The sequence below is a fragment of the Eleutherodactylus coqui genome, chromosome 1, assembly GCF_035609145.1.
Source record: "Eleutherodactylus coqui strain aEleCoq1 chromosome 1, aEleCoq1.hap1, whole genome shotgun sequence".
Taxonomy (NCBI): domain Eukaryota; kingdom Metazoa; phylum Chordata; class Amphibia; order Anura; family Eleutherodactylidae; genus Eleutherodactylus; species Eleutherodactylus coqui.
In genome coordinates, this window is record NC_089837.1 from 449,504,274 (window position 1) to 449,792,631 (window position 288,358).

General features: G+C 43.9%; 2 protein-coding genes across 2 annotated transcripts; one reads left to right on the top strand and one right to left on the bottom strand.

The window, feature by feature from the left end:
- Positions 1-26,757: 26,757 nt before the first annotated feature.
- POLR1D (RNA polymerase I and III subunit D) lies at positions 26,758-41,567 on the bottom strand. The gene is made up of 3 exons (XM_066583259.1): positions 41,478-41,567; positions 33,721-33,795; positions 26,758-28,811 (listed from the first exon to the last, which is right to left on the bottom strand). The coding sequence occupies exons 1-3, from the start codon at positions 41,501-41,503 to the stop codon at positions 28,544-28,546; spliced, it is 369 nt and encodes a 122-aa protein (XP_066439356.1). The 5' UTR covers positions 41,504-41,567; the 3' UTR covers positions 26,758-28,543.
- Positions 41,568-65,510: 23,943 nt separating this feature from the next.
- LNX2 (ligand of numb-protein X 2) lies at positions 65,511-196,299 on the top strand. The gene is made up of 10 exons (XM_066583245.1): positions 65,511-65,631; positions 141,179-141,667; positions 154,981-155,228; positions 169,686-169,885; positions 173,271-173,639; positions 180,253-180,387; positions 183,733-183,910; positions 188,957-189,185; positions 191,496-191,654; positions 194,567-196,299. The coding sequence occupies exons 2-10, from the start codon at positions 141,267-141,269 to the stop codon at positions 194,700-194,702; spliced, it is 2,055 nt and encodes a 684-aa protein (XP_066439342.1). The 5' UTR covers positions 65,511-65,631; positions 141,179-141,266; the 3' UTR covers positions 194,703-196,299.
- The last annotated feature ends 92,059 nt before the right edge of the window (positions 196,300-288,358 follow it).

A 288,358-nucleotide genomic window follows, 5' to 3' on the forward strand; every position in this document is an offset into this window, starting at 1 on the left:
GCTTTTTAAAAAAAATAAGCATGAGACTAACTCCAATGTGACACGAAAAGACATTCTGAGACCTGGATAAATAAAAGCATTAGACATAAAAAAGTTATTCCACATAAAGTGGCACCAGCTAGATTTGAAAAATGGGGCTGAAGTCTAAAATAGGCCACGTCATGAAAGAGTTAATCTTGTACATTGAACTTAGTAATACAGTATAACAGTATGTGACAAGCCATGCTTCCCCAGTTGATGGCTACAGGTAGTCAAAATGTATTAAATACATTAATTATATTAATTAAATATATTAACAGAAACACATGCCTCAGACGTTGCACGACTGTTGCTTATACTAGTCACATAATTATGCAAGGTTCTTAGCACATATTTTGATCAAAGCATGTGGGCCCATCCGCCACATCTAGGCAAACCTTATTGGACGAGTATCTAGCGCTAAAAGACACTTCTCTTTGGGCCAAAGGGATAGTTAGATATCTAGCTACATACTTTCATTAAGCTACCTTGGACAAATGAAAAGTGATAGCAGCCATTACCATAGAGGCTAATATCTCATAATATTATTATAGCTACAAGCACAGCACATGGCCCAGGTACAACCTGACTCGGTCACAGACAGCTCTTCATTCAACTCTATGTGACTGGTTCATGCAAGTGGATAGTTCACCGAAACTTTGCATTTCGTAGCTATTGTATCCTCTATTGCGTCTGCAGTTTGCATCAAGGTCTGTTGATGACTTCATTGGTTCTTTGATTGTAAAGCTTTTGGAGCTTTATAAATAAAGGTTACTGCTATTTTATGATAATAAAAATAGTAATAACACCAACTTACATGGATGGACTGCCAGCAGCCAAATCAAGCTTATGTAGGGATGTCTCAGTTGAGCTCCCATCAACTAGCTGTACAGATAGGGCAATTAAAAAATGTTGATACTGACAAGGCTGAAGGAAAGCAAACCGCAACAGAGACTTTACTGAAGTTCCTTGGAGATTATATAATTATGTGATATTTTAAAGAATCGTGGAGTAATTAATGTTCAAATATACTAATGTAAATTAAACCTATTTAGAATACATACATACATTCTATTTATAAATATATATATATATATATATTTGGTGTGACCACTCTTTGCCTTCAAAGCAGCATCAGTTCTTCTTGGTACACTTGTACACAGTTTTTGAAGGAAGGAAGGGAGGTTGTACCAAACATCCTGGAGAACTGACCACATTTCTTCTGTGGACGTCGGCTCGCTCAAATCCTTCTATCTCTTCATGTAATCTAAGACAGACTGGATGATGATGAGTTCAGGGCTCTGTGGGGCCATATCATCACTTCCAGGACTCCTTGTTCTTCTTTAGGCCTTGGTCAAATGAGCGTTTTTTCTGCGCATGAAAAGGCACGCAAAAAGATTGCGTGTATTGGAACCTATGCTTTCCTATGAAAGAGTTCACATGTACGTTTTTTAGAGGCGCAAAATACTCACACCTGCCAAAGACAGGACATGCTAGTGCAACTCGTATCCAAAGGTCCGTGATGCGTGCAAAGATAGGACCTGTCGTATCTTTGGAGCATGCTTTCCATAGTCTCCTATGAGAGCTGGAAAACACGCAACAGACACCTCCGATTTTGTGAACGGCTACTTCAAATAGCTGGTATTCACCCAGGCACGCATTTTTTTTTCCACACGAGAGGGGGCAATTTTTTTTGCTTGTCTTTTCATGCGGTAAAAAAACCCGCTTGTCGGACTGAGGCCTAAAGCTTAAGATAGTTCTTAATGACATTGGCTGTATGTTTGGTTTTGTTGGCTTGCTGCTGATTAAATCAGACTCCTCCTATTTTTTTGCACAGTACTATACACACACACTATACATACACACACACTATACACACACAATATATATATATATATAATTATTGTAAATACTAATAATGGGAGAAATAGTCAGGAGCCCACGGAAACTAAATGCTTTTTGTTAATATCAGCGCTATGTATAAGAACATCATACTAAGCGATACAATTATAAAATGTGATACAGAATGACATGTATTTTATATGTATGATTCTCCTGAAGTATCCTTTAGGGGCTACTAAGGGCTAACCATTAACCACTTGGATAAAAAAACGATGCAAAGAAAATTGGAAGAGGGATAATGCAAACAGAAAGTAAAAAGGGGAAAAGAGAGAAGGAAGAAAAAGAAAAAATAATAAGGCAAGGTGCAAGACACATTTAAGACATCTCAAATACCCTGTTTCCCCGAAAATAAGACGCGTCTTATATTAATTTTTGCTCCCAAATATGCGCTATGTCTTATTTTCAGGGGGTGTCTTATTTTTCAATGAAGAAGAATTCCCATTTATTGTTTAACAAAAAAAATGAACATTTATTACCGTATATACTGCACAGAACCGTAGTTGTCACCACAAACCAATATAGCTAGACAAACTGTGAAAACAAAGCAAAAAGTACTCAATGACAGTCATGTCATCATCTTCTGGCACAGAAAATTTGCCTGACTCACATGCAGGGCCACAAAAAATAAAAGCTGTAAAGTACCTGGCTCCCACACACTGTCTGGAGACTGTAATGCTCACCCCCTAAGGCTGGAAATACACTCTGTGAGAACCCAGCCTTAAGAATCACACATATGGTTGCCTGACTCACACACAGAGCCATAAAAAAAAAATAAGGGCTGTAATTTAAGTAACGTACCTGTCTGCAGACAGAAGTTCCTCTTGTAAGCAGGGATGGTATTGCAGCCTCCTGCCACTAGGGGGAGCTCATCACAGCAGACGTGTACAGCAGCAACAGAATGACAGTATGGAGTTTTCCAGCCAGCAAGGGGAGCTTACAACAGCACACTCGTACAGCACAGGAGGAGGTAGGAGACAACAGGGATGGCAGCAGGGGACAGGCCTCTCGACTTGCCTGCACACTTTAGTATGCCTTATTATCGGGGTGTGCCTTATATTAGCGATTTCTGCAAATTTCTTAATGTGTCTTACTTTCGTGGGTGCCTTATTTTCGGGGAAACACGGTAGTCAGTCATGATTATCTAAGGACTTAAAGTAACAAAAGAAGGTTAAACATTATAGGAAAAGAATATATAGTACAACAACCAAAGAACTGGTTACTTAACTAAAGTAAGGGCTATCTCTAAAGTTAAGAGAGCAGTATGCCCAGAACTCTGCCCAGGATGAAACCAGGATAACAGGAATCAAGGAGATTCAGAAGATCTTTAGGTTTTGTGGCTGTTGGACCAAACAAGCCATGTAGCTCTAAATTTTGAGATGTTTATCTTCAATAATACTAGTCATGTTTTCAGATCATTGAATTTCTTCGGTTTTAGTAAGAGTTCTTGGAATTGCAACATTAGGGGATTTCCAGCTAGTGGCTATTGTCCATTTAGCAGCAGAGAGGATTTGGCCGACTGACGTCCTAACACAACTAGGAAAGCCAACAAAATCATTCAATTTTTTAAATTACATTTTTTTCTTCAAATTTTTCATACTTGTACCATGAAGGTTAAATTATTATGTATAATATATTATTCTCATTTTGTATGGGTTTTTTTAGCTAAAAAGATCTCAATATCAACATTTTTATAATCAGGATCAGCACTAGAGATGAGCGAACGTACTCGTAATGAGTACTTACGCTTCGAGTACCGCCATTTTCGAGTACTTCTGTACTCGCGCGTAAAGATTCGGGGGGCGCCGGGGGGCGGGGAGAGGCGCGGCGGTGCGGGGGGTAGCAGCGGGGAACAGGGGGGAGCCCTCTCTCTCTCCCTCTCCCCCCCACTCCCCGCCGCAACCCCCCGCGCCGCCACGGCGCCCCCCGAATTTTTTCGCCCGAGTACGGAAGTACTCGAAAATCGCGGTACTCGGGCGAAAAAGGGGCGGGGCCGAGCACGTTCGCTCATCTCTAATCAGCACATTTTTATTCATAATATTGTTATCATCAATTATAGTGACGGCAAAACAAAATTAAAATTTTTTAAAATAATTACTTTGTTGGTCTTTCGGTATAACATGGTTAATAGTTACACTAATTTAATGGCTTTAAAGGACAAAAACAGTATCTGAGTCCACTTTCTTTCAGTCATAATTAGAGATGAGCGAGCATACTCGCTAAGGACAATTACTCGAGCGAGCATTGTCCTTAGTGAGTACCTGCCTGCTCGGAAGAAAAGATTCGGGTGCCGGCGGGGGGGTGGGAACGGCGGGGGAGAGCAGGGGGGAACGGAGGGGAGATCTCTCTCCCTCTCTCCACCCCGCTCCCCCCTGCTCACTCCCGCAACTCACTGCTCACCCGCATCGGGAGTGAGCAGGGGGGAGCTGGGGGGAGAGAGGGAGAGGACTCAGATACTGTTTTTGTCCTTTAAAGCCATTAAATTAGTGTAACTCTTCACCATGTTATACCGAAAGATCAACAAAGTAATTATTTTAAAAAAACTTTAATTTTTGTTTTACCGTCACTATAATCGATGATAACATTAATATGAATAAAAATGTGCTGATCCTGATTATAAAAATGTTGAGATTGAGATCTTTTTAGCTAAAAAAAAACTATACAAAAGAAAATAATACATTATACATAATAAAATAACAATGACTGAAAACAGTAAATAAACACGTGAAGAGAGAAAAAAAGAGAAAATGCAGAGTTTTCTACAGGTGACAACAACGTAACTTTTAGTTAGGTCAATATATTTACTATAGAAGTGACAAACAAAAGTTACAGCCAATTCAACAAGTAACACAATTTATTTTCACATTAGTAGAGAGAAACCAAATCTCACAGTGATGGGGCTTCAGATATGTAAGCCTGTTGCAATGAAATAGTTAAATGCCCCTTTCTGACCAGCTGATTGTTTTGGCACCTGCACTGTGTGAGAGATGGCACAGTGTCCTTTGTGCATTAGAAAGGCACATCTTCGTTATTGTTACCATACTGATATAAAAAAAGAGGGAGCCTAATCTTCCGCTGGCCGCAGTGACAACTCCGACCAGAAGATGCTACATTTTTTTTCTCTTTTTAAGGTTTATTGTTACCATAGCCACAAGGCTGCAAGATTGTTGGTTTAACGCTGCCTCTGTACTGTACCACCACGAGCTTATTGTGTAAAATCTGTATTATTCAACTGTTCTGAAGATTTACATTTTTAATGGCTCGTTTATGTAATCCCATAAATAAGGTAACAGAAAAGCATCAACATACAAATGAGTGAGTCAGACTGTGAAAAAAAAGCTGCTGAAGCAGGTCAGTCAAGGTCTCAGCTGCGGGGTTTTGATTGGTATCGGCAATGTATCCAATGTGGCCATGGACTTAAGACCACCCAGTTAGTCCCAAAAAAATGGTGCATTACCAAGGAATCGTTTAATGGTGTTATAGTTCAGTTCCCTCTTTTTACAAAGGGACATCAAACTTTTGCAGAAAAGAAAAACAGTTTAGTCAAAAACTCATTTACTTTATTGCTTTGACAGCTGAACTTCAGGAAAGTTTAGACGATTTAATTGTACGCACAGAAGCTGCCTTTATTTTTCTTATCCAAATTGTTCATGAAGAGAGAAATCCGTCCCCAGGATGGGTTAGACACCTGCCAAGCAGCTCATACATGGGAAACACACAGCTACTTTTTAGCATTGACTCACAATTAATACATTTTAAATATCTTTCTTAGCGTTGCTATTGCAGATTAATTGTAAATGGAGCAAAATTAAAAATTCTATAATAATATTCATAATAAGGATAACAATAAGGACAGACATATAGAATAAGATAAGCATCTTAATGAATATGTTTTTGTGCTTGTTTTATATCTCCGTGAATCTGCCGTCAGTAGAAGAAGAAGAATACTTAAAAGTACTACCGTAACATGGAAAATAGAACATAAACAGCTACATTGTGTAGTATTATGTAGGTATAATTTTATTATTAGATTATTTAAAAAAAAACGGTAATAGTAATATAATGTAGATATACTGTACTGTACTGCATGTCCACTTCATTAGAGACACTTGCCATTTCACGCTTCTTTGTATGGAAATTATATCTGTGATCAGCATACAATCAAGTAAGCAAGGTTTCCATGGATCAGTGTGAAGCCACGTTAGAATGGGAAAATCGAGCGAGCTGAGTGAATCTAAACGAGGCCTGGTCATCGGTACTAGACTAGCCGGGGCCAATATTTCATACGCTGCCAAACTTGTGGTTTTTTTTTGCATAACTGTGTCAAGAGTATACCTAGAATAATGTGATTGTGGTGGAATATCTATTGAAAGAGGAGGAATGAAAGAAGTCAGAAATTGTTCTGATGAACGGGCAATGCATTGTCAAACAAATTGCAGCCGAACAAACAAACGAATATATACAAAAATACCCCCAATATATTAATATGGGTACACCAAAGAAAACATAAAACCTACAAAAATTGCCCATACAAAAACATTTTTATATCCAATCTTTATTAGCAATCAATAACCTATAAGCAATAAATGCAAATATCAATTTCACCATTCAAATATATTTAGGGGATATTTAGCTAACGGACAGCCCATAGCTAAAGATACAAAGAAACTGGAACTTCCCTATTAGATGGAAGCAAAAAACACTACAAGCAATGGGAATAACAATAATGTGTAAGGCAACCTTATATCAATATACATAGGTGTAGTGATATAAGGAGCTAGCTACAAGGTTTTGCCTCTATATTATTGATTGCTGATAAAGACTGAGATTGGATTTTATATGTTTTCTGTGTGAGACATTTTTGTAGGTTTTATGTAGCCAAATACAACTCTGTTACTCCAACTAACGTGTCCGAATGCACAGCAGAAAACCAGTGCCATTACTAAGAAAAACAAAAAAACAACACCCTAGTGGGCAAATAGTGCAAAAATTGGATCACAGAGCAGTGGAAAAATCGCATGGTCAGGTGAATCCAGGTTTCTGTTGCACTATGTTGATGGTAGGGTAAAATTTGGCACAAGCGGCATGAATCGATGAACCCTTCCTGTTAGGTGAGAACAGTTCAGGCTGGTGTAGGGGGAGTAATAGTATGGTGAATACTTACAAAGCCCAGCTAATCCTAAGAATGGGCAAAACCATCCTTAAATGGTATAAACCTATTTATCATAAAGTTCAATTTAGCATAAAGTAATAAGGGTGCCAATAGACACTGTGGTGGATCCACTCTAACTGCATGGGAATCACTGCTAAATGCCAGCACATGAAATTGACTGTTGTTTCAATTGCGGCCACTACAGGGTTAATGCCTGGCTTGATGCAGCTTTCCCTGGCAAAATCAGCAGTTTGTCATAAGTTCCAGAAATGAGAATCAGGGAATCAGCTGATCGTCCCATGGGCCGCATTCCGAAATCCTTTAAAGGGGTTTTCCATTGAAATACTATGTATGACCTATCATCAGAATAGGTCATCAATAGTTGATCGTCCAAGATCCGTCGTTCGGGACCCAACCGATCAGTTGAGCGTCTACATGCTGTCAGTGCTGCAAATACACATAGGCGCTTGTAAATGCAGGCACTACTCTCATTGAAATCAATGGGAGCAGTGCCTGCAGTTACAAGCACCGGCCACTACACGAAGGTTGGCACGCAGGCTTCTGCTTCAACCTCTGTGTATTTGCAGTGCTGTCAGCATGCATCCACTCAGATGATTGGTCGGGGTCCCGAGCGACGGATCTTGGCTGATCAACTATTGATGACCTATTGTGATGTTAGGTAATCAATAGCATTTCCCTGGAAAACCCCTTTAGGCTTGCTTCCAGCCTGGTAAATGTACTGATTTTGGTTCTTTCTGCAAGGGACCTGTTAGTGAATGCTCTGTACCACAATCAATCTGATCAGCAATGTATGTTGAGTTCAGGAATCCTTTGCTTTAGACAGTGCCGTTTGCAGGAAGCTTGATGATGGCATAAGGAGTCCTGTACAGCGCCACACTAGGGAGGTGAAGGGGTTTCGTTTGCTGCTGTACCTCGTCTTACTGTACAGTGTGATTCTCCATGCCTTGCTGGAGCAAACACACTACATAGGCTGCGGATGTTGGCTCTCTTTGACAGCCAACACCCAGAGGCAGACGCCATTGGTGATAACTCGGATTGTGTTTTTTTCAACCATTTAAATGCCACTGTCAGTTTTGACAGTAGCATTTAAATAACCCGAATGGCAGGGTGTTGTTCTTATGCCATGGCAGCCTGGGACCATATGAATGCCCAGAGGGCTGCCATTTATTTCTGACTATTAAGACGTGCCTATGGCAGGGCTTAATAGTATGCATACAAAAATATAATATACTGAAGTACCGAAGTGTATGGTAGAAGCAGTCAAATAAACACTAGTTCAAGTCTCCTAAATAAGTGAAATAAGTTTTTTTCAATATTACAAAAAAAATAATAAAAGCTTAAAAGGAAAAAAAAACTTTTCCTCCACTTATAATAAAAAATTAAAACAGAAAAAAAAAAAAAATAAACATGTGTGGTATTGCCGCATCTATAAAATCTGAAGCGTTATTTATCCCAAACGGTGAATGCCAGCAGATGAAAATACACTTCAGAATTGCACTTTTTTGTTCACCCGTCTTCAAGAAAAAATGAAATACAAAGCGATAAAAAAGTTGTATGTACCCAAATATGGTACCAATAGAAAACCAGAGGCTGTCCTACAAAAAAAAACAAGCCTTCATACAGCTACATCTACAGAGAAATAAAAAAGTTATAGAGTTTAGAAGGCGGGGACAAAAACTTTTTTTCAAAGAAATTTTTTTTTAAGTATTGCAACAAAACAAGTATATAAATTTGGTATCGTAGTGATTGGACTGAGTCACAAAATAAATATATCACTTGTTAATGGGTATTGGAGGTCTGGTTGAAAGCTGCTGTTGTTGCCCCCTTTCCCCATCCCCATGTTCTGCTTTCCGCCCAACGCTAATAGATAAAGAAAGAAACATCTCTTTTCCCTTCTTCCCGTGCCCCCTTTTTCCTTTATCCCCCCTGATGAAACTTACATGGGGAGAATGTATATATATAAGCTGGATTAGATGCGTTAAATGGAATATCACACCAGTTAGAAACTTTTTAAAGATTTTCAGTACATTATATAGTACATTTAATGGCACCACTGAAAAATACAACTGTTCAGTTGATTCCCACTGCTGCTATCACTAAGGACAGTGCAGGAAGCAGATCCCGCTGATCGTGGCACAGCGTATGGGTTTGTAATGCAGGCTCAGCTCCTATTTAGTTCAAAAAGGCCCAGAAAGAGTCTTTAAGTCAGGTGCATTTCTATGACATCACAAGGGCTAGTCTATAAGGCAAGTTGTTATGATATCACTTGTGGAAAAGTTTTAGGCCCTTTTACTCAAAACTCAGCATGTAGTTACATTTCAGGCCGATATGCAAATATTAGACTTGCAGTGTGATTAGATGAACGGTCTTGTCACCTGAGGTCCTAAAAGTGGTTCATCCCTTGGCCTATAAATAGGTTTTCAGAGGATACTTGTATATAGTGGACCTCTTTTTCCACTTGTGTTAGCTTGTTGACCACTAGACGCCTTTAAGACACAAAGAGATTCCACCTAGTAAACCGAGTTTGAGAGGGAGCGCATTATTGGAATGCCAGAAGCTGGATGGTTATATAGATGAATTGACCGCCACCTGGGCCATACTGACCAGAACATCAGAAAGTATTGGGACCAGTGAATGCATAAGGGTATGCACCGGAGGTCAATTGGGCTAAGGAAGCATTCGACAGACCACCAGTAGAGAGGATCCAACTGTTTTGTGGTCCACCATCCAGAAATCGGGGGCACTATTGTTATTGTCTGTTAGAAGCATTTACAGGTGCTTGGCGCCCTACATGTACTGCCTTTGACACCCCCTGTCGTCTCACTGAACAACGAAACTGGACTGCTATGGAGTGGAACCGGGTTGTCTTCAGTGACATATCCAGATTTACTTAAGGCACTGATGACGGTTGTGTTCATGTCCAGAGACCTAAGGATGAGTGCCCCAATCCTGCCTGTGCTGTGGAGTGGTACACTACATCCACTGCTGGTGTGATAGTCTGCAGGACCATCACATATGACAGTCGGTCACCCCTAGTGGTGGTACGAGGGACAATGACAGCTCAGCGATATGTTCAGGACATCCTGCAGCCACATGTGTTCCTTTCATGGCGGCTTCCAACAGGCAGCAGGATAATGCTCTTCCGCACACACACGGGGGTCACACAAATGTCCCCTGCCCACCTCGGTGGCTGCCCGGTCACTAGATGTATTACCAATAGAACATTCATGGGACCATCTGGGATGCCAACTTCGACAGCCTACGAGTTTACACAATCTAGAGGCTCAGTAATAGCAAATCTGGACAGATATGCTTCGGGATACCATACAGAACCAACAGGGTACTAGAGCCTCCCTTAAAGAGTTCAGTCTTCTGCAGTAAATGATCCTTTTGCTCAGATATTGTAATCAGTTACTTATATTAATGTTATAATCACACAGAGAAAGTTTCATTCCACTTTTCCAGGGACTGGATTTTTTGACAATCAGTGTAGCTTTCTCCCGGCATCCTCCAAATCCAAAATTTATCCATAAAGACCCATAAGAGCTGACTAATTGGAGACACATTAGTTGCTAGGAAGGTTCTTCCTGAAAAATTAACAGTGTACCCTGAAAATATCAGCCTGATTGAACTGAATCATCATTCAAGTGACTAAAGCTGTGCTGACAGCGGAGGACAGACATAGTAGTGTGGCAGCAGCCATCTTAGCTTACATGATTAATTGGATTTGTATTAGAGATGAGCGAGTATACCTGCTAAGGCACTACTTGCTCGAGTAATGTGCCTTAGCCGAGTATCTCCCCGCTCGTCCCGAAAGATTCGGGGGCCGGCAGGGGGCGGGGAGCGGCGGGGGAGAGCGGGGAGGAACGGAGGGGAGATCTCTCTCTCCCTCTCCCCCCCCCCCCCACTCTCCCCTGCTCCCCGCCGCAACTCACCTGTCAGCCGCGGCGGCCCCCAAATCTTTAGGGACGAGCGGGGAGATACTCGGCTAAGGCACATTACTCGAGCGAGTAGTGCCTTAGCGAGTATGCTCGCTCATCTCTAATTTGTATTAATGCTGCGCTGATCATTACCACAATAGTCTCAAAAGAGAGATGCAAGAATTTCATCATTACTATCATTTCAGGTGAAATTAAGGGAATGCATCAATTATATATTTTTTTTACTAATTCAAAGCAGAAAGGGAAAAAAAACCTCTGGTCTGTGTCTAAGTTGTTTTTTCTTGGTATGCCATGCATTTTTCATTTCTGCAAAAAAAGATCTGAAACATGCCCAATTCTTTTTTTCAGCATCTTTAACCCCTTAAAGTGGTTCTCCCACTTTTAACTGTTTTCAGACAGCTCCGTACATTGCGCAGGGGCACAGATTGGTACTGCAGGCTGAGTCCCATTCACTTCTATAGAATTCAGGCTGTAGTACCAACCTGGGCCACTGTGCAATGTACGGAACTGTTTGAAAACAACTAGAAGTGGAAAAACCCCTTTAAGGACACGCCACTTTCTTTTCCATTTCCCCCCCCCCCCCTTTTAAAAAATCATAACTCTTTTATTTATCTATCGATGTAGATGTATAGGAGCTTATTTTTAGCGGGACCAGTTATATTTTTCAATGGTACCAATTAATGTACCATATAATGTACTGAAAAACGTTTTAAAAATTCTAGGTGGAGTAAAATGGAAAAAAAACTAAATTTCGCTATCTTTGGGTGCGTCTTGTTTCTACGGCGTACACACTGCAACAAAAATGACATGATGACTTCTATGGGTTAGTACAATTACTACCAAATTTATATAGCTTTTTTTTTTTGCTGTACTACTATTTTTTTCCAAAGATATTTAATTTGTTTAATTTTCTGCTGCCGTCTTCTGACAGCCATAACTTTATTTTTCCATTGACATAGTAGTACGAGGGCTTCTTTTTGGTGGAGCTGTTCCGGGTGGGTGTCGGCTGTAAGAAACAGCCAGCACTCACATTGTATGGAGCGAGATCGACCCGCGATCCCCCTCCGTACATACCCTGAACTTGCAGGATGTAACTGTATGTCCTGTAGTGTCCGTATGCTGTCTGAGTGTAGTCTGTTTTTTTTAATGGACTACACACCAATGAAAAAAATCGCTAGAGTGCTGGAGGTCTAAACTACAGAACAAACACAGACCCCAGATCAGACCACAAAATCAATATGGAACCAAAAATAACTACAGACCCCGGACCAGACTCCCTAAATAAATATTTACCCCTTACATACACCCAGGTCCAAACCTACTCAATAGATATTGACCCAGGACTAGACCTTCTAAACAAACATGGTCCAAGAATGAATGCAGTATATATCTCAGAACAGACACCGGCATACAGCCCCCTAAATAAATATGCACCCCAAAGTAATTACCGACACCGGATCAGACCCCAAAATAAAAGGACTTCAATAACTACAGACCTCACACACTCAGAATAGCTTCTATTGAGCCTTGCAGATCTGCTCGCTGGCTTCAGGACTTGCATAAAGATGGTCATGTGACCATCTCTATGCAGGTCCTTCAACTGCAATAGGTTCTGCACACATCTGCTCTGTAAGGAGCACTGCACATGGCAGTTTCACAACAATTTTTGCCACAATTCATGGTAAAAACGTAACGAATACAGTACATGATATGCATGAAAACCTTGCATTTTTTCAATAAAATTGTGCATCCTGATCTTCATTGTGAGGTGGTGCCCTAGATGAAAGTCCTAAATATAATCTTTGAACTGGTACTTAGGTAACAAAGACACTAGTTGGGAGCAAAGAAGCAGTATGCAAAAAATGGGAAATTCCAGAAGTTTGGGCAAATGTCCAAATCACCTGAATATACAATCTGCATATACAAATAAAGAACAGTTAGAAAAGTTACAACATAAGACACACTAGTAAGTCAGCAATTGAATGTATGAAGACTTATAAGGGATGGAAGGCAGTCGTACCTGGGGTCTGGATCCTGAGGGACCTAAAAAGGTCTTCCATACAGTACCATAAATGTCATGTGATAGGGGGGTCCCGGGTACAGATATTGTATTGGGTCTGAAAAGTTTAAAGGGAATGTATGATTTATGTTTTCCTCATTAGCCATAGACAAAATTAAAGAAGGGGACCTATTAGCTTCTAGTAGAAAGTGTTGTGGGCATGCTCCCTGACACTGGCAAAAATCATTGTGCAGCGAGGGGGAGGAGGTAAGCTGTGGCTATAGGTATAACATACAACAAATAGAAAAATCAATTTTGGGATTGCATATACAAATATCTACTCAGTTCGTCCGGCTGTCCACGGGCATTGCGAAGTCCCGCGGCAGATCTCCACCGCGGGAGCCGTCGCCCGGGAGCAGGAGCCACCGTTGAATCTCCACCAGTCAGGCCTATCTAATAGATAGGCTGACCACGGAGAATCAGGGCAATTTGCAGCATGCTGCGAATTGCCCGCCACGAGCGGGCACAATGATTCTCCGCTCATGGACATGGGGCCAGCACTTTCCATAGCAACGCTATGGAAAGCTTCAGCCTGCGTGATTCGCCGGCGATTAACCGCTGGTGAATTAACAGTCATGGACAGGGGGCCTTCATCAGGGATCTGAATCTGTAAGCCTGGTGGTGCTCAGTTTAAATCTTAAAGTTCAGACAATTCAAACATCACATCACAGTCCAGCTCCGCTAATTGTGTAGCACTGCTGCCATTCACTATGAATGGCAATGGCCATGCTACGCATTTAGCACAGCGCAGCTAAAAGGCATCCAGCGTTCTGCACTACAGATGTAGCACGTCGAACATCTGTAACTGGTCAGTGCTGTTTTTTTCAGTACTTCATGTAATAAATATATATATAAACAGGATGTTCGATGTGCTACATCTGTATCGCAGAACGCCGAATGCCTTTCAGCTGTATATATATATGTGACCTGTCAATGTAATTCTGCCTTTGATAATAATTAGAGATGAGCGAACCTACTCGTTTCGAGTAATTACTCGATCGAGCACCGTGATTTTCGAGTACTTCCGTACTCGGGTGAAAAGATTTGGGGGGGGGGGCGGGGGGAGGCGTGGCGGAGTGGGGGGTAGCAGCGGGGAACAGGGGGGAGCCCTTTCTCTCTCCCTCTCGCCCCCACTCCCCGCTGCAACCCCCCACTCACCCACGGCGCCCCTCGAATCTTTGCGCCCGAGTACGGAAGTACTCGAAAATCGCGGCGCTCGGGCGAAAAAGGGGTGTGGCCGAGTAGGCTCGCTCATCTCTAATAATAATGAAAAGTTTGTTGAAAAGTTTTCACTACAGAACAGGAAGTGTAAGGTTTGTGGTCAATGTTAAAAAACTTCAGGATTTTTTTTTAAATATAGATGGTTACATGAAAAATAAGTTACCAAATAATTAAAAAAAGTATATTTAACACAAAAACTTGATTTATACAATAGGTCATACATTCCCTTTAACGATATCCCTCTGTTTATATGTGCTGGATGATGAAATGAAATACCTCTAATTCCATCCATCTTTGTCATTTTTTAGGATCGCCCAGCATTTCTTAATAGTAGATGTGACAGTTTTGTGGCTAATTGTCCAGAAAAGACCTGTTTTTGTATTGTCTGTTTTCAGGACTAGAAAACACATCATTATAAGCCTGCAATGTGAAAGAGACGAAAACGCTGTGTGCTTCCCAGAGCCCGGCAGACCAAGAGCAACAAAAAAATGCTCTGTTTGTGCTAAGAAAAGGAACCCCCTCTGGTTACATTATTCTATTGATCTAAAAACATTTAAATCTTCTTTGTTAAGTAGTTTTCAGTGGAAATTTCATAATCGCTGTGCAAATCTATTACATCTGCACCCCTTCAAGCTGTTCTATACAAAAATACTATTTATTTCCCAGCTAAAAAGTGACTTTTAATGAGGATTGCGGGAGTATAAAACCGGAAAAATGCCACAGTCATATATCAACCTGTCAGCAATTTCCATGAAGTTAGCAAACTGCAAGGAAAAGCCTGATGCTGTTATACTGGGGAAGACGGCTTTGATAGCTCTATTAGGTTGACGTTTAATGGAGAACCATGGTTTCTTATCCCAAATAAAGAACAATGAACTAAATAAACATCTATACTTTTTGTTGTCTCCAACTTTTATCCAATATCATATTATATGAAAATATTTAGAATTTCATTCAGTGCAATTATACAGGGTGTCCACAGAAATACCTATCCTGGGGCAAAAGAGATGTCTCCAGCACCGCAGTAGGGTGTGTGTGCAGAGCTGCATGTCCAGCACTAATATAACGGAAGGGAATCAATTTAAGACTAATTAGCTTAGCAAATAAATAAATTCTGGCTACAAATGATAAAGACAAAAGCAGGAGTAGACACCAAAAAAGAGCCTTATTACCTTGCAGAAAATGTTCTACACGACCGCTATCAGCAGCCATGCAAAGATGTACATAGTTGAGCGTGGTGGAATGGACGGCTTGTAGCATTTCTGGGGTCACCGTTTCACAGGCTGCCTGTATTTGTTTTTCCACTTTACTAATATCAAGGTGCAGTTGGGTATGTGTTATAGACAGCTGCCTTAAGTTGATCCCACAAGAAGAAATCCAGAGGGGTCACATCTGGTCAACGTGGTGGCCAAGGAGCAAAGTTGTTTTGTATAATCCAAAATGAGCTGCAAGCCACTGATGCACATCCCTCCGGGAATGAGATGCCGTTGTGGTTTTACCAAACCCATTGATGCTGCAGCAATGACAAGTCATCGAGCCATTCAGTCATAGTCGTGTTTAGAATGCTGCCACCCATTCAGGTGCTATCAATGAAAATGGGAACAAGGTGCTGCTCAACCAGACATTTAGGGCAAAATGTGCCGTGCGAAGGTTGTCAGGTGTTTAGTTAGATGGTGCCGTACCAATATGGCACTGAGTACTAATGTTGCAGATGCCATTATTGATAGGGAACTCAATGGCAGCTGGCTTCAACCAAGTGAGAAGACAAGAGTATGAACACACCACATTGCTTGTGAGGATCCGAGGCTAAGCTATAAGGAGGGGTAGTGTCCAGTAAAGCACAGGGGATTGCTGTTGACAAGAAAGCTCTGACAGGAGTGTGACGGAGCTACCTAGGAAGGTTATCTGGTGCCAGAGCTTTTGTCAGCTTGCTATGAGCATCTTCCACTTGGTCGAGTGGTGCCCAAGAGAGGTTCGGAAAGAGACTGAAACCAGGAATAGGCTTGTGACAGCTGAGAGGTCAAATTGTGTGTTTCCTGCTGGAGTAGAACGACGTTTGATCACACTGGATTTTGTTTGCACTAAGTGACTGCTCCCAAGTGGCCAGATTTTACTGCATTCAGAGGTTGTCCCAAAGGAGTCAAAAAAAGCCTTAGATTCCTTCCCAGCGTTGGACGATTTATGGTTTTCTTTTGCGTTCCGACAGTAAAGTTGAAAAAAGTTGCTCCCTGTCCCTCATGCCTAATTTCTCTCCAGGGTAGGTTCAAAAGCTCGCTATAACATCATGTGTTTTTGTTAGGCATTAAAAGGTATCATATCTACAAGATTACTTGGTTTCTCTTACTGAGAACAGTCATATTTTGCTCTACTGGCTAACACAGTACCAAACTTTTTTGTTGTCCACCATTGCGACCCCTATTGAGCTCTTTCTTTTCGGCACTGCGATACCTATCTGTGAAGATTGACCTTCAGTCTTCTGAGTACCCCAGATATTAGTTGCAAAAACGGCATATAGAACTCTGCTACATCTGTATATAGACAGTAGGGCAGGTTTACTATTGAGAGTTTGATAGTTTACTGGCACATAGTGCAGCAGAACGCTGTCTTACATAGGTTGCACTTCATTTAGCATTAGAGATGAGCGAACCTACTCGTTTCGAGTAATTACTTGATCGAGCACCGCGATTTTTGAGTACTTCAGTACTCGGGTGAAAAGATTCGGGGGTCGCCGGGGGGCGGTGTGGCGGCGCGGGGGGTAGCAGCGGGGAACAGGGGGGAGCCCTCTCTCCCTCCCTCTCCCCCCCCACTCTCCGCTGCAACCCCCCACTCACCCACGGCGCCCCCCGAATCTTTTCGCCTGAGTACGGAAGTACTCGAAAATCGCGGTACTCGGGCGAAAAAGGGGCGTGGCCGAGTAGGCTCACTCATCTCTATTTAGCATGTGTTTTTAGACACTTTCAGACACTTTTTACGACTAGTGTGACAAAAGGGTGTGGCCTGATGAGAGGTAGGTATGGCATAAATACAATACCGTGAAAAATTGCAAAACTAAAAGATGGCATGAAGTTAAACTGGACAGTCTAAAGGTACGCCAGATTTGTCCTTCAGTGGAATCACTGATAAATCCAATGCATTTAAAGACTGTCTAGTCTAAGTTTGCACTGTTTCACTTTTAGAAATTAGTAGTAAATCTGCTCCATAATTTTTAATATCCTGCCTCACATTTTATCCAACACAAGCGTACCCATCGTGCATTGCTGCGAAGACAGACATACATACATACATTCGTTTTATATATATAAATAACAACCAATCACAGCGCAGCTTTCATGTTACCTCAGCGGTATAATATATAACAACCAATCACAGCACAGCTTTTATGTTCCCTCAGCAGTATAAGGAATAGCAACCAATCACAGCGCAGCTTTAATTTTACCTCAGCAGTATAAAAAAAAGGAACCAATCACAACGCATCGTTCATTTTACCTCAGCAGTATAAGAAATAAAACCAATCACCGCGCAGCTTTCATGTTACCTCAACAGTATAAGAAATAGCAACCAATCACAGCACAGCTTTCATGTTACCTCAGTGGTATGAGAAATAGCAACCAATCATATCGCAGCTTTCATGTTACCTCAGCGGTATGATATATAACGCCCAATCACAGCGCAGCTTTCATGTTACTTCAGCAATATAATATATAGCAACCAATCACAGCACAGCTTTCATGTGATCTCAGCAGTGTAATATATAACAACCAATCACAGCGCAGCTTTCATGTTACCTCAGCAGTATTAGAAATAGCAACCAATCACAGCACAGCTTTCATGTTACCTCAGTGGTATGAGAAATAGCAACCAATCATATCGCAGCTTTCATGTTACCTCAGCGGTATGATATATAACGCCCAATCACAGCGCAGCTTTCATGTTACTTCAGCAATATAATATATAGCAACCAATCACAGCACAGCTTTCATGTGATCTCAGCAGTGTAATATATAACAACCAATCACAGCGCAGCTTTCATGTTACCTCAGCAGTATTAGAAATAGCAACCAATCACAGCACAGCTTTCATTTTACCTCAGCATTCCCAATATCCAGCAATTGTTTTGCGGCGGATGCATCATTTTGTGGTTGAACACTCATCCCGTTGCTCGTAATGCCTTTTGCTTTCGTACTTGAGATGGAAATCAAACGATTTACGTTTGGGGGGGGGGCATAACTGTTGACGATGCTCGCACGCGCGCCACCTATCGTAGCATAAATGTACTATGCCAGTAATCTTCCCTGGAGTGTACTCAACAACTTCCCAAAGTCTCATGGCAATTGGATGAATGGTGTAGTTATTAGAGATGAGCGAGCGTACTCGGAAAAGCACTACTCGCTCGAGTAATTAGCTTTATCCGAGTATCACTGTGCTCGGGTCTGAAGATTCGGGTGCCGCTGCGGCTGACAGGTGAGTCGCAGCGGGGAGCAGGGGAGAGCGGGCGGGAGAGAGGGAGAGAAAGATCTTACCTCCGTTCCTCCCCGCTCTCCCCTGCAGCTCCCCGCTCCGTGCCAGCACCCGAATCTTCAGACCCGAGCACAGCGATACTCGGATAAAGCAAATTACTCGAGCGAGTAGTGCTTATCCGAGTACGCTCGCTCATCTCTAGTAGTAATGCATAAAGGACATACAGACATTTTTATATGTATAGATTGTATCTAGACAAACCTTATTCGTTAAGAAAAATCTATTTCTGACCTTGCTATTATTTTCTCTGACATTTACGTCATTAACTTGGTAAGCCTTACATTAAGTTACAGAATGAATCTGTGACTAACCTAATAAAGCTGTAGTCCGGGATCCGGTGACTTTTCAAGGAAAGACTGAAAAAAAAACTAGAAAAAAACTTCAACTCTAACTTGCCAACAGAATGCTTCTCTCCCCGTGACTTTGTGACTATAGAGAGAAGTAGGATAGAGGGGTAGCCGCAGGAACAAAAGAGTTCCAGTGGTAAGTGTATGAGAGAGGGGTTTTTATTTTTTTCTTTTTGACTATTGCCCAGTCTTTTTGAAAAAAAAAAGCCAAATTCCAGAAACTTCTTTAAGAAGATCCTACCTCGTTCAGCTGAGGTTTTACATTGGAAAATAGACTTCCTGCTCCACCAATAGAAAATCTGATAGTTTGATCAATAAATCTTTTACGGTTATTTGAAAAATTCCATTGTTATTAAAAGGGCACTCCAGGAAAAAACATAAACACTGTGTTATACCTAAAGAGGGCCTGAAGGGGTATAGCATGTCTTCCATCCTTGGTGATCTTTGAATCCTGCCAGCTCTGTTCTTCTTCCCCTCCTGTTCTCAGGTGTCAGAACCCTTAGTACCTCCTCCCAGATTTTTATAGATGCGCCATAAATGCTAATGATTGCAATACCCCTATAAGTGCATTACTAGTAGAACTTTTCACTGTCTTCACGTATAATCCTTGTGTGGAGCAGGTATCATGTACTACCTGTAAAAATAATGTTAACATTGTAGATTACAAAGCTTATACTGTCTGCTATGCATTTTGATTGGAGTTACCGTTGAAAGGGCTTGTCTCATAAGAGCCGTGGCAGCGATCACATGATTGCTGCTGGGCTGGCTTCTCTAACGCCTGGCAATCAGGTGGAATGCCAACCGGTCAAGTAAAGCAAAACTACATTGTGTGAATAAAGCGGGTTTTTCGCTATGCCATGTCTAACAGTGAAGTTGGCTTCACATGACCGTGTCGGATTCCGTATGTGTACTTGTGGTTTTTATATTGTGGATGACTGCGGCGGCTCGCTATCTGTCATGCGCAGTACAGTTTTTTCTTTCGAATCTTTGCACTTCCCGTGTCACCGCTTAGCAATGACGCGGGTAACCATGGCCCAAACACAATGTTAATTGCATATGAGCTGCGGGTCAGGTCGGACAACCTCCATTGACTTTCATGGAGGCTGTCCACGCGAAGACCGCAGCAAAATATGCTGTGATTTTTCCTCTGTTCATGGAATACAAAGTTTGTATCCACGAGTATGAGCGAAAAAATAATTTTACATGCCTTTTAATGCGGATCCCGATTGCGGATTCTGCAATAAGAATCCGCTCGTGTGAAGCTGGCCTTAGACGAAGTAAACTTACACTCGACAGTCTTAAAATGCGTCACTTTTATCATTGGTCTACTAAAAGATAAATCTTTGGAATTTTAAGACCGTCTAGTCCAGTGGTGGCGAACCTATGGCACACAGGGCTTTGCCTGCTGGCACGCGCCGCCATTGGCCGCTCACCACTTGTGAATACCGGTAGGGGCTGTGTCTCCCCTGCCGGTATTCACTCAGCTACGGTGCCAGCAGCGCTGATCCCAGCGCACATTGTGACGTCAGTGTGCAGCCAGTATCCTCCTTCCCACTCCCCCGATGTCTCCTACCACTTGGTTCCACGAGAGCAGGGGGAGGAGGCGTCTGGCAACACACTGACATCAGTGTGCACCGGAATCAGTGCCAGCTGCAACGCCGAGCAGAGGAGGAGCGGGTAAGTATATGGGCCTCGGGGAAGGGGGGGTGGGGTGTCATTATTCTGGGGGCCACCTTGGGGTGTCACTAGTACTACTGAGGGGCCGCTGTGGGATGTCACTATTACACTGGGGGCCGCTGTGGGATGTCACTATTACACTGAGGGCTGCTGTGGGATGTCACTATTACACTGGGGGCTGCTGTGGGATGTCACTATTACTACTGGGGGCCGTTGTGGGATATTGCTATTACTACTGGGGGCCGTTGTGGGATGTCGCTATCATACTGGAGTACCGTTGTGGGATGTCGCTGTCATACTGGGGGCCGCTGTGGGATGTCGCTGTCATACTGGGGGGCCGCTGTGGGATGTCGCTGTTATAGCTGGGGCCGCTGTGGGGGTCACTATTATCGCTGGGGCCGCTGGGGGGGGGGGGAGGCACTATTACAGCTGGGGTATGTTTACATGTGGCAGAAATAGGCAGGGCTGTTTCAAAATAGACAGGGTGCAGATTTTGACTGCTTTTTCGATGCGGAAATGCTGCAGAATTTTCCACAGTATTTTCCGCTGAGGACATTCTGCAGCATTTCCGCATCCACAAAGCAGTCAAAATCTGCACGCTGTCTATTTTGAAGCGGCCCTGTCCTTTTTAGAATGACGGGGGTAAAATCATACGTTGTGATAAGCCCCGCCCCCTGACGTGTTGGCACTTTGCCATAAATATGTGGGTTTTGTGTTGCAGCTTGGGCACTCGGTCTCTAAAAGGTTCGCCATCACTGCTCTAGTCTAACCATATACCACCATTTTAATGGCTTAGTTTACACCAAAAATTGCACAATTTATTGGAGCCCTTTTTGGTGCATAGTGTCACATTCAGGTCATGCTGCCTTTTCTATGAAGGAACACCCTTTTATTGGACACAGCAAAAAAAAAGGCGTTTGAAAGGGTCTAACACACATAGCAAATGTGACGCAAAGCAAGTTTCACACTTTTTTTTTTTTTGGCACACTTTGTTCCAGTAAATTGTCAAATTTTCAATAGTAAATAAGCTCCAGTGTTCCAGATGGTGAGAGATGCTCAAAAAGGGCAAAAAGGTGCAAATTATTGTGCAACTGTAGGGTGTGCCATAACGTTCAACCTGTCTACATCACAATTGTGGTGCACAGTTGGTAATAGTTTGCTTCTAGTTACTGCATGGACCATGTCATTCATTGTACATAGGTCACACTTTTAGAAAATGAAAAACTTGTCAATTATGTGTCATGTATTGAAAAAAATAGACTTAAAGCAACCGCCTGGACCTGGAGAAAAAAAGATGTCAACACCAGGCTCTCGGACTACCTGATGCACAATGTGTATTACTATGCATCATCAGTCTAATGGTCCATTTACATGCAAAGATGATCACTCAAAATTAGTCAGAAACTGACAGTTTTGAGCGATCATTTTGCTTTAGGTACTCATGGGCTAAGCAGCCCATTAGTAGCTAACTAGCTTCAATTGCATGTATTTAGAGAACAGCGGGAGGTCTGTTCTCTAAATATATCACTTTTGTTCTCTCAGGGGCTGCCAGCTACATACAGTGCTATCAGCACTGCCCGCAGAGAACACAGCATGCTGTCCCCCTTATCAGGGACGACGGATTTTATGCTGAACTGAACTCAGCGATGGACAAAGAGTGCACGGTAAATGCACAATGGGCACACATTTACACACAACAGCTATAGCTCAAAAGACGTCATTTGGACAAATTTTGAGCAACAATCGCTGCGCGTAAATCAGCCTTAGGCCGGCTGCACACGGCCGTGACGGGCTCCGCTACGAAATTCCGCGGTGGAGCCCGTCACGGCGCTCCCCAGGAAACCCCATACTTACCTGCGGATCCGGCGTCCTCGCTCCCGCATGACGCTTCCCCGCCCACCTCCGCCGCGTCATGTGACACGCCCACCAGCTTAGGGAAGACTGAGAATTTTAGATGGAGTCTGCAGAGGCAAAAACTGGTCTAAAGGATACAAGTCATATAATGGTCAAAAAAATGGAGTTCATATTTGTGTGAGTTTTGTGCGTTTCGCATCACACAAAATTTACACGAGATTCTCGCCCGTGTGAATATAGCCTAAGGGTGGCTTTTTATAGGACAACAACTGTTCGAATAATCGCTTGAAGTAGTCGCGACAGAAAGTTATCATCATAGGATTGACTATGTGCTTTTCAGTCCTCGTTTACATGAGCGCTGTTTTCACCCATTGGAGGCGAGTGAAAAGAGCTCTTCTATAAGAACCAATGGTTTCCTGTAGAAGCGTTCACATGAAGAAATTTAAGACGCGCTAAATACTCACACCTTCAAAAGATAGGACATACACGGCTAAAATGCCCACATCCATGTACCGTGCTGCGAGAAAAGATTTGGGAGCAGAAGTCTATGGAAATTCCTGCACAGGGGAAAAAAAAAAGACTTCTGCCAACTGAGGGAATACCCCACTGCTTACAGCAGGACATTTAAAACCCAGAAGCACATTTAAATGTCCCACTGTAAACTCCTGTTAGTCCCTGCACGGATGAGGGGACTTCAAGGGTTTCCTTAATCCCTGCAGGGACTAACAGGAATTTACAACAGGACATTTAAAATGTGCTTCTGGGCAGCATGTATTAAATGTCCTGTCGTAAGCAGCGGGATATTCCTCCAGCCCCGCTGCTGGGCAATTCTCCAGCGGGGGGGCAGTAGGGGACCCCCTCCATTTCTCTCCCAAAGGGATTTCTCTATAGCCGCGATAGAGATGGGGGTAGGGTTACAGGGCTTCACTGAGAGCGTGGGAAGAGGTGGCTCCGCCCCATCCCCCTCTCTGCGCTGTGGGGATATCCCTCGGGGATCCCTAGAGCAGGGCTATGGGTTAAACCCTCATAGCAGGGAGAGAGCGCGGACCTATAGTGGAATAACCCATAGCCCCGCTCTCGCTTCTGCTTTGGGGAAATCCTGAAGCCCTGCAGGGCCTCTCTCTCCTCCTGGAGCAGCTGCTCATTTACGCAGGTTTTAGCCTGTATAGGCACAATTGTTTTGTGCACCTATACTGAGCTAAAACAGCACTTGTGTGGACGAGGGCTACACAGAGCAATTGTTGTTCATGTTAGAGGCCAATGAAGTGCACACCTCCCTGCAGTTATTGGCTTATCTTTGAAAGACAAACGATTGCCTGTTTACACCAAACCATAATTAATCAACAAGGTGCGCGGAAAAGAAAAACCGTTTGGTACCGTGTTAGTCAGTAGAACAAAATGTGGCTGTTCTCCGTAAGAGAAACCACGTAATCTTGTGGATATGATACCTTTTAATGGCTAACAAAAATACATGATGTTATAGCGAGCTTTCGAACCTCTCAGGGTCCTTCCTCAGGTGTAAATGCCCTAAGTAAGTTGGAAAGCTCGCTATAACATCATGTATTTTTGTTAGCCATTAAAAGGTATCATATCTACAAGATTACTTGGCTTCTCTTGCTGGGAACAATCACATTTTGTTCTACTGGCTAACACGGTACCAAACTTCTTATCTTTTTACACAGAACTACTAATCGCTTACATTTGCACTTTCTACCGACTATTCAGACGATAGTCATGCAGTGTAAAGCTACCCTAATTTCCACCAGCTGCTGCCATAAATGATACCAGAAATCCTGCTCACCTCACAACTGGCATAAGTTTTTTTTTGGCATACGGATGGCTCAAGATTTGCTTAATGTATTAAAGGGAACTTGTCAGGTACTTTATACTTCTCTTACTCAGCTGATTCTGATACTTACGGGATAATGTTTAGTAGAGCCCAAGAACTCACATAGTGGGGCCACTGCACAAGGCAAGAGATATTAATGAGGTGCCACAAAGACTACCCACAATGGCTGAAGAAACACAAGGAAGGGGCAGAGTGAAAACACTATGACCTAGAATATGAACTATGTGGACTAACGATGCTGTTGTATTGAGGTGCTGCTGTCCTAGTACCAATGAAGAGTGCCATGCTCTGCGATCAGCTTCTTGGCTATGCCTCACACCGCTGACCACCCTTGATTATGAACTAAAAATTCCACTCTAGGACCATAAAAACTGGTTCTCCTGCCTAATAAACTTGTCTGCCTGTCTGATGAAGGGGTTTCTACCTCGTAACATGTTACTCGCTTGCTTGCAATAAGGTCTATTTGGTTTCCATTTTACCACGGCAGTCTTCATTCCTTAACAGGAGTGCCAGGTAGCGCTAGACCCCTAGTGTTTCTGCTTCACTGCGCTCACCCACCATGATTCACACTTTTCTAGCTATTTATGCTGCTTACTGATAAAGGATGGGTGGGGTTAGCAACGTGTGATGAATAATCTTGACTAAGCTCTCGCCAGGCAGCGGCTTCTCTACTAAACATTACTCACGAAAGTGACAAGCCACTTGCATTTGTTGGTAGATTAGGCCCATCTTGCTCCTGTACGAACCATATTAAAATTTCCACCCCCACCAAGTTTTCTTGTGCACCTCAACTAGAAGAATGACCTCTTCTATATCTATTAAAGGGGATCTGAAAGGTCATGTAACTTGCCTGGGCTGCAGTTATAGTGGCAGACATGCTGATTTCAGAGGTCTGGCACTAATTTTTTCCATAGAGCACATGTAAACATACATTGGGAAATGCCAACTGGAGAACAGTATTAGTGTATCTTGACGCCACCAGGAAGTCCTGATTGAGACAAGACTGACTGCCTAGTAACGCCCCCCTCCCGAAGCCAATTGGCTGCAGAGAAGGCTTGCCATCTAGTCCTGGCAGCTGAGTTATATTATCCTGTACCCTGTGAATACTGCTGTATGCTCCTGCTTAGCCATCGGCATACCTCTAATCGCCACTGCAGGTGTCCCTTCCAGGTGTTAATTGTGCTCCCATCCCATCCCATCCCATCCCACCACTGCTGTTCTCCCCTGCTGGCTCCCCAGGTGTTAATACTGCTCTCCGCACCCGGCTCCCCTGCTGTGAATAGTGGTCCCTGCGCCCCGTTCCCTGTCTGTTCATACTGCTCTCCTGCACAGCATCTGGCGTCCAAGCACCTAAAACAGCTCCCCGTGCCTGGACGTTGGTGGCCGCCCCTGTTATCCCCGCTACTGCAGTTTGCTGTCCGCCGCTAAGCTCCCACATGCTGCTCTTTACTCCCTGAGCTGCGCTCTCGCTGCTGCAGCTTCCGTCACTGGCCGGTCCAGGCTGCGGTTCCATCTCCCCGCTCACAGCCGACTTGACAGCTCCCGTCCCGCCTCCTCTCCGCGGATCCCCCGGACCTCCATTCTGTCCTGCATGCCGCCAGCTGGATATCCACGGCAGTGCTAGATGTATAGTAGCTTCCTGTGTATTGATTGCTGGCTGCCGTGGACGGTTAGGGATGATGTTCTTTTTAGCCTTACATTATTAGTTGTTTATATTTCCATCTTGTAACATGCAATTATTTACAACAAATAAGGTAAGGCTAAAAGGATCATCCTAACCCTAACTGTCCACCACAGCAAACAAGCAATACATACTGTGCTGCTAGGAGCTTGCTGACGTCACCCAATCGAGAGCTGGGGGTGTGAGAGGGGTGTTCCCCCTGTTAAACCCCTAGCTTCCTGGTGCCGTCAAGATACACTAATACCTGGAGCAAAGTATCAAATCATTACTCATATTTATATTCTTCATGCCTTAAAAAAATGAATTACAGGCGCATTCTGGTTGATTGCCTTACTGCAGCCATGGTCTTCACAAATCAGCATTCAGGGAAATAATTATTAAAGGGGCTGCATGAGATTTAATTTTAAAAAAAGTAAAATAAAAAGTGTGATACCGCAGTTCTGCCCCATTTACCCGAATAGCGCCAAGCTTCAATATCAGACACATTGCATGAACAGAAGAATAAAAAACACAGAGAACCCTAGTTTCTAATTTTATTCAACCCCTTTAAAGCGGTTTATATAATTCATCAAAACTTTTTGTTTGCTTGCTTGTTCCAAAGTGAAGCAATCTAAACATATGAAAAGGTTCAGAATTGGTCATAAAAAGACGCAAACTGTATGCCAGAATATAAATGTAAGCAGAATCACGTTTGGATGCTGATCTGGTGGACATCACTGATGTCATCAATCTATAGAGAATAAATTAAACCAAAATGTAAGTTTTCATAAACTCAAAGTTTCTATTTGTGTTGAAGGGGTTTTCCAGGGAAAATACTATTGAAGACTTATCCTCAGGATAGGTCATGAACAGTTGGTCGGTTTGTAATCAATGGGAACTACATTTGCAGTTAGAAGCTTCGTCGTTTACTCTGACCCCTGTGTTTGTGGCGTAGTCAGACGGCGCCCGATCAGCCGGGATAGGTCACCAATAGTATTTTCCCCGTAAAACTCCTTTAATAGTAAATTATATATTGTACAGAAAAAAAATTATATATATCCAAAGCAAAACAAGCCATTACAAGGTTGTCAGAATTAGAACTAAAGGGGCATTTTTTTATTCCTTCGGAAACAGCACCACTCTTATCCACAGGCTGTATCTGCTACTGCAGCCATTCAACTGAATGGGCTGGAGCCGCAATATCAAACACAGCCCATGTAGAAGAGGGGAGCCGTTTTTGGAAGAGAGCCAACCTTTTTTTTCTATTCCTAGACAACCTCATTAAATAAAAAAATACCGCAAAATGTATACTGCTGTTAATCAAAAGTCTAAAATTCATTTATAAAGAAATTTTCAACCATTTCCATAATAGTACAAGACAAGTCAGATTAGAAGGTACCGTGACCTGTGGATCCCATTGCACAAAGCTGTCTTGTGCTTTATGGCTCAGTTACATAAGCAGGGTTACAGAACACACACAGACCATGGGGTGACATTTTTGTATTAGAGTGCAAGCTTCTTGTCGGGATAACACTACACACCTATATAGTGTTCCCAACCCGTGGCTTTCCTGCTGGTGCAAAAATACAACTCTCCGCTGCCCCCACAGCGGCAGGCTATGCGGTTGTGCCAAAACTGGAGAACTCTAGGCAAGACTGCTCTACACTCTGCAAGCCCAACATTCCTCACCTCCAGGTTATTGTATACATAACCCTTCACCCCAAGGTCTTGAAGAGCGTCATTACTTATACCCCTGATTAAATGTGTTATCGTAAGAATTACTTTAATCACCTATCCATATGACTGGTGATAAAAGTCTGACCTGTGGGGGTCTCACTGCCGAGATCCCTACCGATCTCAAGATTGGGGATCCTCTACCCCACAGCGAGGAGGAGACTGAATAGAACGGTGGTCAAGCATGTGCGGTGCTGCTCCATTCATCTCCAGTGGGAATGCCGGAGATAGCCGAGTGCTTGTGATTGGCTATTTCAAACAGTCCCAATTAAATGAATGGAGCCACATGTGCAACCAAGTGGGTGCAGCGAGAAGAACCCCAATGTTAGGATCGGTGGGAGTCTCGGAAGCGAGATCCCCACTGATCAGACTCCTGTGGATAGGTGATAAAAGTCAATTTTGGGCTAACTCCTTTAATGAGAGGCTTACTATCTTTTATAATCCACAATATGCAGGTAATAAATTGTGGTAAACGCATTATAACCTATAACAGTCATTGCCAGGTTTATTAAGAGTCAGATGAGGCCGACTAGTAATACCCTGCATATTGCAAACTGATAACAGTATGAGCCTTATTGCTTGGAACCCCCCGGCTATCGCCTCTTGCCGTCACTCGTGGACTGTCTGTGTCTTGTGCTCTTGCTGGAAGGAGGAGATCTCTTTTTCTCTTTTCTTGAGTCCTCGCTCCTCTTATAGGGATGGGAGCTGTGCTTTTCTGAACGCCTCCTTTCCCCGCTGTGGTTCCTGGTATCTTCTTCATCCTGAGCTCTTCTATCATGCTTCTCCCTATCAGATGGCAGGGTGTTTTTGATGGTATTGATCAGAAATCGCTTGTTTGTGCTGGCAAGGGGACACTTCATCCTGCAAGAGAATTGAGAGAGCAGCTCCAGTCAATGAGTTTGGTTTGTGCGCCACCTAGTGTCCGATATAAACACAAGGTTATGAAAGCAAAAAAATCCAAATACACCTTTTTGTATTGATTTCTATAGACACAAAAATATTTATAAACAAAAATAATAATGGCTTTTGGGTCTTTTTGCTGCATTATGATTTTTCAGGCATTTTAAGGGGTATTCTTATCACAGAAAGTTATTCCCTATCCACAGGATAGGAGAAAACTTGCAGATCAGTGGGAGATTTTAGCCTGAAGAAACGCGCATGCATGTCTCCGCTCACTTCGATAAGGCTGCCGGAAGCAGCCCAGTTGGAAAGGAAGAACTGCAGGTTGCACTTAGGAAGGATGGGACTCCCAGTAGTCGGACCTCCACTGAACAGGAAGATGCAAACACCCCTTTAAGTTCCCTTTAGATCCATTTACTCTTTATACATCACGATCAACATTGGGAACACAGATCCATAAATCAGTGTCTTATGTGTTTCTGTACTGTGTAAAAAGGAGACACAGACGGTTCCTGGTATATATGTATAGCAATGTTATTAGCATGTAACTTAGTGCACATTACATCAGACATGTCGGAAGAGGTGATAGGTCTTCCTCAACCCCTTGAGGACATGGCCTATTTTGGGCTTAAGGACGCAATGATTTTTGGCGGATTTTCATCTCCAATTTTATTTTTCCGTCAACGCGGCCTTATAAGGGCTTGTTTTTTACGTGGCGAACTATAGTTTTCATTGGTGCCATTTTTGGGTACATAGACTATATCGTAAAACGTTTATAAATTATTTTTATGATTGCAGGGAGAGAAAACGCATCAATTCTGCCATAGATTTTTTTTTTTTACAGCGTTAATCATAGCATAGCATAAATGACAATACATTTTTTCTGTGGGTCGGTACAATTACAACAATACCAAATATATAATATATATATATATATATATATATATATATATATATATATATATATATATATATATATACACACACACACACATACACAAATAAATAAATAAAATATATATGTATACCGAATATGTCGGATTTCAATTTTTTTAGAAAATTTTGATAAGAATATGAGAAAAAGCACAAAAAAAAGGTTTTTTTTAAACATTATTATTTTAATCTTTTTCTTTTCACACCGATGATCGCTATGATAAGGCATTGCAGGACTTCTGCCCTGCAATGCCTTATCGCTTGTATTAGCGATCACAGGCATTGCAGGAAGAGTGCCCTCTCTGTGAACCCTTTACATGCCGCTATCGGTGACAGCCGGCTCCTGCTGCCAGATAGCTGAGGATCTCTTATGATCTCGCACTATCCCCAGGGCGTAACTATACGTCCTGTTGCGTTAAGTACCTCTCTGCCAGGATGTACGGTTACACCCTGTGGCAGGAAGGGTGTAACCCCCTAGTGTTGCAGTAATTTTATGCCCTAATGGTCAACCAATTTTTCAGTTTTGCTCGTTGTCACATTCCTAGAGTAAAAAATCTTTAAAGCTTGTTTGTTTGTTTTTTGTGAGAAAAGTTGTATTTTTTTAATGGCATACTCTTGGGGTAGGTAAAAAAAAGGTATTGTTGTGCAATACTTTTTTAATACTTTTTTTAAAATTTTGAATGGGTGGGGGGGAATTAAAAAATTCAATTACAGTTTTTTTTTTTCTTATTTAATTTTTATGACGTCCAGAGTGCAGAATAAATATGATAATCCAAGACCAGGTTTATGCGGTTTATGTTTATACAGTTATGGTTTTCCCATCCTCAGAGCTCAAGGAGGGCTTGTTTTTGGCAAACATATAACATTCTGATCACCTTTTGTTCAGTTTTCCTCCACAGGAAAGATTAACAAATTCTAGCACGTTTTTTTTCTATTTTTATAGGTTATAAGTGTTTTTTTTTCCTTAAGAAGTTAAATTACTTTTTCTAATATCTTCCTATTTTCTTTTTTGCGAGACAATTTGTACCGTATCATTTTTTAATTGCTTTCTATTAAATTTTTTGTGAGGTGACATATACAAAATTAGCCATTTTTGTCACATTTCCTATTTCTTTTAACGACATGTACTAACTTTTTCCATTGGTCATTATGAACGTGGGGATACCAGATTTGTGATCTTTTTTTTTCGCATATAGTAAAGGGGGAAAGGTGGCATTTTGATGTTTTTTCTTTTACATTTCTTTGTACTCTTCTTTTATACTTTTTTTCACCTTTTAGATTTGTTCCACCATGGGACTTGAAGATCATCACTTTTAAATATTAGCATAATACACTGCTATACTTTAGTATAGCACTGTATTATATTAGCCGGCCACCATAAATGGCAGACACAGAGGCCACATCCAAGCGATCACATTGTGGGGGTGCAATGGGTGACAGAGGGAGCCCCCTCCCTGTGTTAGCTTCCTACATATCGTGGTCACATTGACTATGGCATGTAAAGGATTAAAAAGCGGGGACTGGCAGGCCGTCACCAGACAGCTGGGCCCCCATGTCAGTATTCTGATGCAGCGGCGTAAAAAGGCGTATGGGCAGTCATTAAGGGGTTAAATGAGTATTTTGGTTATATAATGTAAAGTTATATAGTTTTCTAATACACTTTCTCTATCAATACCTTATGCTTGCTGTCATTGATTAGGAACCGCCATGGTTTACTTTTATTAGATAACGCCCTATCCTGGTCATCTGATGGACACGCATGCGCATGGCTCATGACATGGCACAGTTCTCATAGCTGTACTGTAACTACACCTTTGTGTCCAACACATGACCAGGAGAGAGAGTTATTCATTGGAAGTAAATAATAAAGTTTCCTATGTCTACCATTAGATCACTGTGGAAGAAAGTAGATCAGCCAATCAGAAGCCTGGAAACACCAAGTGACAACTCAAGAGAGTGAGAATGCTGGCATCCTTATTGGAAAACCCGACGGAACAGTACATTACAAGAGGACAACACAAGGAACTAAAGTTTTATTCACTTGTAAATTTACTGTATATACTCGAGTATAAGCCTAGTTTTTCAGCACATTTTTTTGTGCTGAAAAAGCCCTCCTCGGCTTCTACTCGAGTCAGGGAAGGCTTAAAAAAAACCCTCCATACTCACCTCCCAGCCGGTGTCTGTCTCCGGCGGTGGTGCGGCAGGCTGCTTGAATTCTCTCCGCTGTCATCCCCCGCCGTCCTCTGTGCTTGGCTCTGTCATTCCCCATTGTCAGCGCTGTGTAAATAGGAGCTGTGATTCGATCGAGCCTCAGCCAATCACAGCCGGTGTTCGATCATTCACAGCCAATCAAGCTGCTTTAGAATTCTCCCCGCTGTCATCTCCCTGCTTGGCTTTCAAATTCTCCACCGTCAGCACTGTGTAAGTAAGCACTTACTTACAATCCAATCCCAGCACTTACTTACACAGCACTGACAGAGCCAAGCAGAGAGGACAGCGGGGGATGACAGTGGGGAGAATTCAAGCAGCTTGTCGCACAGACACAGATGCCAGCTGGGAGGTAAGTATGGAGGGTTTTTTTTAACCTAGTAAATACTGGAGTATAGCTCAACTTATACTTGAATCAATAAATTTTCCCAGTTTTTTGTGGTGAAACATATTGTCTCGGCTTATACTCGGGCCGGCTAATACTCGGGTATATACAGTATATGAAAATCCTCTAGGCATGTATCACCTATATATCGGTTTTATTCATTAAGACTACATACTGGCATATATATTGACACTGTGCACTCATATAGACATGAACTCTGGAACCTGTAGAATGAAGTTTTGTGGACATGCTAGGTGACAAGCAGGGGCATAGCTAAAGGCCCATGGGTCCGGATGCAAAAGTTTATCTTGGGGCCCCTAACTTCTCTTAACCCCTTAACGCAGAGGCGTAACTTTAAGCTCCTAGGCCCCAATACCAAACCTGTAAAAGGCCCCCCAACTATAATGCTTTATTCATAGTACTGGGCTCCCTATATGGAGAAGAGAGGCCTTATCGGCCCCCTAAGGTTCCTGGGCCCGGGTGTAACCGCATCCCCTATAGTTATGCCAGTGGTGACAAGGTCATTGCGCAAGGGGGATGTTTGGCAACCTCAAAAGAAGCCATAAATAAATCAAATTAGTAAGCCCTGCTACATTCGCTGAGTAGGATTTGGAATTCACATTCATAGCATAGCTAGAACGCCTTGGCTATGTCAATTAGACTAGGACTACACCTAGACTTTATGGAACAAGTCACTTGACTAGGACAATTTTGAAGAGCTTTTCAAGCTACCCAATGCATTTGGCAGTGGGATAAAATGTCTAAGTGACCGCATCCATGTGACCTTTCAAGCTTAGGCCCTTGATGACATAAAATTTTTTATGTATTTTTCTTTTTTTAACATTTTTTTATATCCCTGTAGGGGACTTGAACCATGACAGTCATGATCACTTATAATGCACTACGGTACTTTTGTACTGCAATACCTTATTGCTTACAATAGCGATCATAGGCCATGGCAGGCTGGGACTCCAGTGTCCGAATACACTGCGGAGTGCTGATCACGTCACAGAGCTCCCACTGTGAACCCTTTACATGCTGCAATCTACATAGATCACAGCATGTAGGGCTTTAACAGCAGGGATTACTGTTCCAATCGATCCCTGCTGTTGCAGAGGGTGGCTGTCTATCATTCACAGCTGGCTCCCACAGCGGGATGGTGTGGGCTCACTCCTGATCTCGGGGTAATAAATAAATTACCTGAAAGCGCTGCAGAATAAGTTGGCGTTATATCGAGCATATAGCAGACATGTAGAAGCATATAATGCTGCTGATAGGCTCTTTAAACATCAGATTATGTTACACTGTAAACACCTGCCCACCAGTGCTCATCATAGAACATACCAGCCCATTGGCCCCATAGTCTCAGCACGGTCTTTGCCCCTTTTGGCTTCTTTGAGAAGCTCTTCTACTGCTTTCCTGCAAAAAATAAAGAAAACTCACTTATAATCAGACAGATAAAACAGTCATAAAATATTGTCCAGATTGTAACAACCTGTATGAAGCCGATGCAATGTCTGCCGCGACCGCAGCTACAACTATCGTGCTGGTTTATCAGAAGACGTGTTCAGAGCCGTCCTGCATGTGACACCGGAATGGAAGAGAACATTGCTGACAATCACAAGTCTGGAAAGAAAGGGCACCAGACCGAACGACTGCTCAGCCTACTCCTCCACAGTCACAACTTCTCCGACATTTAAAGGGCTATTCTCATCCTACACATTTATGGCATATCCACATATGTATATTAAACTATGCAAGACGGAGCTCCCATGTCGGCGGTTGCTCTGCATATGTATATTACACTATACAGGACAGAGCTCCGATGTCGGCGGTTGCTCTGCATATGTATATTACACTATGCAAGACGGAGCTCTGATGTCCGAGGTTGCTCTGCATATGTATATTACACTATGCAAGACGGAGCTCCAATGTCGGCGGTTGCTCTGCGTATGTATATTACACTATAGAGGACAGCGCTCCAATGTCGGTGGTTGCTCTGCATATGTATATTACACTATAGAGGACAGCGCTCCGATGTCGGCGGTTGCTCTGCATATGTATATTACACTATGCAAGACGGAGCTCCAATGTCGGCGGTTGCTCTGCGTATGTATATTACACTATAGAGGACAGCGCTCCAATGTCGGTGGTTGCTCTGCATATGTATATTACACTATAGAGGACAGCTCTCCAATGTCGGCGGTTGCTCTGCATATGTATATTACACTATAGAGGACAGCTCTCCAATGTCGGCGGTTGCTCTGCATATGTATATTACACTATGCAAGACGGAGCTCCGATGTCGGCGGTTGCTCTGCGTATGTATATTACACTATAGAGGACAGCGCTCCAATGTCGGTGGTTGCTCTGCATATGTATATTACACTATAGAGGACAGCTCTCCAATGTCGGCGGTTGCTCTGCATATGTATATTACACTATAGAGGACAGCTCTCCAATGTCGGCGGTTGCTCTGCATATGTATATTACACTATAGAGGACAGCTCTCCAATGTCGGCGGTTGCTCTGCATATGTATATTACACTATGCAAGACGGAGCTCCGATGTCGGTGGTTGCTCTGCATATGTATATTACACTATGCAAGACGAAGCTCCGATGTCGGCGGTTGCTCTGCATATGTATATTACACTATGCAAGACGGAGCTCCGATGTCGGCGGTTGCTCTGCATATGTATATTACACTATGCAAGACGGAGCTCCAATGTCGGCGGTTGCTCTGCGTATGTATATTACACTATAGAGGACAGCGCTCCAATGTCGGCGGTTGCTCTGCATATGTATATTACACTATAGAGGACAGCTCTCCAATGTCGGCGGTTGCTCTGCATATGTATATTACACTATAGAGGACAGCTCTCCAATGTCGGCGGTTGCTCTGCATATGTATATTACACTATAGAGGACAGCTCTCCAATGTCGGCGGTTGCTCTGCATATGTATATTACACTATGCAAGACGGAGCTCCGATGGCGGCGGTTGCGCTGCATATGTATATTACACTATGCAAGACGAAGCTCCGATGTCGGCGGTTGCTCTGCATATGTATATTACACTATGCAAGACGGAGCTCCGATGTCGGCGGTTGCTCTGCATATGTATATTACACTATGCAAGACGGAGCTCCAATGTCGGCGGTTGCTCTGCGTATGTATATTACACTATAGAGGACAGCGCTCCAATGTCGGTGGTTGCTCTGCATATGTATATTACACTATAGAGGACAGCTCTCCAATGTCGGCGGTTGCTCTGCATATGTATATTACACTATAGAGGACAGCTCTCCAATGTCGGCGGTTGCTCTGCATATGTATATTACACTATAGAGGACAGCTCTCCAATGTCGGCGGTTGCTCTGCATATGTATATTACACTATGCAAGACGGAGCTCCGATGTCGGCGGTTGCTCTGCATATGTATATTACACTATGCAAGCCGAAGCTCCGATGTCGGCGGTTGCTCTGCATATGCAAGACGGAGCTCCGATGTCGGCGGTTGCTCTGCATATGTATATTACACTATGCAAGACGGAGCTCCGATGTCGGCGGTTGCTCTGCATATGTATATTACACTATGCAAGACGGAGCTCCGATGTCGGCGGTTGCTCTGCATATGTATATTACACTATGCAAGACGGAGCTCCGATGTCGGCGGTTGCTCTGCATATGTATATTACACTATGCAAGACGGAGCTCCGATGTCGGCGGTTGCTCTGCATATGTATATTACACTATGCAAGACGGAGCTCCGATGTCGGCGGTTGCTCTGCATATGTATATTACACTATGCAAGACGGAGCTCCGATGTCGGCGGTTGCTCTGCATATGTATATTACACTATGCAAGACGGAGCTCCGATGTCGGCGGTTGCTCTGCATATGTATATTACACTATGCAAGACGGAGCTCCGATGTCGGCGGTTGCTCTGCATATGTATATTACACTATGCAAGACGGAGCTCCGATGTCGGCGGTTGCTCTGCATATGTATATTACACTATGCAAGACGGAGCTCCGATGTCGGCGGTTGCTCTGCATATGTATATTACACTATGCAAGACGGAGCTCCGATGTCGGCGGTTGCTCTGCATATGTATATTACACTATGCAAGACGGAGCTCCGATGTCGGCGGTTGCGCTGCATATGTATATTACACTATGCAAGACGGAGCTCCGATGTCGTCGGTTGCTCTGCATATGTATATTACACTATGCAAGACGGAGCTCCAATGTCGGCGGTTGCTCTGCGTATGTATATTACACTATAGAGGACAGCGCTCCAATGTCGGTGGTTGCTCTGCATATGTATATTACACTATAGAGGACAGCTCTCCAATGTCGGCGGTTGCTCTGCATATGTATATTACACTATAGAGGACAGCTCTCCAATGTCGGCGGTTGCTCTGCATATGTATATTACACTATGCAAGACGGAGCTCCGATGTCGGCGGTTGCTCTGCGTATGTATATTACACTATAGAGGACAGCGCTCCAATGTCGGTGGTTGCTCTGCATATGTATATTACACTATAGAGGACAGCTCTCCAATGTCGGCGGTTGCTCTGCATATGTATATTACACTATAGAGGACAGCTCTCCAATGTCGGCGGTTGCTCTGCATATGTATATTACACTATAGAGGACAGCTCTCCAATGTCGGCGGTTGCTCTGCATATGTATATTACACTATGCAAGACGGAGCTCCGATGTCGGTGGTTGCTCTGCATATGTATATTACACTATGCAAGACGAAGCTCCGATGTCGGCGGTTGCTCTGCATATGTATATTACACTATGCAAGACGGAGCTCCGATGTCGGCGGTTGCTCTGCATATGTATATTACACTATGCAAGACGGAGCTCCAATGTCGGCGGTTGCTCTGCGTATGTATATTACACTATAGAGGACAGCGCTCCAATGTCGGCGGTTGCTCTGCATATGTATATTACACTATAGAGGACAGCTCTCCAATGTCGGCGGTTGCTCTGCATATGTATATTACACTATAGAGGACAGCTCTCCAATGTCGGCGGTTGCTCTGCATATGTATATTACACTATAGAGGACAGCTCTCCAATGTCGGCGGTTGCTCTGCATATGTATATTACACTATGCAAGACGGAGCTCCGATGGCGGCGGTTGCGCTGCATATGTATATTACACTATGCAAGACGAAGCTCCGATGTCGGCGGTTGCTCTGCATATGTATATTACACTATGCAAGACGGAGCTCCGATGTCGGCGGTTGCTCTGCATATGTATATTACACTATGCAAGACGGAGCTCCAATGTCGGCGGTTGCTCTGCGTATGTATATTACACTATAGAGGACAGCGCTCCAATGTCGGTGGTTGCTCTGCATATGTATATTACACTATAGAGGACAGCTCCCCAATGTCGGCGGTTGCTCTGCATATGTATATTACACTATAGAGGACAGCTCTCCAATGTCGGCGGTTGCTCTGCATATGTATATTACACTATAGAGGACAGCTCTCCAATGTCGGCGGTTGCTCTGCATATGTATATTACACTATGCAAGACGGAGCTCCGATGTCGGCGGTTGCTCTGCATATGTATATTACACTATGCAAGCCGAAGCTCCGATGTCGGCGGTTGCTCTGCATATGCAAGACGGAGCTCCGATGTCGGCGGTTGCTCTGCATATGTATATTACACTATGCAAGACGGAGCTCCGATGTCGGCGGTTGCTCTGCATATGTATATTACACTATGCAAGACGGAGCTCCGATGTCGGCGGTTGCTCTGCATATGTATATTACACTATGCAAGACGGAGCTCCGATGTCGGCGGTTGCTCTGCATATGTATATTACACTATGCAAGACGGAGCTCCGATGTCGGCGGTTGCTCTGCATATGTATATTACACTATGCAAGACGGAGCTCCGATGTCGGCGGTTGCTCTGCATATGTATATTACACTATGCAAGACGGAGCTCCGATGTCGGCGGTTGCTCTGCATATGTATATTACACTATGCAAGACGGAGCTCCGATGTCGGCGGTTGCTCTGCATATGTATATTACACTATGCAAGACGGAGCTCCGATGTCGGCGGTTGCTCTGCATATGTATATTACACTATGCAAGACGGAGCTCCGATGTCGGCGGTTGCTCTGCATATGTATATTACACTATGCAAGACGGAGCTCCGATGTCGGCGGTTGCTCTGCATATGTATATTACACTATGCAAGACGGAGCTCCGATGTCGGCGGTTGCTCTGCATATGTATATTACACTATGCAAGACGGAGCTCCGATGTCGGCGGTTGCTCTGCATATGTATATTACACTATGCAAGACGGAGCTCCGATGTCGGCGGTTGCGCTGCATATGTATATTACACTATGCAAGACGGAGCTCCGATGTCGGCGGTTGCTCTGCATATGTATATTACACTATGCAAGACGGAGCTCCGATGTCGGCGGTTGCTCTGCATATGTATATTACACTATGCAAGACGGAGCTCCGATGTCGGCGGTTGCTCTGCATATGTATATTACACTATGCAAGACGGAGCGCCGATGTCGGCGGTTGCTCTGCATATGTATATTACACTATGCAAGACGGAGCGCCGATGTCGGCGGTTGCTCTGCATATGTATATTACACTATGCAAGACGGAGCGCCGATGTCGGCGGTTGCTCTGCATATGTATATTACACTATGCAAGACGGAGCGCCGATGTCGGCGGTTGCTCTGCATATGTATATTACACTATGCAAGACGGAGCGCCGATGTCGGCGGTTGCTCTGCATATGTATATTACACTATGCAAGACGGAGCGCCGATGTCGGCGGTTGCTCTGCATATGTATATTACACTATGCAAGACGGAGCGCCGATGTCGGCGGTTGCTCTGCATATGTATATTACACTATGCAAGACGGAGCGCCGATGTCGGCGGTTGCTCTGCATATGTATATTACACTATGCAAGACGGAGCGCCGATGTCGGCGGTTGCTCTGCATATGTATATTACACTATGCAAGACGGAGCGCCGATGTCGGCGGTTGCTCTGCATATGTATATTACACTATGCAAGACGGAGCGCCGATGTCGGCGGTTGCTCTGCATATGTATATTACACTATGCAAGACGGAGCGCCGATGTCGGCGGTTGCTCTGCATATGTATATTACACTATGCAAGACGGAGCTCCGATGTCGGCGGTTGCTCTGCATATGTATATTACACTATGCAAGACGGAGCTCCGATGTCGGCGGTTGCTCTGCATATGTATATTACACTATGCAAGACGGAGCTCCGATGTCGGCGGTTGCTCTGCATATGTATATTACACTATGCAAGACGGAGCTCCGATGTCGGCGGTTGCTCTGCATATGTATATTACACTATGCAAGACGGAGCTCCGATGTCGGCGGTTGCTCTGCATATGTATATTACACTATGCAAGACGGAGCTCCGATGTCGGCGGTTGCTCTGCATATGTATATTACACTATGCAAGACGGAGCTCCGATGTCGGCGGTTGCTCTGCATATGTATATTACACTATGCAAGACGGAGCTCCGATGTCGGCGGTTGCTCTGCATATGTATATTACACTATGCAAGACGGAGCTCCGATGGCGGCGGTTGCTCTGCATATGTATATTACACTATGCAAGACGGAGCTCCGATGGCGGCGGTTGCGCTGCATATGTATATTACACTATGCAAGACGGAGCTCCGATGGCGGCGGTTGCTCTGCATATGTATATTACACTATGCAAGACGGAGCTCCGATGGCGGCGGTTGCTCTGCATATGTATATTACACTATGCAAGACGGAGCGCCGATGTCGGCGGTTGCTCTTTTTAACATTAAAAAGTCCTACTGACTTTTGCGCAAGAAAATTGCAAATGGCAGCGATGTTTTTGCGAGATAAAGCAGCACTGATGCTCAAAAATCGTGAGAAAAAAGTCGCGATAGTGCCGCGACTTACTTATCGCAATATTGCGATCGCCAGAGTGCAGGAACCCTAAAAACTACATCCAGGACTCCTCGCCCCCCGTTCTATGAGAACAGTAACTGAGTTCATGGTGCTCGTAGGTGGCGACAGGCTCCCTTTAGCAGAAGAGTGGAGGGGAACCAACTCCATACTAATGGCAATGGTTTTAGAATGGGGTGCGATAATCAAGTATTCGCGTACATGTGGCATATGGTGTATCTGCCACAATGAATAGTTATATTTAAGCCATGTGAGTTCGCTGAGGGAGAAAGGACTTTACAAAGCACAGAAGTGCTGCAACGGCTTATCAAGGTGATCAAGACCTACAGCGAGCAGGACTGTTCAGCCCCGTTTAGACGGAACGATCATCGGTCTGAAAAGAATAATCGCCAAACGAGAATCGCGTGGATCCCGCTCGCTGTTTGGGTTCAGCCAGTGTAAAAATGAGCGCCGCCTCATGCAGTTTAAGCACCGATTGTCCATAGCTTCACACAGGAATGTGAACCACTAAACGGCTAGCGCCCGAGGACGACCAGTGTGGATTCAGCCAATCACATTCGCCCGTGGACACTGGGCCTATGAAAGTTTGTGGCTGCACCAAACTTTTGCTCCAAGTTCTGCGGCTCCTTAGCAAGGTGATCAAGACCTAAACTAAGCAGGGTGAGAGTATCACCTGATCTAATGGATGGCGCCACTGAGCGCATCCTACAACCAGTAGAACAGATGCAAGTTTAGTGTTGGAAGCCACTGTATACCACACGATGCAGCGGTATACAAGAAGCACCTGTAGGGGGCGCATCGGCTGGCAGCATCACTAAGCAGCACTCTGTCTATATGTGGGCTAATGCACACATATGGGGGCACAATCCACACATGAACATATCAATGCTATAGTATGGGGGGCCGGGGCCACAATATGCCAACAGACAATGCAGACAGCATCTTTAGGGCTAGCACTGGTGGGGCACAGCTGGCACCTATGCGGGTACTCTAACCCAGACCACCATAAGCACTGCCGTGTACAAGAGGGAACATGCACACTTCCCACATTATTCTCACACAAATTATGTTCACGCGTGCTATACTGCAGGGAGCACACAGGCACCTACCGCTCCAGCTCTTCCTCTTCCTTCATTGTACCTACACTCAGAGGCAAATCCGGAATAAGAAACCGGAAACTGCCAACCAACACTTTACTACGTGCTGCCAGCCACCAGCAACGACTTCCGGCGTCGGGACGTAGGCACGCTGAAGTGTGCGCGGTGATGTCACTGGGTCAGGTGACGTATCAGAAGCCCTTAGTGCCGTCTGTTACCTCACGTTGCCAGTAGTAGATAATTATACGCACGCGTGTGTGTTATATATATATATTTTTTCTTTTTACAAAAGTGACAATTGTGGAGTATTTCTCCTCAGAAAACTTTGACTGTCCTTTTTTTTAAAGGGCTAGGTGATTAAAAAAATATCTGCAGTTTTGTTACAGATTGTGGCCGGCTTCACACAGGCGTATTTGCACGCGCAATACACAAGAGAATAAAACCCGTTGATTTCAATGGATTCACATTTCCGTGCCTTGCGCCTGCATTTCGGTTGCGCTAAAAAACTAGAATGCGTATTTACCCAACAAAGGTCCCCAAAGAAGTCAATGGTGGGTGCGCAAATACACGAACGAAACGCAAGGAGATGTGTGAAACGGCGTAATTCCACCAGCAAAAAAAAACACATCTGGAACTAATTAGCCATTTCATTCGGTGCGTTTGTTTGGCGCACAAATGACCATTCCCTGCGGGTGCAAAATATACAGTAAAAGACTCCAATTTGCCAGCAAAAAAGGCTTGTTCAGTGCGCAAATACATTGCGCTGCGGCATACGCCCATGAAGCCATCCTTAGGGCTCATTCACATGATTGTGTGTGTGAGCCGGCATATGGCAGCGAGTGCTGCTGACCGTGTATCTCACGAATGCGGTCACGCTCCTTGTGACTTTTTTGTTGTAAATTCCCCGCTTTGTTTCATGGCGGGGCTGCATATGTATCAGCGCTCATGCGCGTACGGACAGCGCTGCAGAGCTGACACGCAGTTAATAAGAGCACGCTGCGATCTTTTTCACGCATGTACCTAAGCGCAGGGTTTACACGCTAATGTGAACGGATCAATGACAGTCCATGTACTTCCAATGACTCCATTCATCATGTGTCTCGCGGCCGTGTATCGCGTGTGTTACACACGTTGAAATCACGGTCGTGTGAATGAGCCCTTCGCTGCGGATCTCACTACATTTCATCGCAATCAATGACATCTGCAGTGAGAGTCCACCAGGGATTGGCGCATGTTGTAGACTTAAAAATCCGCAGCATGACTAGAATCCGAAATTGTGCAACAAATGCGCGTCGTGTGAACACCCTCTCATCATGTGGGAGATGCGAGTGTGTACTGCGGGCTTGTAGGGGGCGGAGCGGGCCTCGTTAGGGAGGACGGAGCGGGCCTCGTTAGGGAGGACGGAGCGGGCCTCGTTAGGGAGGATGTTGGCTGTTGGGCAGTAGGAAGTATGAAGTATGAAACACGGTGCAAACGTTTTCTGTTTGTGGTGTTTCTCCTGACTTGTGGTTTTTGGTCCATGCAGTATTTTCTCGAGCGCCGCATGCTCTGGGATTGGCGCAGCGGTTAGACATTTTACCACAGACCATAAAATGGAAGGGGGGAGTGAACTTGTTAACCCAAAATTAAGTTAAATTCCTGGTGTTTTTTCTTCTGCCCCCTTCACACGGGCGTATTTGTGCTCGCAATCCGCAGTGAATAGAACCCATTGATTTCAATAAGTTCATTCACGTGCGCAAATTTTGCCCCTGCGCATTTCAGTCGTGCAAAAAAATGCAGCACAGTTGTGTTTGCAAAGTCCGCATGGCAGTCAATAGAGATACACAAATACACGCAAAATGTACTAGGAATGAGACTCTGTAGGGACTCCTACCTTCTTGCATTTTTTTAACGCTGCGATATCGTTGCGTTTTTTTAACGCGATTGTCAATGGGACTTTCTAATGTTTAAAACGAATCGCGGCCCGCTCTATCTTTCTGCGATGTGCTATGATTTATCTCCCATGTTTCCCTATGGAGCCTCCTTGTTTATCACATCGCAGTGCACGAACTTGTGATTTTCGTGCGATGCAATGCATTTTTAACATTAGAAACGCCTATTAACCTTTTTGCGACATAATCGCGTGTGGCAGTGATGTGATGTACGATTTTTCACAAGAAAAAGCATCACTGAGCTCAAAAATCGCAAAGCTGCGATATTGCCAAGATTTACTCACGGCCGTGAAACTGGCCTTAGTTTCAAAAACTGTGTGAGGAAAACCTCAGGCCGGCTTCACACAGACGCGATTTGTGGGCTGCGAGACGCACAAATTTCGCACGTATATGAAACCCATTCTTTTGAATGGCGTGATACACATGAGCGATTTTCTCACTGCAATGCGATGCAGGAAAAGAGTCTCATCACGTCCTTTCTCGCAGCGCACAAATCTCGCACAATTTTCTTGCCAGTGTGAAGGCACCCTAAGGACTCCTTCAGGGCGCCTTACCTCTGGTGAGAAAATTGCGCAATTTTCGCACAATGCTAAGCAGAGTAAAAACGTAGAATTATGAAACCAATTTCCAATGGTTTCCTTCACATTTGTGATGTTTTCACTCCTGCAATGTTCCGAGAAAAAAGACTCTTTTTGCATTTTGTATTTTTTTTTTATCTTCCGTGTTTCCCCTTTACTATTGCAACGCACAAACTTGTGATTTTCGTGCGATGCGTTTTTAACATTTGAAAGTCCTATTGACTTTTGCGTTAAAAAAAATCGTAACAAAATTGTGTGAAAAAAGCACGCGAGAAAATCGCAGGTGGCAGTGATGTTTTTGGGAATGCCCAAAGATAGGACGTGCTGCAATTTTTTCCTGCAATGCGATGCGAGAAAAGTCGCTCATGTGTATAACCCCATTCAGAGGACTGTGGTTCATATTTGTGCGTCTCACAGCGCACAAATCTCACCACGTGAAAGCTGTCTAAGTGGATGACAGTTTTGCCAGAGGTGGGTCCGACTTGCCAGGGGTCTGGGGCACCTATCCTTCCTTTCTGTATAACTACAGTGTCACCCATTACAGGACGGTGGGTTGTTCCACAGCACAGTCACCCGAAAACAAAGGAACTTGCTTGAAAGTTTCCCTTGAATAGGTGATTGCTGCCCTGATATTTTTTAGAGGTTTTAAAACCCTTTTGCAATCCCATTTGTATCCTGGTTTTCCTAGGGGGCTTACTCTTTTTCTGTCATTATACAATGGCGCTATCTGCTGGCTAAAGCCAGTACTGCATGAGGTGACACGTTGGATAGGCTCTGACAGCAGAGAGGCTGGCAATATACAGCAAGAGAACCCCGACGGACGTCTTCCAACATCAGAGCTGTACAGCCTTAAATCATAATGTCTTCAGACGTCAGACAGTGGATTGGAAAGGGTTAAAAAATATTTTCCTATGATTAATATAATTTAAAAAAAAAATATTCCCATGACTTACTCACATTTTTTTGTGCTAAATTTGCGCACCTACACAAACCCTTATGGCATATTCACCCCTGGCAATTTAGAATTTTTTCACCCTTTGTTTTTTTACATTTCTACCCAAAAATGCTGAGAAAAGTACAGCGGACATCTGTACGAGAAAAACTAGGTGGGGGCAAGAGCCTGGCTGCAGCCTTTGTATGCCGCTGATGGAAGTGAACGGAAATTAATTTCTGCCCCAATTTGTATGACTGGAAAAAAATGAGGGTCTAGGACAGCGTTTCCCAACTCCAGTCCTCAGGACCCCCCACAGGTCATGTTTTCAGGATTTCCTCAGTATTGCACAGGTGTTCTTACTATAGGATATTCTGAAAACATGACCTGTTAGGCTAACTTCACACAGGCGAGCATGATATGGGGCCATGAATCACGGCCTGATATCGCGCTCACCACCATGTGAATTCCCCACAGATGCGATACATTTTTATGTCTAAACCGCCTCGCACCACTTTGGGGATGCAGCGATCCTCCGCCACAGCTGTCAGCCACAGCAGAGGATTGTGGAGTTTCCCACAAGGTTTTGCATGCAGGCAGATAGAACATGTTGCGATTTGTTTCCTGCATTGTGGTGCCTTACAGGAAAACATCCCTCATGTGTCTGACCCCATTCAAAACAAAGGGGTTCTAATTTGTGCATCTCGCATCGCACAAATCTCGCGTGGGTTTCACACGGGTGAGAAAATCCTGCAACTATCACGCCATGCGTGAGAGTGAAAACGCAGAATTATAAAACTAATGATTTTCTATGTCTTCATTCTCATTTGCGATGTTTTCACTCACGTGATGTTGCATGGAAAACAAATCGCAGCATGTTTTTTTTCTTTTTGCAATATTGCTTATCGTCTGCAGTGGGGCCGGCGGCAGCAGCGCTGGCCCCATTAAAAGCAATGGGAGAAGTCCGCGATCCTCTACCGCTGTGACAGCGGCGGCAGGAAAATCCCTTCGGTGATGAAGGGATTACCCCAGTGATGCGGGGCTGTTTTCACATGAAAACGCCTTGTATTCAGGGGTTTCACATGATGGAAAGTGCAATATTGGCCTGTGAATCACAGCCTGATATCGCCCTCATACATGCGAAACTAGCCTTAGGGTGCCTTGAGGACTACAGTTGGGTAACATTGGTCTAGGAGAATAAAGTTTCACTACGTGGGGAGCTCCAAGATGGCATAGGAAGTCTTATAGGCTAGGCAATGCTACCTGGGAAAAAAGGTATGCAAATAAGAGATAGAAAATGCCTGTATAGCACCACCTATTGGAAGGTAGCTTCCCTATGAGTCAATGTCTGACCTTTTAACCCTTTCCAATCCACTGTCTGATATCTAAAGACATTCTGATTGAAGGCTGTACAGCTCCGATATAGGAAAATGTCCGGAAGGGTATTCTTACTGTATATTACTGGCCGCTCTGTTGTCAGGGGCGTCTCCAGCATGTCACATACTGCAGTAGTAGGTCTAGCTTGGAGATGGCGGCATTGTATAATGACAGAAAGAGAAAGCCCCCTAGGAAACCCTGAATCCAAAATTGGATTGCAAAGGGTTAAGGGTGGTTTCACACCTTCGTCGGGGAATTCCACTTTCCTGCTTCGCTGCTTTAGCAGGAAGAAAAAGTGCTGCAGTATTTTGTGTCGGATGTACAATGGAACCTTTGACTGGAGGTTCCAACACAGATGTGAAACTGCTATAACCCCTTCAAGACCAGAGATTTTTTTTGTGGGGGGGGGGAGAATTTTTTTTTATATCCTCACTATAAAGGCTTACTTACATGAGCATATATCGGCCGGTGTTTTCACGGGCATCCGATGTACGCTACCATCTGAGCAGTCTCCCTCTTCCCTCCCTCTCACCGGATCTCCGCCTCTCTCCTCCACTCCGGCGTTTGCAATGGCAGGGGGCAGGATGGGGGCGGGGCTAAGCTCCCCTCTCTCCCACCCACTCCCATTGCTGGCTGCGTCCTGCCAACTACCATTGAAAACAGCTGTAGGGGAAGGAGAGAGGCAGAGAGTCGGTGAGAGGGAGGGAAGCTGGGGACTGCTCAGATAGAAGCGTATATCGGCCAGCTATAAAAAAAACGCCGGCTGATATACGCCCGTGTAAATAAGCCCTAACTTTGTTTTCCCATTACCAAGGCTGTATGAAGGCTTATTTTTTGCTAGACAAGTTGTATTTTTAAAGGTACTATTTGGAATTTAAGAATTTTTAAGTTGGGTGAAATGAATAAAAAACTGTGCCTTTATTAGGAGCTTTAAGTTTAGGGCTCCCATGGTGCAGTAAAAATGCAGTGCACTTCATTCTGCAAGTCAGTACGGTTACGGTGATACCATATTTATATAGGTTTCTTTATGTTTTACTACTCTTAAAAAGTAAAGGCACCTGCTTTCTGACGCCATGTTTTGAGACTCATACATTTCTCAATTTTCATGGATTGGGCAGCGAGGGGGAGTGGGGAGGAGAGTGAGAGAGATCCCTCTCTCTCCCGCTCCCCTCTGCAGCCTCCTGCTCACCCCCGCGCCCCCCCCCCCCCCCCAAATCTTCAGGGACGAGTCAGCTGGTACTTGAAAAAGGCGATGCTCTCTTAAGTATATCACCTTACCGAGTATGCTCACTCATCTCTAATTGCAATCAATTAATTCCAGAGAGAAAATTCGAGACATTTCAGCTACAAATAGAGTATAATGTGGATTTGCAAATACACAGCATGACTATTGGTACTGGTGTATCTTGTCTCCACCACAAGTGTGGGTGGAGAGCTAGTGAGTTGCAGGGAGTGGCTATGTCATGTAATGAGTGAATTCCACAATAGAAATCCGCGTGTGGATTTTGGCTCGGATTTTCTCTGTGATAGGGGATGGTACATAAGCTTCCTTTTTAATCAGGCAGGAGGAGTACCTCTGTAATAAACAGATTTGGTTGTACTCAACGATCTTTATCACATCTTGTTCTACTCTAGGATCTCTTGTTCTCCCCATTACCAACTTCTACTGAAATCCTCTGCTGGGAAAATTAGACATATTGACCAAATGTTAAGCCGCTGTGATGGATGACACAAAAAAATCCTTTATTTTTATAGCAAACACATTAGAGATGCTGAATTTCCCGTCTGCTCCTATTAATTCAGTGGACAGACAAGCCAAATCACAGGCTCGTTACGTGATCTGATGCTGAGTTATTAATACGACCGGTGATTATGTGTTTGAGCTCAGAAATTGTACATTTTGGAAGTTTTCTGCAGAATGTTTAATGACCAAATGATGAAGCAATTTAAAGAAAAAGATTTGGGCTTGAAGAAAGCGAACGTAACGAAAACATGAGGCAAAGGGGCTCAATATGCCGCTGTATTTCTTGCCAAAATAACTCAAATTAATTACTGTCAACTGGAAAGTACACACATTTCTAGATGGTTGTGAAGGCAGCTGCCAGCGCATGCAGGCTTCATTAGTGTATGTTACTTAAAAGGGTAGAGCGAGTTCTTGTACAATGAAAAGCTATGCTATTGACCAATGGACGTTCTGTATCAATAAGTCAAGATATCTGCTTGCTGTAATCCAATAGGAACCTTCATTGTTTACTTATGTGAGATGAAGCTATGTCCCACTCATGTGATGGACACATAAGTACACGGCTCGTTGCTGTAACTAGATGCTTACCTGAGTGTCCATCACATGACTAAAACAGAATTTTATCCTCTAGAATAGCGTTTCCCAACTCTAGTCCTCACTATCCTCCAACAGGTCAGGATTTTCATAGTATTATTTCATAGTATCCACAGGTGATATACCATATATACTCGAGTATAAGCCTAGTTTTTCAGCACATTTTTTTTGTGCTGAAGAAGCCCCCCTCGAGTCAGGATAGGGTTAAAAAAAAATAACAAAAAAATAAACTTTATACTTACCTCCCAGCCAGCGTCTGTGTTCCCGGTGGTGGTGCAGCACGCTGCTTGAATTCCTGTGTTCCCGGCGGCAATGCGGCAAGCTGCTTGAATTCTCCCCACTGTCATTCCCCAGCGTCCTTTCTGCTCAGCTCTGTCATCCCCTGCAGTCAACGCAGTGATTGGATCGAGCTCCAGACAATCACAGCCAGCGCTCAATCATTCACAGCCAATCAATGAAGGACATTCAGTGATTGGCTGTGAATGATCGAGGCCCAGCTGTGATTGGCTGGTGCTTGATCCAATCACAGTGCTTACTTACACAGCGCTGATGGCGGGGGATTTGAAAGTCAAGTAGGGAGATGACAACGGTGAAAATTTTAAAGCAGCTTGCCACACACAAGCTGCTTTAGAATTCTCCCCGCTGTCATCTCCCTGCTCGGTTTTCAAATCTCCCGCCATCAGCGCTCCCGAGAACAGCGGGGATGACAGTGGGGATAATTCAAACAACTTGCCGCACAGACACCGGCTGGGAGGTGAGTATGGAGGGTTTTTTTTTTACCCAGTATATACTCGAGTGTAGCTCGACTTATACTCGAGTCAATAAGCTTTCCCAGTTTTTTGTGGTAAAACTTGTTGACTCGGCTTATACTCGGGTCGGCTAATACTCGAGTATATACGGTAATTATTGTCGACGCCTCAGACGTTGCCACCGGTGTTCTCTCTATAGGATATCCTCAAATCATGACTTTGGGGGAATCATGAGGACTGCAGTTTGGGAAATACTGCTCCATTAGTAAATCATAAGGCCCTGTTTAAACAGAGTTTTACTGATGTGAATTTCATGCTAAAATTCATATGGTTTTCAAATTAATGGCCTGTGACATGAAACTGTCTTCCATAACCTCACCTTTGTAGCAGAGTTTGGCTGTTTCTAACCCAGTTTTAAGCCTCCTATACAGCCGTTTCTGTTCCAGTTTATGGCTAAGTTTCAATGAAAATGATGATCATCACCTTGGTATAATTGGTTAATTGTGCACTTGACTTTAATCCTAGGAAATCGCTGACTTTGTACACGTGTCCCTAGAAGAATTGCTGTTTTGAAGGTAAAGGGTGGTCACACCGAATATTGATTTGATTAAGATTTCTCTTTTATTCATTCACTTTGCATTTTAATTGACAAAAATAAACTATTAACACTTCTTTTTCTGAAGGCATTTTTACTTTGCAACATTCTTTCTGCACCCGCCTAAAACATTTGCACACTACTTGTACATTAATTTAGCAACTAATAGAGTTCAATGGAAATCAGAGCCGTAAATCATACATTGCAAAATTATCAATGCGCATATTTGAAATCTGCACTGCGGAAAGAAAACATTTGGCTTGTCAGTTCTTGACACGGCTTCTGCGCGGAAACCATGTCAGGTGTACAAACACAGATTTGTCCCAATTGAATAGGGAAATCTGAATGCAGATCCACATAATTTACAATGAAAATCCGCAACTGAAATCCAAAGGCTCAGCAGTGAATTATAGGGCAAATCCATGGCGGATTTTTCTGACGCCAATTTTACCTGTGTGAACAAGACCCAAGGCCCTCTTCACGTGGGGTTTTATTTATGCAAATTCCGACTTGGCTTCTGTGCCTAAATCCTCCTTGGATCAGCACCAGTTTAGAATTCTATCGGCTTTAAGTCAACTTCACCTGGGCCTATTTGCTCGCACAAAATTTGCATGTGCAATACGCAGAAAATAGAACCCATTGATTTCAATGGGTTCATTTCCATCTCCGTATTTTGCACAAGCATTTCGGTACCGCAAAAAGAAAATAGAACATGCTTTGTCTTTCTGCGTATTTGCACACCAATGGTCCCCTTAGACGTCAATGGTTGGTGCGCAACTGCGTGTGTAAAACGCAAGGAGATGAGTGAAACACTGTGTAATTGCACTAGAGAAGCAGCAAACGCCTATTTTGAATCAGTGTTTGTTTGCTGCACACAAATTAACAGAAAACGTACAGTAGTGTACACTGATATACGTGTAAAGAAGCCCCATTCAGTGCTTGTGTGAAGCCGGCCTAATGGAAATCTTCATTCCAATCCATGTGAACTATGCTGTGGATTTTTTCCACACACTGATATGGAGTCCGCATCCTTAAAAAAACATTCACTTGCTCATTCTTGATATAGATTCCATATGGAATCTGTGTTGAAAAATCTCCATGTGGATTACCACCATTGGATGGCCTAATCCTTGTGTAGATGCATAGAATCATAGAATGGCAGAGTTGGAAGGGACCTCCAGGGTCATCGGGTCCAACCCCCTGCTTAATGTAGAATTCACTAAATCATCCCAGACAGATGTCTGTCCAGCCTCTGTTTGAAGACTTCCATTGAAGGAGAACTCACCACCTCTCATGGCAACCTGTTCCACTCATTGATCACCCTCACTGTCAGAAAGTGTTTTCTAATATCTAATCTGTGTCTCCTCCCTTTCAGTTTCATCCCATTGCTTCTAGTCTTTCCTTGTACAAATGAGAATAGGGCTAATCCTTCTGCACTGTGACAGCCCTTCAGATATTTGTAGACCGCTATTAAGTCTCCTCTCAGCCTTCTTTTTTGCAAGCTAAACATTCCCAGATCCTTTAACCGTTCCTCATAGGATATGATTTGCAGACCGCTCACCATTCTGATAGCTGACAATTTAAATAAGGAACCCAATTCGTTTTAAAGCCTCCGCAGAACCACAAACCCAGCTGGTCTTTTTCTGATGTCATCAAGGCGGGTTCAGTATATGCAAGGAAACCTCAATTTAATATTCCAGCCATATTTCCCCAGGAGGCACTCCAATTGGGAAGATAAAGCCATCATGTTTAATATCAGCAATTTACCCATCCATAGATACTAAGCATGACGGTAAATTATGCCCAGGTACGGAGATATGCACTATGGAGTGTTTGTGAGGCCGCACCGCGATGCGTGTGGATGCGTTTTATTCAGCTGGACCGACTGATTCTGAAAGGATATTTCATATTGGGCTAGGACCTACAAACAACCAAATATCCTTTATTAAAAGATTTTCCCATTAATCTGCCCTCATGTCAGCTGGTCTATGGGAAAGGACAGAGGTGTTGATCTTCATTGGCAGGGGTCAATTAGCATCCACCTGTCACTAGCTAGTTTTATTGCCATTGCAACAAAGGATTTCCTGACCTCTTGTACATCAATAGACCTGGGGAGATGCGAAGGAGGGGGGGGGGGGGATATTGATGAAGCCCACTCAACTTTCCTGGTATCCTGAACAGCAAGTTGCTATGGATAGCTGGGGGACATTTTACCAATATCTCTATATCACAGTCACCCCCACATTCAAGAAGCCAAATCCAAGCTGAAAATCCACATAAATTGACATGCTCTAGATTTAAAATATTCACTGCAGCTCAATTTATGCTGTGGATTTTCCAGCAGTATGTGGATGAGATTACTGGGAAGAAATCGCAGCATGCTCCATTTTTCTGCGGGTCTCCCGTACGGATGGCTCACACGGCTTCCATTGAAGCCAGCGGAAGCCGTCTGTAACCGCGGCACAGCCGCAGCTGTTTTTGTGCTGTGCCACGGGTACGCGGGAGAGCAGGAGATTTAAAAAAAAAAAAAGCTGTGCTAGGCACGCTGACGGTGTGCCGAGCATATCTGCAGGCCGGAAGAAAGAAGATCGGGCCTGCATAGAGGAGAGCCCCGCAGCGTCTGGAGAGGTAAGTATAATGTATTCTCCCTCTCAATGGCATGCACAGATTCCACTGCGGGATTCAGCAAATGGACATGAGGCCTACTGTAAAATGCTGTGGATTTTCCTCAGTCAATTCCGCTGCACATAATCTGCAGCATGTCCGCCATGCATGAACATGCCCAGGTTCTACATTGAATGGCAAAAAGTAGAGATCTCACCATAAAGAATATACAGAAAGTATTTTGCTAAGTTATAGAAGTTTTCATTATACAAAGAATTACATTAATTTGCTACAAGTGCAATGACTCTACATTTTCAAATCCTTGGGGATGACAAGCGCTACTAGAAGTAGACCCCTTCTGTCGCCTTGCGTTGCTTTTGTGGGGGGTTGAATCTGTACTGCTGAGGCCTGTAGGCCCACAAGCTTTGACTCTGTAAGCACTGCTATATGTAACCTAAGCATTGCTACAGCAGGCATTTTATAGCTTTGCTGTGTAATTTATGCGCTTCTATTAACCATAGCATCATATTGCTCAGTCTCTTCACATACAGGCTCAAATGTACAGTACTGTGCAAGCGTTTAAGGCAGAAGTGGAAAAAGATGCTGCAAAGTCAGAATGCTTTCAGAAATAGAGGTGTTAATAGTTAATTTTTGTCAATTAACAAAATGCAAAGTGAGTGAACAAAAGAGGAACCCTAATCAAATCAATATCTGGTGGGATCACCCTTTGTCTTCAATACAGCATCAGTTCTTCTAGGTACACTTGCACACAGTTTTTGAAGGAACTCGGCAGGAAGGTTGTTAAAAACATCTTGGAGAACTATGCACAGATCTGCTGTGGCTGTAGACTTGCTCAAATCCCATCTCTTCATATAATCCCAGACAGACTGGATGATGATGAGATCAGGACTCTGTGGGGCCATATCATCATTGTCAGGACTCCTTGTTCTTCTTTATGCAGATAGTTCTTAATGACATTGTCTGTATGTTTGAGATTGTTGTCCTGCTGCAGAATAAATTTGGGGCCAATCAGACGCCTCCCTGATGGTATTGCATGGTGGATAAGTATCTGCCTGTATTTCTCAGCATTGAGGACACCAATCCTGACCAAATATCCTACTCTATTTGCTGAAATGCAGCTCCTAGACTTGCCATGAACCTCCACCATCTCTCAGTGTTGCCTGCAGACACTCATTATTGTATGGCCCTCCAGCACTTCGGTGAACAAACTGCCGTCTGTTACAGCCAAATATTTCTAATATTGACGATTCGGGCCAGAGCACCTGCTGGCATTTTTTTGCACCCCAGTTAGTATGTTTTCATGTATGGTAGAGTCGCTTAGCCTTGTTTTGATGTCGAAGGTATGGCTTTTTGGCTGCAATTCTTCTGTGAAGACCACTGCTGGCCAGACGTCTCCTAACAGTTGATGGGTTTCCCTGAGTCCCACTGGTTTCTGCAAAGTTGTTGATGGCACTGCTGGACATCTTCTGACTTAGAAGAGAAGAAAGCACGATGTGACTTTTACCTGCTGCACTAAGTTTCCACTGCATCGACGGTCCTGAACATTGCCTGTTTCTTTGTGCTTCTTTAAAAGAGCTTGAACAGCATCTTGAAACCTCAGTCTGCTTTGAAATATTTGCCCGAAAGAGATTTAACTGATGCAGTACAACTACTTTGTTGCTGTGCTCAGTCTCGCCATAGTGTATGACCTGTGACATGAAACTGTCTTCCATTGCCTTACCTTTGTAGCACAGTTTGGCTGTTTCTCACCCAGTTTTAAATTTCCTACACAGCTGTTTCTGTTTCAGTTAATGTCTCTGTTTCAATAAAAATGCTGATCATTATCACCTGTTTGGTATAATTGCCTAATCATACACCTGACTATAATCCTACAAAATCCCTGACTTCGCACAAGTGTACCTAGAAGAATTAACGCAGTTTTTGAAGGCAAAGGTGGTCACACTAAATATTGATTTGGTTTAGATTTCTCTTTTGTTTATTCACTTTGCTTTTTGTTAATTGACAAAAATAAATTTACTTGTATTTTTGAAGGCATTTTTCTTTGCAACATTTTTTCTACAACTGCCTAAAACTCTGGCACAGGTCTATACATCTGAGCTGAAAAAGCAACTTTATAAGTAGTCTTTATCAAAAAAAAAATCTCCTACCATTTTATGTCTACAGCTCCCATTCCAATGTATGTGTCTCCATAATTACAGAATACAAATGAATTCTATGCAGTCATAATCCATTCTATTGGCCCATTACCTATATAATAAAGCTAAACTACCCAAGAATACAGTCATCGAGGCACACATTTGTACTATGTATCCATGTTATGCAGACCTGTAATATAATTTTATAAGATTTGTGAAAATCCACATTTTTTAGGCATGCTCCGTTACCATTGGTTATAGGAACATAATACAGTGTCTCGTAAAATGTGCCATACGGGGCTTGTGCTTGTGGCTTTGGCATGTGCATGAGGTTTAAGGCTATGGTAAAAAGAGTACTTGTTCATTGTTTTTGGATTGGATGTTTGAGCACACAAGCATAAGGATGCATCTACCTTATATGCGTTTCATACTACACTATCTTCGTTATGTTCTGACACTTTTCCAGGCCTTTCTAATGGTACTATTATGATGATCACTGAACGTCGAACCTCTAGGGTACTGAGTAATCGGGAGTGGGTTCTGAGGGTCTTTCACAGTTAAATTCCTATGCTGTGGCCTATGGAGTAGTCAACGATTGGCAGCACATGCACTGCCAAAGATATAAAGCAAAATTGTGGCTATAAATACAGAGGCGTTGGTCAGAAAAAGCATTAAATACAAGAAAGGTGATAAGAATTTGGCAGAAGTACCAAGGAAGATGTAACCAGAAGATGGAGCTGAGGTTGGTATCAGGGAGTCCAGCAAGGAAGGTACCAGGCATAAATCCTTAGGAGTGAAGGACAGGATGTGAGAAAATCGTGAGAGATTTGTGCGTTGCGAGACACACAAATCTCGCACAGATATGAAACACATTCTTTTGAATCGGTTCATTCACATTTGCGATGTTTTCCTGCATGGCATTGCGTTGCGATGCGATGCAGAAAACAAATCACAGCATGTTCTTTCTTTTAGCAATATTGCCCATTGTGTATAATAGGGCCAGCGGCAGCAATGCCGGCCCCATTGTAATCAATGGAAGAAGATTGCAAAACAGCCTGTGGGGCTAAAGGAATCTTCCATAGCAAGGAGTGAGAGGGGGCGGAGCTACAGGGGATCTCCTAGAGGGTATTATTGCAATATGTCTCCACTGGAAGTATGGGTGGAGACATGGGTTGGGTGGTGTGAGTTAGAGGGAATGTCCATGCCACGCCCCCATTATTGGATTGGCCAAGACACTTGTCTAGCGGTGAAATGAGGTGTGGCTGCAGCACAATCTGTCAGCCTGGAAGTGGCTTCTAAGCGCCGGTCAGAAGACCATGACCCCCGATGGCTAACTGGCAGTGTTGGCATTGCATAACAGGCTGCGGGCGGCAGAGCACAGATGTCTGCGGCGATGGAGTCCAGCTCCCGACCCCAGCGTTTAATGACGGTCTGCGTCCGCCGGCAGAGGTGAGATGTGTGCACTGCTGAAGTGAATTGTGTGGCCGCAGTGCCAGTAACAGCGTGACACCCCCCCCCTCCCGCTAGAGAGAAACTTACTGAAACTCCCTAACTGTGGCTGTAGAATCATAGAATGGTAGAGTTAGAAGGGACCTCCAGGGTCATCGGGTCCAACCCCTAAGTGTTAGTTACTGGCAGAAGGTGCCTCCTGTCCTCTTTCTGGTGCAGCCATTCATTCTTCCAGCCGACTCTTGCTTCCAAAAATGCTGACAGAGCTTGCAGGTGGGCGTGGCTGTGCATAGAAGGTGTGTTACTGGCAGCCAATGGGAAGTTTTTGGGTGTGACTTGGGCGTTACCTTTGGTTCAGGCAGCCCAGGCCACACCTCTGGTGTCGACATATTGCACTAATACCCTCCTAGAAATCTCCCCATATTTGGAGAGATAGGGGGCGGTGCTAGAGGGCTTCCCTGAGAGTGGCTAGAAGGGTTTTCATAGTGATTCCTCTCTACCCAATAGAGAGGCGGAGAAAGAGGGATCCACCCTCCAGCCCCAACCCTCTAGCCACGGCCTTTCATACCCTCTCTTGGGGAAGCCCTGAGGTAGCCGCCCTCTAGCCCCACCCCCTTATGTCTCCAAATATGGGTAGATCTCTAGGAGATCCCCTGTAGCTCTCCTCGCTATGGGGGATTCCTTCAGCCCCGCAGTGATGCAAGGCTGTTTTTATGTGAAAATGCATCCAGGGCTTTTCAGAAGCATTGCGAGGGCGATATCGGGCTATGAATCACGCCCCAAAATCGCTCTCGCCAGTGTACAGGGGCCCTGAAGAAGTTCATAACCAGAATTCAGAAAAAATTCAACAACTTGTAATGCTATAAGCCTTTGGGAATAACTAACCTGAGGTTCAAGCATGGTTTTTAAATTAATGGTCAAGTCGTTTTACAGAAAAAAACACGTTTGTGCAGTTTATGGTCCCTACGTATGGACTTACCCTAACACTATGTCACTAGTGGAATTTCTTTTTATTGGAAAGCTATTCCTTTTTCTTAGACCTTTTCCTTTAATATCAATATTGTTGTAACGCAGCTGACGTAGACCCATTGTACCAATGACTATCATTGTACCAATGATACTCCTAAGCACTGCACTGAGGTCCCTGCTCTTCACCCATTAACCTTTCTTTTAGAGGGATCTGGCCTTCGTTGCAGAAGACCTCCAGGTCATTTCTCCAGAAGTTGTCTTGGTACAGTAGCAACCACTGGGCAGTTCAGAAGGTACCGAAGTACGTTACCAAAGGGACAGGAAAGGATGTAGTCAGTATAACAGGCCAAAGTCAGGACAGGTGGATTTCATCCAATATGGTGAACAAGCAGAAGCACTGGGTGGACAGCAATCAAGTAAATGGTAGTCAAAAAACAGACCAAGATTGAAACAAGCAGAATTTTGGAAAGCTGGGTGCAGAGAGTTAAACCAAGAGTCAAATAGGTACAGAACACCTTCACTTGAATCACTCACAACCTTATCGCTCAGGCTCCTTCTAATGGTTGAGGGTGCCTTAGCTAACCTGGTAAGCAACTGGATAAGACTGGGGATGGTAAAATTGACCGCATACTCGCCATATAGGCAGAAGAAGCAGCCAGGAACGCACTACAGCGTCTGCCGCACAGAAGACTAGGAGAATGCCGACTGCTGCAGCTGGCAGGAGGGGGCGGTGAGTAGATGCACCACCAGCCACATCTGATGGGCATAGCAACTGTACCTATTATTGCTGTCATTAGTACTTTATATTTGTACTATAAACATGAATGTTCAAGGGCACAGAACTCTCTAATGATCTGAATACTATATACGTACATAGAATTAAAGTAAAATCAAGTCTTATATTTTCTCGTAAAGCTCATTAATCTAAATGACTTGATTCACCGACAGTAAATTAATGATTAATGGACTGTAGCTCTCTCCCATGAATAAATGTCTGTTAGTATTATCAGATTATTACCCCTCGAGCCAAGGCAGAGTGAATAGGGATTTTTCCTAGATCAAACATCGGAAGATGCACCTGACACCAGAAAAGTACTTTACTGAGGGGGTGTGCCGCACTGCTGTCATTTAACTACATACCTTTCTCAACCCTTGTCCAACACCAGAAAAGAGTGCCACGGACATCCTTGGGCTGTGTCTGGTATTACAGCACATCCCCATTGAGGAGAGTATTTGTAGAAAAAAAAAGCAGACTTTTTTCTGATATTTGACAATCACTTTAATCTCCAAACATATAATTCCATGGACATAATTCTTTAGTGCAATAATGCCATATAAGGAATCACTGGATCATTACACAATCTGAAATGGTTGATATGGCCTTGTGCCATACTAGAGGCTCCTGATCATTGAGACCTCTGAGCCTGGGTTCTCATTTACCTCGACATCCGCCTTTTTTCTCTCTCAAGTGTTAGTGTAAAATGTAAAAGAGGAAACTGGTGCCAAAATTGATCTCATAGTTGTCTATGGTAGAAGAGTGGAGGAGGTGGCAGCATAAAATAATGCAGAAAATTATGTCATATAAAGGAACATGTTTATTGCATCCAAGTTAAGATAGGCAACGTTTCGACCTATAATTAGGTCTTTTTCAAGCCAAATAACATAAGGATCAGGATATGCAGTCCATGAAAAAGACCTAATTATAGGTCAAAACGTTGCCTATCTTAACTTGGACGCAATAAACATGTTCCTTTGTATGACATAATTTTCTGCATTTTATGCTGCCACCTCCTCCACTCTTCTACCTTGCATGTTCTATGGGGCTTAGGTCCATAGCTCCTACGGTGGCTTTGCATTTATTGCTGACGCTTAAGTCTTGGAAATAATTTTTTCCCTCCCCCCGAGTGGATTTTTATCCCGCAGGTTGTCTTTGCGAGTGCCGCGGTCTCCTCTCTTCTACAGCCTATAGTTGTCTATGGGACAGTTCAAGACATCCAGGTGCATCAGTATTGATGCTAGATGCCTTCTTGTGCTGGACAGAAAATGTTGCATGCTGTGTCCAGTTCTGGACACCAGACCGGAACCTAAAATACATCAAAATAGCATCAGTTGTGTCCTGCTCTAAGATGAATATGCTGGACTGAAAGGACCTATGTGTGATCATATTTCACTCCAATCTCTCCTCTAATATTTTTATTCAGTCACTTGCTTGCTCGTGTCACATGCACCTCAAAAACATCTCCAGAATCTGCCTTTTTCTTACTGTGGAAACAGCGAAAACTCATATTGTTGCCCTGAACCATCATGACTACTGTAACTAACTCCTTATCAGTCTTTCCTTCTCTAAACTCCCCCTCCCCCCCCTCCAATCTATCCTGAATGTAGCAGCGAGGCTTATATTTCTGTCCAACTGCTACACTGATGCCTTCTCCATGTCCCAGTCACTACACTGATGCCTCCTCCATGTCCCAGTCACTACACTGATGCCTCCTCCATGTCCCAGTCACTACACTGATGCCTCCTCCATGTCCCAGTCACTACACTGATGCCTCCTCCATGTCCCAGTCACTACACTGATGCCTCCTCCATGTCCCAGTCACTACACTGATGCCTCCTCCATGTCCCAGTCACTACACTGGTTCCTCATCCACTGTATAATTTACACTTAGTACTTTCAGCCATAAATCTCTCCACTGTGCTGCACCTCACTGTATGATGTATCTCCTCCCTCATCTCTGTCTACTGGCCTACCCATACTCTACTTTCAATAAATGATCTCAGACTAACATCCTTCATAATCTGGATCTTCCTCTCCCATCTTCAAGACTTTCATTGAGCTGCACCAGTTTTCTGGAATGCACTACCCGCAGGTTAGTCACCGATATCCACAGTTCTAAGTGTGCCTTAAAATCATAATCACTTTAGGAAGCTTGTTGCATCCCCTCATCTAACTCTTCTCTGTTTATCATTCTTTTATATTATTCCTCAGAATCTGACTCCTTGCCTCCAAGAGTATCTCTCACACTGCACACACTCAAAGGCTCTTCATATCCGTACATACACAGATACCGGCTACTGATTACTTCATACAGCTTTATGTATACTACCATATTTATATAAAAGATGGCTGGACCACTTGCAGAACAAGCACTGCTACCTCTTGTGTTACCCCTATTTCCTCATGTAAGCTCTTGCATGCAGAACATTTATTCCTATTGTTCAAATTGTATATTTGTTTAATACTGTATGTTATATCTGATTTTGTCTGTTCGTATACCTCTGATTTGTAGTGTGCAGAATATGTTGCTGTCATATAAATATACACTCATTGTCAAAAAAAAACAAGCACCTAAGAGGAGTTGTTAGAATCAAACGAAACTGTCTATATGTGGTTGTAAAATTGATAGTAAATATCAAAACAATATCAGAGCAAAATGATAATTTATTGCGCAAAACTGAAAACTTGAAGGGAGGCTCTAGTACCCTGTTGTACCTCCTCTAGCTTGGATACAAGATGTGATCCAGGCAGGCATAGAGGCTCTAGTACCCTGTTGGACCGCCTCTAGCTTGTATGCAAGATGTGATATGAGCGGGCATGGAGTCATACAGGCTCTATATGGTATCCTGCAGCATATTGGTCCATATTTGCTGTAACTTAGCCCCTAGATCGTGCAAACTTGTAGGCTGTCGAAGTTGATGTCCCAGATGGTCCCATACATATTGGCGATATATCTGGCAACTGGACAGCCACAGAATTGTAGCAATGTTGTGAAGACATTCCTGTGACCCCCTTGTGTGTGTGGCCGAGCATTATCCTGCTGCCTCTTGGAAGCCGCCATGAGAGGAACACACGTGGCTGCAGGATGCCCTGAACATATCGCTGAGCTGTCATTGTACGTTGTAGCACTACTAGGGGTGACTGACTCTCATAAATGATGGCTTCCCTGACCATCACACCAGCAGGGCACAATGTGTCGCTCCACAGCAAAGGCAGGATGGAGGCGCTCAACCCTAGGTCTCTAGATACGAACATGGTTGTCATCAGTGCCTAAACAAAACTTAGATTGTATCAGTACAATTTTGTCATTTACAATACCACTGCAAACCGAGGTAACAGTGTCAAAGGCAGTACACGTAATGGGTGCCATGAGACCAAATGTCCTTCAGCCAAGCGCCTGGAAATGGTTCCATCAGACACAGGGGCCTGTAATGATGGTGCCAACTGTCTTTGGATGATGGGCAAAGAGACTGTTGGAGCTGCTGGTGCTTGTCGGACAACCAGACGATTCTCTTTACTCGTGGTCTGCAGAGGGTGCCCTAAGCCTAGTTGCCTTGTGCACATGCCCTAATGCATCCACTGGTCCCAACACCTCCAAACAGTCTGGTGAGAATGGCCCAGGTGGTGGTCAATTTGTTGATGCAACTATCTAGCTTCTTGCATTCTAATAATGCTCTCCTCTCAGACTCTGGTAATTGGGTGAAATCTCTTCAAATGTGTCATAGATGCGTCTAGTGGTCAACAAGCTCTACACAAGCAGAAAATGAGGTCACTTTATATAGGCCAGGGGGGGCAAAACCATTCATCTTCACACCTCAACCCTAATCATTAGCATATCTGCCTGAGATGTAATTGCATGCCGACGTCTCTAAGTGCTTGTGTGTAGATAGTTAATAGCATTGAAAATGAAGGGACCACAGAGAGAAAACATCTTTAATATATGAATGTATCATCAGAAAATTATCAATTTTTGTTTATAGACATTCTATGTTAAACATGTTTTATTTTTATATTTTTCCTCTTTCAGTAGATTGCAAAAGTCTTGAAATAATTTGGCTTTTACTATACCTTCCTGTTTTTAAAAATGACTTTTCAGCTTGTGCTCTGTAAACTGGGACCATTATTTCAGGGGGCAGGATCACAATAGAAGGGATGTCACAACAGGTTCTCGGGGCAAGTGACAGCAATGTGAGCTGAATTAACTGCTGCTTTGCAGGCTAGTGCTCCATATTGGAAAGCAAACTTCCTTTAATACAGGCTGAACGGAGACAATAGGTAGGGTATTAGGTAGAAGAATAGAGGAAACAAAGCTTAGTGAGGTAACATGATGAATGCCAGGGCAAGGACAGGAGGAAGCTTTGTTTTAGCACTGTATGGCACAATTCTATGAATTGTATGAAACATGTTCAGTCCATGATTCATATGCATCTCATGTGCGGAAGGTAAAAAACTTGTAATTTGTTGTAGCTGATATATTGATTAAAGATGGTGTCTTGAACATGGAGAAAACGATGGAAACTGCAGTTCAATGTTTCCAAATGTAAAATAATTCATTTGGGAGGAAGGAATCCTCGGACTGAGTATTGTATTGGCTGTGTTATCCAGGAATCCAGCACTTAGAATTCTCGCAGCGGGACCTGACCTGAGCGTCTGCAGAGAGCAGCGTGTCACTCACTTGCTCCCGCGGCCTCAGCTCTTTCATGTGCCGGCTGCTGGGCAGCCAGCGCATGTGCAGAGCGGGGCCGGCGGCCGGTGAGTGCGGCAAGCCCCACATAGAAAAAGAGCATGCCGTGATTTGTTTGCCGCGCGAAATTTTGCGGCACCAAAATCGCGGCCGTCTTCATAGGATTGCGTTTGTTAACGCAATCCTATGGCAGCTCCCAGGGGGCAAAAATTCCGTGGAAATTTCCGCCCGTCTGCAGGAGGCCTTAAGAGAAGGATTTAGGGTTCTGATTTTTGACAGCCTAAAAATCCATTGTGCAGTCTGGTCGCAAAGTAAGTAATTATGATGTTTGGGTGCATAGCGAGACGTATAACCAGTAGAGAGAGGGAGATTGTGATCCCGCTGTATTTAGCTCTGGGAAGACCACATCTGGAATACTGTGTTCAGTTCTGGAAAATGAGTCCAAAGACAGGCTACAAAAAATGGTGGAAGGTCTAAAGAACAAAAGTAAGCAGGAAAGACCTAATTTGTAATGTCTGGAAGAGAGAATGGAGAGAGGGACATGGTGGAAACCTTCATATGTGTTATGGCAGCTTCACACAAGCGTTTGTGCAAATATGCTCACCACAGCACAGAGTATTTAAGAATGAGATTTGGAGATGGCTATAATCAGGGTTTTGCGCGCGTATCTGTGCATAATACTGTAATTTTTGCGCGCGCAAAGCCAGTTCACACGCGCACGTGATGCACACTTTCCAAGGAATTGAATGGCTCTAGAAGCCTAGTAAAGGCCAGCTGTCTCCTTTTCCCTGTCTTTGCGCAGTGTCACACCCTTCCTCTTTCGGATTTGCACACCTCTCATACATTTCTATGAGAGATTGCTTGTGAAAAACGCAGAATGATAGAGCAGGTCCTATTTTGTTGCACGTGCAGAATATGCAGGCACAAGATGTGCTTCTGAGAATGAACCCATTGAAATCAATGAGTTCTACTACCTGTGTTTAGCCCACGCAGACTTTGCGTGCACTAAAACGTGCGCAAACATGCACATGTACAGAAGCCCTTGAAGCTATAAAAAAGGTTCAAGAGGGAAGTGTAGTCATTTGAAAGCTAAACACTAGAACAAGGGGGCACAATCTGAGATTATTTAGGGGGAAGATCAGAAGCAATGGCAGGAAATATTATTTTCTTGAAGGAGTAGTAGATGCTTGGTCAAACTTTCAGCAAACATGTTGGAAAATCAACAATAAATGTATTCAAGCTGCCTGGGATAGGAGATAAATAAAAGGGAAATAATATAAGGGCAGACTAGATGGAGCCCGTGCTTTTTTGCTGCCATCAATTTTCTATGTTTCTAAAGCTGAGCTCACACTTGTATGATAAAACGCTGTGTAAAAATTGCAGCGTGTTACTGGCATTTGTGATCACATATGCAACGTTGTGTAATAATGCTGCACATACGCAATATAAGGGCTTATTCAGATGACCGTATATCGGACGTGAATTCACGCCGGCCGATATATGGCATCCCTCTCTGCAGGGGGAGGAGGCTGGAAGAGCCGTGAGCATTGCACTGAGCTCCCGCCCCCTCTCCTCCCCTCGGCATTATTTGCAATGAGGAGAGGCGGGATGGGTGCGGAGCTAAATCCCAGAACTTAGCCCCGCCCCTGTCCCATCTCCTCTAGCTGCAAATAGTACAGAGGGGAGGCAGAAAGGGGGCGGGAGCTCAGTGCAATGCTCTCGGCTCTTCCAGCCTCCTCCCCCTGCAGAGAGAGAGAGACGCTGTATATCAGCCGTCGTGAATACCCGGCCGATATACGGTCGTCTAAATAAGCCCTAATTGCGTATGTACAGCGTTTTTAGATGCACACATAGAGAACAATAGGGCTCTATCGCGCATAATACATGGTAAAATAAAACATGTTGCATTTTTTATGCAGGTATTACACGCAATGAATATATGCAAGTGTGAAGGGATTCATGAAAATCATTGTACTTTCATTGACTCCATTCACAGCATAATACGCAATTAAATTACGCTCGTGTGAGCCGAGCCTAAAATATACACTTGCAAGTTTCAATTCTTCATTCACAGTTGCATAATAAAAAGCAAGGTTCCCTTCCATTATATGATATGTGTATACTGCTCATAATGCAGGATTATGTACAGCCCGGTGGAATATGTTTGCACCTCAGAAATACCAGTGCATGCATCTTTTATGTCCCTTCCCCCACCAGTAATGTCATGGTCATGCATGGCCGCGTATACATCCACAGGGAAATCAGGTTCATTCTAAAGCTTGGTGCCAGATTTGAAACTATTTATTTATTATACTGGTGGTTGAAACAACGTTTTCACTGCAGCAATGGATTGTGCACATTGTAACATTTATGTGTCTATTTATTTCTCAGGTTGACACAAATAATCTTTCCTCTACTTGGAAGGAAAAGCAATTCATGAAAATCAAATGCAATGTTCCTTATTTTTTTCTTTGCCAGTTTTACTTCTTTGATTGTAAAGCGCTGCGGAATATGTTGATGCTATAGAGAAAAATAACGATAATTGTTATTTAATACTGAAATGTGTAGCCAGTAAATTAATTTATTATAAGAAGATGTTCTATTAATGGATGCAATAAAAATGCCCAAGCATATCCCAACTCCAGAGAAGTAGGTACTCTGAGCCCTAACCTGTCACTTGCTCTTACCAGGCTACAGCAACTGCATGAGCAATCTCATACTCCCTTTGCAAAGCCTATTGGTCCAGCACAGCTGTCAATTAAGGACACGACTGGCTTTCTATACTAGGATGGGGTGGGCTTCTAGGTTTCCTGGGTAACCATAGTCTGGGTTGAGCTGCAGCGGAGCCTTGGCAGGAGTGTGTCAGCAGCAGCAATAGGCGAAGAAGGAGAAGGGAGGGGGGTACTGTGACCGTCACCTCTCCCACTCAGGCATATTGGGCGATCAGGACTGTCCTGTGTTGCTAACATATCTATGTGCTCTTGGTACAACACTGGCTTGTTGCCTAGGAGGATATCACAGACAGGGGTGAGTTAACTTCTTTATTTCTAAATGGGGGGGGAGGAAATGGGTAAGGGGGTCTATAGCTCATTGATGCATGAAGTGTGGGGGTGTGTATTATGATGTCTGACATTGGGCAGGGCTGCCCACTTACTGTCAGATAGACCTTCCACTCATAGAGCTTCCTTTGTTTTGCACACATCTACAAATTATGCCTAATTATTAATGTCCATTCTTCGCTATTGACTTTTACCGGACTGAGTGAACTTTCATTGGGTGACGAGTGGAAATTATATTCTGTGATAAGGTTTCCTTGGTGCAGTGGGAAAGTTGAGTATTGCAATGGAAAAGCTGTGCAGAGCTAGCCTAGTATAAAGCATTGTCTATGGGAAGATGTATGTGAAATTATGAATTGGAACAAAACCTGCAACATATGCAAAATGCATCATTTTGCACCCCCTTGAGATGCGTGTGCAGTACCGCTGAGCATGTAATGTATTCCTCTTGCAAAGTACCCAGCTGATTGCACATGATGGACATAACCGACATGTAGCCAGGCTGGGACACACACAGCAATTTACGATTCCCATCAAGACAGGAACCCTTGGAATACTTCATTTAGTAACAGAGCTGTCTGTGCCTCTTGCCAGTATTCAGGAATCAGTCATGCCTAATTGAATTCTTTTGTTGTGGTCTCCTAGCAGTATCGCCAGCGTCCCTTTTGATGCAATAGGTACCTGCAACTCATTGCTTGCTCTGCTAGCATCACCCAACGTTGTAAACGACATGATTAACAAGTGATAATTACGCGTAGTAATACAGATGTGTTGGGAACATTCTGTTGGCAGCACAGATAGGACTTGGTTGTCTCATCTCAAGCCTCTTCTCATAGGGCGCCCTGCAGTATGTTGCACAGATGGGATTAAATCCATGTCCCATGTGCGAAAATCAAGGAAAGGATCCACTTTCTCCACTCAGTATATTTGCTGTAAGATGAGATGCGGCAGCTGTTGAACTTTGGGTGCTGGTAAGTTACTTGCAGCATTGATTACAGAGGTGTATACCCTGCTGCAGATCAGAGGAAGCTTGCTGCCAAAATATATCCGTGTTATGGAAACATTTACCTTGGCTGACTCCAGGGCTGGAGGAAAAACTTTGAATGCTGCATTGCTCTATACACAGAAAGCAACGCCATGATTAGAATTCTAGTTACATATATGAAGTTACGCTATTGACAATATTATCCCCTTCTTGACCACCTCACGTAAATATACGGCAGCCAGCAGTTTGCTGAGCTGCCGTATATTTATGGTCCTCCTTTTCTTAGCATTAGCTTGCTTTCAGCTTCAAGGGAGTCCTAGCTATGGCTGTAAATAACAGCTTCTGATCCAGATGCCAACATCAGGACCTGATTGGATCAGGTATTGATAAGGGCACCTGGATCAGAATCTGTTAGTTTAACTCATCTCATGCTGCAGGAATGCTGTCACAGTAAGTAATCTTGGGACTTGTTCCCACTGTTACTTACTGTGACGGTTGATCTCTCCTGCAGCATGAACCCTTGAAGGAAGAAGCGCTGCTTCCTCATTCAGGTGGTTTGCAGAGAATCCCAGTGATGTCATTAATGACATCACAGGGATTCCTTCTCTATACCAGGTCTTGCAGGCATGCGGAGAAGACGTGATTTGCATCTTGTCTACATGTCAGTGACTGTAGATCACTGCTGACAATGGTCTAAAGGACTATTACCATTAGATCACTGTTAATTGTGGTCGGTATGTGGGGACAGCAGGGAACACGTATAACGTGTTCCCCGCTAACTCCTGACCCCATAGTAATAAAAACCTAAAATATATACAAAAAATATCAAAACTGTAAATAAAAGGGAAAAAGATTTAAAATGTTATATTTAAAATAAAAAGCTGCCCTCATCCTGAAAAAAAAAAGCGCATCTCTCCAATCTCACATAGTAAAGATATTTCTGTACATAGATGTTATCATCCATATACAGAGGCTGCGGTTAAAGCTAAGAAAGATACAAACAGGTTTTTTTTTGTTTTCGGCACTATTGTAATGACATATATTATATATTGTACACATATGTGATGTCATTATATACAGGAAAAGTAGAGGATTCATTTTTTAGGTAAATATTTATGATTGAACAAACTACATTAGGGCTGGACACCCACTTGCTATACGATATCCTTGCGATGTAAGAGCGAGTGAAAATGCATGATAATGAAATCAATGATTTTCAATGGTTTCATTCTCATTTGCAATGTTTTCAATGTAATCTCGCATCGCAAAGGAGAATGGGCGATATTGCCCATTGCTTCCAATGGGGCCAGGGCCGCAGCGCTGGCCCCATTGAAAATATTGGGAGAACATTGTGCTCCCCTGACACAGCTGTGACAGCTATGGCAGGGGATTCCTTCACCCCCGCGGGGATGAAGGAATCCTCTGCCACAGCTGTGGCAGAAGCCTGTGATGCTATCCCATTTTGTTCAATGAAAGCAGTGAGTTTGCAGCGATGATTTTTCGGGGAAGGGCTTGAAATATAAGCTCTTCCCTGAAAAATCATAGCAAGCTGTAAAAAAAAGTAAAAAAAAAAAAAAAAAGATTAACTCACCTAGAAGAGCTGTCCGGCTCTTCTCTCCAGCCCGGGCAGTCTTCTTTTCTGTTCTGGAAGCCGGGGTTTGCAAAATCCCCGCCTCCAGAAAGCGCTGCCTCTGATTGGCTGAGCACTGTGGCCAATGAGTGGTAGTTTCCAGCCATCATTGAATGACAGCTGAGTACAGCCTCTGATTGGCTGAGCGCTCATCGTATAGCAAGTGGGTGTCCACCTAAAGCATAGTAAAACGAGCAAAAAAACTTTATTTCTTCCTATTTCTGACCATTCCCTCCTCCTCCCCTCCCCCCCCAAAAAAACAACCCCCACAATATTAAGTAATTTCACTCCAATTTTAAATAGGGAAGCTCATGTCTCGCAAAAAAAAACAACATTCTGCAGTAGAATAAAAAAATCACCTTTAGGCTACCTTCACACCGGCGCTAAAATCGCACAAGATTTGTGAGTTGGAGATGCATAAATATGAACCCATTCTTTTAAATGGGGTCATACACATGAGCGATGTTTTCCTGCATGTATCTTTCTGTGTGCTCTCACATCGCAGCGCCAGCTGCATTGAAATCAATGGGAGAAACCCAGCAATCCTCTGCCACGGCTGTGACAGCTACGTCACAGCGATTCAAGGCTGTCTTGCCATAAAAACGCCTTGCATCCCTGGGTAATTCACATGGAGGGAAGCGCGATATATGGGGGCAGGATTCACGACCCCATATTGCGCTCTCCCGTGTGAAGTTAGCCTAATTGCACACTGGCGATTGCGATTTTGCTGCAAAAAAAATTGCGGCAAAATCTCATTTTTATTCTCTGCGATTTGATGCTTTTTTTGGAGAATAATCTCGCATCTCATTGCTGCTGAGCGCGATAAAATTGCGAGAATTTTTATCGCGAAAGTCAATGGGACTTTGTAATATTAAAATTGCATTGCAACGCGCGTTTGTAGCGTTGCAATGCGATAAAAAGAAACCTCCATAGGAATACATGGGAGATAAAAAAAATCGCACATTGCATAAAGATAAAGAAAGCCTCGATTTTTACCTTCTCAACATCCCATCAGTGAAAGCATCGCAGATGGAGATGAAACCATTGGAAATCATTGGTTTCCTATTCAGCAGGTGAAAATCATGCGATTTTCTTGCCCGTGTGAAACCACCCTTATGGGCTCTTGCTCAATTACATTGTTCTTGCACGTTTTTTTTTAACGCAGTATCGCCGCGATTTTTAATCGTGAAAGTTTGTTCTTTGTGATTTTTCTGTAATGTTTATAAGATTAGAAAGTCCCACTGATATTCGCGTCAAAAAAATGCGGCATATTGCGTGAAAAAAACGAGCAACAAAAACGCAAGTGTGCAAGAGCCCTGAGAATACAGCATTCCAAAAGGTGAAATTGTGCTCTTGGCACAAAGGCCCAAAACATTTCTGGTCAGGAAGGAGTAGAACTGCGCAACTTCTAATAACCATTTACCGTAATTTAAAATATTACCGCACTTACTAATGCTACGGTATGTGCTATAAAACTGTACGCTGCAGTAAAGGACATGATAGTCATGTGACTTCCTCATCCATAGTGTTGCTGTATGCGTATGTACATACATATCTGTATGTATGACTGGTTATATGTATGTACGGAACACTCTGAACACAGCTAGCTCTATTCCTTTTACTTGTCCTATGACAGTGTCTTAAGGCCCAATGTCCACGGGCGGAATTGATGTGTGGAACTTGGAGATCCGCAAGTCAAGCCACCCATAGGGATGCATTAGCATCTGCAAACAATTTTAAGCATGCGGATGTGATTTTGTTTCCCGGCGCGCGGATCGCACGCGCAGGAATACATCGCAGCATGCTCCATTTTTCTGTGGATCCCACGGGATGGCTTCTGTTGAAGTCAGTGGAAGCCGTCCGAGCCGCAGCTGTCATTGTGGCTGTGCTGTGGATCTGCTAGAAAGCAGGAGAATTTTTTTTTTTAAATCGCACTGGGCATGCGTCCGGCACGTCCACCATGCTGAAGAAAGAAGATCCGGCTGTCAAGAAGTAGACCCACAGTGGATCTGGACAGGAAAGAAAATGTATTTTGTTGTCCATGTCTGCGGGCACAGCTGGATTCTGTGTGTGCAAGTGGGCATTGGGCCTTACTCGTCTTAGCTCAATGATACTTTTCTAAGTGGAAAAATGGGACTTTTGACCTTTAGGGTGCTTTCACACGGGCGAGAAAATCTGGATTTTCGCCTGCTGTGATAGTAAAAAAGCAGATCATAAAACTAATGATTTATCATGGTTTCCTTTCCATCTGCGATGTTTTCACTGATGCTGTGTTGAGAGGACAAAAAATCGTGGCTTGCTCTATCTTTTTGCGATGTGCTATTTTTTTTTTATCTCCCATGTATTCCCATGGAGGCTTCTTTTTATCGCATCGTAACACTACAAACACGTGTTGCGACTCGATGCGTTTTAACATTACAAAGTCCCATTGACTTATGCAATAAAAAGTTGCGCGATTTCATTGCGGGCAGCAGCGATGCGACGAGAGATTATTCTAAAAAAAAAAAAAGCATCGCTGCCACTCACAAATCGCAGTGATTAAAGATGCGACTTTCTCACGCCAAAATCACAATAGTCTGCGTGGTATTAGTCTTAGGGTGCATTTACACGTGGCGGAAATGCTGTGGTTTTCCCCCAACAGAAATGTTTACTATAAGGCCGGGCTCACACAACCGTTCGGTAAAATGCCGTGTAAAAATTGCAGCGTTTTACCAGGAGGGGTGAAGCTGCGTATCGCCACGTTTGTGATCGTGAATCTCACGCACGCTGTCATGCACTGGCTTTCCGGTTTCTTTTTAAACGTCTGTTGTCTCTTAGGAATGTTGCGTAAAAACGCCCCACATATACAATGTGAATGCGTATGTACAGCGTTTCCGTACGCACCCATAGGGAGCAATAGGGCTCCATCGCACGTAATACACAATAAAATAGAACATTCTGCACACTTTTTTACATGCGCATTATCTGTTATCTGAAATGCTCATGCAGGATCCAAAGGAAATCGGAGATCTCCACAGCTTCTTGCAGGGGTGGATTCAAGTGGTGTTTATGGCAACCTGCAGTCTGTGAATGGACTGCTGTGAAGTGCTGACAGGCATTGAAATAGTTCCCATGAGAACTACTGTATCGTCGAAGCTTCTGTAAGTGATGTCGATATTCTGGATCTGCATGTGTTGGAATTGCTTGCAGGCTTATTGCCAAAATCACTTTTCCTTATCTTTAATTTTGAACATGCTTCTTGCGTAGAACTGAAAGAAAAGTAGAAGACTAAGCACAGAAGAGAACTAAAGAGATTCAGATAAATGCATTCATTTGCCCATGACTGACAGGCCTGAGTATTTGGCATTACAGAACTGTCCGGTTCCATCAACGGAATTTTACTGCATTGGGGACCGGTGCGTAATACAGAATATATATTTGTTGGAAGCGGTGCCGTTTCTACTCATGTGATTAGGAGAAGTGGGTTGTGTGACACAGGAGGAGGTTATATTTTAGCAACTTAAGAGCTTTTTACACAGCTTGATAGTTGAGCAAGAAAGTTCCTAGTAATGTTTGTTTGTGCTCTCATCAAGCCATGTGAAAGTTGCACCAGGTCAGCCGATAAATAAGTAAATGTTTCTTTATTGGGTGATCGTATCTTTTGTGCTGCCGTAAAAATCATCACTGCCAGCAGCACATCTCCCCATGTGAAAGGGGGATGTGCTGCTGGCAATCATGAAACTGTATATGGGATGAACAACCTTGGTATAACACTTCATTGCCCGAACATTCTGAATCAGCCTGTGGGAAGTCCAGTTTGATAAGTGTCATTCTTGTTGATCGACGCACATCACTAGTAAGGTATCGGTGATACAAAAGAACACAATAGTAATAAAAGGAATCCATGTGTTGTCTGTGTATTTTACGGACAGCACACAGACCCATTATAACCAATCAGGCTATTCACACAGGCGTTTCTTCACACTAACTGATGGTCCATGTGGAAAAAAAATCATAGCACGTGCTATTCTGGTCCATATCACGAACTAGAATAAGACATGCAATGTCCGCTGCCCGCAGGTAACGGGGGTGCCCATGTGCTGTCCGATGCAAATTGCGCCCAAGAATCGGGTACAACTCACATAAACCCGTATGAAAGTGTCCAAAGAATGTTTAAATTGAGGGTAAGAATAGTGTAGTCTACAGCGCTATTCTTGCTGTTAAAAAAACCCAGAATTCCCTTGAAAACCTGGCACAATATATTAGAAGACAGTGGGAACCAATGTGCCCACTCTTACCTTCATTTAAAATGACTTAAAAGGGTATTCCCATCTCAGCTTTTGATAACCCTGATGGGAAAACGCTGCCATTGTTACCAGCCACCCCGACGCAGCCTACAGAAGGAGATGAGCGCTTGACCCAGTGCTGTTTCCATAGTTCTCATTGAAGTGAATGGAAACTACGTAAGCAGAACTTGGCTTTTTCTGACAGGTGGTTGGAACAGAGCTCCGGGTTTTCCCATCTCAGCCATTAAAAGCCAAGATGGGAATTCCCCTTTAAGGACTCCAACTTCTCATACTACAAAAATGACACATTCTTGCTTCATCCAGTAAAAAAAGTATACATTAAATGTTAATGATTTGTTCACATGGGAGTCTAGGAGGGTAACGGATGGCATCAGTCAGATGTACAGTATATACACTTTCTTTCTTTCTCGCACCACACATTTTGGAATAGGTCAGGTTGAGGGAGGACCCATCTGTACTTGTAATTGAACAAAAGCCATGACAGTAACGTGAACGGCGGTTAACTAATGCAGAAGACTTATTTAATAAAAACAGGAATTCATTTCTATATTACATCATAATATACAAATATATTACCTCTTTTACTGGAGAACTTTACAGAAATCTTGACATACAATAATGACATATTAAAGGGTTTTATGACTAGAGATGAGCGAGCGTACTCGGAAAAGCACTACTCGCTCGAGTAATTTGCTTTATCCGAGTATCGCTGTGCTCGTCCCTGAAGATTCGGGTGCCGGCACGGAGCGGGGAGCTGCAGGGGAGAGCGGGGAGGAACGGAGGTAAGATCTTTCTCTCCCTCTCTCCCGCCCGCTCTGCCCCGCTCTCCGCTGCGACTCACCTGTCAGCCGCAGCGGCACCCGAATCTTCAGGGACGAGCACAGCGATACTCGGATAAAGCAAATTACTCGAGCGAGTAGTGCTTTTCCGAGTACGCTCGCTCATCTCTATTTATGACCCTTTTATATATCATTAGAATGTGTTTTTTTAACTATCCAGAGGACAGAAAAAAAACAGTACTCACCTTTTAACATTCCTAAAGCTCCGGTGCTGCCACCGCTCTGGTTCAACCCCTATCTCTTTCCCAGGAGCTCCTGTACTGGTCACATGACATCTATCGTTCATGTAACTGTTGCAACCAATCACTGACCTAAACGATCAGTCAGGTGCTAGTCACACACTTGTCCGCTAAGGCCAGCGATTGGTTAGAGCGGTCATGATTAATGATACCTTTAGCAGCAATAAAGTGGCAGCATCAGTGGTGTAATAAGCAAAAAAGAGGTTTATTGCTCCATAAAAATGGCAACGTTTCGACTAGGTGAGTCTTTATCAAGCCTGACTTGATAAAGACTCACCTAGTCGAAACGTCTCCATTTTTATGGAGCAATAAACCTCTTTTTTGCTTATTACACCACTGATGCTGCCACTTTATTGCTGCTAACGGAACATACCTGGGGCTGAAGGTCCACAGCCCCACAGGTGGCATTTTTCCTCACTGGAACCTCTGCATGTGCTGTGCATTACTAAGGAGTGCTGCAGGACTTTCTCTATACGATATTGATAATAAATGATACCTGACTGCTGCAGGAGCTTCCTAGATAGGTCTGAGGGGGATTCAGACTGGTGGCGCTGGAGCGATGGGAATTTAAGGGATTCTAGGGCATTATAGGGACAACTTTCCCACATGAGGTATCATTATTGAGATGGCTTCACTATGTTGTTAGGGTGAACACTAGGGTAAGTGTCATTGAGGGCCCAGTAGAACCAAATGGTTATTTGTTCTGTATCACTCTGCTGAGGCCTCTGTCAGACCGTTTTATTCTTCCTTTTATAGATACAATAGGAAATTTTAGGAAATTATAGTACCAGTGTTTCTGGTGGCTATGCACCACACAGCTGTCCTACATGGTACATCCATTATGATCCCCACACATCACACACACAGCTCCTCTACATCCATCCTGATTCACACTCATCACACACACAGCTGTGGTATAGATCCATGCTGATTTCCAGACATCACCAGCTCAGCAGACTCATATACAGTGATCAGCCCCTGGTCATGTGATCCCTGACTCCACCCACACAGGTGATCACATGATAATGACATCATCACCAGTCCTGGTAGTAGCTGCTGTTGGATTATCCAGTATACAGTACTTTCTACTAAACTGCACAATGGCTCCTCCCACAGCAGTGACGTCCCTGCAGGTCCTTTAGCCCACTGGATCTCTTTTACCAAACTACACAATGGCTCCTCCCACTGGGTGGCGGTAGTTCAGTGTCTTCTTTCAGGAGAGTTGTGTCTGAGATAATAATGGCTTAGTTGTATTCTCATTTTGTTATTTTTGTCCTCCCCTTCCAAGAGCCCTAACTGTGTTGTTTTTCTGTTGGTCAGGCTCTGTGTTTTATATATGTTGTAGGACCTGTGATGAGGTCACCAGGGGCGGAACATGAGAAGCACCCACACACATACATACATATAACGGCCATGTGGTTGTTAGTAGTTTGCTTAAATGCAGCGCATGGGCTCTTCCATACTGGCGATAGATTTTCCTTCAATGCGAGAGGGATTAAAAACACATCATTTTAAAAACAGTGATTTTCAATGGTTTTATTCTCATTTGCAATGTTTTCACTCACTCCAAGTTGCGATTAAAAAAATCTGCGGTATCGCCCATTGTTTTCAATGGGGCCGGCTCCATTGAAATCAATGGAATAAGATTGCAAAAGAGCTTTGGAATCCCCCATAGTGAGGAAAAAGAGGGGGTCCGAGCTACAGGGGATCTCTTACATATCTCCTCATATTTGGAGAGATAGGGGGTGGGGCTAGAGGGTTTTCCCAGGGCTTCCCTGAGAGCGGGCGAGGGGCTAGGCTGCAGCTCCCTCTAGCCCCACCTCCACTCTCGGGGAAGCCCTGGGAAAGCCCTCTAGCCCTACCTCCAATCTCTCCAAATATGGGGAGATATGTAAGAGATCCCCGTGATTGGCGTCTGCACGGATGATATGCTGTAATACGTGGGCATTGAAAGGCATGAACTTTTACCAGTTCGCTCAGACATGCGGGTAGGAATTGCGGATTCCACAAGTGGAAGAAAGATCCCAGCATTCTCTATTTTAGCGCAGATTTTGTGTGGACAGCCTCCATTGAAGTTAATGGAAGCAAGTGTTACGTAGCCCATATGTGATTAACATTGCGTATGAGCAGCAGAAATGCTCGCTACTTCATAGGAAAATAGAAATACCAGAATGCTGTCTGGAGAGGAGCGAGAGAGTGATCTTCTGCGTGGACAATACTCTGTGCATTGCGTACATCTGCGTGGAAAAACGATCCTATTTGCGATCTTCCATGATCATTCGCAATTACTTTCAGCGATGTATCGCAGGTCTTCCTCTGTGGAAATCCGCATGCAGAATCCGACCCGTTCTTGTGAGCCTAACTTATTACACTGAATGGACTTTTCTGTTACATATCTCCCATTTACTGCATGCATAAAGTATTGTATGTATATTGTTGCTTTGTATGCGTAGTCACATCCACAACAGGCAGTCTATCAATGTCTATGCTATGTCAGTGGCAGACGTACAGTAGGCAGAATATGGCTTCTGTTCAAGACCAGTATGTAAGCTTCTTCCGTACCAATAATCAAAAGTGAGGTGACTATTTTGATGCTGGATCTTAAGATGAGGTGTCTGTACACCCTACATATACTGTATGATATGTTTGCAGCTTTACCATTCACTGATTTAAGCTTATGCATATAGCTATGACAATGTTGGTCATTTAGCTCTCTATGCTATTACAATACATAACAGCTCTTGGGACATTTGGAGACCCCTGGTCTTGTTTTACATTACAACCTAAATTGCTGATTTTATGCTGTATATTAGATTGCTGTCATCATACATACTATACTTCACTGTAGTTCTGATTCACCAGTTCTAAAGCCCCATTTACATTGCAACAATTATCACTCAAAACTCGTTAAACGATGGCGTATGAGTGATAATTGTTGTGTGTAGATGCTATCATCTTGCACTTTTCGTCTGAATGATGATTTTTAGGTGAGCTTAAAAACCATAATTCAGACCGCGGGCTGTTATCTCCACAGGAGCAGGAGATAACATTGTTTTCTCTTAGCAACCTGTACAAGAACAATGGAGCGAATTGCGGGGCTCAGACCACCTGCTGAGTTCTGCAAGCAGCTCCAGGAGGCTCATTTGCACGCAAATGAAGCTGATAAAGTACTAATAGGCATTAGTGCCCAATTAGTACTTTATGCAAAATGATCGCTAAAACTTTCAATCTTTCAATCGTTTGTAAAATTATCTTTGCATGTATATGGGGCTTAATACACACAGGCAGTTTTCCTGTTACACATATATGTTATTTACTTAAGGGGAACCTGTCACCACCATCTCACCTATAAAAACGACTTTACTGGCTGGCAGGGGATGCAAAATCAATCACTTCTAATGCTCTCTCTTTTTCTAATGAGCCCATGTACCACCGCAATTAGGTTCCAAACTTATTTAGGGCTATATGCAAATCAGGAGAGAAGAGTCAACTGACTGAGAAGAGTCATGCCGAGTCCTGAGCTGCCAAGCTAACCTCGCCCCCTTTACCTGGATAGACCAGACTTTCTGTGTATTAAGGGATGCAACAAGCTGTCTATCTACAGAAAGTGGACTAGGTTAACTTGGAAGCTCATGAATCAGCATAACTCTTCTCTGCTCATTTGCATATATCATCAGACAATGTTGGAACCTAATTGCGATTTTACATGGGCTCATTAGGAAAAGAGAGGACATAAAAAGGGACTGATTTTTCAGTACTTGCTGGACAGTAAAGTAAGTTTCTGCGGTAAGATGGTGGTGACAGTTCCCTTTAATTACATTATATGTATATTGTGGTGTATTGTGCTGTTTTGTTCCATTTTTAACTGTTACAGTTTGTGACCGCAGACTCCCCTTTACCTGTCCTGCCTGCTATGGCACGCACTCACTGCTTATCTCTGCAGACATCCTCCACTGGCATCTGTACTGGCGTTGTAAGCGGCCTGGGGTGCATACATGTGCGGCCATGCTCTTAAAGGGCCAGTGTGCTTCAGCCTAAGTGTTCCCCCATAATAATCTGTGACCTCTTGGTATATCAGGCATCCTCCACCCTGTGGAGGGTGCCTGCTTATTAAGAGCCCTTTGGTCTGCTCAAAGTGCTTGCATATTCTGTTCTTGGTTACTGACTTTGGCTTGGCTATTATGACTACATTCCCATTTCTGCTCCTGATATTGGCTTCTCATTCTGATTGCACTACTGTCTACTGCCTGACCTCTGGCCTGATCTACCTTGCTGAACCTCTTTTCCATGACCTGACCTTTGGCTTGTTCTCTGTGCTTAAGTGTGTCCTCTGCCCTGACCTGGATAGTCCGACTATGGCCTTGCTCACACCCTCAGGTACCATGCCTAGGACTTAAAGGGGTTGTCTCGCGGCAGCAAGTGGGGTTATACACTTCTGTATGGCCATATTAATGCACTTTGTAATATACATCGTGCATTAAATATGAGCCATACAGAAGTTATTCACTTACCTGCTCCGTTGCTAGCGTCCCCGTTGCCATGGTTCCGTCTAACTTCGGTGTCTTCTTGCTTTTTTAGACGCGCTTGCGCAGATGCATCTTCTTCCTTCGGCTGGTCTTGGAAGCATCGGCGTTTTGGCTCCGCCCCCTTTTCGCATCATCGTGTAGCTCCGCCCCCGTCATGTGCCGATTCCAGCCAATCAGGAGGCTGGAACCGGCACACGTCATGGGGCGGAGCTACACGATGATGCGTACAAGGGGGCGGAGCCAAAACGCCGATGCTTCCAAGACCAGCCGAAGGAAGAAGATGCATCTGCGCAAGCGCGTCTAAAAAAGCAAGAAGACACCGAAGTTAGACGGAACCATGGCAACGGGGACGCTAGCAACGGAGCAGGTAAGTGAATAACTTCTGTATGGCTCATATTTAATGCACGATGTATATTACAAAGTGCATTAATATGGCCATACAGAAGTGTATAGACCCACTTGCTTTCGCGAGACAACCCCTTTAAGTAGCGTTAGCTGCCTCGTTACTGGGACCACTTCCTGAATATTGGCCTGGGGGCTCTGCAGCGAAGCCCACATCCTGATTGGTGGGGTTAAAGGCTTAAGAATGGGGTACCTCGGGTGTTGCCTCAGGATCTGGCCCAAAGTCAAACCAGTCTGTGGCTTAGTGGATCCATGTCCCCTGATCATGATAATATCCCATAGGACATTGCCTGCCCGACCCTGTCCGATCAACTACTGATGATCTATCCACATGATAGGTCATCAATAGCATTTTTCCCAGAAGACTCCTTTAAGGGTCCCATTTCTTCTTTATTACCTGGAAATTCTACATTTTACCTGAAATTGCTGTTTTGTTAATGATCTCTCAGTGACTGCTTTAACAAATGCTTATTGTATCTCTTTTAAATGATGCGACTCCTGTTATTGTTCTCTTGTGGGCTCTTGGAGGACACACCAGCTTCAATAAGCACATTTCATGTTTCCTCCATAGACTAGATACGCAGTACAATACATGGATATGACCAGTTGCTGACAATTGCCCTATGTAATATTTGACAATATGATGGGTAATGTAACTGTGGCCTCAGTTCTTCCACTCATTGTGTAAAGTACCCTCCTGGGAACCACATGCATTTCTTTCCCTAGCAACAAAAAGCTTCCGCCACTAAGACCAGAACCGCTGCAATCTGGGACATCTCCTTGTCAATTCACACACCTTCTGAGTGCTGATACCAAGGGGGGGCTTTGTCGGAGCGAGAGAACAGCTGCACAGATCCTGTAACCCAAGCATTTTTTTTCTTTACACATTTCTTCTACATCTCCCACGATATTATGTGTTGGAGATGCTGCAACTGAGTCACTTCTATATTTGCCTTCCTTCAATTTGTAGAGTGTAGAATGTATCGAGATTGCAACAAATTCTTTTACAATGTTAAAGGGACTGGTCAGTTTATTAGAGACACCCATCTGGTAGCAGGTTGGACCTCCTTTGGCCTTCAGAACCGCAGCAATTCATTGGGACATAGATTCCACTGAGTGTTGAAATTATTTTGCAGGAATACTGGCCCATGTGGACAGGCAGCTTCTTGTAGTTGCCACAAATTAGATGGTGGTGCTGACATGTCCGGAACAGCTGATAGGGAGCGTTCATCGTTCCATGCTGCTTGTGAGAAAATTCTGATCTCCCGTCAGCATGGTGCCACAAAGGGTTCATCTAACCAGCAGATGTTTTTCCACTCCTCAGTGATAGAATTTTTACACCCTTGTGTCCACTGGAGTCTTGCTATTCCTTTTCTCTTAGGGCTAATGCCCATGGCTGAATTTGTAGTCAATGGAAGCCGGCTGTCAAGCTATACTTCCACCGTGAGCACAGCGGAAGTATCGTGTGATCACGCGTTCCCGCCCACCGACGGCCACGTCATCCCGCACTACTGGCGCGTCACCGCTGCACTGTGCATATGCGCCAGATCACCAGGCGGGACTCGTACAGCAGATCCGGGAGGTGAGTATGGGGTCTTTGGGGGGCGCCGTGATGAACTCCGCTGCGATATAACACTGGCAAAGTCCGTCACAGCATGGGCATAAGGCCTTAGACACTGGTCACCTGCTGTTATAGCCCAGCTGTGCTAAGGAATGACAAGTTGTGCATTCAGACATTAGTTGGGGCACCAATGTTGTATTTGGCTGCAGTTTGCTTGACTGTTCCCTGCCTACTTGGCAAAACAGTTCTTTACATCCTCCTCTGACCCCTTTCATCTCCAAGTTGTTTACATTCACACGATCCTCTTTTGCTAAATGTTTTTTTTTCAATCACACCATTCTTTGCATCCTGGACCCAGCTAGTGTAGCACCGATGGCCAGGTTTCGTTGAAAGTAGCTCAGATCTCTGGATCACTGAGACTGATCCACGGAAAACTTTCTTGCTTACTTTTATGCTGCACTCCTAGGTCACGTCGAATTTCTATACAGGCAAGTTGCAATAGAGATAGTGCAGCTGTCTCTAATAAAGTGGCCATTCATTGTATAGGTTTTACTAATTTAAGACAGCCTTTACATGGTCGAGCCTGAAAAAAAACTCAGACCGATATCGAGCTTGTAAAATTGTGATTTATTTATTTATTTATTTTTTCTATATGAGTGCGATACGACCTCTGGGTATTGCAGCGCTGACAGTGGGGGTGTCCAATCAGCTGATCGGCCAGGATCCCAAGCGGCTGACACCAGCTGATCAACTATTGATGACCTGTCCTGAGGATAAGTCATTAAGAATATTTGCATGGAAAACCCCTTTAAACTGTGCCTTATGCCGCTTTCCTATAGTCATCTTTCTCATGTCTAAGGTGTACAGACCAGACACAGGTCTGAAATGCATAAGCCTAGTGCGTATCTTTCCCCTCATATGAATTTTCACATCCTTATTGGATACGTCATTCTTTTTAATGAAATATTTCTAATTTTCAGCCTTTTGGATGTCAGACCCTATTTTTTTTTGCCTGCTGCCTTTATTCATATCCTGTACTTTGGCTGGAAGCCTCACAATCAGCTGATTTGCCAAGCAGAACCCCATGGTGCCTTCTCATATAGCTGTAGTGGACTGGCACAAAGCCACAACACTGCCACTCTGCAGAAACATGCTGCGGTATCTTTTACATGTGATCGCAGTCGTTATGCGTGTCAGTGGAGTGTACCCGGTCATTGAGCCTACTTTGGACACTTTAATCTCACAAATGGGTTTATTTTTTATTAGGTTTAGATAAGCTTCACAAAAATGTTCTGCATCCTCCACCTGGGATTCTCTAGTTTCCTCTATACACAGAAAGAGATGTTCAGCATATAGTAGTCAGTGCTTCAAGATCCAGACATTGGATGGCATGACCACTTACTGCCAGCCCCGTAATCAGTTGGGCAGACCACCACAAGAAAGTGAGATTCACTGTGTTAAAAGGGATGTCCTCTTCTTAACCACTGATGACCTATCCTGAGAATGGGTCATGAATAGCTGATCAGCGGGAATCTGCCACTTGAGCTGTTGACCGGCCCCGTCAGTGTGTACGGAGCCAGAAGGTGACAGCTCTATGCATATTGCTGTGGCCTAGGATGGTATTGCAGTCACTGTTCCCATTTATACTCCACTGACAGCAGGGAGAACTGGAAAGACTTAGGCCTCATGCACGCGGCCCATCCGTGGGTGGATGCCCGCTCCGGATTCCGCAGCAAAAATCCACCCATGTGCATTAGGCCTGGCTGCAATCACAGGTGGCGTATTTCCTTAGCAAAAAAATCCACTGTAGAAATTTCCATCATGTATTCGTATAGGTGGAAAAAAATCTGCAACATGTACATTGTGTGAACTTCCAACCATAACTCTGTCCTGTTTGAAACCTGCACTGAAATCAACAACACAGATCTGCAACAAATACATCACAAAACCTGCTGCAGTAACGTTGCAGCAAAAAAAAATACAATTTAGTTTTTTAACATATTTTTATAATACGTGAATCCAGCCTTAAAAGTTCTGATGTAGTTTTTAAAGGGAACCTGTCACAGGGGTCATGCTACTCGAATCATGGGCATTATAAACCTGGGAAAAGTATGTATAGTGAGTCCATGTATACTCTGCGGCATTTCAGGATAAGAATACTTTGAAGATGTTGTCCAAATGGAATTCCGAGTCATGGGGACAGCGCTATGTGGCCGCTTGCCACTTGCATCATCTTGAGTGATAGCTCTCTCCTTGTATATGTAAAGGGAGAAAGCTGTCACTCTAGATGATCTGGGCGAGGAGAAGCTGTTGCGGCGCCACCCTATGACTCTGGACTCCCTATCTGTGTATAGGGAAAGTGCTGTCACTCTAGATGATCTGGGGAAGGAGAGTCTGTTGCGGTGCCACCCCATGACCAGGAACTCCTTGTCTGTGTATAGGGAGAGTGCTGTCACTCTAGATGATCTAAGCAAGAAGAGGCTGTTGTGGCGCCACCCTATGACTCGGAATTCCCTGTCTGTGTATAGAGAGAGTGCTGTCACTCCAGATGATCTAAGCAAGTAGAGGCTGTTGCGGCTCCACCCTATGACTCGGGACTCCCTGTCTGTGTATAGGGAGAGTGCTGTCACTCTAGATGATCTGGTCGAGGAGAAGCTGTTGCGGCGCCACCCTATGACTCTGGACTCGCTATCTGTGTATAGGGAAAGTGCTGTCACTCTAGATGATCTGGGGAAGGAGAGTCTGTTGTGGTGCCACCCCATGACCAGGAACTCCTTGTCTGTGTATAGGGAGAGTGCTATCACTCCAGATGATCTAAGCAAGGAGAGGCTGTTGCGGCTCCACCCTATGACTCGGGACTCCCTGTCTATGTATAGACAGAGTGCTATCACTCTATATGATCTAAGCAAGGAGAGGCTGTTGCAGAGCCACCCTATGACTCGGGACTCCCTGTCTGTATATAGGGAGAGTGCTGTCACTCCAGATGATCTGGTCGAGGAGAGGCTGTTGCGGCGCCACCCCATGGGCGCACTGTACATACTTGTCCTAGGTTCATGCTGCATAGTTCTGCTGCATGAACCTGGTGACTGGTTTCCTTTAATAGTAGGTGGAAATGAATTTTACATTGTATTCATTATACATTTCTAGAGTTCTACACAGTTTAACCTGGTTTTGCTTGAAAAAAGCAAATTTGCATCTGTTTTCGACTCTCATTACTGGCCTGGCGTATATACAGGGGCACAGCATATAAATTTCGCCTGCTTTTTCCCTAGAGACATTTCCCAAATGTAGGCAAGAACTGCATGTTGTAAGTAATGATCAGATGTCTATACGCCGTGCCGAGAAAAGTATGTTAATATTTTGTATGTGTGCCGCAGCAGAAACAGAAAAAAATGTAAAAATACCCCAATAGGATAACAGTTAAAGGAGATGTCCCGCGCCGAAACGGGTTTTTTTTTTTTTAAACCCCCCCCCCCCGTTCGGCGCGAGACAACCCCGATGCAGGGGTTAAAAAAACAAACAGCACAGCGCTTACCTGAATCCCGGCGGTCCGGCGTCTTCATACTCACCTGCTGAAGATGGCCGCCGGGATCCTCTGTCTTCATGGACCGCAGGGCTTCTGTGCGGTCCATTGCCGATTCCAGCCTCCTGATTGGCTGGAATCGGCACGTGACGGGGCGGAGCTACACGGAGCTACACGGAGCCCCATAGAGAAGAGGAGAAGACCCGGACTGCGCAAGCGCGGCTAATTTGGCCATCGGAGGGCGAAAATTAGTCGGCACCATGGAGACGAGGACGCCAGCAACGGAGCAGGTAAGTATAAAACTTTTTATAACTTCTGTATGGCTCATAATTAATGCACAATGTACATTACAAAGTGCATTAATATGGCCATACAGAAGTGTATAGACCCACTTGCTGCCTCGGGACATCTCCTTTAAACGTTTTTTTACAACCACTCTGTTTTACGAAAAGGAGGAAAACATCGCCACATCTTCGCCCATCTTTGCCCCATCCTTTATATTACCGATCTTGTACATGTAATTCTACCTAAAACATTATCCGTTAATCTTTTTTTCCAACCGCACGAATGAACATTTTGTACCTTTCAATATCCAATCTCCGCAGTAAGCTTTGCACGCCGGGGCGCTAGTCATGGTTATCCTGCTATTTGAAGTCTGTTACCTTTCATGTTTTCCCAAGTGGAGAGTTCATTTTGCTCTTTTCCTGTATGTTAATGCCTGTCCCTGACCTGACAAGAAGCTCTGCTACAAAAATCTTAACCTATGATGCATTCAGTGTTATTTTCATCTGCAATTACACGGGTCCCAGGTACTGAATGCCCACAACCCTTACCCACTACCAACCTGGTCGAACATTTGTGCCAGGTTTAGTGCTACCTCCCCTTAACTCTTTTCTCCTGCAGTGAGATGGCCAGGAGTGCTTCTTTGAAGACAAAATTTATAAGAGGACAGAGCACCTTGGCTGGCCTTGGCTGTGTGCAACCAAGGCAGATGCCCAGGGTACCGACCGCCAACTTGTACACAGGGCACCAGTGATTTCAGCCTGAACGTAATCATCCACCCTTAGGTCCAACAGGCTGGACGATCTTCCTCCATGCGGCATGCAGAAGCGTTTTGTAGAGCTACATGAATCATCCTCCTTCCAGCTCCGTCTTCTCCACTCTGGTGGCATCAGAGGGGAGGAGACAGAGCCAGGAGGAGGATAGTGCATTTAGTTCCACTAGGCATTGCCGCACTGAGAAAGGGAGTATATTATGCAAGTAAGCCTTAACTTTGCAGCAAGGAAGGACTTCTGGGACACAGAAGGGGCACTATTGTATTGTTGGGCACAAAAGGGTGCACTATTGTATTGAGGGGCATAAAGGGGGCATGATTACATTGTAGGGAGCACAAAATGTTATAAATTTGGCTCTGGTGCTGTATTTATGTTTTGAGCTTGGTTGTGGTACTGTGTTTATGTTATGATATTATGTACAATACTATATTAATGTTATGAGTTTAGTTTTGATGCTGCATATATGTTATTGGCTTAGTTCTGGTACAATATTTATTCATTGTGCTTTTTTGGTGAGGGTATGCTACTATCTAACTGTTTTCTGCACAAGCAAAATACAGACAGATGTCTTATCAATGCAATGTATATGTAATTGTTTTCTTATGACGGGTGCACCAAAATAATCCAGCTATCTAAGTGAAGGCCACCCTTGCATAGCTCAAAGCAGCGTCGTGGCCTCTTCTTTCTCAGGATCGATGCGGATCCTAGTGGTCAACTTCTTCTTTTATGGCCTGAAGCAAGTACCAATTCGGTATTGAAACAAGATCGAGTTTAATAATAAAGGTTACTGGGATTGCTCATCTGATTTCTTGGAAGTTTGATGTCAGCAGCACTTATCCTCATTCTTCATGCTGTGACTGTTGATCCTGCCTTGGTGTGCTGCCCACCATCGAGCTAAGGTGCCACAGCTAACTTTACTGACATTTTATCCCAATGCCAGTGTCAAGTCTAATTGCACACCGGTATAAGATGAGCACATTACTCTCTCAGATCTGATTCTTAATCATAGCTCTTATAATCTACATAATCTAAGATGCCTTACTTTTGTCTGTATTAAGAATCCACTGTTGATGTCTCGGGCACAGCTCCTGTGCCAGTGCCAACTCCACTGCGTACTTTTATGACTCGGTACGGTAAGTACTTCCAATTGTGCCGTAAATGTGTAGTGTAGGACGGTGTTAATAAAGGAACAGCACTATAATTCAGAAAAATGGACCGATAAATAAGATGTTACAGCCTGTATTATCAGAAACTATGTCACACCTAGGAATTAACGGGAATTGCACTTCTGCTAATGATAAAATAGTACAAATATGTGGTTTCATTGTTTCCCTAAATGTAGGGCAGGTCTTTGTGGCCTCGGCATTGGACAGAGCAGGAAATCTGGCTGATTTAATTGATCGCATTTGTTTCCTAGAACAGCAGCTTAGCACGGGATGTATCTGGCGCTGATTTCTGTGAAATGTCTGACACGGCATTAGACTTGTAAACAAGCGCAGGCTGGGAGTATTTCCTATTGACGGCGCTCAGGGTAGTCACTGATTGATTGAGAGATGAGAACTCAGTTCAAACAGAATACGTGTGAACAGAATATGGATCAACGTTCTGCTCTGAAGGAGATGAAGTGGACAGAATTGTTTCAGGTGAATCCGGAGGAATTGCATCATCTGAACTTTATTCAGAAGTAGGCGATTATTATATCAAGAAGTTCATCTATTCATGTATAGTAGAGAATTAATTAGGGGCTGGGGACACTTTTTGCATGCATTTTCAGGTGACAATCATTTTTGCAATGCGGTTTTAGGAACATTTTCACAGTTTTCGCTTTTGCAGCTTCTACATATCACTGTATATAGCAAACTGCAGAATGACATTCACCAGCAAATCCATCAGAGAGCTTTTCTGATAACTCAGTCTTTATCACCGTTCTTTCCTGTCCCAAACAAGCTTTCTAAGCTGATCAATGACCAAAACAAAGTTCATATGATGGCTCGGTCTCCAGCCTCATTCTCTTCTCTTCCGAAGTATCTTCTTAACTGATTTATGACCTGAACAAAGATAAACTTGCAGTTGGTCATAAATCAGCTTGGAAACATTTAAAAGAGGAGAAAGTACAGCTGGAGACTGAGGCATTAGACAAACTCACTGATAGATTTGCTAGTGAACAGCATTCTGCAGCTTGCTATATACTGTGATACTGAAACTGCAGAAGCCAAATGGTATAATATTTTTAAAGAAATCCTGTTGCAAAAATGCTTTTTAGCCAAAAATACACGCATTTAAGTAAAACAAATTAAACGGATGTGTCCATAGTCTTTAACTTAAACAGAGGCTGGACAGACTGGGATGCTTTAGTGAAACCTGTATTGAGCAGGGGGTTGGACCCAATGACGCTGGAGGTCCCTTCCAACTCTACCAGTCTATGATCAACTAATAATCCCCTGATTGGTTTTGTTTTTATAGGGAGCAATTCTAATCTGATATAGTCAAGGCAACCATACAATGCCCGAGTAGTTTCAAACATGGGTGCTCTTAAATACAACCCCAATTCCAAAAAAATTGGAAAGTGGTGTAAAATGTAAATAAAAAGAAAAAAAGGATGCAATGATTTGGAAATCTCATATAATCATATTTTATTCACAATAGAACATATATCAAAAGGTGAAAGTCAGACATTTTTCCATTTCATTTAAACAAATTAACTAATTTAATAATTGATGGGAGCAACACAGCTCATAAAAGTTAGGACAGGGGTAAAAAAAGAAGTTTGGTACAGCAATTGGTACCGATGACAAAACAGCTGGAGGGTCAATTTTCTACTGAGTCACAACTGTGTATAAAAATAGTATGTTAAAGAGGCAGAGTCTCTCAAAAGCAGAAATGGTCAGAGGTTTACCAATCTGTGAAAAACTTTTCCTCAATGTAAAATTGTGAAGACTTTGAATATCTACAGCACACAATATCATCAAAAGATTCAGAGAATCTGGAAAAATTCATGTGCTTAAGGGCTTATTCAGATGAACGTATATTGGCCGGGTATTCACGCCGGCCGATATACGGCGTCCCTCTCTGCAGGGTGAGGAGGGTGGAAGAGCCGGGGGCAGTGCACTGAGCTCCCGCCCCCTCTCTACCTCCTCTCCACCCCCTCTCTGCCCATCGGCCCTATTTGCAATGAGAGGGGCGGGATGGGGTGGAGCTAAGTTCTGGGAGTGAGCTCCACCCCATCCTGCCCCCTCCCATTGCAAATAGTGCCCAGGGGCGGAGAGGGGGCGGGAGCTCAGTGCACTGCTCCCGACTCTTTCAACCTCCTTCCCCTGCAGAGAGGGACGCCGTATATCGGCTGGCGTGAATACCCGGCCGATATACGGTCATCTGAATAAGCCCTTAGACACAAGTCTGACAGTCAGTATTGGAGACTCAAGATCTATGAGTCCTCAGACGTCACTGCATTAAAAACAGGCATGATTCTGTAATGCAAATTACTGCATGGGCTCAGGAATCCTTCCAGAAATCATTGTTTGTGAACACAGTTTATGATGCAATTCACAAATGCAAGTAAAAGCTGTATCATGCAAAGAAGAAGCCATATATAGACACAATCTGGAAAGGTGGCATCTTCTCTGGGCCAAAGCTCATTTAAAATGGACTGAGGCAAAATAGAAAACCGTTCTGTGGTCAAATAAATCAAAATGTGAAATTCTTTTTGGAAACCACAGATGGCGTGTACTGCGGACTCAGAAGGAGATGTACCATCCAGATCGCTATCAGCGCACAGCTCAAAACTGTGTATCTCTGATGGAATGGGGTTGCATTAGTGTCTATGGCATGGACAGCTTATGCATCGAGAAAGGCGCTATCAATGCTGAGCCGTATATAGAGGTTTTAGAACAACATATGCTCCCATCCAGGCTGTACATGCAAGCACAATGCAACTTTTTTCCCTGCTCGCATATGGAAGAATGAGCGCTGCTTCAGAAATATCTCACTAATGCAAATGCACTCATTAAAAACAAAGGGTTCTTTTCCCGTTTCTTTTCTGGCAAGGCACATAAATTGTGCAGGAAAATCGCCTGTGCATATGCGCCCTGACACTGGCCTTTATGCGAGCTTTCATCCCAGGTGTGGTTGCTTGCTAAGAAACAAGGATTGATAAATAATGAGAGATTTGGCAGGTATGGTCCTTGAGAAATTAGTAGGTTACCATTAGAATAATTGCTCGCCCCTACCTAAAACTAACTGAATTACCTCTTGCTTTTATGATATAGTGCAAAAACTTAGTCCTCTTTTGTACCTTCCTGCGCAATATTTGGAGGTAACATAGTTTATCAGGCTGAAAAAAGATATACCATATATACTCGAGTATAAGACTAGTTTTTCAGCACATTTTTTAAATGAGAAAAAGCCCCCCTCGGCTTATACTCGAGTGAGGTAAGAAAAAACAACAAAAACACCCCCACAATACTCACCTCCCAGCCTGCGTCTGTGTCCTTGGCACGATGGTCTCCCCGGCAGTGTGGCAAACTGCTTGAGAATTCTCCCTGCTGTCATCTCCATGCTGAGTTTTGAATTCCCCCGCCGTCAGCGCTGTGTAGGTACGTGTTGTGATTGGATTGAGGGCTAGCCAATCACAACCGGCGCTCGATCATTCACAGCCATTCAGTGGATGACATCACTGAATGGCTGTAATTGGTTTATCGAGCGCGGGGTGTGATTGGCTGGCGCTCGATTCAATCACAGCACTTACTTACACAGAGCTGACGGCAGGAAATTTAAAGCTGAGCAGGGAGATGACAGCAGGGAGAATTCTCAAACAGCTTGCCGTACCACCAGGGAGACCATCGTGCTGGGGACACAGACGCCGGCTGGGAGGTGAGTATTGCATTTTTTCTTTACCTAGTATATACTCGAGTATAGCTAGGCTTATACTCGAGTCAATAAGTTTTACCAGTTTTTTGTGGTAAAACTTATTGACTCGGCTTATACTCGGGTCGGCTAATACTTGGGTATATACAGTATGTCCATCCAGTTCAGCCTATTACCTACAATGTTGATTCAGTTCAAGGCAACATTTCACCATGAAGTAGAAGACAATTTTCCCCACTCCAAGTCATAAGGAATTCGAGATTAGCAACTCATCCCCACTCATTTAGTCACTAGTAGGGCTTATTCAACAGCCGTGTTTTTGAGCAGATGTGCGGTCTGTATATTGCACAATCAGCACATGGCCCCATTGCAGCCTATAGGGCTATATACATAAGCGATTTTTCCCATGATCCATGTGAAATAAATCGCTACGTGTCCTCTTCTCGTCTGTTTTCATGAACGAATATAAGACCTGCAATGTGCAGTGTCCATGCAGATCAGACAGCATATGAAGAGTGCATTGCAAGTTGCACCTAAGATTCTTGGCCACAAATCGCAAAATAGCTGTGTGATTCTGGCCAAACTTGTAATATGTGGAGAACAACAAAATCCTACATCCCAATAATATCTTGCTACGACTTAAGAGGTTCTATCTGTGTTTTTTTGGGGGGGATTTTAACAAGACTCCCAATAAAGCCATGGATGTCATTGGATGCTGGATTTTGTTATTCTCTTTATTTAAACCTGCCCCAAGCATTACTGTACTAGTACCAGTGAGCTGGATTGATTCACTATGTTTAACGTAACATTGTTACACTCAAGAAAGGTGTCCAAGCTCCTCTTGCACTCTTTTTAAGGGTTTGTCATCCCCTCATCCTCAGGCAGAAAGTTCTATAGTCTCACTGCTCTTACAGTAAAGAACCCTCTTCTATGTTGATGTAGAAACCTTCTTTCCTCTAGATGTAGAGGGCGCCCCCTTGTTATAGTTCTAGGTATAAATAGATAATTCCCCTGATAAAGATATGCATAGTCATTGGGTCGCCCCTCAACTGTCTTTTTTCTGCCATCCTTCAAATGCAGCGAGGCCACAGCGTGACTGCATATTCTAGCCGAATGTTATCAACAGCCTTTTAGGCTTAACTGCATCAATGCAGTCATAATGCAATGTCCACAGTACAATTCAAGCCAGTGTCGCCATGGGCAAGAGTGGCGCTGCGTCTGCAAAGAAAACCACATCTACATAAATTATTGCAATGGCATCCTTGGCTTGATGACTGGACTTCACACTGTGGTCAAGTACAAGTCAAGCGGCCATTAGCAGAGATCACATGGCTCCTGACTTTCACATTACTTTACCTTGCTTGAACTTTATCTCTAGTGTTTGGTGTTTTTTTACTTTATTATAGTTTTTTACAATAGGCTGTAAGGCTGATGTATCCAGACAAAGAGATAAATTGATTCCCGTGGAGATGTGTGTATAACCAAACGAATGATCGATTAGACACAGGAGAAAGTAGGACATGTTCTGTTTCCTCTTAGGTTAAACAGCTTGCCTCGGATTACAGCGCACAGGCGTTCGTCAGCTGGTATCAAAAACATATTAAAAGCAGCACAATTCCCCGTATTACTGGCGTCATGCACTCTTTATTGTGTGTTTTCCGCAGAAAGGTAAAGCTGCCGTTTTGCTGAAAGTAGTAATTTACTTACAAAGGAAAGTGTTTTCTGCATTTCAGAATTTCATAAATTCACATAATTAATGCTCTGTATATTTGTATTCATTTACATGATATTGGTGTTTGTAGGCGAGGTTCTTGGGGCTCACTCACACGGACGTATTGTCACTGCGTATTACATACATGCATTATATGGGGTGCTAAAAGTCCATTATTGGGCCACTCACGCCTGCGTTTTTTCTGGCATGCAATTCACAGCATGTCCTATTTTGACTATGAGGATTTAAAATATGCAGCAAATACATGCATATTGGCTGTGCATGGCGTATTACGCACGTAATATGCAATGACAATACGCCGTGAGCCCTTATATGATACAGTTTCTGATGCCTTTTTATTTATCCAAAGCCAGTAGTAGGCACTATAAGGAGAATAAGTATGGAGGTGAGACTAAAGCCAGCCATAGGCCTCCTTCCCACGAACGGATTTACGCCGCGTAAATTCGCGGCAAAAATCCGCTGCGTGGCCCCCTGCTATTAGGTTCTATTGAACCTAATAGCACAATGCTCACGATGCGTAATTCCACCGCGGAATTACGCACCGCGATTTCTCCCGTCCTCACCCGCAGCATGCTCTATTTGCTGCGGGTGAGGACGGGCTGTACGCGCTGACGGCTTCCATTGCAGTCAATGGAAGCCGTCCGTTCACGCTATCTCCCGCTGTAACCAGCGGGAGATTGCGTGAGAAAACGCTTCCCCACCTACCGCCGCAGCGTCATTTGACGCGGCCGGCGCGTCATTTGACGCGGCCGGCGCGTCACTTGACGCTGCCGGCCGCGTCACGTGACGCGGTGGGCGTGTCACACGACGCGACGGCGGTGGGCGGGGAAGCGGCTTCACGCTATCTCCCGCAGGTAAGTATAGGGGCTCTGGGGGGCGCCGTGACGGGCTTCATTGCGTAATATTACGCGGCGGAGCCCGTCACGCTCGTGGGAAGGAGGCCATACACAGTAAGTTATCTTTTCTGACTTTCTGACTATTTTGTCTGTTAAAGAGCCAGGCGGTCTGATGAATTCCTCAACAGACTCCATTATAATCAATGGGGTCTGTCAGACATCATTTGTGTCAATGAATTGGCCTATGTGGACAGGAAGCTTCTTGCAGTTGTGACAGATTAGATGGAGGTGGTGACATGTTCTCAACGACTGACAGGAAGGGTTCATCCATTCATGCTGCTTGTGCCAAATTCTGACCTCCCATCAGCACGGTGCAACAGACATCTGGATTCATCTGACCAGGTGATGTTTTTCCGCTGCTCAGTGATCCAATTTGTGAACGATTCATAGCATCCTCCTCTAACCCCTTTTGTTGACAAGTTGCTAACATTTTGCTAGATGATTTTCCTCAATCGCACCATTCTTGGTATATTGTCAGCATCTCAGTATACTCCACAACTCTGCATCAGAAAACACCACAAGGTTGAGCGGGGGGTTGGACCCGATGACTCTGGAGGTCCCTTCCAACTCTACCATTCTATGACATTTTTTGAAATCCTGGCTACTCTAGGACTGATGACCAGGCCTCATTGGGAAAATTGAGCAATCTGAGTGTGTTCCAATCTAATGTGAATTTACATTAAAACCGATCCACGGAAATCTGGCCCAGTTGATTTTATGTTGCACTCCAGGGTCACGTGTCTAATTTCCGTACAGGGAAGCTCCAATTATGAAAGGATGGGTTTCTCTAATGAAGTGTCCATTTAGTATTTGCACCAAATATACACCACTGATTTGATATGAATTTATTCTAACATCTAGAATAACTAGGGGTAAGGACCAGAGACGTAACTTGAAGTTCCCGGGCACCGATGCAAAACTTGTAACAGGGTCCCCAACTATATATGGAGAAGAGAGGCCTCATGGGCCCCCTAAGGCTCCTGGGCCTGGGTGCAACCGCATCCCCTGCATCCTCTATAGTTACGCCCCTGGTAAGGACATAAGTGCCCCTCTGCCACCCAAGAAGACATCAATGTTATAAATGGCACATGGTATGAGGGGCCCTGTTATAATTTTGCCTTGGGGGCCCATGTTGCTTCTCTGTTCAGCATAGTTTGTCAATCAAAATGTTTTAGTGTTTTTCTTCATTGACTTTAAAACAGGAAAAAAGCAGCAATTTACAATCACATGCAAAAAGTATAGAACATTTTTTTTATTTTTAGCTACGATCTGCAACAAAGCTCTGACGCAATCCTGCATATCCCATCATGTGTTTTGCCCTAATACTTTGCCACAGTTGTCTCCACATAACGCCATACATGGAACATCTTGTAACTGCACAGTAAAGTAACTAAAGTCATTGTGCAGTAATATGTGAAAGTATAAGCAGCCAATAGTCTCCTCCAAGTATTATGTCTTCTAACGTTGATGACTAGAGATGAGCGAGCGTACTCGTCCGAGCTTGATACTCGTTCGAGTATTAGCGTGTTCGAGATGCTCGTTACTAGAGGCGAGCACCATGCGATGTTCGAGTTAATTTCCCTTTCATCTCTGAGACGTTAGCGCGCTTTTCTGGCCAATAGAAAGACAGGGAAGGCATTACAACTTCCCCCTGCGACGTTCAAGCCCTATACCACCCCCCTGCAGTGAGTGGCTGGGGAGATCAGGTGTCACCCGAGTATTAAAATCGGCCCCTCCCGCGGCTCGCCACAGATGCATTCTGACAGAGATCAGGGAAAGTGCTGCTGATGGTGGAGCTGCAATAGGGAGAGTGTTAGGAGTTATTTTAGGCTTCAAGAACCCCAACGGTCCTTCTTAGGGCCACATCTGACCGTGTGCAGTACTGTTGAGGCTGCTTTTAGCAGTGCTGCACATTTTTTTTTTTTTTCTATATCGGCCGTGCAGAGCATTGCATCCTCAGTCTGCAGTAATTTTACATAGTATAGGGCCAGTAGTGGTGAGGCAGGGACAGTGGGAAAGGTGAAAGAGATATACTGTCTATATAGGCAGTGGGCTTTTTCAAAAAAATTTGGGGGAAAAAAATATATTTGCCTGTGACCGTCCTCAGTGTACTGCGTCTCTGCTGGGGTAGTAGTCCTAATTAATACGCAGCTAAGTGTTACAGCAGCCTTGCGCAAAAGTGTTTCCTGGCTTTGCGTTGCCCGTTACATCACCGCCGTCATCCCGTCCAGAGGGAAACAGTATACATATATACGCTGCCTACAGTATCTGTCTGCTGTCTCAGCTCAGCTTTTAAAAAAATAGAAGCAAAACACTTAAGGCCTACTAGTGGCCTTTGGATACTTGACTGCTTCTGCGCTGTGAATTCCACTAGCTCAGTCATACGCACCTACGTCTCACTACAGGCTTGCGCAAAATTCTTTCCTGGCTCTGCTGTGCGTTCCGTAAGCGAAGTCAGCCTCCAACCACAGGCCAATAAGCGTCACATTTAATTACAGCGTTCTGTTTCTGCACTACTGGTAATACACCATGCTGAGGGGTAGGGGTAGGCCTAGAGGACATGGACGCGGAGGCCCAAGTCAGGGTGTGGGCACAGGGCGAGCTCCTGATCCAGGTGTATCGCAGCCGACTGCTGCGGGATTAGGAGAGAGGCACGTTTCTGGCGTCCCAAGATTAACACCTTAGTGACCAAGCCTGTTTGCGCCTTAATGACCAGGCCAAATTTTGCAAATCTGACACGTGTCACTTTAGCATGGAAACACACCAAAAAGGTTTTGCATATCCAAGCGATTCTGACATTGTTTTTTCGCCACATGTTGTACTTCATTTAGGCGGAAAAAATAGACCAATAGAATTTGTGTTTATTTATTAAAAGCGCCAAAATTGGGAAAATTTTGAAAAAATCGTCATTTTTTCACATTTCCAACTGCAATATCTCAAATATGTGCAAACATAATATAGAAATTTTTGCTAAGATTTATATTTCTATCCGTTTACTTTATTTTGGGCGCACATTGGAAAAACTTTCGTTTTTTTTAACCATTTAGGAGACGTACAAATTTAACATTACTTTTCAGCATTTTGAGGAACACTTTGTTTTCCTACACCAATCCAAGATTGGAAAGGCTCATAGGAGTCAAAATGATAGATACCCCCACAAGTGACCCCATTTTAAAAACTACACCCTTTAACGTATTCACTGAGGGGTGTCACGAGTATTTTAACCCCACAGTTTTTTTTCAGGAGTCAATGCAATTTAGAAGAGAAAAATTAAAATATCATATTTTTGCAAATATGTCATTTTAAAGACAGGACTTTTTTCTATAGTACACATGAAAATTAGGATTTGCACCCCAGAATGGATACCTCTGTTTGTCTCGTGCTCAGAAACATACCCATTGTGGCCCTAATCTTACGTCTGGATGCACAATGGGGCCCAAAATGAAAGGAGAAACCGGTGGCTTTCGGAACAGACATTTTGCTTGAAGGAGATTTAGGCCCTATTGCACACTTGTAGAGCCATTGAGTGACTAAAACGATGGAGAACGCCCACAAGTGACCCCATTTTGAAAAGTAGACCCCTTGACGAATTTATCTAGGGGTATGATGACTTTTTTGACTTCACAGTTTTTGAATGAATCTAAGCCAAGCCGAAGGAAAAAAATTACGATTTTCATTTTTTTGGTAATTCTGTCATTTTAAAAGCAGTTTTTTTGTGCAGCACATATATGAATGAACACTTGCACCCCAGAATGGATACCCCTGTTTGTCCCGTGCTCAGAAACATACCCATTGTGGCCCTAGTATTACGTCTATATGCACAATGGGGCCCAAAATGAAAGGAGCAACCGGTGGCTTTCGGAACAGAAATTTTGCTTGAAGGAGATTTAGTCCCCAATGCCCACTTGTAGAGCCATTGAGTGACCAAAACGATGGAGAACCCCCACAAGTGACCCCATTTTGAAAAGTAGACCCCCTAACGAATTTATCTAGGGTTATGATGACATTTTTGGCTTCACAGTTTTTGAATGAATCTAAGCCCAGCAGAAGGAAAAAATTATGATTTTCATTTTTTTTGGCAATTGTGTCAATTTAAAAACTGGTTTTTTTTTGGACAGTGTACATAGGAATGAAGACGTTCACCCCAAAATGGATACCCCCGTTTGTCCCGTGTTCAGAAACATACCCATTGTGGCCCTAATCTACTTAAAGGAAACATAGCTAGGCCTATAATGGAAGGAGCACCCATTGGATTTCAGGGTACAACAGAATAAATTCCGGTCTCCATTGCCCACTTGTAGAGCCATTGAGCGGCCAAAACGATAGAGAACCCCCACAAATGACCCCATTTTGAAAACTAGATCCCTTAACAAATTCATCTACGGGTGTACTGCGTATTATGACCCCAAAGTATTTGAATGAATCTAAGCAAAGCAAAAGGAAAAAATTACGATTTTCATTTGTTTGGCAATTTTGTCAATTTAAAAACTGTTTTTTTTTTTTACAGTGTACATAGGAATGAAGGCTTTCACCCCAAAATGGATCCCCCCATTTGTCCCGTGTTCAGAAACATACCCATTGTGGCCCTAATCTACTTACAGGACACATGGCTAGGCCTATAATGGAGGGAATGCCCGCTGGATTTCTGGGCAGAACTGAATAAATTCCAGGCCCCATTGCCCACTTATACGGAAAAAAAATTGACTTCCTAAAAAGAATCCCTCCCCCCCCCCCCCCCCCCGCCATCCCCATTTTTTTGGCATTCCCTAAATATTAGATAAAGGTAATAATATAAACTGCGTTTTATGTCCGAAGACAGGGGTAATTACGGAGGCTGCTTGGGATGGGCACATGGGGCAAGAAAACCGGGTATCCCCCCCTCCTCTCATGTATTTTGGGGGGTATTTCGTAACCTCAGCAGCGGGTATGGGGTGTAAAAAGTGGCGCTCTGTGAGGCTTTGTAATTTTGCTGCGGTGCGGCGGTCTCACAGAGAAGGCGCTCAACAAGCTGCTCCTGGAACTGCAGGAAGGCGAGCGTTCCCGGGGCTTCTTGTAAATTACGGATTACAGGTAGCGGTCTGAATAACGCTGGGCTCACGCAGCCGTATGTGGAATCTGCTTGCGGAGGCCCGCCGCGGGTCCCAGCTGTGAGCCCGGCTGTGACCCTGCGTACGGCCGCGTAATGTACTGCACATAACTGCCTACTCACACAGGCGGTTTTTTGTTTATATTTCCCGTGCCGTCGCTTAGAGATGACCCGGTTACCCGCAGCCCGTACACAATGTGTTTGTATATGGGCTGCGGGTATATCCGTGGTCATAGTACACAATGGGCTCTAGGTCGCGGATATCCGGTAAAATATAGCACGCCGTGTTCTGTTTCTGCGAGTGGATTATGTAATTCCGACCCGCTAATTGGGGGGAATTGTGTAATCCAATGCATGCGATTGATCCGTGGATTACTGCTGATCAAGCGCATGCAAAACCCGTAATTCCTCTCCGGTCATGTGTGACCGGCCTAATGTTATATCGCTACTTTATCACATGACCGGGGACCGCTCAACGAGGCCTCCGGTCACTGCTCCAAGCACTCAGCGACCGTTGGTCGCTGGGAGCAAGGAGATTTAATATTTCCTGGGCTCCCCGGCTCCTGCGAATGTGTCCGGCATTTTGCCGGCGGGCGCATACCCAGAAGCTGGCACGATCCATGGAGGATAATCGCATCTGGATTCAAATGCGGAAGCCTCCGAGAAGATGTTTCATCTTCCCCCACCGATCGCATCGGTGAGGGGAGATGAAACTGCCACTTTTTAAAGAACTTTTACGTGATCGCCATTATGCATTGGATAACGGCGATCACGTGACCAGTAACTGCATACCACGGCTCCCCGTGACATCTCCAGGCTCTTGGCTACCTTTGGTAGCCAGGAGCAGGGAGATTTTACATTTCTTGGGCAATCTTTCACTTTTGCGCATGCGTCCGCCATCATGCTGACGGGCGCATGCGCCGAAGCTGGGGTAAGGTCCACGGATCAACATCCCACCAGGGAACAAACCCGGGACCTTGGGTACGTAATTTCATCCCCCCTTACGGATACGATCCGTAAGGGGAGATGAAACTTTAACTTTTTAAACTTTTAACTTTTTTTTTTTTTTTTTAACTTTTTAACTTATATATGATCACCGTTATCTGATGGATAACGGTGATCATATGACTGGAAACCGCATACAGCGGTCCCCAGTCATATCTCCCTGCACTCGGCTATCTGTGACAGCCGGGTGCAGGGAGATTTTGAATTTGCCGGGCTCGCCGGCCTCTGCGCATGCGCGCCACATCGGCACATCGCAGAAGCCATCGGCGGACCTGAGGTGAGTATTTTCACCTCCCCTCATGGATCAGATCCATGAGGGGAGGTGAAACTTTTCTTTTTTTACACTTTTTTGCACTTTTCCACGATCGCCGTTATCCATTGTATAACGGCGATCGCGGTACCGCTGACATCTCCTGCCTCCCGGCTACCTACAGGAGCCGGGAACCAGGAGATTTTAAATTTCCCGCGCCGCCGGGCCTTCTGCGCATGCGGTCTGGCAGTTTTTCACTGAGAGTGCAGACGACCGACGAGCAGTGGTGTGCAACCTTTGTCGCGCCAAGATCAGCCGGGGAGCCACCACCACCAGCCTCACCACCACCAGCATGTGCAGACATATGATGGCCAAGCACCCCACAAGGTGGGACGAAGGCCGTTCAGCGCCTCCGGTTTGCACCACTGCCTCTCCCCCTGTGCCCCAACCTGCCACTGAGATCCAACCCCGCTCTGAGGACACAGGCACTACCGTCTCCTGGCCTGCACCCACACCCTCGCCTCCGCTGTCCTCGGCCCCATCTACCAATGTCTCTCAGCGCACCGTCCAGCCGTCGCTAGCGCAAGTGTTTGAGCGCAAGCGCAAGTACGCCGCCACGCACCCACACGCTCAAGCGTTAGACGTGCACATAGCCAAATTGATTAGCCTGGAGATGCTGCCGTATAGGGTTGTGGAAATGGAGGCTTTCAAAAGCATGATGGCAGCGGCGGCCCCGTGCTACTCGGTTCCCAGTCGCCACTACTTTTCCCGATGTGCCATCCCAGCCCTGCACGACCACGTCTCCCACAACATTTTACGTGCCCTCACCAATGCGGTTACTGCCAAGGTCCACTTAACAACGGACACGTGGACAAGCACAGGCGGGCAGGGCCACTATAGCACCCTGACGGCACATTGGGTGAATTTAGTGGAGGCTGGGACCGAGTCAGAGCCTGGGACCGCTCACGTCCTACCGACCCCCAGAATTGCGGGCCCCAGCTCGGTGGTGGTATCTGCGGCGGTGTATGCTTCCTCCACTAAACCACCCTCCTGCTCCTCCTATGCAACCTCTGTCTCGCAATCAAGATGTGTCAGCAGCAGCACGTCGCCAGCAGTCGGTGTCACGCGGCGTGGCAGCACAGCGGTGGGCAAGCGTCAGCAGGCCGTGCTGAAACTACTCAGCTTAGGAGAGAAGAGGCACACGGCCCACGAACTGCTGCAGGGTCTGGCAGATCAAACCGACCGCTTGCTTGTGCCGCTGAGCCTCCAACCGGGCATGGTTGTGTGTGACAACAGCCGTAACCAGGTGGCGGCTCTGCAGCTCGGCAGCCTCACGCACGTGCCATGCCTGGCCCACGTCTTTAATTTGGTGGTTCAGCGCTTTCTGAAAAGCTACCCACGCTTGTCAGACCTGCTCGGAAAAGTGCACCGGCTCAGCGCACATTTCCGCAAGTCCCACACGCACGCTGCCACCCTGCGGACCCTGCAACATCGGTTTAATCTGCCAGTGCACCGACTGCTGTGCGACGTTCCCACACGATGGAACTCTACGCTCCACATGTTGGCCAGGCTCTATGAGCAGCGTGTAGCTATAGTGGAATACCAACTCCAACATGGGCGGCGTAGTGGGAGTCAGCGTCCTCAATTCTTTACAGAAGAGTGGGCCTGGTTGGCAGACATCTGCCAGGTCCTTGGAAACTTTGAGGAGTCTACCCAGATGGTGAGCGGCAATGCTGCAATCATTAGCGTCACCATTCCTCTGCTATGCCTCTTGAGAAGTTCCCTGCAAAGCATAAAGGCAGACGCTTTGCGCTCGGAAACGGAGGCGGGGGAAGACAGTATGTCGCTGGATAGTCAGAGCACCCTCCTGTCTATATCTCAGCGCGTTGAGGAGAAGGAGGAGGAGGTGGAGGAGCATGAGGAGCAGGGGGAAGAGACAGCTTGGCCCACTGCTGAGGGTACCCATGCTGCTTGCCTGTCATCCTTTCAGCGTGTATGACAGGAGGAGGAGGAGGAGGATCCTGAAAGTGATCTTCCTAGTGAGGACAGCCATGTGTTCCGTACAGGTACCCTGGCACACATGGCAGACTTCATGTTAGGATGCCTTTCTCGTGACCCTCGCGTTACATGCATTCTGGCCACTACGGATTACTGGGTGTACACACTGCTCGACCCACGGTATAAGGAGAACCTTTCCACTCTCATACCCGAAGAGGAAAGGGGTTCGAGAGTGATGCTATACCACAGGACCCTGGCGGACAAACTGATGGTAAAATTCCCATCCGGCAGCGCTAGTGGCAGAAGGCGCAGTTCCGAGGGCCAGGTAGCAGGGGAGGCGCGGAGAACAGGCAGCATGTACAGCGCAGGCAGGGGAACACTCTCCAAGGCCTTTGACAGCTTTCTGGCTCCCCAGCAAGACTGTGTCACCGCTCCCCAGTCACGGCTGAGTCGGCGGGAGCACTGTAAAAGGATGGTGAGGGAGTACGTAGCCGATCACACGACCGTCCTCCGTGACGCCTCTGCCCCCTACAATTACTGGGTGTCAAAGCTGGACACGTGGCCTGAACTCGCGCTATATGCCCTGGAGGTGCTTGCTTGTCCTGCGGCTAGCGTCTTGTCAGAGAGGGTGTTTAGTGCGGCTGGGGGAATCATCACGGATAAGCGTACCCGCCTGTCAACCGACAGTGCCGACAGGCTTACACTCATAAAGATGAACAAAGCCTGGATTTCCCCAGACTTCTCTTCTCCACCAGCGGACAGCAGCGGTACCTAAACAATACGTAGGCTGCACCCGCGGATGGAAGAATCGTTCTCTATCACCATAAAAAACGGGGACCTTTTAGCTTCATCAATCTGTGTATTATATTCATCCTCCTCCTCCTGCTCCTCCTCCTGAAACCTCATGTAATCACGCCGAACGGGCAATTTTTCTTAGGCCCACAAGACTCAGTCATATAATTTGTGTAAACAATTTTTATACGTTTCAATGCTCATTAAAGCGTTGAAACTTTAACTTGAACCAAATTTTTTTTTAACTGGGCTGCCTCCAGGCCTAGTTACAAATTAAGCCAAATTAACCAAAGCGATTAATGGGTTTCACCTGCCCTCTTGGTTGGGCATGGGCAATTTTTCTGAGGTACATTAGTACTGTTGGTACACCAATTTTTTGGGGCCCTCGCCTACAGTGTAATCCAATTAATTTTTAGCCCACCTGCATTAAACCTGACATTACCTCAGCTGTGCAGGGCACTGCAATGGGATATATTTATGTACCGCTGGTGGGTTCCAGGGACCCACCCATGCTGTCGGTCCACACGGAGTTGTAACTGCATGTGTCCACTTCTAAAGAACCCCAGTCTGACTGGGGCATGCAGTGTGGGCCGAAGCCCATCTGCATTAAACATGACAGTACCTCAGCTGTGCTGGGCACTGCAATGGGATATATTTATGTACCGCCAGTGGCTTCCTGGCACCCACCCATGCTGTCGGTCCACACAGAGTTGTAACTGCATGTGTCCACTTCTAAAGAACCCCAGTCTGACTGGGGCATGCAGTGTGGGCCGAACCCCACCTGCATTAAACCTGACGTTAGCTTTGCTGTCCAGGGCACTGCAATGGGATATATTTATGTACCGCCGGTGGCTTCCTGGCACCCACCCACGCTGTCGGTCCACACGAAGTTGTAACTGCATGTGTCCACTTCTAAAGAACCCCAGTCTGACTGGGGCATGCAGTGTGGGCCGAAGCCCACCTTAATTTAATCTGATGTTAGCTCTGCTGTCCAGGGCACTGCAATGGGATACATTTATGTACAGCCGGTGGGTTTCAGGGAGCCACCCATGCTGTGGGTGCACACGGAATTCCCATTGCGGAGTTGTACCTGCCTGTGACTATTTATAAAAAACCCCGGTCTGACTGGGGCATGCAGACACCTTGACAGAATGAATAGTGTGTGGCACATGGGTTCCCCATTGCTATGCCCACGTGTGCAGCTCCTGATGGAGGTGGCACAGGATTGGATTTCTCATTGCTTCTGTACAGCATTATGGGCTATCGCCCCGGCCCTTTTAAAGAGGGTCGCTGCCTGGCCGTGCCAACCCTCTGCAGTGTGTGCCTGCGGTTCCTCCTCATGGCAGACGCGCTTATAAATAGACATGAGGGTGGTGTGTCATGAGGGCAGCTGAAGGCTGTGCAGGGACACTTTGGTGTGTGCTGTGGACACTGGGTCGTGCGGGGGGGGGGGGCAGCATGTAACCCAGGAGAAGTGGCAGCGGAGTGTCATGCAGGCAGTGATTGTGCTTTGTTGGAGGTAGTGTGGTTCTTAGCTAAGGTGTGCCTTGCTAATGAGGGTTTTTCAGAAGTAAAAATTGTTGGGAGGTGGGGGGAGCCACTCTTGCCGCTATTGTGGCTTAATAGTGGGACCTGGGAACTTGAGATGCAGCCCAACATGTAGCCTCTCGCCTGCCCTATCCGTTGCTGTGTCGTTCCCATCACTTTCTTGAATTGCCCAGATTTTCACAAATGGAAACCTTAGCAAGCATCGGCGATATACAAAAATGCTCGGGTCGCCCATTGACTTCAATGGGGTTCGTTACTCGAAACGAACCCTCGAGCATCGCGAAATTTTCGTCCCGAGTAACGAGCACCCGAGCATTTTGGTGCTCGCTCATCTCTATTCATGACCTTTATCCACAATAGGAAGCTGTTACTTTAACAGAGCTCAGACATAATACATCAGGTACATTACATTTTGCCTACATAAGCTAGATTCTACATTATTCTTTATTGATGTTAATGTTTAGCCCCCATTCAGCGGTGAATCTGCCAACATTGGAAAGCCGGCTCTATGGATTTTCAATTGCAAGATTACTGGAGGGGTAACCTGCCAAACAAGAAATTGATTCCCTTTATCTAATGGAAACTAGGAAAGCACATTAAAACATGGACCTTGTCATGCACAAGCATTTGCAGCCTTAAAATGCCTTGAAAATGATGGTACAGGTGACCTTCTATAAAACATGTTTTGTAGCTTTAACTGTGCAGTCTGATCAATTCTTCGATCGTTGAGAAATCGGCAGGGAAGGCTAAGAATTTTTGTTCTAAGATATCAGACATTTCCCTCTAGAGGGCTACATGAAGGTCCCTGTATTATGACTGCAAGATCTGAACCTCCCTGACCAGCTCTACTGAACCAGACTGAGATTGTATGAACCGCATGTCCTGATCTTGCAGCCAAATTGCAGTTGCTTGAGTGAAGCCCAGTGTTTGTATCTGCAGACAAGTGCTAAAAGTGGTGATGGATGGGATGGGTTATCCAATTAAGAGTCTGAGTTAGTCTGAAATCCATTGTCTGTCTCATCGGATGCTCCGTTTGCTTCCCTGGACTCCCCACCCCACCCCATTCCAAACTCTTTTTTTTTTTACTGCAGCTCCACTTGCTCATATTGGTTACTTATGCACAAGCCCAATAGAAGGATAACTTGTTCGTATCTGCCTCGGGGTCTCTTTGTGGAGCCTGCATTGCAGACTCATCCCAACACCCCGGACAAAATAGAGAAGCATAGCACTTCTGACCAGGAAAATGCCAGAAGACATGATGGAAACTGGATGGACAACATTATGGTCAATAGAACCCAACACAGTTGAGTTCCATTATAGGAATCTGGGAGCCCTTTTGGCTACTCCCATGATGGAATTCCCAAACGCAAATGTGAACAGAGCCTGAGCTGTTCAATGATAAGGCTAGAGCTATATGGTGAGTTTTGGCCATGACATGGATCATGTGACCAAAGATTGCTGTGTAGCCCTGTTACCTCGCACTGTCATTGAAGTTGATAGGGTTGTAGTGTGAGACGCATGTTGCTAGAACCTGCTGGTTTCAAAAAATCTGATGTCAGTGTATTTTTTTCTAATAGGGTCTGCCTATATTAACTATAATGGTGCATGTCTGGCTTCCATCATGCCGAATAGCATTTTCCTGGATACAATCATGCAGCATAATGCACTATTTTGGTTAGGGATTTGCAGGCACAGACACACGCTCTGAACCGAGACACCAATGCGAATGTGAACATAGTCTTACAGAGTAGGCTATTTTGCCGGGTATAATACAAGATTGATGGATGGATAGGCAACGATACAAAGCTTAAAACATAACTGGGGAAAAAAAGAAGGAAGAACAAACAGCGTTCAATAAAACATGTGAGAGAGCCTCTTCCTGGGATGATTCTGCTATACATAGAGAGCAACTCCAAGAACAGACATGTAACCACTCCTATGGATGTGGAACCCCAAATCATGATGTCAACCAGGGGATCCCTTCTACGGAACTCAAGACTGGCTATAAAAGTGTAATCAAATAGGAAAACACGGATATCATATCATTATGCTGCTCTGATATGCAAAACGGAGTGCTGGATTAGCCACTGAATGATGAAATGATGATTTATAGGTATACAAAATGGTCTTCATCAGCAATCTCATCGATGAAAACCTCATCATGGTGTTGAAATACGTTGTATTCTAATTTTTTAAATTTCCATTATTATTAGCAGTAGTGTTTAATGAACTGCACCAGTAGAACTCTGTTTTGGGTTGAACTAAGTTAAAAGCTTAGTTCAGTACAAACTTAAACCAAACTTTTAGCAAAGTTCTACCTGAAACAGGGTTCTACTGCTCCGGTTTGCTCAACACTAGTCCGGAACACCGGTGTATAACACTGTCTAAGAGCCATAAAAGCCCTGTATAATACTCTCTAAGTGGGCTTTTATGGCTCATAGGCTTTATTCCCAGGAGCGCATATACGGTGTGTTTTCACACCTGGGTGCATATACGGTACCCATGTGAAGCATTGATTTCCAATGCAACAGTTCACACGGGCGAATATACGGTGGCGAAAATACGCCAGCAGCGTGAAAAAAAGAACATATACGCAGCCGGAGCATATATACGCTCAGCTAAAACATAGTTCTGGAACTATGTTTTGGCCAATATATGCTGGCGCTTCCTATAGACTCCCATGGAAGCAGGGAAAGAGAATGGATGGGGAGGCATTTTTGCAGCGCCCAACACTCCGAACAGCTTACAGGTGCATCTACATAGGCACTGGAAGGCATCCTGAGGATTTTGGCAGAGCGAGGGTTTTCAGGGGTGTGGCATGTTTTTTTTGCTAAAAACGACGCTCGCGGTCATGTGAATGGACGAGAAAGCACTGACTGTGATCGCGGAAAGAAGTCCATTTGGTGCTGATACGGAGTAGGCGTGAAAACATAAAAACGCCATCGCCGTATATGCGCTCGTGGGAAAGACCGTGTTATACACTAGTTTTAGGAGTTTCGGTGAACGCTTGGTTTAGTACAAACTACTTCGGACCAAACCAAACTTTTTGCAAACGTTTGGTGAATTAGGCAAACCAAACTTTTTATAAGTTTGCTCATTAATTACTAATTCTATTATTCGGTGGTTAATCAGCATCTGATTTTGGACATTGGAGGAGCAGCAGCATGATATGATGTCCTTGTTTAACAATCTGATTGCAGATGGATAATAAGATTTTTTCAGTGCCCAATGCTTTAGAAGGTAAGTTCCAAACAAGATTAGTTTTTACAACATCCACAGCAAAATAAATATTTTCTCTATGGCTTGACATTTCCATGTTCATGATTAGAATATTCTAACATTCAATTTTACCATCAAACGCTCCTTTCTTTATTTACTTGCTCTTTAACATTACACCTTCACCCATCACCAGATAAGTAACAGCTCCATGTCCTCAGATACTACTACTACAGTCATTGTCATTACATGTTTGCTTGCATAGTAAGCCACAGCCGCAGCTCCAGCTGTATTTAATAATGTTGTATAAAGGATATAAAGCATAAATGCAATTTCCACTGGCACTCACAGCAGAGGAATAAAATAAATGGCTTGGCGGATGCCTGTGGTGAGGTTAGAGTAACACAGGAACACTTTATCACATCCATCAAGAAAAAAAATACAGCACCTATTCATTCCATAATGTGTCGTCTCCAATAATGTGCGCTGAACACACAGTAAATAATACCATAAAATACATGACACAACTGCATTCTGTTGTGCTTTCTGAGGCTCCTGCTGCGATTTGAGTTTGTTTTTCTTCTCGGCAATGTTCCTATTTTTATTCACTTGCTAGGAATCATTGTCATCTCAGTTGCAGAAGAAGTGTCGTCTGCTCTACGATGGCGGAGTGCTATGATCACTGCACCCTATCTGTTCTAACATCCATGTCAGGTCATATTAAGGGTCACCTCACTTTTATCTGGGGTGTTGTAACTTCAAAAAAAGCTAACTTTTAAAGAAATTGGAACTCTAAAGATGTACAATGATCTTCATTGCTCCTTCATATTGTGGAGATTACTAACGTAATGATCTGTTTTACTGGCTTCACAGTTCAGTAACAGAATTTTTCATTCTATGCCGCATACTGTACAACATTTGACTTGTAAATCATTCTCATTCTACTGACCTTTCAAGAGACATATACATTTTGGATGACTGTAGTATTCTGGCGTTTGTTGATGGGCAGTACAGTTGTAGTGAAGCCCAATGCTTGTATCTGCAAATAGGGCTATAAGTAGTGAAGGATGGGATGTTTTAAGCTTAGATGGGTTATCCACTTAAGAGTCTGAGCTAGTTTGAAATCCATTGTCGTTCTCATTGGATGCTCAGTTTGCTTTTCTAACCCCACACTCATTTTTTTATACTGCAGCTCCACTTGTTCATATTGGTTACCTATGTGCAAGCCCAACAGAAGGATAGCTTGTTCATATCTGGGTTTTTTTTGTAGTGCAGACTCATCCCAAAATCCTGGACAAAATAGAGAAGCATAGCAATTCTGGCCAGGAAAATGGCGGAGGCCATGATGGAAACTGGAGGGATAAAATTATGGTCAGTGGAGCCATTCAATGCAGTTGGGTTCCATTATAGGTATCCGGGAGTCCTTTTTCCTACTCCCATGACAGAACAGAAAAATGCTGTCCCCAAATGTCGATGCGAACAGAGCTGTTATAGTGTCCGCAGAATGATAAAAGACTTAGATCACTGAAAGGGTTCTCCGGGAAGTTTGCTATTGATGACCTATCCTCAGGATAATCCATCAATAGTTGATTAGGGGCATTCTCTGCTCAGGATCCTACCCGAAGCAGATAGCTCAGTGGCCCAGTTTGATACTGCAGGCACAGATCCCATTGAATTCAATGGGAGCTGTGCAACTAGTACCAAACTGGCCACCGCAATGTTGACAGCGCCAGCTGCTTCCAGCACTGTCCACACTGACAACAGACCTGGGGATCAGTGGATCGGTGTAGTTCCCAAGCAACAAAACTTTGACCATCAGGTGTTGATGACCTATTCTGAGGATACCTCAACGGTAGTAAAAGTTCCGGACAACCCTTTTAAGACCTTCTTTACTGAGTGATTTCATCATTCTGAGAAGGGTTGATCAACTTTCCTAGTCCTTGACCTAGATCAACTAATAAACTGGTCTTCTCAATTGAGTAGAAACAAAAGTAGCTAACTCCAGCACCTTGGAACAGAACTGTCTGGGTCCTGCAGAACTCGGCTCATTGAATGCGGCCCGGCAAACAGCTGATGAGAGAGAGCCCTGAGGGGCAGACCCCCACTGATTTACTGTTACTTGCCCATCCTAAGGATAGGTCATCAATACTTTTAGATAACCTCTTTAAATGTATATGACTGGAAAACTTCTTTAAAGGAAGTCTGTCACCCGGTTTTACCTGTCTATGAATCGTATCCATAGATGTGGGAATGAAAACCAATCCATCCATACTTTTGGTTTTATTATCAACACTTCCATGGCCCCGAAAGCACCTTTTATTCACTCTGCATGTGGTATGCAAATTAGGACCAAACTGTCCAATGGGCAACTCCGTCTTTGGAGATGTTCCAGACTTCCTACACCTCCTTACACGCTAACGCCACCTGTTATTGATTGACATCTCCGCTCATCTGATATTTCGATATTCATTGGCAAGAGTAAAAAAAAAAAAAGTATTTCGTGGGTCCTGAAGCTGCTGATAGTAAAACCAAAGATATGCATAGGTAGGTCTTCATTTACCTATCTATGGATTGGATTTATAGATGGGAGAAAGGTAAGTGACAGATTTCCTTTAATTTAAACGCACTACTCTTGTCCATAGCCTGTCGGCTCTTCCACATTAGCGCCATTCACTTCAACAAGAGTGGCGCTATTTCCGATATAAAGCAGCCCCCTTTTCCATTTAACCTATTGTAACTAAGCTGACACTGGATTTAGACATGTAAGTATCAAGGTTTGTGCCATAAGCAGCTCACAAACCATGAATGTGCCCAACCATTCAACAATTCTTACGGTTTTTGCACTTGTGCCAATATACACAATGAACAATCATTTTTATAATACAGACTTCCATACAACGTGTCATTTCCCTTTAATCCAATTGTGTAGTAGTGGAATCCTGACTAGTAAGCTGCTCACGTACACACCAGACACGAATCCTCGCCTAGAGAACTGTATCATGCAATATGTGTTTTATGTTTGTTTTTGGCAATAGTGATTTATGGCCTTCATTGTTCAAGCATTTTATGTGATTTGCCATTATTCTACCCAAATTCCCCAGAAAGTCTTTTCCAGGCATGAGACGAAAGACGCTTTTTCGTTTCCAACCCCTCCTCCTTCCCTAGTAAGTCCTGATCTCTTTCAGGAAACGGGCACCGAGTGAATAAATCTGAATTCCTGGCATCTCCAGTAAGTTAAGATAATCCTACATGTCCATCTCCCCAGGAGTCTGATGGAGAAGGACAGGTGTAGGCAGGGAAAGTCATACATTGGTTTTTCTCAAGGGAGCAGTTGCCATTCAGTGTTAGACTGTAGTTACCAGCTGCATTGGCCACATTTCTATCCTTGTTGGAAAAGAATAAAGAGAAAAACTTTTGTCTCATCATGACATGTCGTGTTCACATGAAGGTGAAGGATTCGATAAGCCTCACTTTAAATTATTCATGCCCTGTGGCAGGTATAAAACACGGAGTTTTGTCTGCCGGAGGCTAAAAAGGAGATGTAGTCGGTGAATTGAGATGTTGCTCGGTTATGCGTTTCGGCGGATTGATGCTGATAAGTTAGTGAAGATGTGAAAAGTTATTTGAAGCAGCATTTACACATGAAAAAAGGAACTTGACAACAAACCGCAACAATTCTTAAACGTTTCATTTGATTACAATGTGATAAATTGTGACAACTTTTTCTTTTAGCACCTTCTGTATTTCTCAACTCTTCCGTCTAATCTTTAATTTTCCTAATACATTCAGAGCAAACTGACAAAGGCAATTGTGCTATAGTAAAAAAACTAACTATAGTAAAGGATTTGTTGTATATATTATTTATATATTTTTAGGGGTGGAACAAGTACCTATGGGGCCATCTAGAACAACTTAGAATGGAACTCTACTCCACTATGACCTCCTTGAGCAGCAAGTTTAAAACATGAAAAGTTTGAATATTTTGGTCTCTCTAAGCTATGTTCCATTTGGAGGCTCCAAGAAAGAAAGCAGTTGTCATCAGTACTCACAATAACTTCCAAAGCCTTATGGAGAAGCGGTTTCCATGCACACCCCACTGAGGGTAGGATCCAGGCCCTCAAAATGTAGACTACTCCAAAAAGATAAAGGGCAGCAAATCACTGGTACAAAAGCATATACATCCACTTGGGATGTGTCTTTATTTCTTCACAAACCTGTCATGCAACGTTTCGACTACATACCGTAGTCATTGTCAAGCCATTTGGAGGCTCCGTCACAGATCCAACATTAAATGCTGGATGGCCGAACGGACCTAATTATAGTCAGTGATGTCAGTTCGTCACCGTTCAGCTCGATCAAAAAAGAGATCAATTCGGCCAACGGATTTCCCTTCTCTGCTCCTATAAAAGAGCAGGAAAATGGAATTCTCTAAGCAGGTGTGAAAGTAGCCTATAACGTACTGAAGAGTCAACATGCACCTGTGACCTTACCGGATAGAGAAAAAGCCATATAATGATGTTAGAGTACAGGAATAATGCAAAAAGTGATGCCATCAAGAAAGCATATTGTGCTAAGGTAAACAATTCTTCAAAAATATGTTTAACATAAAAACTTAACTTATACCATAGGCCATTTTCTGATGGTACATTCCGTCTAAAATTGGGTCCGTCAGAATTACACCGTGGTTTCTGTCATTATGATGTTCTACATGCAGCACTTCTCTTGCTGTCAGATGTGACAGAAATCACAATGGAGCGTCCAACGCAGATGTGAACACATCTTATCTCAATGTTACAACAGCAATACCCCATACCTACCACAGTTCTACTGAACTTAGCATAGTGATCTGAGTTCGGTTCAGAACAACTTCATACAGTTGAGATGTTTTGGCTGAAGTCCCGGATCTGGCTCAAAATACCGGAAGAACAAAGGCTGCATGCCACTCTTTTTCTTCCAAAAGCTGAACAGCTGGGCAGAAAGCGGACGGACCCCATTATAGTCAATGGGGTCTGTCCGGCACTGTTTAGCCCGAAGCGGAGCAGGAAATCGCTATCCCCAGCGCAGATGTGAAACCACTCTATACCTGTCTAAAACAAGCCTAAAGGCCAGTTATTTTTTGCAAACCTTTTTGTTTCCGAAGCTGTAATTTCTGTAGGCAGAGACTTGCACCTTACCGAATGAGGCTAATGAGGCAGCGAGTATAGTATCTGCCATACTTGCTAATCAATACTTCACCACTGACAAGTTTCCATCATGGTCATGTGAGGCTCTCGGGAGACAAATTAAGCTCTTAGACTGAATGGGAAATTGAATATCTAGCAGAGTCCAATCATCGTGTGTCTCTGGTAGTTAGAAGCTGATCTTACTGTCAGAAGAGAATTAGTTGCATCGGTATGTGTTTTATGGATGAACTCGGGAACCTTTTGTCATTGCCTTTGTTGGCTATTGTATATGTATTTCTCTGCAGGTACATTGTGTTACATATAGGCTGCTGTCTTTCTCATGTGTATAAATCAATATAATCCTTTCAGAGAGGCCAACTAAACATTCAGTTTTTATGTATTGTCTGTGCTGATGGGATGAAGGTTAACATAACAACCTTATTCCTCTTCACCTTCTGAGGAAGGAGACGATTGTTTACAGCTCTTTCTGTAGAAAAAGGCATGTCTGACATCACAGGACCACCATACATATAGACATATATACTGGAATATACAGTTGTCCATTTAATATCTATTTTGCAATGTTTTCTGATGCTGATAAGTCATTGGCTTTGACCACAAAAAGTGATATAGAGCAATGAAATGTCATAGTCATTTACACAGTCCCTTCATATATCAGTGCACTTCTGATTGCGGTGTTGCAACTTCTTCAAGCCATCCAGATACATTTCCTTTGGCTGGGCGGCAAACCCAGGCATCAACCACTGCAATTGCATCAGATATGGAGGCAAATTTGAGGCATTCTTCAAATTTGAAAACAGATGATAGTCCCAGGCTGCCAGCGAAAAACAAGGATGATCCAGCTAAGCCCATTTCAGCCAGTTTGCTCCAGGCAATGGCCGCTGTGTGAGATGAGGCATTGTCATGCAAGAACACAACACTTTTAGGTCAACTTTCTGCACCTTTTTGACTTCAGTGCCTCCTTCAGCTTATTCAGTAGTGTTGTGAAATACAAAGCCAGGATGGTACACCCCTTTGGAAGGTAGTCAACAAGCAGTATCCCATCTTTATCCCAGAAGATGGACACCATCACCTTGGAAGATGACTTCTTCACTCCAAACTTCTTTAGACAAGAGGAACCATTGTGTAGCAATTCAGGCACTAAGGTGGAGCCTCAGGTGTAGGAGCCGCAGGTCCATAGAGTAGTCAGATGGGAAGCCAGGAGTCAGCAAGGGAACTCTCGTTATGCATTACAATGGATGAGGCAAGTAACGTAGTCAGGAGGGAACCAGAAGTTGGTAACAGGAAATCACAGTTTGCAGGAGAGGAGCAAGTTTAGGAGGTGACACTTGATCAAGGTAATAGAGCACAATAATCTTGCAAGAAACTGGGGGAAGGGCCAGGCTTTTATAGGAAATCCTAATTGGAAGCAGAGTGGGACCAGGACAGGGAGGCAGAAACTGAGCTAACAAGGCTAGGGTTTGCAGGGGAGTTTGTTCAAAGGCCTAGATAGCTCTACATGGAGAGGCATTGGTCTGGGAACATGAGGTCCTGGGTTCGAGTCAAAAGAACAGAGACACAGCATTGTATCTCTGTTCTTTTGACTCAGAATCATACATAAAAATCCACGTTTCATCCATCATCATTTGAGACAGGAAAGCATCGGCATCCTGTTAAAAAGCTGCAGAATTCCCAGGAAGGCTTCTACTCTGGGCACGCTTTTGATCTGCTAACAAGCATTTCAGAACCCACTTAGCAGATACCTTCCTCCTGTCCAGATGATTGTGAGTTATGGACCTAACGCCTCTGGAAATGTTCAGAATCTTGGCTATCAACTTAGCAGAAATTACCCGGTCTTCCAGAATCATGGATGGCGTCTATGATTTCCGGAACAGTCTTCAATGGTGTTAAAGTGGCAGGTTTTAAATTTGGAAACGCAATTTTTCATTGCGGAGTATGAAGGGCACCTGTGGCCTAATGTTTGCACCATTTCACCGTGAATGTCTTTGGCCGTCATCCCTTTCAGAAAAAGGAGCTTCATCGCTGCTGTAATCTCCTTTGCAGTGAGATCTGCTGCAGACTTCACCATGTTGTTTTCAAACCTGCAGAACATAAGAATGACTCATGAGATTATTCCAACATTTGCTCACAAAGTACCGCAAAGCTTTCAAATGATATAATTTTAATTTGTGTGAGAACAAGTGAAGATCGAAAAGCCTAGGTCTTATCCGCTTCCCCTCCAAGGATGCATTTCTTTGCTATTTATCATGTTCCTGTTTCTTTTTGTTGCTTCTATTTTTAATTTCTCCAACAATCTATATATATAATAGGATATGTATACTTTTGCAACCATTTTTTATTGCTCCGTTACATCTAAAATTGCTGCTGAAGTAAATTGTGTCTCTTTATCATGAAAACAGCTGACTACTGGAAGGTACTTTATGAGGCTTACAGGCTATGTGCACTTCGGTAATTATTTTTTATTGCTTCAATGCACTTAAGATAAAAAATGAAGCTACTTTTTCAATAGTCTTAAACAAAAGTAGCCTACTGTTTTTATCTACAGTTCCTTGGAAAGACCTATGTGTATCTATAATTACAGACATATGCAGTCATATGATTTGCAGTCATCTCACTTTTATTAGATGCTTGTTTGCTGCTAACATAGAGTTTGTAACCATGCAGGCACATAGATCTGCTTAAGAGCTGAAGGTTATTTTTCAATAAGAGCATTTGCAACATTGTTGCATGTTGTATCATTCAGGAGCAGTACGGTGCTATTATATGGGCATTGCTTTATTTTTTTATCAATGTTTATTGATTTTTTTTCACAAGCTTTTAAAGAATAATGAGCATTGCAAAACAAAACAAGACCTGAAGTAAAGCCAGCAAAATCCTGAGTATCATAGTCAGGCAGATTCTCAATGGAGAAAAGGGCCCTTTAAAGCTATGGCAAAATATAGATTTTGCTTTCTGAATGACCACTTTATTAGTGACACTGGCTCTTTCACAATGGCTTCCCTGTATGGAAACTAAGCATGTAACCCCGGAGTGCAGCAACATCAAGTGAGCAAGTTCTCCGTAGATCGGTTTCAGTATGAATCCATATTGGAATGCGAAAATCCAGCAATCTGACTGACTTTCAACGAGGCCTGGTCATCGGTGCTAGACTAGCCGAGACCGGGATTTCATGCTTTGCCATCTTTGTGGGGTTTTCCCATGCAACAGTGTCAAGAGTATACAGAGAATGGACTGATTGTATAAAAACATGCAGCAAAAGGGGATTCTGTGGATGCAAATAACTTTCCACAAATGGGGTCTGAGGAGGATGTCAAGAATTGTTCTGATGAACAGGCAGTGCAGGCAAATACAATACTGCTGCCCAAACTAACTTTTCCAAATACAGAACTCATCGTTCCTTAGCACAGATGAGCAGACGACCAGTTCAAGTTTAAGCGCCGGTACTGCTTAAAAGAAACAAAAAGAGTCCAGTGGGGAAAAGAGGGGGACAAATGGATCACTGAACAGTTGAAAACCATCACCTGCTCTGATGAATCCTGATTTCTGTTGCACCGTGCTGATGGGAGGTCAGAATTTGGTACAAGCAGCATGAATGGATGAACCCTTCCTGTCAGCTGTTCAGAGTGTGGCAGTAACTCCATGTAATTTGCAGAAGCTGCAAGAATCTTCCTGTCCACATGGGCCAGTATTCCTGCAGAATGATTTAAAACCTTTTTGAACATTTTTGCTCCTCTATATTGCAATCTGGCTTACTGCATGCCTTCAGGTCAAATGGCGATTGAGCATTTCCTGCAGTATATATTTTGTATCTGGTCTCTTTTTCTGTGAGTTAAAACTTTTTGGGATCTATTCAACGACAAATTGCTGCCATGCCCATTCAGTGCATTATTAGCATGTCCCCGTGTATATCTCAGACAGAATGCTCTGACTTATGCTTCTGTATAAGTATACAGTGGCATACGTCTTACAGAAGGTCCCATAGTGAAAGACACACAAAAAATACTATGTGTTTTTTTTAAAACTTTGTCCCCTGTATAGGAGAGCGCAGCAGAGTATACTTTCCAATACCATTACAAAATGGCAATGCCTATTCACACTAGCCTGCGATGTGCTAAAGGGCGCTCTTATGGCATATGGTGAATGGATACTTTCAGAATACATGCTGGGGGCCTTCGTGGCATCAACGCCAGATATAGTGTTGACTTGAAATGTGAACAAAGTGTAAATAAAGGCAGATGTAATATGTATTGGTACATATACTACATATACTGCTAAATGAATTCCTCCCCCTAGGCAATCTAAAGAGTCAACAAGATGGGGTGCAAAACTAGAAATAGATATAGAAAAACAAGATGGCAGGCACTAAAGGGGAAGAAGAAGAGAAGAAGGAAAAATAATGGAAGGCGGGAGAAGAAATAAGCATACACAGGGGATTATCTCCTTCGCTGTTGAGCCCAGTGACAATTGGAAAATATATTGATGGTACTTTCAAAAATGAATGAGGAACTGGTATTACGCAAGGGTATAAAAAAAGAAAGCTAGGCTCTCCGAGTTCTTCAGTAGCCCCTTCCTTGCATCTATTCTATGTCACATTGTAAGGGTCCTTTCACATGGAATGACGGTCAGGTGCTAAAGCGCCCAACAGGTGTCCCAGCGATAACTTCCTGTGTGCTTGCACACAGGAGCCATGATCTCTCAGTGAATGGAGGTGGAGCGCGCTGGGGTCTCTTCCGCCCACCTCCATTCACAGTAAACAGGCAATCGTTCATAGATAAACAACTGCCTGTTTACACCAGCTGATCATTGTTCTGTGTTGGCAGGTATAAAATCAAACAACGAATGAATTATCATTTGTCGTTCATTCACTGGCATTTATACTGAACGATTATCGTTCAGATTCCCATGATCCAGCTAGAATCTGGTTGTAATCGTTCCATGTAAAAGGGCCCTAAGTTTGCCTTTGGAGGAAAAAGTAAATGATGTAAATAGTTTCTCAAGATTCAACATCTTGGAATCTAAACTATTTATTCTTCATTGTCACCCGGGGGACGTATCCCATAGGGAGTTATGTAATCCAGAGTTAATGAGCTATTAAACAATGCTATTGAAAAATGACAGATTTTTAGACTTTGATCCCAGTAGAATAAAAATGAATAACACAATGAAAGGAAAAATATCTTCAAACTACAACTGGAAGCATTGGATTAGAGAGACTGCACTGCTTTATAAACCACATACTCAATTCCCACTTCTGCAGCTTTTAGCACATTGCTATCAAGTTAACTCCTTCTTGCCTTACAGTGTGTTATTCCAGCAGAAAGTATGAAGCATTCGCTGATACAAGTTTACATACTTAAAGGGGTTTTATGGAATTAAAATGTTGATAGCCTAGCTCATCAATGATCTTTGGTGGTCTGATTCAAGGACCAGCTTACTCATCAGAACAAAAAGGCTATAGGGCTGCAGCCACTTCAGTGTCTATCCAGTCACCAGGGCTCATCAATATGTGCTGTCTGTCTGATATGGTGACTCAACTGAAGGGGTTCTATTAAGCATTGCAGCCCCTCATACTGCTGGTCCCTTGGGTTGACCCTCATAGATCAAATATAGATGGCTTATCCTAAGGATAGGGCGTCACATCTTAAGGCCAGCTGCACACAAGCGGGTCAGATTCTGTATGCGGGACCACACACCAGAATTCAAACCTGTGTCTGGCCGGTGACCCCGCGTACCTGTCTTCTTTCTTCTGTACTGCGGATGGTCCGGACAGCGAGCACTCGAACATAAGCAGTACAGATTTTCCCATGCCGTCGCTAGGCGATGACGCGGGTACCGCAAACTTAACATAATGTTAATTGCGGATGGGCTGCGGGTTGATTTCTGCTCGTGTGTTTTTCCGTAGCATGCTATGGACGGTATTTGCTGCGGAATCCAGGAGCGGACGCCCGCTCCGGATTCCGCAATGCAAATATGCCGTGGGCAGCCGGCCGTATTTACAGAAAAAACCCTTTAAAAAGTAAAAACAGCTTTATTATCACCAAGTTAGATTTAGATTTTATACATTTCAATTAATTATTGCCTATATGTTCAATTGTGAGCATCAGACACCCATGTAGTGATGCATTAGACCTCCTTTGGCATTGAGGATCGCAGCAATTCATCATGGCATATATTCCACTTGTTGGAGTTGATGTGCAGGAATATTGGCCCAGGCAGACAGGAGAGATTTTTGTAGTTACGGAAAATTAGATGGAGGTACTGACTTGGCAGTGAAATCCTGGCCCCAGCTAGTCTGGCACTGATGACGAGGCCTCATTGGAAGTCGCTCACATTGCTCAATGTTCCTGTTGTAATGTGGATTCACACTGAAACTGATCCACGTAAACGTTGCTCACTTGATATTATGCTGCAGTCCGGGGTCACGGGTCTAATTTCCATACGGGGATGCTCCTATCATAGTAGGGATGGTGTCTTTATTAAAGTGACCATTCACTGTAGCTTGTCCTTATACTTTTCTACACAGATATACAGTAAATATGCACATAAATTATATATATATATATATATATATGTATGTATACACATATGTATACACACAAGTGAAAGGCAAGTATGGTAAACATGTTTAAACATATGTCTATATAAGGAGTAAAGAGGATAAATTGCAGACATCAGTGTATATAACCCGTCTTTATACCTACGCCTTTTACACGGATAGTTATCGCTCTTGAAAAAAGCATTTGTGGGATTGGAAAAATGTGTCTGCTTATTATTCCAGAAAGAGTGCCATTGTAATCTATGGACTGTTTCATGCACTTGAATGATGCTGAACTGCAATACCAGACAGATCCAGTGGACAAGAGAGGCGCTGTTATTGGGAAAGCAAATCCTTTACAATCAATTTTAAGAAGTTACCAGAAAATTGACTTAGTAATAAAAGTCAGATCTGCAGTAAAACCCCACCAACCCCCAAAACGGGTGTCCCATGTCCCTTCTTCTTACTGCAGAGTAGGGAGGAGATTGAATGGAGCGGTGGTTAAACATGTGTGCTGCTGCTCCATTCATCATCAGTGGGACTGTCAGAGAAAGCTAAGCGCTTGTACTTTTCTATTTCCATCAGCCCCATTGAAATGAATGGAGCTGCACCCTGCATGTGCGACCACTAGAGATGAGCGAGCACCAAAATGCTCGGGTCCTCGTCATTCAAGTCGAGCTTTTCGTAATCTACTCGAGTAAGGAACCCAATTGACTTTAATGGGAGACTCGAGTATTTTTGTATGTGACCCACCGGTTGCCGAGCTTTTCTCTCTCTCTCTCTCTCTCTCCTGTTGACGTTCGCAGTGTTGCAGCGGGGAGGGGTCAAATCTGACACGTCAGTGGCGGGGAGGGGCCAAAACTGGGGCAGAGTCAAACATGGCGTGATGCTCAAGTAGCGAGCACTATCGAGTATGCTAATACTCGAACGAGCATCAAGCTCGGCAGAGTATGTTCACTCAACTCTTGCGACCACTCTTCCATTCAATCTCCACATCATTACAGGTGGATGCAGCAGGCCTGCAGTAAGAAGAGGAGAGGACATAGGACCTTCGTTCTCAGGATTGTTTGGGGTCTCAGTGGTGATACCTCCACTGATCAGATGTTTACTACCCATCCAATGGATGGGTGCTAAAAGTCAATTTGGAGATACCTCTTTAGATTGGTCACAGAGACACCATGGGCTTATCATTTAAAAAGACGTGTCTATGTATGTATGTATGTATGTATGTATGTATGTATGTGTGTGTGTGTGTGTGTGTGTGTGTGTATATATATATATATATATATATATATATCAGCTCAGTAGAGGGGAAAGAGCTAAGTCCCTACCAGACAATTGTAACGCTGCTTTTCTGTAAGGAGGTAATTGGATTATTTAGGTTATAATACAATCTGTAGTAAAGTCATTTAATAAAGTGCTCAACCTCAGCAGCAAGGCCCTTGTTGGCCAATTCCACCCTAACTCAGCTACTGAGATCCCATTGCATGTATTCCCTACCGACTGCTGATGGACAAAGCTTACACAAGTACTTAGAGATTTACTTCTCTATCACGCTGTAAAAGTGGAATTTTATGTTATGTAATCAGCTGGGATACAATTTTCTTGACATCTGGCACTTGGATGATTCAAGATTAATGAGGAACTGCCAGCATCACCGAAAATCTATAGCAGTGAAGCTGTGTTGGTGTGTGTGGGAGGATAGATGATGTGAAGAGACAAAAAAGACGAAACAAAGGTGGCGCAGATCAAGGGACAATACCGCTCACCATGTTAAATAGACACTAAAATTACAGCTTTCAATTTGGAAAGTGACATAAAATGAAATTTTTTTGAACTCTGGTACTTGTTTTCTTTTCTTTTAACTATTCTGGTAAATACTTCCCTGCAATATGTTAAGTAATTGGAAATACTACACAGCAACCATTAACCAATCCGGTGTCAGCCCTCATCTAACCTTAAGATTTACCTGCATAGCTCCGATGTCAGACGAGGGCCAACACATGTTTCTAACAGTATGTCAGAGGCTGTTCTGCATATGTATGCTGCAGTATACAGGGCCAGGAATGCTATATTTTCTTCTTAGGAAGAGCACTTAAAAGGTGAGTGAGTGAGGCCTATGCAAATAAGTGAGATGGAGCAATACCTCTACAGTGACAACCTATTAGAAGGCAGCATTTTTGCAAGTCAATGTTAGACTCTTTATACAAGCCTTGTCACAATGACTGGGAATTGAAAGCTAAGCCAAAATCCATACACAGACAGCTGTTTCAGGGTGTTTGCTCTTCATCAGTGTGCGATAGGTTTGTGACCTGGCTAGCGAGAGGCATGTGAATACCCAGAGGAGCAGGAATGACCTTATAAGTCTCCTCACTCAGTTACCTTGTAGGTGCTCTTCCTAAGGAGAAAAGATAGCATTCTTGACTCACATCACAGGCCTTTCCCTGGCCAAGCCACAAACCTACTGTACACTGATGAGGGGCAAACACCCCATACAGCTGTCTGTGTATAGACTCCAGCTTGGCTTTCAATTCCCAGTCATTGTTACAAGTCTTGTATAAAGAGTGTAACATTGACTTGCAGAAATGCTGTCTTCCAATAGGTGGCACTGTGTGTTTCATCTCCCTTATTTGTAGTATACAGGACAGCATTCCGATTTCGGAGGTTGTTCTACATGTATGTTCTACAGTACACAGGACAGAGCCCTGGCATCAGAGTACTACTGTCCTCTATACTGTTATAAACATGTGTTGGCTCTCGTCCGACCTCAGAGCTATGCACAGAAATCCTAATGTTAAGCAATGGACGACACTGAATTGGAAAGTGTTAAATTTCAAACTATTGCTAATAGAATCATCATGACAGTTATGTAATTCTGTTGATTAATTCCAAGGAATCCACAATGCACTTCCTACCCAAAATAAATAACAGCTTGAGGAGTTTGCGGATGGCAGAGAAATTGGATTGGAAAGGGCTAAAGGGGTTTGTTTGCCTGTGCATTTGCCCTGTGGACCCCCACTCTATAAGACAGAGTGTTATTCTACAAGAACCGAATTATCCAAAGACAGTGTTCCCCATTAGAGATGAGCGAGCGTACTCGCTAAGGCAAACTACTCGAGCGAGTAGTGCCTTATGTGAGTACCTACCCACTCGTCTCTAAAGATTTGGGTGCCTGTGGGGGGCGGGGAGCGGCGGGGGAGAGCTGGGAGGAACGGGGGGGAGATCTCTCTCTCACTCTCTCCCTCATGCTCCTCCCTGCTCACTCCCACAACTCACCGCTCTCCCCCGCCGGCACCTGAATCTTTAGAGCTGAGCGGGCAGGTACTCGCCTAAGGCACTACTCACTCGAGTAGTTTGCCTTAGCGAGTACGCTCGCTCATCTCTTTTCCCCATGCATTGTGCCCTAGTCCTTAGGGCTGTGAAATCAGAAAGGCAAACTTTCAACTCCTCTATTGTCCTACACTCCAGCTCTGACTTCATATATGGCTCATGTATAACAACTAGCAGAAAGCTGATCCCAGAATGGCGACTGCAATCGATGTATATAAATATCCATTACTCAGTGGAATTAGGAATAATAGTTATAATGTAAAGCGTCAACTGTTTGGAATCCAGCGCTGAGCTCTGTTCATTTACTCATTCTCTCGGCGCTCCTCTTCGCTGTTAGATATTTGAGGACTACCATGATTTCACAGGATTTAAGATTGGAATTTGTTATATTTTGCCTCTTCATGAATCCGTTGTGGAACCTCAGAAGATGATTGATAAAAAAATGAACATTTTACGATGTAGGCTTGTGTGTTTGAGAGAGGGAGCTTCGCGACGCTTGTGTAGATGTAGACAATGTGAGGCAGGAAGTTTGTTGTAGATGCTATGGTGATGATGAGTGCGCGTGAGGCATAGCGTGCAGTGGTACATCCTGAATATATACATCTTAGGGTGGTTTCACACAGACGAGAAAATTGCGCAATTTTCGTGTGAGGCAAGAGTCAGTAAAAAAAAGATTAGGGAACCAATGATTTACAATGGTTTCCCTCCCATTGGCAATGTTTTCACTGATGCGATGTTGAGAGACCAAAAAAATCACGCATTGCTGTATTTTTTTGCAAGGTGTGATTTTTTTAAATTTTTTTCTCCCATGGATTCGTTAAGGGGTTCTCTGTCGTTTTGGCTACTCAAGGGCTCTACAAGTTGGCAATAGGGCCTAAAACACCTTCAAGTAAAATGTCTGTTCTGAAAGCCATTGGCTGCTCCTTTCGGTTTGGGCCCCGTTGTGCATACGGACATGAGATTAGGGCCACAATGGGTATGTTTCTAAAAACAGGATAAACAGGGATATCCATTTTGGGGTGCATGTCTTCATTTATATGTGTGCTGTACAAAAAAAAATGTTTTTAAAATGACCTAATTGGCAAAAAAATAAAAATTGAAATTTTTTCCTTCTGCTTTGCTTAGATTCATCCAAAAACTGTGGGGTCAAAATATGCAGTACACCCCTTGCTGAAATCGTTAAGGGGTCTAGTTTTCAAAATGGGGTTAGTTGTGGGGGTTCTCCATCGTTTTGGCCGCTCAAGGGCTCTACTAGTGGGAAAAGGGGCCTAATATGCCGCCAAGCAAAATGTCTGATCTGAAAACCACCGTCTGCTCCTTTTTGGTTTAAGCCCGTTGTGCATACAGACATAAGATTAGGGTCACAACAGATATGTTTCTGAAAACAGGACAAACAGGGGGATCCATTTTGGGGTGTAAATCCTTATTTTCAGGTGCACTATAGAAAAAAAATTGCCTTTAAAATGACATATTTGCAAAACTATGAAATTTTATTTTTGCTCCTCTAAACTGCATTAACTCCTGAAGAGAAACTGTGGGGTCAAAATACTCTCTTTAATACAAGCCCTTCCCTGAAAATCATCCCTAGCTGTAGTAAGAAATAAAAAAATATATATACTTACCTTCCGCTGCTGCAGGGGCTCAGGCGTGTCTAGCCGCTTGTTCTGCCTGCACTTCTATGGAGCTCTTTCAGCAGATGGGAATTTAAAATCCCCACCTGCTGAAAGGGCTGTGTCTGATTGGATTAGTGCTCAGCCAATCACAGGCAGCGCTCAGCCATTTATTGAATGACAGCTGAGCGTTGCCTGTGATTGGTCACAGCGCTCATCCAATCACAGCCAGTGCTCTGCCATTCATTGAGTTCAATGAATTCAACTGTGGCAGGGGATTCTTTATTCCCTGCGGGGAGTCCCCTTGTCACTGAACTCTGTGATAGTGCTGTCACAGTGCTCAGTGGCAGGGAGACTCACCGCGGGGAATATTTATGCGCAGCATGGACCTATGTGGTGCACACTTGTCCTATGTTTTACAGGTACGTGCATTTGCACGCCTGTAAAACACAGACCTGTGAACACACCATATGGAACCAATGGTTCTAATAGGCGCGCGGCTTTTTTGCAGACGTATGTACACACATAAACACAATCATGTGAACGAGGTCTTACACTGTGTTCATCAGCTCATATATGGGAAACTATTACATAGAGGATGATTAGATAGATAGAAAAGCTGACTGTATCTACTTTTGTTAAAGAGAGAAACATCTTTTAGTCAACAACGTTTATAAATGGCAAGTTAATAAAAGATAAAGTTAGTATATAATAGCTACATTTCATTGTTAGATACATATTTAGTAACAGAACAATATATATAATATGCTTCAGCCTTCGGCATGATAACAGAGAAACAATAGCTTATAAGTCCTCGTACCACAGTCCAATTTAGTTCGAACTGCACCAGAACTTCAACAAAACCCCTCAAACGGCTGTATAAGACTGCCTAAGAGCCATACAAGCCCTTTATTACGCTCTGAGAATATTATACTCTATTGTTATGGCTCTCAGGCAGTGTTCTACACCAGTGTGTAGCCAACTGAATCACTAGGACCCTGGCTGGAGTAAAACTTTGCTAAAGGCTCAGTTCGGGTTCTGCTAACATATTCAACAACAATTTAGAAATCAGAGGGTACATATACAGATAGAATCAGACATTACATACGGAGTTAAACAAATAACCAATGTGAATAATAGGGTTGAGGACCCTGTTTACAAGAGCTTACAATCTATGAGGAAATAGGGCTGACACAAGAGGTAGCAGTGCTTGTTCTGTACAAGGGTCCAGCCATGTTCTATATAAATGTGGAAGTATACATAAAGCTGTATGAACCGTCAACAGCTTGTATCTGTGTATATACAGATGTAAAGTGCATGAGGGTGTATGGGGTGTGGGAGATACTGTGGGATGAAGGGTTCAGGTTCTGAGGAAGAATGTAGTGTAGGGCAAATTGGGAAGAGTTAGAAAAGGAAATGAGATAGGCTTCCTAAAGAGATGTGTTTTAGGGTACGCTTAAATCTGTGGGTATTAACTTGGTTATCTGGGGTAGTGCATTCCAGGGATCTGGTGCAGCTCAGGATAAGTCTTGTAGATGGAAGTGGAAGGTTTGGATTATGGAAGATGTTAGTGTAGGATAATTAGCAGAATGTAGAGCACGGCTAGGGTGGTATACAGAGATAGAGTAGATAAAGGGAGGTGCAGCACTGTGGAGAGCTTCATGGATGAGAGTGATGAGTATAAATTGTATTCTGTAGTGGTTGGGGAACCAGTGCAGTGTCTGGGACAGGGTGGAAACATCGATGTAGTAACCGGCACAGGATGGAGACATCGGTGTAGTGGTTGGACAGTAAGATGAACCTGGCTGCTGCATTCAGGAAATTGCAGAGGAAAGAGTTTTGTGAGGGAAAGACCGATCAGTAGCGAGGTAGAGTAGTCAAGAACTGACTCGATCAGGCCAATGATAAGAGTTTTTATTGCTTCTATTAACTCAAAATTCCTTTATAGTTTGTCTAAAAATGTTTTTTGTAAACTGAACATCTTCCTTAAAGATTAGGCCGTATTCACACAAACTAGTGCAATTTTGGGCAGTAAAAAAACTAACCTCACTTTTTCCCACACAAACTTTGTTTGCGTGCGTTGCATTTTTCGATTTTTAGATGTGATTTGCATCTATTTTTCTTCTGTTTTTCACGATTCCTTTTTTTTTTTTTCACGCTCCCATAGAAAACAGTGGGTGATTCTTAAAGAAGAATTGCCAAAAAATTGAACATGCTGAAATTTTTCTAACTCAGACTAAAAAAAAAAATCGCTCGTCTGAATGAACCCATTCCAATGAATGTTTCTTTGCCCCGTGTGAGTTCTGACCTTCTTGGAATCAGACAGAACTTTACATGGGAAACTCATCGGTGTGAATACAGCCTTATTATTCCTGTAGTGTTTCTTTAGAGGACATTTCCTACCTTTACTGTCTGACCCTCATTTTTAATATGAAAAACCTTGGAGAGATCACGACACATGATGCCTTTGTCTATTTAGAGACAATCCCAGAATCCTTTGCAAACGGCTTTTTCTCAAACTGTGTTATTGAGGCGTCTGGGACATACTGACAACAGGGTGCATTTGGAATATAAATAAGCCCCAGAGCCGGTGTAGTACATCCCGCATACTGTGGATAATTGTGACTTTCTAACTGGTGACCTTGATATTGAAGAGAATAATCATTATTCATGTTCCATGGTGCATGCTATCAGTATGTGAAACTCAACAAGTGACCTTGGAATCTGGATGTAAACTGTTATTAATCTGTGGTCTCTGCAGTCACCATAGGAACACGCTTCACCTAAATAAAAAGATGCAAGGCAAATGTCATTTTTAAAATTCCGGACTTGTATCAAAGTGTCATTGAATAGTTAATGGACATTTTTGGTTTCTTTTAAAATTCAATGCACTTTTTAATTTGTTGTGGTGGAATACAGAGCTATGGCAAATAACAAGGAGGGCATTGTCTGCATGCTTAGCCGCTCCTCGCCCACTCGTAGAAAACCCTTCAATGTGTCGCCCTGTGGGTAAAACTAACGACCGTTTCCATTATGTTACCTAAATGGATATAATTAATGGATTATGGCCGCTTTCACACGACCAAGAAAATCACATGAGATTTGTGTGTTGTGAGACGTACGAATCTCGCACGAATATGAAACCCATTCTTTTGATTGGGGTCATATACATAAGCATGTCCTATCTTTGGGCCTTTGGCTGCCTGTCCACGGGTGCTTTTGCATTGCGTTCCCCGCAGCAATAATCCGGCCGCGGGGAACGTAGTGCACACTTTCCATACCTTTGCTATGGAAAGAGCAGCCACCCTATCCACGAGCGGAGAATCATAGCGATTCTCCGCTCGCGGGCGGCAAATCGCAGCATGCTGCGAATTGCCGTGATTCTCCGCGGTGACCCTATCCGTCTGCCGGCTCCTGCTCCCGGGTGGCGTCTCTCCGCTGTGGGATTATGGAACGCCTGTGGACAGGCAGCCTAAGTTTTCAATGGGGCTGGAAAACACATCGCACGGCGTGCAACATTGAAAACAATGGGAAACACTTGCCGATCCTCTTATGTGACTGACAGCCACGATGGAGGATCGCAACTTCCCAAAGGTGATGGGGGGCGTTTTTGACTCAAAATTGGAAGTTTTTGACATATCCGCGGGGACATCACACGTGCACAAGCACAATATCAGGCTGAGTTTCACTGTCCAATATCGCACTCGCCTGAGTGAAATTAGCCTAAAAGCTAATCAATGATATAGATGTGAATAGTACAGCAAAAAATTAAGAAAACTCCAAATGTCCAAGGCCTTCATATTGAGCTACCCCTGGAAAGTAGTTCTTGTTATTAAGGGTATTTTCACCCTGAGTAAAATGTTGCGGATAATCCACAGCATTTAGGCTGGGTTCACATGGGCGGAATTGCTGTGGAATTTCCATGCGGACTTTCCGCACGGTAATGCTGCCAGCTAGCTTAAGCCAAGACTAAGCAGCAAAGTGGACGCGATTTGCAAAATTCTCATCCACATGCTGTGGACTATCCGTTGTGGCCAGGCCGCGCTGAAACTAACATGCCGTGCGGAATTCAAGGCCGCGGCATGCCAATTGTATCGCTGTTTCCGTTGCAGGCTCTCTCCTTTCTGCTGCGGAAATTGCGTAGAATTTTCGTACGGTCCCACTGGAGACATTCCGCGAGATTTCCGTCCCGTGGGGATGCAGCCTTGCGGTGCAAGTCATGTGGATGAGATTTTAAAAAAAAACTTTCGTACAAAATCTGTACAGTATTTGAAATATGCTGCGGTTTCTAAATCAATGGCCTGTCAATTCATGCTGTGGATTTCAGTTTTGAAATGCAAAGTTTGAAACCCATACAAATCCACGGCAAAATCCACACTATTTTGGAATTGATAGACTCCTGTTTACTCATTATGTGCAAATCCTGTGCGCAGCTTGTATTGGGGGCTGGAGGTCCGCCTTGGGCGAGGGTCCGCCGGGGGAGTCACCGGTTCCCCTGTGGACCAGTCCAAGCAAGGGCGTAACTATAGAGGATGCAGGGGATGCGGTTGCACCCGGGCCCAGGAGCCTTAGGGGGCCCATAAGTCCTCTCTTCTCCATATAGGTAACCGAGTACTATGAGTAAAGCATTATAGTTGGGGGCCCTGTTACAAGTTTTGCATCGGGGCCCGGGAGCTTCAAGTTATGCCTCTGAGTCCAAGCCAAGTATTTACTGAAAACAGAAATGTCAGGAAAGCCGCCAGGTCTTCTTTTAACCATATACTGTATTGTTGTGTTTTAGAACCGCTTGCCTATCCATTGGTTTGTCCATCTTAATATTTACCTATAGCACCTAGAATCATATTTACAGATGGATACTTTATTGGCAATGAACTCTATCATAAATGTACAAGAATATAGAAAATGTAGCAGTTATACACAATTATGTCTAAACGCACAATAAAACACAATACAGTAAAACTTTTCTGGATTATGAAGATGAAAAGGTATGGAAACTATATTTTTGGCTTCCTGGATTGTGCTTAGCAGGTCTTTCAGGGCCAGAGATGTTCTCTGGGGTCTGACCTCAGGGACTCACACCTAATCTACTCCTGCATTCCCTTCATTGTTTTTAACTGCGTAGTGGCGTTCTGGTCATCTACTGTGTGCCATACTGAAGCGTGGCGCCATTCAAGTGAGTAGGGCCACACTCCAGTTCCTTGCTCAGCCAGTAGCCAGGGCGCCACTGTGCAGGGAAAAATTTCAAGGGTGCATAGAATTAAAATAGAGCAGCATCCCCTTCATGATCCTCTAAATCAGTGGGATTCCAGAGGTCTAATCCACACTGATCACTAAGTGGTGGCTTGTACTAATGACATGAAATTACATTATGAGATGGGAATATCCCTTTAAGGATTACCAACTGTCATCAGAGCTCTTTTCCCTTTATAGTGAATTCTCACGTGAAAACATCAGGCCATGCACATGCTTTTGAGTACAGTCATGCCTGGCCTTAGCCATGTGAAACCTGTGTTTTGCACAGGGTGCCAGCCACCAGCTTGCAGGAGGACACCGGAGGATGTAGGCTGAGGATGATCAACCGTTCTCCCGTCCCCTGCCTAGATAATCTTCATCCATGTAGCAGTGTCTTGTGGAGCTATGTGAGTCGTCCTCCTTACTCTGTCTTCTCCTTGATACTGCGGAATAAGTTGGCGCTATACAAAAGATTATTATTATATTATTGATACGCTATTGCACTGCTTTTGGCCCAGGGGTGTCACTGCAAGACAGTTAGTTAGTGTTGCTGCTGTATTTATGTACTAACCTTGGTTCTGAGGCTGTATTTGCTTATGACCTTGATTCTCGAGCTGTATTTATGTTATGAGCTTGATTCTGGTGCTGTATTTATGGTATGAGCTTAGTTCTGGTGCCTCTATTTATGATATGAGCTTGAATCTGGTGCTGCATTTATGGTATGAACTTGGTTCTGGTACTGTGTTTATGTACTGAGGTTGATCTGTGCTGTATGTATGCAGACAAAGAAGTAGGGTCTACCAACAGCACACAAATCTACTCAACCAGGATGAGGCAGTATAATATGCAACGCCAGCTTCAGGAACCTGAGCCCTGGTTCCAAAAAGATCCAGGACAAGCTTGATAAAGGCTGTCTGTGTCTGAAACATTGTTGTTTAACATGGAGGAATAAATAAGAAAGACTTCTTTGGACCATTTATGCTGCGGCAACTCTTTATTTTTGCGCTGTATGTATGTACTGACCTTAGTTCTGGTGCTGTATTTGTGTACACAGTGTGGTTCTGGCACAGTATTGATGGTATGTGCTTTGTTATGGTGCTGTATTAATGCTTTTACCTTGATTCCTTTGCTGTTTTTTAGTTATGAGCTTGGTTCCGGTGCTGTGTCTATGTACTGAGATTGCTCTGTGCTGTATTTATGCACCGACTTTGGTTCTGTATTTATGTACAGAGTGTGGTTTTGGCACAGTATTTATGGAAGGTGCTTTGTTATGGTGCTGTATTAATGTTTTTACCTTGATTCTTGTTTTTTAGTTATGAGCTTGGTTCCAGTGCTGTGTCTATGTACTGAGATTGCTCTGTGCTGTATTTATGCACCGACTTTGGTTCTGGTGCTGTATTTATGTACTAAGCATGGTTCTGGTACAGTATTTATGTTTTGAGTTTGGTTCTAATACAGCATTTATTCATTGAGCTGTACCACTATCTTGCTGTTTTCTGCACAAGCAGAATACAGGCAGACTGCCTATCAGTGCGATATATGTAGTTATTGCTTATGGCGGAAGGCCAACGTGCACTGGATGCCATCTAACCTAAGCTGGCAGTGGGTACAGTCCCCCACTGCATAAAACACATGCTGTTAAAACTTTGCCCACCTGTTGCAGCCAAAAGCCAGAGGATTTTGCAGGTAAAAGGTCAGTATATGCCGGGTTTTGGCAACATACGGTTTATGTAATGAGGCACCATACCCTCGGCAAGCCCATGTTATTTACTGTGACCATCTTCATAGAGTACTACCTTGCCATCATCTAACAGAAATTGCCTGTGGTTGTGGGGCTTTATACTCTTACTATCACTTGTGGGGCTTTATACTCTTACTATCACTTCTATTCCTATTCTGTAGATGATTTGGTACTTTTATTCTTCTAGTTGCATTTTTCCGTTTCGTCTTGTTGCTTTCTGTCCCTGTCAGATCTCTCGCTCATGGTAGGATTGATCGTGAGACGCAGCTCTCATCACCATTCAGTCTCCTCTCAGGGAATTAGCGAGTTGCCGTTGATATCCGATCTGCTTATAATGGATGGCTGACTAATGAAATAAAAGTATTGAGACAGAGATTTAAATTGGATGGAATAATTAGCTGCTGTCTTTTGATTGGAGAGACACCAGCAGAATCACATTGTCATTAACGGACTTCTGGTGTCTCCCAGGAACATTATCACACATAATAACACGTAAGCGCTGTAGCAGAGGTGATTAGGGAATTACTGTAGAATCACAGGGATCAGAGACTGTCTCATCCGAAGTGACGGATCATGAGTGACGTCTGAGAGGCGGCAGAAGTCTGATTGTATTACTTAACATGTCTTCTGTATTGTGAGCTACATAGTAACTAGTATTCAGTAATCGTTGTTTATATAGTGCCAACGTATTCCGCAGCAATTTACAATTCAGGATATAACAGACGAGTCAAATGAACAAAACATCTTGCCAATAGGATCTTACAATCTTAATGGAACGGGAGGAGTGACGCAAAAGCTATATGCTTATACACTATCCTACCAAAACTAATTGGACTCCTGAACAGGAATCCAAAGTAGTATTTATTTCCATATGATAGTACTTAGTGAGGCTCCTTTGGCCCTAATGACATTGGATTCTCTCCATGGCATACCTTCTACTAATGTCTGATACACTTCTGTTGATATTTCCTTCCATTCATCCTGCAAACGTCTGGCGAGTTCTCTCAAAGAGGATGAATGCTGTTCATATTTCCTGACCTGACATTCCAGTTCGTCCAAAAGATGTTCAGTAGGTTCAGGTCAGGACTCAGTGCAGTCGGTCCAATCGTAAAATATTCGTATCCTCAAACCAACGTAAAATAGCATTGGATCTGGGACAAGGAGTGTTGTCATGTTAGAAGCATTGCTGACCATTACCAGAGTAGTGCTGCAGAAAGCAGAAGTCAGCAGGGATAGTTCAAGTGTGTGCACCACCTCTGGCTGGGTCACAGTGATGGCTACTCTGCCTAAGATGGTAACTTGTGGGATTGCAAAGGGATTCTTGGCAAGAGCAATTGTAATTTGTGTAAGTTCGTTGTTACACCAGTGCCTTTTGAATGTATGCACAGTGGTGATGAAAGGAAGAGACAAGTCCATAGAAGTATCAGTAGAACCGAAGGCACACAGTTTTCTTAAACTTAAAGGGGTTGTCCCGCGAAACAAAGTGGGGGTATACACTTCTGTATGGCCATATTAATGCACTTTGTAATGTACATTGTGCATTAATTATGAGCCATACAGAAGTTATTCACTTACCTGTTCCGTTGCTAGCGTCCCCGTCGCCATGGTGCCGTCTAATTTTCAGCGTCTAATCGCCGGATTAGACGCGCTTGCGCAGTCCGGTCTTCTTCTTTTCTGAATGGGGCCGCTCGTGCCGGAGAGCGGCTCCTCGTAGCTCCGCCCCGTCACGTGCCGATTCCAGCCAATCAGGAGGCTGGAATCGGCAATGGACCGCACAGAAGACCTGCGGTCCACTGAGGGTGAAGATCCCGGCGGCCATCTTCACAAGGTAAGTAAGAAGTCATCGGAGCGCGGGGATTCAGGTAAGCACTATCCGGTTTTCTTTTTTAACCCCTGCATCGGGTTTGTCTCACGCCGAACGGGGGGGCTATTGAAAAAAACAAAAACCCGTTTTGGCGCAGGACAACCCCTTTAAGGACCAAATACAATGTTCACACTTTTCAGCTAGCAGGCAATAAAATCTTCCCAAACTCCTTGAGCATAACAAATGACATACATTAATTCAATAACCCTCTCCTGAACAAGGGGATGGCCAGCCAGGCTAAGTTAGTGGTTACTGAACTAGAAGGTTATTTGTGGAGGATTGAAGGGAACAGTGCAGGCTCTCCTGGGGACACACTAACCAAGGATTGTGTAGGACCAGTTACACTCCTTCCACTGTCTCAGTCCCACTTGGATAAGTACTCACACTTTGTACTATTCATCACCTCCAAACTCAAACTTCATTTCAGGACTCCCTCCATGGCTGGGCTCCAAGACTAGACTAAACTACTCCTTACTCCCCCACTCATTCCCTGTCTTTTATACCCTTCCGACTAACCAATCCTGAGCTAAGGGGAATCTCTCTACCCAATCCCAGTACTAGTGAGGGGTGACTGACAGGTTTGTGAGAGCAGGCTAGGGTGTATAGTGCTGAATTATATAGTGTTAGGTGTTAGAAACATCAGGCATTAACTCTTTAGTGACCATTTAAGGCCAATACACATACCTAAACACAATTAAGTACACACATGTATACCACTATAGTACACCACTACAAAGGGGTTGGAGCAGCAGCTTTCACCAGTGTAGCTTCAACATTTCTTGTATCTTTCTAATTGCTTTAGTTCTGTTGAGCTTTTGGCTTGCAGGTTGTTATTTTTCACACCGCTATACTTTGTTTTCTGCTACAGGGTTTTGCAGTTCAATGTCATAGCTGTTTGGGGAACTTTCTGATCAGCTAAGCATAGCACAAGACGTTTTTAGGTTAAAAGAAGAGGGCATCGGGGTATAGTGTGTATTAAAGTGGAGAGTTCTTCAGATTGAAAAGCAGGAAGCACAAATGTAGGGTAAATCATGAATTGCCATATACTGATAATATACACCTAGAAGCAAGACACAGATTGTTTAGCTATTGCAAAGAACATTTTAGCAAATGTAGCAGAGCTGAGATCGTCCTATGACATGAATCTATATGGTACCATAATGTGTGAAATGTAACCTTAGGGTGGTCTCACATCTGAGCTTAGAGTTCTTCTTTCCTGCTCAGGTCGGGGGGCAGGAAAGGGGAATCTCCATGGTGGAATGGCTCCATCCGAGGACGGAATTGAACAGTGCTGAACAGACACCAATAACTATAATAGGGTCCATTCGGTTTCCGCTGAGCTGCCTGGCCTTTAGATGGAAGACAAAACGCTGCATACAGCGCTTTCTCTTCTGGTATTTTGACCCAGATTTATGGCAGAACCTCCAACCGGAGGTTGTAGCGCAGATGCTAAACCGGCTTAGCTCTGTAGATAGCCCTACCGCATGATCTTACCCTGGTGAACTACTACAATGACAAAAAATGGCGGCACATTAAATTAAACGATAAGTTCAGCAATGTTATATCAGTAGGGTGTCTGAGAATCGGATGTTGTTTTGGAAAAAAGGACACCAAGGTGAAACGGACATGTATAAGAGTATTCTGGCGTCAGCAAATAAAGTTTACTTACTGCAAACTTCACAACTTTTGAACAACAGAAGGAGGGACAAATCCTGTGTTGCACGTAGTGCAGTGCAAAAATATTTTCTATGTTAATCCACACCCCGATTATGTTAAAGGGGTTGTCCCGCGAAACAAAGTGGGTCTATACACTTCTGTATGGCCATATTAATGCACTTTGTAATGTACATCGTGCATTAATTATGAGCCATACAGAAGTTATTCACTTACCTGCTCCGTTGCTAGCGTCCTCGTCTCCATGGTGCCGTCTAATTTTCAGCGTCTAATCGCCCAATTAGACGCGCTTGCGCAGTCCGGTCTTCTCCCTTCTGAATGGGGCCGCTCGTGCCGGAGAGCTGCTCCTCGTAGCTCCGCCCCGTCACGTGTGCCGATTCCAGCCAATCAGGAGGCTGGAATCGGCAATGGACCGCACAGAAGACCTGCGGTCCACCGAGGGTGAAGATCCCGGCGGCCATCTTCGCAAGGTAAGTAAGAAGTCACCGGAGCGTGGGGATTCGGGTAAGTACTATCCGTTTTTTTTTTTAAACCCCTGCATCGGGTTTGTCTCGCGCCGAACGGGGGGGCTATTGAAAAAAAAAAAAACCCGTTTCGGCGCGGGACAACCCCTTTAAACAAGGCCCTTTGTGTCCCCCTGCTGTAATAGTGCTACTTAAGGTGGGTTTACACCGGACGAATGTCGGGCAAACGATGCCCGACACTCCTCCCCGCACATACTCGCTCTCGTGCTGCTGCACAGGAGCTAGTATCACTGGTTCACAGCAGGGAGGCAGCAGGAGAGGCGTTCAGTACTGACCGGCTGCTATTTACACTGAATGATCAGCGATCAGCTCATCGTCCATCGGTTATAGAGCAGTGTTATGGAGCTGTGTTCTCCGTGGGAGTCGGAAAAGTACATTGTATTCTGCTAGCAGCCCCTACGAGAACAATGCAGCTGTGTGCACAGCTGGATGTGTGATTAATCACAAGCTGGACTCTGCAAACAACTCCTTAAGGCCCTTTTACATGCAGATGAAGATGATAAAGTGTTAATGGCCACCAGTGGGGAAGATCTCCCCCCGCTCCACCCTGCCGCCCCCCGAATCTTTTCGGACGAGTAGGCAGTTACTTGAAGAAAGCGATGCTCGTTCGAGTAATTGCCCTAACCGAGCATGCTCGCTCATCTCTAATGACATAGCTTTTCATTATACATTAATGTTTTATTTCCTAAAAGGGAATACCCCTATAAGACCGGCTTCACACGGGCTTATACGTATTTGCGCGCGCCTGAGCACTGCATATTTATGGAATGAATTATGCTTTTTTGCATGCGTATCGCCATATTTTACTATATTTTTTACACCCTCAAAGCACGTTCATTTCTGCAAGGCAAATAAAGACACATGAATTAAAATGCTAGCTAGTCTTAATGAGTTCCAGAGGTGTTCTGTTTCCAATTACGCAGTGTATTGCGTATCTCGTTCGTATTGCATACGCATTCGTGCAACCCCCCTTGTCCATTCACATGGGCGTATCACGTGAAAAATGTTCTGCAGTGCGAAATTCTGTCAGTCGTCAGAAATCCTCATAATGACTTCTAATGCCTAAATAGAGCCATCTGTCTTCTTTTCCAAAGCGCCGGACGCAGGTGAACTCCCTTTCACCTCCCATAGGAATCTATCGGAGCTTCCAGCGTTTTTCGTTAAAAGATAGGTCAAGACCTATCTTTTGACACAGCGTGAAAATTCGGCGACTAAAATGGGTCACCGATTTTACATTTTGATGGTGCATGATTTTTTTCATGCGCCCACGTAAAAAAGCTCGTGTGAATGAGGCCTAAGAGATAGCGGTTGACGTGAAGCAAGTCATGATGCAAGTAGAGTTTGGAGGTCCCATGAAATGTTAGCTCAGTTTTCTGTCTCTATGTCAGTGATATAGTTGAATCTTCTCCGTATTTATTAGTGGCGCTAGGCTCTCGTTGTAACCACTACCTAATTCTAAGCTGTGACACTACTAATGCCTCGCTAGGTGACAATGAAAATCGGGAAGCGGGAGGTGTAAGTGCGGAGGTGAAGTATGGTAATGATGAGAAATCGGCGCACAACGTCTTACGTGTGGATTCCATTTCATTTCTGCTTTCACAAGTACAGATTAGTGTAGCGTGCACATATGTGTTGCTGTGTACGCTTTACTCCCCGGAGATAGGCTTGTATAATGGAACTATATGGGGGTATAATGAGACCTCCACTGTTGTTTGCCTTAATGTATTACGACTATCTGACATCTGCTAAGTAGATTTCTTCACTTGTGCAGGAATTTTACAAGAAACGCAAGAAGCATCATTTCCACCCGCACTGCAGCTGATCTCAAGCTCTAAGAGCCTGTTGTCTGCCTTGCAGTAAAATAAATACTACCATTAATGTATCCTCCGACGGAATTTATGTGTTCCCTAAAGATGCAAATAAGCAGATTAATTCTAATGGCTTTGTTTAGGTCTATGTTTACTGCGTCACATTCAATAATATTCAGCGAGACTTCGAGTAGCACAGAAAGTGTGATTAACATGCTGAATTCACTAACACTTGTGTGTCATTTGTATCTTGTAAGCGTTTCGGGGGGGGGGGGGGGGGGATAAAATCTATTAGTATTCCCGTTGCTGTGGAGAAAAGGCAAAGGAAGTTGTAAGTCATATTATGCAGCCCGTGTAGAAAATCTTTGTCTTTCCATGCAAAGTGAAGTCATTAAAAGAGAACTTGTCCGCTCTTCTGACATGTCCGTGTTAGCGCTCATACCCACGGCCGTATGCGTAGGATGCTGCGAGTCTCCTTGCAGCGGTTTACACATTTCCAGCCATGCGCACTGCCAGCAGAAACCGCCTATGGCACTGCGCATGCCCACAAAGCACATGCTCACGGACATGCTCAGTGTGATACATTGTATTGGACAGTGTATGATACGCTGCGCATACAAGCGTATAGGGCTCACGCTGCGTATGAACGTAGAGAGATAGAGCATGCTGCAATTTATTCCTCTTGCGTATCGAGAGTTCACATCCCCTGTGCATGGATCAGTGAAGGTTCATTGATTTCATTGACTGTATTCACCATGTATCACATGCACACGTGATACACGGTGAAAACACGGTTATTGACATGAGCCCTTAGAAGAACAGTTCTAGAACATCTTTTTTCAGAACTCTGCATTGTGATGTTCCTTTGTTGTCTCTCTTGGAAATGTATGAATAAATTGACAATTGGGTGTTACCGATTCTCAAGGGGCATGCCCTTACAGAGTCTGCAAATGGGGAGTTAGAATAATAACTCTGAAGCGCCACCTATTGGAATGGAAGCAGCATTCCTGCAATTCAATGTTAGACTTTTTAAACAAGTTGTATAAGGCCGCCTGCAGACCCGAGCTGAGCGTCTGCAGAGAGCGGCGTGACACTCACCTGCTCCTGCGGCCCTGGCTCTTTCATGAGCCGGCTGCCATGCAGACAGCGCATGCGCAGAGCGGAACCGGCAGATGGTCGTGCGGCGAGCCCCGCACAGAAATAGAGCATGCCGCGATTTGTTTGCCGTGCGAGAATTCGCGCGGCCAAATCGCGACCATCTGCATAGGATTGTGTTTGTTAACGCAATCCTATGGCAGCTTCCAGGGGCGGAAATTCCGCGGGAAATCCCGCCGCAGAATTTCCGCCCGTCTGCAGGCGGCCTAAGAATGACTGGGAATTGTGAGCCAAAGCCAGAATAACCATACACAGACAGCTGTATCAGGGGATTTATCCTCATCAGTGTTCAACAGGTTTCTGGCTTGGCTAGCGAAAGACTTATAGACGTGGGTCAGAAAAGGGTATTGTTTCTCCTTAGGCCTCATGCAAACAAGCGTTTTATCGTCACCGTCCGAAGCATTAGATTCCAATGTATTAGTTCAGATGGCAGATTTTTAAATGTGTCAAAACATCATGGCCCCCTGAAAATAGGACAAGTGGGGCCCAGATCCAGGAGAGCAGAGTCTATGTGTCAAACAGTATGTCCATATAAGCTGAACGGATAACACGAATCATATGGCTCATTTTATGACTACTTGCCAATCTCTCTTCACTGATCAGCTAAAAGGGATCTTCTGCACTGCTTTACATCGGCAAGCATTCACTTAGGCCAGCTTAACATGGCCAAGAAAATCATGGGAGATTTGTGCATTACAAGACTTACAAATATGAATCCCATTCATTTGAATGGGGTCATACACATGAGCAATGTTTTCCCGCATGATACCACGATGCGATGCGGGAAACAAATTGCGACATGTTCTATATTGTGCGTGCTCTCGCATCAGACAGTCCATTGTTCTCAATGGGGCAGGCGGCAGCAGCATCAGCCCCATTGTAAGCAATGGGAGAACTCTGTGATCTGACAGCCGCGCCAGAGGATCCCTGCATCCCCAAAGTTATGCAACACTGTATTTACATGAAAATGCCTCATATCTTCGGGGCTTTCACATGGATGGCAAGCACAATAGGGGGATGGGATTCATAGACCCATATTGCGCTCGCCTGTGTGAGGTTAGCCTTAGCATAAATGCTATGTATTTCCTGCATAGTCTTTCGTCACAGAAAGTCTGCAGAATTTGCAGCACAAGCTATGTGGGTGAGATTGCAATAATCCCATCCACATGGTGCAGAAAATGCATCCACACGGAATCCACAGCAGAAATGACAAGCAGATTGGATGTGAAATCCTCAGTGTTTCAGTTCATTCTGTGGATTTTCAGCACGGATTTCAGCTTTTCAAATGAGGTAATGAAATCTGTCCCAAAATTCACATCAAACCTGTGTGGTTACATGTAGATGTGGTTACATGGATCCGCGCCAAAATCCACAGCAGACTTTCTGCTACAGAAAATCCATTACGTCTAATCATAGCGTTATAGCCTCTCTGATATAAAGTCTACTAGCTAATGAATGCCATGATTTAAAGAAGTCTTTCTGATGAACAGGAGCATACAAAGAGATGAGTAGGGTCCCCTTATCTCTAACCACCAGGGACAGGAAGACTTAGGCTGGATTCACACGAGCGGATTGTATTTGCGCCACATTCTTGCACATTGGGCGTTGCGTATTTGCACGCACAACTGGAGTTTTCACTGTACTTTTTTAATGCGTTAATTGTGCACATTTGCACCCAAAAAAAACAGACAACCACCGTCCAAGACATTGAAATAGCCAATTAGTGTAATTAGTTCCATATGTCCTATTTCCCTGCCCAAATGCACAGAAAAGTAGAAGATGCTGCGTATTTTCTTGTGCAATGCAATTATGTACACAAAATATGCACTTGTGAACGAACTAATTGAAAGCAATGGGTTCTACTTGCTGCATATTATGTGCGCTAATTTTGAGTGCGCCAATACAAGCGCAAATACAGTAGTGTGAATCTGGCCTTAGTGCTTGTTTGCCCCATCTCCTTTCCATAATCGCTGGGTTACCGGTTTTTGTCGGACCTGTTGAGAGTAGATCCCTGCATACATTCTCGCCACCCATTAAAGTAGGGTCTTCAGCCAACCTTTTCTGGCTCTGTTTCTTCGGGGCCCCATAATAACTGCCTGGTCTCCCTCTGTGGTACATACGCTCTTGCCTTCTCCAAAATTAAAAGTTGTCTGGAGTCTCTGAGTTTTGCTCTTACCAATGAAGGAACTACTGATTGCAGCCATAACTTTTGAACTTCACCCAAATTCCCACCGACTTTGAAAGTCTCTGAAACAATATTGTGATACAAAGTTACATTCCATCAACTTTTACAACCATTCTGACCCCCTCTCTACTTCTATGTATGTCTCAGAATTTCTGGAAGCCACAGAGAGGGAGCCAGGGTGGTTGGAGAAGGAGTTGGAATGTAGCTGTGTATAACAATGCAGTAGTATAATTATAGAGCCATTGTTTGGAACTGAGCTCATGAAATTATATGCTGAGATATCCAAGGCCAGTTTTGGTCTGTATGTGGTGCCAGCTTTCGTGGATGATGGCCAAAAATATGTTGTCTCAAAGAATACAGCTATTTTTTCACTAAAACTTAATGAGATTTCTAAGGTCGTGTTCACATGCAGCCAAAACTTCTGCTATGGGAATGTCCTTAAATCTGTAGCAAAATCTGCATCTGTTACATATGGATATTAAATTTGGCCCTTGATTTCACATTTTGCATTTTAAGGGTTGATAATTAGAGATGACGGGTCCGCGTTATTCGAGTCGAGCATTTCGTAAATTTGAGAGCTCTACTCGAGTAACGAACCCCATTGACTACAACGGGAGACTCGAGCATTTTTGTATGTGGGAGCCCGGGTCCTGAGCTTTTCTCTCTCTCTCTCTCTCTCTCTCTCTCTCTCTCTCTCTTTCTTTCTCTCTCTCTCTCTCTCTCTCTCTCTCTTTCTTTCTCTCTCTCTCTCTCTCTCTCTCTCTCTCTCTCTCTTTCTTTCTCTCTCTCTCTCTCTCTCTTTCTTCTCTCTCTCTCTCTCTCTCTCTCTCTCTCTCTCTCTGTCTCTCTCTCTTTCTCTCTCTCTGTCTCTCTCTTTCTCTCTCTTTTTCTCTCTCTCCCTCTCCCAGACAAAACATTTGCCATTGACCCGCGCTGCGGAGTCAAAAATTGGGGCGGGGTCGAACACGGCTTGATGCACGTTCGAGTAACGAGCACCATGAAGTACGCCAATACTCGAACAAGCATCAATCTCGGCACAGTATATTCGCTCAACTCTATTGATAATCCAAAACAATTCCAAAAAATTTCATATTACTTTAGGAAGGGGATCAGGAAGATTTGAAAATCAGTAGGTTTCCCTTAGATCTTCACAAATTTAGGTGACATACAGCCCGTTCACACATTTTACCACATTTATCCCCTATCCACAGGGTAGGGGATAAATATTGAATTCCTGGGACTCCCAGCAATCCCGAGAAATGCGCACCCCAAATACCATATGTGGATACAGGGAGATCGATTCACTTGACAAGCTTTCTCGATCCCATAGAAGTGAATGGCATGGTGGTCAAGCTTGTGCACCACCGCTGCAGTTACATGGGATATTCGGGTTGTGCTGTTATCAGAATCGCTGGGGTCCCAGAGCTTGAACCTCATGTTGTGGTCCTACTAACACATCCAATAGCACCTGCTGACTATGCTGAGGATATCTACGGCTAGTAATGAGTGAACTTTTGAAAAGCTGGGTTTGGCCAGTTCGATGAACTTTTCAAAAAGTTCGTCCCGGCCGAAATTATTTCGAACCGAATTGGAAGTTCACCGAAACCCCTAAAACTGGTGTATAACACTGTCTAAGGGACACAAAAGCCCATATAATAGCAGAGTGTTATAGGGGCCTTTATGCTTCTTAGTATTATACCCCAGTGTTCAGGAGTAGTGTTGAGCAAACTGAACCATTTGAGCTCTGTTTCAGGTAGGACATTGCCAAAAGCTCCATTTGTGTTCATGGCGAACCAAACTTTTAGAAAAGTTGAACCCGAAACAGGATTGTACTGGTTCAGTTTGTACAACACTTTATATGCACACATGTATGTCAATATATTGTAAAAAACTGAAATGATCATGGTCCTTCCCTTTTCTATTATTGAAAGAGTGACTAGTGAATAGCTTAGGGGATTCGAGGACAGGCAGATGTCTTACAGATTGTCACGTGGATCTTTGAGTTCACTAAGCCACTTTCCCTATGGCCTCTGCTTTGTCATGACCTAAGAGACTTAAGAACATCTGCTTTCGCTGCGCACAGATACAAGTTGATGTTTCCAGTTAAAGACCTGTACAATTTGAATACTAGCCAGTTCATCATAGTTCATTTCTGCTCAGAACACAATGGTCTGTTCTGTCATTTCCATTTTTTTCTGTTTGCAATAACCTGCATTGAAATGATTATTAATTTTTTATTTTTTAGGAAGGCAAATGGCAGCATCCGTTCCCTATATGGAATGCTGAGGATAAGGAGGAAGCCTAGTTGTTGAGGAACATTGGACTTTTTCACAATGGGAACAGCAACTGAAGAACTTGTGGTGGTAGAGGATGATTCCTCATTGAATCCCTTGTGCTTTGAGTGTGGTCAGCAGCACTGGACCAGAGAAAACCACCTGTACAATTACCTGAATGAAGTGGACGATGACCTGGTATGCCACATTTGCCTTCAACCATTGCTACAGCCGCTGGATACCCCATGTGGCCACACTTTCTGCTACAAGTGCCTCAGAAACTTTCTACAGGAGAAAGACTTTTGTCCGCTGGACCGAAAGCGGCTGCACTTTAAACTGTGCAAGAAATCCAGTATCCTGGTGCACAAACTGCTGGACAAGCTTGTTGTCTCTTGTCCGTTTTCCAGTGCCTGCAAGGACACCATGCAGCGCTGTGATGTGGAGGCTCATCTTAAAAACAGGTAAAGTTGTCACCATTATTGAGAGGCTCCTAAATAATAAAGTAATGGTCAGTTTTCTTGTCCTACACTGTTTTGAAGTTGGCTAGATTTATAGTTCAGGTCCAATTTTGGACTAAACCGGGTCCATGATAAAGTATTTAGCTGATTTTGTCCCACTTTAGATGTACTGTCATTTTTGTATAACAGTGTGTTGTCACTGTAGCAACTTCTTTCACTATGTAGAGTAGGAAAACGGAATGCTGGATTTGTCCTCTGATGGAAACCATCAGACGAACCACAATGACTATAACAAGGGGCGTACGGCTTCTGTGCAGCCTTCCGGCATTCTCACAGTCAAAAATGGTACTGCTCTCAGTTGAGAGAAGAAGAATCTTCTAGCTATAATATCTTGTGTCTACAAAGTAGTGTATCTACATATGTACATATTTTGTCTGAAGCATGCTGTTACTTTCAATATTTGTTTATTATTGTTTCAAAGAGTACAAACATATAATATTGGAAGCATGTAATCAAGTACAGCATAGTGGATGACAGATCAACAGTGCCAAAGTCTAAGCTGCCATAGCAAATATATTGCGTATATTGCGATACACAAGGGAGACACAAGACAGACGATGGAACGGAAGGGAGGGGCAGGGAAGGAAAATTCAAAGGCTATCGCCCCATATTAAGGAATACATCCACCAGATTAGGGATCAACCAGTGAAGTCTCCATGTATGATATCCAGGGAGCCCAGATGGCTTCAAACTTAGACAGGGTATCATTGACTATACTGTTGAGCCGATCATTGACCATTATCCACTTTAGTTTATTCTTGACCAGTTCTTAAGGGTCAGTTGCCAAAGAGATATAACAAATTAACTGTCTGGTGGTACTCGGAGAATGCGGAGTAGGAACATTTAGCGAATCTTGTGTTGGATCTTTTTTAAGATTACCATCTGTAACACAGTAAGTCACATGATAAATACGGATCCAAAATCTGCAAGCGGTTGGGTACTCCCTCTATATATGATACACAGTGCCCTTCTGACCACATTTTCTAAAGCATAACAGCGATACGCCAGAATACATGTGTGACAGTCTATCCGGCACCATATACCACCGAGCGGGACCTTCCAACCAGCTGCCATCAGAGACATGTTGATAAATAGCTGGATCTGCCCTGGAGTCTCTAGCACAGATGTGAACATAGCCTTACATGCAAATGTTGACACGGATGTCATACTTTGCATTACTAATCGAGATCTAGATGAAATATGTGACATACCTTGGAGCATTCTCTAAAATCGGCACTGATTTTTTTCCCCCTCTTCCTGTAAATGTGGGTTTTATGAAATCCACTATGAAAATCAATAAAAAGTATGCCAATTCTATATTTACCCTAAGGATGAACATCCCAGGAGAAAATGTGCTTTGCTAATTACATAGATAAATTTCAGTATGAATAGAAGTAGGAAAATATGAAATGAAGGAACTCGGGAGTCATTATCAGTTGTGTTTTTCTGTTTGGCGATGTTTTGTTATCTTTGTATTTGCTTCTTTTATATTTCAGCCCTTTTCATCAGTATACAAATGTTGCTGCTATGATGAGGCATGAAACTAATTTCTGAAGACCACTTTATGTAATGTGCAATGAGATAGTATAATATTGTATGCAGGTGCTTCCTCTGGTGCATTCAGGCTATGGGGTGTATAACACATACGACGGTAGAAGACAAGTATTAGTGGGGACAATATATTTCATCCCTCCCAGATCCTTTGGTGAACCATCTTTCACTCTGCCTACTAATTTTGCCTTTTTAGTGTTCCGCTCGTCAATGCATTGGACATAATTATGTCTCTCCTGTATTATTCAACTGATCCTTATTAGCCAAGCAGAAAAATATTGTTGTGCTGTTTTTAAGGTAGGAGAACGTATCTGTTTCTTCTATAGAACAGCATATTAAGGCAAGAGATTTGCTTTAAAACCTTTTTTTTGCCTTCTCAAATAGTTTGGAGTAATACAGTAGGTTTGGAAAACTCATCATCACACAGAATGCAGAGATGTACCATTTGCCAAGTTCTCATTTTGTGGTTACTGCTGACCAAAAGCCATATATTTCCTGAGTTCTTTCTTCATTTTCCTTACATTTCCTCGCTCGTATTTTTTCCTTCTGCAGTCTTCAGACTAACAGCTTGATAGCTATTTTTGGAAACTAATACAAGTCTTAAGACTTTGCACCACAACCTCCCAGTTTAATCACCCATCATTTTTGTCTCATTTTCGAACAACCTATAGCCAGAATGGAACAACAGTTGGATGCAAAATGACCCCATGGTGCACATATGCGCTCAAGGCAAACTTAAAATTGATTTTTGATCTCAAGTATTTTGATTATTTGATGTTGATTGCAATATTTAAAAGCATTTTAGGTTGGTTTCACATCTGCTTTGGGGGTTCCGGTTTCATGCTCCATTCAGGATCTCCTGGCTGAACTTGTCCTTCTTATGACGGAATTGCACAGCACAAAAGGGATCCTATGGATTAAAGTGGTGACCTTTTGGTTTCCGCTTACCTGCCCGATGTTTTGTCGGGAAAAAAAAGCGCATTCAGTGCTTTTTCTTCTAGCATTTTGTGCAAAAATCTGCAACGGAACCTTCGAAAGGAGGTTCTAGCACAGATGTAAAACCATCCTTATTCTATTTGCTATCCCTAAATGATAACTATAGCCAGGCAGCAGACAGCTCCATTCTCACTGCAGTGGCCAGGCTTGGTAAGGCAAGCAAAGTTTCAATTAATTGAATGGTAATTTTACATGTAATACCAAGCCTGACCACAGCAGTGGGAATGGAGCTATCTGCTTCCTGTAGAAATCAGCTCAGTGCATGACAGCACTTGCCCAGCAAACAGCTGATCAGTAGGGAAACCTGGATAGCAGAGCCCTGCTAATCTACTATTGATGACCTATCCTAATGATAGTTTATAAGTGGACAACAACTTTAACTTTCCTCTGGTTGTAGGCTCAGAAGTCATGCAGCAGTTGCGAATTATTAAATCTAGTAAAACTATATAACTCAGCTTTCCGAGGATCTTCTTGCCAGTTATTGTCTCTTCTCAGTGGCACTCTGGTGCTATTCTTATTGATTGTACTCAGAATTCTTGACCCAACTGACTTTTGACCCTTTTTCTGGATAAACCCTCTCTTGAGTCACTCAATAGCAGCTTGCATTTGACCTGAATTAAGTCTTCTGATTTGGATTGCACTCATATTCTGTATATTCGGTATTGACCTCTAGTTTCCCATGTTTTACGCTCTTCCCGTCTGTCCTATCGGTTGGCAATCGCTCTGTGGATGCTACCAGGCAGCTGCATTTAATCAAGGGCTGTGATGTAGGCAAGGGTAAAGACTAGGGGTTCTCAAAGTTTCTACTAAGTAGAACAAGTACTACCAAAACCAACAAGGTCGAGGTAGATTATTTTTTGTAAGTTTTCTGCTGTTTTCAGTGATTGCTTGTTTGTTTTTATATTTCCCTCTCTGTGATACATTTATACTAGTGTAGGAACTCACAAAATGTGAGGACCCTTGACGATTGGCTTGTGATCTCAAGTATTTTGGCCAAAATCCAACTAATACCTCATATTTATTATGTATTATTTACATGCAGTGCAGCTTTTAAGCGCCGAGAAAGTACCAATGTGGTTCACTTTTTGAGGTGCAGGACAGCCCACCGAACTATTATTGCGTCATTAATAGGTTGCTAGTCTGCATGGTGCACAAGTATCAGAAGTAGAGATGAGCGAGCACGCTCGGATACAGTAGTTACTTGAGCGAGCATCGCTCTTCTCGAGTAACTGCTTACTGGTCCTAGCAGGCTCGAGGGGGCGGCGGGGAGGGGGAGAGATATTTCTCCCTCTCTTCACCCCACTCCACTCTGCTCCCCCCCCCCCCCGCCGAGCCTGCTCGGGCCAGTAAGCAGTTACTCAAGAAAAGTGATGCTCGCTCGAGTAACTGCTGTATCCGAGCGTGCTCGCTCATCTCTAATCAGAAGGTCTGCCACTTTGTATCTACTCTATGAAGTAGTATACACCAAGCAGCCATCCCCCTCTATATTAGGAGGTTGTGTGAGTGGCTGTCCCTTCGGTGTCTTCCACAGGTGTAACTGGCTCCCTTATTTGGTAGTTTGACAGCCTACATTTTGAGATGGTGCACATATTTACCCTCCTGTATCTGTAAGTATATGGCCTTTTTTAGTGATTGTTTGTTTTCAGATTTCCCTTTCGGTGATACACTACTAAGTAGAACAACTACTACCAAAACCAACAACAGCGGACTTTTTAGGTGGACGAGGTAGATTATTTTCGTAACAACCAACAGACTCAAACTCAGTAATACGTTATGTGGGGAGATCTAATACAAAGCCAAAAGTTATTTTATGACTTTGACCAAGATATTGTAGCAGAACTCATCCATAGAGAAAAGACTTAAAATAAGAGGCATAAAACATCTCCGGTTAATTTCTCATTCCCATTCAAGCCATTTGGACAGAGTAGGTCATCCTGAAAGGCATTGGAATCTCCGTATTACTATTGCGAAGAGTCTATTTGTGTAAGAGTTTCTATTTGTGTATTTAACACAGCAGCATATAACGTATGTATCCACGTAGTTTTCTGTACTGTCAGCAACTCTTTGTAGCAGCGCTTGCAGTGTTCTGTATGAGAATAACATTAATACTGAGAAGAGCCAGACAGCCGCTAGCAGTACTGCGCCCAGAGACTGCACTTCCAAAATACATTGTATCAATAGACTTAGAATATCACCTTTGTAATGGAACTGACGTAGTGATGTGATCTCCACACTAGGGCACTAAATGCTCAACAACAGACTGTAGAGGTCATTGTATTACCGCGCATGGGGCCATTCACTGCTCAAAACTGTCAATGCGTCTCTCGACAGTTTATAGCTTGCAGATTTTGATCTCCAATCTAGTCTTGAAATGACAGAATTCCCCAGTTACCTATTATTATATTCCTGCACATTGTTACAGGTTGCTTCAATTGTCTTCTAATGACTGCAAATCCCAGAGAAAGCTATTGTAAAGAATTGAGTAAGCAGTTACTTGACCACCTCATACAACCTTCTACCGCCTCGCCTTTTCTTCAAGCCCTTCCAGAGCTCAGGGACCAAATTGCCAGACTATATTAAAGTTCAAGCATTATTACTACTTATTAGTCTGCAGGGTTTTTTAATACAGAATTACTTTAACTGTAATGCTATAAGTAGCAGAGCTGAGTATGACGGTAAAGACGTGCTTAGTCGCTTTACCGTTGATGCGCTATCCTTAGGATAGACCATCAGTGTTTGATCAGTGAGGTTCTGACCTCTAGGACTCTTGGCAATTGGCACAATGAATTAGCAAGAACTTCTACAAGCACTTCAAACCCTTCATCATGCTGAATAGTGGGGTCCAGAAGATCAGACCCCACCCCAATCAAACTTTAATGGTCTGAGGCTAGACAAATAAAGTCTTGGGATGCATAAAAAGAGGTATAGGGGCGAAGGACGAGAACATTATCCTTTCATTATATAAGGCACTAGTCAGGTCTCACATGGAATACTGCGCACAGTTCTGGTCACCGGTGCTCAGGAAAGATGTTAGTGTATGGGAGGGGGTTCAAAGAAGAGCGACTAAACTAATACATGGAATGACGGGACTGGAATACCCAGAGAGGCTATCCAAATTGGGATTATTCACCCTGGAAAAAAGACGGCTAAGGGGCGACCAAATAACTATGTATAAATACATGAGGGGACAATACAAGGATCTCTCCCAGGATCTGTTTATACCCAGGACTATGACGGTAACAGGAGGGCATCCGCTACGTTTAGAGGCAAGCAGGTTTCATCACCAACATAGAAAAGGGTTCTTTACGGTAAGAGCAGTTCGACTGTGGAACTCTCTGCCTGAGGAAGTAGTGATGGCAAAATCCATAGAGGAGTTTAAAAGGGGACTTGATGTCTTTCTGCAGAGGAAGGATATTATAGGTTATAAATCTTAGGTTAATTGTTAATCCGGGTATACAGGTAGGTAGGAACTATTAGGGGTTGATCCAGGGATTAGTCTGATTGCCATTAGGGAGTCGGGAAGGAATGTTTTTCCCCAAAAGGGCTAATTGGCTTCTGCTCTTAGGGTTTTTTGCCTTCCTCTGGATCAACCACACAGGAGGATAGACAGGCTGGACTAGATGGACATTGTCTTCATTCGGCCTTACAAACTATGTTACTATGTTAGGCAATCAGCATTGTTAAGTCCCACAAAACTGGTTGCTTTGTACAGGGTGTTAACTCGGGATTACTTGGTAAACTGCAGATTACACAGTGTGATATAATGGGTTAGGGTGGCTTCACACCGGACAACTATCATCCAAATTGTTGCAAGACAGAGTGAATGTAAGTGATAGTTGTTCTGTTTAAACACGGACATCTACCGGTGGTAGAGCAGGAATTAATTTACTGGTTGCTAGTCACTTTGTTTCTGCTCACCTAAAAATAGTCGCCGGTTGATTAATTGTCGTCTAGTGTAAGCAGGCAATTGTTGTCTTTCAATGACTAGCCAAGAACTTTGCAGGGAGGTATGTGGTTGTTTGGCGTGCGCCTCCCCCCTTTTTTTTTACTTTTTGCCCTTCCACTTAACACTCATTGGTTTTGAAAACACATAAATAGATGCGAGTGATCCTCTACTTAAAGGGGTTCTGTCAGAAAGAAAAACTATGCACCACTGCATCCTTTTAAATCTTACCTGTGGAGAGAGAAAAGTTAAAAAAAAACAAAGCAAACTCACCTAATCCTGTTGTACTTGGGCCCTCCGTTGCTTAGGTGCTGCGTGAGGGGTCGGCTGTAGCAGCTCCTATGCACTAATGCGCACTCCCATCGACCTGGCTGCGTCTGACCTTTGCCGTCCACGGAAAGTCGACGGCAAGTGCGCAAGCGCGCGGGGAAGAGGGACACATGCACACTCGCCGTCGACTCTCTGAGAACAGCAGAGGTTAGACGCGGCCAGGCAAATAAGCGGGCGACGTGTCACTTTTGACGCGTCGACCACTGACCCAGGCAGCAAGACTTGCCATCCAGCAGTGGTCAGAGCACTTTGCCAGCTTCTGCCCTGTGATCGGACGGCTGCTGAAGGGAGAGGAGAAAAGCAGCAGGTTCCTGGTGACCGGCCCCATAAGGCACAGGTGAGTATGATTTTTTTTTTCCTGACAGAACCCCTTTAACCCTTTCCAATTCACTGTCTGACCTCTGAAGACATTATGATTTAAGGCTGTACAGCTCTGATGTTGGAAGACATCCGTCGGGGTTCTCTTACTGTATATTGCCAGCCTCTTTGCTGTCGGAGCCTGTCCAGCGTGTCACCTCATGCAGTACTGGCTTTAGCCAGCAGATAGCGCTGTTGTATAATGGCGGAAAAAGAGTAAGCCCCCTAGGAAAACCAGAATACAAATTGGATTGGAAAGGGTTAACAGTCCCTGCCGGTCTTCGAAAGAGCACTCCCTACTCTGGCCGGTTTGAGTACTGATGTCATGGCCTTTTGCAGCAGCAAGTGTTTACTCAAAGACAACTCATACATTTTTCTATACGTCCAGTGGACTTGACAACCAATGAGCATGTGTTGGGAAGGGGTCAAAATTTGAATGCACACCTGTTAGGGAACTTCACGGCCCCTACTAGTCGATATTTCAGCCTGTGTACATGCTCCCAATAATTAGTTCAGTGATCGCAAAATTGAACCGCGGTCGCTCTGGTGTAAAAGCACACAAACAACAGTTGTTTGCATGCTTCAGCGACTATTTCAAGCAACCATGCAGACGATAGTGATCCCGTGTAAAGCCACCTTTATGTGACACACTAGATTCGGCTCTGCCGCATTGACAAGCCTAGCTCTGCTGTATACATGGGTGATTTTTTACAAAATTGATGAAAGACACTTGTAACCCCTTATACCAATTAAAGTTCATACCCAGATTGTAATATAATGAGACAAGCATTCTGCTGTCTAAATTGGGATTCAAGTAAAGTAAATCATCTAATCGTTCCAGCACAAGAAAAGATGTCAGACAGTAGGGGTTACATAACATGGGACAATGTACCAGTTTATTTCAGGATTGCGTAATCACCTTACAGTGCCAGAACAGGGGTCTGGATTATCAGCCTAATTGGTTAGTAATTGTTATGGACTATTCAGAAGACTGCGGGAAGATAACACAAACCTTGTGGTCTGCATCAATGTACTTCCGACGGAGGTTTCTGTCTGGTCCTTCAGCTCTGAAATGGGGCCACAAATAAGATCATGGCTCAGTGGTTAAGTGAAATGAATCTAGTTAAAAATTCTGAATACTGTTTTTCACTACCGATCTGTAAATGGGACAAAGGAATTATTGAAAAATGTACAGACATAATAGAGTCTTGAAAGCCGAGGTGTAAAGAATTAAGTGTGTCTGTTTTGAATGACCCATTTTGACTTGTGGGTTTGTGAGTTCTTCAAAGTCTAGTGGTTGTTATGGGGCGCATATAACTGATACTGCAGAAACTTGAAGTGGGCGTCCAGTTAAAATTATCTTTTGAAATAAGTCTTCGTTGACAGCAGACGTCAGGTGACCACCGCCTGCCAATCAGAGGTTGCAGCATCACCTTTCGGAACAGCTGGCATGATAACGCCCAGGTTTGATTGATACTGGCTGGTATCATATTTCCCCTTGGGTGATTAATCATCCAACAGCTCTATCTCCAGATAAAGTAGGAATGGGGCCCGCACTGCTGGAAAGAAACCGAACACCAACTGTGCTGCCTTTTTGGTCAGATAAACAGGGATTTGAGGACGGGTGGTGACGCTGCGGCATCTAATTGGCAGGCAGCGTTCATATGATTTCCTCTGTCAACAGAGACTGGGTGAATCGCAGGGCTACAGCACTGGATTGCTGGCACTGAGGACAAGAAAGTACCATTTATTTTGTTGCTTTAACCCATTTGGCTCTGTATCTAAAAAGTTAATTTTAACTGGGCAGCCCCGTTAAAACATAACTTTTATAGATATACAATAAAACATGCAATAACCGATATCATAGAATTGTAGAGTTGGAAGGGACCTCCAGGGTCATCTGGTCCAACTCCCTGCTCAATGCAGGATCACTAAATCATCCCAGACAGATGTCTGTCCAGCCTTTGTTTTAACACTTCCATTGAAGGAGAACTCACCACCTTCCGTGGTAACCTGTTCCACTCATTGATCACCCTCACTGTCTAATATCTAATCTGTGTCTCCTCCCTTTCAGTTTCATCCCATTGCTTCTAGTCTTTCTTTGTACAAATGAGAATAGGGCTGATCCCTCTGCACTGTGACAGCCCTTCAGATATTTGTAGATATCTATTAAGTCTCCCCTCAGCCTTCTTTTTTGCAAGCCAAACATTCCCAGATCCTTTAACCGTTCCTCATAGGACATGATCTGCAGACCGCTCACCATCTTGGTAACTCTTCTCTGAACTTGCTCCAGTTTGTCTATGTCTTTTTTAAAGTGGGGTGCCCAAAACTGGACACAGTATTCCAGATGAGGTCTGACTAAGAGTAGAGGGGGATAATGACCTCACGTGATCTAGACTCTATGCTTCTCTTAATACATCCCAGAATTGTGTTTGCTTTTTTGGCTGCTGCATCACACTGTTGACTCATGTTCAGTCTATGATCTATTAGTATACCCAAGTCTTTTTCACATTCACTCCTGCTTAGCCCAACTCCTCCCATTCTGTATGTACTTTTTTCATTTTTCTTGCCCAGATGTAGGGCATTTCTCCTTGTAAATACCATTCTGTTAGTCGCTGCCTACTGTTCAAGCTTTTCTAGATCTTTTGAATACTCTCAATCTCTTACCTAGTGTTAGCTATCCCTCCTAGCTTTGTGTCGTCAGCAAATTTGATCAGTTTCCCATCAATTCCCTCCTCCAGATCATTTATAAAAATGTTGAACACCACTAGGCCTAGGACAGAGCCTTGTGGTACCCCACTTAATACATTCTTCCACTTGGATGTGCAGCCATTTATAACCACTCTTTGAGTATGATCACTCAGCCAGTTGTGAAGCCACCTAACAGTTGCCTATGTATAACAAACATAAGATCTGAAGTAGTAATAGTACAATCAAAAACTAAAAGTGATATTGCAGGAAAATACCTGATAATACGCAGCTCAGTGGGGTGTCCTAATATTATCCTTAGAATCACCCTACATGCCCTATCAACAAGAGGGCACCCGCTGTGATAAAGGTGACCAAGCAAAGGAACCTAAACTTGGGTGTAAGTTCCCTTACTTCAGAGGGACACAAAAATATGCCTTAATATTTCAGGCGGTCGGGCAAGTTACTATAGACCAAACCACAACCAATAAAGCCATGATAATAACTGAAGTGGTAAAGATAACTTGACTCATAATAGAACCATTTGCTCAGTGCTAATGATGTGCATTACATCAGCATCAGGTTTGAGTAAGTGGCTGAATTATGAGCCAAGTTATCTTTACCTCTTTATTTATTATTATGGTTTTATTTTAAGGTTTGGTCTGTATTAACTTGCGCTATTGACTACCTGACTTGTTATTAAGGTATATTTTTGTGACCCTCTAATATCCTTGATGAACTCATATTAAGGAGGAAATGAATCAAGAAATTAACGAAGGGATTTACATAGGTACACCAGGGTTTCTGTACAAGGTTGCCCTTATCGGTCTGGTGCTCTGCTGTTGGTAGAGCATGTTGGGTAAGTCTAGGAATAATGTTGGAACACCCCACTAAACTGCCTATCTTTCCTGCTATATCACTTTTTGTCATTGATTGTTCCATTGGTACTTCAGACCATATGTTTGTTATATAGGATAATGTATGTTTTTTTGCATATGAATAAAGATTGTTCTGGCTAATAAAAGGTGGTCCTTGAGTGCAACAATGGACACTTTGGCCTCCAAATCATGCTACTAAATAAATATTGGTGGTTCCCTTCCTCTACACCAGCGTGAACAGGCAAGCAGCAGTTCCTAGTTGACTGGCTCGTACAGGATAGGAGCTTCTTGAATTTGGTGCTCACACAAGAGTAATGCTTGGTGTTAGAGTTAGACGAGCTGATCCTGAACCACGAGTATAACTTTTAAGACCTTTTTTCCAAATCAATGCAGTTCCAACCATGTATGGGGCAACAGAGAAACTATTTATGACACAATGAAGTCCATCATCCATGATAGACCATCATCCTACGATAGGTTAATATCCAACTTCTCTGACCTAACCGATCAGGAGAAAAATGGTACAATGGCACTCGCCCTTCATTGGTTTTTCAGTGACAGCACTTTACATACCTGTGTGGCTATCTCTGCAGAGCTGAGATACCAAGTATATCTGTACCCATATGCATGCTGCTGTAATGAAATGCCAGTGCTACGGTCTCTTTGTACTGCTGGTAGACTATCAGTTGAAAGCCCCGCACAACCCCTTTTAGTAATACCTTCTGGAGTGCTTGTTCTTACATGTATTGAGTCCATTAGTGTTTTTTTTTTATTGGATGTCTTCTTCTTGAAGCTCTTTACCCATACAGCTTCATGTATCTGGATTGTTCTCATGGAGATTCGCCAAAGAAAGTTCTATCTCCTCTTGAGGAATAAGTAGCCCGTGTGCACCTTAAAATTGACATTGATCTACCTGTAATTATTTAATGCAAGCTCTTGGGGTCAGGGAGCTTCCATTACTGTATACCGGTGCTGCAATAATTCCCTTTTACCTTTTATTCTACGCACGTGTTCAGTATAACTTAGTTCCACATTAAGAATTCTGTAAGAAGTATTTTAAGCTTATGCTGAGAGAATCTGCAGGATTTGTATGAAAGGAAGGTTACAGGTCGTATCTGAAGATCTGTGTAAGCTGTGCTCGCTCATTTTTTATTTTATCCTCAGGAAAGGCAGAGTTGCGGATTATCTGAGGATCGATGTGTACAGAGCGGAGACTAAAAGTATAGATTGTGACAAAGCAGAAAATGAGATAAATGTACTTAAAGTATGCAATTTTCATCTCATTCTCCTCAAGTCTATGACTCCCAGAAGCTGTTCTTTATTTTGTCTGAAAGACTTGGCATTGTTGTTAATGTTCTTTACCTTTGAGCTTTGATATGGATTGTGTTTGTCTACAGACTAAGCTATTTAACAAGCCTGGAGCATGTAGATTTTTCTGAGACTGTAGCATAGTATATAGCATAGAAGCAGACTATGCAGCTCTATGGGGCCCATAAAAAGAGGGAACCCAGACCTGGTTCATCCGATTCCTCCTGACATCCAGAGGAACTGCATTAGCATACAAGAGAGCGGTTAATCATCCCAACAGTCATGGAAAGGGCATTGTGGGAGAAACATAACACAAACCCTTCTGTCCTGGTGGCAATACATGCAACAAAAAACAAGATCAGCACCTCCAGCAAATGCATTAATTGTTCAGGTGCATGTAAGCCATGGCTGCAACAAATATAGTAATAGAAACACATGCTTCAGCACTAGGACACATTTAATATATGAATAAAGATGCACAGCTCTAATATATGCTAGCAACATAAAAATGCAAGGTTCTTAGCCCATATTTTGATCAAAACATGTGGGCTCATCCGCCACATCGCCACATGCAGACAATCATTACTTCTGGATGGGTTTCTAACTGTAAAAGACACCTATCTTTGGACCTAAGCCTCAGTGGAATCAGGTAAAGTGCAATGAAAAACAAAGTCAGCAGCTCCAACAAATAAAGGAAATGTGCACATAAGCCATGGCTGCAATGAATACAATAGCAGAAACACATGCCTCAGCACTCATACACTTTAAATAACTGTTATATATAATAATCACATGTTTTTTGTTGCATTTTTGAAGGAATGGCTGCCTCCACTTTTGTCATGCACTCCAGCCACCCATCTGTCCCAGACTCTTTACTAAAGGCTATATAGCCTGGTATCCTACTTTTCCTGAATCCGTTGAGGCTTACGCCCAAAGAGAGATGTCTATGTTGTTTTCCCAATATATTTTTACTCCATTGAAGTCAGAGGGGACAAATAAGGTATGCTGAGAATTACCAGAAAAAGTGGCATGCCCAAAATATGTATAACTTAGTGCCATAGTATATCGGGATGCTACAATGCAAGATCTAGAAGCAGGGAAATGCTTAATGGTTGATTATTAGGGCCTCTGTTGATGGTAGGCAATCTCAGAATATAAATTGATAAAGATTGTTGCGGTTATTAAAAGCTTTCTCGTGTCTCTAGATGTCCGGGAGCATCTCACAGAAGACAAGTATTGGACCAGAGAAGAGCCAGCAGGCTGCAAATAGAGATCGAAGGAGAAAATGGCCCTGGTGTGATTGATCATCCAACAGCTGTATCCCCAGATGTAGATAAAGCAGGAACGGGGACCGCTCTACTGGAAAGAAACGTAACACCAACTGTGCTGCCTTTGTGGTCAGATGACCAGGGATTTGACAACCCTGCCTTTGAGGAAAGCACCGTATCGGACAGTATGTATAATTAAACCATTATTGCAGTTAAAATTAGAACTGGGCTAATATCAGGAACCAGGTTGCCTCTCATAAGGAAATAGAAGGTAGACACAGACATATACAGTAATTACATTATATTGTCTATTACAATCTGTACCAGGACTCACCAAATGACTATTCGCCTTGCACAAGAACTCTGGTGCAAACAAAAAGTTTGCATCCATATAGCCCAACCCGTGTCCACCCAACTTAATGCCAAATAAGTGGCATGGGATGGAGTAGACAGTCTTGAAGACCAGGCAGTGTCTGGTGAAGGTCAAGGTGACACCACTATGTGGGTACTATGGGGCTTAGCGTTTCACATGTTGGTCTAAGTACAGTAAACCCGGCGTCCAGCTGTACAAGCTTCTTAATACATTTGTTCTACCTGGCTGCGCTCCTATTTCCTATTTGCTATAATCTAAGGAAGTTTCTGGCCGCACAGATTATAATAAATATAATGGGCTGCATGTGGTGACATCCCCTAAAGCTTAGCCTTGCCCACTTTTTGAAAAAGTGGCAAGGTGGCGTGTTAATGGTCTGTCTAAAGGTTGTCGTTTTAAAGCTTACACCACAATTCCAACATTTGGATGCCAGAATTCTGGTGTCCAGGTCTTTTTAAATAGGCTCCTATGGGCTCTGGAGTAGAGACAATCTGCTGTGAGCACTACTAGTTGGAACAATTCAGGGACATCATTTTCATCATGGCGTTTGTAGATTAACACTGACAACATAACATTGTCTTTGTTATAACCGGGATGAGTTTTGTAGATGGGTAAAGAACAATAAGGGGTTGGACATCCATGTGAAGAATTTGCTGGGTCAAGTGTTTTAATCCACTAGCGCTCGATCCGGTGTTCAATTCCAGCTACAGAGCGATGACATCTGATATAATGGCACATGTGACTGCTGCAGCTAGTCACCAGCTGAATGAGCCGGTGATTGGCTGTAACGGTCACGTGGCCCTGGTGTTGATGAGGTATTTGCTGGCTATCTGCACCCAAAAGTGAAGACCAGCAGGCACCAGTGGAACAGGAGTGGCTGGGTAGGTTAGTATGGCTTTTTTATTTTAGTACAGCATAGTGAAGTAGCGCTTGAAAAAGAAAAAACGGTCCGAAATGAACTGTTGAAGGGTGCGTTCACAAGTTGCGGAAATGCTGCGCAAATCTGCAAAAACTGTCATGGAAATCAGCACCAATTTGTAAATGGATTTATTGCATATTTTCTGGCGGATTCAGAAAAGAAAATGAAAGAAGTCAACGGGAGTTGAAATCCTCAATTGCAGATTTTACTGCAGACCACAGGTAATCTACCGCAATCCACTGCCTGATCCACAACAATATATTTCATTGCTGATTTCTTTTGGATCTTGGTGTTCGACATTGAAGCCAACGGGGAAAATCCACGACATAAATTGTCATGCTGAGAATTTAAAAGTCTACTCTGTTGATTTTCACAAAAAAAGTTTGTTCAGCTCTCATCTAGTTTAATGCTACCATATAAAGACATTTTGCTTTAATTCCAGGTCACGTTTACTTGCCTGCGAGTAGCAATAATATTGCAACATTATTGCAGCTTAATGTTGGCCAATAAGGGGAAAAAAGTTATAGGCAACTAGTGAAACTTTCAAGAATTCCGACCAAAACGTTTTGTCCATTAGGCAAATAGAGGTTGAGTGTAAATTATGGTAAGAGTTTACGCACTTGACCATATTTCATATGGAAGCATACAGAGCTTATGGCATCCACTGAATGATGTATTTGTGGAGGTATCCTCCCCTAGAAATTATTCTTCTAACATAGAATAGCTTCATCGATATGGTAAATGATGGAGCATTGTATTTCTGCATAGAGTCCCATACAGAGCTCCATGTGTATTGGATTGCCTCTGTGATGGATTGCCTCTGAATTACGCCAACCTACAGGCCCTAGTTGAGGACCACTAACCTTACTGAGAAAATAAGTAATAGTTACGGTGACTGCTACCAGTTTTCATACCGTAACCGTGCAACTTGTAGACTGGAGGCTAATTCACACGTATGTAAATATGAAACTTTTTTGAATATTCAGTGAATAGAAGCCATTGATTTCAATGGGGTTAATTCACATCTGCATATTTTTCATGTGATTATTGTGAAAAAATACGCAGCATGTCCTATTTTCGTACATATTACGCACGAAATAGGCCATAGAAGTGAATGGGCTAGCGCAATACGCAGTGAATATGCATGAAACATGCGTATTCACTATATATTTGTGCATCAAAACAATGGTCCATTATACAGATTTTTTTTTGCATGTAAATATGCATGCAAAAAAACCCACAGAAGGACTGAAATATACAGAAAATAGTCATTTTTCAGTCCTTGAATATCCTGCATAGTATGCTCACGCCCATGTGAACGAGCCCTTATTCTGTATAGTGTACTTTGTATTGTTTAAGCTTTAATAGTTTCTTTTTGTGATGAGGAAAAGTCTTTGCAGTTAGACGGTAATTGCATTTCCCTCGTCTTTCAATCAGTAAGTCCTTGTAGAAGTCAAGGTCGGGTCCTGTTTGTCCTTTCCCTTCCTGTTTTAGATTGTGGAGTTATACACTTAGTGATTCATGCTGTAGGAAAATCTTCCCCAAAGACAATTATGTCTGACAAATACGTTCTATTTACCTAACAGAGAATAATTCCCCTTCGATCTGCTAATAAATCCAATGCTGAAATGGATATGAAAGTCAATTACAAGCATGAAAAAAAATGGATTCAGTCTCGAAGAGAATACATTCCCAATTATCCTAATTATCTACTGTTATTAGAGACTTGCCGAAAATGTCAGAAGAGAAAAATCTGAAACTGTTCAATCTGCTTCTGAAAAATGACGCACCACTAAAATGAGCGAGTGATGTCACCAGACAGGCATACTATGTATTACTACTATTAGCATACTTCTTCCTTATATGCCGGATGTCATATAAAAGGGACATTTCTTGTACAAATAGTGCTACAGTCTCTCCTCCATTGTAGCCTTCTACTGTCTTTTTAACTTTTCTACAAGTTAATAAAGAAGTTGATACAACCCCCCCCCCCCCCCCCCTCTACTTTACAACTGTAAAGGGGTTGGCCGGGTCAGAGGCAGCTTTCTGAATATCGATCCAGGCCTTGTAAAACAATAAAAGCAGAGGTACTTACCTGTCCTCTACCTCAGTGATCTAGCACTGCAGCCTTCGGTCCCATTGTGGAACGGATACCAGCTGACCGCTGCAGCCAATCAGAGGCAACAATGGTCAAGAGCCATTCCTCTAGCATGATGGTAGAGAACGGCACTTGACTGCGGCCTCTGATTGGCGACAGCAGTTAGATGTATTTGTTGAACAACAAGGAGAACCGAAGGCTGCAGCACTAGATCACTTGGGGAGAGGTGGGTAAGTACCGCTGCTTTTATTATGTTAACAGGCCTGCATAAAGTTTTTAAAAAACTCTTTAACTAAACATTCATTTTTGCTGTAAGTTTTGGCTCGTTAGTGCTTCCATTATGAACTGTGACACAAATGACCCATATAAACTATGTATTAATGAAGCCTTATTGGAAAACATAATTTATCTATTGCAGCAGCCTGGCATTGCTTCTGGGAGTCCAGATTCTGTTCTTGGCTTTCGTACAGTATACATTGATCTGCCATAAAATAAAAACTATTGATATGTGAAGAATGGATAACATGGATTATCTGGTGATAATGGCACCTGTCAAGATATGCAATATATTAGGCAGCAAGTGAACATTCAGTTCTTCCTGTTAATTTGTTGAAAGCAGGAAAAATGGGAAAGTGCAAGGATATGAGCGGCTTTGGTATACAGTGTTTACTATTTACCAAAGTGGTCAAAGGAAGGACAACCACTGAACCAAAGACAAGGTCATGGGTGGCCAAGGCTCATTAGTGCATGTGGTGAGCAAAGGCTAGCCCTTGTTGAAAAAGTTAATGCTGGACATCTCCAGAGGTCTTATAGAGTCCTTGCAAAAGGCTTGTGGAACCTTCTATCCTATTAGAAGAGTACTGCCCTATCTCAAACATCCAGTGACAGTCTGACTTAAAATCATTGACAGCATCATCATCCCAAATCTCCTGTATGATAATGAAATCTGGGGTCTGCACATATATCTGGTCAAGATGGGATTCCAGCCCAACAGAATTTTTACACCTGAAGTTCTGCAAGCAACTTCTCCAAGTCCTCAGGCAGTGCCTATAGAGCTGAGCCGAGCCCAAGCTTCTACCATCACAAAGTCTTGCTACACTAAAAGGTGGCTCCAAGCAACCCAGACACCGCGAAACAACTTACTCAAACCCAACCTAGCCAAATCAGTGACCAGCACCGCCTCACAAGGGACTAAATCAAGGAAATGATAAGCAATAGCAAAGAGTAGTATATCAGTAACTGGAAGAACGAGGTAAGAACATCCCAGAAACTAACACTGTACCAGGGTCTACAGTGGGAGTACAAAATGGTCCCATATTTGGAAATACGAAACCACAGAGTGACAGAGTCTCAACCAATATCGACTGAGTGCCCACAGGCTGGTCATTGAATCCGAGTGGCACAGACAGAGGTGCGAGCTCAAGGAGAACATACTGTGCCAGCAGTGCGGTCAGGAGTCCATGGAGTCCATGGAGAATGAGGCTCACATCCTGCTGAGATGCCCCAAATATTCAGCAGCGAGAGACACTTACTTCAGAAGACTTTCTGATTTCTCCATCTTCAGCCCGATGGAGGAGGAAGAGAAAATTTACATCCTATTGATTGAAAAAGAAAAACGAGTAGCCCTAGCTGTACATAGACTGAGAAGAGAGCGATATGCCGTGGACCTTTCTACCACCTATCCCAGATGTCTACAGCCCCAATCCTTCATCCCTGCCTTTCAATCCCTGTTCTCCATTTGCTTTGGCAATGCCAAAGTTTATTTGGGCCTCCCAATAAAGCTTCTTTAAATTTCAGTCCATGGGTCAATAATTTTACCGGCACAAAGGGGTCCAACACCATATTAGGTTTTAATTTTATGGCTGATGTAAAAGAAATAACCTTTGCTTGCTGACCCAACAATACTCCTTTCAAGAAGTTTACTGAATATTGATGACCTATCAGGGCTGCACGGAGCTGCTGTGTGCCAAAATCATACATCTCTGTAGACTGTGCAGGCAAAGTTCCCATTCAAGTGACCTCTACAGTTCAAAGTTGGACTAGTACTAGGCTTGCAGCGGAGAAGGCGAGAGTCACGCTCTTCTCTATTTCTGTAGTACTTGACATATTTTATAAATTATTACTCTCCCGCAAACGTATAGAGTTTTACTTTTTGTGTTTTGTCATATAATTGCATGAAAAACCCTGAGTCTGCATTCTTCCAGGCTACGATGAAATAGTCTCATGTTATGTTATGTTTCAGACCCGCCGCATCCTGAGAATATATATTTAAACGCACGTTCCTGTATGTTATATTTTTCTTCCATTAGTGTGAAAATCGATTCTCTTTCCCACTCCACATGATATTTCTGATGTGCCGTCCAAGAAAATCATATCTGCCCTGCGGTGCTCTCACTACTTCTGCAATATCCCATTCCCCTTGGCTCCATTCAATTTTATATATTGCCAATAAATTATACTGCCCTTATGTTCCTGGGGAGTCATTAGTTGTCGGCTTTCCTGGAATGTACTACATAAACTTGCTGTGTGATCAATAATTTGGCTGATTCAGTATATTCTCCCAGAAAAGGAATAATTTCTCCATAATTATGTGGAGCTTTTATTTCACTTACATTATGCAGTTTTTTATATCTAAGTAAAGCTCTCTCTTTTAAAGATTATGAGCCTCTGTGACATATTAGTGAACCGTAGCTTCCAACATTTACCGTTTATATATAGCTATCATTTTCATAAAGTTACATAACTTTGTAAACACATTGCATCACTGAATAAGTTATAGCCTGTGATATAGTCCAGATCCATATCCTTAATGCTGCTGACTTCAGAGCTGAAATCTTTCTTGCTGGCTAAGTGTCTGCAAATAGTTTGTTGTAATTATGATCTCCATTCTAAGAAGTGGGGTCTTTATACCAACTAGATACACAATAGTATGATATGGAAAACTAAATCTCCCAGATTGCAAAGCAGCACTGAGCTTTATACACTGTCAAAACAGAATCAGGCACCTAGAAGGAGTTGTCATTTTGCTGTAAAATTCGCCATGCAGTTACATCTCAGGTAGATATGCAAATGATTAGAATTGTGACCTAATTAGATCTTGCCACCTGAGACTCTAAAAGTGGTGCCACCCTTGGCCTATATAAAGGCTCTCAGAGGCTTTTTCTGCTTGTGTAGAACTTGTTGACCACTAGACTCCTCTACGATGCAATTGAAGAGATTTCACCCAGTTAGCAGAATTTGAGAGGGGGGGCATTGTTGGGATGTGAGAAGCTGGATGGTTGCATTGATGAATTGCCTGCAACCTTGGCTATTCTGACCAGACTATTAGGAGATGTTGGGACCAGTCTATGTGTGAGGGCACACAAGGCGATCGGGCTCAGATTACCCTCAACAGGCCACCATTAGAGAGGATCATTTGATCAATCAACATGCACGAGCAGCTCCAACAGTTCCATTGTCTATCATCCAGAGATAGGTGGCACCATCATTACAGGCTCCTGTGTCTGTCGGAACCATTTCCAGGCACTTAATTGAAAGGCATTTGGTCTCACGGTGCTCATTACATGTACTGTCTTTGACATACAGCGTCACCTTCATTTGCAGTAGTATTGTGAACAAACTGGACTACTGTGGAGTGGAACTGGGTTGTGTTCCGTGACAAATCCAGGTTTTGTTTGACCATGTTAGTGCCTGTATACCTAGGGGCACCTCAATCCTGCATTTGCTGTGGAGCGGCACACAACCCCCACTGCTGGTGTGATGGTCTGAGGGTCTGAGGATCATTGCATACAAAGGTCTGTCCACCCGAGTAGTGGTAGGAGGGAAAATGACAGCTCAGCGATGTGTTCAAGACATCCTGCACCCACATGTGTTCTTTCATCGCGACTTCCAAGAGGCATTTTCCAGTAGGGTGTCACACGAATGTCTCCAACATTGCCACACTACTGTGACCTGCCTGATTGCAAGATTTGTTGCTAATTGAACATGTATGGGATCATCTCAGATGCCACGTTCGACGGCCTATGAGCTTTAGAGATGGCCCAATAGGGTACTAGAGCCTTCATGCCCACCCATATCGCATCTTGTATCCAAGCTAGTGGCGGTACAACAGGATACTAGAGCCTCCCTTTAAGTGTTCAGTTTTATCAATGTTATATCAATATCAGTTCATATCAATGTTACAATCACACATAGAAAGTTTCATTCAATTCGACAACTCCTTCTAGGCAAAGACATTTTTTGACAATAAGTGTATTAAAGGGGTTGTCCCGCGCCGAAACGGTTTTTTTTTTTTTTTTAACCCCCCCCCCGTTCGGCGCGAGACAACCCCGATGCAGGGGTTAAAAAAACAACCCGCACAGCGCTTACCTGAATCCCGGCGGTCCGGCGTCTTCATACTTACCTGCTGAAGATGGCCGCCGGGATCCTCTGTCTCCGTGGACCGCAGGGCTTCTGTGCGGTCCATTGCCGATTCCAGCCTCCTGATTGGCTGGAATCGGCACGTGACGGGGCGGAGCTACACGGAGCCGGCATTCTACACGAGCGGCCCCATAGAAGACTGCAGAAGACCCGGACTGCGCAAGCGCGGCTAATTTGGCCATCGGAGGGCGAAAATTAGTCGGTTCCATGGGAACGAGGACGCCAGCAACGGAGCAGGTAAGTATAAAACTTTTTATAACTTCTGTATGGCTCATAATTAATGCACAATGTACATTACAAAGTGCATTATTATGGCCATACAGAAGTGTATAGACCCACTTGCTGCCGCGGGACAACCCCTTTAAAGAGGACCTGTCATGATTTAACATCAACGGGGCTGGCTGGATAACTCTGCAGCTGTGTCTCCGATAACTATCTTTTTTTTTTCTTTTTCGTACCCCCCTCCATTTGCTTAGAAGGGTTCTTCTTAGGTTGGAATCCTGGTACTGTCAGTGTGTTAGGCGGATAGTCCCCACTGCTTAGTGTCAATGAATGACATCAGACTGTTAATCGATTCCTATATCACCCATTGACAATGAGCAATAGAGGCCACCAACTTGATAGATTGACGGCACAGGGAGCCGGACCTATAGAGAAGCCATTCAGGCAAACATTGAGTATGAAAAAAAAATGGGGATAGAGCCAGTTCTGTTGATTTTACATCATGACAGGCTGTCCTTGAAAGCAAGTAAGGCAATGTATTTACAGAGTTAGTCAATTTTGCATTTAGATTTACTTCTGCAGAGGGTATAACTGCATCCGAGACATGCTTAGGAGCACAATGATCCCTGTGCCCAATAACAGAAATCTCTTGCCACAATAAAAATATGGAGAAATACTTGAGGGAAACCTGCTGCAGTCTGCAGAAGAACTGCAAAGTTGTAAGCTTTATTAACTGCTTTCCATATACCTAAATAGTACATATGGACTTAATAGAAGGACCCCCTCTATTAGTGAAAGGCGATTGCCACTAACAACCAACTAGGGCGGGCTATGATTTGCTCATTCATCTGAAAGGGCAGTGCAGTGGCTACTACAGGAGAATTGTAGTATTACATAGCCGTCATTCAAATGTCCAATCATATAATACTTGACCAGGTAGGGTCCATCAGAGCAGAACTTGCTTTTACAGACCTCAAATGAGACAATGTCTTTAATGTGGAACACCAAGATTTGTTTTTTACTTCCAACCAGCAGACCAATATCAGAAAGCCTAATTACTGTTATTCAGTAACACATGAAAAGTGCAAAGGCGCAAATACTTTTTATAGGTATTGTGTGTTGTAATTGCTTTCTTGAAAGGACCAAAATGTAATTATATAAATATTAATAATTATATTTGCTACTAAGAAGCAATTAACACAGCAAAAGGAAAATATCAGTGAGAAGCCTGGCAAAACATAACAGCATCTAGAGTGCGGTGTTTTCTTGTAAGGCTGTGAGGTCACTTCACATTTGTAATGTCAATTAATCCTCTACAGTGAGAAAGCTCTTGAAGTATACACTAAATGTGTCCATAGTGTTTCATTAGTCCAACGGAGGCCAAAAGAGTGCCCTTTAGGCATTCATTTGGCTGATATACATCCGTATGCTGCAACACAAGATAAAACCAGTATAAAAACAGATGTTTTTTACAATGGGACCCTATGGGCGGAGGATGCCACTGTATGGCAAATGTCAAAGGCACCTGTTTAAAGCAACCCTCCGGGCTTGGAATTATAGAGATGGCCAAACTGCTTCTCTGACTACTGCATAGTATACATTGGTAGTCTAAGACACTACATGCTGCTCTGACTGGTCGGCAATGCTCACATGGACAGCCCAGGCCAATCAAAGTAGGAGTAGTGTCTTAGACACAAGTGTGCATCAGGCAGTCGGAGAAGCTGGTGTGGCCATCTTTGTTTCTCCAGGTCCGAAGGGACACCTTAAAATATATGTTACAACATACATATTAAAGCTGGTCTGTCCGCAGTTTTGACAAGTCAGCTGTACGCAGGGACAGGAGAGCAATGTACAGACGTATTTTTGTGAACATTGTTACTATCTGCACTAGTTTTAAAATCAACTTTTATTCCGTAGTAGAAGCTACCGCAAGAACTCTGGAGGGAGGCATAGCTAAAGGCTCATGGGCCCGAGTGCAAAAGTTTATCTTGGGGCCACTCAACTTATTTAAACCGCTTAACGCAGAGGCGTAACTTGAAGCTCCAGGGCCCCAATGCAAAACTGTAACAGGCCCCCAACTATAATGCTTTATTCATAGTATTGGGTTCCCTTTATGGAGAAGAGAGGCCTTATGGGCCCCCAAGGCTCATGGGCTGGGGTGCAACTGCATCTCCTATAGTTACTTCACTGCCTTTTTTCTCAAGTGCTGCTGCACAGCTCTCATTGACAGCTGTAGCGGTCTACAGGTTGGACACTACAACTGTCAACCAGAGCTGTGGAGCAGCTTAATAGACAGAGAGGAGAACACTTCAATAACAGCTGGTTTACGCAGACAGATGATCGCTCAAAGATTGCTCAAAGGACAGTTTGAGCTACAGCTTTAAGCGATCATTTTGCATAAAAAAATTTTGGTATGTAAGTAACTACTCAGCTACTTAAATACGAAATAGGTATGCAAATGAAGCCTTCCCTGAATGCAGTTAATAGCCTGAGGCTATTATCTGTGCTCAGATCCTTTGTTCTCCATGGGGAATCAATGCTATCAGCACTCCCCGTGGGGAACTGCTGATGAAAGTGAGTGATGATTTTTATGTTGGACTGAATTTAACAATCAGCCAGCAGTGCCCAAAAAATGGATGATGGGCGCACATTTACACGCACCGATTATCGCTCAAACGATCACCGATTAGCGATTTTTAAGCGATAAGCGGCTAGTGTAAATGGGCCTTAAGAAGTCCCGCCTCCCGGCGTGGCAAGGAGTAGAATTTAATTTTATCACTGGTGCAGATAAGAACAGCATTCACATGGGTATACTTCAGCGCTGCTCCACGGACCTACATAGGGCTGGAAGTAGTTTTGCGTTAAATGAATGCCATAATTGTGATGTGAACAAAATCTAAGTTGTGAGCCTTAAAATTAAGGCTCCAGAGCAGGTTTTGGTTGTGCGATGATTGTGGTAAAGCCCCGGGTCGAAAAACCATCGTTCGGCCACAGTGTTTCGCTATGCGGACAACATTCAATGATCGTTAGAATTCCAACCATGATGGAAGTCTTTTTCATCGTTGTGTGGTATTTTCCCATAAGTAAGTAAGAAAACACACAACATACATTTTTTTTACCGCGACCAGAAATCAGTCTGGAGCCCATCTTCTGGGTCATTCTGGCACAAATTACCCAAGGAGTAACACCCGACCAGCTCTGATTTTCATGAAACTTTGCAAATTTGTTCATTACTGGAATGTATATAAAAATCTCATTTTCCAGACCTATCGGGGCAAGAGATCAAGAAATACAGGAGGGTCACAGAGAGCCTAATTTTTGATAATTCATATCTCAGAGGCTATTGGGTGTAGGAAGATGTGCAAAATATCATTCACTTTGTAAGTAGTATGCAAATTTATAACATATTTTTCCTAACACTCTAATTCCAATAAAAGTTAAAGTAAAATTGGAAGAAAAATTACAATGAAGTTTCTTAGCACAAAATTTCAGAAAGTTGTTCTTTGTAGCTTTTGAGAAAATATTTCTTGATGGTGACCAACTCTATACTGACAAACTTTCTAGAAGTGTCAAAAATGACCAAATACACCTGAATATGCTTCATATCACGAAGTGGGTGATAAATCTGCTTTTGGTTATACAATTTGTTCAGCTAAGCAACCAATTAATCAAACCATTGCTGAATCCACATTACAACTCGCCAGTTGAAGGATGGGTAAAGAGAATCCCCTTCGAAGTTTGATTAATGAGCTCAGGGGGCTGTTGTGAATCCCCATGTGATATTCTGATAATTATTGCCTGGACAGAGTTGGGATAAATCGAAATAGAGTTATATCACACACACACATATATTTTTCAGCATCTCTCAGTGCTTAACCCCCTCCTCAGTAATGCTTCAGCTCCAATATCTGCACATTAAAAAACAGCATGGCTTCTTCCCATGACTTAAATGCTCTGCTTACAAGTTCAGCCTCATCTCACTGTTGCAGATTGCCTTTTTGCTGGGGAATGAAAACAGAATTCAGCAGACTGAGCAAGGAAAGAGAGCAGAGGCGTAACTTGAAGCTCCCGGGCCCCAATGCAAAACCTGTAACAGACCCCCCAACTATAATGCTTTACTCATAGTACTGGGCACCCTATATGGAGAAGAGAGGCCTTATGGGTCCCCTAAGGCTCAGGGGCCCGGGTGCAACCGCATCCCCTGCATCCTCTATAGTTACGCCCCTGAAAGAGAGCCAATCATGTGTTATCCATAGTGAAAGCTCAGCTCGCTGCTGAGGGAGGAGCCGTGTTATCAGTGCTCTGTGATTGGCTGGACATGGAACATACTTGGAAGAGGGGGACAATCCAGACTATAAGAAGCAAAGATACTTTAGCAAGATTTATTCTTACTAAAAAATGTGTCTTATGGTCAGAAAAAATGACATTCTGTAGAGATATCACACAAGTTTCCAACATTTCCCACAGCAGCATATTTATCTATCACATGCCAGAATCGTTAATAATGCATTATTTTATTGTCAGTAAGGGCTCCCACACACTTGCATTTGCATTTTTTGGTAACGCGATTGTCAATGGGACTTTGTAATGTAAAAAACGCAACGCAACTGCGTTTTTGGTGCATTGCATTTTTAACATTAGAAAGTCCCATTGACAATCGCGTTAACAAAAAACGCAATCGCAATTGTGTGGGAGCACTAAGGCTGGCTTTTTTTCTGTGTATTTGCGAACCAAAAAGTCCCCATAAAAGTCAATAGGGGGGAACACTACATAATTCCACTGGAAAAAGAACCCATTTGGAGCTCATTAGACGAAGTAGCCATTGGAATCAGTCCATCTTTATGTCCAACGTGCAAATTAACATGCCTTGCGGTTAGAAAAAGTACGGTAAGACATGCCGTTACGTTGGCAAAAAAGCCTCGTTGAGTGCGCAAATACGTTGCACTGAGGTGCAACATATTCTTGTGTGAAGCCAGTCTAAGAGGACAAATTATACCTCTCTGAAATTTTGTGGAGGAAACGTCAATGTGTAGGAGTTCAGCGCGGCCGGCCTGCAGTGGGTGTGAAGGGGGTGTGAGTCAGAGTTGCCCCTGATTGGCTCAGCGCTGAGCCAATCAGAGGCAGCTCTCACTCACACCCATTCATTAATTTATGTTACAGCTGTGGCAGAGAAGAATGATTTGTCTTCTATATGTTCTCAATGGGGTCAGCGCTGCTGCCGCCGGCCCCATTGAGCGCATATAGAAAAGAGAACAGGAATCGCAGATCGCAGATAGGTGCGATCTGCGATTTCTGTTCTATAATTTATCGGACGAGCGCATAAAAAGCGCTCATGTGTCCAATACCATTGCAAAGCAATGGTTTAAAAAATCGCCGGACGCATGCGCATGCGCAAATCACGTGAAAAAACGCTCGTCTGACTGAGGCCTTAGAAAAAAAAATGTTATAAAGCTCCATATTATTACAAAGGGAATGACATCTTGCACATCTTTCTACACCCAATAGATTCCAAGATATAAATTATCAAAAATTATGGTTCTCGGTGACCTTTGGAGAATTGACCCTCCTGAATTTCCTGACCCGACGGGTCTGAAAATTGAGATTTTTATATACATTCTAGCAATGAACAATCCACTACACATCTAAATTATTCACCACGCTGAATCACAAAGCATCTTATTTTACCTTAGATTACTCAATTGGGCCTAATTCATTGAAACTGTGTAAAAAAAAACTTGTTTGTTACACACAGCAACCAATCATCATTCCCTAAAGGGGTTGTCCAGTTGTAAACTATTGGTCGCCTATCCTTAGGACAGATCACTGATAGGTTGATAAATTAGTGAGAATTTATCTCTGACCAGCTGTTTGCTGGACTAGTAAACTTGTTTACTGAAGTGAAGTCTACAGGAAGCAGATAGCTCCGTTCCCACTGCAATGGCCAGGTGTGGTATTACACATAAAGTTCCCATTCATTTCAGTTGCAACTTTGCCTGTAATACCTAGCTTGGCCACCACAGTGGCAATGGAGCTGTTTGCTTCCTGTAGAAATTTGCTCAGTGTACAAGTGTGCTGGCTTGTCGAACAGCTGATCAGTGGGGACTCCAGGAGGCAGATCCCCTCTGATCTACTATTCATAGCCTACCCTGCATTAATAGTTTACAGTTGAACAACCCTTTTAAAATGTGAACCCACTCCTCGTCGTTGTCGAACTTGGTGCCACATGCTGCTGTACAGGTATTACCATATAATATCTAGTCCTTGATAAATTGCAATGCAGAGTGCCCATTATGCAAGGTGAATCGTAGAATGGTAGAGTTGGAAGGGATCTCCAAGGTCATCGGGTCTCTGTATTTGTAGGTGGTATAAGGGAAGTGGTATGGTTTTTGATAGCCCTACTGTTTCACCCCTGTTCCCATTTGTATGCATTATTCATGAATTTTGGGTAGAATGCAACTTGTTACTGACAACCACGGACCGTAGAGATGTCTCTTGACCTCATTCTCATACGGCCGGGTTGCAGATTGTGGAGTACTACTGATCTCCGCAGTGTATTGATCAGAACGGCACTGCATCTTATTAATATTGTGTTTTTGTTTGTTTGCACCGGACAGCTATGCATCCCCCAGCTAGCTTGCCTGAAGGAGAAATTACTACCATTGAAATACATCGATCCAACCCGTACATCGAACTGGGGATCAGCATCGTTGGCGGTAATGAGACCCCTTTAATAAACATTGTCATACAGGAAATATATCGAGATGGCATTATTGCCAGGGATGGGAGACTGTTGGCTGGTGACCAAATACTTCAAGTAAGCAAATATAAAAACCCGACACACTGTGTAAATAGAGATTATTAATTGCTTTTTATTCCATTCTTGATGGAGACTGCTGATGTCTGGGCTTTAAATAGTTTACATTTCCTAAAGCTGCTGTGTTACTAAAATCTCTCCTCAATATTAATGGTGGTTGGAAAAAAACAGGGAAAATAAAAAAATAGCACTTCCTGGCAGAGGTGATACTTATGTAGCTTCTTAGAATCCATTCCTATTAAAGGGATTGTCAAGGACTAGAAAAAAGGCAACGCTATTTAAACTGCGGAGGCACAAATCAAACTTAATGCGGACTTACGTTTGGCGCTTGCTTCATCCGTACATGGGCAGTGCTTGATACGCCAACCCTGTTTCCTTGAATAGGAATGATCTGCAATGGCACACACAGGCCATGGGAAAAAGTGGCGCTGTTTCTGGGAGAAACGGACAAAACATTTTCCTAGTCCAGGACAACCCCTTTACATCCAACTAGGCCTTTGTTTAATAACTAGTTTGTGAATTCCTTTACAGATCACTTACCAGGCTAACCATGTAAATTATTTTATTCTTTTATTACCTGGGGGTGGGAGGGGCTATGTTAATTTACAATTATCATTATGGAGCTGCCAATCTAATTTCAATACAGTAAAGCACTTACACTCAATGACCAATTTATTGGAGACTCCTGCCATTTCATGGTTGGAGCTTCCCTTTAATGGAAAGTAGACATGTGACCCCTGAGGGCAGCGGGAAATCAAGTGAATACGTTTTCCGTAGATCAGTTCGAGTGTGAGTCTGCATTCGAATGGGAAAATCAACTGACATGAGTGACTTCCAACGAGGCCTGGTCATCAGTGCTAGACTACCCGGGGCTAGGATTTCATGGCGAACCTTCTGGGGTTTTCTCATGCAACAATGTGGAGAATATACAGAGAATGGTCTAATCGAGGAAAGACATCCAATGAAAGAGGATCATGTCAACGTAAACTACTCTTTAATGAAAGGGGTCAGAGGAGGATTTCAAGAATCACTCTGATGAACATGTGGTGCACAGTCAACCAAACTGCTAAATACAACACTGGGGCTCAAACTAATATGTCCAAACATACTACTTATTCCTTAGTACAGATGGGCTATAACAGCAGACCACCAGTTCCAGAGCCATTACTTTATAAGAGAAACAGAAAGACAAGACTCCAGGGGGCAAAAAAGAGTAAAAATTGGACCACATCACCTGGTTAGAGGAATCCAGATTTCTGTTGCTCCATACTGATGGAAGGTCAGAAATTGGTAGAAGCCGCATGAATCGATGAACCCTTCCTGTCAGCTGTTCAGAGCATGTCAGTACCTTCATATAATTTGTGGCAATTGCAGGAAGCTTCGTGCCTGCATGGGCCAGTATTCCTATAGGACAATTTCGACACCTAGTAGAATCTATACAGTGGCATAACCATAGGGGATGTAGTTGCACCGGGCCCAGGAGCTTTAGGGGCCCATAAGGCCTCTCCTTTCTATATATGGAGCTTAGTACTATGAATAAGGCCTCGGTCAGATGGGCGTTTTTTCGCACAATTTGCGCATGCAATCTGTGTATATATAGACCCAATGGTTCGTAATGGGATCGGTCACATGTCCGTTTTTTATGCGGATGTGCGATAAATTATAGGACACAACGATTCGCAGAACGTGCCTAACTGCGTTCTGCATTTAATTGTGCGCACCAAAGGCATGTACTGCAACTAGCTGCGTTTTTTCGCTGGCGAGCACGCCGCACTGTACTCCCGTCATCTACGCGAGTGCATAGACTTCTAGGAAGTGATTACTTGAATGAAATGGCAAAGGCTGACAGGGTGGTCGTAATATGGGGGCAACAGGTTATCTAATCAAATCTTTGCAATGTGTATTTTATAAATGAACAAAATGTTCGCGCCGCTACTTTAGCGTACAATAGAAGAGAAATAGCGTGTCACAAACCAGCCAAACGGCTTTTTTTGAGGGGGGAGGGGGGTTACATGCACGACGAAAAAGTTCCGAAAAAGTTCCGGCCGGTCCAAGATTTCATGCGCACGGCGATTTTTCTCAGGTCAGACGGCCGTTTTGCTGCGACGATAAAACGCGCCTAGGTGCAAATTTTTCAGCGAATCATCGGCCCCGGTCACGCATTTTTGAGGATGCGCATCCGTCATGCGATGCGCAAATCGCGCGAAAAAACGCCCGTCTGACCGAGGCCTAAAGCATTACAGTTGGGGTCCCTGTTACAGATTTTGCATTGAGGCCCAGGAGCTTCACGTTACGCCTCTGAGGGCACGTTAAATTGCTGCGGTTCTGAAGGACAAAAGAGGTCCAACACGCTACTAGATGGGGGTCTCTAATAAGGCGGCCATTCTGTGTATGTGCATTCTGAGGTAACTTTGTAAGCTAGTTAATCGATTATTCTATGAAGAGCATAGAGAGAGCCCATGTAAGCATATGAAAACATCTGAACCCATATACACTCTATGGACCATGTTGGAATTCATATGACTACATATAGGTAGTTTTGGCTACTCTGTATTGGTGCCACCTGTAGGACTGCATAATATAAACAATAATACACATCGCAGTCATATGCAGGAGGTTTTAGGGATGCATTCCCTGCTACCTCTCCATGTGCCACTGTATGGTGCTTCTAGAGGATAATAGCTCTGTCATGCAGCATCCAATGGAGTATGTCACAATATTGCTTCTCTCAGGCTCATGCAGAATGCAACAAAAAAGATCAGTTTCTACTATGCAGAACTATGCATCTCCATGGTAACAGACTACAAACAAATTCTGTGAAGTCTGATCCTGAAGTCACTCTTTTTTTCGTCTCGTACCTCTGCTAATGTACAATTGGTAGGTTAGCAAGACGTAGGGAGATTGTAGAAGAGAGAATGAATACAGGAGCAGATTAGGGGCTCATTCACACAGGTGTATTCAGTTTCAGGCCGTGTGTATTCCCGCCCTATTGCATTTTTTTGCACGTGTGTTCAATGCAAGAAGGCCCCATTGATCTCATACGTAAATATGCAGTGGATACACATATATCATGCATATTCACTATCTATTAACACGTTGACTTTAATGGGCTATTTCGGTTCATAATACGGATTAACATAGAGCTTGCGCACGTAAATACGCAAATAAAAACACATGACTGAATACCCCAATGCAAGTCTATTAGGTTTCAGCTCTTCGTATTATGCTCTTTGGAAGCAAATATGTTTGTGTGAATGAGCCCTAAACCTGATTTTGGAGATGTAGACACATTCTTGGAATAATAAAAAAAAAACTTTGTTGCAAAGATGGATAATAGCTTATAAAATCTTGAATCCCCATTGATGCATGCTTTTATTTCATACAGGTGAATAATTTCGACATTAGCAATGTATCACATAACTATGCCAGGGTGGTCTTGTCCCAACCATGTACTGTACTCCATCTCACCGTGCTCCGAGAGAGGCGCTTTGGAAGCAGAACACAAGCCCATATGGACAGCAACCTGCAGAGAGAAGAAAGCTTCCATGTCACTCTGAATAAAAGGGGGACCAATGAGCAGCTTGGCATCAAACTTGTCCGCAGAACTGATGAGTCTGGCGTTTTTATTCTGGATCTCCTAGAAGGAGGACTGGCTGCTCAGGATGGAAGACTTCACAGCAACGACCGCGTCCTGGCAATCAATGGGCTTGACCTAAAGCATGGCACCCCGGAACTAGCTGCTCAGATTATTCAGGTATTTTACCAAACTGCATCACATAAAAGAAAGAAGACACCACTATACACTCCTATGAGTAGAATAACATTCTTTGGTTTCATTCCATAATGGCTACTCCTCATGGATGTGCATCCTTCACTTACTCCGTCACCACTTATTGTGGAGTTTAATAACTGCATGTTGTCATCCAATCAGCATGCCTTAGCCTACTACTAAGGTAACCATACACATTAGATGACTTTACGCTAAGCTGTCAATTTGTGCAAGACACGTAGAACAGTTAATGTGTTTGGGGGTGTTGTGATTCTTCCCCAATGCCAAAATTTGGGTCAGCATTTGGATTTCCATATGTCTATTCCTTTTGCTCTTAAAGGGCCACAGATGGTTATGTGATCTCAATTTTGAGTAGCTCAGATTTACTTGGGTTCATGTGTTCTCAAATTAGTCTTTTTTCAGTCTGCATAAGCTTTGTGTGATGACATAACATGGACCCTACCAGGCAAGCTGTATAGAGGGAGACACGCAAACTAATATCACAGTTACTGCAGATGATTAGAGGCTCCTCCCACACTTATAATGAAGCTCAGCTCAGCCTCATGACTGTATACTTATGCTCTGTAGCTTATTTAAGTGAATATAGAATACAGATGGTAATGGCACTGTGCTTTCTGCAGGCAGAGATGATACAGTTACTAGCTGATCATGTGATGGTGCGCTGATGTATGACAGGATGGATAGCACCGAAAAGTGAAAGAGAGCAAGGAGAAATCTAAGCATCAAGGTGGTACCTCATAAGCATCAGACAGGAGGCTGCTCTGCATGGAAATGACTGCAGTATATCCAGAGTGTGGCATATAGTCAGACGGGGTGCAGGGATGAAAAAATATGTTTTCAAATGAGTAGCCCTTTAAGAAAGATAAGCTGTTGCCAGAGATACATGGCAGCAGCTTATACCCACTGACCTATTGAGCATACCTACATATGTATGGTCGAGGCAGATGTAATATTGTTCATGATAACCAAACCTATAAAATTATCATGCTATTTATCCTGCACAGCTCCCACTGAAAATGAAGTGGCAGTGCTCCATTCTGTCTCCTCACTGCAGGGAGTGCCGTTAGCCCGCAGTAAGGAGGACAGGGGGATATAGGACCAATGGAGGTCTCAGTCAGGGCTGTGGAGTCAGAGGCCCATTTTCATGGAATCGGAGCCAACAGAACTCCAGCTTATAAAAAAATATATATGTGTACATTATAAATATGGAATAATTAATTCAATGCAGAATTTGATGCATGTTTTCCTTTCAAAGGAATTTAGTAAAGTATTGGAATGTCCTCTAAAAATATGTTCACCTAAGCCTCTATGTAGCTTATTTTATCAGAATGGTGATGAAAAGTCTGATGTTACGATTTTAATACAGGAAATGTATCACTTAAAAAACACGAGTCGTACATGAAGGAGTCTGAGTCTGGTAAGATTGAGCAGTCGGAGGTTTGGCTTACCAACTCCAGAACCCTGGTGTCTCAGTGGCCAGACCCACCAATCATCAAGTTGTCCCTTATCCAAATTGTAATTTTGGTCAAACGCCCCTTGGCCAATTTCACACAACTGTCTGAGACCGCATGCTAATATGCCATTATTGCGTATGTACTGCCTACAAGCACCGGCGATAAAGAAACAAATGAGGTCCCTTTTAAGAGAGAAATGATGTGTTCAGAAATAAGATGAAATAACAGCAAGTACAGAAATAATTCTTCACAGATGGACTCATTAAATCATGAAATCTGGCTAACTGGAGATGTGAATTGTTTTTTTGAAGCATGCCAACATTGAGTAAGTGTGCCAGAACACATTGTTACGTCTTATAAAGACATTTTTAGCGAGGACTGTAATCATGAAGAGTTCAGCACTGTGGTCAGCCCTTACTTTACTGCTATTAGAGGGCAGGCCACGGTGCACTTCGATATTGCCGAGCTCATGCTTCCCACACAGAATTTTGCCTTCATTCCAAATAACCATTTGGATAGAATGGATTTTTTATTTTACCTTTTCCTTCCTTTAAAGGGATCCTGAGACAATGAATGTGATGTCCGATCTGCAGGCAGCATCCTATAGAGCAAGGGGAGATTGATATAAAGTTTTGTGGGAAGAAATTCCATAACTTGTAATTTATTGATTGAAATCCCTGCTTATGGGTCCAGTGGTGGAGTATATGTGATTGACAGCCTTCTCCATATGAACATGCATACATGGACGGCTGTCAATTACTGAATGGGACCACCTACTGGACACTGGATTAGCCAAGACTGAACATACAGATAAGATCATCTGTGGGAAAGAAGGATCAGAAGTATTGTATTTCAACATACCAAGTTTTTTGCATCCACTGTAGATAAACTAGGGGTCAAGCTTAAGGCCCTTTTACATGCAAGGATTATCACTAGAGATGAAGGAGCATACTCGGTAAGGCAGTTACTCGAGCGAGCATCGTTCTTCTCGAGTAACTGATTAGTGATCCAAGCAGGCTCGGGTGGGCTGCGAGAGAGAGATCTCACTCTTCATCCTGCTCCCTCCCGCCCCCCGCAGCCCACCTGAGCCTGCTCAGATCACTAAGCAGTTACTCGAGAGGAGCGATGCTCGCTCGAGTAACTGCCTTACCGAGTAGGCTCGCTCATCTCTAATTATCACTCAAAATTCGCTCAAAAGATTGCTGTGTGTAAATGAGTGCCCATCGTGCACTTACCGTGCACTCTTCGTCCATCGCTGACTTCAGGTCCGCATGAAATCCTCGTCCCTCAGGACGATAAGACAAGACAGACCACACGCATCCGTCTTTAACGGTGATAACAATAATAACATTCTTTAACAGCTGTTAACAGCTGCTGTCCTGCTGGAGAACAATAGTGATGTGTTTAGAGAACAGACCACCTGCTGTTCTCTAAATACATGCAATGAAGTACTAAAGGGTTGATTAGTACCTATGCCAAATGATCGCTCAAAACTGTCTGTTTCTGACGAATTTTGAGTGATCATCTGTGTGTGTAAAAATTAGTTTCCTCTCACTTTTGAAATAAACAAGCACCCTTGGCTGAACTGAGAGTACATTTTTATGCTGTGGCTGAGTGCACTAGTTTTTGGCTGTAACAATGAGCAGGAATTCTCCTGCTGGATCAGCTCCTGCTTTCTAACCTGTTGTTGGGACAGTTGCTGTGCAACTCCCTAAGGGCTCAGGCACATGGGTGGATATTTGCTGTGGAATCCATGGTCTGCACTGCAAATCCTCAGCAAATACTGCCCGTTACTTCCTATGGAGATCCGCTGCTTCCTACACAGCTTGCTCCATTTTCATGCATGCTCCCCACGGACAGCTTCCATTAAAGTCAATGGAAGCCGTACGACCCACGGCCCGTGATCAATGAACATTGCGGACGGGTTGCGGATTCCATGCTCTCACGAAGGTGTGGGGAAAAAAATCTGTACTGCGCCGGATCCATCTGCAGTACAGCAAAGACGGAGACAGAGCAGGTACGTGCTGACGCCGCTGCTGCCAGAGCCATATTCCGCATGCGGAATCCGTCTCTGCCATGTGCAAGAGCCCTAAAGCTGATATTGGAGTAGATCAGATGATCTGATTGCTCGGCCAACCTTGTTTAGGGAGGAGTTCCTAATTTGCTAGCCTGCCTTTAAAGGGGTTGTCTAGGAATAGCATGAAACAGATGTTGTCAGTACAGCCAATGGAAACCCATCCCATAATGGGAGAATTCATGTGCAGCCCCGAGGTGGAAGTAGACAAGGTGGGGTAGCACCAGCTGTGAGACAGGCAGATGTGGATCTCCCTTGCCATACCCCGGTTTGGCTTTGGACTAATTGAGGTGGCAACACCTGGAGAACCCTGGTTTTCATATTTGACTGCATCCAAGTAGGAAAGCAGCTTTGCTGTGAAGTCCCCAGGTCTTTACATGCACAGATAGTTGTAGTTGTGTGGCAGCTTGTGGGAGGATGCATAATATAGTAGAAGAGTGCAGGTGATTAACTGGGGAAAGGTTTGGGAAGTGCGCACTGGGTCTTTAAGAAAGGGGGTGGGGTTGCACTTATGAGCGCTATGGGCAATAGTCTGGGACCTGGAGATGAGAAGCGCATACTATACGATAGCCACATACCATGGATCACCATATATGTGCCCTCCCAGCCCTGCCCCCTTCCCCTTTGGTCTACACATGAATTCTCTCATCCTGGTATGTGTTCACAGGGTGCACGGACAGCAGAAATGTTATACTTTCCTGGACTACAGTTTGCTGATGATAGCAATAACAATTTGTGGTTCAATGCAGTATTCCTTGTTAAAGTTCTATTACCTTGTTCTAATCTAGTTAGTTCTTATCAGTGTAGTCTTGTTCCTGTGGTTATCTAGTCCAGCTTTGTTTCCTAGCCTCTAGTTTTTGTCTGTTCTTTCTTTTTTTTGCCTTCGTCTAGCCTTGGTTCATTATTCAGCTTTCTTGATTGGCTTCTTGTTTTGAATTCAATGCCCTCTTGTTCTCAGGGGTAGTATTTAAGACATGAACGCGTGTAGGGGTAATTGAGTGGTACTTAGAGACAGTGGTGTCTGGTGATAGGGTCAGCGTCAGGAAGAGATTAGGGAGAGACATAGAGAGAGAAAGCATTTGGGTTCGTTCACACAAGCGCTGTGGGCGTGCAGTATAGTCGCTTGCAAATATCATATCACGGCTATACTGCACTAAAGAACGCATGAACTGATTAATTTATCTACCTGAAGTAGCCCGTTCGCACGATCTGAGGTGCGGGCTGCGTGTTTTCCAGCTCCGATAGGAGTCTATGGAAAGCACGCACCAAAGATAGGTCAGGTCCTATCTTTACGTGCACCATGGAGCTTATATCCGATCTTGCAGTTGCATGTCCTATCTTTGTAAGGTTTGTGAATTTAGTGCATCTGACATTCATTCATGTGAATGCTTTTGTAGGAAACCATTGGTTCCTATAGAAGCACTTTCTGTGCTCGCCTATACTGCGCGCCCACAGTGCTTGTGTGAACGAGCCCTCAGGGATAGGATTTCGCTTGCTCTTTTTCCTGTTCGATACTATGTGCTCCTAACTCCACTTCCAGTTGCATCATTATCATAGTCATCCTGTTCATCTAGTCACCATCACCTTCTGCACCATCTTCTAATAGTAAGTATTAGTTTTGTGTTGTGTTTTCTATTGTGTTGATACATGCTTTATCTCTATTATTCTTGAGACCTGCAGTTGTTACACTATTTTGCTGCACTGTAAATTCTGGGGGGTACTAGGAGACCTCGTTGATATCCAGAGAAGTTGACTGCTAATGGTGAAGTCAAATTCTGCCATTTAGTGTCTAGCTGGAGTTGTCATATCGGTCAACGGGTATTCAGGAGACTTTGGTTTCATGTGTAAACCTGGCTTTAGCAGGGATCTGGATAAGTAATCTACAAGTAAGCTATGATGATTTTTTTTCCAACAAAACCAAGTATTACCTCTTGCTCTACAATGTGCTTCCTGCATGATCAGACACCATGTTCAGTGTGACAGACGCCTATTAATTAGATTGCAAACTTTCAAGCTCTGACAAGTTGCAAGGATACTTTGAATGAATAGCTTTAAGACAAAACATAAGTTGGATATGAATTAGATTAAAGCCTTTTTAAACTTTCTGACTTAGTTTTTTTCCTCGTCTTCAAAATGAATTTTCCTCCAAAGGGAACAATTCTTTTGCATACTGCAGCAGGTTTTCCTCCAGTATTTCTCCATATTTGCCGATACTCAATTATACTCTACCTTCACAAGTCTTCCGGGTCTACTACAGAATACCCACGCCAGGATGCTGCTACACCATGTTTGGCTTTTAGAAACATTTTTCAAAGGCCAGAAAGCTCAGTGTCAATTTCAGTCATTAGACCACAGAACCTGGCTCCAAGGGATAGTCAAAAAATGTCCTTGTTTACATAGTCTTGTTCCAAAGTAGGTTTGGGGTATTCTTTTGCAGTCATGTTTGGCTAATCAGCTATCCTTCTACATGCCAGTGTATCTATAGTACATTTACTTGAAACATGTTGACTGCATGAAAGTGGTATCCATTGGATTGATTGACTTCTATTAGTTATTGTGATACCAGGAGGGGTTAATCATTTTATGCACAGTTCTTTTTAAGAGTGCAACTGCACCTCAGAGCCAAGTAGGATTGATTAGTCATCAAAGTACTACCACATAAGGGTACTTATCAGGGATTTCTACTTCTGGACCAACTACAATAAAGAGCTATGCCTCTCTTCACATCTGCATTTAAGGCATCTGCATCACATTTGATGGGAGGAGTAGCGAATTCTGCAAGCAACAGTATTTTCCCGTCAAAATATCTAATAATTCATTCTAGCTGATAATGCAACACCTATCAAATTCAGATCTGTATCACCCACTTTGTCATATACTGAGCATAGCATAATATGATTTATTTCATCAGTAGACCAATAAATTACAGATATTCATCCACTGTAGATTTGTATTTATGACCTCAGACTCTTCAGAATATCAGCAGTTGCATTGAGATATGTATATTGATCTGTATAGGTTCATCTTGCATTCCTGTGCTCTACTACAGGGTAGCGGAGAACGAGTCCATTTAACTGTATCTCGGCCTGTAAAGCATTCAGCTAACATAACCCGAGAAGTTGGTAACAGCCAGTCTCATCACCATACTCAGCAAGTGTATCATCACAGACCAAGTGCACACAGGGTAAGGAATTTCTAAAGTTAATAGCTTAGTTGCTAATTTAATTAACTTGTTTGGCCTTAGGCACTCATGTGCCTCATGTACACAACAATATGACAGCTCCATAGAAATTCCAAGTTGTACAGAGCCCTAGCGTAGCACCCATAGAAGTCTATGGCCCCATAATGTTCCTCTGCATGCCTCCAAATTCATACATACGTTTATGGAATCTCATAAAAATCATGTCATATGCATGAGAGTCTATGTTTGCAATACAGTTCCACACATAGGCACCATGTGGTGGCACAGAATGTACTCGGGCTCTGTTGTGTGTATGAGGCCAGAATCCAAGTCACTTGGAGATATTACCTGAGTTTTCTGTAACCCTTTCCTGAACTTAACCAATAGGATTGATTTGCTGCATATTGAGAAATATAACCATTAGAAAGAGGGAGATTGTGATCCTGCTGTACAGAGCTTTGGTGAGACCGCATCTGGTATACTGGAGCAGATTTATGAAAACTGTCTAAGACCACGGTCAGACAAGCAATTTTTTGTTCGCGTCTATGTGCGCAAAAAAAATGCGCTCCACGGATGTACCAAATGCGCATGACCGGTGCTCCATGCATTTTTTTTTTTTTGCATAGTGAGAAATATAACCATTAGAAAGAGGGAGATTGTGATCCTGCTGTATAGAGCTTTGGTGACACCGCATCTGGAATACTGGAGCAGATTTGTGAAAACTGTCTAAGACCACGGTCAGACAAGCAATTTTTTGTGCGCGCCAATGTGCACAAAAAAAAATGCGCTCCACGGATGTACAAAATGCGTGTGACTGGAGCTCCGTGCATTTTTGTTACATGTGTGCGAAAAAAGTGTGTGGAGCAGCTGTACTTGAAGAAGCACTGCTGCTCCACGAAGGTCCCCTCATCACTGAGCACTGTGACAGCACAGATGCGCGTAAAGACAGATGATGGGACTCCCCGTGGGGACGAAAGAATCCCTTGTCACAGCTGTGGCAGAGGACCACGGTGCTACCCCATTGCTTTCAATGGGGCCAGCGCTGCAGCCACCCCTTGAAAGCAATGGGATGAAGGCAACCCCTGCAGCGATGATTTTCGGGGAGCGGGGCGAGGGGCTTGCAAACTAAGCTCTACCCCGAAAATCATCCCTAGCTCTTAAATTTCTTTTTACTCACCTAGAAGCGCTGTCTGGCTCTTCTCCCCATCCCTAGCAGTCTTAATCTTTATTCTGGTGGCTGGGGATTGAAAAATCCCCACCTTTAGAAAGCGCTGCTCTGATTGGCTGAGTGCTGTGACCAATCAGAGGCCATTCTCAGCTGTCATTCAATGAATGGCTGAGCGCTGCCTCTGATTAGTCACAGCGCTCAGCCAATCAAAAGCCGCGCTTTCTGGGGGCAGGGGTTTTTCAATCCCCGGACACCAGAATACAGATGAAGAATGACGGGGATGGGGAGAAGAGCCGGACAGTGCTTCTAGGTGAGTAAAATTTTTTATTTTTTTTTAACAGCTAGGGATGATTTTCGGGGGAAGAGCTTATATTTCGGAGAAGAGCAGCGCTGGGCTCATTAAAAAGCAATTGGATAGCATCGCTGTCCTCTGTGACAGCTGTGGCAGAGGATTCTTTAAGCCCTGCTGCAGACCCCTCATCACTGAACACTGTGACAATGCTGTCACAGTGTTCAGTGATGAGGAGACTCCCCGCGAGGATTATCAGAACCCTCCGAGAGTCCCCTCATCCCCTGTCCCGTGTAAGGTCTTTACGCGCAACACAGACCTTACCGGCGCGCATGTCCTATCTTTTGCAGGTGTGAGTATTTTGCGCCTCCAAAACCGGACATGTGAACACTTCATAGCAAAACAATTGTTCTAATAGACGCAATTTTTTTCGCGCACATAGGTGCACAAAAAACCCAAAAACGCTTGTCTGACCAAGCCCTTAAGGTACCTTTATATGGAATGACTATTAGGTGCCTTAGTGACTGACAGCCGTCCCATGGGCTACCATCTGACTATTACACAGAGCAGTAGTCATTCTGTGAATGGGGGTGGATCACTCCGGCCTGCCCACCTCTATTCACGGTAAATAGATAGACATTTATAGTTCAGTGACCGCCTGCTAAAATCTAAGCAACTCTGCCAAGTGATCGATTTGTCTCTCAGAACCCTTTTGGCTGCCACATATACGCGGGATGATTATCACCTGAATTCACTGTCTGTAGTGATAATCGCCCCGTGTAAAGGTACCTTAAGGCTGGGGTCACACGGGTCCAAATTTCAGCGGAATTCGTGCGGAATGGTTGCACCGAAAAAAACGTGAGAATTCCGCTGGAAAAGCCCTGCTTCAAAACCATCGGTCTTTAGCCGCGGGTTTTGGAGTGGTTTCACCGTTGGTATTCCACTGCAGCTTTCTCTCCCCACAGAGAGGAGAAAGGCCGCTGTGGAAATGAGAAAACAATTGACATGCTGCGGAATTGAATTGTGTGCTGCATGTCCGTTTCCGCTCAGCTTGGCCGCAACGGATTGGCCGCAGTGTGTGAAAAAGATTTTTGCAAAATCTCGTCCACTTTGCTGGCTCATCCCGGGATTAGGAGCCACGGGCGGAATTGCCACGTGGACATTCCGCAGCAATTCCGTCCTGTGTGAACCCAGCCTGAGAGTACATTCACATGTCACTGATTTCAATTTAAATTCAATCTGCGGGAGATCTGCACCAAAATCTTTCACATAATACGCCGCAAACTAGCGAGATGTGAATACACCCTGAAAGAAAAATAGTTTTTATTTTCCATTGCAGTCAATCAGAAAGCAGCTTTCATTTTTCAAGAGCACTATGGGAAATGAAAGCTGAGCTGTGATTGGTTGCTATCAAAGATAGACAGTTTCATAAACCTTGCCCACTGTGTTCAGTTCTGGAGACCTCACCTACCGAAAGAAACTGATAAAATAGAGTCCAAAGACAGGCTACAAAAATGGTGACAAATCTCAAAAGCAAACTTATCTTATATGGGTATTCCCATCTCAGGAATCCTACTTCTATACATTCAAAGTTGCAAAATGCATTAACCCATAAGAATCACAAATTCAAGTGTGAACAACGTGCTATATCACCAAAAAGTTAACCTATCTACTCCATAAAGCATGACGAAAATCTCTAGTTAACGTTATGTTTTAATTGACGCAAGAATGGCCACCATCATCAATGAATGAGTTCCGCCCATTAGAAAACGTTCTGCATTGTCTTATCATGTGAACTGGACTATATTGGACCTTCGCGGCAGCGTCTATGAATTAGTATTGTGCTTACTACACTTTATTTATTGTTTGTTTGATTTTTGCCTTTTTTCAGGATCTCGCTCAGTGTGTAACTTGCCATGAAAAGCATATCACCGTGAAGAAAGCTCCCATGGAATCATTAGGCATGACAGTGGCAGGAGGAAGAGGGAGTAAGAGCGGAGAGCTACCAATCTTTGTAACCAGCGTGCAGCCCCACGGATGTCTTGCAAGAGACAGCAGAATTAAACGAGGTTTAGATCTACCTTCTCCTTTCAGCAGACAAATAGCACTTGATGAATGTCGAATTCATGCTGATAGGAATAATTGGTAATTTATAGAAGCGGCAGATACAGGGCTGAATCCACAATGCAGCGGTTAGACATTACAGACAGGACTTCAGGCAGAGTCTATCCGCTACGTTTCATTTTTTGTTACATGATTTATGAGGTGTGAACATCTGGGATTCTCATATCCTTGGGTACAACACTAAGAAATAAGTTGTAACATGCCAGTTATTGCTGATTGGGATTACACTACACATTCGCAAACATTATTTTTTTTTTGCTGCAGACTATTTCTCCACCTCTCATGCCAAGTGCAGTCAAAAATACTGATCCAGTACTACCCCAAAAATAAGACACTGTCTTGTATTAAATTTTGCCCCAAAAGAGGTGCTAGGCCTTATTTTCGGGGGATGTCTTATACTTACACAGCAGGCGCGGTCCGAGTCCCTGACTCCGCAGTCCAGCAGTCCTCAGCCACTCATGCAACATCACTTCCTGGTTATGGGATTCATAAATCCCGCCTCCCAGAAGCGATTGCTGTGATTTGATCTTCGACCGCTGCTCAGACAATCGATGCAGCATTTGGTGAACCAATCACAGCCATCGCTTGGTTTATCAGCCGCTGCATTGATTGGCTGAGCAACGGTCGAACAAGCAGTCGCGCCTCTACATCGTGATAGCTGTTGATTGGTTCTTCGACTGCTGTATTGATTGGTTGAACAGTAGTTGAAGAACCAATCACAAACATCGCATTTTTCAATGTAATCTAGCCATGGCTTATTTTTGAGCTAGGGTTTATATTTCAAGCATCCCTGAAAGTCGCAAAAAATTAGCGTAGGGCTTATTTTTTGTGTAGGTCCTATTTTCGGGGAAACACGGTATATCTTAATACTGGTGTACTATGTCGAACAATTTTATGTTGTGGCCTCTGTAAGAGATAGAGAGTAAAACGTAATTGTAAGGTTGAAGAGTAGCAGGCGAGAAACAGAAATCCGCTGCTATGGCTGAAGTGGCCTCCTTCTGCTACAATACTAACATGGAGCCATTGTCAGACCTATGTTCATTCCAGAGACTCTCATTGCGAATTGGTACCTGAGTCACCTGCAGACGGTGGTGGATGACTTCCTGGATGATCTGTGCTATTGTAATAGAAGGAGGCCACTTCGAGCATGCTACCTTTGCTTCAGCCATAGCAGCAGTCCCACAGGAGTAGAGAGATGCGGAAAGCGGATTTCTGCTTCTGACATGCTACTCTTCAACTTTGCAATTGGGTTTTACTCTCTATCTCTTACATGGGCCACAACACAAAATTGAAACCCATGTTCCAGGACCCCCAGGAATCTGTGTGCCCTACCATCATGTAGCATCCATGCCTTCCTATTCAAGTACGCTGTTATTTCAATATAGGACACCAGTATTGAGATAAAGCGCTGGATCGGATCAGTCTTTTTGACTACAAACTTTATATACCTGACAGCTGCTTCTCAAGTCGTCTTTTTGCTTGACTACTACTTCTCAAGCTTTCCTATATGCCTGTCTACTACCTACCCTTTCTTCTGTATTGGGACTGGTACACTCAACTCCCCGATATGCCAGACTAGTCCAGCGCAGTGCTTTTATATGTGATTGTTATCAGCAAGTAATCTTGTACTTTTTATATGCCACACTTCTACTTCCCCAGCTCTCCTTTATGTCATACTGATACTTCTGCATTGATTCTATATGTGAGACCACGCCTTCCCCAGTCCTTCTAAATGCCAAACTACAGGGTTACTTTTGAAGAAATAGACAGTTTCAACATTTTATAAAAACCCAAAGGATTATTGATATAGCCACAATCCTTACACGGTTTTTAGTATATATCTTTAAGTTTGAATGACAAAGTTACAGATGTTCCATGTGTGATCCACTTGCTCCTCTACTACAGATGTCTCCCAGAACTTTTATCTTCGCATAAATACCCAGAGTTGAAATGTCTTGCTCCTCAGGGTGGCTCATGTGATGCTGACATCATGAAAAGTTGTAGTTGCAAAAACTTTTATCCCAACTGTTGCTACACATATTCTGTGTCTTCCTGTTGTTCTATATAACATTACAAGTGTTTATTTCCCTGTACCCTGTACTACAATTACAACTCTTCTGTATGCCACACCACTCCTTCCCCAACTCTCCTTCATGCCACACTACTACTTCTGTATCTCTTCTATATGTCAAACTACTACTTCACCAGTTCCTCTAAGTGCTACAGTATTACATCCCCAGCTCTTCTGTATGCCACACTACTAGTTTCCCAGCTCTTCTATATAGCTGACTACTACTTTTTGGACTTTTTTTCATACCAGAGTACTACTTCCTCAGCTCTTCTGAATGCCAGACTACTACTTTTATATCTTGTACAGAGTTGTCCACGGATAAGTAGCCCCGCACCACACTCCTATGAAATTAGCGCATACGCCAATGTGTGTTTTGCCCTAAGGCTGTATTCATACGGATGATTTTCCAGTACAAGTTCTGTCCGATTCCAAGATGAACAGAACTCACACTAGAAAAGAAAGCATTCATTTGAATGGGTTAATTCATAGGAGCGATTTTTCTCTCCTACCGATATTCCAAGTTAGAAAAATCGCTGCACATCCTATTTTTGGGTGAATCTTGTTCAAGAATTGCTCTTTATTTTTTTGGGGAGCCTAAAAAAAACGCATCAAACTCTCATGACATGGAATTTTCATGCGAATGTGATGCATTTTTAACACAGGTTTCCATAGGAACCACATAAACTAAGAAGTGCAGAGCAGAAAAAAAAAAGTGCAATACAAATGTATGTTTTTGACGTGCATCAAAATCATGAAAAATTGCATGGGAACTGGTCAGTTTTTCAGTGAAACTGGATAGCAACCAATCACAGAACAGTTTTAATTTCTTATAGTGCTGTGGTAAAATGAAAGCTGAGCTTTCTCTAAACATCTTTAAGACAGAGCAAGATTAGAGCTAAAGGGTAAAGGCCCATTTAGACACAAAGATTATTATACTTTTGAGCGATAATCGTTGTGTGCATTTACAAGGCTAGGTGATCGCTCAAATGTTGAGCGATCGCCTTGCGCTTCGAGCGGGGGATGCAGAAGACAAGCGGGGCCGCTTGCCTTCTGCGTTCAGCTCTTCTCTGCTCGGAGCGCCTGGCTGGACAGCTGTGTTCTTCATACCCCGCCTGTGATCAGGGAGCGGGATACAGCTGAAACAATAGTATCAGCTGTATCTCGCTGTGAACTCCTGATAAAGCTCATCCTTGTCTTTCAGCACACTGAAAGACAACGATCAGCGACTGCTTAACGAAAACTGCACGATGTCAGTGCAGTTAGATACGATTATCGCTCAAAAGATGGCTTTGAGCAATTTTTGAGTGATAATCGTTGTGTCTAAATGGGCCTTAACAAATTCCCCATTATTCAAGAAATTTGGATATAAGAGAGATTGTCTTAAAACAGAAGGTATTTGAATGCTCACTTACTTCACATATGGGCACAACAAAGGACTTAATGGGATTGTCCAACAATAGACACTTATAATGTAACCAGAGGATAAGTGATAAATGTCTGACCACTGAGACCCCCATGATCACTAGAACAGGGGACGTGATGCACCATTTCTCTTCACAGCACAACATGAGCAGTGCTTCTAGATACGAAGTCTATGGGCCCGACGGAGATCGGTGAGCGCTGTACCTGGTGCTCTAGAAACACACACAGAGGCAGGGCGCAGCTTCTAGTGTTTTATCTCACCCCAGTGCTGGATTCACATCTACACTGCTCAGTACTGTTGAATAATGTCCTCCATGCTGTTTCCACTTCTCTGTAAACTAATAGAAAGCCCATCCCAGTACAGCGACTGCAATCTATATAAATCTCCATGCTCAGCAAAATGATTCAGTAGAATTAGGAATGAGTTATAATGTAAAGGCGTCAGCTATTTTGAATGCATGAAATACTCAGGGAAACCAACATGGAGGTTCTTTTGCGTGTTTCCCTACTTTTATAGACACTGGTAGACTTTCTCACAAGCCTCAGCAGGCTTTTCTTTTATTCTTATTGCATCTAATTAAAAATATTCCCAATGAAAAATATTCCAATACAGTTTGTTGTACACAGTGGCCACGGAAAACAAGCCCAGCACCACACTCTATTGAAAGCTGTCTAAGTGAAAATCTGTCTTTTTTTTTTTTTTTTTTACCTCAGCAGTATAAGAAATGAAAGCTGCGCTGTGATTGGTTGCTATGGGTGACAAAGACAGATTTTCTTTTAGACAGCTTTCAGAAGAGTGTGATGCTGGGCACTTTTCCGTGGTCCACCCTGTAGATGCCAGGGCCAGACTACTACTTTCCATCCCTTCTACATGCCAAACTACTTCTAGGGCCTTGTGTGGTGTAAAGTGTTAAGGCAGCAGAATGCCTGAAGGTTGTGAGTTCAATCTCCACATGGGTCAGGTAGCCGGCTCAAGATTGACTCAGCGTTCCATCCTTCCAAGGTCGGTAAAATGAGTACCCAGCTTGCTGGGGAGTAATGAACAAATCACCTGAAAGCGCTGCGGAATATGTTGGCGCTATACAAATAACAAGTCCCTTACCTACTACTTTCCAGCTGTTTTTTAAGCCTATTACTTTCCCAACTATTCTATCTACATGACTGTTTCCTACGCTCTTTGTGCTCCAGACCATCCTAAGCTGTTCTTCTGTATGAGAACATATTAGTCCTTCTCCAACTGTCTCCGACAATTCATACCAATTGCTATGAGCAGTGAAGAACTGAAGTTCCCTTCCACCACATTACTCATAACCTTACTTATACATTGTGATATTCTAGAATAATTACAGGGGTCAGCTGGATGACATAGATATCTTATCTCCATGAGTCGGAGCTCCCCTGTCCTCAGGGGTCTGTAGGGGTAGCAGCAGTTACAGCTCAATTTTAAGAATTAGAGGACTGAATTGGAAACAAACATTTGTCATTTTTTTTCCTCCAGGAGATGTTCTGCTGAGTATAAATGGTATTGACCTGACCAACCTGAGCCATAGTGAAGCTGTGGCTATGCTCAAAGCCAGCGCCGCTTCCTCCGTCATCACTCTTAAGGCCCTTGAGATGGAGGTTTTGGAAGAGCAAACCCAAGTAAATGAAGAAATGAGCACAATTAGTGAAAATGAATATGATGCCAGCTGGTCTCCATCATGGGTCATGTGGCTTGGACTTCCCAGGTAAATGGTATTATCAATGTAAAGTGTTATTCTTTCTCTGCAAAGAGGCCTTATGCACAGGATAGGACTTCTTTCTGTGGACTGTTGGATTCTCCTATCGGCCACTGTATGCGCTTCTATATGGCATAGTAATAAAGTTGGTGCTTTCTTCTGGCAGCCTGCTTAATCCAATCATGCTAAGCATATACTGATTTACATTCCATTTGCCATTAGTACTGCACAGTTTAGCCATTTTTGTTGCTTAAACGGGATTTTCAAAGTATTGAACAAATAGAGAGAGGGCAGGAAATTAGAAAAAAAAAGTTATACTTAGTGCCATCTTTTCCCATCCTCACATCTGGTCTTTGTTCACTTTAGCTACAGTGGTCACATTCCATATATTTATACTTGACCACTGCAGCCAATCACTAGCTTCAGAGGTAGACGGCTCAAGGCCAGTGATTGGCTACAAAGACCAGCATTGAGGACTTGACCTGTGGCACTAAATCAGCAAGGTAATAGAGCAGTGAGTATAACTTAGTTTTTCTGCCTTTAACTATCTTCTGCCCTCTAACCATTTGTTCAGTAACTTGGAAAACCTATTTAATAGCTAAATACACCAAAAACTAAACAGGAAAACAGATCTTTAGACTAAACATGAGAATGTTATTAGTGAGTCTGGAAACATTTACAGCTATGACATCCTCACAAGGAACATATTGAATAAGTAAAAAATATATAAAAATAAGTAACGTAATGCAAACACTTTTACAATTTGATGGCTCTTTAGAGATGTCATTGTGGTTTTACTGGCTCACAGCACTCCATGTGGTTATAAATGGTATTACTAGCAGAGTTTCTACTGATTTTTACATTAGAAGCGGTGTTGTGTCTCCTTAAGGAGAGCAGCCAAAACGTGTGTGGGGACACCTAGGGGGTGAGTGGATCAGGGGATGGTATAGTCTTTCCCCAAGGAGAGCACCCAGAATGGTGTGGGGACACCTGAAAGCTAAGTAAGGAGACCTATAAGGAAATGCTCCTCTGGGAAATTTATGCAAATAAGAAAGATGAAAAAATAACTCTACAGCGCCATCTATTGGATGGCAGCATCCCTTCAATTCAAAGTGACATTTTACTTCTTGAAGGAATGGTTATTGCTCTCCACATCTTCCTGCCACTGTTTAAGCTCCCTTTTTTTTTTGCTTCTTGCTCTAGATTGTTCACTATTGGAATCACTCTATCTAATACTTTTATACATATGTATTATGACTTTGCATGGAGCTGTAATAAGGCATCCATAGAAGTGTATTGTGGCATACTGTACCTCCATATGTCCCCAATTTCATACATTATGATGTAAATTAGCCCTGTGGATTGTGATGTGGAATTCCAGCAAATATATTCTGCCTATGTGAATGGGCCCCATGCGTTCACATGGCAGAATTTTCTGCAAAATAATTCCGTCTCTAAAGACTGCTGCAAAATTCGTGGCTTACTGTGGTGGTTTTTGCAGTGGGGCTTGCATACAGATTTAGTCCTGTCAATGAGCCAAGAAGTGATGTGTCAGTTATTGACAGAAGAAATGTGATTTTGAAGTCTGCACGCAGATTTTGCCCATTTGCAGGACTTGATCCGTGTGCAAGTCCATAGCACAAACTGTGCTTTAGGCTAATTTCACATGGGCAAGTGCGATATTGGGTCGTGAAACTCGGCCACATATTGCGGTCGCCAACATACAATTTCCCTCGCATTACTTCTGGGAAGTAGCGATCAGCCGCACCGGAGGATTGACCAGTGTGTCCCGTTGATAATGTGAAACCTTGCATTGCACTCGTGTTCACCTTGCGTGCTGTGCAATGCTTTTACCAGCCCTATTGAAAACAATGGGCGATGCGTTCACCCGTACAGAACGTATATTCGCATGAATGACAACTGGCCCTAATTATGCATTTAAACCTTTGCAATCCAATTTTGGATTCAGGGTTTCCTAGGGGGGCTTTCTCTTTCTGCCATTATACAATGGCGCCATCTGCTGGCTAGAGCTAGTACTGCGGTATGGGACATGCTGGGTAGGCCCCCTGACAATAGAGTGGCCAGTAATATACAGTAAGAATACCCTGTCGGACGTCTTCCGACATTGGAGCTGTACAGACTTCAATCAGAATGTCTTTAGACGTCAGACAGTGGATTGGAAAGGGTTACTTGCCATTCACGGGAAGGATGTTCCACGCAGAGTGTGAACTGGCATTTTGACAGCAAAACAGCCGATCGATCAGCTAGCACGGACGTATCCACCTGCTTCTCGCCATCATATTTTTTTTCTCTCTTCAGCTGTCTCCATAGGTGCCATGATGTCGTCTTGAGAAGAAGCAGTTTGGGCAGCTGGGGCTTTAGCATAGTTGGAGGTTATGAGGAGAACCACACAAATCAACCCTTCTTCATTAAAACCATAGTTCTTGGGACACCTGCATACTATGATGGACGCCTTAAGTGAGTACTATTCAACGGTGGAAGCCACCCGCAACAGCCATATACTAGCTTTACTCTCCAGATGATATTTGTATACTCATCCTATTAGTTCATGGCTGGAAATTAGTTCTAGACAACTTTAAGGGGTCATTCACACAGGCGTAAATATGCACCATATTACGTGCGTATTTGTGAAAAATAAACAAGATCAATTTAAATAGCTCAACACATAACGAAAGGTTTCTCCAAATTCAGCACAAAATGCCTCTTTTAATGACTACTGGAGACTCAGAATTATTCAGCTCCTTCAGGACAAGTGTCTTTAGTACTTTTGCTGCCTTGACCTGCTGCAAATGTGATGCATAACCTAATTGCAATGGGGAAGCTGAATAATATTGATTGCAAGTCTACATATAGGTTTGTATATATTATACTATTTGTAGTCTCTGTCCCTTCCATCGAAAAGAGGGACGCTTCTGAGTCCAAACCTTCTCGGCTGAGTATGATATTTGGCCTTATGGTGGACTCAAGGGTAGCAGTTGAGGAGCTGCAATGTGTTGGGTTGACTACCATAGTACTAGAGAAGTGAAGGCATCAAATCAATTCTTATCTTTTTGCTGACGGGGGAACACAAACAGTCCTGTTATCTCCAGAACAAACTTTAATAAAAGCAAAGGAACCATTTTTGATCCTGTTCCATAATATCATGACTATAGTTTCAGAGACCCAAAAGCAACACTTTTCCCACTGTTTATGTTACAGTGAACATATCTGCAATTTCCTGACTTTTATAAAAGTGTCCTGCTTTCCTAATCATGACTATGGTCAGGTAATCCTGCTGTGAAATCCAAGCAAGTACCACTGAAGTCACATACATAGATCTCCATGACCCTTTGAGGCTCAGCGTATACGTACCTCAGCTACTAAGTCAGTCCTGTCAAATCCAAGCAAATTCCATTAACTTAAGGTACACAGACCACGATAAGCCTTCGCGGCTTGGTTTATGGTGTATGGCATACATCAGCAACTACATGAGTCTCGGGGGTCTTTCATGTGTAAGAAGCAATGTAGACTGGAGAAACATCAGCACATGTGGATAAATGGATGGACCCTAATACTGCTGTAGTTGATGATGTGCCCCCTACACCGTGGTTAATTGTGCCAGTGGAACTTGCTTGGATTTCATAGCATGATCACCTGACTATAGTCCCTAGGACCTTCATGCAAAAGTGACTAAACTGAAGATTTGTTTAGTGTAACTTTAAGGGCTCGTTCACACAACCGCATTCGTAAACCGGTGTGTGGGTCACTAAGCGTTTTACCGGTCAATGTAAGTCGGCAGAGAGCCAGCTATTGCCATGTATGGCAGCGGGTGCACTGTGTACAGCAGCGTATCTCCAATATGCGGTCATGCGCAGTGTGACTTGTGTCTCTTTTTTTTTATTTTCATAGAGGGGTTGCATATATATCATCGCCCATACGCAATGTATTGCATATGGACAGCTTTGCATACACTACCCATACAAAAGAATAAGGCTTATGCTGCATGATACGTGGTGATATAAAGCATGCTACGATCTTTCCCGTGTATCGGGCTCACGCTGGGTGGTACGCCGAGAAATAGAGCATGCTACAATCTTTCACATGCACTTATCTACACGCAGTGTTTACACGCTAATGTGAATGGATCAATGAAAGTCCATGTACGTTCATTGACTCCATTCACCACGTGTCATGTGGCCATACATCGCATGCGTAATACACACCAAAATCATGGTCATATAAATGAGCCCTAAGAGTAGAATAAATGGCAGTTTTGTGGCTTGGACAATCCCTCTAAATTATAAAATTGACAAGATCATCCTGTACACATGTAAATCTGAGGAGCTAGGGCTGGTGTGAATAGGTTCAGTATAAGTGGGTGGTAAGTCTAGTGGGGCTGCATAGCGGCTTGGGGACATGGGCCTACTTTGTATGTCTCTCCTCCTTAAGGAGTGAACCAACTTTTCTACAGCATACAAGCAGGGCCTTACTTCAGCATACGCCTACTCCGGTAGCACTCGATTGTCTCACCTTCTAGCTTCACAGCTTCCTTATTGTTTCTTGAGCTTTAGCTTATGCTCCCTCACTTTTCCTTTCACCTTCTCTATTGCTCTGCTCTAGTATCAGGGTGGGAACCATTCTCTATTTTTCTATTCTGGTTTCTACGCAGCCATGGACCAGCGCATAGCGCAAGGCAGCGAGCATTCTTTCCCATGCACCAAGGACAAATACCTCGAACAGTGTAAAACATTACAAAACAGTGAATGCAATATAAAACAGTGCCACCATCATCAACATCTATGCACAAACAGTATGTATTCATTTGTCATATCCCTTTACACACACAAAATGTATAGGATGAATAAGAGGAGACCTGAGGCCATCAGTACTGGAAAACCCCTTCAGGAAGCAAATTACAGTGTTTTCTCTTGTTGCTGAAGTAGACAATTCCAAGATCAATATAATTTAGGGTCTATCCACCAACTATTACAATATGATTAGAGATGAGCGAGCGTACTTGCTAAGGCAAGCTACTCGAGCGAGTAGTGCCTTATTCGAGTACCTGGCTGCTCGTCTCTAAAGATTCGGGTGCCGGCGGGGGAGAGCGGTGAGTTTCGGGAGTGAGCAGGGAGGAGCGAGAGGGAGAGAGTGAGAGAGAGATCTCTCCCCCCCCCCCTTCCTCCCTGCTCTCCCCCGCCGAGACCCGAATCTTTAGAGACGAGCGGGCAGGTACTCGCATAAGGCACTACTCGCTCAAGTAATGTGCCTTAGCGAGTACGCGCGCTCATCTCTAATTATGATGTTTGAGTCTCAGAGACTCCATGGTCAGAGGTGATTCTGAAAGGTCTGTACTGTATTTCCATTTACATGTGAAATCTCTTTCATTTCAGGTGTGGAGACATGATTGTCGCTGTGAATGGCTTATCTACCGTAGGAATGAGTCACTCTGCTCTAGTCCCAATGCTAAAGGAACAAAGGAGCAAAGTCACACTTAGTGTGATCTCATGGCCCGGAAGCTTGGTCTAACGGACTCTCTAATGTCGTGAACCATCTCCAGTGCTCTAGAGCTAGTACGGAGCTGCTCATTGTCTCAGCATTACCTACTTTACAGCAAAGTGTTCAGAAGTGATAGATTTGCGTTGTAAGCTCGTATTGAGGTGGGAAGACTCATTATGAGGGGCTCAGATACGCTCACTACTTGTGCTGGTCTAGTAATGAGGCGCCACTGCTTTTCTTTCAGCCATCCAAAAACTATCTTTCGATGAGAGTCTGTAGATTGTGCTGCACTATCAGCTCATATACAATAAAGTTTTTCTGTAGAGGTTACGTAAAGCCATTGAGTAAATGTTTTTGGGGTTTTCTTTTGTGCCACGGTTACAGTGTTTGATGGCTTTTGCTACATTGTCAGTGACAAAACCTGTGCCGCCATCTTTAATATTCAGACATTTTCTCTGTAAATGTACAGTGAAAGCCTTCCCAACTCCCCACTGCATTTCTTTATAGACTTTTGTGCTGCTGCGGGACCTTTTATTGGTTTACCTCATGGGGATATTGCCAATAACATGTGTCCTATAAGAATGATATCACTCATTTGCCTGTGGTGGCTTTGAGAATTCTACAAAAAAAATATAGGGGGCCAAAGCTAAAACTTGGATAAATGGGTTTTGTATTGTGCAATAACTGTTTGATTTATCTCTTCTTTTTTGGTGAAAATTTAATACAGTGTATCCTGTACAAGGGACAAGGGGATTCATCTCAAGGTTTACCTTCCTGATAATGAATGTGTTTTTTGTTAGTGTGAGCAAACTTTTGATATTTTTACTGCAATATTTCTATTCAGATGTGCTTGTGTTTGTGGACTTTTTACAACGTTGAATATCAAGGCCACTTGTTGAACTAATATTGCTTCAATCAAGAATGGGAATCCTTGAGCTTCCCCACCTGTTGTTGCTCCCAGACAATGAAAGATGTACAATTTATTTGATGAGCATTGTGGGAAATGGTATTGGATATCTATGCATCATGAGACATGTATTTCAACACTGAGGTAGTTTACTTTTAGCATAGAGTGTGCATGTTGCCTTTATACAGTATATGTGACCATTTTGAGCTTCAGTAAATCATTTTTGGTCGAGAAGGAAGCCTGATGCATCGAAAGACCTGGAAGGATCTACGTCTAAGTGAGAAGCCTAAAGATGGCGGTACTCTTTAGACAAATGGCAGCCAATCCACCAATCTCAGCGGACCAGCCAACCGTCTAAAGCATATGATTGTGCCCTGTCTCTTCTGCGATGGTAAATGTTGAGGGAGGAAATATCAACCATAGTGGATTTCAACGTTCCCAATCCTTTGTTCTAAGGGAAGACAAGACACTTCCAGAGGTTTCTGGCATTGTCTTATTCCTTTCTCCCATTGAGAACTCATGCGTGTTTGGCCAAGCTGAAGGAATAGCTGTCAGCTGACAGCTAAGATGTATGGCCACCTTAAAGGAACTGTCCAGGACTTTTACTATTGATGACCTAAGCTCAGCTTAGGTCATCAGTAGTTGATCGGCTTGGGGCTTCTGCTTGGGATTCCCACCGATCAGCTGATCACTGGGACCACTATTTGTGCAGACAGTGCTAGAAGCAGATAGCACTATCCATATTGCATCACCCCAAGTTAGTACTGCAGGCACAGCTCCCACTGAATTTAGTTGGAGCTATGCTTGTAGTATCAGCCTGGGCTGCTCCATTGTTGACAGTGCTATCGGCCTCCAGCACTAACTGTACCAATATTAGGCCCAGCAATGAACTGAATGGCAGGGCTCCCAAGTGCAAGACCTCTGCTGATCAACTGTTAATGACCTATCCTGAACATAGGTCATCTATAGTAAAAGTCCTCGACAGCCCCTTAAGGGCCCTTTTAGAAGGAGTAAGTATCATTTAGATTCTTGCTGGATTGTGCAAATCTGAATGCTATCATTCAGTGTAACCACTGTCAACGACTGAATGACAAGTGATAATTTGCTTGCGTATCTTTTTTTTTTAGTTTGTGCAGGCATAAAAATCATATGGTGATTGGTCTGTGTAAACGTATGAATGTCCGCTTGCTTACTGTGAGTGGAGGCGGGTGGATGGACAAGATCTTCAGCTCGCTCCGTCTCCATTCACTGAGCAATCATTACTCCTGTGTGTGGAGGTGCCACAATCGTCCGGGGTAAAAGGACCCTAAGGCTCTGTTCACATGAGTGGCGTGGCTTCTGTTTTCAAATAAATCAAAGATGACACAAACAGCCCCTACTGACGCCAATGGTGTCAATCTGTGCTACTCTTGCCATCAAAAATACCAGCATGCCAGATGGATGTCTCAATGCAAATATGAACAAAGCCTAAGAGTTGACTAGACAATGTCTCCTATGGAAATAAGTCATCTGTATGAAATCAATGATCCATGGGTGCGGTTCAACAGGTTATGACCATGCAGACCTTTCATATTTTGGCCAGATACTCCTAAGATCCAATACACTTACACACCAAGTATATTTTTCAATAATGTTTCCTTTCAGCATCCGAAGCTGCCCACACATTGCTGAATGCTGTTGATATCTATGACGTTCCCTTGCATTTCACCTCAGAGTTAGTATATGTATAGGACATAAACTTATAATGTTATTTGAATCTACAAAATGGTTGCTTCCAATGTAAAGACAACCAGTAAACTTTAACCCTTTCCAATCCAATTTGTATCCTGGTTTTCCTAGGGGGCTTACTCTCTTTCTGCCATTATACAACAGCGCTATCTGCTGGCTAAAGCCAGTACTGCATGAGGTGACACGTTGGATAGGCTCCAATAGCAGAGAGGCTGGCAATATACAGTAAGAGAACCCCGACGGATATCTTCCAACATCGGAGCTGTACAACCTTAAATCATAATGTCTTCAGAGGTCAGACAGTGGATTGGAAAGGGTTAAAGGTTCTGTCCACCTTTGCTAGCAAATGTTTGTTTATAAAAAACATAAAATGAAGCAATTTTTTCGAATAAATGATGCTTATCAAAAACTATTGCTTTGTGTCTATAGCTTCCCTGCAGACCTATGTGTTTCCGTGGCAACAGACTACAAAAAACCCTGTGTAGTCTAAACCTGCAGTCCTATTCACTTCCATCTGGCTCACAAGCCTTTGCTAAAGTACAGTACATTTGGTAGGCTACAAGAAGTAAGGGACAGATGGAAAAGGGTATGACTGCAGAATGATCTACGTTGAAACTATAGATACACAACGATAAGATCTTTTTTGATAAGGATTGTTTGCAAAAACTGCTTAATTTTTTGAGCAAATGATAATTAGGTTCTTATGGTGGACACAGTTTTTAAGGCCAATGCTAGGCAGCATACAGTTGTGGGACCTGATGTGTCCTTGACACTTTTTTTTACCAGTAGAAACTAATGGAACAAGTGTTGTAACTGTTCAACAATGTGATTGATCCCAGCAAGAGAAACCAAGTAATCTTGTAGATATGATACCTTTTAATGGCCAACAAAAATACATGATGTTATAGCAAGCTTTCGAACCAACGCAGAATTCTTCTTCAGGCTTAAATTACATAGATCCGAAGAGGCATGCATATTTTTGTTAGCCATTAAAAGGTATCATATCTACAAGATTACTTGGTTTCTCTTGCTGGGAACAATTACATTTCGCTCTACTGGCTAACATGGTACCAAACATTTTCCATTGTTCAACAATTGTCCCCGTTCGCCTCTGCTGGGGTTTTGTACTTGGAATGGATTGCATTTGGTTTCACAAATCCTGCAATCCAGTTCTTCCCTTTGAATGCAGCTGTCATCTAGCTTGGGCTTTACTTTTTTAGCATATTTGTTTTTTTCTGTTTACCTGGTGATAAAGTAAAGCAATATACCTATTTTACAGCATGAGGTGAAGATCTAACAAAAATCTGCTGCATTTAAGCATTTTGCTATCTCTAATTGAATGCAGGCAATGACTATGACTTTCCTAAGCCATTTATATGGACACATACTGTATGTTAGGTATTAGGAGGAAATGAACTCCCTATTTAGGTCACTTTAGATCATTTCCTCCTCTGTTGTTCACAAGGCATGGATATTGTTTGCTGTATTGACTGGAAACTTGATGAATGATGTACTACAAGAAAATAAATGTAAAGCAGGTCAGTTCTATGTTCTGTAGTTCTATTTTTTGCTAGTAAGTACTACATTATATGGGATTAGTGAAGTTTAAGGAGCATTCAGAAAATAGTGATCTCAATTTCAGGAACTATAAAATAAGGACACAAACACCCTTGTCATTGGGTAGTTTTTGTATAAAAAATACTATTGGACATGCAGAATAAAATTTGACATTTTGAATCCCTTAAAGGTAGTCTGTCAGCATAATTTACCATATCCAGATATTCATTATATGTAATATGCCCAAAACAGATGAGTGTAACAATACTTTCATAATCCTCAGTGCCTCTGCTCACTGAAAATCAGTCCCGTGTGGACCCAACCTAAAGAGATTATTTGGGAATTTCCTATTAATGGCCTATCCTCAAGATAGATCATCAATAGCTGATTAGCAGCAATCTGATGCTCAGGATCCCAGCGGTCAGGTGATCCTCCAGCCCTTTGGGAGCGAAGCCTTTCAATTACACTTCCAGCTCTCACTACCAATGTGGACGACTGGCTCCAGTACACTGACATTGGTCCAGGATCAGCTGAACAGTGGAGATCCCGAGCAGTGAACCCTTGCCGATCAACTACTGATGACCTATCCTGAGGATAGATCATCATTAATATTAAATGCCTATACCATTTCTTCAAGGGTCACTACTCTTCTGCCTATGGGTCGTGATTTAAGATATGACCCTGATGACGAGTGCCGATCAACGAGATCAGTCTTCATCTACCTGATCTTCATATAGGCAGATTCAGAATGTATGGGGGACAAATGATCGTACATACAATTGTTACATGAGTTTCCACCACACTCCAGAAGCATACAGATAAGTTACTTGGCTTCCTAATTTCTAGGTATGTTTGTCTGAGATAGCAAGATTAGATTGTGAGCCCTACTTGGACAGGGAGCATTTGATTGATACGTTCTCTGTACAGCGCTGCAGAATATGTTGAAGCTGTATAAACAATGGGAAATAAATAATAAATAATGAGCACATTCTGTATGTTGTCGTGTATTTATGATATCATAGATGTCATACACTAAATCATCCCAGATGTCTGTCCAGCCTCTGTTTGAAGACTTCCATTGAAGGAGAACTCACCACCCCCTGTGGTAACCTGTTTCACTTATTGATTACCCTCACTGCCAGGAAGTTTTTTCTAATATCTAACCTGTGTCTCCTCTCTTTCAGTTTCATCCCACTGCTTCTAGTCTTTCCTTGTACAAATGAGAATAGGGATGATCCCTCTGCACTGTGCCAGCCCTTCAGATATTTGTAGACAGCTATTAAGTCTCCTCTCAGCCTTCTTTTTTGCTAGCTAAACATTCCCAGATCCTTTAACCGTTCCTCATAGGACATGTTTTGCAGACCGCTCACCATGTTGGTAACTCTTCTCTGAACCTGCTCCAGTTTGTCTATATCTTTTTTTAAATTGTGTTGCCCAGAACTGGACACAGGATTTCAGATGAGGTCTGACTAAGCATGAGTAGAGGGGAATAATTACCTCATGTGATCTAGACACTATGTTTCTCCTAATACATCCCAGAATTGTGTTTGCCTTTTTGGCTGCTGCATCACATTGTTGACTCATGTTCAGTCTGTGATCTATTAGTATACCCAAGTCTTTTTCACATGTGCTGCTACTCAGCTCAATTTCTCCCATTCTGTATGTGCCTTTTTCATTTTTATTTCCCAATGGTAGGACCTTGCATTTCACCTCGTTAAATACCATTCTGTTGGTCGCTGCCCACTGTTCAAGCTTGTCTAGATCTTTTTGAATCCTTTCTCTTCTCCAGTGTTAGATATCCCTTCTTGCTTTATGTCGTCAGCAAATTTGATCAGTTTCCCCTCAATTCCCTTCTTCAGATCATTTATAAAAATGTTCAACAACACTGGGCCCTGGACAGTGATACATTCTTCCAATTGGATATGCAGCGATTTATGACCACTCTTTGATATGATCACTCATCCAGTTGTGAATACACCTCAGGCTGCCTGTCCACGGGCGCTTTTGAATTACGTTTCCCGCGGCAATAATCCGTCTGCGGGGAATGCAATGCATGCTTTCCATATCGTTGCTATGGAAAGCGTAGCCTCCCTGTCCACGAGTGGAGAATCATAGCGATTCTGCCCTCACGGCCAGCAATTCGCAGCATGCTGTGAATTGCCGCGATTCTCCATGGTCAGCCTATCTGTCAGATAGGCTGATAGCGGAGTCCCGTCTGCAGGCTCCTGCTCCCAGGCGGCAGCTTCCGCGGCGGAGATCCGCCACAGGTTACCGCAACGCCCATGGACAGGCAGCCTAACAGTTGCCTTGTCAATCCTATATTTGGTCATTTTTTCAATAAAGATAGTATGAGATGCTTTGTTGAATGCTTTACTAAAGTCAAGATATACTATGCCTACCACATTTCCCAGATCAACCCAGTCAGGGATTCTCTCATAGAAGAAAAATTAGATTAGTTTGGCATGACTTGTTTGTTGCAAACCCATGCTGGCTCTGGTTAATTACTCAATTTTCATCCAAGTACTGGCAAACATGCTGTTTAATAGTTTGTTCAAAGATGTTCATAGAAGTCAGGCTCACAGGCCTGTAGTTTCCTGGATCCACCTTCTTTCCTTTTTGAAGACAGAGACAATATTTGCCATTCTCCAGTCTTTTTGGACTTCTCCTGTTCTCCCTGAATTTTCCAAGATTGTGGTGATTGGTTCAGCAATTTCCTCTGCTGCTTCTTTTAGTATCATAGGATCTAATTCATCTGGACCTGGAGACTTGAATTAATTTAAGTTAGTTAAGTGTTCCTTCACCATATTTCTGCTTATAGATAGCCTGCATTCTTTTATTCCTTCAATAGCACAGGAAAGATCAGTTGATGTTCCATCTACATTCTGAGAGAAAAAATAATATATACTACACAACATATACTAGCAAAAAAGCCCATTGTGTAAAAATCAAAACAAATGGGCTTTAAAAAAACTGTTGGACAGTTCTTTCATATTTCCTGAAATTTTATAGGACAAGAGACATGGATCCCCTTCTATGTGTTGACTCCTCATTTTTGTTTACAGTTTGTTTGTTTTTTGGTGGGTGTTAAGGTTTTATTCTGTATTTTTAGGTTTTTGATTTTTTGGGGGGAGTTTATATTTTTTAGCATTTGTCACTAATACACAAATATTTACAAAGCAGTCATCATGCTTAAAAAACTTCTTTGTATGCAATGTGGCATATGTAGTAAATATGTTGCACCAGAATTCTGACCTTAAAAAGGTGCAATTATGGAAATCAGTGGGAGCCGTACCTGCAGTTACAACAACTGGCCACTACATAGAGTCAGAGCAGAGACTCCTGCTCCAACCCCTGTGTAATTGCGGTGCTGTCAGCAGATGCATAATCAGCTGATTGGTCGGGGTCTCGAGCAGCAGACTCTAACCGATCAACTATTAATGACCTTTTGATGACTTTTCTATGGGTCAGAGAATTAGGTGGCTAGCATCCATATGAACTATTGTTTCAGCACAAGTTTGGAAGTACACACATATGGCCTGTTTTCATCAAAGCTATAGATGAACATTCTTGACTCATCTGCTCCTGTACCACAAGAGTAAATTGCTGGAGTTATCACTTTCCTATCTATCTCTTCTCTCCTGGTCATAACTGCTCCGATTGAAACACAGCTCTTAACATACTGCAGGAGCTTCTATTCCTCCACACAGATACCTCCAGAAAATATGCAAAGGATTTCTAGTCAATATCGGACAAATATTGACCATCTTGCCACATGCACAGCCCCCGTTGAACAAAAGCTGAATTCTCAACTGCACGCAATGAGCTAGTAGACACACATAATAATCTGGAAGAAGTAGGACTGCTCGGCACCTCGCCATGGCCTGTGCTTGCACTCCCCCCTCCCTCCACCCCCCTGGATCGGTGGAATCCAGACGCTGACACCCATATGGAACTCAGCGCCGTTAGTTCGGCGCAGCCCCACCTCCTTTTATACACCTCACTATTTATACATGTCATCATGCCATGTATGTTGTGCTTGAGAAAGATGGCTTTAATCCATGAAATGCGTTGCATGCTACCCTATGTCTCTACGTCTGTATGTTCACCATCTCCAATAAAGGACCTTCTGTGAAATTGGTTTTGTACCTCTGGCTTCATCACTGTGGAAGTCTGCGTTTACCTCAGACCCCTCCTTCAACTAAGTGTCTTTTTAATGCTCTGCCGAAGCTACATCCATTTGACAGACCTGAGCGCAGGAGTTTTATTTATTCTATTGCTTCTTTCACTACACCGAGTTCCTTCCTGGATTTCGGATCCTCCGAGACACTCTCACATTTGTGGATATCTAGGTCTTCAGATCGACTCCTCTGATTTTGGGCCTCCGGGGATTGGAGGTGTGACAGCTTGTTCCCAATTTAGGTCCATCTGTTCACACCAGGTGAGTCCTTTTTTCTTTATTTCAGACATACTCTGCTGCTTACTTTATTCTGAAGCGCTGTCCTATTTACACTACTTCTTATTCCTAAAATGATAAGTATTTTAACAAGAACACTACTCTTTTGTACTTTTCAAGTTACTTGTTTATCTCCTTTTGATACTTATTTGCATTATTCATGAATGATGTCAAAATATGTTAATACATCCCAAATTATTATTCACCTACTGTACAGTATGCACCAGGTGAACACTATTATGCTGCCTTTCAGTTCTCTGATTTGTTGCTTTGTTATTTCTGTTCCTGTTTTTTTATTGGTCCTTTTTATGTCCACCGCTCTGTCAGACATGAAGACAGCACAGCACCCTTATTTAAATCATGGCTATCACTATATAAATCGTGGCTATCACTATTTCTTTCTTGAATGTAAAGGGTTTAAACAGCCAATTTAAGCATAGCCTGCTATGGCGCGAGGCCTTCAGATTACATACAGATTAGAGATGAGCAAGCATACTCGCTAAGGCAAACTACTCGAGCGAGTAGTGCCTTATGCGAGTACCTGCCCACTCGTCTCTAAAGATCCGGGGCCCGGCGGGGGAGAGCGGTGAGTTGCGGGAGTGAGCAGGGGGGAGCGGGGGGAGAGAGATCTTCCCCCCCATTCCTCCCCGCTCTCCCCCCGCCGGCACCCGAATCTTTAGAGACGAGTAGGCAGGTACTCGCATAAGGCACTACTCGCTCGAGTAGTTTGCCTCAGTGAGTACGCTCACTCATCTCTAATACAGATGTAGTTTTTGCTCAAGGAACACAAGTTTCTTTACACAATCTCTGAAAGAAACTGCAAAAATCCCAAAGCACACTTTGATAATTGGGGGAGATTTTCATTCTGTCAGGGACCCGTCTCTGGATTCCTCTTACAAATCCAGATTTCCCTGTCCTATTGTTCTACTTTTACAGAGTCAATGACTATATGATGTTCGGCGCTGTCTGCATGGCACTGAAAAAGATTATACTTTCTTTTCTTCACCCCCTTCTTCCTACTTGAGAATTGACTTGTTTTTTCAGATACCAGGGGATTGGGGGAGTTATATGGACTGAGATCAGAGCCATTACCTGGTCAGATCACGCCCCAATATCTTTGAAACTAAACAACAAATTTTCTCTTTCCTTCCTTTCCATGGAGAATTAATGAATATATCTTTTCACATCTAAAATATGAATCTACATTGGAAACAGAATTAGAAATGTTTTTCACTATTAACTCCACATCAGTAGCAAGCACTTTCTCAGTATGGAATGCCCATAAGGCCTATATGAGAAGCCTGTTTATAAAATACTGCTCTAAAAGAAAAAGACAGGAATGAACCCTCCCGACCTCTCATATTAATACTGTTGACTTTTCAAATAATGCTAATCCTATGCCTCATAGAACGAAATAGTTTTTTAAGTTGCGTACCAAACTTCAGAGCCTTTTGGCTGTAAAACATATTATGTTTTAAAAAATGAATATGCAATTTTGTGTTCATAATAAACTGTACTATGGCATTATTGGCCAAACAACTAAAATGTATTAAAGCTAAGGAAAGGATTACATTTCTTTTAGATTCTAGGGGGTCTTAGGGCTCATGTCCACGACTGTTTTCACCACGTATTATGCATGCCTTGCATGGCCATGTGATTCGCTTCCCAAACTACACAAAGCTGGCAACCCAGGGGGACCTATTATCTCGGGTGTGGGAATCCTCACTGAAAAAATCTCAGGATGGGTGGAAGGAGTCTTTAAACTACTGGTGAGAAATACAACTAGCTACTTGCAGGATACCACTGACCTACTGAACAAACTGTCAACCATACGTCCCCTCCCAGACAGCACAATTCTGGCCACAATAAATGTGGAGTCCTTATTCTACAACATCCCACACAAAGATGGACTGACCGCGTGCCATGCGCACCTTGAAGCCAATGGGGTTGCCTCTGAATCGCTGTTACAACTCACAAGATTCATACTTACACACAATTATTTCTCCTTTGACAAAGAGATATTCCTCCAACTCACCGGGACCGCCATGGGCAGTAAAATGGCACCAAAATATGCCAACCTTTTCATGGCAAAATTGGAGAGTGACTTTTTGGCCTCCTGCCCCAACAAACCATTGGCCTACTTCCGCTACACTGCTGACATCATAATCATCTGGACCAACACTTTACAAGAACTAATAAAATTCCATGAGAGATTCAATGCATTTCATCCCACCATAAACCTGGCATTAAGCTACTCGTATACAGAAATTAACTTTTTGGACACCACCATAAAAATTTCGAACAACTCAGTACAGACATCCCTATACCGGAAAGAGATTGATCGACACACATACCTCAGATGGGACAGTTCCCATTCTAAACACATGAAACGTCCATTGTCTACAGCCAGGCCATCAGATACAACCGGATCTGCTCCAACCCAACAGACAGAGAGGAACATTTACACAATCTCAAAAAGATATTTTTTAATCAGGGCTACCATCCCACCTCAATTGATGACCAAATCACCAGAGCCACCAGGATACCCAGAAATCAACTACTCCAATACAAGGAGAAAGAAAAAAAACGGACGTGTGCCTCTAGTAGTGACCTACAAGTCACAGCTAGAGGTACTAAGGAAGACTGCAAAGAAACTCCATCATACCCTTCACAATGATGACCATCTGAAAACCATATTCCCGGACCCTCCTCTTCTATGTTACAGGCAACCTCCTAATTTGAGATACTTTATAATCAGGAGTGCATTACCCTCTGACACACAAAAAGGAACTTATCCCTGTAAGATAAGGAACTGCAAGACCTGCTCACATGTACTGACTGTGGACAGGATACGGATCCCCAACACACAGCAGGACTATAAGATCCCTGGGACATTCACATGTTCCATGTCCAATGTCGTGTACCTGATCCTGTGCAGTTAATGTCCTGTTGGGGGGCTTTATATCAGGGAAACGGGACAAAAAATGAGAGCCAGGATGAGATCTCACCGCCACTCAATTAGAGAGGGAAAGACGGAATTACTTGTGGCAAAACATTTTTGTGCTCACGGACATAGCATTGAGCAGATGAGAGTTATCATACTGAAGGGCAATTTCAAGTCGCAGCACCACAGAAGAATTTGGGAGTACAAATTTATGGCCATGTTTGATATTCTCAAGAATGGAATGAACCTCAGCCCAGGATTCTTGCATACGTGGAGAATATGAAAGGTCTGAAGGAGGGCAAGAGGGATGTTCTCCTCCCAATCATTTTTTTTTTGCTTTTAAACTTCATAAAAATTCAGAACTTGACTTGTAAGAATGTTGCCATCCAATAAATGGCGCTTTATCTCCTTCCATGTGCAGGTTGAAGGAGAGATAAGACACATCATAAAACTGTCACATTCCTGAGCTCAGTGGACTGATTAAGTATTTATGCCTCAGCTCAGTTTGTCTGTTGTTTTAAGTTTTGAGTGCAAAACAGTCTCGAATTTCTGTGTGTGAACATTTGTATTTCAATCAAGGTGGGGGTTGTCCTCTTTGCATTTGTATGTTATATATGTGCCCCATCCAAACCAGTTTCATTTTAGCCTGATGAAGGAATCGCTAGAATACCCGAGAGCTTTCTATAACATCATGTATTTTTGTTAGCCATTAAAAGGTTTATCTACAGGATTACTTGGTTTCTCTTACTGAGAACAATCACACGTTGCTCTACTGGCTAACACGGTACCACCACCACCACCTTTTTTTTTCCTTTTAGGCTGCATATGAAACACTGTTCATTTGCAATTTTTTTTTTTAAAGTCGCACTGCGCATGTCACAGTGCACTCACAGCCATACGCGATCTCTGCCAGCAGAGCTGATATTTACAAAACGCGTGTTACACATATGACCATGGACCAGAGCCTTTAGAATTGCTCATTCTCAATAAATTACCAAAGCATTTGCCACATATTACTGCTCTTTTTATAACTTAAGAAACTATATAAACATGTACCAACCCCAATCGAAAGAAATTTCAAGCTTCCTTCAGAATATTGATCTCCTTTGCCTGTCATCTAAACAATTTGTCTACCTTTCTGCTCAAATCTTTGCACTCGAAGTCCAATAGGACATTAAATGATTAAAATATTTTAAATCCATTGACCCAGGTGGTTTTTTACAAGAAATATTCTTCTAAACTTGCCCCCATTTGTTATCACTATTCAACATGGAAACCACATCTCCAGCTAATATCCGTCCTTTCCCTACTGAACATGGATAATTATAAGAGTTATGCTAAGATACTTAGTAACCAAGTTTTTTCTATTCTCCCAAGGCTGATTGCTGCAGACCAAGTTCCTGAATCTTATTAGAACTGCTGAGATTGGTCATATACCTTCTTTGCTTTTAGCTTTAGATGCAGAAAAAGCATTTAACTAGGTACCTTGAGGCTACAATAGACAAATTCGGTTTATTGGATTCCATTAAATCTGAGATTTTCTTATTGTACTCTGCGCCATCAGCATAGATTTCACATCTGGGTGTATTTCTCCCCTATTTATTATTTTAAATGGCACTTGGCAAGGCTGCCCACTTTTGCCCATTATCTTTGCCCTCCTCATGGAATCTTTAGTTAATAGATTAGAATCAATAGGGACATTAAGGGAATAAAAAAAGGACATGAAGAACATAAAATAGGGCTCTATGCCAATTCTAGCACTAACAGATCCTACTTCTTCCCTAAAACAGGCCTAATCTATACTTTCTGATTTTGGAAAAATGTCATACTATAATATAAATAACACAAAATCTCAACTATTAAGTTTTGGGATTGACGATAAAACCAGGCAAGATATAACTAATTCATTTCAATACATATGGAATGAACATTCCATATCTTATCTAGGAATTTATTTAACAAGTCCTAGCTCCCTTATATTCACTAGAAATTACCTTCCCATGCTTAAATATATTCCACAAATTCTAAATAATTTTCGAAAACCCTTTATCTCCTAGGTATGAAGAATAGCAGCAGTTATAATGCTGATTCTGCCACGTATTCTATATATGTTTAGAACTGTAAAGGTTCCTATTCCAAAGTCCTTCTTTATCAAACTCCGGCTATTTCTCAACAAATTTCTTTGGAGCAGTTTGCATATTTTGTCCTCTGGCAGCATTATGTCTCCTCATCTACATCCCTGGTTCCAATCTCAGTCCTTCCTCTATGTTTTCTATCCTCCATTCTTGTAGATTTTGAATTTGGACCCTGGAAATCTAAAGACATAAAGAAATTTGGCGATTTATATGAGAACGGTTCTATATTAGAGTTTTCTACACTGTGTAAACTATTTCAGGTATCTAATAGTTTGTTTTTTGCCTTTTAACAAATGCAACACATTCTCTGGTCTTTACATGTTCATAAGCCCTTTTTCCCCAGGTCTACCTATACCTTTTTTTCCCTGTCTAATAAGGGTATTTCTGTTTTTTATGATGATTCCTTTTTTTGGCATCTCAAAGCAAGTCTTCACATATGTGACCATAGGAGCAGGAAATTAGACAATTCAATTTAAAAGACTGGAAAAAAGCTCTCACTTGGACTAAAAGGTGTCAGGTCCGGCGGCTCTGGGGGTCTCTGTGCCCGCACTACCGGTCCTATTACCCGGGCTGCGGCGCAGAGTAACCCCTGTTTTGGTGACCTCCCCTGGCCGCTGTGATCCGGTACGCCGATTCCGGGTGCGCGCTCCCGTGTGCCTAGTTAGCCGGGTTGCTGGGGACGTGGTGGGTTACCGTTCTGTGCCGCATCCCCATTGCCATGACAACCGGGTGCTTTGCTTGCTCTGCACTCGCTGCCTGATGTCTGGGTTTCTGCTCTGCACTTGCTGCTTTATGTCTAGGTCCTGCTGCTGTCAGGCTCCCAGCCCCAATCACCTGCTGGTACGGGATTTCTGACAGCATTTAAACTGCTCTGTTTCCTTTAGAGGTTGCCAGTGTATGTTTGGTCTTCAGCTACACCCACGTTTCCTGCATTTGATTCCCTGTTTTGACTCGGTTGCTTCCGACCTGACCTTGGCTTCACCTGACCCCTTGTACCTCGCCTTCTCCTGTTGCCGAAGTGGATTGCCTGACCTGCCTCTATGTTTGTGTGTCTCCTTGTATTTGTCTGTGTATCTGACTCCTGCCCCGCATCCCTAGTGAGCCTAGTGACTGTTGCCCAGTTGTCACCCTGGGGCCTAGCCTAGGAGGGCAAGTAGGTAGGGACAGGGGTTGCGGGTAGTTTCAGGGACTTTCAATACCCAGACCCCAGTTCTCTGACAAAAGGGTCTCACGCGGTATCAGACTTTGGGAGTCTTTGCAAAAAATATTTTTACACCTAATTCCTACTAGACTTGCCAAGATGAACGCTTCCATTTCTGAATCTTGTTGGAGAGGTTCCAGACTTAAGGGTACTTACTTCCGCATGTGGTGGCACTGTCCTATTATTCATTCTTTTTGGAACACGATTTTTGATTTTGCTTATTCCGTAGCACATTATTTTGTAGCCGGACCAAACGCTGTCTCTTTGCCTTTTTGCATGCAGATACGCTTCCACCTTCCTATTCGGTTATTATCTTCCATGTTTTTCTTACATCTCGCCTGGCAATAGCTTAATAATGGAAATCTTTGGAAACACCTTCCCTTAGTAAAGTTATGAACTCCATTAGTCTTACATACAACTTGGAGGAGTTATACTCTTATAGATATGTTACTTTAACCTCCACATTATCTTCCCTGGTATCTTGGACAGAATATCTTGCCAAGAATCCTCTATAATCTCCCACACTGACTATATTGCTCCATTTACGGGGGTATGTTGCTAGCACCGGGTCCATAGGCTTCCTGGGACATTATATTGTACTATTTTGACCTGTTTAACCCTTGCTTCTTATAATTAGTGCTCTTATAGTAGTTGTGGACACTTTAATATACCTTATTACCATTAATGCTCATTTATGTTTTCCTTGCGTACACATATTTATTTTATATCAACACATTTTCTTAAATGTTTATCGGGTTGAATATTACGGTATGTTTGCAGAGTCTGTGTTATGGGACGTGAACTTTTAGGCCCAATGTCCACTTGCACACAGGGAGTCCACTGCTGAATTCCGCAGCAGAATCCAGCCTCGCCCGCAGACAGGGGGCCCTTGCTTTGACACAATAATGGACCCTCCAGAACACAACTCCATTTGGAGTAACAAAGTGGTAGGTGGTACGTGTTAAAATAACATCCACATGAATTCCGAGACCCAAGGTTTCCTACCAGAACATTGCAAAGACTATCATACTGCTTCCATCAGATTGTCTTCTTTCCATAGTGTGTCCTGGTGCCATCTCTTCCCCAGGTAAGAGACACATACACACCCGGCCATCCACATGCTCTATGGTCAAGTTCTAATGCTCATGTCAGTGATCCTTGGATGCCCATGACCCTGTTGCCCATTCACTGGGTTGTCCTCCCTTGAACCACTTTTAGTAGGTACTAACCACTGCATACCAGGAACCCCCACAAGGGTTGTCATTTGGAAGATACTCTGACCTTTGTTACTCGAATCCTTCCACTTGCCCATTTTTCCTCCTTCCAACACATCTTCAAGAACTGACTGTTCACTTGTCACCTAATGCATCCCATCCTTTGACAGGTGTCATTGCCAACTGATAATATTCACTTTTTCTGTTAGAAGTTGTGATACTATAGCTGTTCAGTTTATATCCAGTCAATAGAATATTCTCATGCTAATACTAATAAAAACTATGTGGGAAATCTAGTTAGACAAGCATTTTATAAGTTAGTCTAAGGCTGCTTTGACATCTGCAGCAGGGGTTCCATTTACCTGCTCCATTCGGGGCCTGGACAAACCGCTCCATCTTATGATGGAATCAAATAGTGGAGATCATCCCTGTTGACTATATTGGGGTCCATTCTGTTTCCATCCAGCTGCCTGGCATTCTATGAGAAGAAAAAGCGCTGCACATATGTTAAAAACGAAGATAAATATGTTTATCATATGGAAAGAGGAGGAAAAAACTAAAGAAGAGTATAATGCGGTCTGCAGAAACAGTAGATCAACTGTCAGAAAAGCTAAAGCTAATAATGAAGTGAGGCTTGTGTTAGTGCAAACCAATGTTTGCTATACAATATGCTATTGGGGTCCAGATTCTTAGTTTGTTAGAGGTAAGCTGAGCTCAAGAGACTAACATTAAATCACACAGCAGAGGATGTGATCCAAAGTAATCTGTTTATTGATTGACAGACTGCAGCCTTTATAGAAGCACATGATCTAATTACAATAATTCAAACCAATTATAATTATTTTATTACCATTGGTCAAAGAAACATGAAAATATAAGATAAGGAATTTAACATCCAAAATGTCAACCAAATGCACACAAGGGCAGAGTCGAACATATACGATTAACTTCTTGGAACATTCTCTCTAAACAATAAGTTGTTTAGAGCAGGGGCGTAACTATAGAGGATGCAGGGGATGCGGTTGCACCCGGGCCCAGGAGCCTCCGGGGGCCCATAAGGCCTCTCTTTTCAATATAGGGAACCCAATACTATGAATAAAGCATTAGAGTTGGGGGCCCTGTTACAGATTTTGCATTGGTGCCCGGAAGCTTCAAGTTACGCCTCTGGTTTAGAGAGAGTGTTTAGGAACATGAGAACCCAGCTTGTTGGGGGGTAATAAGTAATAATTACCTGAAAGCGCTGCGGAATTAGTTTGCGTTATACAAATACCAAGATTTATACGTGACAAGTTCCGAACATGTCAGTTTGACCCTCTGGCCAGTCTAAATGCCGCAGTAACTATCTTCTGGAACAAAAGCCTTAGGCCTCATGTCCACGGGGAAAATCAGGCCTGTCGCAGATTCTTCATGGAGAATCCCGCAACGGGTCCCTCCTGCCCCGCGGACATGAGGCTAAAAATCAGAATAAACTTACCTGTCCAGACGCTGCGGATCTTTCCTCTGTCGCAGCCGGATCTTCTTTCTTCGGCGCGGCGGATGTGCTCGGCACGCCAGCGTGCCGAGCGCATGCGCCGGACACATTCTCCGGGTCGATGAAAAAAGATCCGGCCGCAACTGAGGGAAGATCCGCAGCGTCCGGACAGAATAGAACCCGCGGGAGACCTGCACTAAAATGGTGCATGTCGCGTTTTTTTTTTCCCGCACGCGGATCCGCGCCTGAAGGGAAAAATGACATCCGCAGGTATTTACCTACCTTCGGGTGTCCAATGCCTCCCTATGGGGCGCGGATCCTCGTGCAGGAAAAACGCTGCGGATTTTAAATATTAATATAGCCGTGGACATGAGGCCTTAGTGATTCACTCAAGGCGTATTAAAAAAAAAAGTAATATCCATAAATCTTTCAGAAAAAGGACAAGTGAATACAGTGAAAAGAGACACAGAAGATGGCTACAGGCTTACAAAATGCTACGCATAAGATAGAACATGGATTCATATGCATTTCACTAACTGTTCCCCCTTTTGCGGCGTATTCATCATGCTACCCAGCTCGTCCCCCATACCATCAATGACATGACTTCTTCCCTCATCCCAAAAACTTGAGCTAACCACTAGGGAATGTGTAGCCTTACCTAACCAGGAAGATGGAAGTTTCTAGGAACCATCCATAATCCTCTGATTACACCCACGTAAGGTGGTCCCAACCCATCCCTAAGGCCTCTATTCTAACCCTGGGTCTGAGAGCAGAGGAGTCATGTCTGACGCATGTTGGGATAGATAATTAATAGAGATGAGCGAGCACCAAAATGCTCGGGTGCTCATTACTCGGGACGAAATTATCGCGATGCTCGAGGGTTCGTTTCGAGTAACGAACCCTTATTGAAGTCAATGGGCGACCCGAGCATTTTTGTATATCGCCGATGCTCGCTAAGGTTTTCATTTGTGAAAATCTGGGCAATTCAAGAAAGTGATGGGAACGACACAGCAACGGATAGGGCAGGCGAGGGGCTACATGTTGGGCTGCATCTCAAGTTCCCAGGTCCCACTATTAAGCCACAATACCGGCAAGAGTGCCCCCCCCCCTCCCAACAACTTTTACTTCTGAAAAGCCCTCATTAGCAATGCATACCTTAGCTAAGCACCACACTACCTCCAACAAAGCACAATCACTGCCTGCATGACACTCCGCTGCCACTTCTCCTGGGTTACATGCTGCCCAACCCCCCACCCCCCCGCACGACCCAGTGTCCACAGCGCACACCAAACTGTCCCTGCGCAGCCTTCAGCTGCCCTCATGCCATGCCACACTCATGTCTATTTATAAGTGCGTCTGCCATGAGGAGGAACCACAGGCACACACTGCAGAGGGTTGGCACGGCTAGGCAGCGACCCTCTTTAAAAGGGGCGGGGCGATAGCCCACAATGCTGTACAGAAGCAATGAGAAATCCAATCCTGTGCCACCTCCATCAGGAGCTGCACACGTGGGCATAGCAATGGGGAACCTATGTGCCACACACTATTCATTCTGTCAAGGTGTCTGCATGCCCCAGTCAGACCGGGGTTTTTTATAAATAGTCACAGCCAGGTACAACTCCGCAATGGGAATTCCGTGTGCACCCACAGCATGGGTGGCTCCCTGGAACCCACCGGCTGTACATAAATGTATCCCATTGCAGTGCCCATCACAGCTGAGGTAACATCCGATTAAATGCAGGTGGGCTTCGGCCCACACTGCATGCCCCAGTCAGACTGGGGTTCTTTAGAAGTAGACACATGCAGTTACAACTCCCTGTGGACCCACAGCATGGGTGGCTCCCTGGAACCCACCAGCGGTACATAAATATATCCCATTGCAGTGCCCAACACAGCTGATGTAACATCAGCTTTAATGCAGGTGGGCAAAAAATTAATTGGATTACACTGTAGGCGAGGGCCCCAAAAAATTGGTGTACCAACAGTACTAATGTACGTCAGAAAAATTGCATATGCCCAACCAAGAGGGCAGGTGAAACCCATTAATCGCTTTGGTTAATGTGGCTTAATTGGTAACTAGGCCTGGAGGCAGCCCAGTTAAAATAAAAATTGGTTCAGGTGAAAGTTTCAACGCTTTAATGAGCATTGAAACGTATCAAAATTGTTTACAAAAATTATATGACTGAGCCTTGTGGGCCTAAGAAAAATTGCCCGTTCGGCGTGATTACGTGAGGTTTCAGGAGGAGGAGCAGGAGGAGGAGGAGGAATATTATACACAGATTGATGACGCGAAAAGGTCCCCGTTTTTGATGGGGATACAGAACGATGCTTCCATCCGCGGGTGCATAATACGTATTGTTTAGGTATCGCTGCTGTCCGCTGGTGGAGAAGAGAAGTCTGGGGAAATCCAGGCTCTGTTCATCTTGATGAGTGTAAGCCTGTCGGCACTGTCGGTTGACAGGCGGGTACGCTTATCTGTGATGATTCCCCCAGCCGCACTAAACACCCTCTCTGACAAGACGCTAGCCGCAGGACAAGCAAGCACCTCCAGGGCATACAGCGCGAGTTCAGGCCACGTGTCCAGCTTCGACACCCAGTAGTTGTAGGGGGCAGAGGCGTCACGGAGGACGGTCGTGCGATCGGCTACGTACTCCCTCACCATCCTTTTACAGTGCTCCCGCCGACTCAGCCTTGACTGGGGAGCGGTGACACAGTCTTGCTGGGGAGCCAGAAGGCTGTCAAAGGCCTTAGAGAGTGTTCCCCTGCCTGTGCTGTACATGCTGCCTGATCTCTGCACCTCCCTTGCTACCTGGCCCTCGGAACTGCGCCTTCAGCCACTAGCGCTGTCGGATGGGAATTTTACCATCAGTTTGTCCGCCAGGGTCCTGTGGTATAGCATGACTCTCGAACCCCTTTCCTCTTCGGGTATGAGAGTGGAAAGGTTCTCCTTATACCGTGGGTCGAGCAGTGTGTACACCCAGTAATCCGTAGTGGCCAGAATGCGTGTAAAGCGAGGGTCATGAGAAAGACATCCTAACATGAAGTCAGCCATGTGTGCCAGGGTACCTGTACGCAACACATGGCTGTCCTCACTAGGAAGATCACTTTCAGGATCCTCCTCCTCCTCCTCCTCAGGCCATACACGCTGAAAGGATGACAGGCAAGCAGCATGGGTACCCTCAACAGTGGGCCAAGCTGTCTCTTCCCCCTCCTCCTCATCCTCCTCATGCTCCTCCTCCTCCTCCTCAACGCGCTGAGATATAGACAGGAGGGTGCTCTGACTATCCAGCGACATACTGTCTTCCCCCACCTCTGTTTCCGAGTGCAAAGCGTCTGCCTTTATGCTTTGCAGGGAACTTCTCAAGAGGCATAGCAGAGGAATGGTGACGCTAATGATTGCAGCATCGCCGCTCACCATCTGGGTAGACTCCTCAAAGTTTCCAAGGACCTGGCAGATGTCTGCCAACCAGACCCACTCTTCTGAAAAGAATTGAGGAGGCTGACTCCCACTGCGCTGCCCATGTTGGAGTTGGTATTCCACTATAGCTCTACGCTGCTCATAGAGCCTGGCCAACATGTGGAGCGTAGAGTTCCACCGTGTGGGCACGTCGCACAGCAGTCGGTGTACTGGCAGATGAAACCGATGTTGCAGGGTGTGCAGGGTGGCAGCGTCCGTGTGGGACTTGCGGAAATGTGCGCAGAGCCGGCGCACCTTTCCGATCAGGTCTGACAAGCATGGGTAGCTTTTCAGAAAGCGCTGAACCACCAAATTAAAGACGTGGGCCAGGCATGGCACGTGCGTGAGGCTGCAGAGCTGCAGAGCCGCCACCAGGTTACGGCCGTTGTCACACACGACCATGCCCGGTTGGAGGCTCAGCGGCGCAAGCCAGCGGTCGGTCTGCTCTGTCAGACCCTGCAGCAGTTCGTGGGCCGTGTGCCTCTTATCTCCTAAGCTGAGTAGTTTCAGCACGGCCTGCTGACGCTTGCCCACCGCTGTGCTGCCATGCCGTGCGACACCGACTGCTGGCGACGTGCTGCTGCTGACACATCTTGATTGCGAGACAGAGGTTGCGTAGGAGGAGGAGGAGGGTGGTTTAGTGGAGGAAGCATACACCGCCGCAGATACCACCACCGAGCTGTGGCCCGCAATTCTGGGGGTGGGTAGGACGTGAGCGGTCCCAAGCTCTGACTCTGTCCCAGCCTCCACTAAATTCACCCAATGTGCCGTCAGGGAGATATAGTGGCCCTGCCCGCCTGTGCTTGTCCACGTGTCCGTTGTTAAGTGGACCTTGCCAGTAACCGCGTTGGTGAGGGCGCGTACAATGTTGCGGGAGACGTGGTCGTGCAGGGCTGGGACAGCACATCGGGAAAAGTAGTGGCGACTGGGAACTGAGTAGCGCGGGGCCGCCGCCGCCATCATGCTTTTGAAAGACTCCGTTTCCACAACCCTATACGGCAGCATCTCCAGGCTGATAAATTTGGCTATGTGCACGTTTAACGCTTGAGCGTGCGGGTGCGTGGCGGCATACTTGCGCTTGCGCTCCAACACTTGCGCTAGCGATGGCTGGACGGTGCGCTGACAGACATTGGTGGATGGGGCCGAGGACAGCGGAGGTGAGGGTGTGGGTGCAGGCCTGGAGACGGTAGTGCCTGTGTCCTGAGAGGGGGGTTGGATCTCAGTGGCAGGTTGGGGCACAGGGGGAGAGGCAGCGGTGCAAACCGGAGGCGGTGAACAGCCTTCGTCCCACCTTGTGGGGTGCTTGGCCATCATATGTCTGCGCATGCTGGTGGTGGTGAGGCTGGTGGTGGTGGCTCCCCGGCTGATCTTGGCGCGACAAAGGTTGCACACCACTGTTCGTCGATCGTCTGCAGTCTCAGTGAAAAACTGCCAGACCTTTGAGCACCTCGGACTCTGCAGGGTGGCATGGCGCGAGGGGGCGCTTTGGGAAACAGTTGGTGGATTATTCGGTCTGGCCCTGCCTCTACCCCTGGACACCGCACTGCCTCTTGCAACCTGCCCTGCTGCTGCCCTTGCCTCCCCCTCTGAAGACCTGTCCTCAGTAGGCGTAGCAAACCTGGTGGGGTCAGTCACCTCATCGTCCTGCTGCTCTTCCTCCGAATCCTCTGTGCACTCCTCCCTCAGACTTACTGCCCTTACTACTACCTCACTGATAGACAACTGTGTCTCATCGTCATTGGCCTCCTCACCCACTGAAAGGTCTTGAGACAGTTGCCGGAAGTCCCCAGCCTCATCCCCCGGACCCCGGGAACTTTCCAAAGGTTGGGCATCAGTCACGATAAACTCCTCTGGTGGGAGAGGAACCATTGCTGCCCAATCTGAGCAGGGGCCCGAGAACAGTTCCTGGGAGTCTGCCCGCTCCTTAGAATGTCTCATTGTAATGGAGTGAGGAGGCTGGGAGGAAGGAGGAGCAGCAGCCAGAGAATTCAGAGTTGCAGCAGTGGACGGCGCAGAACTCTGGGTGTTTGATAGATTGCTGGATGCACTTTCTGCCATCCACGACAGGACCTGCTCACACTGCTCATTTTCTAATAAAGGTCTACCGCGTGGACCCATTAATTGTGAGATGAATGTGGGGATGCCAGAAACGTGCCTCTCTCCTAATCCCGCAGCAGTCGGCTGTGATACACCTGGATCAGGAGCTTGGCCTGTGCCCACACCCTGACTTGGGCCTCCGCATCCTCGGCTGCGTCCACGTCCTCTAGGCCTACCCCTACCCCTCAGCATGCTGTATTACCAGTAATGCAGAAGCAGAACACTGTAATTAAATGTGCCGCTTATTGGCCTGTGGTTGGAGGCTGACTTCGCTTACGGAACGCCAGGAAATAATTTTGCGCAAGCCTGCTGTAACACTTAGCTGGCTGCGTATGAATTAGGAGGACAACTACACCCAGCACAGACCCAGTACACTGAGGACAGTCACAGGCAGCCCAAATAGATTTTTTTCCCAAAATGTTTTTGGAAAGGCCCACTGCCTATATACACTGTATATGTCTTCTCTCTCTGCGTCACCACTACTGGCCCTGGAGTATGTCAAATAACTGCAGACTGTTGCACTGTGGACTGGAATACAGCGGTGATTTAACAGCCAACACAGAGCCAGGAAATAATTTTGCGCAAGCCTGCTGTAACACTTAGCTGGCTGCGTATGAATTAGGAGGACAACTATACCCAGCACCGACCCAGAACACTGAGGACAGTCACAGGCAGCCCAAATAGATTTTTTCCCCAAAATGGCCCACTGCCTATATACACTGTATATGTCTTCTGTCCCTGTCTCACAATATATGTCTTCTGTCCCTGCCTCACCACTACTGGCCCTGCACTATGTATAATTACTGCAGGGCGCAATGCTCTGCACGGCCGATATACAAAAAAAAAAAAAGTGCAACACTGCAAAAAGCAGCCTCCACAGTACTGCACATGGTTAGATGTGGCCCTAAGAAGGACCGTTGGGGTTCTTGAAGCCTAAAATACTCCTAGCACTCTCCCTATAGCAGCTCCACCAAGACAGCACTTTCCCTGATCTCTGTCAGAACGCATCTGTGGCGAGCCGCGGGAGGGGCCGATTTATATACTCGAGTGACACCTGATCTCGCCAGCCACTCACTGCAGGGGGGTGGTATAGGGCTTGAACGTCGCAGGGGGAAGTTGTAATGCCTTCCCTGTCTTTCTATTGGCCAGAAAAGCGCGCTAACGTCTCAGAGATGAAAGTGAAAGTAACTCGAACATCGCGTGGTACTCGTCACGAGTAACGAGCATCTCGAACACGCTAATACTCGAACGAGTATCAAGCTCGGATGAGTACGGTCGCTCATCTCTAGTAATGAAGCATGACGCAACCATTTAGTTGTACCTGAGTTGGATTTCACTTAAATAACAAAATCTGTGTATTAACAGACCATGAATCAATTATTGTATAAATACTAGATTAGGTATGCACTGAATGCAACAACTATGGAATATACAAGTTTACCACTATACTAAAAAGTATGCAGAAAAATAAGCAAGGAATATAGTGAACTAGGAATCGGGAAGTCCCTCAAACTATCAGCTAGGTTGAAATAACAAATACCGCAAAATTTCTTACATCTATTATCAAATAACATCAATTGTAGTTCTGTTCTGTAGAGTAGCATCCTAAGTACTGGGTACATCCATCAGTAGCTGGTCGAAGATCTATAAGGTAGCATTAAATCGTCTTGCTAAATCACATGCACTCAGAGCCCACCATGTATGACAGTCCATTATGTGGTAATACCAAATTTAGCATGACTACTACTCCCAGACAACTTGTCATCTACAAAGGCAGAGCATAACTCTGTCCCAATTTTCTACCATTTTATCTCACATATTGTATACCATTTTATTATGTAGCCCATTGTAATCCCCATAGGGGCTGTGATTTGGAAACAGAGGCCAAAAGCAATAAAAAAGGATTCGGGGAGAGTGAGGTCCCTTCATTCTGTGAAACTATGATATTAAGTTATACACTGTACATGACTACCCTAACTCAAAATGCTACTTTTTAGTAGTAACGTAATCTTTGGAAATACTTCACTATATTAGGGCATCCCTCACAGAATGTGTTATAAGAGACATTCCTTTTATCCATTGGAGCGTTGTAATAACATGCAAGGCATTCTTAAATTTTTCTACAGTAGCCCTGCAGAACACTCAGCTGAAAAAGCCTGTTTTATTCTACAAGCGACAATAATCTAGATTTGGTAGGCTGTGCAGGAAACACATGAAAAATTAAGAACTTACTCCCCGACCCCCGCATCTTTAGAGACGAGCGGGGAGATACTCGGCTAAGGCACTACTCGCTCGAGTAATGTGCCTTAGCGAGTATACTCGCTCATCTCTATTCTCTACCTGTACAACATGTACTGCACTGCTCTCTACCTGTACTATATGTACTGCACTGCTCTCTGCCTGTACTATATGTACTGCACTGCTCTCTGCCTGTACTATATGTACTGCACTGCTCTCTACCTGTACTATATGTACTGCACTGCTCTCTACCTGTTCTACATGTACTGCACTGCTCTCTACCTGTACTATATGTACTGCACTGCTCTCTACCTGTACTATATGTACTGCACTGCTCTCTGCCTGTACTATATGTACTGCACTGCTCTCTGCCTGTACTACATGTACTGCACTGCTCTCTACCTGTACTACATGTACTGCACTGCTCTCTACCTGTGCTATATGTACTGCACTGCTCTCTACCTGTGCTACATGTGCTGTACTGCCCTCTGTCTGTACTACATGTACTGTACTGCCCTCTACCTGTACTACATGTACTGCACTGCTCTCTACCTGTACTACATGTACTGCACTGCTCTCTACCTGTGCTATATGTACTGTACTGCCCTCTACCTGTGCTACATGTGCTGTACTGCCCTCTGTCTGTACTACATGTACTGTACTGCCCTCTACCTGTACTACATGTACTGTACTGCTCTCTGCCTGTACTACATGTACTGCACTGCTCTCTGCCTGTACTATATGTACTGCACTGCTCTCTACCTGTGCTACATGTGCTGTACTGCCCTCTGTCTGTACTACATGTACTGCACTGTTTTCTGCCTGTACTCCATGTGCTGTACTGTTCTCTACCAGTGCTACATGTAGTATTCTGCCATCTACCTATACTGCATTTACCGTACTGCTCTCTGCTTGTAGTGTATGTGTGAGCAAGTATTGTGTGATTGTTCTCAGTAAGAGAAACCAAGTAATCTTGTAGATGTGATACCTTTTAATGGCCAACAAAAATACATGATGTTACAGCGAGCTTTCGGGGATATCTCGCCCCTTCGTCAGGCTATGAATGAAACTAGTTTGGATGGCACATAATTATAACATACAGATGAAGATGAGAGGAGAGCATATTAGTGTTGATCTAAATAAATGTTCACACACAGAAATTTGTGCACGCCTTATGCAGACGTAACAGAGTTTACAGCCGTACTTACACGGCGGGATATTGTTTACCTTTGGAAAGATGAATCCCATTGAGGTGTTAACTAGTCAGCTGAAGGTGCTGACACTGGAGGTTGCTGAAATAAAACAGCAGCAACCCATTATGGGGGCTTCTATTAAGGAGCCTAAGATCGATGTACTGGATTGTTTTTTTGGAGATAGGTTAAAATTTGTTTGCTTCAAAGAGTCCTTCAACCTTTATTTCAGGTAACGCCCACTGTTCTCGGGTGGTGAGCTCCAGAGGGTGGGAATCATTATTTCCAGGTTGCTGGGTGCCCCCCAGGCATGGGCATTTTTTTGCTCCCCCCCTCTTAAGCTTTGTCTCTGTGGATCGTTTTTTTGAGGCTTTGGGTTTGATTTATGATGATCCAATAGGGTCTCACTGGCAGAGGGGGAAGCTCAGAGGCTTGTGTCAGGGAGATTCTTCTATTCAGGAGTTCTGCACCCAATTTCGCTGCTGGGTGACATAGACTTATTGGAACGACCTGTCAGTTTTATTGCGGCTTAGCGGATAAAATTAAGGACCTTTTGGTGGCGTATCCCGTGCCTGAAAGCCTTAATGTAGCAATGTCTTTAGCCATTAGGGCAGGAAGACGGATTAGGGAAAGGCATAAGGAGCTTTCACATACCCCTGCTTCCTGGCCTATGGCTGGGAAAGAACCCATGCAACGGGGTTCATCGGTTGGCAATGCCAATAAGTGGAAGAGGGGTCAAGGCAGAGGGCGGTGTTTCCACTGCAACCAGATTGGACACTTCCTGCAAAATTGTCCTTGTCATAACTCTCAGCCAGGAAGAGTAAGTAGTCTGGAGGTTAGATGGGAGACCCTGCTAGGTCCAATGATTGGATGCCATCCTCCAGGCTGGTTCTTCCTGCTGAGTTTCTCACTAAGGGTGGTATTGATCCATTCAAGGTTTTCTTGGATTGTAGAGCTGGTATCAATCTTAGTCATCAAGAGACAGTCAAGCGTTGTGGGTTAGAGGTGAAACCTCTGGATTACCCCATCCCTGTCTCTGGTATTGATGCCTCTCTGTTGTCCCAAGGGTGTCTGAGGTTTTGTGTTCCAAATCTTTGTCTAAAGATTGGATTATTTCACACTGAAGTTATCACCTTGTATGTGATGGAATCCCTTCCGGCGTAAATAGTCTTGGGTTTGCATAATCCTGTGGTACACTGGGAGAAGGGAGACATTGTTAAGTGGAGCCCCTACTATAGTGAGTGCTGTAGTTCGGTAGAAGTATCTTCTGTGCAAGCCGAGTTACCTGAATATTTGTCTGACTTTGCTGATGTGTTTTCGCACGAAGGGGCAGACAAATTACCGCCTCACAGAAAAGGGGACTGTTCTATTGAGCTCATTACGGACTGTAAACTGCCCAAAAGTTGCATGTACAGTCTAACCACGCCTGAGAGACAGTCCGTAAAGGATTATATTCAGGACAGTCTAAAGAAAAGACACATTCGTCCCTCAAATTCTCCATTAGCCGCTTGGTTTTTCTTTGTTAAGAAAAAGGATGGAGATTTGCGACCCTGCTCAGATTTCAGAGAGCTAGACAAGATCACTAAGCGTAATCCATACCCATTGCCTCTCATTCCTGATCTGTTTGCTCAGTTAAATGGTGCCAACTCCTTTTTCAAGTTAAATCTACGAGGGACATATAACTTGATTTGGATAAAGAAGGGGGACGAATAAAAAATGGCATTTAATACCCCAGAGGGGCATTTTGAGAGTTTGGTTATGCCGTTTGGGTGAACAAATGCTCCTGCAGTTTTTCAGTCGTTCATTAATGAAGTCCTGTACGAATTTATTGTGGACGAGGAGGAAAGAGAGGTGGAGCAAAACCCCTACAGTTGTGTTTATTGTGAAAAATGATACTGTAAAAGTGGTGAAGAGAGTGAAGTGGTAACTTCAATAGTGGAGGTGTGCCTGACCAGATGACGCACCACCTGGGTGGATAGAACTAAAAAACTGGCAGTGAAGTAGGCGCAACACTCCAGGTTAAAGCAAATAGGAAGTGGCCAAAGGTTTGGGAAACTTCTCCTTTTATTTAATAAAGTACTTGATCAGCTTATGAAAATGTGTTTCGGGGATAACCCCTTCGTCAGTTCAGCTGGTGTTTAAAACATATAAGCAATTGGTGGGTCCCAAAAGGGTTAATGATTAGATCTGTTTGCCTGTGGGGTGCGGGTCAGCCAGGGCAGGAGCAGGAGACGTTAACCTGGAGTGTTGCGCCTTCTCCACTGCCAGTTTTTTAGTTATATTCTCTTACCTGTATGAATTTATTAGCCGCTTTGTCCTTGTATATGTTAACAATATTTTAATCTTTTCGTCGGCTTTTGAGACACACATTGCCCATGTTCGTCAGGTCCTTAAGGCTTTACGAGTCAACAGTTTGTTCACGAAAAGGGAAAAATGTGTTTTTTCCGTTCAGGAGATCGCCTTTCTGGGACACATTATTACCCCGAGTGGTTTCAGGATGGACCCAGAGAAGGTCCCGGCAGTACAAGACTGGGTGTTACCTGCGAATGTGAAGGCGGTTTGTGGGATTCGCAAATTATTATCGGGAGTTTATCGAACGATTTTCAGTTTTGGTTACACCATTGACAGATATGACTAGGAAGGGCAGTTATCCTTCTAAATGGTCTTCAAGGGTGTTACAATCCTTTCAGGATTTGAAGGGATGTTTTGCAACGGCTACGGTTTTGGTACAGCCAGACTCGTCCAGACCGTTTGTAGTGGAAGTGAATGCCTTGGAAGTTGGGGTAGGTGCAGTATTATCCCAAGGTACTAATACATCGCAAAATCTTCGCCCTTGTGCTTTTTTTTCGGCCAAGCGCAATTATGACATTGGTGATTGAGTGGGTATTTGAAGAGTGGGGACACTTGTTGGAAGGGGCGCAGCATAAGGTGATGGTTTTTATGGATCACAAAAACCTAATGTACCTGTAGTCAGCCAAGAGACTTAACCTGAGACAGGCGCGGTGGTCATTGTTTTTTTCATGCTTCGACTTTCTTTGTTACTTCTCATCCGGGCAGTAAAAACATTAAAGCTGATGGTCTTTCTAGGAGTTTTGTTCCCGTAGTTTCAGATGAACCTCCTGCACCCATCCTCTCAGAGGGGGTAGTGGTATCCTCAGTTTCTCTGGAGTTGGAGGAGCAGGTCCGTAATGCGCAGGACTTGGCTCCAACAGATTTGGCGGTGGGGAAGCTGTTTGTTCCTGTCCATTTGAAGCTGCAAATATTGTCTGAAATATACAATTCCGTGTTGGCTGGGCATCCAGGAATTAATAATACTCGGAAGTTACTCACAAGGAGGTTTTGGTGGCCATCGTTTTGACGTGATGTATTAAATTTTGTCTCATCCTGTGGGGTCTGTGTCAAGACTAAGTCACCTTGTAATTCTCTTGCTGGGAGGTTGATTCCTTTAACAATACCCAGGTAACCTTGGACTCACTTGTCGATGGATTTCATTACAGACTTGCCTCTTTCTGGAGGTAATATGTTCATCTGGGTAGTGGTATATCGGTTTAGCAAGATGTGTCATTTTGTGGCAGTTCCTGGTCTTCCCAATGCCAGAACTTTGTCCAAATTGTTCGTCACTCATATCGTGAGATCACACAGGTTACTACCTAATATTGTCTCCGATTGGGGGGTCCAATTTGTGTCCAAATTCTGGCGTTTTGATTGCTCCCGTTTGGGTATTGAGCTTTCGTTTTCTTCGGCCTATCATCCTCAGACTAATGGACAAACGGAAAGATGTAACCAAAGTGTGGAACAATATCTGTAGTGTTATGTCTCAGGGAGTTCTTGCCTCTAGCTGAAATTGCGCTAAACAATAGACCGCTTAATTCTACAGGGACGTCAGCCTTCTTCTGTAATTATGGTTTCCACCCATGTTTTGGTCCCTTTTCCAAGGAAAAATCGGAGGTGCCTGAGGAAAATAAGTTCTCCACTTACATCGAGAAGGTGTGGAAAGTGATTCAGGAGAATCTTCAGAAGACGGCTAAAAATTTTATGCGGGTGGTGGATAACAGACGTTCGGAGGGGACTAACTTCTTGGTGGGGGACTTGGTTTGGTTGTCTACTAGGAACATAAAAATCAAACAACAGTCATTTAAGTTAGGTCCACGATTTATCGGTCTGTTTAAAATCTTGGAAAAAATTAATGCGGTGTCTTTTCATTTAGAGATTCCTAGTTCAATGGGAATCCATACATATCCAAATCACTGTAGGCCAAGCAGCAAAATAGGTGCAAAAAAAGTTGATTCACATCCACTGGACCCACTGGCTACCACATGTAGCCTTTGTCAAGCTCTGAGAATCCATAATGTATTTCATAAATCTCTGTTGAAAAAGTTTGTGGACTCTGGCAATAGTTTATCGCCGCTGGACCCAGATGTGGTGGATGGAGATGTTCATTTTGAGGTAGGTCGCATTGTGGATTCTCACCTTGTAAGGAGATCTCTTCAGTATTTGGTGCATTGGCGTGGGTATGGTCCTGAGGAGAGGTTGTGGGTGCTGGCAGCGGACGTCCATGTGGAACGATTAGTAAAAAATTTTCACAGGCTAAATCCTAAGCAGGTACTAGTGTACCTTGACGTCACCGGATGTGGTGGGTGTACCTAAGTGTGAGGGAGCTTGACAGCAAGGTCATGCCCCCAGAGTATGATTGGCTCACCCCTCCGACGCGTTCTGCTGGTCTTTAGAGACTGTTTCTCAGCATCTGTGGTGAGTATCCCTGGCTCATGCTCTCTCCCCTTGGCGCTGTGGAGTGGCCTCCTGCTGTCTTGAGTCTGCTCTTGCTCTATCCAGTTATGTCCCCAGCCCCGGCGCTCCTGCTGTCTCCACTTGCGGTGGCGGGCCCGCCGCTGTGGAATACGCTGCAGCTGTCTCCCCTCTGCTCGGCACCGGGGCTGGCGCTGAGGAATCCACTGCAGCTGTCTCCCCTCGGCTCGGGCTGTCTCCCTTTAGGTGAGGTGGCTGGCAAGGTGCTGTCAGCAGTGGAGGACAGGGGAGTGCATTTATTGACAGCAGGGGACACGGCCAGCAACATCCTGGCTGTGGCGCCGGCAGCAGGGGACAGGGGGCTGCGTTTTTAAATGATGAGGACACAGGCACAAATCTCCTAGCAGTGTCCAATGAGTTTTGCCTGCCCTGGAGGGTTAGCGGTAGTTTCACTGTTAGGGCGCCCACCCACTGGCGTTTTTTTTTCCCTGCGAAATTCGCAGCATTTTTTTCTCTGCAGGGGTCTATGGGACTTGTAATGTTAAAATCGCGATCGCGCAAAATCGCGATTTCGCGGTAAATTGCGATTTTGCGCGATCGCGATTTTAACATTACAAGTCCCATAGACCCCTGCAGAGAAAAAAATGCTGCGAATTTCGCAGGGAAAAAAAACGCCAGTGGGTGGGCGCCCTTAGTCTTACATTATTAGCTGTCAATGCTTCCATTTAAATGCCGGCCGGCTCTCACTTGGAAGTATTGACAGCTAATAATCTAAGCCTAACTGTTAAACTACCCGTCACCCTAACCCTCCGGGGCAGCACATACTCCTTCCTCACTGCTGGGTTGCCAGCCAATCGGGAGCTAGGGGTGTGGCAAGGGCGTTTCTCCTGTTAAACCCCTAGCTTCCGGTGGCGTCAAGGTACACCAGTACCTCCCAAGCAACCTAGTCCTAAGGGTCCCGGGGCCCCTTCTAAAAGGGGAGGTACTGTTGTAGCAGTGCTGGGATCACTACCGGGGAGATGGAGTCCGGTGCCGGTTTTAGACATGGTTCTGCACCTTCTTGCTTAGTAGGTGTGACGCAATGTGCTCACATCTGTGGATGATTAGCTAGCTATTTAGCTGGGATATAGAGGAAGCTAAGGTGCTGTAAATTGTCATTTGTTCACTGTCTGAGCTGGCAGTTAGTGGCTCCTGTGGACGGCGTGGTGCTGTGTTTCATTTTGTCCTGTATCAGTTTAGCCAAGTAGAGGTACTTAGGTCCCAGGAACGAGTGCAGGCCCGCATTTATCGACTCGATCTGTCTGCCATATTCGACAGGGCCCTCGCCCTTGTTCGTTACGTGTTTAGGGAAAGACTTCCCATTTATTAGTTTGTTTTTGGTGCCACACTGTGAGCAAGTATCGTGCACATCTGCAGTTGCTGGTCCAGCACGTCCTATTTAGACGTAACAATATGTATTGTACTACCCTCTACCCGGACCACATGTACTGTACTGTCCTTTTCTTGTACTACATGTACTGTACTGCCCTCTACCTGTACTACATGTGCTGTACAATTCTCTACCTGTACTACATGTACTGTGCTGCCCTCTACCTGTAGTACATGTGCTGCACTGTACTCTTCTTGTACTACATGTGCTTAACTGTTCTCTACCTGTACTACAATCACTGTACTGCCCTCTACTGTTTGCTTTGTACTGCCCTCTGCCTGTACTACATGTACTGTACTGCTCTCTACCTGTACTACATACATCATACTGCCCACTGCCTGTACTAAATGTACTGTACTGACATCTATATGTACTGTTCTGCTCTCTACCTGTACTACATGTACTGTGCTGCCCTCTGCCTGTACTACATGTACTGTACTGTCCTTTAACTGTGCTACATGTACTGCTCTCTACCTGTACTACATGTACTGTACTGTACTGTCCTTTACCTGTGCTACATGTACTGTACTGCTCTTTCCCTGTACTACATGTACTGTACTGCTCTCTACCTGTATTGTACTGTCCTTTACCTGTGCTACATGTACTGCACTTCTCTCTTTGTGTACTACATGTACTATACTACCCTCTACCTGTACTGTACTGTCCTTTACCTGTGCTACATGTACTGCACTTCTCTCTATGTTTACTACATGTACTATACTACCCTCTACCTGTACTACATGCACTGTACTGTCCTTTACCTGTACTACATGTACTGTACTGCTCTCCACCTGTACCACATGTACTGTACTGCTCTTTCCCTGTACTACATGTACTGTACTGCTCTCTACCTGTATTGTACTGTCCTTTACCTGTGCTACATGTACTGCACTTCTCTCTTTGTGTACTACATGTACTATACTACCCTCTACCTGTACTGTACTGTCCTTTACCTGTGCTACATGTACTGCACTTCTCTCTATGTGTACTACATGTACTATACTACCCTCTACCTGTACTACATGCACTGTACTGCTCTCTCTCTGTACTACCCTCTTCCTGTACTACATGTACTGTACTGCTGTACTGCTTGTAGTACATGTACTGTACTACCCTCTGCCTATACTACATGCATGGTACTTTACAGTGGTAAAAAGACCTGACCAGCAAAGGACACGATGGCTGATACTGTCTAAGCTTATACTGGCATATATATCACGCAACTAAAAGAAACAGTGCAAAACCGAAAAACATGGAAAGAGCTCGCCTATGGAGTTGCTGAGAGTTGTGAACCACTAAACGGCTAACAACAGCAACACCAGCACTACATGTACTTTACTGCCATCTACCTGTACTATATGTACTATACTGTTCTCTGCTTATGCTGCATGCACTGTGGTTTTCTCTATTTTAACTACATGCACTGTACTGTACTGTTATATGTCTGTACCACATGTATTGTCCTGCCCTCTACCTGTGCTACCTGTTTGGTAATGTACTCTATCTGTACCACATTTACTGTATTGCTCGCCACCTGTACTACATGTACTGTACTACCCAGGGGTGTACCTAAAGGCTCAGGGGCCTGGGTGCCGAGGTTCCCCTCAGCACCCCCCTCTCCCGGGCCTCCCCCCCACACTCCCCTGTACCCATACCTAACTTGTGTTGCAAACCTGATCTCCCCCTTGGTGTAATCTTTCCAAACATGATGCATTTCCTGCACTACATGAAAATTTGTTTGTAGCTCCGCAGGCCACTCTCACTCACACTGCTTTTTACCGCTATTAGCGCGGTGTCCCGAGCGCCGTACTAACCGCAGGGCTACATAAATCTGCGCTCAAACGCAGTGTTCCTAACGCCGTGAGTTTCGAGAGCTGTCTGTTCTATTTTTGTGTTTTCGGGGTTTTTAACACACCTCCCCACCCATCACAATGATGGGGTGCATTAAAAAGTGCTGTCAAACTCTGTACCATGTGTTCAAAAACGCTGCTTGAAATTCCGGTAAAAATGCCATGATTACAAGCTGCGTTTTCTGAACACGTGTGTGAGAGCGGCATTAGGGGGGGGGGGGGCATGGTTTTGTTGTACTTAAAACCACAATTAAGAAAGACACATAAAAAACCTGCATGCTGTATTTAAAGACCACGTACGTTATTAAGGAGCTGCAGACACAATCAAAGACAGCATGTGGTTTTTATGCGTTTTTTATTTGTGTGTAAGGCCCCCTGTCCACGGATGTGTATTCGCCGGCGGTAAACCGCCGGCGAATCATGCCGGCCAACGCTTTCCATAGCATTGCTATGGAAAGTACCGGTCCTGTGTCCATGAGCGGAGAATCATTGCGATTCTCCGCTCGCGGCGGGCAATTCGCAGCATGCTGTGAATTGCCCCGATTCTCCGCAGCCAGCCTATCTATCAGATATGGCTGACCGGCGGAGATTCGGCGGCAGCTCCTACTCCCGGGCGGCAGACTTCACAGCGCCCGTGGACAGGGGGCCTAAAGGGTGAAAATAAATACAGTAAATCCAGGGAGATGTATAACTTATACCAGAGATAGAGATAGATCGATAGATAGATAGATAGATATAAGATAGATAGATAGATATGAGATAGATAGATATAAGATAGATAGATAGATATGAGATAGATATAAGATAGATAGATATGAGATAGATAGATATAAGATAGATAGATAGATATAAGATAGATATAAGATAGATAGATATGAGATAGATAGATATAAGATAGATAGATATAAGATAGATATAAGATAGATAGATATGAGATAGATAGATATAAGATAGATAGATAGATATGGGATAGAGAGATAGATAGATAGATAGATAGAGAGATATGGGATAGAGAGAGATAGATAGATAGATATGGGATAGAGAGATAGATATGAGATAGATCAATAGATAGCTATGAAATAGATAGATAGATAGATAGATAGATATGAGATGGATAGATGAGATAGATAGATATGAGATAGAGAGAGAGATAGATAGCTATGATATGGATAGATTAGATAGATTAGATAGATAGATATGAGAATGATAGATTAGATAGATTAGACAGATAGATAGGAGAGAGATAGATAGATACACATACATACACACACACACACACACACACACATATACATGATCAGTCCCTGCCGGCCCATGTGACTGCCTCTCTCCTCCTCCCCCTGCTTCCTCTTAGGCTGGCTGTTCTGCCTGCAGTGTAATCAGAGTCCTGCTGCAGGCAGCCAATAATGCACTAAATGTGCATATATGGATGGCGGAGGGCGGCCTCTACCTGTACTACATGTACTGTACTACCCTCTGCCTGTACTGTACTGCCCTCTACCAGTGCTACATGTATTGTACTACTCTCTGCCTTTACCTGTACGACATGCACTGTACGGTCCTTTACCTGTACGATATGTCATGTACTGTCCTCTACCTGTACTACATGTGCTGTACTGCCCTCTACCAGTACTACATATACTGTGCTGTGTTCTCCCTGTACTGCGTGTACTGTACTGAACTGTCCTCTACCGGTACTACATGTACTGTACTGCTCTCTACCTGTACCACATGTACTGTACTGCCCTCTACCTGTACCACATGCACTGTACTGTTCTCTACCTGTACCACACTGTTCTCTACCTGTACTACATGTACTGTACTGCTCTCTGCCTGTTCTACATGTACTGTACTGCTCTCTGCCTGTTCTACATGTACTGTACTGCCCTCTACCTGTTCTACATGCACTGTACTGTTCGTTACCTGTACTACATGTACTGTACTGCTCTCTGCCTGTTCTACATGTACTGTACTGCTCTCTACCTGTACTACATGTACTGTACTGCTCTCTGCCTGTTCTACATGTACTGTACTGTTCGTTACCTGTACTACATGTACTGTACTGCTCTCTGCCTGTTCTACATGTACTGTACTGCTCTCTACCTGTACTACATGTACTGTACTGCTCTCTGCCTGTTCTACATGTACTGTACTGTTCGTTACCTGTACTACATGTACTGTACTGCTCTCTGCCTGTTCTACATGTACTGTACTGCTCTCTGCCTGTTCTACATGTACTGTACTGCCCTCTACCTGTTCTACATGCACTGTACTGCTCTCTACCTGTACTACATGTACTGTACTGCCCTCTACCTGTACTACATGTACTGTACTGCTCTCTGCCTGTACTACATGTACTGTACTGTCGTCTAAACAGCATGTTCCATTTTATTGCAAATTTTGCACAATCAGCTTCCATTGACGTCAATGGAAGCCATCCAATTAATATTGCGGAAAGGTTGCAAATTCCGCCTCATCCCCTAGCAACGGCGCAGGAAGAATAAACATTTTCTTAAAAATCTGTACTGTACATGTCTGACAGTACAGAGAGAGGAGAGAAAAAGAAAGGTACGCACGGACACCAACCAGGCACAGGGTCGGATTCCTCTGCGGTTTCCCGCATGCGGACTCCAACCTGTTCGTGTGCAGGCGACCTTAGTGATATAAGTGACCAGTGCCTAAAAATAAGATAATGATAACAAGCAAGATGTAAAAGAAACCAATAGCAACAGGACTTCACACTATGTACCCAAAGCACATCTCACAAAGGAATGTTTCATCTAGGGATCCCCATGTATGAATGTAATGTATCACACTATTATTATATATTATATTATTACAGTGTGTGTATATATATATATCTTACTCGTATATGTATATAAAAAGCTTTGACCCTTCCTCTTTTCAGTGATGTGCAGATTGTGTATCTGTCTTTTGTAGTTTGTAATTAAATACCCAAATGTGCTCCTGTTTTTTAAATAAAACCCTGATTGTGTTTACTGCATATAATATATATATATACAGTACTGTACCAAAATTTTGTCTAAGGCCCAATGTCCATGGGCGGATTTGATTTGTAGCACCTGCGCGAGAGATCCGCAAATCAAGCCGCCCATAGGGATGTATTAGCATCCGCGAACCAATATAAAGCATGTGGATGTGATTTTTTTTCCCTCAGCGTGTGGATCACATGTGCAGAAAGAAATCGCAGCATGCAGGAGATTACAAAAAAAAGCACTGCACATGCGTCCGGCTCATCGCCCAGAACGTTTAGATGCATCCGCCGTGCTGAAGAAAGAAGATCCGGCTGGCACGGAGGAGACCTGCGCTGGATCTGGACAGGTAAGAAAATGTATTTTTCTGTCCATGTCTGTGGGCACGGCTGGATTCCATTGCGGGATTCAGCAGATGGAATCCGTGTGTGCCCGTGGACATTGGGCTTTACGCCTCCCTCACACACAATTAGCGTAGTTCTTTCAGCACCACACTCATCGTGGTATAACGCTCGTAATGTTTTCAATGGGACCCCTCAGACAGCCGCTCAATCGCAGCGCTTTTCACTTCTCATCAAATATGAGGAGGGCTAAGAGCCGGCATTAGCCACAGCATTGCTGCAGCCAAAAAGTAAAGTAAAACACGGCAACGCCTGTGGGAGGGCAGCCTTAGTGTGGGAAAAAATGCTGGCAAGTAAGGCCAGTCTCACACGCACAGCTTTTTACCGTGATTAGCATGGCATCCCGAGTGCTGCGCTAGCCTCGGTACAACGCTCCCATTTAACTTAATGAGGCTTCACAGACTTACGCTCAAATGTGGTGTTTTTAATGCCGCAATTTTCGAGCGCTGGCTGTTCTATTTTTTTGGTTGTATAATGCACCCCGTCACTCATCCGAATAATGGGGTGCATTAAAAAGTGCAGTCAAATGCTGTAACATGCGTTCAAAAATGCTGCTTGAAATCGCAGCATTTTCTCAGAGCTCTCTGAATGCATGTGTGAACGTGGCCTAAGAACGCTTTCAAAATAAAAGTTTTATTAGCTTTTTCGTCAAATAACAATTTGCAAAGCGAATGCCCAAAAGAAAACTAAATCAGATCAATATTTGGCGTCAGGGGCGTAACTAAAGGCTCAGGGGCTCTGATGCAAAAGGTGAGCAGGGGCCCCCCCTCTATCTGTATCTGTACCCGTACCCATACCTAAACCATGCCGCACAGAGACATAACATGAAGCTCTTGGGCCCCAATGCAAAACCTGTAACAGGGCCCCCAACTATAATGCTTTATTCATACTGGGCTCCCTATATGGAGAAGAGAGGCCTTATGGGCCCCCTAAGGCTCCTGGGCCCGGGTGCAACCGCATCCCCTGCACCCTCTATAGTTACGCCCCTGTTTGGCGTGACCACCATTTGTGTGTGTGTGTATATATATAATGTATATGTATGTATATATATTAGAGCACACAAACCGCAATGATTTACAGTATCTATATCCTACGGTGTTCCTGTAACCCGATCATTACCCTGTATATTTATTTCACATCCATTTTGCTCAGTTTTCAGATAAATAAATGTTCTAGTTTATGCAGAAATCCATTTTGTTAAGTACAGACATTTGCGTTCGCTGATGTTCTCATCGTCTCCATCCTTTCTGAATATGTGCACCTTTACAAGACTTTAAATGTACTCCGGATCATACCAATCACAAAATACCTCCGATTAAAAGCTTTTACTACCTCTTTACGCAGTGACCCTGCAATTACAGATGATGTACTGCATTTCATCCCAGCATTGAAATTAATAATAGCCGTGCCCAAGTTGACTCAGAGTGTAGTTAATTAAACAAAACAGGGCACTTCACAGCGGATATTAAAGTAGTTCAAGAGATAATCTTTGTTTCAAATAGATACATAATGTGTCTGCAGCACCGCGCAGCATTATCTTTACATGCACATCCCCACTGAAACGAATATAAACCTGTTCCTCGGTTCTGAGGTAGGGGATATAAAGATAACACAGAAAGGTGAAGGGTGTGGAATTAGGGTTCGCAACTTCCCAGTTTTATCCACATAAGGGCGCCCACCCACTGGCGATTTTTTTTCCCTGCGAAATTCGCAGCATTTTTTTTCTCTGCAGGGGTCTATGGGACTTGTAATGTTAAAATCGCGATCGCGCAAAATCGCGATTTCGCGGTAAATTGCGATTTTGCGCGATCGCGATTTTAACATTACAAGTCCCATAGACCCCTGCAGAGAAAAAAATGCTGCGAATTTCGCAGGGAAAAAAAATCGCCAGTGGGTGGGCGCCCTAAAGGAGTTATTCCAGGAGCGATTTTATATGAAAAGTAAAAGTTTATCAATACAAATCCTATTGCAAACTTCCGCACAGACTTACAGGGTGATCATAATTAAACAATAGCGGCTCAGAGGTCTGTAGGGAAAAGCACTATGGTGCAGAACCCAATAACATTTGGTGTGTTTACTCAGACGTATATGGGGTTTAGATTTCTAAAAGAGAAAAAAAAAAACAATCCCAAATATTGCCACTAGGGGATTATTTGACTCTGGTTGAAGTGTGAGGTATTCCATCTTTCTCATTTTCATATAAGAGTATGTCACAGTTAACATCTAAAACACATCCATTGGGTTTGGGACAGGATTATGTTGGAAAAAACCTATACATATGGTACAATGTGCTCGTTGACCATGTTCCTATAGAAATGGTACCATGTGGGCTCCCTGTACATGTTCCTATAGATATAGTACAATGAGGGCTCCTTGTACATGTTCCTATAGATATGGTACAATGTGCGCTCCTTGTACATGTTCCTATAGATATGGTACAATGTGTGCTCCCTGTACATGTTCCTATAGATATGGTACAATGTGTGCTCTCCTTGTACATGTTCCTATAGATATGGTACAATGTGTGCTCCTTGTACATGTTCCTATAGATATGGTACAATGTGTGCTCCCTGTACATGTTCCTATAGATATAGTACAATGTGGGCTCCCAGTACATGTTCCTATAGATATAGTACAATGTGGGCTCCTTGTACATGTTCCTATAGATATGGTACAATGTGCGCTCCCTGTACATGTTCCTATAGATATGGTACAATGTGTACTCCTTGTACATGTTCCTATAGAAATGGTACAAGGTGTGCTCCCTGTACATGTTACTATAGATATGGTACAATGTGCTCGTTGACCATGTTCCTATAGATATGGTACAATGTCTTCTCCTTGTACATGTTCCTATAGATATGGTACAATGTGCTCTCCTTGTACGTGTTCCTATAGATATGGTACAATGTGTTCTCCTAGTACATGTTCCTATAGATATGATACAATGTGTTCTCCTTGTACATGTTCCTATAGATATGGTACAATGTGTCCTCCTTGTACATGTTCCTATAGATATGATACAATGTGTCCTCCTTGTACATGTTCCTATAGATATGGTACAATGTGTGCTCCTTGTACATGTTCCTATAGATATGGTACAATGTGTCCTCCTTGTACATGTTCCTATAGATATGGTACAATGTCTTCTCCTTGTACATCTTCCTATAGATATGGTACAATGTGCACTCCTTGTACATGTTCCTATAGATATGGTACAATGTGCTCTCCTTGTACGTGTTCCTATAGATATGGTACAATGTGTTCTCCTAGTACATGTTCCGATAGATATGATACAATGTGTTCTCCTTGTACATGTTCCTATAGATATGGTACAATGTGTCCTCCTTGTACATGTTCCTATAGATATGATACAATGTGATCTCCTTGTACATGTTCCTATAGATATGGTATAATGTGCTCTCCTTGTACATGTTCCCGCAGATATGGTACAATGTGTTCTCCTTGTACATGTTCCTATAGATATGGTACAATGTGTTCACCTTGTACATGTTCCTATAGATATGATACAATGTGTCCTCCTTGTACATGTTCCTATAGATATGGTACAATGTGTCCTCCTTGTACATGTTCCTATAGATATGATACAATGTGATCTCCTTGTACATGTTCCTATAGATATGGTATAATGTGCTCTCCTTGTACATGTTCCTATAGATATGGTACAATGTGTTCTCCTTGTACATGTTCCTATAGATATGGTACAATGTGTTCACCTTGTACATGTTCCTATAGATATGATACAATGTGTCCTCCTTGTACATGTTCCTATAGATATGGTACAATATTTGCTCCTTGTACATGTTCCTATAGCTATGGCACAATGTGCGCTCCTTGTACATGTTCCTATAGATATGGTACAATGTGTGCTCCTTGTACATGTTCCTATAGATATGGTACAATGTGTGCTCCTTGTACATGTTCCTATAGATATGGTACAATGTGTGCTCCCTGTACATGTTCCTATAGATATGGTACAATGTGTCCTCCTTGTACATGTTCCTATAGATATGGTACAATGTGTCCTCCTTGTACATGTTCCTATAGATATGGTACAATATTTGCTCCTTGTACATGTTCCTATATATATGGTACAATGTGCGCTCCTTGTACATGTTCCTATAGATATGGTACAATGTGTGCTCCTTGTACATGTTCCTATAGATATGGTACAATGTGTGCTCCTTGTACATGTTCCTATAGATATGTTACAATGCTTACTCCTTGTACATGTTTGTGAGGGTGTTTGGAATGTGGACCTACTAGGCTAATATGAGACCAGGTGACTGGCAGCTGATACTAGCAGACAGGAGTACCTACAGAAGGATAACCGGCCCTAAGGTAAGCAGGGGGATTGAAGGTGCCCTGCCTACAAGCAGTGTAATCGCCCCGATAAGGGCAACCCGTGCTGGAACCTAGGGCCTGACTAGCCCTGACAGAAAACAGGGATGAAGTATTGAAACACAGAAATGAAGACACTGCACGAAACTAACTTACTACAGAGACAAGAATGAAGCACAGACAGAAAGGAAATGTACACACATACAGATACAGGACACAAGGCAAACGAATAAACAGAACAAGCAGATAAAGGTCAAAATAGGCTTAAACAGTCCAGAGACAGAAAACCTAGCAGTCGAGTGCCCAGAGGAAACACCCATAACAAGGCAACCAGGAAGTGGACCAGCTTAGCTTAAATAGGAAAGTGATTGTCATCAATCCCACAGCTGAGCTGAGAGCCAGGGGACTGCTTAACCCTCTCAGTGCTGAATGAAAACAGACATAGGTTCCAAATGCACAGGAATAGCAGAATGATGCTTGTGGCTTCCCAAAACTGCAAGAGGGCGACAGACATGAGTAGCAGACCATACAAAGTTCCTATTTATATAGTACAGTGTGTGCTCCTTGTACGTTTCTATAGATATGGTACAATGTGCGCGCCTTGTATATGTTCCCATAGATTGGTATAATGTGCGCTCCTTGTACATGTTCCTATAGATATGGTATAATGTGTTCTCCTTGTACGTATTCATTTTAGATATGGAAATAATGTGTTTTCCTTGAACATGTTCCTATAGACAGAGGTGTACACTTAGATACGATCAAAACTGCCAAGGAGGAAGCAGAAAGACGGATCGCAAAAGAGAGCAGAAACAACCCGAAACAAGACTCAATTATTAGGGGGACAGAGAGGGCAATCTGCCATAAAGACCGGGATCGTCGAACGGTGTGTTGTCTTCCTGGCGCTCGAGTTCGACACATCGCGGATCGGATTGACAGGTTACTGGGAGGGGCTGGTGAGGATCCAGCAGTCATGGTGCACGTTGGCACCAATGAACAAGTTAGAGGTCAATGGAGGGCCCTCAAAAATGATTTCAGGGACTTAGGGTCCAAGCTCAGGGCGCGGACCTCCAGGGTAGTTTTCTCGGAAATACTACCTGTACCTAAAGCCACACTAGAAAGGCAGCAGGACCTTAGGGAGGTAAACAAGTGGCTCCGGAGTTGGTGCAAGAAGGAGGGATTTGGGTTCCTGGAGAACTGGGCTGACTTTGCGGTCGGCTACAGGCTCTACCGTAGGGACGGGCTGCATCTAAATGGGGAGGGTGCAGCTGTGCTGGGGGAAAAGATGGCTAGAAGGCTGGAGGAGTGTTTAAACTAGGGACTGGGGGGGAGGGTAAAATGAGAAATAGTGGGGTAGCCAGTGTAATTAGTGATCTGGGTCCAAGCAAAGGGAATGGGGGACGAGCAGGGGGTGGGGTTAGTACAGTTAGAACTGACAGATCAGCCATAAGTACGAATAGCAACAAAACAAATTTAAAAAATAAAAAAAATGAAATAAATTGTATGATCACGAATGCACGAAGTCTGATCGGTAAAGTGGGCGAGCTTGAAGCGAGAATGACTGATGAAAACTATGATATGGTCGGAATTACTGAAACATGGCTTGATGATAAGTGCGATTGGGCGGTGAATTTGCAGGGGTACAATCTCTTCAGAAGAGACCGAAGGAACCAGAAAGGGGGAGGGGTATGTCTGTACGTCAAATCGAACTTGAAGCCGAGGCTACGGGAGGATATAGGGGTAGGAGACGAACAGGTGGAATCTCTGTGGGTAGAAATACAGGGAGGAAAAAACAACAAAATCCTGATAGGGGTCTTCTATCGACCACCAAAAGCAACAGCAGAAACTGAAGACTTACTACTAAGGCAGATAGAGGAGGTGTCAAAACGAAACGAAGTAATTATCATGGGGGACTTTAATTACCCAGATATAACATGGGAGAACGAAACCTGCAAATCTCACAGGGGTGATAAGTTCTTGAGAGTAATTAAAGACAATTACCTGAACCAACTTGTGCAGGAACCAACAAGAGGGAAAGCCATTCTGGACCTAGTGCTAACTAACAAACCGGAACGTATAAAGGGGGTGCAAGTTGAGGGGCACTTGGGGAACAGCGACCACAATATAATCAACTTCCAGCTGTCAATCAATAGGATGCCTTATCAAGGAGTGACAAAGAAACTAAACTTTAGTAAAGCAAAATTTGATGAGCTTAGAACTACTATCGGTAACATTAATTGGGACAACATCCTCAAAAATATCAGTACGGAGGAAAAATGGGAAAAGTTCAAAAGGATCCTAATCGCCTCATGTGAGCAGTTCATTCCCTTCAAAAATAAAAGTAACTCAGCTAAAAGGAAACCAATGTGGCTCGACAAGACGGTACGAGGGGCAATAAACGAAAAGAAGAAAGCGTTCAAACTACTAAAGCAACAAGGCAGCGAAGAAGCGCTAAAATCATACAGGGAAAAAAACAAAATATGCAAAGATACGATCAAAACTGCCAAGGAGGAAGCAGAAAGACGGATCGCAAAAGAGAGCAGAAACAACCCGAAGCTATTTTTCAACTACATAAACAGCAAAAGGATTTGCAGGGAGAGCGCTGGCCCTTTAAAAAACAATGCAGGAGAAATCATTGATGATGACGAAGGGAAAGCAAATCTAATAAATAGTTTCTTCTCAAGTGTGTTCACCAAAGAAAAGGAAATGCCACACGAGGAGCAGGGGAATAAAAAGAACCCCTCACAAAATATCTCATACCTAACGCAGGAGGAGGTGCGGAAGCGTCTAAAGAAAACTAAAATTGATAAATCACCGGGCCCTGATGGATTACACCCAAGGATACTAAAGGAACTAAGTGACGAGATAGCTAGGCCGCTATACCTTATATTTCTAGACACTATCAAGACCGGAGTAGTACCATTGGACTGGCGCATTGCCAACGTGGTTCCAATCTACAAAAAAGGGAGCAAAAGTGAGCCTGGTAACTACAGGCCAGTAAGTCTCACTTCAGTAACGGGAAAAATTTTCGAGGGGATTCTGAGAGACGCCATCGATGAGTACCTCAAGGAGATTAAGGGAATAACTCCTCACCAGCATGGATTCATGAAGGGTCGCTCATGTCAGACAAATCTGATCAGTTTCTACGATGAAGTAAGCTCTAAGCTGGACCAGGGAGAATCTATTGATCTTGTATATCTGGACTTCTCTAAAGCCTTTGACACCGTGCCACATAATAGGCTAATATACAAAATGAGGCAGCTCGGACTGGGCGAAAACGTGTGTAAGTGGGTAAAAAATTGGCTCAACGATAGAAAGCAGAGGGTGGTAATAAATGGTTCGTACTCTGATTGGACCACAGTCGCTAGCGGGGTGCCACAGGGTTCAGTATTAGGCCCCACTCTGTTCAACATATTTATTAATGACCTGATAGAGGGGCTGCACAGCAAAATATCAATATTTGCAGATGACACAAAATTATACAATATAATTAATGCAACGGAAGACAATGTGCGGCTACAAACGGACCTGGATAAGCTGGGGGCTTGGGCAGAAAAATGGCAAATGAAGTTCAATGTTGAAAAATGTAAGACTATGCACATGGGCAAGAGGAACGGATGTCACAAATATTCACTTAATGGGGTACCACTAGGGAAAAGTGATATGGAAAAGGATCTGGGGGTATTAGTGGATAATAGACTAAACTGGAGTAACCAATGCCAGTCAGCCGCTGCAAAGGCAAATAAAGTCTTGGGGTGCATCAAAAGAGGAATAGGGGCGAAGGACGAGAACATCATCCTCCCACTATATAAGGCACTTGTCAGACCTCACATGGAATACTGCGTACAATTCTGGACACCGGTGCTCAGGAAAGATGTCACAGTGCTTGAGGGGATTCAAAGAAGAGCGACTAAACTAATACATGGAATGACGGGACTGGAATACCCAGAGAGGCTATCAAAATTGGGACTATTTACTCTAGAAAAAAGAAGGTTAAGAGGCGACCAAATAACCATGTATAAGTACATGAGGGGACAACACATGGATCTCTCCCGCGATCTGTTTACACCCAGGACCGCGACGGTAACAAGAGGACATCCGCTACGATTAGAGGAAAGTAGGTTTCATCACCAACACAGAAAGGGGTTCTTTACTGTAAGAGCAGTTAGACTGTGGAACTCTCTACCGGAGGAAGTGGTGATGGCAAAATCCATAGAGGAGTTTAAAAGGGGACTTGATGTCTTTCTGGAGAAGAAGGATATTACAGGATATAAATATTAGGTTAAGTGTCAATCCTGGTATATAGGCAGGTAGGAACTATTAGGGGTTGATCCAGGGAACAGTCTGATTGCCATTAGGGAGTCGGGAAGGAATTTTTTCCCCAAAAGGGCTAATTGACTTCTGGCCTTGGGTTTTTTTGCCTTCCTCTGGATCAACACAGTAGGATAGACAGGCTGGACTAGATGGACAATGTCTTCATTCGGCCTTACATACTATGTTACTATGTATGTTACTATGTTACTATGTTACTATTTATCTTCACTATAATTCTTGACTTTTCGAAGTTTGAAAGTGGACATCAACTGACAACATGGAAAAGGAGAGGAGGCATATGGTGAGCTACAGCATATGCTATATGTTTACAGACCTGCCAGATGAAAAGCCAAACTTCACCTGCCAGAAATGCAAGCTTGAGTCTCTACTGGAGGAAAAGGTGCAAAATCCTCAGGAGAGAATAGCTAAATTAAAACTTATTAAGGAAGGTGAGGATTTCCTTGACAGAGTAGAAGAAAGTCTTTAAAAAGTTGAAGGAAAAGAAATGTCCAGTGTACCTCAGAAGCAGAGGAATGGAAGCATGTGACCCAAAGAAGCAGGAGGATCAGGATTCAGCCAGCACCCATACTGCTCAGGAACCAGTACCAGATTCTCACGCAGGGGGACCTGGTACTGTTTCCTGAGCAAAGGAGAAAGAGGTACAGCAAGAAATGACTCTACCCACAATGAACTGTGTAGTAAGCGCACAGAGTCCTCTAGAATGGAAAAAAAAGAAGAAAAGGAGAGTGGTAGTTGTGGGGATTCCCCATTGAGAGGAACATAAGCTGCTGTCTGCAGACCTGACACTTAACAAAAGGTGTGCTGTCTTCCAGGTACACGAATCAAAGATGTGTCTGATAGGCTGTAAAGACTCTTCAGTCCTACAGAACACCACACATTCCTACCATACTAATACGGACCTTGCAATTATCTGCAGAGGCTTTGAAGACCGTGCAAAGAAGGTGAAGTAAGTAGGAGCACAGGTAGTCTTCTCATTCATCCTCCCAGTAGATGGCAATGGAATAAGAAGATGGAACAGGATTCTAGAGGTGAACAACTGGCTATGTCGATGGTGCCATCAGCAAAGATTTGGATTTCTAGACCATGGAATGAATTACCTATATGATGCACTGCTTGCTAGAGACTGGTTGCACCTTACAAAAACAGGTAAGCATATATTTGGTAGGTGCCTTGTTTCACTCATTAGGAAAGCTTTAAACTGGAAGAAATGGGAAGGGAATAGAGATGAGCGAACGTACTCGGTAAGGGCCATTTCACAATCGAGCACCGCGATTTTCGAGTACTTCACTACTCGGGTGAAAAGTACTCGGGTGCGCCGGGGGGCGGGGAGAGGCGTGGCGGCGTGGAGGCGTGGCGGCGTGGGGGGTAGCAGCGGGGAACAGGGGGGAGCCCTCTCATGCTATGAGGCAGTGATCATGCTATCCTTGAATTTTGGATAAAAAGGGGCGGAAGACCTGAGAAAACTCAGACATCAAAGTTGGATCTCAGAAAGGCAGATTTTAATGAACTCAGAAAGAGGGTAGGAAAAATCCAATGACTGGATGTTGTTAAGGACAGAATTGTCCAAGAAGGTTGGGAATTATTGTGAAATGAGATTCTCAAAGCACAATCGTTAGCAATCCCTAAAAGAAGGAAGAATGGGAAGCATTTAAAGAGACCAGGATGGATGAACGCAGAACACATTTTAAAAAAGAAGAAAATATGTTTATAAAATGGAAAGAGGGATGAATATCTAAAGAAGAATATAAAACAGTCTACAGAAACTGTAGGGCAAGTGTCAGAAAAGCTAAAGCTAATAATGAATTAAGGCTTGCAACAGAGGTCAAAAGCAATAAAAAAAGAATTTGGGGGGTATGTCAAAAGCAAAAGAAAAGTCAAAGATGCTATTGGATGCTTACAAGATGAAAATGGTGAATTGGTTAAGAATGATGTTGAGAAGGCCGAACTTTTAAATTCCTATTTTGTATTTGTTTTCCCTCAGAAAGTAGATGTAACATCAACTGATCTTCCCTGTGTTATTGGGGAAATAAAAGAATGCAGGCTATCTGTAAGCAAAGAGATGGTGAGGGAACACTTAGCTAACTTCAATGAATTCAAGTCTCAAGGTCCAGATGAAGTAATTATAGTGTAATGTTAGAGCAGCACTTTTAGCTCCAGGTGTGAGAGATATCCAAAGTTAAGGAGTATTGTAAAATAGTTTAGCACTCACCTGGTGCACGGTGGGATATACCACATAGATGTTGGGGTCCACCTGCACCTTGTGTCCTGGTCTGCTTATCACATAAATAATCCCCATCTGATATCCAGAATTTCTTGAGATGGGTCCTAAAGTGTAGAAGCTCTCCGGGATTTCCAGAGGGCTTTTTTTGTCAGTATCCAAGTAAAACAGAAAAAGCTCTGCACTTCTGGGATCCGGGGTTAATGTACAAAATGACCAAATGGTCCAATGGGTTATTTAAGTAAACCATATTTTAATGCTAAGGCAATATAGTATGCGTTTCGGCATCTACACACGCCTTTTTCAAGTATTTTGGTCATGCCCCAAAAGAAGGAGGTATAGGATGGTATCGCTCTTTGATTGGGCATGACCATTAGTGCGGATGCTGTGAGAAATGCCTTTTACATGGCCGAAGTCCATGCTGTGTTTACTGAAAGCAGCCTGCTTTTCTAACGCTACCTCTTCCATGCCCTGAATCTGACCCTCGGAGGTCTGTGTGACCCAGGACTTTTGGCTGGAAGAAGTTAATTTGGTTTGTTGAGCACTCTTGTGCACATTATCTTCCTCCTAATCTGCACATCATCTGGAGACAGTAATGAGACCTGCGCTACGTCAGTATACTTTTAGAACTGCAACGGAACATTTCTTATATTTATAAGGCGGATTGGGACTCTCACATCGGAGACTGTGACTAGGTTTCTGGCAGACATTACAAAGGGGTGTCCATCAATATAGATGGGTTCTACTAGGGCCCCACATTCTTTCCTCTGCAGACCAGGGCGGTTTTGACACCAGAGTAAGAATTCAGATTCCAGTGGTACTATCACTGCTCTCACATTTTTAACTCTTGCTCTGCCCACATGACCTTTTCGACTTGCGAATCTTTGGTGTGCTGACAAAGCCTTGATAGCCTTTCTCAGTACTAATCATTGCGTGTGCGATGCTGCTGGAACAGATCGCCGTATAGCAGTTGCGGAGAATATTCATGCCTAACATAATGATAGGGGCATTTTTATCAGGGACATCGATTACAATAATGCCCTGTCGGTGCAGCTCAACTCTTCCTGCAATAATAATGGGCTCCCAATACCCAACTACAGGTACAGGCAAACCACTACTGGCGATAATATTAATTAGTTGTTTTGGTGGGCAACTCCATGCATCTGGTGACCAATACTTTTCAAAGTCAACCTTGCAAATAGTGGTCACTTGAGACCCCGTATCCAACAAGGCGGGTAAGGGAATGACGTCCACATATAAAGTTACTTCAGGATGTGGGCTGACATAAATAGAATTTCCGTTAGAGAGTTTTGGACCTACACTTTGTCCACCCGGGGTGTGGTCCTTCTGCCCGGGAAGCGCTCGTTTAAAGCCCAGCATGAATTTTCTTGGTGCCCATATTTATGACAATTGTTACAGTAAGGTCAGGACACCGGGGTGTGGATCCTGGTAGGCCATGATGACCCAGGCAAAAGCCTGAGTTCCAGGACTGCAAGTCAGAGCAATAAACTCTGATTCTCAAATTCTCCCAGACTTTTACATAGAGTAGCTGCATTGCGGGTTAATTCAGCCATTTGCCACTACATCTCCTGCAGAAGCTCGTCAGCGCGTACACTGACTTGCGTAGCTTGCCGGAACTGCTCTGGCTTACGTAGGTGGGGCAACTTATCCTCCCCCATGAGATTAATACAGGGTCTGGAGTCATCTACTTCAGCCAGTTGAGGTTCAGTTCCAAGTACTTGAATGGCTAATTCTTTAAACTTTATAAAGCTGCTGACAGGGTGCTGCACAGATAACATTTTTTGTTGGCTATGGAGGGTTTTAGTTAATGTAACGTTCCTTCAATAAACTGTTTCCTCAATGCTTGATCCGAACTGTCAGTTTCTTTAGGGTCTGCATTGAGTACAGCTTTCATGTCTTCTTGTAATGATAGAGCATACTCTCTGAGACATTCACCAGATTTTTGTAATTTGTTAGAAAAAGTTTCTTGATTTTTGACATATGAACATCAAAAATATTTTGCAGCCTCTCAAGAATATCCTCTACAGTTTTTTATGCTCCATTGTCCATGTTTTAACTTCCCGAGCTGCAGCTCTCTCCATCTGTCCAATAAGAATTTCTACTTTTTGACCCACGGCAAATGGGTAGAGTTGGAATACAGCACCCATTTTTGCCTCTAGAGTTTCTTAGAGTATGTTTTTCTCTGCTGTACTGTGGCAGCCATGGAGCACCTAAATAGTATGGCATGGTTAATGGTGCAAAAGCAGATGCACTAGGGGCGGTGGGTGCGGCATCTGCTGCAGAAGTGGTTGGAGCAGCAGCTACTTGAGGGACAACTAGCACTGGCTGGTGACCAACTTGCTCCACTTCCCTGTCGGCCTTTTTAAACAGTTATTCTAAAACAGTTCTGACTTTTGATGCATTTTTTCACAAATTGGCGCCGGCCATTTTAATCTTAAATTTTAACGGAGCAATGTGAATGAGATCACAGAGACAACTATCCTGCTTGTGACGCCAATGCTTGTGGCTTCTGAGTGGAGGCTGACCGTTGTGTTGGAGACTACAGGTAAACAATATGGATGTCACGGGTGGCTCTCCGATCTCTTCTGACAGTTGAGGAAATTGGCCTTGCTTGGTCGCACGCAGTGGAATAGGCAGAATGATAAAAACAGCTATAGTTAACGGTTTTGTCTTGTGACGCCAGTACCTTTGTGGGGTGAACTCTGGTGGTTGGTAGTGAAATAATGGAGATGAGTCCACGCAGCTTTGTTGTAAACCAAAGGCACACAGTTTACTAAGCACTTTTTAACACACTTCAATGATTGACAGTTCACAGTGTTGTAGACTTGCTTTGCATTTAAAGTTGACATTACTCCAAGCACATGAATACCACAAACAGTTTGTCTTCAACACTCTCTCTCTAGTTTTAAGGTTACTCAGAAAGAATCCCGCCCCTTTAAGTTATCTGAGGGTTACTTTTCTGGAGGATTACTGAGTAGAAGAAGGAGTGATTATGATAAGGCCGCTTGCACTTTTTCCTGACTTTGCTTTTAACAGGGGCTTGTACAACTTGCTGTTGTGTAGACAGTTCCCAACTCTTTCTCCTCCACACTGCACTTGTTTGTCTAGCTCCTCCGTATGATACCTTCTATGTCTCTGCAGGAGCACATAGCCAGGTATTTCAGGACTACCGAGTGTGTGACTATCCTGTAGGTCCATCTAGGCAACTACACAATGTGCTCCTTGTATATGTTCCTATAGATATGGTACAATATGGGCTCTTTCTACATGTTCCTATTGATATGATACAATGTGCTCTCCTTGTACATGTTCCTATATATATGGTGCAATGTGATCCTTGTCCATGTTCCTATATATATGGTACAATGTGTTCTCCTTGTACATGTTCCTATAGATGGTACAATGTGCTCCTTGTACATGTTCCTATAGATATGGTACAATGTGCTCTGTCACAGCTTGTCGGTTGTGACAATGTTGTAGCATGGTGGCCTCAACAGAGGTAAAAACCCGTTGGCTTGTTATGCAGGTCAAGGGTTAATGCACTATGTACAGAAAATGCTGGTGCTGTCTGTCCTTGTTGCATGGATGCATACTGGAATAGTCATGCCTGGGAGTAGCATGAAGATGTTGTTTTCTATTTACTCTGCCAGTTTTCAGGTGCAGAGTGGCTATATATTCTCACCCCTCCTGGTGATCAGTGATGCTTATTCCATTCCATATTGGGTAACTTGGAGTTTGGAGCTCTGCTGTGCTGGGTTTTTTCTACTTGCAGATAAGTTGCTGCGGGTTTCTTTTTCAGTTGTATTTTTGCTTTTCATTTCTGTTTTGCTAAGCTGTTTGGTTTATCTCTCCAGGGGTCCTTAATGGGACAATCAGGGCCCAGGATAAAGACCGTGGGGCTCTCTCTATCAAGATGAATACTCTGCTTCTAGGCAGAGACCTTTCACCTGCCCTGCTAGGTTAGGGCCAGACTTCCTTCTCCCTGGAGTGGTGGTTCCGTTCAGCATAGCTTGGTGTGCGGCTATTTTCTACCATGTGTACGTTCCCTCTCGCCATGCTGAGTGGTGTACTCTGGTATCGCACGAGCCTAACATCTGGGTTACGTACTTCAGTTGCGGTGCGCACTGTTCTTTGGTGCAATAGTCTTTCAGCTACTGTAGTTTTTATCATCACCCTGCGTCCGTGCTGAGCGAGGAGCTCGTGTGTTGCATGGACGTGACACTCTCCTTGTACATGTTCCCACAGATATGGTACAATGTGCTCTCCTTGTTCATGTTCCTATAGATATGGTACAATGTGCTCTCCTTGTACATGTTCCTATAGATATGGGACAATGTGCTCTCCTTGTTCATGTTCCTATAGATATGGTACAATGTGCTCTCCTTGTACATGTTCCTATAGATATGGTACAATGTGCTCCTTGTACATGTTCCTATAGCTATGGCACAATGTGCGCTCCTTGTACATGTTTCTATAGATATGGTACAATGTGGGCTCCTTGTACATGTTCCTATAGATATGGTACGATGTGGGCTCCTTGTACATGTTCCTATAGATATGGTACAATGTGCTCTCCTTGTACATGATTCTATAGATATGGTACAATGTGCTCTCCTTGTACATGATTCTATAGATATGGTACAATGTGCTCTCCTTGTACATGATCCTATAGATATGGTACAATGTGCTCCTTGTACATGTTTCTATAGATATGGTACAATGTGGGCTCCTTGTACATGTTCCTATAGATATGGTACAATGTGGGCTCCTTGTACATGATTCTATAGATATGGTACAATGTGCTCTCCTTGTACATGATCCTATAGATATGGTACAATGTGTTCTCCTTGTACATGTTCCTAGAGATATGGTACAATGTGTTCTCCTTGTACATGTTCCTATAGATATAGTACAATTTGTGCTCCTTGTACATGTTCCTATAGATATGGTACAATGAAATTGAAGTGGAGTCAAATGGCTATATGTAAAGTACTGGCCAAAACGCAGCCATGAGACCGCAGCCTAAGGGCTTATTCAGACGGGCGTATATTGGTTGGATTTTCATGCCCAGCCGATATACACTGCCCCTCTCTGCACGGGGAGGAGGCGGGCCGGGAGCTAGTGCATTGTGCTCCCACCCCCCTTTCCGCCCCTCGCCGCCTTGTGCAGAGGAGGGGAAGTGTATATCGGCCGGGCGTGAAAACCCAACCGATATACACCCGTCTGAATAAGCCCTAAAACAGCAGATTAACCAATATAGAAGATATCAAAATTTCGTCCCTAGACACAAATCTTGGTAAAAGGATATTCAGCTTTGCCTAGCATGGTGACCACCACATTCCACTGAAGCCTGCACTTTAGTCACTGTTAGTGCATGGTCTTAGTGCTGCAAGTTTTGCAATATTGTATCTTTTTTCTAAGGCCTCATATCCACAGGGAAAAGAAGATTTTAAATCCGCAGCGGATCACCTGCACGCGGATCCGCACCCCATAGAGATAAATTAACCACCCACGGGTAGATAAATACTTGCGGATGGTCAATAAAAGTGAATTTAAAAAATCCTGGAGCATGAAAAAAAGGTGCGGGTCTCCTGCAGGGACGTCTCCTGCAGGCTTCTATTGAAGCCTATGGAAGCCATCTGGATCCGCAGAAGACCCGCGCCTGAATTAAACTCACCTGCTCTGGGCGATGCAGATCTTCCTTCCTTCACGGCAGGATCTTCTTTCTTCGGCCCGGCAGATGTGCCCGGCGCATGCGCGCGGCATGCCGAGCACATCCGCCGGCCCGAGGAAAGAAGATCCGGCGGCGAAGGAAGGAAGACACACACGGCCCGCAGCAGGTGAGTTTATTCTGATTAAATGCCTCATGTCCGCGGGGCAGGAGGGACCCGCTACGGATTCTCCATGGAGAATCCGTAGCTGGCCTGATTTTCCCCGTGGACATGAGGCCTAAGGCCGGCTGCACGTGACCGGATTTGCATTGTGGAATCGACGTGGGCATTTGCCTCTGAGTTCCGCAGCAAATACCTGCCATAACATGCTATAGAAAAGTGATTCTTCCTGCACACAAGCAGAAACCAATCGCAGCACGCTCTATTTCTGAGGGAATCCTGCGTGCATGGCTTCCATTGAAGTCAATGAAAGCCGTTCAACCCACGGCGCTTCCCTGACATTGCGAAAAGGTTGTCGATTCCACGTCATCGCTAAGCGATGACGCGGGAAAAGCAGGGGCTTAAGAAAAAAAAATCTGCCAGGGAATTCCCATTTCCTACTCCCATAATGGAGCAGAAAAAGGGAACCCCAACACGTGTGAAAGCAGCTAATCCAGCACAGGGGAGCAGGGTGGAGTCTAGCATGGAATAGAGTCTTTACTGAAGCTTCACTTTAATTTGCCTGTAGCTTTTACCAGGAAATTACAAATAATCCATTTTATAGCATTAAACATTTTTGTGCGAGTCGGATCAGTCATCCTGATTTATGGCAGTAATATTGTTGTGAAGCAGTGAGTCTATCAATACTTATTCCTCGCCACTATGTTTTACTGAAGATAAAGAGTTTCATTTGGAAATTGCTATAAATGCATAAACTATCTGTGAGTTCTGGGAGAAGCAAACACCTCTAATATTGGGCTTTTAACCTCTTAGTGACGAAGGCCGTTTGCACTTCAACCAATTTTTCAGTTTTTTCATAGTCGCATTCCAGGAGCCATAACTTCTTAATTTTTCTTTTGACAGCTTAATGAGGGCTTGTTATTTTGCGGGACTAGTTGTATTTTTTAGTAGCTTCATTTTTGGGTACGTATGATGTATTGTAGAACTTTATTTTTTTTAGAAGGATTAGGAAAAAAAATAAATTCTATTTGTTTTTTGTACTCCATTTTTACGGTGGTCAGTGTGTAAAATAATGTGATAACATTCTAGGTCAGCATGATTCCAGCGATACCAAGTTTATACAGGTTTTATTAGGTTTTGCTATTTGTAGTACACTAAAAAATTTTCTTTTTTTTTTAAAGATTTGCTTTTGTGTTGCTGCTTTCCAAAAACCATATCATTTTTATTTTTCAATGAACAGAGCTCTAAGGAGGTTTTTTTTTGCGGGATGAACTCCTCATTTATCCAATTTTTGGGAACATGTAATATTTTTTATGATTTTTTTTATTCCATTTTCTTCCAGAGGTAAGATTTAATGCAACCCTGGCATATTTTTTTTATTTTTAACGGAATTTACCGTACCATATAAATGTTACATTAATTCTGCAGGCCAGTACGAATTTGTCAATACCAAATTTATTTAGGGTTTTTTTGGCAACTTTTTCATGCTTTTTAAGGGTGGATTCAGACGACCGTATATCGGCTCGGTTTTCACGCCGTGTCGATATACAGTGTCCTCATCTGCAGGCGGGGGGGAGGATGGAAGAGCCAGGAGCAGGAACTGAGCTCCCGCCCCCTCTCTGCCTCCTCTCCACCCCCTCTCCGCCCCTCTGCACTATTTGCAATGAAAGCAGGTGGATCAAGGGCGGGGCTAAGTTGCGAGAATTAGCCCCGCCCCGCCTCTCTTCATTTCAAATAGTGCAGAGGGGCGGAGAGGAGGCAGAAAGGGGGCGGGAGCTCAGTTCCTGCTCCTGGCTCTTCCATCCTCCCCCCCTGCAGATGAGGACATCGTATATCGGCTCGGCGTGAAAACCGAGCCGATATACGGTCGTCTGAATCCACCCTAAGGAAGATGTATTTTTTTTAATCAAAAACCCCTATCCTTTTTTTTTTTTCTAGCTTTGAATGAGTTGTGCTTTTTAATAGCACTTTATTCTTGCAAAAGTGTAATCTCTTTCTATTCCGTTTTTTGGAAGTCAAGATAGGCAAAATTAGCTATTTTCACCATGTTTGACTTTTTTTTCATGACGTGCTGTACAAATTATATAACAAACCAACTTTTTTCTAACATTACAAATGCAGCGTTACCACATTTGTGGGGGGGGGGGTTATTTTTAATTTTTTTACATAGTAAAGAGAGGTTGGGTTTTGACGTTTTTATTTTTTTAATACTTTTTTCACTTTTTTTTGTCCCACTAGAGGACTTCATTTTCACCATCTTTTATCATTCTTCTAATACACTACTATACTTCAGAAAGCCTCTGAAGCTCAGCCAGAGGGCTTATTCATGCGAGCGTTTAATCGTCCGGCCGTGAAAACGCTACCATGTGATGCACGGGCTCGGCGTATATGTTGTCTCGCCGGCTCAACTCCTCTCTCCTCCCCTCCGGCTACTTGCAATGGGAGGGGGGGAGCTAATCTCCGCCCCCATCCCAAACCCTCCCATTGGAAACAGCCGCAGGAGAGGATAGAGGAGGAGAGAAAGGGGAGGATGTTTAGCAGTCACACTGTCATTGGCTCCCATAGGAGTCTATGGCAGCAGTCGTAGTCTGGCCTGAAAAAAATGGTTCCAGGAAGGGCGCTTTTATGTTGTGTGATCTGATGCATTGAAATCCAATGCATCAGATGGTAGTGTATATCGGCGTGAAAATGGCGGCTGATATACGCTTGTGTGAATAAGCCCAGAGGCTTAGCCTCATAGGCTACCGTAGCTAGCGAACCCGGAGGCCATATTGAAAGCTCTGAGTGCCATAACAATCCATCCTAACTCGATGATCACATCACGGAGGTGCAATAGGTGAAAGAGGGAGCTCCCTCTGGTAGGTTTTTACATGCTGTAGTCGCCTTGACCATGGCGTATAAAGGGTTAAACAGAGGGAATCGAAGGTTTCTTCAGTCCCTGCTGCTTTAGCGAATGCCCGGCTATCATTCAACAGCTGAGGTTTCTCATGCAGCCACCATCAAAAGACTGCGCATCAGAATAAAACCCCTTAACAGCCACTATCAAAAGACGTATGGGGGGTCATTAAGGGATTAAGAAGCATGTAGTGCAAGCATTTAAAGAAACGTGTCACCTAAAATTAGCATCTTAAAGGGGTTGTCCCGCGCCGAAACGGGTTTTTTTTTTTTCAACCCCCCGTTCGGCGCGAGACAACCCCGATGCAGGGACCTAAAGAAAAATCCGCACAGCGCTTACCTGAATCCCCGCGCTCCGGTGACTTCTTACTTACCGGCTGAAGATGGCCGCCGGGATCTTCTCTCTCGGTGGACCGCAGGGCTTCTGTGCGGTCCATTGCCGATTCCAGCCTCCTGATTGGCTGGAATCGGCACGTGACGGGGCGGAGCTACACGGAGCCGGCATCCTGCATGAGCGGCCCCATTGAGAAAAGAAGAAGACCCGGACTGCGCAAGCGCGGCTAATTTGGCCATTAGACGCCGAAAATTAGTCGTCTCCATGGAAACGAGGACGCTAGCAACGGAGCAGGTAAGTGAAAAACTTCTTATAACTTCTGTATGGCTCATAATTAATGCACAATGTACATTACAAAGTGCATTAATATGGCCATACAGAAGTGTATAGACCCACTTGCTGCCGCGGGACAACCCCTTTAAATCCATCTTACCCAAAGATTATTAATATGCAGACAATTCTAACCATAACATTTCTTGCCTTCACAGTGACTCCACCATTTCTCATCACAGTCTTGGTATTTAATTGGCTTTAAAGGGAATCTGTCAACTAAAACACACTGTCCAAATGCATCCATCATGTTACAGAGCAGGAGGAGCTGGGCAGATTGATATATAGTTTTATGTGGAAAGTTTCAGAATAACTTGTATTTCATTCATTTATATCTCTGCACATTCTGAGCTGAACAGTCCAATGGGTGGAGCTATCAGTGATTGAGAACAATCCGTGCATGACTGCACACAAAGAGGTAGCTACCAATCACTGATAGCTCCACCCATTGGACTGTTCAGCTCAAAGTGAGCAGAGATATAAATGAATAAAATGCAAGTTATACTGAATCTTTCCCCATAAAACTGTATATCAGTCTGCTCAGCTCCTCCTGCTCTATAACATGATGCCTGCAGTGTGGACAGTGTGTTCAAGCTGAAAGACTCCCTTTAACTGGTCTGAAGGGTGTTACATTTGCAGGACTGGTGCTGTCTCTCTCCCTTTCTATTGTCTCAAAATATGCCCCTTGACTCTTGATTGACATCTCCAGCTCCCTATGCCTATTGCCTAATGCCTATTTAGGGTGTCTCATCAATGGACTAAAGGCCCTTTTACCCAGACCAACAGTCATTAAAACCACTGTACGAGCGCTGACATCACTGCTAAGATCGTCAACCCTCATGTAGAGAGTTTAAACAGAAAGACTTGGCGCTGGATCGTGAGCTTCTGATCTGCTCCTCATCCTATGGGAAGCGCTGAGCGGGGATCATTTACACCGGACGAGAAGCCAAAGTCAGCTTTAGAAACTGCGAATGACAAGTGAGTGATTTTTGTGCATTTACACTGAACGATCATCGCTCAAATTCGTACATTTGAACGCATTTTGAGCGATAATCATTATATGTAAATGGACCTTAAGTCTTTATGCGGTATCTACTCACCTCCCTGTAGTACATTGGTTTATTCCTCATCACTCATTACTTTCCCTGTTGGCGATGAGAGTAGGTGGCTACTAGGGGCAGGTTGGTGATTTGGGTTGCCCCCTTCAGGGCAGATGCTTTATATAGGTATGGAGATACCAGAGAGCTTTAGGGTTATTTGTTACTCTCATTATATTATTGTATTGTGTTATCAACTTTGCCATTTTAATGGTTTTCGATTCAGGTGAATCTGCCATTCTGTTGCTCAACTCTGCTATGTCACTCACCAGTGACCAAGCTTCTGGCTTGCTCTGGACTCCTCCAGTCTTCACTTGTTTCTGTTTTATCATTTCATCTACTGCAGTATATAACCTTGTTCAATTATTCCTTGCTTGATGGTCAATGTCCGGGTCCCTGTTACTTCTTACACCAGGTGCAATTACTGTATTAGACTCACTCTGACTTTTACCACTTTTAAAAACCTCTGATACAAATTCTTATTGGTCTCCTCCTCTGTGTCACGCTCTGGTAAGTGGCCAGCACAGCTTCTGTACTACTCCCGGAATACTTCAGGCAATGATTGCTGGCCAAGCTACTTCATAACGCATGGCAGGCTCACTTTCATAGCTACTGAACATCTTACAATTGAACACACTGCCACAACACCCTTCATCTTCCTGTCCAGGACCAAACATTATCCATGGCCATCCTGACCAGGATTATAGTGCCCTCTACTGTTGCATATGGTAAGCCTGATTCCAATGTGGTAGTAGAGTCTCTGTGGTTGCAGGCTGTGTCTGGTATTGCAGCTCATCTTGAGGGCACAAAAGAAGGGGACTGATTTAACCAATGGCAGGGTCAACTGATGCTTCCTTCATGTGGAGAGAGAACTAACTATGTCTTGTTCGGAAACACAGTTTACACACCATCAGTAAAGCTCTTCTGAATGACTGTGCAGGCTGTCCTATGATCCAGAAAACCTAGTCACTGGCATAGAGTATGCAGGTGCTATATTATAGTATTTTTGTGATCCAAACAAACTAATTAGTAAAATAATTTAATACAAATATTTATTCTTAAAGTTGTTTAGGTTTTATAAATATGTATTATTTAAAAATGGGATTGATGTACAGTACCGTATTTTCCGGACTATAAGGCGCACATAAAATGCTGAGAATTTCTCAGAAATAGAAAGTGCGCCTTATAATCCGGTGCGCCTTATATATGAACCCGACAGTCCAGGTGCTCCCCGACTTGCGAACAGGTTCCGTTCTGGGAGCCCGTTCGCAAGTCCGTTTTGTTCGCAAGTCAAACAAGTAGTAGGATGGAGCGGGATCGCGGGTGGATCCTGCTCCATACAACGTCGGGTGCCGGCTGTTCTTACAGCGGGCACCCGGCGGCAGCAGTTCCGACGAGCCGCGCCGCTTGTCAGAACTGTTAACACCTTAAATACCGCTCTGACAGCGGTATTTAAAGTGTTAACAGTCCTAACGAGCGGCGCGGCTCATCAGAACTGCTGCCGCCGGGTGCCCGCTGTAAGCACAGCCGGCAACCGATGTTCAGGGGGCCCGTACAGCGTCCCATGATGAGATCGCGGGACGCTGTGTGGTTGCTAGGCAGCCGGGGACCTCCTGAAAGGCCCCAGGGCTGTCTATGCAGAGTGCCCATCTAGCGCACGACTTGCTAGGCGCTCTGCATAGACAGCCCTAGGGCCTTTCAGAAGGCCCCTGGCTGCCTAGCAACCGCGATCTGACCGGACAGGCTTCTATCAGGCTTGATAGAAGCCTCTCCGGCCCCTGCACAGCACTAATGTGCTGCGCCTTATAATCCAGTGCGCCTTATATATGAAGCAAGATTGCTTATAATGCGCTCATAGAAGGTGCGCCTTATAATCCGGTGCGCCTTATAGTCCGGAAAATACGGTATATTATAAGCAAAAATGCAAATTTTGGGGCTTCACACCTCCAATGCAGAAGATAGCCCTCCCAGTAGGCGTAAAAAGGGGTATTTAAATTTATTTTAAGTTGCATTTGCCTATTTAATCTTAACTAGGCACTGTAATACTTGTAAGCGTGCCATTGTGCTTCTCGCTGCCATAAACCACCACCATCCTAATCATTCCATAAAGAGTTGTTTTTCTATAAAATGTTCCCCATGTACAGAATGTTAATAGCCAGCTGAATAATATGAATAGGCTTTGTGGTGCCACTTGAAACAGAGAGAAATGGCCCAAGCATTAAAAAGATAAAAGGGAAAGGGCCAGTAATGAATTTAGATGAAAATGGACATTAATGGTACTAGCATTACTCATGTTCCACATAGCAAATTATTGGATATCTGTCAAGCACACCAAATTATCTACTCATCTGCTGCGTGGGGCTCTCTGGAGCCATCCAAACCAGCAAAAGCAAGACAATTTGAGCTAATTTTACTATTTATAACAATAGAACTGGCCATTAAAATAAATTAATGCCATTATCAAGTTTCTATGAAAATAACAAATACCACTTTTTCCGCCTGCTTCAGAGGCTGTTGACTAAAATAAAATAGACAGTACAGGTACTATAAAGAAACACTCCAAATAATTATTTTCTAGTGCCTTGTTTCCCCATCTACCCCCATTCATTTGCTTTCACCACAATTAGTTCTGTACACAATATGAAGTAACGAAACAGTCAACACTATGCAACATTAGTCCTAATAGGCCAATTAGGAGACGGTTTTCGGCCTTTTAGGCTCAGGGAATAGGCATTAAACTTGATGTGTTTACTGCTTGTATTAGTATGTTGTATGAGCTTGGCGCGGTGTATCAACCGAAATCTAGATTCCAACTACAAATATGTGAGAGTTTAAACGTAAATGAATTCTAAGAAAAATAATCAGGCATCTGTGTGACTGACCAAGCTACTGCAATTTATCAACTAAGTTTTTCGATTAATTTATTTAATATGCGAAATATTTTAGAATTATGAAGTAGAAAAAAAGATATGATAGAAAGAGGAACATTGTCATTTTAATAACCATATTAAGATTAAGTATTGTTAGTTTTATTATTTTTTTTGTGTTATTAACAGAAATTCTTATTTTTATTGTTTTTCTTGTGTTATAATTAGCAGAAACTATCATTGACGATTTTAAGTTTTGTTCTTTTTTGTGATATTAGCTGTATTATTATTTTCGTTGCTGCAGCAGATCTTATTATAATTGCTATTAGTATTGTAAATTGTAGTATTTTTATTCTTTGTTTTGTATTACATTATTATTATATTTCCAGCAGGCCAAATTTACAAAACATGCACAAATAAAGCAAAGATTCTCTAACGCGTACAACAAAAGATTAAACTTCATTTTAACTCACCTAAGGCTGGGTTCCCAGAGGGCGGAATCCTGCCAGAAATCTCGCCAGGGCTGCTTCACGTGGCACTTAGCAGCAGGTTTTGGAGCGGCTTGGCCGCATGCTTTCCCATTGTGGCCGGTGCTCCCATAGAGAGGAACACGGCCGCAACAGAAAAAAGAAATTGACATGCTACGGCCGGGGAATCCACGCCCCAGCATCGGCTTCTGCCGACTTTGCCGCGACGGATTGGCTGTCCCATGTGGACGAGATTTTTGAGAAATCTCATCCACATGACTGGCTAACCGGGATTAGCAGCCGCAGACGTATTTGCCGCAGCAAAATTTCGGACGGAATTTCCGCGGCAAATCTTCCCTGTGTGAACCCAAGCTAAATGTCAAATACACAATCAAAGCTATAAATACATATACCACCCCAGTGCTCACTTATTCGTTTGCGGTTATTTACTGGACACACACAGAACAAGAAGTCCAAAGAAAAACACAAACAGTAACAAAGCATAAACAGCACCATCCAAAGTCTGCAATACGGAGGCTAATTCTGCCTCATAAAGATGGAGGACGAAACCTTGCCGACATAATAAACGTACACTAACACAAACCAATACAAGAGACATCACAGCTACATAAGGTAACTGTAGCAGAAACAACACAACACTAATTACATTTCTGCAATCTAGACATTGCACAACACACCCAGACCATTAATCAAACATGTGTTAGCTTGAGCCAAGAAGGAGCTCCATGGTAGGTATACCTTTGGCCTCAGTCGGGATCATGTTGACAAAACTGCATCAAACTCCTGGCTGGCTCGAGGTAATCTCTGTAGAGATATAGAGGGGTTCATGATTTCCATTAAGGATCAAGTCATAAACACACAAAGCTACAGAAAACACATTCTAAAAGACACCACACTTACTGATGACACAATAAGAAAATGCCACACCGGGCCAGAAACAATACAACATCACCACCAGTTGCAGCTCCTGGCGCAGACAGATTATTTACACAGACATAATCACATAGCAAATATAATCCACCAAGAGCTGGTAGACAAACACCAACTATCAGGCACTCATATTCCATACTACAAAGACACTCACATAACAGAGACAATCACAGACCAAACAATCCACTGCAACAAACCAGACGTCACACTCAAACATAACAGATCCACCTACATCATAGACATATCCATCTCAAACACTCACAACATCCAAAACACATATACTGAGAAAATCACTAAAAGATCTAGAAAAGCTTGAACAGTGGGTGGTGACTAGCAGAATAGAATGCAAAGTCCTATATCTGGGAAAAAATAAAGAAAAAAGCACTTACAGAATGGGGGGAATTGGGCTAAGCAGCAGCACATGTGAAAAAGACTTGGGTATACTAATAGATCGTAGACTGAACATGAGTAAACGGTGTGATGCAGCAGCAAAAGAGGCAAATACAATTCTGGGATATAAAGTCTAGATCACGTGAGGTAATTATTCCCCTCTACTCTTCCTTAGGGCTCCTACCCATTTACATATTTTTAACGCTGCGATATCGCTGCATTTTTTTAACGCGATTGTCAATGGGACTTTCCAATGTTACAAACTCATCACAAGTTTGTGCTTTGCAATTTTTGTGAGATGTGTTTTTAACATTAGAAAGTCCCATTGACAATCACGTTAAAAAACGCAGTGATATCGCAGCATTAAAAAAACGCAAGTGGGTAAGAGTCCTTAGTCAGACCTCATCTGGGCGCCACAATTAAAAAAAAAACATGGACAAACTGGAGCAAGTTCAAAGAAGAGCAACCAGGATGGTGAGCGGTCTGCAAATCATGTCCTATGAGGAACGGTTAAAGGATCTGGGAATGTTTAGCTAGCAAAAAAGAAGGCTAAGAGGAGACTTAATAGCTGTCTACAAATATCTGAAGGGCCGTCACAGTGCAGAGGGTTCAGCCCTATTCTCATTTGTACAAGGAAAGACTAGAAGCAATGGGATGAAATTGAAAGGGAGGAGACACAGATTAGATATTAGACAGTAAGGGGGATCAATGAGTGGAACAGGTTACCACGGGAGGTGGTGAGTTCTCCTTCAATGGAAGTGTTCAAACAAAGGCTGGACAGACATCTGTCTGGGATGATTTAGTAATCCTGCACTGAGCAGGGGGTTGGACCAGATGACCCTGGAGGTCCCTTCCAACTCTACTATTCTATGATTCTACACTGAACTTACACAGGAGGGGAGATGCCTGCTGAGAATGGATGGGGTACTTATTGTGCCTGTCATGCTCTCTACCACTGGGGTTGAACCACATACACTTCACAAAACTTTACATCTAAACAAAAACCTTTATGTTGCTGCAGGAAGCAACCATAGTAAATACATGTCAGATCGTCAGGAAGTTTCTAGACCTGGACACACAAACACACAAGTTTAATTTTTGCATTGCTTTGGTCGCTCTGCCTTAGCCGTTGTCCGGCTCAGTACATTTAGCACATCATAACAATAATAATATTAGCAACATAATTCAATTATAAAACTCATATTTAATAATAAATGTCTGCAAAGTCTATAGTGCAGCTCCTCAACCTTTTACACCTTGTGCGCCACATTTAATTTTCACTGTTGGTTGGGAGCTACATTCAAGTAAGAATTGCTAACATATTAAATGTCGTATAACACAAAATCATGAAGTTTCAATGTGCAAATTAAGTTTTCAGTTTAAAACACTGTTATTTTGCCATTGGGTATTGGATGTGTCTGTAGTATTGTTAATGCGATTGTCACATAATAAATACATTTTGCATTAAAAAAATTGAAAAGTAGAAGGAAGAGAGAGGGAAATACACTAATATACTTCATCAAATGATAGCGCTGGATCGCGGGAGCATGAAAGTATAAAAAAAAAATTACATCACCCGGCTCTCTAACAGCACCATTGTAGTGGCCCAGCACATCATCTTGGTCCCCTTCATAATTGTCATACATGTTTGTCCTATGTGGATGCACTGTGCAAGCATGTCTTGTCATTTACAGTATGTGTGTTGCACAGCTGCAGTGCTTGAGGGGTTAACGTCTGTAAAATTCATAGTCTGCATGTAAATGTATCGACTCTGTCTTGTCATGTGGTATGAGAGAGGGTATAAATAGGAGTGATTGAGAGTGGGAAAGGAGTTCCATCTTCTAGAGTAACAAGAGTTCCATCTTGTCTGCCGCCTAACACAGAGCCACATGAAGGCACATTCAGCCTTTTTGTGGTGAAGATGGAAGCGGAGGAAAGATTTCCCATGCTGATTGTGTTTCGGATGTGAGTGGAGTGAGCCCCAAGAGTAAGAGAGAGCAATTGTAAGTAATTACTTCTTCTCAAGGCCAGTGCAGAGGTACTGTCTGATTGCCTAATTTTCCTACGTGGACGTCCAAGGCCAGGATCCCCGGATAGAGGTACACCCCTTAATTGTCACACCCATTAATCTTCAAGTTGAGGTGTAGGTACTGCAAGAGAATAATCCTTACTACGTTTTAAAATCAATTGCCTGCACTGTAAAGTCTCTGATTGAATTGCCTTGTATCAACTGTTTCAACCATTCCTAGGGACCTGTGGTACTCAAAGACTGTCTCTGTCTGCATTTATTCTCCGCCGAAGGTCATTCTGGTGTGTAGGAACGATGGCGTCACCCATGATAACTACAACCCCCACATTCCTGTGTGATTGGCATTCCCTATCCTAGGGGGGTCTTTGGTGGCCTGCAATAATACTCTGGCCTTGGCTGTGTGTGTTCCTCCGGGAAAAGGAGTTTGGTACGTGCCGCTGTGACAAGCCATCACTTTACCCTTCCAGATCCCCACGTATGTTAGGTGTCCGGGGTCTCCCTATGGGAAGCTGCAACATAACTTAGTTTATGGTACTGTGTGAACGTAACAGGTTTCCTTTAAATATCATACACATTATTTCTTGATTTGGGACCGAGTCAGAAACTCTGCCTGAGGATTTTGCCAATTCACAGGACTAAATCCACCCGTGAAATTATGGCTGTAATCCACAGCACAACAACGGTTTTTATAGGCGAAATCCTAGTGGAAAAATCCATGTTGTATTCCACCATGTGAACAGGCTCTTAGTGTTGAGTTTAAACAACTCTTTAACCCTTTCCAATCCCCTGTCTGACCTCTGAAGACATTATGATTTAGGGCTGTACAGCTACGATGTTGAAAGACGTCCGTCGGGGTTCTCATACTGTATATTGCCAGCCTCTCTGCTGTCGAAGCTGTGTCGCCTCATGCAGTACTGGCTCTAGCCAACATATAGCGCCGTTGTATAACGGCAGAAAAAGAGTAAGGCCGGCTGCACACGGCCGTGACGGGCGTGATGCGCTGCAGCGTCATGTGACACGCTGGCCACGTCACATGACGCGGCAGCCGTAGGCGGGGAAGCGGTTTCACGCTATCTTCTGCTGTGCTACAGCGGAAGATAGCGTGACGGATGGCTTCCATTGACTGCAATGGAAGCCGTCCGTGCGTACACCCGCAGGAAATAGAACATGCCGCCGTGGGTGAGATCGGGTGATTTCACGGTGCAGAATCCCGCTGTGGAATTCCGCACCGTGACCATTGAGCTATTAGGTTCAATAGAACCTAATAGCTGCAGGCAACGCAGCGGATTTCCGCCAAATCCGTCCGTGGGAAGGAGCCCTAAGTCCCCTAGGAAAACCGGGATACAAATTGGATTGGAAAGGGGTAATGTATATGGGGCCACTCAACATTACTACATCAATTTTATATGGTGTGTGAAAAGATAGGTCTTGCCGTATCTTTTGCTGAGATAAGATGGAGGGTCCCATAGACTTCTATGGGAGCTAAAGAAAAAGGGAGGGAGAGGGAGGGTTGTGAAGAATAGGCATTGGAGGTGCTACTAACCAGGTTGACCCACAAATGGTGGGCAGGCTAGATTTGATATGCAAAAACAAAAAATGGTATCTTGGTGCCACTCTGCAATAAAAGTCATAAACAATAGGATGAAATATCAAACTTCTTTTTATTAAATGAATTAAAACCCGGCAGATATACGTTTCAGGGTTTCATCAATGAAGCAGATATATTGTTAGCTCGTTCAAATGAGAAATCGTTTAGGAATCGTTCAGTTGCTGTATAGGTGAATGAGAGGGAAAGAACTGAATGAAAACTTAACGAGCCAACGATGATTTTTATGCCTGCATAAAATGAACGACAAGCAAAAAGCGAACGATTATTGTTCATAGTTCAGTTTCTTGCTTGTGTTTAGACTGAACGATTACCCTTTATCCTTTACTTTTGCTCATTTTTGAATGATTTTTTGAACAAATCATTCCGTCTAAAAACACCCTAACTCATAGCCAATGTAATAAGTAGTAACAGCTAATCACTTTATTTAGCTATATAGTTGCACGAGTTGCACAGAATCTACACCAGTACAAAATGGTAGTAAAATTACTATTAAGACTATTGGGTATTTTTATTTTAAAACTCAATAGCCCCCCTCGCCTTTCCTCCCCAACCCAAGGGAAAAAAATTACCAAATACCCCTCACTTAAAAAACATAAAAATGCTCTACACCCCTGTGTAAATCACCTAACTAACCAAAAGGAATCATGTCCATACTACCAACTCGTGCCATCCCAGCATCCCCCATGGCAGCATCCAGGCTTGGAATGCAAGATCTCGTATTCTGCCACTTTGACATGTTATGGGGACAGCCTAGTGAGATACCTGAATACATATGGGCTCTTGGTACTGCTGCTGATTGAAGTTGGAACTGGAAATTAAGACTACTGTATATTATAATAAATAATAATCTTTATTTGTATAGCACAAACTTATTCCGCAGCGCTTTCAAAGCACAGGGTAACACAAAACAAGATGACAATTACATGTAGTATACAATTATTTGGAAAGAGACGGTGTGGGGGTGACACAGGGGGTACAGGGGCAGGAGGGTAGGCACGGGGAGCAGAAAACAGTATGAAAATTACATATGGTATTTAATTATTAGGAAACAGAACATGGGGATGGTTGATAAGGAGGTACAGGGGCAGAAGATATATATGATAGGCAAAATGGAAAGTGTGGGGAGCCATAGGGAGGGGCAGGGGGCATGTTGTTGGGGTGGAAGATTGGATCAGAAGATTTGGTATGCCTCAATGAAGAGGTGTGTTTTTAAGGCATGGCTGAAGTTCCGTGCGTTGGGGATTGTCTGGATGTTTTGGGGTAGTGGTGCGCTCAAAAGAAGTCATGGAGGCTTGCATCTGAGGATCTAATTAGAGGGGTGTTTAATCTCAATGTGTTGGCTGATCAGAGTGTGCGGGCTGGGTGATGAGAGGGAAGCAATGTACGGTGGCGCCGTGCCATGGAGTGCTTTGTGGGTGAAGGTGATGAGTTTGAATTGAGTTCTGTAGTGTATGGGCAGCTAGTGCAGAGACTGGCATAGTGCAGAGGCGTCTGAGAAGCAGCTAGCTGCTGCATTTAGTATGGATTGGAGAGGGGAGAGTCTGGTGCGGGGAAGGGCAATGAGCAGCGAGTTACAGCAATCGAGTCAGAAATGGATGAGGGCAACAATGAGTGTCTTTAGCATGTCCATGGTGAGAAATGGACAGATTTTAGCAATATTTCGAAGTCATTCGTGTAGAAATGGTATTGGAGGCCGAATTTGCGGATAGTTTGTCCGATTGGGGTTGTGTAAATATAGAAGGGGAGGGGATCAAGGACCGAGCCCTGGGGACCTCAACAGTGGTCTGCAGCATGAACATGAGATTTCTTGACATCTTATCCACACTGCTGCAACTGTAAAATGCTGTTTATTTTCAGCAACCAATTCCGCTGCGGAAAATGCTAAGTATGAACAAACTATAAAAAGGAACCTAGCGCTACGTTTTCCCTTTCTGAACCAGAACAGTATATCATATCTTCCTCATCCACAAACCTCACATTCAGCTTGTCTTGCGGAGTGAGCACGGGACCTGAAACTTCATTATGTATATTTTTCCACATTTGACAGAATTTGCATTGTCATCACAACAGATTTGTTTATTTCCTGTACTGCAGACACAACACATTCACAGTGCATATATTATATACAATATACTGGCATTACTCATCTGGAATCATATTTGGTAACAAAACATAGGAAAAACGGGATTGTCTAGTGAATAAAAATGATTGATTGTTTAGAATGTTTCATCAACCAGCTAAAGAATCACAAACTGAAACCATTGTTTCCCCATTCATGCGCCATACCAGCACCAACAGAGAGACAGCAAGCTGACAGGCAGTAAATCCCCTCTCTCCCCATTCCAATCCATTTCCAGTGTCTTCCTGGAACAGCAGCAGAAAAATTCTCCTGCTTGGGCAGGTAAGGAGGTCTGGAGCTAATATCAGAAATGCTCTGTTTGATGCATCTAGTCAGGCAGCCTGGGAACCAAGGTCCTGTGCACTGGCCAGCCTTCCAACTACCTAAAGGGTGCAGAGAAAACCAGCCTTGCCCCACCTGCCCAAAGCAGACCAGATGCAGCCTGCAGGGGCAGGTTGAGATTAAATCACACTTTAGGTGAAAGCAGTGACCGTGCAAAAAAAATAAGTTATCGCATTTCGGTGTGTCTGTCAGTGATGACTGAACTTTTGAAAAGTTCTGTTTGTCACTTTGTCGAACTTTTAGAAAAAGTTCAGTTCAGTCCAAGTTAGTTCGAACCGAACTAGAAGTTTACCAAAACTCCCCAAACTGGTGCATAACACTGTCTGAGGGCTTAGATAGATGGGTGTTATTTTTGTCCTGTTATGTGGGACATAACAGGACAAAACAAAATTGTTGATTTCCATGGTTTTATATCCACTATCGAGAAAAGATAGGTCTTGCCTTATAGGTCTTATCTTCACGCTTTTTTTTTCAAGTGCGCACGGAATAGCATGGAGTTTGAAAGGTAAAAAAAAAGGTTTGCACCTTGTTCATGCGCAAACGAGTACTTCCACATACACCAGTGTGAAGATCACTGCCATGCTGACAATCTGGTGCAGGTTTTGCAGGTGGTTCTCCATCTTCTGGCCATGGTGGGTGTGGTATTAGGTGACACATGCTTAGCCACACCTGTTGGTAATTGTCAGGGCTATTTAGTCTGGCTGATGCTGTACTGAGTTGCCATTGAATCTTCTGTCTAGCTCTGACTGTGGTCTTAGTCATTGCTTAGTTCTGGATCTACCTTTTGCCTGCTGCATCTCTAAGCTAAGTTTGTGTTTCTTCTTTTTTGTGCTTTTTATGGTATTGCCCTGTTCCCCATAGAGTTAACTAAGAGCCGAGGTACAGGGTCAGGTACATCCTTGTCAGGGCGAATTGTCTGCATTTAGGCAGGTCCACATCCCTGAAGTTATTTAGATAGGGAAAAAGTTCCCATGCTTTGATGTATTATTGTTTTGATGCAGTTTTTGTGCGAGATCAGCAGGTTACAGATCCAGCACATCCTGGGTGGACGTGACAGTAAGAGTCAGAAAAACCCTGTATAACACTTGAGAGCATTCTACAAGGCTTTTCTGGCTCTTAGACACTGTTATACACCAATGTTCTTGACTAATGTTGAGCAAACCGAACCAATAGAAAGAACCCTGTTCCGGGTAGAACTTTGCTAAAAGCTCGGTATTAGTCAAGTTCAAGCCAAAATAGGGTTTTACTGGTTCAGTTTACTCAATGCTAGTACCTGTAAAAATGTTTTACAATATTAATGTATATGTGCATCTTATGAGTAGGCATTGAAGAGAAAAGGCAGAACTGTGGCATACAGTATATGCATCTTAAACTTCAAATCTCATTAGTGGAGGTTAGGAAAGGCTATCAATGTGTGATTGATGGGGATCTAAAAGTGGCTTCAACAACTGGATTGGTTGGCCAACAGCTGTTTCCCTGCCTCCCCCATACACAAGAATGTTCAGCTCCAATGAATGTTGGGAGGTAATTTTCAGCTAAACAGCTCTGACTTGTTCCAGAGGTAGTGAAAAATTAGAACAATGTAAGGTTGCATGAGAAATCCCTGCCCTATTTAATTAATATTTAATCTTTGTTGGACCCAGTGGACATGTTCGACTATTCAAAGTCCTCCTCACATGGGTCATGTGGTGATGAGGAACATGGGGATCAGGACCTCAGTTCTACTGATCTTTTAGGTTTTCCCATGTTGCAGCCCCCTATAATTATGCATTTAGAACAATATGGGAAGGGAAGTGAAAGGCCAGGTAAAAATATACAGCTAATTAATTCATTTGAGAACCTTGCTATTAGAAGTGGAAAGAAAGAACAAAGACAAAAAGTTCAGAAGGCAAGTAGAGGAGCAAGAGACACCGATCACAAACTAAAATGTTTTTACACAAATGCACAGAGCACGGGAAACAAACAAGGAGAATTGGAGCTCCTAACACAGGAAGAGAAATAGCATGTCATAGGCATCATGGAAACTTGGTAGAAAGATACACATGATTGGAATACAAGGCTTGAAGGATACAACTTATTTATAAGAAACAGACCTAAAAAGGGGCAGGAAGTATTGCGTTGTATGTTAGGAAAACATTAATCTCCACCGAGATTCAAGCTTCAGAGCATGGTAGTTCTGTAGAAACTGTTTGGGTAAAAATACAAGGAGAGAACAACAGATAGGACACTATTGTAGGCATTTACTATAGGCCACCTGGACAAGCAGAAGATATTGATGAACTCTTTCTACATCAGATGGCCAAGTTCTCAAAAAAGCATTACTTAGTGATTATGGGTGATTTTACCTATCCAGACATTTGTTGGGAATCTCTCTCAGGTAAAAGTAATGGATCCAACAAATTCTTATACGCTCTTGCTGACAACTTTATCTTCCAAAAGGTAGAAGAGAAAACTAGGGGATCTGCTATCTTGGACCTAATACTTACCAACAGGGAGGAAATGGTTGAGGAAGTAAGGGTGGCTGGGACCTTAGGAGGCAGTGATCATGCTGTCCTTGAATTTTGGATAAAAAGGGGAGGAAGACTTTAGAAAACTCAGACCTCAAGGTTGGATTTCAGAAAGGCAGATTTCAATGAACTCAGAAAGAGGGTAGGAAGAATCCAATGACTTCATGTTCTTAAGGACAGAAATGTCCAAGAAGGTTGGGAAATATTGCAAAATGAGATTCTCAAAGCACAATTGTTAACAATCCCTAAAAGAAGGAAGAATGGGAAGCATTTAAAGAAACCAGGATGGATGAACACAGAACTTGCACACATGTTAAAAACGAAGAAAAATATGTTTATCAAATGGAAAGAGGGGGGATATCTAAAGAAGAATATAATGCGGACTGCAGAAATTGTAGGGCAAGTGTCAGAAAAGCTAAAGCAAATAATGAATTGAGGTTTGCAACAGAGGCCAAAACAAAGTAAAAAAAAAGATTGTGGGGGTATGTCAGCAAAAGAAAAGTCAAAGATGCTATTGGATGCTTACAAGATGAAAATGGTGAATTGGTTAAGAAAGAGGTTGAAAAGGCCGAACTTTTAAATTCCAATTTGTATCTGTTTTCTCTCAGAAAGTAGATGGAACATCAACTGATCTCCCTGTGTTATTGCGGGAATAAAAGAATGCAGGCTATCTATAAGCAGAAAGATGGTGAGGGAACACTTAGCTAACTTAAATGAATTCAAGTCTCAAGGTCCAGATGAATTACATCCTAGGATACTAAAGAAAGCAGCAGTGGTAATTGTTGAACCACTCGCCATAATGTTTGAAAATTCTTGGAGAACAGGCGAAGTCTCAGAAGATTGGAAAAGAGCAAATGTTGTCCCTATCTTCAAAAAAGGGAAGAAGGTAGATCCAGGAAACTACAGGTCTGTGAGCTTGACTTCTATACCGGGAAAGATCTTTGAACAAATTATTAAACAGCATGTATGCAACTACTTGGATAAAAAGGTAGCAATTAACCAAAACCAACATGGGTTTGTAATAAACAAGTCATGCCAGACTAATCTAATCTCCTTTTATGACAGAATCACTGACTGGGTTGATCAGAGAAATGTGGTGGATATAGTAGATCTTCACTTTAGTAAAGCATTTGACAAAGTATCTCATACCATACTTATTGAAAAAAATGACCAAATAGGGGATTGATAAGGCAACTGTTAGGTGGATTCACAACTGGCTGAGTGATTGTACTCAAAGAGTGGTCATAAATGGCTGCACATCCAAGTGGAAGAATGTATCAGGTGGGGTACCACAAGGCTCTGTCCCAGGCCCAGTGTTGTTCAACATTTTTATAAATGACCTGGAGAAGGGAATTCATGGGAAACTGATCAGATTTACCGACAACACAAAGCTAGGAGGGATAGCTAACACTAAGGAATAGAGAGAGCATTTAAAAGATCTAGACAAGCTTGCACAGTGGGCAGCGACTAACAGAGTGGTATTTAACAAGGAGAAATGCAAAGTCCTACATCTGGGCAAGAAAAATGAAGCGCACACAGAATGGGAGGAATTGATCTAAGCAGCAGCACATGTGAAAAAGACTTGGGTATACTAATAGATCATAGATTGAACATGAGTCAACAATGTGATGCAACAGCCTAAAAGGCAAACACAATTCTGGGATGTATTAAGAGAAGCACAGAGTCTAGATCACGTGAGGTCATTATCGCCCTGTACTCTTCTTTAGTCAGACTTCATCTGGAATACTGTGTCCAGTTCTGGGCACCCCACCTTAAAAAAAAGACATAGACAAACTGGAGCAAGTTCAGAGAAGAGTTACCAAGATGGTGAGTGGTCTACAAATCATGACCTATGAGGAACGGTTAAAGGGGTTGTCTCGCGGCAGCAAGTGGGGGTATACACTTCTGTATGGCCATATTAATGCACTTTGTAATGTACATTGTGCATTAAATATGAGCCATACAGAAGTTATTCACTTACCTGCTCCGTTGCTAGCGTCCCCGTCGCCATGGTTCCGTCTAATTTCGGTGTCTTCTTGCCTTTTTAGACGCGCTTGCGCAGATCCGTCTTCTCCCTTCTTCTCCCTTCGGCTCCGCTCGGCAGCATCGGCATTTTGGCTCCGCCCCCTTGTTCGCATCATCGCGTAGCTCCGCCCCATGATGTGTGCCGGTTCCAGCCTCCTGATTGGCTGGAATCGGCACGTGACGGGGGCGGAGCTACGCGATGATGCGAACAAGGGGGCGGAGCCAAAATGCCGATGCTGCCGAGCGGAGCCGAAGGGAGAAGAAGGGAGAAGATGGATCTGCGCAAGCGCGTCTAAAAAGGCAAGAAGACACCGAAATTAGACGGAACCATGGCGACGGGGACGCTAGCAACGGAGCAGGTAAGTGAATAACTTCTGTATGGCTCATATTTAATGCACAATGTACATTACAAAGTGCATTAATATGGCCATACAGAAGTGTATAACCCCACTTGCTGCCGCGAGACAACCCCTTTAAAGGATCTGGGAATGTTTAGCTTGCAAAAAATAAGGCTGAGAGGAGACTTAATAGCCATCTACAAATATCTGAAGGCTGTCACAGTGCAGAGGGATCAGCCCTACTCTCATTTGTACAAGGAAAGACTAGACGCAATGGGATGAAACTGAAAGGGAGGAGACACAAATTAGATATTAGACAGTGAGGGTGATCAATGAGTGGAACAGGTTACCTAAGGAGGTGATGAGTTCTCCTTCAATGGAAGTCTTCAAACAAAGGCTGGACAAATATCTGTCTGGGATGATTTAGTAAATCCTGCACTGAGCAGGGTGTTGGACCCGATGACCCTGGAGGTCCCTTCTAAATCTACCAGTCTATGATTCTATATATCCTGTGATGTCCATTGTGGGGAAATCCGCTTTAAGACCTCATTCACAAGGGTGTAAGCGTATTTTATTCCATGAGTATGCAATCTATTGATGGACCAAAAATCACCTATTTCCTGCGGATTTCGGGCCTTCTTGCATCTTTCATTTTCACACGTAAGCACTGTGCATTTACGCATGCAAAAGCCAAACTGCAAGAAAATCTATTCATTTTTTGAGCAAATATGCAGTGATTACGTGTCATGTATATTCGCTACGTATTTGCGCAGTTTTATTCACTCCAATGGCCTCTTTTTGATGCGTCATACACACCAAAATAGGACATACTGCACATTTTTTCATGCGTTGTAAAGTTTAATGAGAAATATCACGTCAATAACCCTATATAAATCAATGGGTTTTATTCACTGCATATTACGTGCGTAAAAAACATGCAGCATATTTATGACCGTGTGAATAAGGCCTAAACTCAAACTTCAGTGCACCCTGAATGCCCCATATGATGGGAGGGGTAGTGCACATACATGACCACTGCATTCACTTCTATGGGAGTGTGAAAGAATGATGCAATCAGCTATTTCAACCCATCTCATAAGAGTGGATGGAGCTGTAGCATATGTAACGCGCACAATATGGTGCCATTCAGGGTATGTTCACATGTTTTAAAATTGGTGTCAATTTTCCTCAGCACAAAATCCGCTCCAGAATCAGAGTCAAAGTCCGAACCATTGATATGGATTTTGACCTGGATTTTGATGCAGATCCACACCAAATTTTGCAGCACAAATACACTACATGTATGAAAAGGTTTTACATCAGTTCAGTTGAACAAACAATGCTTTACTGAATGTATAATAAAGAATAGTAGGGCAATAATATACAATAGTAATATTTGGATTCAATTCCAACAGTTTAATAAAGTTCGAATCACACTACAACTCGGTTCGAACCCTACGAATGTGTCTTTAATATTGTGCACACACTATAGAATTATCAGAGTCCATTAATGATTAACCTGGCCAGGGGTAAATAGCTCCACAGATGCTGGTTGAACATAGAAGTCTCTTCTGAAGTAATTTAGCCTTGTAGGAAGTTCAGTTAACCAAATGCCTAAATCTGCTAAGTGAAATATGTAGTCACTGTCCCCTGAACGACTTATTAGCACAGTACCTTTGGGGGAGATGTACAGTGATGGGGTCAAAACAATCCCTTTCACTGGCGATTGGCATACTGTTTGTCTCTCTATCAACTCTCACTGGGGGTCTCTCCCCTGGTGACGGTTAGGTGCGGTCAGTCATTGTGGCTGACCTTTCCTTGGATGGTCGGTAGACTGCCTACAGGCACTTGTGTTGCAATAGCTAGATAGTGCCACTTCAAGAATCTGAGTTGCACAGGAAAACACAGCACTCCAGTAGCACTGGGGTAGCTCACACCTCACAAGGCTCTCTGCTGAGTCACCACCCAGGACCTGCATTTAATACCTCGCCCATCAGCCAATCAATGGGCATTCACAGCTGTAAATTTAGAGAAAAAAACACATTCTCTTTGAGGGTTCTAGTTAAACAATATAGGAAGTTCAGCAATAATATATGATATATCTGGGCATTTAACCCCTTGCACATATGCACTGCTGCTCCATTCGCATGGAGTATTCAGAGTGAGCCAATCTTGGGATCGCTGGGAGACCCAGTACATTTATTCCCTATCTTGTGGATAAGAGAATGTATGTTTTTAATGGGAAACCCCTTTTAAAAAGGCAATACCATACAGATATAGTACTGTGGCGTGAAATAATCTGGTATGGGAAAGAATGTGTCTCAAAGTATCTTGGTCAAGGAAATATATGAATCTGCTATTAAAAAGAAAACTTTTAAGTGTCACCAAGCAGTCGAGAGATAAAGAGCAGAATGTGCAAGTAATCAACCCATAGGCTCTCTTTTAATCAGCATCATTCATCATATACAGATTAGCCACTCTTTCTTGGCACTTTAAAGGTACTTAAAAATATCAAGTGGATCTCTGGGCTTGACGGCTGCTTGTAGCACCTGTACCAGTGCAAGACGTGCAGGCATTTATAACATGGAGATTAAATTAATAAGTAATATGTATTTGCAGGGTACATTATTATCCCATCTATAGCATTTCACATAGCTAGCAAGCTGCCTGCAAAGTATTATTTTCACCCAACCTGCACCTAGTTCAAAGTGCATATTGAAAACCAAATAGAAAATAACAGATTTGGAATACAATGCAGATTGCCTCTTACTGCAGTGTACAACACTTAATGTACTTGTTTACAAACTCCATTACGGACTTTATAATAGGTTTCTGATTCATAGGGCCTATAAACTGCATGGCTGTGCTTGTAAAGCACATAGTGGGATAATTAGTACTTATTGGCACCACATCTTCACGTGGTGATGCTTCTTGTGGGAATAAGCAAAACTGACTGTTCTGAGGATCCTAAATCACTGTCACCTAAAATATAAATTGCATCTAATTGAGCCATTAGTGGATTTCAGTGGAATACACTGAAATCACCTATATAACTCCTAAACCTTGAGACTGCTTATAGAGTAATATGTAGAGAGAATCTCCCCTAGCAGCAAATACCTCTATAGCACTAAAAGTATTTGGCCACCCCTATCAGCAGAGCTGATCGTGTCTTATTACAATGTCACATATTCTAAACCATGCTACATAAGATGCAGACCCTGTGAGCCATAGTTTGTGATGGGAACTGCACGCTATAGGATATATGTGTTATGCCGCTGGACACTAGCTGTACATTACAAAGCATGATGCATTGGCCTGCTTACAATGGAGCAAGAATCGTCATGATTGGGTAGTTGAGCAATGGAAGAATGTTCTTGTAGAGCGATGAATCACACAACGTCATCTTCTAAAGAGATGCCATACCTAGGTATGGAGGATGTCTAGGAATGTCTTTTGTATAAGTGTGCTGTGCCAACAGTCAGCAGAGGTACCCTTATGGTTTGGGGATGTTTTACGTGGTATGGTCTCCGTCCGTTGGTTGTGGTGACAAGAACCCTGAACATGGAAGTGTACATTAACATTCCCAACCGGGGCGCCACAACACCCTGGTTTGCCATGAGAGTCTGCCAGGGGAGAATTGACCGTTCACTCCACCAAAAAATATCCCGGGGGGCTGGTCATGTCCTGTGGCTGCCCGCAACTACCACTAAGACCTTCTAGAGAACTGCTGAAATGGAGAGTACTAGGTCAATGTTTTGGCAATGTTTCCATTACTTTCCGGCATTCTTTGACTGAAAGAAAAATGAAGTCTACCATGCCTTGCCCTCCAGCAGAGAATGACAGAAATGAATATAAGCCTGGGGAAACAGAGACCAGCATTTTTATATAATGGCCAAGATAGACTCCATGTAGGTAATGTCCAGCATTGTCATTTTTGGGATTTGAAATGTACACCCTGGATGTCGCCAAAAACTAAACGTGAATGGAGCCTAATACTTATATATGATGGACTGCATATATATTGCTTCCAAATGGAATTCAGCTGCTCTTTTAGGTTTCCGCCGAGTTTACAACATGATTATTTAAAAAATAAGGGTGCTTTCACACATGGAAGAAAGATCTATCCTAGACAAATTCACACCGAAATTTGCATGTCCTTTGTAAATCCACAGCAACTTTGTTTCAAAATTCACATGTAAGAGTGGCTTCACATCTGTGTTGGAACTTCTGGCCGGAGGTTCCGTCACAGATGCGGCTGAAAACACTGGAAGAAATAGTCAATGGGGTCTATTTGGCGCTGTTCGTTTTTTATCCAGAGATAGAACCATTTGGCTGTGGGGATTCCCCTTTCCTGCTCCCCGAATGAAGCAGGAAAGCAGAATCCTCAGCGCAGATATGAAACCACCCTACGACATGCAGATTTTGGTGTAGATTTGCCCATGGTAGAATTTCCTGCCACATGTTAGAGCTAACAGCTCACTCATACAGATGTCACCTGTCTTCTTCTCTGACTGGGCATCCATGGATTCTGCCTGTTTTCACGCCTTCATTTCTTTCCTTTTTTTTTTTACTTATTTCTCGAACTATTGAACTTATGAAAATGGTTGTGATATAATTCCACAATTCTACTTAAGTAAACATGGAAAAAGACCACTATGTAAATGTAACCTATACTTTATATATAGACACAGGACAAAATTGCATTACCCCAAATTAAGATAAACATCCACAAATTCTGTCCCGTGTATGTGACTAGGCAATGTGGGACTGCCTTTATTTGTTAAAACTGTCAGGGAGTAATTGCTAAGGAACACTAATTTTATATATTCCTATATTTTGGAGTTTTACATATAAAATAACAACTACAAATCAGTTAGCAGATAACAACATGAAATATACCAACTGCAATACTGCAATATAAAGCAAACAATACAATAACACAAAAGTATTGACTACAAAAACACATCTCTTTAATGGATCGGTTGAAGCTTGTGTAAAAACACAGACCTAAAGCCAAGCAAATGGGAAACAACTAGGAAATAAATCTCGGTATAGTCCTATTTCAATTTGCGAAAACACGTGTGCCGCCCATATAACCGCACAAAGGAGGCATTTAAAAAGCTGAATTTATTTACCTTACAACAGCAACTGCACCTCGGAACGGCCTGGAGAAACCCCAACAAATTATTTTTGCATTCAGTCAACTAGGCAGGGGGCCAATTTCCAACCCCCAATTCAAAAATCATGCACTTTCCCACCTGCATCCCTTTTAAATTCACTTTTCTTTAGACTGAAAGAGGAGAAAGACCCCAACATATAAAAACTTTGTTAAGCTGTCACATTGAATAGAATGAAGAAGGCATAATGGGCAAAAAAGAAGAAACAAATGACATGTCTCTGGGCAATCTCCCTTGTTAAGCTATAACCTTAAGATGTTAACTAAGTTTAACCCATTGTGACCTCCGGTTGGCCTTTTCCCCTTGTATTATCCTCCGTCCTGTGTTTGCTGAAGCCAAACAGCACATCCATTGGAAAAACGTTCTGTGTCTTGTACAAAGGGCGATCTTGGTTTTTCTTATGACAGGAAGCCTGGAATAAGAGAGAGGTCAGCACCTGGGAGCGCAGGCAGGTGACAGAAAGACGTTCCCCCATTCTACACATTGCTAATAGCTCCCCTTCCCCTCCCAAATATCGAAGTGTGGTTTATGGCAATCAAGACAGTATAGTCTTGATTTTCTTTGTCGAGACTTTCAACAAATCAATCTATTCTTGTTCAACTGACTGTAAAATTAGTTGGAATTACTGTTGCAAAAAAAAGGGGAAAAGATTTCTCTTCTTGTTTAATAAGGTCATAGATACGTCCCGGACGGCGGGACAATGCACCTTTTACAAATTCTGCAGCTGAACTTGGCAACTTGTATAAAGCTGCAGGCTATGTTTGAGATGCGCAGAGAAAAAAAATCGTATCCCCCCTGCGGCGACAGGGCTGGGAGTTACCCATTAAAAAAATAACATTGCCCACTGGGGAATTTTAACTTTAATTGTAGGGAGACTGCGGCACAAAGCCTTCTATGTTGAACGTTGTATTGTCTTCCACACAGCCAGCTTCTGGCTTCTTGCAAATGTGTCATTTAGAGCTGCTCACTATATGACTGCTGCTGCCAATAAAATACCTATTAATGCAATCCAAAAAGATTCTCTTTTAAAGCCGCATGGAAAATTAACACAAATCAACATTTAATATACAGCTCTCATTAGCAGTGGCTTCACATGAGCTTACCAGATGCTCCTCTGGAAAGAATATGCAGAATGCATACAGTCCGATGGGTATCTGGGTGTAATAAGTGATAATTACTTGGGAAAGGTTTATTGTCCAACTCTAATAATGCAAATGGGATCTTTAATTTTACAAGCAAAACATGGCCGTGCAATGTTTTCCGAATAAAAAAATGGGGTTATAATTTATTTTTTATGTACAGTCATGAGAAAAACGAAGTACAGCCTCTTTGAATTGTATGGTTTTACGTATCAGGACATAACAAAAAATTATCTGATCTTTAGAAGGTCTTAAAACTAGGAGAATATAACCCTTCCACACGACCGTATGTGGTTTTACGGTTGCCCGTACACGCCGTGAAATCGCATGAATGAAGAATTGCCGTGATCAAGTCCTGTACTTTAGCTGTGTATTTTCTGCCGTTCACACAGGTGGCTGCAGCATATTAGCAAAAAAATCTGCTGCAGTGCGGAAATCCCTCATTCAGCAGAAATCCTCGGAATGACTGCTAATGGTTTAATTGAGCCAGCTGTCTTCTATTCCCAGCATTGGACGCAGCTAAACTCCCTCCCCCTCCGTTTTTTTTCTGCTCACATGTAAGTCTTTGGGAGCTTCCTGCGTATCTCAGCAAAAGATAGGGCAAGATCTATCTTTATATGTGGCGTATAAAAGCAGCGACTGAAAGCGGTCACCGATGTACTATTTTTCCCGACCCAATTTTTTATGCACCCAAGAATAGTTCAAGTTAATGAATACATTGGAATCCAATGCTTCTCATAGTTGCGATTTTTGAGTACATTTTTTTTTTGATGCCACTAAATAGCAGCATATATACAGTTGTGTGAAAATGGCTTAATATGAACAACTACCTACGACAAAATACACCGTGTCATAATTTAACATAAACGAGGCCAAGTTAAAGGGGTGGTCTCGCGAAACAAAGTGGGGTTATACACTTCCGTATGGCCATATTAATGCACTTTGTAATATACATCGTGCATTAAATATGAGCCATACAGAAGTTATTCCACTTACCTGCTCCGTTGCTAGCGTCCCCGTCTCCATGGCTCCGTCTAAATTCGCCGGCAGCTTGCTTTTTTAGACGCACTTGCGCAGTCCGGTCTTCTCCATTCAGCACGAGCCGCTTCAGTGTGCTCCCCGCTACAGCTCTTCTGCGCATGCGCAGACGAGCTGTCACTGCTCGGGAGCGCGCTGGAGCGGCCATTCTGTACCTTCCTCTGTTAGAGGAAGGTGCAGAGCTGCCGAGCTGTCCGGAGAAGCCGCCCAGCTGTCCCGCCGTCCAGCTGTCCTGGTAAGTGATGGGCCGGGGGGGCTGCCGCTGCGCCGGGCTGCGCCGGGGGGGGGGGGCTGCCGCTGCGATGGGGGGGCTGTCGCTGCGATGGGGGGGGCTGTCGCTGCGCCGGGGGAACTAGCGCTGGGCCGGGGGGGCTGTCGCTGCACGGGGGGAACTAGCGCTGGGCCGGGGGGGGCTGTCGCTAGGCCGGGGGGGCTGTCGCTGGGCCGGGGGAACTAGCGCTGGGCCGGGGGAACTAGCGCTGGGCCGGGGGGGGCTGTCGCTGGGCCGGGGGGGGGCTGTCGCTAGGCCGGGGGGGCTGTCGCTGCGCCGGGGGAACTAGCGCTGGGCCGGGGGAACTAGCGCTGGGCCGGGGGGGCTGTCGCTGCGGCGGGGGAACTAGCGCTGGGCCGGGGGAACTAGCGCTGGGCCGGGGGGGGCTGTCGCTGGGCCGGGGGGGCTGCCGCAGTGATGGGGGGGGGCTGCGTCGGTTACCTTCTGCCTGGCGGTGGGTGACTGGTCGGCCGTGTTCACTCCAGGGGTCCGGTCGGCGGCTGCGGGGCGTCTGGTTGCCATGGAGACACAGCTGGTAGCGTCTCGGGAGCGCGCACGTCGGGCTACAGCAAGCGATGCGAAAAGAGCTGGCGGCCATCTTCGGAAAAAGTTTTATAAGTTGCTGAAACGCTGGAACGGTAACTAGAAACCAGCTAGGAAAGTCATTTACAGGGGTAATTAGTAATGTATGTTTAATTAGGGGGACTGGGCAGAAAAAAATTTCACTGCTTCATCGAGACATCTCCTTTAATTAGTGGTGAAATTGCCCATTCACGTGACTGGGAGCTGTGTGTCGCTGAAAAAAAGCGCTGCTGCTCCGGGAGGAGAGCGGGCTTTCCTTCATCGCTGGCGACTCCCTTAATCTCAGCGAGAAGAGAGAGGAATTGCTCTGCAGCGGAGCTGGAGAGATACCCCCACTACGGGGAAATCCCTCGATCTCCCGTGCAGGGAAATCCCTCTCTCCCCGCTGTGGGGAAATCCCTCCAGCCCCACGGAGATTAAGGGAGTCCCCAGTGATGAAGAGGGTTCCCTGGGGACTCCATTCATCTTGCTCTCTCTCTCTCTGCTGTGGGAAAATCCCTCCAGCCCCAACGGAGATGAAGGGAGTCCTCAGAGATGAAGGGGGTTCCCCAGGGACTTCCTTCATCTTGCTCTATCTCTCCACTGCGGGGAAATCCCTCCAGCCCCGCGGAGATGAAGGGAATGCCTGGGGAGTCCTCTCATCCCTGTGGGCACTAACAGGAGCATACAGCGGGACATTTAAAATGTGCTTCTGGGTTTAGCAGCGTAGCAGCACTTCCTCCCTTTTTGTCTAGCTCTTATAGGAGTCTATGGAAACTCCTGCGCATCATGCACCAAAGATAGGTCAGGTCTAGAGATGAGCGAACGTACTCGTCCGAGCTTGATACTCGTTCGAGTATTAGCGTGTTCGAGATGCTGGTTACTAGAGGCTAGCACCACGCGATGTTCGAGTTACTTTCACTTTCATCTCTGAGACGTTAGCACGCTTTTCTGGCCAATAGAAAGACAGGGAAGGCATTACAACTTCCCCCTGCGACGTTCAAGCCCTATACCACCCCCCTGCTGTGAGTGGCTGGCGAGATCAGGTGTCACCCGAGTATATAAATCGGCCCCTCCCGCTGCTCGCCACAGATGCATTCTGACAGAGATCAGGGAAAGTGCTGCTGATGCCGGAGCTGCTATATGGAGAGCGTTAGTAGTGATTTTAGGCTTCAAGAACCCCAACGGTCCTTCTTAGGGCCACATCTGACCGTGTGCAGTACTGTTGAGGCTGCTTTTAGCAGTGTTGCACAATTTATTTTTTTTTTGTATATCGGCCGTGCAGAGCATTGCGTCCAGAGCATTGCGTCCTGCAGTAATTTTACATAGTCCACGGCCAGTAGTGGTGGTGAGGCAGGGACAGTGAAAGACATATCCAGTCTATATACGCAGTGGGCTTTTCCAAAAAAATTTGGGAAAAAAAATCTATTTTGGCTGCCTGTGACCGTCCTGACTGTACTGCGTCTCTGCTGGGGGTAGTTGTCCTAATTCATACGCAGCCAGCTAAGTGTTACAGCAGGCTTGCGCAAAATTCTTTTCTGCCTCTGCTGTGCGTTCCGTAAGCGAAGTCAGCCTCCAACCACAGGCCAATAAGCGGCACATTTAATTACAGCGTTCTGTTTCTGCACTACTGGTAATACAGCATGCTGAGGGGTAGGGGTAGGCCTAGAGGACGTGGACGCGGGCGAGGACGCGTAGGCCCATGTCAGGGTGTGGGCACAGGCCGAGCTCCTGATCCAGGTGTATCGCAGCCGACTGCTGCGGGATTAGGAGAGAGGCACGTTTCTGGCGTCCCCACATTCATCTCACAATTAATGGGTCCACGCGGTAGACCTTTATTAGAAAATGAGCAGTGTGAGCAGGTCCTGTCGTGGATGGCAGAAAGTGCATCCAGCAATCTATCGACCACCCAGAATTCTGCGCCGTCCACTGCTGCAACTCTGAATCCTCTGGCTGCTGCTCCTCCTTCCTCCCAGCCTCCTCACTCCATTACAATGACACATTCTGAGGAGCAGGCAGACTCCCAGAAACTGTTCTCAGGCCCCTGCCCAGAATGGGCAGCAATGGTTCCGAATCCTCTCCCCCTGGAGGAGTTTGTCGTGACTGATGCCCAACCTTTGGAAAGTTCCCGGGGTCCGGGATATGAGGCTGGGGACTTCCGGCAACTGTCTCAAGAGCTTTCAGTGGGTGAAGAGGACGATGACGATGAGACACAGTTGTCTATCACTCAGGTAGTAGTAATTGGAGTAAGTCCGAGGGAGGAGCGCACAGAGCATTCGGAGGAAGAGCAGCAGGACGATGAGGTGACTGACCCCACCTGGTTTGCTACGCCTACTGAGGACAGGTCTTCAGAGGGGGAGGCAAGTGCAGCAGCAGGGCAGGTTGGAAGAGGCAGTGCGGTGGCCAGGGGTAGAGGCAGGGCCAGACCGAATAATCCACCAACTGTTTCCCAAAGCGCCCCCTCGCGCCATGCCACCCTGCAGAGGCCGAGGTGCTCAAAGGTCTGGCAGTTTTTCACTGAGAGTGCAGACGACCGACGAACAGTGGTGTGCAACCTTTGTCGCGCCAATATCAGCCGGGGAGCCACCACCAGCAGCCTCACCACCACCAGCATGCGCAGACATATGATGGCCAAGCACCCCACAAGGTGGGACGAAGGCCGTTCACCGCCTCCGGTTTGCACGGCTGCCTCTCCCCCTGTGCCCCAACCTGCCACTGAGATCCAACCCCCCTCTCAGGACACAGGCACTACCGTCTCCTGGCCTGCACCCACACCCTCAACTCCGCTGACCTCGGCCCCATCCACCAATGTCTCTCAGCGCACCGTCCAGCCGTCGCTAGCGCAAGTGTTGGAGCGCACCCGCACGCTCAAGCGTTAAACGTGCACATAGCCAAATTTATCACCCTGGAGATGCTGCCGTATAGGGTTGTGGAAACGGACGCTTTCAAAGGTATGATGGCGGCGGCGGCCCCGCGCTACTCAGTTCCCAGTCGCCACTACTTTTCTCGATGTGCCATCCCAGCCCTGCATGACTACGTCTCCAGCAACATTGTACGCGCCCTCACCAACGCGGTTACTGCCAAGGTCCACTTAACGGAACGTGGACAAGCACAGGCGGGCAGGGCCACTATATCTCCCTGACAGCACATTGGGGGAATTTAGTGGAGGCTGGGACAGAGTCAGAGCCTGGGACCGCTCACGTCCTACCCACCCCCAGAATTGCGGGCCCCAGCTCGGTGGTGGTATCTGCGGCGGTGTATGCGTCCTCCACTAAACCACCCTTCTCCTCCTTCTCCTCCTACGCAACCTCTGTCTCGCAATCAAGATGTGTCAGCAGCAGCACGTCGCCAGCAGTCGGTGTCGCGCAGCATGGCAGCACAGCGGTGGGCAAGCGTCAGCAGGCCGTGCTGAAACTACTCAGCTTAGAAGAGAAGAGGCACACGGCCCACGAACTGCTGCAGGGTCTGACAGAGCAGATTGACCGCTGGCTTGCACAGCTGAGCCTCCAACCGGGCATGGTCGTGTGTGACAACGGCCGTAACCTGGTGGCGGCTCTGCAGCTCGGCAGCCTCACGCACATGCCATGCCTGGCCCACGTCTTTAATTTGGTGGTTCAGCGCTTTCTGAAAAGCTACCCACGCTTGTCAGACCTGCTCGGAAAGGTGCGCCAGCTCTGCGCACATTTCCGCAAGTCCCACACGGACGCTGCCACCCTGCGCACCCTGCAACATCGGTTTCATCTGCCAGTGCACCGACTGCTGTGGAACGTGCCCACACGGTGGAACTCTACGCTCCACATGTTGGCCAGGCTCTATGAGCAGCGTAGAGCTATAGTGGAATACCAACTCCAACATGGGCGGCGCAGTGGGAGTCAGCCTCCTCAATTCTATACAGAAGAGTGGGCCTGGCTGGCAGACATCTGCCAGGTCCTTGGAAACTTTGAGGAGTCTACCCAGATGGTGAGCGGCAATGCTGCAATCATTCGCGTCACCATTCCTCTGCGATGCCTCTTGAGAAGTTCCCTGCAAAGCATAAAGGCAGACGCTTTGCGCTCGGAAACAGAGGCGGGGGAAGACAGTATGTCGCTGGATAGTCAGAGCACCCTCCTGTCTATATCTCAGCGCGTTGAGGAGGAGGAGGAGGAGGAGGAGAGGGAAGAGACAGCATGGCCCACTGCTGAGGGTACCCATGCTGCTTGCCTGTCATCCTTTCAGCGTGTATGGCCTGAGGAGGAGGAAGAGGAGGAGGATCCTGAAAGTGATCTTCCTAGTGAGGACAGCCATGTGTTGCATACAGGTACCCTGGCACACATGGCTGACTTCATGTTAGGATGCCTTTCTCGTGACCCTCGCGTTACACGCATTCTGGCCACTACGGATTACTGGGTGTACACACTGCTCAACCCACGGTATAAGGAGAACCTTTCCACTCTCATACCCGAAGAGGAAAGGGGTTCGAGAGTGATGCTATACCATAGGACCCTGGCGGACAAACTGATGGTAAAATTCCCATCCGACAGCGCTAGTGGCCAAAGGCGCAGTTCCGAGGGCCAGGTAGCAGGGGAGGCGCGGAGATCAGGCAGCATGTACAGCACAGGCAGGGGAACACTCTCTAATGCCTTTGACAGCTTTCTGGCTCCCCAGCAAGACTGTGTCACCGCTCCCCAGTCAAGGCTGAGTCGGCGGGAGCACTGTAAAAGGATGGTGAGGGAGTACGTAGCCAATCGCACGACCGTCCTCCGTGACGCCTCTGCCCCCTACAACTACTGGGTGTCGAAGCTGGACACGTGGCCTGAACTCGCGCTGTATGCCCTGGAGGTGCTTGTTTGTCCTGCGGCTAGCGTCTTGTCAGAGAGGGTGTTTAGTGCGGCTGGGGGAATCATCACAGATAAGCGTACCCGCCTATCAACCGACAGTGCCGACAGGCTTACACTCATCAAGATGAACAAAGCCTGGATTTCCCCAGACTTCTCTTCTCCACCAGCGGACAGCAGCGATACCTAAACAATACGTAGGCTGCACCCGCGGATGGAAGCATTGTTCTCTATCACCATCAAAAACGTGGACCTTTTAGCTTCATCAATCTGTGTATAATATTCCTCCTCCTCCTCCTGCTCCTCCTCCTGAAACCTGACGTAATCACGCCGAACGGGCAATTTTTCTTAGGCCCACAAGGCTCAGTCATATAATTTTTGTAAACAATTTTTATACGTTTCAATGCTCATTAAAGCGTTGAAACTTGCACCTGAACCAATTTTTATTTTAACTGGGCTGCCTCCAGGCCTAGTTACAAATTAAGCCACATTAACCAAAGCGATTAATGGGTTTCACCTGCCCTCTTGGTTGGGCATGGGCAATTTTTCTGACATACATTAGTACTGTTGGTACACCAATTTTTTGGGGCCCTCGCCTACAGTGTAATCCAATTAATTTTTTGCCCACCTGCATTAAAGCTGACGTTACATCAGCTGCGCTGGGCACTGGAATGGGATATATTTATGTACCGCCGGTGGCTTCCTGGCACCCACCCATGCTGTCGGTCCACACGGAGTTGTAACTGCATGTGTCCACTTCTAAAGAACCCCAGTCTGACTGGGGCATGCAGTGTGGGCCGAAGCCCACCTGCATTAAACATGACATTATTATCTCAGCTGTGATGGGCACTGCAATGGGATATATTTATGTACCGCCGGTGGAATCCAGGGAGCCACCCATGCTGTGGGTCCACAGCGACTTCACAATAGGGAGTTGTACCTGCCTGTGTCTATGAATTAAAAACCCCGGTCAGGTTGGGGCATGCAGTGTGGGCCGAAGCCCACCTGCATTTAATCTGACGTTAGCTCTGCTGTCCAGGGCACTGCAATGGGATACATTAATGTACAGCCGGTGGGTTCCAGGGAGCCACCCATGCTGTGGGTGCACACGGAATTCCCATTGCGGAGTTGTACCTGCCTGTGACTATTTATAAAAAAACGCGGTCTGACTGGGGCATGCAGACACCTTGACAGAATGAATAGTGTGTGGCACATAGGTTCCCCATTGCTATGCCCACGTGTGCAGCTCCTGATGGCGGTGGCACAGGATTATATTTCTCATTGCTTCTGTACAGCATTGTGGGCTATCGCCCCGCCCCTTTTAAAGAGGGTCGCTGCCTAGCCGTGCCAACCCTCTGCAGTGTGTGCCTGCGGTTCCTCCTCATGGCAGACGCACTAACAAATAGACATGAGGGTGCTGTGGCATGAGGGCAGCTGAAGGCTGCGCAGGGACACTTTGGTGTGCGCTGTTGACACTGGGTTGTGCGGGGGGGGGGGTTTGGGCAGCATGTAACCCAGGAGAAGTGGCAGCGGAGTGTCATGCAGGCAGTGATTGTGCTTTGTTGATGGTAGTGTGGTGCTTAGCTAAGGTATGCATTGCTAATGAGGGCTTTTCAGAAGTAAAAATTGTTGGGAGGGGGGGGCACTCTTGCCGCTATTGTGGCTTAATAGTGCGACCTGGGAACTTGAGATGCAGCCCAACATGTAGCCCCTCGCCTGCCCTATCCGTTGCTGTGCCGTTCCCATCACTTTCTTGAATTGCCCAGATTTTCACAAATGTAAACCTTAGCGAGCATCGACGATATACAAAAATGCTCGGTTCGCCCATTGACTTCAATGGGGTTCGTTACTCGAAACGAACCCTCGAGCATCACGAAAATTTTGTCCCGAGTAACGAGCACCCGAGCATTTTGGTGCTCGCTCATCTCTAGTCAGGTCCTATCTTTTTACGCAGCAGGGAATTTGAGTTGCGTGAATTTCAGTCACTAATGCCCTTTCTTTTTAGGTGCAAGTTTTTTGCTAAAAATCCTTCATCTAAACATTTTCATAGGAAACCATTGGTTCTAATAGTCATGTTTTTTTTGCGCATGTAAGTTAGCTGCACTAATGCCCCCATGTGAAAGAGCCCTAAAGAAGCTGCACGTGAAAAATTAAGCACATCCTTACTACTTCCATAGGAATTAAGAGGGTAAGTAGCAGTCAGGTGCTGTTAATAAAATGCCTTGGATTAATATGATTATAAGCAAGTGTGGCAACCTCTATAAAAGCAGACGTTTTGGCAGTTTGCTGTTCTGGAGCAATTGTTGCTGCCCATCAATCTGTGGAATCTTCTCATTCACAAGTAGTCAAGACAGTTGACAATCTTCCCAGGAGTGGACATCCCAGGAAATTCACCCCAAGGTTAGACCATGCAATTCTCAGAATAATTGCAAAAAACCTCAGTGATCAATCGCTGAGCTCTGTCATTGGCTGCAGCAGCCTGTGATGTCTTGTACACAAGCTGCTGCAGCCTGTAAACAATACGGCACAGCAGGAGATATAGGAGGAGTCAGGAGAGGTGAAAATGTTATTTCTTTGCCGAAGGAGGCCTGATTTTAGAAAAACATTCTATTTCAGACAACTGCTTTAAGAGGGCTGTGCATAAACGAATGCCCCCAAACCTCACTGAACTGAAGCAATATAGTAAAGAAGAGTGGTCTAAAATTCCTACAGAATGTGACTGAAGTCAGACAGAAAATGATTATTTCAAGTTATTGCTGCTAAAAGTGGGTTATTCGTGGGGTATACTTTTTTTCACACACTGCTATTCAGAATTCAAGGAGGGTGTACTTAGTTTATTATAACTGTATAAGGGCTCAGAATATAAGGCTGCATATAACTGTGTTCCTGCTTCATACAACCTACAACCTCCACAAAGCTGTTCTTGGGCACCTATAGGCTTCCATGGGCCTCTTCTTTACCGCTATTGAATTTGGACTGCGTAAAAGATTATGCCAGGTTTCATCACATGCCATATTATAAGGAAATTCGCACCTTGCTCAATGGGAGAAAATCTACAAAATATGGTGCTACATGCAGCACCATGGAACATATTAGATTTTTTCAAAAAGATTTTGTTTCTTTTTTCACTCACCCATTCGCAGTGGTTTCAGTAGACAACTGGATCAGTGATAATGTGTCCTATTTGGTGTATATATGGTGACATATGGTGTCAGACACCCATACACACAGATTTCATAGGATGCCAATTAATCTATCTGGAAATATTTTTTGGAGTGTGGAATGAGTAATATATATATAAAGATTTCCATCATGACCCCCTCTCCCTTCTCTTCTCTTCTCCTGTAACATATATGAAGGTTTCCATCATGTCCCCCTCTCCCTTCTTTCCTTCTGTAACATATATAAAGGTTTCCATCATGTCCCCCTATGCCTTCTCTCCTCCTGTAACATATATAAAGGTTTCCACCATGTCCCCCTCTCCCTTCTTTCCTTCTGTAACATATATAAAGGTTTCCATCATGTCTCCCCTCTCCCTTCTCTCCTCCTGTAATATATATAAAGGTTTTCATCATGTCCCTCTCCTCCTTCTGTAACATATATAAATATTCACATCATGTTCCCCTCTCCCTTCTTTCCTCCTGTAACATATATAAAGGTTTCCATCATGTCTTCCATCTCCCTTTCTGTAACATATCTAAAGGTTTCCATCATGTCCCCTTTCTCCCAACTTTCCTTCTTTAACATATATAAAAGTTTCCATAAGTCTTCCATCTCCCTTTTTGTAACATATAAAAAGGTTTCCATGGTATCCCACTCTGCCTTCTTTCCTCCTGTAACATATATAAAGGTTTCCATCATGTCTTTCATCTCCCTTTCTGCAACATATATAAAGGTTTCCATCATGTCCCCCTTCCCCCCTCCTGTAACATATATAAATATTTTTCATCACGTCCCCCCTCTCCCTTCTCTCCTCCTGTAATGTATATAAAGGTTTCCAACATGTCCCCCTATCCTTTCTCTCCTCCTATAATATATATAAAAGTTTCCATCATGTTCCCCCTCTCCTCCTGTAACATATATAAGAGTTTCCATCATGTCCTTCCTTTCCCTTTTTTACTCCTGTAACATATATAAGGGTTTCCATCATGTCCTTCCTTTCCCTTTTTTTACTCCTGTAACATATATAAAGGTTTCCATCATGTCCCCCCTCTCCCTTCTCTTCTACTTTAACATATATAAAAGTTTCCACCATGACCCCCTCTCCCTTCTCTCTTCCTGTAACATATACTATAAAGGTTTCCATCATGTCCCTCCTCTCCTCCTGTAACATGTGTACAAATACTAAGTTTTCAGACAAGTTATGCTCATCTAATAGATTATGCCTCATCAATCTTGTAATATACTTTCATTAACGTTGTTTTAGTACTGCTAATCAATTTGAAGACGCTTCCCCTAGGGATCTCCCGTCCAGCCCTTTTGAAATCCACTGCCTGTTACATATTAAGCTTCTGTAGCTGCTGGGATACTTTCTAGCTGTGGGGGAGGAGCTATCTTCACAGGCTGACCCCCTGCGCACACAGTCTGACAGATCTATACTATGTTTGCAATCTCCGCCTACTATGGGTGGGGTGGTGCCGAAAAAAAAACTGGCTATCTCTCAGGAGTATAAAGATAGACCTCTCTTTTCTCCAGAGCATGTCAAGATATGGGAGCAGATCCTAAGGCCAGTTTCACACGGAGGATAAAATCGCGCTATTTTCGCACAATGGGAGAGCACATGAAAATGCAGAATTATGAAATCTTTGTTTTTCAATGGTTTCCTTCACATTTGCAATGTTTTCACTCATGCTATGTTGCGGCAATGTCGTATCTTTCTGCGTTTTTCTCTTTTTTATCCCTCATGTTTCCCTATGGAGCCTTCCTATTATCGCATCGCAATGCACAAACTTGCGATTTTTATGCGATGCCGATGCAAAGTACTATTGTCTTTCTCGTGAGAAAATCGCAAGCGGCAGCAATCTTTTTGCGAGAAAAGGCAGTGCTGACACTCAGACATCTCATGAACAAAATTGCAATATTGCAACAATTTTCTTGCGGCAATATCACAAATTGAAACTAGCCTAAAATCAACATTCAAGTGGCAAAAGCGATTGAAAAAAAACTCCCTGCCGTTTCACAGCCCGATATCGCACTTACCCGTGTGAAATTAGCCTAACAGAAACACATAAAAATGAACTGTCATGATAGTTTTATAAGCTATTTAAAAAAAACAAAAAACAAGCGTGAATTATGAGTGTTTCATATCAGGAAGATCATTTGTAATAAGCTTGTAAATATATGTATATTGATATTACATACATTGATATAATAAGATGCATCCTATAAACGGCATACAATGTTTATAGCATATTTATATTACACTATGCAGAACAACCTTCAACGTTGGAGCTCTGTCCTGCATAGTGTAATATAGATATGCAGAACAGTTTCTGATGTCAGAGCTCTGTTCAGCATAGCGTTAGAAACCTGTGTCTGGAAATCTCAAAGTTGGACGAGGGCCGACACTGGATTGGAAAGCGTTAAAGCTCATTCCTCAAGGGCCCTT

Bases quoted from the DNA above. Each gene is read 5' to 3' on its own strand.
- POLR1D (XM_066583259.1), bottom strand. From the start codon at position 41,503: ATGAAGGAAGAGGAAGAGCTGGAGCG. The intron at 33,796-41,477 runs GTAGGTGCCTGT...TATTTTTTGCAG, and splicing joins GAAGAGGAAGAGCTGGAGCG to GAAAGCAGTAGAAGAGCTTC. The intron at 28,812-33,720 runs GTATGTTCTATG...ATTCTCTTGCAG, and splicing joins ACTATGGGGCCAATGGGCTG to GATGAAGTGTCCCCTTGCCA.
- LNX2 (XM_066583245.1), top strand. From the start codon at position 141,267: ATGGGAACAGCAACTGAAGAACTTGTGGTGGTAGAGGATGATTCCTCA. The intron at 155,229-169,685 runs GTATGTATAATT...TGCACCGGACAG, and splicing joins GGAAAGCACCGTATCGGACA to CTATGCATCCCCCAGCTAGC. The intron at 183,911-188,956 runs GTTTAGATCTAC...TTTTTCCTCCAG, and splicing joins AGACAGCAGAATTAAACGAG to GAGATGTTCTGCTGAGTATA.